Genomic DNA, 214,063 nt, shown 5'->3' with positions numbered 1-214,063 from the left:
AGATAAAATAAGAGACTTAAGACCCGATGCTGAAGGCCTAACTTGGGCAAAATGCCCACGAAGGTATCCTTATGCAGTAATCCAACCTTTGTGCAGCTCTGAAGCCAATGAGGGTTTTGTCTGAATTAAGAATGCAGGATCTTAGGCCTGGTCTACATACGCATTTTGTACCAGTATAACTATTTATTTTACTGGTATAGTTACACTGGTACAACCCCTAGTATGGATGCAGTTATCCAGGTGTAAAGTTGCCTTCTACCAATATAATTTATCCCCCTTTTCCTTCAGTAATAAGCTATACCTATATAAGCACTTTTATGCCATTATTACTGCATCCATGCTAGGGGAACTATATCAGTAGAGTTAAAGCAGTACAACTCTGTCCCATGGTGGAGATACTTAAAATAATGGGACTTTGTAGCATAGGAGCCTATATTTGTGTTCCTTCATCAAGCAAATTCACTGTCAGCAGGATTTTTGCTGGATTAAGAATGGTAGAATTCAGCATTAGATGTCTATTCTTTAGTTGAAGCTGGTATCAGGTCTTTTTAATGAGCAGTACGCAAGTGCAACAAGAGAAATATAGATGGTTTCATTCAGAAACCTTTATTTGTATCACAGTGATGGCACGCAAAAGTCCAGTTAAGCAATATACATAGAAATACTGCCAATCTCTTAATTACATGGACTGCACAACTCCCTTGGGCCTGATTCTGATCTCCTGTTTACTCTGGTGTAACTCCACTGCTCTCAGTAGAGTTACTCCTGGTTGACACCAGTGTTTCTTAGATTAGAGATGGGCCAAAATCAGAATCTCATTTCAGGAGGATGGGTCAGGTTAGAATCCCCCGATGAGAGTCTCTGAACCTGGGCTTTTGGCTGTGAGGTAGATCTGCTCTGTTTTCTAGTTTCAGTTCAGATGTGGCAAGAAGGTCTGGATGGTGGGTATCTCACAGAAAGAGATGGCCTCACATGAGATTTCCACCATTTTGGGGCCCAAATCTCATGAGATTAGCTCACAAGAGTTCTGACCTGGACCTTAGTCTCAACATAATCTCAGTAAGAGTTTGCTCAGATCATCTCTGCTTTAACTAGTCATGGAATACTAAAGTAGTCTAATGAAGATAGCTTGACTATAACATCTGAATTTTCCAAGCAAACTTTTAGATCAAAAAGGACTGCATATCTCCCCCCACCATACCCTCTTTCAAGGGAGGAACAGTCACTTCTGTCCATGTTTAACCCCAGAGGTGGAGTCTCTGCTCTGCTGAGCCTATTTGCCATGAATCATTCACGTGAATACTGTTGGGAGCACTGACTATCCTCTAATGCAGTGGTTCTCAACCTGTTTACTGCTGTGGGCTGCATATGTGGTCCACAATGTGTTATGTGGGCCACTTCCAATACTACCTATATGCCGTGAGGATGTCACACAGGCCGCAGCTCTGTGCTGACTGGGCTGCAGGTTGAGAGTCACTGCTTTAATGTGTCAGGGAAGAATTTAAAAGTGGCCACACTGCCACAGACTAGGGCAGGGGATCGGCAACCTTTCAGAAGTGCTGTGCCAAATCTCCATTTATTCACTCTAATTTAAGGTTTCGCATGCCAGTAATACATTTTAACATTTTTAGAAGGTCTCTTTCTATAAGTCTATAATATATAACTAAACTACTGTTGTATGTAAAGTAAACAAGGTTTTTAAAATGTTTAAGAAGCTTCATTTAAAATTAAATTAAAATGCAGAGCACCGCAAACTGGTGTCCAGGACCCGGGCAATGTGAGTGCCACTGAAAACCAGCTTGCGTGCCGCCTTCGGCACCCGTGCCATAGGTTGCCTACTCGTGGACTAGGGCCATAACTGTGCTACAAACTTTTGCCACCACAAGTTATGTCAGCATAAAGACGCCGCAGTTAGTACATTGCTTGTGCGCATGCGTGCATGGCTTCTTGCATCAGTGCTGCACGTACTCACCTGGAATGCTTGCATCAATGCACATTGCAGTGCACAATGGGTAGGTATCCCAGTATGCAGCCCACCACCCTCCAGTGCACTGTCTTTTGGGAAGATTTGGCAATGTGCGATGGGGCAGAAACAAGTTGCACAAGGGTGACTGGATCATAGTGAATAGTACAGGACATAGTGGCTGGATCTGCAGCAATGGGGGTCCCAAATTGGTGGAGCAATAGGTGGCACACTTATCCCTTTCTTGGCACCCTGCCAGAGAGTACCTCAACAGAAAGGCCTACTTTTCTATGGTTATGCAAACATTGGTGGATCCCTGGGGACAGTTCACTGACATCAGTGTTGGCTGGTCAGGGCAGATGACTGAAGGTTGCATCTTTAAGAACACAAGCCTGTTCAAAAAGCTACAAGCAGTGACTTCCGAAACAGGAGATTATAATTGGCATGTTGAAATGCCAGTCATGATCCTGGAGTCTGCAGCATCATTATTTGCTGCCAGAGAAGCCCCATTATGTCCTGGTGCCTCTTCCTGTCCTTTTTCCTGTGCCTTTCTTCTGTATGCTCTGTCCTTCTCCATAAAGTCTGCAGTATTCACCTTCCAAGCCCTCTGCTCATGTGCCAATGCAGCACTGGTTTGCATGATCTCACGCATGATCTCACTAAAATGTCATTCCAAGTCCTCTTCTTTCTCCACCTTATCTGACTCCTCCTGTTCCATGGGTGTAGAGGGAGAAACCCTGAAGGACACAACAGCAGCAGCTACAGATAAAACACCCACAGGTACCATTGTCGGTATCGTCACAACGGAAAGTAAAACTTAAGCTTCAGAACGCCCTTCCCTTGCTCCCCTAAAGTTTTATCAAACAAGACATGCTTGTTGATACTTCTGCTTTGGAGTGCTTGTGCATTGTGCCACTCACAACAGCAGCCATGATGAGTATGACCCACCAGGGTGAGGGCAATGAGAGAATTGCTTTGGTGCATGAAACAGTACCAGGTAAAGACACTGAATACTGGCACCTTTTTCCACAGGCAGTGGTGATTTTAGCTGATATCTCACTCCTGAGTGTGACAAAGGCACAGAGAGACCAGCTGCTGCTGGTGTCCTGAAGCTGCCCAGGACCATATGCTACCAGCCTGTTTACTGCGATGGTGCCTGCCAAAGTTATCACCAACTTGCATGGGAAAGGGTCCTGCCAGGAAGGAAGAAATAAGGCTGTAATTCCTAGAAACCTTCAGGAGAAGACTGCAGTATAGTTCCATGGAAGTTCCATCAAGATCTCACAGGAGGATTCAAGGGACATCCCTGTGCACATAAACAAACTGCTCCACATAGCTCACCCTGCTTAATGCTACAGGGGAATGAAAAGCAAATAGCAATTCTACCTCTTTGTTGTACCACTACCTCTTCTAGTACGAGTACATTAATGAAAAAATCAAATAGCTATGGCCTGTTAAGTTAGGATGCCATCCGTACTTCATAGTAATGTGAAATACATTTACACACTTACCAGAGAGATTCCTTCCTCTGTGTCGGGCTCATCCATGCTCAACTGCCAGGATTGACTGGAGTGTAGTGGAGTCTCAAACGGGTCCCGGCTCGTGGCATAGATGAAACCCTCAGACACGTGGCCCCCCTTTTCTTCGCCTCCTCATCCTCGCTGTTCATGCAAGGGCCTGTGACTCAGGCTTCTCAGAGGTATTCATGGTGGTGTGCAGGGTGGTGGTGGAGTCTGCCAAGTATGCCATGCAGCTAAGGTGACCAGATGTCCCGATTTTATAGGAACAGTCCCCATTTTGGGGTCTTTTTCTTATACAGGCTCCTATTACCCCTCACTCCATCCCAATTTTTTACATGTGCTGTCTGGTCACGCTACATGCAGCTCTTTGTAAAAGCAATTGGTCTGCAGCTTGATACCAGAGTGACTGTTGGCCTCCCTGGCCTTTTGGTATGCCTGCTGCAGTCCCTCACTTTCACGTGGTACTGCTGCTGTTCCCTGAAATATCCCCTGTCTACTCCAAGCTGGAGCATGTCTGAAGCATGCAGCCAGCCTTGTGAGCTGGTCAGTAGCACACAACAGTGGAGAGTTGCTAGGTGAGCTCACCAAGCTGAACAAGCAGGAACAGGCATTTCAAACATTTGCAGGGCTTTAAAGGTGTGGGGGGAGCGAGGGTGGTGCTTCTGGTTTATGTGAGCCGTGGGAAGTGGAGTTCACAACTGTGACCAGAGCAGTCGGCAGTGGGAATTGTGGAACAGCTGCTGGAGGACTGTTAGAGTCGACATAGGTAACATTGTACATTGATTATGGCTCAGCGCCACTCTATGTCAGATCTCCAAGTTGGTCAATGGGTGTGAGTGGTAGAGTAATGTAACTTTAACTGATTTACCACTCAGGGGCTAATTTGTACACTGGTGGTGGCAGATGGGGGCATAGTAGTCAAAAAGATAAACTAGGGGCATGAGCTTTACAAGTGAATTTGGTGGTGAACAACCCAAGGAACTAATAGACATGGCTTGACCCAGACATGGATTTACTATGCAAGTTTCTTGAGCGTAGCTCTACCAGTGTAACCCACACGTCACATCCAGTACTCTTATTTTTTCAGTCACATTTGAGGAAGATTCATAGTAGGTAAAGAGCTCTGCTGTGTCTGTGCAAGGAAGGAGAAACTTTGATCACATAAACCTTGTCTGAGGGAATGCGGGGTTTTATATGCCTCTTTCAGCAATAGGTTTGCTTCAGGTACTCTATTGTAAAGTACGACTGCACTCAAAAACTGAGGAAATTTCATCCTGAGCTTGTTGTATCCCTAAGAGCACTTCAGGGTTACAGATCAGATACTGTGTAGTATGTCTTCCTGCACTGATTTTTCTGACAGAAAAAAGACAGGATAGCCTCCATTCCACAGGACTGAATAATTCATGCAGGACTATGTGTTCTGTTAAAACTATTTTTGATTTGTAACACTTTAAGAGATTCCTTAAGGAAAGAAGAGGCAAACAAACTGTAATCTTATTATGCACCCCAGGCCTGCCTGCTCCTTCCCCTAGCCCAAACATCTAGGAATGCAGGGAGGCAGAATGTAATTACTCATTTGGTAGAGGAGTAGGGCTAACAACTCTACTCATACAAGAAATCCATAGATCTGTAATAACAACTAAGTCGGTCTCAGTTGCACATCTCTTCTGAAGGACAGTATGTGCCCAACACCATATTGGAACACTGGGGCAGTGTTGATTCAGTGTGAAGAGTGCCAGCTACTGAATCCTCAGTGCCACTTTCTGGCAAAGGTACAGACCAATCCTTTTTAGTTTGGAAAAGATGATGAGATCACAGCTTAAGTCAATATGGCAATGGTCCCATTTTGCTCTTAGAGTCCCTGGACACTGAGCAGAAACTGCCCCTAGCACTAAAAGAACAGCCTTGATTGTGATGTGAAATGAAGATGATTTGCTGATGAATGGCACAACAGGTATAAAATAACAGATATAAGTAACTTTTTCAATATAATGATCCTGAACAAATTGTACATGTTGATAGTCCATCCTACAGGGAGAACAAATCTGATCTGAAGTTTTATCTGTTGATCTGAACTCTTCCAGAAATCTTTGAGAAATATAAATGCATGCTTCATTCAGGTCCTTTATCACAGAAAGGTTAATAGTCCAGTCTGTCTCTGTATACTCCTTTGCCAGTTTGTTAAGCAGATCAGGGACCTGGTGAATTGCTTTTTATGACCGGTTAAAGGCTGCAGGCCTGATTCTCCTCTCTCACAGATATGGAGTAACCCCCCTGAAGTCAGTGTAAGTGAAAGAGGCATCATCACCTGGGATAAAGAATTCTAAAAAGCATTCAGGAATTAAACAGAGTGTATGAGACTGTTGTAGTTTTGAAAACAAATATAACACAATATACATGTGTTCGTCTTGGTTAATCCTTCTTTGTCAGAGGATGTTGAGAAGGCCAAGACTATAACAAGGTTAAAAAAAAAACTAGATAAATTAATGGAGGATAGATCCATCAATGGATATTAGTCAGAATGGGCAGAGATGGTATCCCTAGCCTCTGTTTGCCAGAAGCTGGGAATGGGCGATAGGGGGTGGATAACTTGAGGATTACCTGTACTGTTCATTCCCTCTGAAGCATCTGGTATTGGCCACAGTCAGAAGACAAGATACTGGGTTGATGGACCTTTGGTCTGACCCAGTATGGCCGTTCTTATGTTGTTCCTGAATATTTTCAGGCAGGTCAGGTATCTAGTTAGGCTGGCAAAAATCTCAGCAGCCCAGAGCAGGGTAATTTCCATCGGGGTGCTCCTCCTGAGGAAGAAAGAAGCCGGGAGGTAGGCCAGAGTGTAGGGCAAGGAGAAAGAGATCTATGTCAGTGGAGAGTCTGGGCATACTGGACATTGTGGGAGGTTGCTGAGCAAGGCTCCCAGGTCTGCAGGATAAAAAAAGCTGCACTGTCTTTTCTCAGCAAGCCCAAACCAAGCCAATCCCATCTCGGAGGCACCACCCACTGCCACCTCCCATAGCCCAATGCCCTGCCCCAGCCAGTGAAAGTGAGTGAGGGTGGGTGAGAGTGAGCCACGGAGGGAGGGGGAATATAGTCAGCAGGGACAAAGCCTCAGGGAAGGGGCAGGGCTAGCGTTTTTGGTTTTGTGTGATTAGAAAGTTGACAATGGTAACTCTAGGAGATGGCATATTTCAGGACATTAAAAGGAACTTAAGACTCTGTCAGGTGGACCATGCAATAGGAGAGCTCTGGCAGTTGCATTGTCAAAATGCCACTTAAATGAACTGACCAAATTAAATACTTAAATCATGGTGGATTACAATGTAGTGGTCTTGCTCCATGCAGACTTCTTTCCAGCCTCCCTTTCCCCCAGGCAGATTTTCCCTCCCACCCCATTGCCACTGATATGGAAGGAAGGAAAGAAAGAAAAATGAATAGTGCTTTTACATCAAACGTCTCCAGATCCTCCATGCACTAGTGGGGACACAGAGAACCCTCGGCAGACACCAACTCAAAGTACCAATCCCCACTATGCCCCTCTTTATCTTTCCCTGCGTTAGGGTCACATTGCTGTAATACTATGAACTTCGGTGAATTTACTGCTGTTTTACTGCGCAGCAGTGAGAAGAAAAATCACACTCTAAATGCCTAGAGGGTCAGCTTTTCAAATGAACCAGTCTTTGATTTTTTAGCAAGAGTTTGTCAGGAAAGAAAAAACACACCAAACTATTTTTTATTTGTATAGATTTAACATCCTGGGTAAGAGGGGCCTGCAATGTAGGCTTCTTCAGCCATATGGCAGTCCTTGTTTAGGGGGGGCAATGCACCCTCTTCACATTGTGATGTTGCAAAGGCTTAATGTTTGCATTGCAATGTTGCAAAACAGTGGGTTGGGGCTGCATTGTATCACTGTATTCCAAGTATCTGATATGTATTGTGACATCACATTGCAATGCTGTACTGGGATATTGTTCAGTGAAGGCTTGACACTGCATTGTGATGTTCTATTGCTTCAGCTTGGTGCCACATTGGAACCGTGGAATGTCCACATTATTAATGAGCTTTGGGACATCCCTCCAGAACTTCCATCTGCTTGAGGCTCTGGAATAATTGCTCTAATTAATGCCATGTAAATACAAAAATACTGATTAGCTATACTTAACGGTTAGTACCTATTGCTAATCCATATAATTTTTATTACCTTGGTCACCGCTTTGAGCTTAACCATGTATCTGAGTTGCAAACTAGCTTACCCTCTGAAAAAGACTCTTAAAAAAGGATTTTAAGGGAAGCAAGGGCTCAGCCCTTCATCCCTGTGTAAAAGACCTCTCCACACAGATATTTAAAAAAAAAAAAAAAAAAAAGATGTGAGATGAATAAAGTATACAAGCCTATTTTGTACATGAAGGTAGCGTGGCCGAGCGGTCTAAGGCGCTGGATTAAGGCTCCAGTCTCTTCGGGGGCGTGGGTTCGAATCCCACCGCTGCCACAAGGCTTTTGTGTCTCCCTGTTTTGCAGGGAATATAGGGATCGCACAGCGCCGCCTGGTGCTAAACTGAGAAGCTTATCCCCGCCTGGGAAGCATTGTGGGTAAGAGGAGGAACTAGTCTCCCCACGTGTCTGCTGCTGGAGTTACATCAACATGGCTGCTGCATGAGACGTCCCCGGGACCTGCACGTACATTGCAACGCGCTGAAGGGGGGGATCGGTGGCCTCATCTGCCCCTGGAGTCCGCGCCACGAGGTAGGGGGAGCATGTGTGGTCCATTGTCCCTGCCTTAGGGCTGCACAGGGCGTTACAGCTGCTGTGGGGCGCGTTCTTCCGCAAGGCCTGGGCTGGGGTGCGCTCTGCCTGCTGCAAATCCTGTGCATGAGCTAAAAACTCTCCGAGGAGTCTGAACTCATTGCACGTAAAAAGCACCTGGAGAGTGGGCTCTGGGAATAGCTGGTCGGGGTCAGGGGCTGGGTGTGTGTTGCGAAGCCCTCCCTTTCCCCCGCGGCAGGAGCTTGCCTGATTCAAGGGTGTTTGAACAAATTCACATTACTGTTCACTTATAATCTTCCTTTTTTCCCTGCTTCTCTTCTGTGTGTGGTTTGCAGTCTGCTCTCCCTGAGATTGCTGCAGGGTTACATCAGCCATCTCAGTCACAGCCTGACACCAAAGGCTAGTTATGTTTGAAGGCAAGGATTAAAAAAAGAATGCACCCTCTTTGCCCTCAAAGTATCCCAGAAATATGAGAGTCGGATTTAATGTGAGGTTTTGGTGGGTTTGGAATCTCCACTCCCTGAGGTTATGTGGTTACATCAGCCATCTCTTTGGGGAGGCTTATTCCCCCACCCCAACCCCAAAAAAGTAAGCAGAGTTTGATAATCTCCACTCCTTCCAACTACTCCCGGTAACCTGGTAGAGTGACTGGTAAATTGCACAAGTACACACATCTCTTTCAGGACATCTGTTTTGTGGCTTATTTAGGAAGAGCACTGCATCCTGTCTCATAACAGGTTTCAGAGGGGTAGCCGTGTTAGTCTGTATCAGCAAAAAGAACAAGGAGTGCTTGTGGCACCTTCGAGACTAACAAATTTATTTGGGCATAAGCTTTTGTGGGCTAAAACCCACGTTATCGGATGCATGCCCTGGAACCTATTTTTTTCATGTTCTCTGTGTGTGTGTGTGTGTGTGTATATGTATGTATATATATATATATATATATATATATATATATATATATATATATATATAATCTTCCTACTGTATTTTCCACTGCATGCATCCGATGAAGTGGGTTTTAGCCCATGAAAGCCTATGCCCAATAAATTTGTTGGTCTCATAACAAGTTACCAAGTCATTCTTGCTCAGAGCAGGATTTTTGCAATCAATAATCTGAACCTGTATTTTAAATCCTGGCTGAAGAATTTTAGCTTGCCTTTTCCTCCCCTGTTTACTGTTATCATTGTGCTGGGAAGAAGTCAGTTTACAAGTTGACAAAAGTAAGAATTAAAAAAAAAACAACCTCTGTGCCGGGAGAGAGTGGCGGTCTTTATGAGGGCCCAGCCTGGCTCAGCAGTTGCTGGGTACTGTGTGCCGGTGACATGAAGCTTTCACTGACTCATTGAGCAGGTGACCTATTCTATGTACTGAGTTTGTTTTAATCACTTATGCTGTTGTTAGAGGGAAGTTATTTGCTGATTGTGTTCATCCATCTAACCTGATGCTGAAAGAACAGGTTTAACACTTTGTACGCAAATGATATTTCTGGAAATGTTAAGGGTTTAAAAGGTGATGCATGCGTGATGTAAAGAGGCTTACAGTGCAGCCTCTTCAAATCCTGACTATTTAGCCTGCCTGGCTGTAGTACGCTAAGTGGAAATAGAAGCCTTGGAATATAGGAAGTCCCAATATTTTGGTTAATTAACAGAGTGTGGTTTTGCAGAACTGTTTATGGATGGGCAAAAGGAGAAAGAGGTGAAATAAAGAACCTTGTAAACATTCAGTTCAGTTGTCTTTCTGCAGTTTACAAACCGGCATAGACTCTGTGCTGAACATAAAGTAATCAGGGTCAGGGCCAGTGTTTGAATGAGAGACCTCTAAGAAAAACCTGGGTGCTACAGGACATGACATTGGTAATTCAGAAAATGTCACACTTCCCTCTTTATTGGTAATGAGCCAGAGCTTCAGTACATGATTAGGACAGTGGTTCTCATCCCTGTCCATACCATGACCCCATGATACACCAGAAAAATGTTTCAGGTCTCCCTGTCCCTCAATAATTCCAGGAACCCCTCCCATCTAACTGTAAAGAGAAGCAAGCTAGTTGTGAGCTGCTGGATCTGTTTGTGCACCCCAAGTTAAGAACCCCTGTATGAGGGGGCACTGTGAGAATGGAGATGCCATCTTTCAGATGAGACAAAACTGAGTCCACTTGTGGCCATTTAAGATCCCATGGCATTATTATAAGAATGAGAATAGATGTGTTACCCCAGTATCCTGGCTAAACTTGAACTTGGGGCAATGGAATGCTCTCATTAAATGCTACTTGCAGTTTAAATTGGATAGAATATTCTTCAGTTGTTCTAAATTGGGAGGCTGTTACCCAGCTGCTTCATTCCATCCCAGTTAACAGTATTTCACTGGTAGGCTAAGTTAGAGCTTTGTATGTATTACCTACAGGTGTTTAGGGTGAGTTGAAGCTTAATTAACCAATAACAATGAGCTCTTTAGATGGAAGTCTCTTTAGCAATTCAAAAGCTACCTAAAATTATATGAGCCATCTACTAAATTGTAAGTTGTATGCTTTTTCTCCCAGTGTTTATCTTAATTTAATTCCATTACTCTTTCCACTGTTCATGCACTCTTCTTCTGGTTGCTGTATTTCTCCTGAAAAGGTCTCTCTCAGACCTGTCTGTATGTCTTCCCGTACTAAATGCCTGAATCTGATTCCATTTAATTTCCTTCATTGTAGAAAGTTGTATGAATATTATAAGCTGTATCAGGTAACAATGCCTCCTGTTCATATGCTTGCCATTCTGATATTCTATTAAAAGCAACCCTCTGGACATCTTTTATCCTTAAAGGAATTGGAAAATTGATGTCTTCATTATCTGATGTTTACACTAGTAACTGAGTCACTCCATGAGCTGAGGTAAGCAGAAGGGAAATATTCATTTCTAATTCTGTAAAATGCGCACTCATGCTTACACTTTTGAAAAGAATTAGATTTCTGATAATCTGATCTAATAGTCACCATTTTAATCTTACATCACATAAACTCATAGACTTTAAGGTCAGAAGGGACCATTGTGATCATCTAGTCTGACCTCCTGCACAATGCAGGCCACAGAATCTCACCCATCCACTCCTGTAACAAACCCCTTACCTATGTCTGAGTTATTGCAGTCCTCAAATTGTGGTTTGAAGACCTCACCTGACAATAGAGTCATGACAATCAAGACACAGTGGTCTTCCACATGCTGACAGTTGTGCCAAGAAGACTCCAGTTAATTAAGAATACAGTAACTGAGAATGCAGAATGATCATGAACATTTTGTATTTCTGTAATATTTGAAAATATGCCAAATATTAAGTCGTTAAGTCTCAAGTAATATTGAGGCAAGTAAGAAATATAGTGGGCTCAAGTATCCTGTGACTGAAATGCAGCCACTTCTGGAGTAAAAAGTGGCAGCTGTTTAACATTGTAGAATTATACTACACTACACAGCAGTTTAGACATGAGGTGAAGAATATAGAATGCTGTATGCAATTGAAACTGCAGAGGCAATGTAAGTAAACAGAATGTAGTTACCTGAGTTGAATTTTTGCCAGGATGTTGGAGTTAATGCCCAAGCGCTATGGGATCTTTAGTGACCAAAAGTGATCAGGACTCTTGAAAGGTTAGGTAAATAACCACACTTATTAATGTGACCTTTTAGGATTATTAACTTCCAGGTAAATTGGAGTATATTTAGACCTGCCATTAAAATATATGAACGATGTGTGTCTACATGTAATTGATGAAAATGACTGCAGTCATGCACATTCTTAGTATCTTGCTTTTACCCATGGTATATTTGCACGATCAGCAATGTGATCCTGGACACAACCTCTTTCCAGAGGCACAGGGTACACAGCAAGTCCCATGACCTGGGGATTAGAGTGTTGCCATGAGTGGTAATTCCAATTTGGATAGGATTTTCTTTAAACTTTATTTGTTAATTTTTAAAACGTCTTCTATTGATTTGAGGCTACCATGCGCCCTACCAGACTGATAGAGACTGCCATGGGCTGCCATTTATTGATAACTATTGGATTAATTAAACATTGTCTGTTGCGATGTCATTTTAAATAATTTGTAAGCCTTGCTTTTTTTGTTTATGGTGTTGGAGAGAGAGAGTCATTGCTCCATCTGTGGGACCTGGGCCCTGATCTACAATGAGACTTAGGCATTTCAACGCACAGCATCGGAGTGGCTAGAAAATCACAGGAACAGGGCGATTCACAAAGCCTGAGTTAGGGCCAAGGAATGGGAAGAGATAAGGGCCTTAGAATGGGATCCACAAAAGCCAGCACGCTAGGGGGGGAGCTGCTTGAACTAGCCAGCGGGAGATGCTGATGATGGGTGGGCTAAGCCATGCCCCTCTCTGAGATAGGCGTCTATCTCTGCTTAGCAGTCCACAAACAGGAACCTGCCACCTGGCAGTTTAGATGCCTACAGGGTGTCTTCTGGGAATGAGTGAGATGTCTGCCTCACTCTGCACAAAACAGCTGGAGGAGGAGGTGATGCTGCCCCTCCAACGCTATAACTTCTATCCCAGTGGTTAGACCTCTTGTCTGGGATTTGGGGGCTTCAGGTTCAATCCTCACCCCCTCCTTGGCAGAAGGGAAGAAAGGATTGAAACTGGGAGCTCATACCTCTCAGGAGAGGGCTCTAACCACTGGGCTGTAGGATAGTTTGATTTTGGGCTTCCTCACTGTCCTGTCCAAGCTTCTCCACTGTGGATGAAGAATGAGTGATTGGAGCAGAGGGACTGGACTCTGGGTCTCTCACCTCCCAAGTGGGTGCCCAGAGCCCTGGACTACAGCGTCATAGTCTCTCTCTCTCTCTGGCTCAATGACTGATCCACTGCGGATAAATACTTACATAGTCCTTGGGCAAGAGAGTTCACTGTAGTCCAGTGGTTTGGGCATCTAAATCCTTTTGTGGATCTGGGCCCTGGCTCATTCCACAGCCCATTAACAGCCCTCCATGACTATACCAGCCTGGAGATCTCTACTGAGCTCCGGGTCTTAACTCTGATTCCCCTCAGGTGGCCACCCATAAATATTCATGTTCAGTAAGGGCCAGATGCTACCAGCTGCTGAAAACTTTTGGTAACTTAAACGGGAGCAGAGGGAGCTCAGTATCTTGGAGAATAGGAACTTGAATGACACCTTTGGAAGTGTCATTTTATTGTTGCCTCTTTTTTCGGGGGGAAGGTTGCCGAGAATGCTCATTTTCCATCCCTGGTCTTGCTTTGCTCCTTTTGACGCACACAATTTTCCTTGCACAATTGCATGGGGTACGTTTGGGTTGATAAGATCAGAGATGTGAGGTGATAAGACCTTAGACCTTGGGCTGCAGATATTTTCAAAAGCACAAAAGAGAGTCTGAGAAATGTGTGTCAGACTGAGAATTCTCATTCAAACATCTTAGTTTTTAATTTCCTACCATCTGAAGTGCAGTAAATACATAGTCACTGAACATTTATGCAGTGCACTGTCCATGTGCCAGTCAGTTACAATGCAGTCATAACCTAAAATTAGGCTTGGCAGGATTCGATATAAATCAATAGACGTCAGTAAATGTCGATTTCAGCTGACACCCTGAAATAGATGAAAAAAATATCAATCTGTAACGGTGGGAGGGTAACAGTCGTGGGAGTGCAGCCTCCCCCCTCCCCTACCCCTTGCCCCAGCAGGGATCAGGTGTCTCTTCTCCAGTGGCAGTGCAGGGCACCCTCTGCAGCTCTGCTGTCATGGCGTCAATCCCATGACAGTGGGGCTTCAGTGGGCTCCCTGCATGGTCACAGGGATGATGATACATGATCCTTGGAGGCATAAGTTATGGGGAACGCTGCAGTACTGGCCTGGTGAAGCAGAGACCATCCCAGGCCAGCACTGTGATGAGGAGGAGTTCGAGCCCTTGGCTGTTGGGGAAGCCGCCTTGCTGATGAATGGCTCTGTCCCCAGGCAGGAGCTGTTCCATAGCAGGGTATCCTCCTCTGCAGCCAGGACTAGCCCTCTTCCTCACAGCCGTGGCCACAGGGTCTCTGCTTTGACCCACCAAGACCGCAGCTTTTTCCATACCTTGCACCATCAGAGATCACCGGCCTTGTAGCCATTCTGGGAACCTGTGCAGCTCTGCTGTCCTGGCCCCATTCACTCACTCGCCAGCCAAGAGTTTAGGAGCTATCCCTGGACAGGAACTGTTCAGCAGCAACCCGAGGCCAGGGGACTGCAGCCTTCCCCTCACCTTGCACCCTGGTGTCTTGAGCCCCTTGGCCGTGCAGGGAGCCCCCTGCAGCCCCGCTGTCAGTGCTGCCCTAATCCTGGTCCTATCCCCCCTTCATTTCCTGCGGCTGTAAAATAAAAATAGTTTAAAAATAAAAAAAAAAATTAAATATTAATTGTCAACATTAAAAAAAAATCGAATTCTGCCAAGCCTGACTAAGATACATACTGTACAAAAGTGTCATAGCCAGTAAAAGAGGAGGAATGGAGAAATAAGACCACACAAATGTATTCCCCATAATCTGCTTTCCAAAAAATAAAATTCCCTTCAATTGGAAGGAACTCAAACAGTGTGAGCAAGGAAAGATCCTAGGCTGCACTTGGTACACAAGATGGAAATTATGAATGGGGGAACTATAGCTCTTACAAAACCATCCTTGATACAGTACTTTCCCTCTCTTTCAGATTGTGCAAAGGAAGGACCTGAAACATTGCTTTTCCCATTTTAGCATGGCAAATGAAGAAGATGACCCAATTATACAAGAGGTAAATTTACATTGGGTCATTAGTGAGTGTATGGTTTTCTTGAAATTCATTTTTCTTAGCCTTTTGCACTCTGAAAGAATGTTTCCCTGGATTTAACTGGTATCTGATGCTCAAAAACCTACAGTACCTGAAGGAAATAGGTGGTCTGAACCCAGGATCGAGTGTACAAGTGTCCTCATTGCCAAAACAAATTGGCACTCTTTTGGGCAGACTTGGCATGGAGAACTGTTCTAGCCTTTGATCCCTGAGGTTGTGTTCCAAGTCAGGGATGAGGAACATTGGTGGGTCAGCATTAAGAAGCTAGTATCACTGCTTTATCTATTCCATGTATAAATAGAGGATCAGTCTCTAGATTTATCATCTGGCATCTTTTATGTGGACTAAATTTCTCTTTGGAAAGTTAGACCAATTTTAAATAGAATTACTTTTCTGGATTAGAAGCTTATAAAAATGAAATTACTGGTAAATGTGTTCACTGCTCCTGCTAAAACAAACAGTTGAGATCTGGTTCTAGTCTGAAAGGAGTTTTGGACCATTCTGCTTTTAAAAGGATCATCATAGCGGCTGTAGTTTCCTATTGATTTTTTATGTGAATTCACACACAAGGGCCACTATGAAGGTGCCAGGAAAGGGAAGGTATTCGGGGAGGGGATGTGGCCAGCAGGAGTGGGAGCTGACAGGACCAGATAAGTATCCAAAATGGCTGCCATTCTGTGACAATGCCCACTTGTAATATTCATGTAACCTCCATGAATTCTAGTTGTTTGTGGCAAAGAGCTGGTAATGGGACAGATGTGGGGTTCTGAGCATGTTCATCCTATCTCTCATTTTTAATTTTGCCTTTATGAAGTATTAGTTAGATACTCACCTTATATTCACTATCACCAAAGAGACACATGAGTTTCTTCTAGAACAGTGTTTCCCAAGCTTGGGACGCCGCTTGTGTAGGGAAAGCCCCTGGCAGGCCGGCCAGGTTTGTTTACCTGCCACGTCCACAGCTCCGGCTGATCGCGGCTCCCACGGGCCGTGGTTTGTTGCTCCAGGCCAATGGGCGCTGCTGGAAGCAGCGCGGGCCGAGGGACTTACTGGCTGCCGCTTCCAGCAGCTCCCTTTGGCCTAGAGCAGCGAACCACGGCCAGTGGGAGCCGCGATCGGCCGGAGCTGTGGATGTGGCAGGTAAACAAACCTGGCCGGCCCTCTAGGGGCTTTCCCTACACAAGCGGCGTCCCAAGTTTGAGAAACACTGTTCTAGAGCTCTGAGATACTATGGTATTAGGTTCACAATGAGAGCCGTTTTCCCTTGTCATAGGAGAAGTGTGTTGGCCATGCCCTGAGTTTGCTTTGAGAGACCCCAACACTCAGCCAAAGCTACTGACCTCTGCCTTGTGTCATGGCAAAAATATACAACATTGCTGAGTTTCGTGTGGAAAATTAGCAGAGGTTGGGTTCGCCAAAAGATCCATGGTCCTGACTTAGGTTCAGCATTCATAGTGAAACCCCAAACTAGGCAAATTTCTCCAAGCTCTAGTAACTTGAGAACAGATGGCTGTATTTTCAGTAATGTCTGAGGGCATCAGCAATCATAGCTTTCAGTCTGGTTAAACTTGTTTCTTTTGCTTTGCTAGATTGATGTGTACCTGGCCAAAAGCCTGTCGGAGAAGCTGTATATGTTCCAGGTATTCCAGATGACTTCTTGAGTATAATTTTTAAAGAATAATTATTTCATAAAGCAGTAACTTCTCTTAATGTTGACATAGCTCCTAACAGTTCCTAGCATGCCCTAGTACAGAGGTGGGCGAACTATGTCCCATGGGCCGTCCTGCCTGGCCCCCAACCTCCTGGCCAGGGAGGCTCGCCCCTCCCCTGCTGTCCTCTCTCCCCCATAGCCTCAGGTCGTTCACTCTGCCGCTGGCGCAATGCTCTGGGCGGTGGGGCTGTGAGCTCCTGGGGCAGTGGAGCTGCAGAGCCCGGCCTGACTCGGTCTCTGTGCTGCGTGGTGGCAGCATTGTTGTGGCCCGACTCCAGCTCCACCAGCCACTGGTGCTCCAGGCAGCGTGGTATGGGGGCATGGATCAGGGGAGTTCGGGGTGATGGTCAAGGGCTGGGGTGTGAATAGGGGTCAGGGGGGATGGACAGGGGATTGAATGAGGGCAGGGGTCCCAGGGGGGCAGTCAGGAAGGATGGTGTGGCAGGGGGCAGTCAGGGGAAGAGGTTCCAGGGGCAGTCAGGGAACAGGGAGAATGGGTGGTTGGATGGAGCAGGGGTCCAGGGGGGCATCAGGAAGGAGAGGAGGGATTGGATGGGGTGGTGGGGGGCAGAGGATGGCCAGGGGACAGGGAGCGGGGTGTGTGGATGGGGTGGTGAGGGGCAGGGGGTGGTCAGGGGGCAGGGGGTGGGGTGTGTGGATGGGGCAGTGGTCCAAGAGGAGCTGTCAGGGACGGTGGCGGGGGGGGATTGGATGGGGCAGGAGTCCTGGAGGGGAGGCACATAGGAAGTAGGGGCTGGGCCATTATCCCCTCCCCTAACTGGCCCTCCATACAATTTATGAAACCCGATGCGGCCCTCAGGCCAAAAGGTTTGCTCGCCCCTGCCCTAGTACAACTTCTACTGGGTGATGCTGGGCAGTTTCACTTGTGCTGTTTCCTGTGTGTTAGCACGTATTGGCAGTGCAAGGATTTGTCACTAGCGTGGCAGCATTTAGTGGATTTCTCAATGCAGTTTCTTGCATGGGTCTGCAGACCTGTCTCCGCCTTGGATTTATGTGGGGATTGGGTTTAGGTGGGCCTGTTTAGGCCTTGGGCCATTCAAACACACAGTATAGTGCCAAAAGAAGGGATGGCTGGTGATAATACAGGGCAGAGAATGAGAAACAGCAGTGGGTAGTACAGAGAGTTGCTAACCTCCCTGTATTGAAAAGAATTTTGGCTTCTCTGCTTTTGAAATTATTAGTGTATACTTCTGTGAAGCAGTTTAACTCTGTATTGATGCTACTAAGATTTATGCTAATAATTCCAGTTAATGAGAGCACTCTTTTATCAAAAGAAGTTGGTTCAATAAAAGATATTACCTCACCCAGTTTGTCTCTCTAATATCCTGCGCCTGACTCAGCTACAATAACACTGCAAACATCTCCCATGTGTTATGGAGGAAGCAGTCACTTAGTGATTAGAGCTGGGAAATGGGAGTCGAGAGATCTGGGTTCTAATTCTTGACTCTTTTACTGAATTCCTAGAGGACCTTGGCCAAGTCACTTAATCTTTCAGTGCCTCATTTTTCCTTCTGTGAAATGGGGATATTAATACCCACCCACCTTTTTGTAAAGCACTTTGAGATTCTTGGATAAATAATTCCGTTTATAATGGTTCATTGCTATAGCCACTGCACAACACTCCCTACCAAAGGACTGGGAGTTTGGATTTCTGGGCCCTCTTCCCAGCTCTGCCAGTGATTCACCAGACTAGTCAAGTCATTCTTCTGTGCCTTGTAATCATCTGGGAAGTGGGTATACATAAGTGGGGTGGGGAAGGGAAGGGTCAGTTAGTTAGTTAAATTTTTTGTGAGGCATGTTGAGACTTTGCATGGAAGACACTCTGTAAAATGTTTTTGTTTTGTAGTATCCTATTCGTCCAGCTTCCATGACGTATGATGATGTGACGCATCTGTCGGCAAAGATAAAACCAAAGCAGCAAAAGGTGGGGCATCATGTAATGCTAATCATCATGTAACGGTAGTGCTTAAGAAATATGAATTGTGCTCTGCTGCTAGATGCTACCAATATACATATAATTATTAATAATCAGCTGTTCTGGTGATGCAGCCATTTGTAGTACTGCATCTCTTGGTTGGTTCTTTGAGTATTTGAGAAATTTTAAAGAGGGCTTTCTCCAGCATGGAGTTTGCTTTGTAGAGAAGTGGGTGAAGCAGTGATGCAGACAGGGCTTTGGAGCAGAGCCTGGAGAGGGAGAGCGGAGCAGCTCCAGAGCAGTGGAGTTGCAGGTTTTTGCCTGGAGCTGGAGCACAGTTCCAAAGCCCTGGATGCAGAGGATATTCCTTTAGTATAGAAATACTGAAATCCCACCCCTGAAAGCCATTGTAGCTGAGCATGTGATAATTCTAGTTCAGGTTGGGGATGCTTGTGCTAATACTCCATATTTTAAAGAGCATTTTTCGTATGTCTTTATTTCTAGAGCACATTTGGGTTCTGGTGACATGCTCTGTATTTTAGTATTAGTGGTAGGGCTTGGTACTGCTTTCACTTAGGCAAGTGTAAATCAGGAGGTTACAGATGTGTCACTAGCGTCAGGTCAGAATCAAGGCTGTAATGTTTAACCTTTCCCAAGGAGAATTCCCCTGTCTGTGTTTCGATGAAGGGCCCTTGTTGTGCAGCTCTCTCATTGAAATCTGCGGAAGATCCACATGCCTCTGGAAGCTTGCAAGGTCAGGTCTACGCTTTGCAAGGAGCCACGTGTAACCCGGATTCTCCTCTCACATAGTTGTAAATCAGGAGTAACTCCACTGAAGCCAATAGAATTACACTGACATAAAACCACTGTAAGATCAGAATGGGGCTCTTTGCCACTAGATGGAACAGAGTATGGTGTTTCATTGCCCAAGTCTTGCGGAAATGCTTTGGGCATCAGAATTTCTGAATAGACCTGGTGGCAGGAGAGAGGGAAGGGGGCCGTGGTATTCTTACACAAAGCTGTCTGACAATGTAGTAATAACACACACACACTTTTTTTTTCAAGACTACCTAAGGGCACTTAGGCTCTCCACTCCCATTAATTTGAATGGGAAATTGTTCCTCTAAATCCCATTTAAAATCTCAGCCATAATGCCCAGATTCTGCCCTCCAGTGGCTATGTACATTTCCATCGATGTCAGTGAGAATTATGAGCTGCTTTTGAGAGTCAGAGTTTGGACTTCAAACATCCATCTAAACTTGGGTATGAGGCACTGGAAAGAAGTGTGAGGTAAACACCTGAAAGGAAGTGCTTTGTAATAGATTTGATGACCTATGTTGAGAGTGGCAGGGCTTGGGCAGCTGTAACTCTGAGCGTGTTGTGTACGCTATTTTCAAGAAAAAAAAAAATTGGTGATGTAAAGGGAGAATCTTAAAATTTGGACCTCCATCTACAGTGTAAATGATACATCTTCAGAAGCCGTTCCTGAAGTACAGATCAAATATGGTAGCTTTCGTTGGGCATCTGCAAATGACACTGATATACAGCATGACAATGTATATCAGTCCTGCAGAGACTCAAGCACATGCTTGATTTTATGCAGGTGATTTGTCCCATTGACTTTAAGGGGGCTGCTTGTAGGCATGTTAAACATACATTAGTCTATGTGAGACTGGAACCTAAGTTTGGTTGAAGATGGATGAATGTTTGGTGATTACGCTATGCTAACTATTGGTGTTTTCTTAATTATTGGTGAGTAGGTTGAACTTGACATGGCCATTGATACTTTGAATCCCAACTACTGTCGCAGCAAAGGAGAACAGATCGCTCTCAATGTAGATGGCACCTGCACAGATGAGACTAGTACCTATTCCTCGTAGGTATCTTCTTTGCTTTGATGTTCTTTTCTAGTAAATGGTCAGATTTCCCACCAAGCTTTTAGGGAAGGGGCAAAGCAAGCAAGTATGCAATCTGAAGGCCTGTTGTAATGATTTCAAGGACCAAAAACGTTAGAGATGTTTATAAACTCCTTCTCTGTTCAGCATTAAAACAGTGACACTTAGGTTTTGGGTTTTCTCTACAGAGGCCTTCGCTTACTCAGTTTCTAGCAGGCACCCAGAACCATACTTCATTAAGTTGAAAGTTTATTGATCAAACACAAGGAAGAAGAAGAAATTAAAACAGACATTTATATTGAAACTGAAATTGAATGACACTGCAAAACAGACTTAAATAAAACGTATTAAAGTCTCTCTCCTTTTGCAGGCAAAATATCAGCCTTATTTTCATTATTAACCCTTCTTTGATCAAAAGGAATGTTTAATTTTACTGTCAGTCCTGATGTGCAAAGGATATTCACTTCTCCTGTGTTTAACAGACAAACAGACCCAAGGTGGAGAAGAGGCAGGATAGAAGAGGTGGGGGAAATACGGCTTTTGTTGGTTTTTTTGGAACACTGGCTGGCTGGTCAATCGTGAATGGATACTTTGGCTGGCAGGTGACCATGACACCTGGTGCCTGGATCCTGATTCACATTCAGGTCAGGGATGTCATCTGATTGGGTCATTTCTCCTTAGACAAGACAGGGCTATGGACATCTCGTCTCTGTTTTTGCTGTTGTAGTGCAGTTTAGGATTCAGTGGAAAACCGCAAGAGAGAGGAATTGCGGGGGCAGGCAGAAAGTAACACAAACAGAACAGAATCTTAGGTGCCTCTGTGGTGCTGGCAGTTGGGTATCCCCACTGATGGGCTGAGGACTGGATGTCATGATGATATAATGGCTTTCAGGACTCCCAGATGAAAAACAAAATTCCTTAAAGAGGAGTAAGGCCTGCTGGCCTTCCTCTCAGGAATAATGTCCTTTGGTCTGGTCTGCTTCTTCTGTCCTGAGTTTGGGGAAGATGAGGTGGGACGAGACTAGCAGAGCTGGGGGATGTTGAGCTGATATGCACTGGGGGAAGAGATTTTTTTTCCCCCAACATTTCTTTTTCAAGAACCCAAAGATGAGAAAAATGGGTGGAATAGTTCATCTCATTATTTTGTCCATCAATTAGGCTTTATATCCTTCACACCAATTTTGGCCCATTAATTCCTGGTCCCATATCTTATTTAAGTCCAACCTCAGTACAGTCCTTGAATCATGTCAGTAGATTTGTTTTTGTTTGTTTGGGCTAATTTAGTCTCTCTCTGGTTTCCTTGCATTTGTTCATATCATCATTATTGAAAATAATTTGACCTATTTTCAGTGGTAAATTCCCATGCAGACTAAAAAAAGTTATAGGTTATTCTGACATCTTATGAACTTTTACATCCTTTTTACATTGCAGCTTACAATTAGGGTTAACTTTCACAATAGGCCCTCTTACAAATATGAGAAATTTAGACATTTTAATACACGTTGCCAAGACTTTCAAAAGTAACTAGTGATTTGGGAGGGTGGGTATGTGTCAGTTTTTGGGTGCCCAACTTAAGACAGCTTTAAGGAGCTTGATTTTCAGGTAATTCTGAACACACACCCTTTAAAAAAATATAGCCACTGTATGGTGTCTAAGGTTGGGCACCCAGAAATCACTAGTCATTTTTGAAAATCTTGGTCTATACATTTTACATTTTAAGAGAGACTGTCAACTTGAAATTTTCAGTTACCAAAAAAAAAAAAAAGTTAAAAGTAGGTTCAGGTATCTCACCTGCCCCTGTGTCTTGCTACTGATTTTTGTGAATTTTTTTAACATTCCATTTTTCAGAATGTTTTTTGCTCCCCTGTTGCATCATGAAGGATGCACACAAACAGGGGAAATTGGCTGGCTGGCTATTCAGGGAACTGGTGAATGTGACTGTTCGCAAGCTGCTGCCGGATGTGGAAAAATTAGAGACACATTTTTTTTCTATCTAACCTACTTTAGTTGCATAGTCTAAGGGTAGCTTATAATGACATCAGGTAAAAATAAAACTCGGGCAGGTGTGCAATTAAACTTGATGGCATTTTCTGCCATTGTACGCCTGAGCCCCTTGGAAAAATGACAAAACAACATCTAAGCCAAATAAATGTGTCTCAGTGCTAATTCTAGCCATGAGCCATCAAAGCATGGGGGACATATGTAAGCCTTGAGCACACACTTAAACACGTTGCTGAATTATGGCCTCTCTGGGCCATTGGTAGCTGTTAATGTAACCCAGTAGCTCTCCCAGAGGAAGGCTCAAGGTAGCAAAGTAGCTGCTCCAGTGCCCCATGCTGTAGAGCGTCTTCTGCTGTGTAATTCCAGCAGGGCGTCTCTGGATAGCTGGGAAGCCACCACTCAGCACTTTCTAAAGGGCCCCTAATTGAATGAGCACATGGGACAGTTAACATTGTAACTTGTGCAGTACCCATAATAAATATTGCTGCAGAGTGGGAGATCAGCAAATATACATATAAATATGTATTTTTAAAAGACCAGCAAGTTTAATTACTTAATTTTAGAGAGCGACAACTCTTTGCTTCTGCCCTTTAACACTTGCATGTTTTGTGGTATCTGTGGACTATAGTCATAAAGGTTTAATTTATTTACAGGAAGCTGATGGACAGACAAACTTTCTGCTCTTCACAGGCTGCGAGTAACGTTTCCCGTTATGCTGCTGCTATCTATAGAAAAGGTTATTTTTTTTCTCCTCCCCCAACCTTGTGAAATAAATCAGTTTTTAAATATGCAGGGTGTTTGAAATGAGAAAACTGTGTTCTTTGTCTCTAGCAGCCTCTGTTCCTATTAGTGGCTGTCAGTTCATTATAAATAAGTTACCATGAGGGGGAACTTAACTTCTTGGTGTGTTCTAAAGTGCTTGAGATTCCATCAAGGAGTTCTAGTGACATTGTAAACAAGGTAACAGTTAGTAGGGCTTGTAGATGCCACCAGAACTCTACCACTGAATTATAGCCTCAAACCATGTACATTGAAGAGGATATTATTTAATATTATATATAAATTCACTTCCATCTCTCTATTGCTGTTCTCCCTTACTCCACACGTTCTGCTCCTTCATTTGTTCCCCAAACCCTCTCTTTCTTGATACTCTAAAAACCTCTGGGAATACTGATGTCCCAAGAATTTCCTAAAACTGGGTTTATATACATTTTTGATGTCACCTTATTCAGAGTTTGCTGTTGTCATAATGATGTAAATACTCATTATTGGTGTGGAAGGCCGGGGCTGCTGTAAACTTTGGATGCTGTGGAACTAGCACTGGGTATTGTTCTCCAGTTTGTGGCAGAAATACTTACTTAGAGAAGGGACAAAGAGACGTTACTGATTTCTAGGCTCAATTTAGGCTGTGAGTTTGGAGGTGGGCTTCAAGGCTGAATCACAGGTTGGGATTGGATTAGTACTGATCTTTCATGAGCTGTTCTGAGATTTTTTTTTGGCTATAAATGGCAGAAATCTTGTCAGATCATCTGACCTCGTGAAATGTGAGTTTGAGCCATATGTTATCCAGAAAATGGTCCTCTTCCAGGCTTGGATCCTACCAAAAAGCAAATTGTAAGGGGCAGGTTTGGACTAAGGGGTTGAAATCTGATGCCTCTTTGAAATACTAAGGACTGGATTAATCTTCCATTTAAGATTCTCATTTTACATTTAAATTTATTAAATCTGTGTCTTAAATGTAAACTGTGATGTTACAGAGGTGATAGGAAAATGAAAATTGCCAACTGTAGGCCTTGGAAAATAACTTGTAATTTTTCAGGTGAACTTCACCTAACTCCACTACATGGCATTCTACAACTGAGGCCAAGTTTCTCCTACTTGGACAAAGCTGATGCCAAACACCGTGAAAGAGAAGCTGCCAATGAAGGTGAACACATTACAAGCTGTGTTTTCTTTGTTACGGAACAATTTGGTTTCTCTTTAGATTTTGTTATACTGACTTTATGGAGTTATTGGAAAGAGCTATTAATATCTGAAGGAACACAGCATGTTTTAAAATATAATAATATATAATGATTGGCTCAGAGGAAATAATTGTTCCTTTTAACAGTCAGATTAATTAAAGATCTATAACATGAGACTGTGAACACCTGCACGGTAGAATATAATAGTAAAACTTTCAGTACTATTTTCATTTTGCTGCACAAATATTAGCTCATCCTCTCAAGATTCCTGTCAGTTAAGTGTTGTAACAAATCTGTAGCCACCTAGGTCTTCACAGTTATCACTGTGCTTCTCGTTCCATGAGCATTTGGAACATAACAACATCAACAGGAAATGAACTTGGATCTTCTTGTTCCAAAAGCACAGGCCCCTATCTTGAGAGCTAAAGGAGAGTCTCCGTTATGTATTAGCCCTGTAGAGCCTATGCCAGTGATGCATTTCTGATTGCATCCGGTAGAGGGCAGTGGAACATGTATGCAAACTAACCAGTAGATTACCATATTGATATCCCTATTTAATAAATGGGGAAACCAAGATACCTAGGTTAAATAACTAATCCAAAGACGTAGACTCAATGTCAGAGCAAGTTCAATTCCCAGTTCTGCCACAAACTTCCTGTTTGATGTTGGGTCAGCCCCTTCAGGTCTCTGTGCCTCAATTCCCCCTGGTGATGGTAATTTTTCCATACCTCACAGGAGTGTTTGTTTGTGAGGTGCTCGTATAGTGTGGTGGTGAGAGACACAGCTACCCAGGTATTTATGTAAATAGAGCTGAGGGGGCTGGCTCCTGGTCCTGTGCTTGGACTATGCCTCTCTCCTGGACTAAACCTCAGAACAGTCATAAACTCTCTTATGGCTGCTTCATCTTTGATGATATTTTTAATTTCATTTTCCTGGCTTGTTTTTTTGTCAGCTGGCGATTCGTCCCAGGATGAAGCTGAAGATGACATCAAGCAAATTACTGTATGTCTGAGATTCCTTATTACTGGTACTTCAAGAAACTGCACAGTCAGAGTATAATAATCCATACTGAGCTGACAGTTTAAACCGCAGTTGATGCTCAGCAATTAAACTTCCACTTGGGAATGGGAAAGTTGACTATTTAATCAAGTCAACAAGTGAAATAATAAGGGTGGGGCTGTTGCAAAAGAGCATTTCCAGTTCAGCTGGTTCCTAGCTGTCTATCCCTGGCTTTGCCATTTAATGTATTTTCTTTATATAGCACACGCATTTTTGCAGATAATTCCCTGTGCCGTTTTCATCTGTGTCATTTTGAGAGTTGGGGGCACTGTAGTTAATGATGATCAAATCTTGTAGGTAAGATTCTCCCGACCAGAGACAGAACAGGCCCGTCAGCGACGTGTTCAGTCCTATGAATTCCTGCAGAAGAGACAAGCTGAAGAGCATTGGGTCCATCTGCATTATTATGGTTTAAGGGTAGGTATGTTCTGGGTGCTCTGGAGGCCTCAATGCTCACATACTTCAGCAGGCTCTAGTGTCAGCAACATGTTGCGAGGGCTGAGTCTGAGGATCAAACTCAGGCCTTTGCTTGTGGGCTGGGCACCTTAAGGCATTAGATAAGGAGTTGCTCAGATGAACCAAATCAGTTTGATGCCAGGAGTGGTAATCAACTAACAAAAAGTGTAAATGTGTCAGTGTATTAAAATAATACAAACTCAAGCTTCCCCGTGTTGTATCCATGTCTATGCAGCTGTATGGAAGTAATGCATCAGTTACCAAGATGTGATGTTTACATAGTGCAATAGCTGCATGTTAGAACAATGACTATGGGATTTTAATAGCACTGGAGAGCCTGAGAATGAAGAATTAAACTGTTTGAGATTTGGCACATTTACTGTACATTGCAGTGAGTCTTGCTCTTCCTCCCCAACCTTTCTCAGGACAGCCGTTCCGAACATGAGCGCCAGTATTTACTCAGTCAGGGACATGGCATGGCAGAGAATACCGAATTAATTAAATCTCCCAGGTAAAAACTTTGGTCTAGTATCCTACATAACTTGCAGTAATCTTTGAATATTTGTCAGGTTGTCATATATATTCTTTAAAAGTCTGGCCTGTATTATTAACAACAGTAGGTTGTTACAACAGAAATAATTAAAAAAAAAAAAAAAGTGACACTCGCTCTCTCCCCGCCCCCCAAATTTGTGTGTGTGGAGGGGTGTTTGTTTTTGGGTTTTTTTGTATTCCACTCAGGCAAGAGAGTGAAACTAGTCATTACCACTCTCTTTTTTTTAATTCAGTTTAAGTCTAGTTCTTATGCGCTAACACAGTTCTATAATGCGAGGATTACAAACACGGCTGGGGAAGGTTTAAATCAAAGCCAGAAACTATTACATTTAAAAAAAAAAAGTTAAGAACTTTTATTAATAAATGAGTTTTACAAAATCTGTTTTATGATTTTTAATAGAGACTTAAAGTACTTGACAGTGACTGTTTTTCAGTTTCAGATTTGCTTTTTAGTAGCTGTATAGGGGGAAAAGTTTATATGGTGGTTACATGAATCTGTCCAGAATACAATAATTAATGTGGTTTTGCTATAATCTGGGGTAAGCAAGGCCCAGTAGTGGGAAAGCCACAGGACATAGTGTTTTGTACTTATGGTGCCGGTGGGTTATTTTTCAAATTTGGCATCTCGTTGAACTGTCCTGTCTATGAAAAATTCATAGGGCCAGATTCTGTCCTCAGTCACACTGAAGTAGATGAGTATTGCACAGGTGGAATAGAAGAGAGAATCTGGCCTGTTACTATATATTTAAGGTACTTACTGTAGTACCTGAGTGCCTCAGAGTTTTTAATGTACTACCCTTACAACACTGCGGTGAGGTAGGGAAGTGCTATTATCCCCTATTTTATAAATGGGGAGCTGAGACACAAAGGGCATGTCTACGTTACAATTATAAATCCACAGCTTGTCCATGCCAGCTGACTTGGGCTAAGGGGCTGTTTAATTCTGGTGTAGATACTAGGGCTTGGACAGCATCATGAGCTCTGGGACCCTTTCACCTTGCAAGGACCCAGAGACTGAGCTACACTGCAATTAAACAGCCCCTTAGCCTAAGACCTGCAAGTCTGAGTCAGCTGGCGCCGGCTAGTTGTGGGTGTCTAATTGCAGTGTAGACATGCTCCGAGAGACTGAGTGACTTGCCCAAGGTCAGTAAATGTGTGGCAGAGCAGGTAATGGAATCCTTTCTCCAGAGTCCCAGTCTAGTGCACCGATGACTGCAACATCCGTCCTCACCTTAACTAAATTTAAGGAGTGTGCTGTATAAATCTTTATCAGTGGTTACTGGTAACAGAATGAATTTAGTGATTTTGATTTCTTGCAAAACGCTAAAAATCATAGTAAACAGTTGGAAGCAAATGTTCTCAGTGTATGTAACTACGCTCTTCATACATTTCTCCAGCACTGAATTTCCTTGAAAAGGAAAAAAGACCTTGGAAGCTAATATTTACTTAAATAAGATTGCACTAAGCAGGAGATCATTGTACTTCAGCCTAGAAAATCCTAATACAAGTATTTTAAGGCTGATACATTTTCTTTTCCCTTAGTGAATACTTAATGATGCTGATGCCTCCGAATGTAGAAGAAGAGAAGTAAGTGTTTGCATGAAATGTCCTAACCTCACATTGGCAGGATGTTGTTTTTCATTGGCTACAGTTCTGCTTGTTTATTTCAGAGACAAACCTGTGGCTCCAAGCAATGTGCTTTCTATGGCACAGCTGAGAACTTTACCCCTTGCTGATCAGATTAAGATCCTGATGAAGAATGGTATGTGATATTTTTTAAACATTCCACTTCCTCACGTCCTTTCATGACTTCAAACTTACCCTCCTTTTCCTTAAATAGGTAGCCTTTCCTGGCAGTGTCTGTGTTGTCATCCTGCAGGGTTGAGAGTTATTTCTAGGGCTAAGTCTCAGGCTCTGAATAGTATTTCTTCCACTGCCGATCGAGTATGCCATTCCTCTAGAAGGGAAGAGACACATGACCGCTTGAAGAGCTGACACCTGCAATCTGAGCATGTGCAGCCAAAGGAGTACTCCTTGGAATAACTTCCACTCTAAGACCACTCCTGTTGCTTCCAGGACACACCTGTCTCTGTTGATCCACTGCTGGGTAGTGGAGACTATGCATGAATTTTAGCTCAGAGTTTAATGCAGCAACCTGCCACTTTGGCTTTGTCCTTTCCCTGGAAGGTTTTCAGTAATACGTGCCTCTTGCACGTAGCCTGAGACAACTTTAACCCATCTTTCTGGAACTGTAATGATTTGACAATAGCAAGTGCTAAAGTTTTTGTCTCTGAGTCTTACTGTTTTGTCAGAGGACTCTCTCGCTCTCAAAAAATAGAATGGTATAGATGGTTTCTTTTATCTGTGTATTAATTTGGGATCAGTTAAGCCAATTAACTTGCACACAACATTCTCTGACATGTTTTCAATGCATATGCAGACTGACTGAAATGGAGTGCTTTTTCTAAAGTGCTTTTATTTTTTGGGAGCTGTGAAATATTTTTGACTGCTGATTTCAGTGTAAACAGATGGGAGTCTTTTATATTAAAAAATAAAATCTGTGTATCCATATTTTTAAAAAACAGAAGTCTTTCTATGAATCTTTAAAGATGTTTTCAATGTTCTATTTAAACAACTGTGTTTCATCTTTTCCTTTAGTGAAGGTCATGCCTTTTGCAAACCTCATGAGTTTATTGGGTTCTGGGACCGATTCTACTGCAGTTTTACGCTGTATACAGCAGGTGGCGATGCTGGTCCAGGGAAACTGGGTGGTAAAAAGGTATGGTTTCTGTTCTTTGTTATCATCAAATGTTAACGTTCCTGTTAGAAGTGGATCAGAACAATGACTTAGAATCCTCACTAACATTTTGCTGCTGTAATGTAGCTGAAAGCACCAAAACCCAAGTTACTGAAATACTTTGATTAAATTCAATTCTTGTTGCAGTAGTCTGTTATGCAGAAGACAGGGCTGTTGTTAAATGATCACAGGGCAGAGGCTGAGCTATCTAAAATTCTATCGAACTGTGATAAGATCTGTTTTGTTTGTGTATTGAGCCACTTCAGTTCTTGGGAAGAAAAATCTTTATTCCATCAGCATAGGATTCATTACTGGTTTATTGCTGTTGTCACTAAGAGCTGGTCTCCGGAAGCATTTATCCATTTGATAAATCGAGAGTAGGTTGCTGGGTGCACCTCATGTTCATAAAATGGATTCTACTGTAGTCACCTTAATCTTTAATACAGTTGGGTATTCCAGCGAGACTGCAGGTCTCAAATGCCATATCCTTTTCATCCACATGGGATATTACGTGCTGGGAATTGCAGTCTCGTCTTTAGGCCACATCTCTGTAATAAAGATGAGGCTGAACGCTGGTCAAGTTCACATTCATTGGCAGCCATTAGCTTGTGGACCACGCTTTGGCCACCCACGACCTAGGGCTGCAGCTGCTGCATGAATAGCCTGTAGAGTGACACAGATGCACTCTACCTTAAATCGCTCCAGAAAGGAATGCTGTCAGCTGGCTAATGCTGTATACAAGCTCCCAGAATGATGGCACCAGGGTGTTTATGTTGTAGCAGTTGCTAGCACTGTTCTATGTGTGTCCGTGGTTGTTACAATACCTTCATCTTCCAAAAGAAAAAAGTGTTGGAAGTGTAAGATTAGCCTAATAGAATCTTTTATTGTGAGGATGAAAAACAGCTTTTGCCCTGATCAGCTGTGTGGCGTGAAACCCATGATCAGGAATGACCTTGGGGCTTTGGAGACAGCAAAGATGGAGACCACTTATGATGATGGATGTAATTTAATTAGTCTCGCAATCCAAATGGGATGGGGTGGTAAGTGCCCCAGCTGCTGGAATTTATAGCTTCTCTCACTTAAAATCCTTGAGTATTAAATTAAAATTAAAAATAAACTAAGTCTGGTAGATAAATGTTTCTGGCTCATGTTACCTTTGGGGATGTGTGGGGAAGCCATGTAGCCCAAAGCATTTGATGACACACTTTTGGACATGTGTGCATTAAGGAAATTCCCACTGGTGCAACTAAGCTGGGGCAGACCCCTAACGTAGATGTGCTGTACCGGCACACAGTTTACATCTGTGCAGTTTATTTCTGTTTGTTACCAGATTAAACTTCACTGTTCTAAGCCCCTCTTGGCACTAGTGTGAACTGCAATGATGTAGTCACTCTGGTGTGAATTCTCTTGATGCAGACAGGGCTTTAGCTTCATAGGAATTTGTGTAAATCCTTCAAACTTGGCAGGATAAAAGGTGTCTTTTGACCAATAAATGGGCACATATACTGTTGAAAATCCTCACTAATAATATTTAGTTGCAATGCATCATAATTAATCATTTCCTCCTTTAATTAACAGTGATGTCCTCTATCCAAAAGATACCTCTAGCCCACACAGTGGAGTTCCTGCAGAAGTGCTTTGCAGGGGGAGAGATTTTGTTGTAAGTATAGATATGCTCTGTTTGTTTTCCAGTGCCAAACCCAAATAAAATGAAGCTGGCATAACTGACCACATCATTGCTAACTGTACTGTTCTTCTGTAATCTAACATTTGTTCCAAAGAAATAATCTCTAAATTATTCCTGAAGATTTTGTTGAAAGAGTTAAGAGGATCAACATGAAAATATTGATATAGATTTCACTTGCTATTCATGTGATTGGATGACAGATGTCAATCAGATCTAGGTGTCCGATCATCTACCTAATAAAAACAGTTATTGCATTTAAAATATGACACAGAGACACCATCACACGACCCACTTAATGGCAGGCTCAGCAGAGAGGCTGATGGAAGTTGAACAGCCTATCACCCTCAGAGGTGGTCCCTCTAGGGCAGAATTGAAGGACCTTTGCAGGGCGATGCTAGGGACAAGCTGTACTTGTTATGTGTGCCCTGTTGTTCAGTAAAAGGGCTTCGCTCCCAGAGCTGCTGATCTAGCACTTTTCATGAACAATAAGTGCAAATGTAAATTACGAGTACAAGAGACACACACACACACACACACTCTCTCTAAGCCCCAGCAGGGAACAGACTTTTTTACCTAGAGACCGTGTTTGTCTTTACAAACAATCTAAGGAGAACTAATCCCTAAATAACTTCAACATTTGCCATGCTCTGTGGCTTCCATCCCTAATGGATGTGTGTGACCCTGTCATTTTCCTTTTAGAGCCGATCACCCCAATGTTTGCACTCTGCTTAGTTTCATTATTAACTCTCTTGGGCGGTCAGTTGCTGTTAGATTAGTCTCTGTGTGAGCCCAAACTGACGGTAATTAAAATTGACTTTCTGACACATCTTGAAAGCTGCTCAATGTACTGCCATATGGGAGACCCAGAATCAGGGGTAACTCTTATTCCCAGAGGCTTGGGAATTAGGCAGTGCCTGAGAGTATCACATTTGAAGTTTTGGGGATTCTGGGGACCAAAACCACTGCACTTAGCTGAGAAGTGGAGCAGCAGTGAAGCTAGACCCAGAGGAGGTGGCATGTTCAGCACTCTGGTTGAATAGAGAGTGCCCTGCAGGAAAGCTGGTAGTTTTGGACCTGTGAATACACCTCTACCCCGATATAACGTGACCCAATATAACACGGGTTCGCATACAATGCGGTAAAGCAGCGCTCCTACGGATCAGCGTGTCAGCTCCCAGCCACGGCACTCCACTTCCCACCAGTGAGTGTGGGGAGGTTGGGGAAAAGATGCCCCCGTACTCTCCTGCAGCAGGAAGCAGAGCGCCACGGCTGGGAGCTGGCAGAATGGAGTGGTCTGGGGCTGGGCTGCTTTGCTTCCACCACTGCCGGTGAGTGCGGGACCTTTCCCCAACAACACCCCCCATCCCCCCAGTGACATGGCTGGGGCAAGGAAAGGATGCCCCCCATACTCACCTGCAGCGGGAAGTGGAGCGTCGAGGCTTGGAGCTGACGGAATGGAGTGGTCTGGGGCTGGGCTGCTTCACTTCTGCCACTGCTGGTGAGTGCAAGATCTTTCTGCAGCATCCCCCCTTCCCCTCCTAGCGACATGGCTGGGGCTGGGGCAAGGAAAGGATGTCCCCCGTACTCACCTGCAATGGGAAGTGGAGCGTTGCGGCTGGGAGCTGGCGGAGTGGAGTGGGCTGGGGCCAGGCTGCTCCGCTTTCCGCTGCTGGCAGTGAGTGCCTGTTGGGGGCGGGTGTGTGTGTGTGGATAGGGGTCAGGGCAGTCGGGGGACAGGGAGCAGGGGGATTGGGTAGGGGACAGGGTCCTGGGGATGATTAGGGTTGGGGTGTCTCTGGAGGCGATGGTCAGGGGACAAGGAGAAGGGGGGGCCAAAGCAAGCTCGATATAACATGGTCTGACCTATAGTGTGGTAAGATTTTTTTGGCTTTGGAGGACCGCGTTATATCGGGGGATAGGTGTAGTTGCAAGACAGGTATGTTCACAATTGTCTCCTTTACTGGAGTCAGTGATAGCTTGTGGTTTTAAAGAAGTGTGTGCTTGTGCATTGGGGACAGCTGTGTCGATTAATATGTGGGGGAAGAGAAGCTGAATAAGGTGAAAGGACATACAGAACCAGCCCACTTGCTCATGAGTTTTTACACCCTAGGCTGTGACAGGGCAGAGAGCGGGGAGGGGAGGAATTGGTAGCAACGAGGCTTTAAATTCCTGTCCCCAACCCTCCAAAATGTATTAAAACCTCCATCAACTGAACTGGCGTAAGCATGTGTGTGTGTGTATGGGTGGAGGTGGAGTGGGGGCAGTGGGTAGGAATCTAAGTGATTGCAATGTACTGGTGCAGAGCATGCACACTGCCCTGCTTTCTACAGTGTTGGGTGTTGTAGAAAGGAGTAAGGGAGAGGATGGGAGTCTTGCAGTGGTTGGCTTATAAAAAGGATATAAACTTCACTATTAGTGGCAGCTCATGGAGATTTCCTCTGGGGCAAGTGGCAAAACACATGGTTTTGGAGCAGAACGTCCTGAGTTTTACCCCCGCATATGCCTGTAAAGACACAGAATGATAACAATGAGCCTCCTCAGTGTTTGTTAGATTTTTGTCAGGTTTGTTTGTTTTTTAAACCATGTTTAATTTAGATTTCAGAGGATCTAAGTGCAACTCCTGCCACAGCTTCACCAAGGCAAATCTTGGATTTCTCTAGGCCTTTTTTTGTGTGTCCTTTCTTATCATTAAAGGAAAATGTCTACAGGAATAGACCATGCCAGGTCTGTATTTGCCCCAGTTGACCCACTTGCCTGGCAGAGAATTGCCCGCCCCTGCATTCTTGAAAGGTTCCTGGTTATGTCGGCATCACAACAGCACGTCTGTTCTTTAGTAATGCAGCTTCCTAAAATATGTCGTTCTCCCCTTCTCCCCCCCCCCCTTTTTCTTCCCCCAGATGTGGAAGTTTACGCAGGATCGCTGGGTTGTGCGAAAGGAAGTGGCCACAGTCACAAAAGTGAGTGACAATTTTTTTCTAAACCAGAGGTGGATGATAAGCAGGGTATTGTCAATAGCTGCATTTGTGGCTAATTCACACTGCAGCTTCCCTTTCCTCCTAGCACCGCACACTGTGGTGACCCATTTTACTGCTGACTTTAGGACATTACCTGACACGTTTCACTGCTAATTTCCATTATTGCTAACCTAGGACAGTGTTGCTTCAGATCTGTATTGCATAGTGGAGACTGTGAATGAATGACAGAATCAAAGCATTCAGTGTCCTCAGGGGAGGGAGGCTCTTAATTTCTTAAGAGCAACTCAGGCACCTGATCGCTGAATCATCTGCACAAGCATGTTAGTATCTGTAAAGTAAATGGGATTAAAAGTGAAAAAGCTCTGTAAGGATTTTTTAAAAAATCACACAGAATAAAATGACAGAATGAGTAATTGTATGTAGGGACCTTCTGAAATTTTCTAGTGCACTTTGTCAGTGGTGGAGATGGATGTGTACAGAGAGGGTTGCTTCACCTTTTAGCTGAAATGCAGCCATCTTGGTTGCTGTTAAAAGCCCAGAGAAGTCTAAACTTCAGAGAACACTTAGATATGTGGAATATAATTATCCACAGTGCAGTTTGTTCAGGATATTGGGGATAACTCCCCTAGTTTTGCAAAAAGTGCCGTGGATTATTTAACTACTGCTTAGCTTTAGGTCCTTCCCGGTACTGACTCAGAGGGAAGACTGTCTCCTGTTGATTTGCCAGTATCTTTTCTTGGCAGTCTCCTACCCAAACCTTAATTCAGCCCAACTCTGCTTACTTGGTGAAATCACAGTTTTGTATGGCTGCAGATGTGGTTTCCCTGACCCATTACACTCTTTCTATCTGTCTGTCTGTCTTTTTCTTTCAGCTTTGCCCGGAAGATGTGAAGGACTTCTTAGAGCACATGTCTGTTGCGAGAATAAACAAAGGCTGGGAATTCCTGCTCCCTTATGATGAAGACTTTGTTAAAAAGCATCCAGATGTGGTTCAGAGGCAGAATATGCTGTGGATGGGCATTCAGGCCAAGTAAATGATTTGCTTTCTTCTGGGGAATAAATTAAAGATGTACATGTACCAGCTATACCATGACTATAGATTGTAGCATGGTAATATTTTGATCTGCATTTCCTCTACATAAAGTTGTCCCTTTTAAAGGGCAGTTGTATGATAAGACTGGTCCATGGTTCCCAATTTCACTAGACTGTTGACCATCTCCAAATGCTTTAGGTCAGGAGTCAGCAACCTTTCAGAAGTGGTGTGTCAAGTCTTCATTTATTCACTCTAATTTAAGGTTTTGCATGCCAGTAATACATTTAACGTTTTTAGAAGATCTTTCTGTAAGTCTATAATATATAACTAAACTAGTGTTGTATGTAAAGTAAATAAGGTTTTTAAAACGTTTAAGAAGCTTCATTTAAAATTAAAATGCAGAGTCCTGAGACCTGTGGCCAGGACCCAGACAGTGTGAGTGCTACTGAAAATCAGCTCGTGTGCTGCCTTTGGCACCCGTGCCATAGGTTGCCTATGCTTGCTTTAGGTCCTTTGCCATTTTTGAAAGGCTAAAGCTCAAATGTCTGCGTTTGGATGTGGGAATGCCAAACTAAAAAAAATACTCTTGTGTATTTTCTCTTTTTTTATTTGCAGATTAGAAAAAGTCTATAATCTATTAAAGGAACATTTGACACCAAAGAAACAAGATGGACAATCAGGTATATTAGTGGTTAAGATCATTATGAAATATACTCTGCCGTTTGTGTTTCTAGTGTAATTTCTGTGTCCCTGTTAGATTTTTTTTTCTTTTTTCTTTTTGCATGAGTCTGCAGTTTCCCTTTGATTGTTTGGGGCAGATTCTGGGCTACATTAAGGTGAGCTTAAACCACCAGGGTGAGATAAAGCAACCTTAAAACTGCCCTGTGGGGCAACTGAGGATTCCCCAGCACAGAAGAATCCATGGGTGTAATGTAAAGCTAGTAGAGCTGACTCTACAAATAAACTTCCTCATTAAGGGCAGTGCAGTCCTCAGAGTAGGAAATATTTTGGGGGAGGGGGCAGAGCCAGCACACACTGCACTCTGGTTAGTCTTACTGTTGTGATAGCCCCATAGTTTGTAAACCAGTGGAAGTTAGCAGTTCCCCATCTCTGTTCTGCTATGCCTGATGATTAAGCTATTAGTGAAGAATTAGTTTAACAGGGGCTCTAAGGAGGTACAAGGCCTTCTCTTTTCAAGGCGATTCTCCACAGTTGCTGCCAGTGAAAGTTTAAAGCAGCTGTTCTGTAATCATAAGAGGTTGTGAAAACTTGAGATTCCAGGGAGATTGAACTAAGTACTTGGCTAGTTACCAGACGTTGGAGTACTGGGATACTGCAAGCAGAACTGACAAATGGACACATGAATACATTTCAATACCCTCTATCTTATCTGGTGGGAACATTTCCAGACTGGGTAGTTATTTCAGAAAAGGGGTTCTCAATCTCTTTCATGCTATGAACCAAATCCTAATAGAGAAGTCTGCTGGATTCACAACCTACCCTCTGATTAGTGATCACTCAAATCATTTTCCCATCCATTCTCCCATTTGCAAGCATGCAACATCCTGTGTGGTAGCTATAGCAATTGCTCTAGCTGGTTTTCTCCTTGCAGCAGATTCTATCAGCATCCACCATCTCTTGAAAAATCTTCTCTTGCAAAGATGTCAGGAGTCTAGGGGTGCAGGCAGAAATGTGTGTGCAGTTACTGCAGTTGTATGTGCAATTCCTGATTCACACAGGGCTTTAGCACTCACACAAGCATGTTTTCCCATGGCCCTGGGCTTTAGACTTCTGAAAAGTCAAGCCCTAAGTATCTCGCTAGTAGTTATTAAAATGATTCTCTGCTTGTTCAATTATTTTAAAAACAAAATCTAGTCTGAAATCAGTTTGGGGTCTTGGATCTCTGGAATAAACTGTTCAGTGCCGTTAATTCACTAAGGTCTGTTTAATAAATACACTGCAGAATTAATGTCCAAGATTCTCTGTTAACAGTGTTGTACTCCTTGTATCTTTCTAGCTCACCCACTTCTGGTTTCTGGGGAACAAAGGGTCAATATGGCTAAAGCAAAAGTCAAACAAAACTATGGGCTGCTGGAGAAAGAGTTGCAAAAGCAAAAGGCAGAGAGCAAAGCAAATGACTCTCCATCCAAGATGGATATTTCCAATGTCCGCATTAAAGAGGAGCCTGTGAGCGATGAGGAGCCTATGGACACGTCTGCCTGTGAGAGTATGAACAATGGTATGGTCAATGGCATCCATTCGGAGGAGAGCTCCATGGACTCATTAAACGGTCACTTGCCAGGCGGATGCACGGATCGAGTTGCACAGGAACTGAAAGCGTTTGTGATGACGACGTTTAAGAAACAGTTTGTTCTCACTCTTAGTGAACTTAAACGGTTATTTAATCTTCACTTAGCCAGTCTGCCCCCAGGACACACGTTGTTTAGTGGCATTTCAGACAAAATGTTACAAGACATGGTATTGGACACTGGCTGCAAACAGATTTTGGTGCCTGTAAGTATCCTCCTTATATTGTACACGCGGGGAAGGGCACAAGTGCTGAGCCGTAAACATACACACTATGTGGTTGGGGCAAATATCCCTCTGAGCAGCTGCCGGTACCTCGGCCCATAGAAGCTGGGGCTTTGTCTGGCTGACTTCCTGCTTCCCACAATCTTTGCTTGAGTGCTGGCCCCCTGCAGTGCTCTCCTAGTCGGTATAAAGGAACTCAGAGGTACGGCTTCTTATGGACTGGACCCTAGTGCTTCACTACTTGTTATCCTCACGATTCCATGAAGCAGTCTGAAGTGATCCAAATCCCAGGTCCATTGCCTTAGCCAGGGCTGTACAAGCTCCTTGTTCTCAGGGCTGCCATGGAAGGAACAATGGTATCTGTTATCTCGGGCACAGGACACACCTGGCAATACAACAAGTGGCTGGGAAAAATATAGCGGGAGTCACATGCTGTGCCTGTGCCACATTCCTTTTGGTCACTAGCTGTTAAATTTCCTTTCCTTGTAGGTGTTTCTGTGGCTGCTGTAAAGACAGGGAAATGTTTGTATGTTTGAGAGCTAAGACTTCCTGCAGCACTGCATGAAGATAGCTCAGGTAGTGGAGAGAGGAGAGCTGCCATTGTAGTGAATGCAGAGAGAGCCTGAGGGCAAAACTAGTTTACAAGTCAGGTAGCAGTCCTGGTCAGTTTGCAGCTAGGAAGTCCACTGCCTTTAGGGGGAGAGAAAAAGAGAAGAGACAGCTGCTTGGAGGAGGAGGCAGGACAGAGTGCAGGAGGAGGACAGAGTGAGGGGAGCAGGAAATAATTCATAAGTAGGACTAAAGCAGGGGAATTAAGACTCAGCTAAGGAACGAGGCCTGTTGCAGGGAGGTAGGAATACTATAGTATGGTGGCCATGCATGGTAGATAGACAGTGTGGCAGCTGGGAGTTAAGTAATGGACTTGAAATGCTGCTAGAGAGAGTCCCCAATTAAATGATTTCTTCTCCTTTCTGCCCAGTGACTTCTAAATCCTGGCTGCAGCCATCCTGGCTGATTTTCCACCTGGAGCCACCTCCTGTGGCTGTTCCAGGGTCTCGCTTTCTTTCATGTGCCATGTGATGTGGCTGCACGGACTGCAAATGGTAATTAGCTGAGGGTCACTTCAGGTTGGGTTGGTTTTGAAACTTTGTAAATTACTTCATTATATTATTACTTAAACTTCATGGGGAAGGAAGGGAACATACTGTTTTTTAAAAAACAAACTCCTGAGGAAGCTGGACGAGTGAGAAGGAATTGCCTTTCTGCTGTGGAACATGTAACAGAAGAAGCTTTAAATATAGAACCTGATTCAAAGCCAGACATTCCCTACTGAAGGGACATGTGGAGGCTTTTAGGTCCATCCAGTCCAGCAGAGCACGGTGTCTGTTGTCTAATGTTGGCTGCAAGTGCATTGGTTGTTCCTAAAAGCACACGACTTATTGTGAGCCTTGTTGCAAATCCCACTGTTTAGATAAATAGTCGCTGCACTGCTGTAATCACCAGCTTAAATCCTTTCTACCAGGAGCCCCTTCCCCTACCTCTCACAGAGGGGGTTGAGATTAGTTGGGGCATGTTTTACACTCACCAAACACTCCGTGTGAACATAGAGCTTTCTTGGCCATGGGCTGCTTCCCTTGGTGGATCCTTTGGAACCTAAGACCTTCTAAGCAGTGCAAGGACCTTTCCTTTTATCACTTGATGCAATAATTACATGTTAATTTTCTGAAATGAACTTGCTCCAGTGATTAAAAACTAATGAAGTGAGGTAATGAAAACAAGTCCCTCCAGGAGGAGTGCAGTTGAGCTGCCACATCAGAGAAAATGCATTGCTAAAAACTTGGTTAAAGCCTTTACCTGTTCTCTCCCATAGAAATGAAGGATTGACTCTGACCTGATGCGCTTAGAGTTCAAGTTAGTCTAATGGTTGTTGTGTCTTTGTACTAGAACCCACTGAGACACCACTTGGCTGCAAACGAGGCCGTTAGGCACCTATTGTGGAGGTACATTGCTTGCACATGCTTGGTCGCATTGTAACATCTTCAAGCCAAAAGAAATGCTCAGTCGTTAGCACAGTGGTGGGATCCAGAGAGAGTCTCGGGTAGGCCTGCACTTGAATGCAATTGGCTATTGTTTCCTTTAGCCTAAGCTTCCAGGCAACCTGACAGTCCAGGACAGGCTAGGGCAAGAGAAAGGAAGCCTTGAATCAATACTTTTGCTTGGAGTGAGCCTCTGTTTGAAGTTCCACAGTCCCATGAGGAGGATGTTTGCACACAAGGAAAATCTATTAACCTCCTTGAGTAGTGGCACCCTTCCCACTCTTATGGTTGCTGCCTTCTGGGCTGTGGGGACATGGTGGCAGCCTTCCTTCACTGGGATCCTTTTCCTAGGTCTTTGAAGGGCACTGTAGGGCCACTCCATTCACCTTGTGTCTTGATGGGAGCATTCTAGGAAGGACTGCTGGCCTCTGCCCAAATCCTGAGGCGAGTCGATGTAGTGGGATTAGCAGGAGAGTGAGATGATCTTGGCAATAGTGTCTTGCAGACTCTTCACAAAGGGGGAAGATGAGAAGATTTTTTTATTTTTTTTTTAAACTCCCAGTCAGCTGTTTCCTTGGAGGCATTCTGGCCGCTGAGACTTGGTAAAACTTCGTTAGCTTAGAACCAGAGTTCCTGAATGGCCAAGATAAATGCAGGCATAGTAGTGTGATTTGGTCAGGGAAAGAGCAGCTTGCAGTACATGTCTGTTTCAGAGCTCTATCAGACAGAGAAGAGCAGGTGATATGTAACACAGTGTTGGAATAAACACTTCTTGCTCCACGCATTGTCCCTCTCGCAGGCCTTGACCATAACTCATTTTTCTGTGAGAATCTGATGCGCCTGCTTTTATCTGTGGGATATGCATACCATAGGAGGCCAGCCTTTATTAGCCAGCATTCCTTTGAGGAGAGAAATGTTTGAAGTGTCAAGCAATTGTAAAGTTTGTTAAAACTTACATGATGTGTCTCACGATATTGGAGCAATGCAGGGTTCTGAGCTGCTAATCTCACCAGGTAGCTCCTACCAAACACAATTTTCCTGTTTACGTAAGATTACAGATTAAGTGTGAATGTAACTACTAGGATTTCTGGCACAGTCATCTAGGGCTCTCATCTAAGCCTGTGAGGGGTGAGAGAAAAGGTATGTTTCGTACCAGCTAACAGTTAAGTGTGACAAGAAATGGAATGGAACAAATGATCATCCCTGTGCCATAGGCTTAGGGGATCTGAATGGGCTTGTTCGCCTCCGATGGTTGATTTTGAAAATTAGGTTGTTGACAAGGAATGAATTCTCAGTGACCTAAAGGAGGAAGCATGTCAAGAGTGAGAGTGTGCTCTGAGGGAAGATGTTGAGGCTAAAAGAGGGTTTTTTATTTTTCCATGTAAGCATTTGTATGGCATGAGAGTGGTAAGATGGGGGCTACTGCATCACTTGTGAGGTGGAGAGCGGCGCAAGGGCACGCCAGCTGAGAAGAACCAAAGGCTTGTTTCCCTGCATGGGTGCTTGAAATTAAAAGTGTTTCATTTTCTGAGTCTGCAATAAGCAAGTGCCTGGCTTCACGAGCAGTTTACTGCTCGCTCTTGTGGGATTGTGTATCCTGCCCGCAGGACAGTGATGAAGGGTGTTTCAGCAATGCCATGTTTTTCCCTCACCTTGTATTGGTTAAAGTTTTTCCATGCTTTTGAGTCTCCAGGAGTGACTTCTGAATACCTGTCTAATCTAATCTGTCTACTGTATCTATTTATTTAAAGATATGTATTATTGTAGCACCTAGGAGCCCTAAAAACTGCCATAGTCAATGTAAAAACTTCTAGAAAGAATGAAATCCAGCTTCATGCAATAGCAGGGAACAACTCGGAGCAACTTTTAGCATGGAAGCAAATGTGTCTGTCAGTTGCTGCTTATAGGAGAGAACTGAATGTTTTGTTGCCATGAAATATCCTTTAACATTCAAGCACTGGAATCACTTTCGGTGTTTAGCAGTTGCATCCAAAGGGTGAAGTCCCCCCGCTGCCCTGGCCTCAGTGCTAGGGAGCCTGCACAAACCCTGTGTGCCAGCTAATTCCCACTTACACGCTCAAAACAAAGTTTAAGCAGTTAATAGGATTGTGGGTGGATCCTTAGTGCATGAGTGAATTTCACTAATAGTGAATAAAGGTGCCGATCTAACATGACGTTGGCTTAATTGGGGCAATGTAAGACTGCTGAAATGTTCCTGTAGCTTCCAACATTCACTCATTCAAGATGATTTGTTTTAACAGCCTGTAACTAAAATTAAAGCAACCACCCTGATTGGTGCAAACTGTTCTTAGTTTCCCCCACAGATTCATGCTGTTTCCCCGGATGAACTAAAGGTTTATGCACTTTGGGAAGCTGGTGACATTTACGACCAGGTAAAGGCAAACGTGGCTGTTAATCTAACCAAGTCATTCCCAGATTGCTGGTTGCTGGGAGCTTGGTATTATTTGCATTCTTGCTTTTAAAAGTGATACAGCCCCTCCCCCATGCTCCCCCTTGGAGTCTGTGGTTTCCAGTGCCAAGCTACTTCAAGCTGGGAGGCAGTGCTCAGTCCACAGTAGTGATGATTGCTTCACTGAGGTATGGGGGAATGGACAGAAGCAATAACATACACTGCTCACTAATTAAACGTTAGTGTAAATAGCTTTATAGACATGAGTAGCACCAGTTCGCTGCTCCATTCAAACCAGGCCTTAGAGCATATTAAACTCTGGTCCTTGCTGTTTAAAAAGTCAGCATTATCCAGTAGTTACCCTGTGGCGATATCTGAGAGGTCAGAATTTCCTTATAGCTAGAAGGGGAAGTCACTGTGGCATTTGTGGGCATACACTGACTTTAATTGTTACCACTGTAAATTGAGTGTATTGGAACATACGGAAGCAGAAAGTCTGTGCTAACGGCATAAAACAGTTTTCACAGGGAAGACCCACAGCAGCATGCTCTAGATGTTCATTATAGTCAAGTGGAGTGAACAGAAGGCCAGGAACTCCTGAGTTCTAAACTTAGCTCAAATTCTAGCTCTATTAATTAAACTTTCCCTGCCTCAGTTTCTCTCTGTATGAGGGGGATAATACCTTCCTCACAAGGGTGTTGCAGGAATTAATTAGCTAACATTTGTACAGTGGTTCGAATACAGAAATACACTATACATGCTAAGTATCATTCTTATACTTGCTGTAGTTCTGGCATGCTGGTATGGGACTGTTTGGAGTGGGATTTCCTAAAGAAGATTCCTTTAGCGCAGTTCAGTGAACGTGTTGTGCCAAATGATGTACCTAAAAGCTTGTATGGAGCCGATGGTGGTTTTCTTGTTTCATGTTTAGAAATATAATGCAGATAATTTTTTTCTCGTGTGTTAAAATAAACTTTTGTTTTAAAGCATCGGCAGGTTTTGCTTAAAATCTTTACCAAAAATTATCGAGTGCGCAGGAATGTCATCCAGCATCAGTTGAGCCAAGAATGTGGAGAGGATCTGAATAAGCAGGATGTGGATAGAGTGATAAAGGTAATGCATCAGATTTAAAAATCACATACAAAGCTCTTGTTTAATGGTGGTTTTGATATAGTCAGTACCAGAGGTTTTTAATATATTGGCTTCACAGAAAGGATCAGATTCTACGTGGCTTTACATAAAATGATGGTGTTGCTAGCGTGGTTTCTGTTATCATGTGGATAGGGCCTTATTTTCAATCTGTTTGATGTAAAATATACTTTTTACATTCTCCATTTTTTGCCAAAGGGCACTGACTTTTGAACTCATCATCATATGGTGTTATCCCAACAAATCCTTTTCTGACATGGGCTAACAATGAATACAAAGTGTAATAAATGTACTTTCACAATTATTATTAAATGGTATTGCGTTAAACATTAAGGGGGAAATTTTCAACATGACCTGTTGTGAGCTTAGACATGGGATTCTCATTAATATTAACAAACGTTGGGAAGCATAGTCCCCACACACATCAAATTAATAATACATCCCCTTACTCTCAAGGGGAGCATACAGTTACATAGGCAAACAGCAGCAACAACAAAAAACCCCTTTATCAGTTAAAACATTTTATGAAAGAATGTTTACCAGTTTAACCCTTATGTATGCTCTGTCTTTGAAAGAGCCACCCATTATTTCTAAGGTGTTGCAAAGCATACAAGGAATGTCTGGAGGGCCATACAGGCATTGATTAACATATATTAAAGTAGTAGAAATCCACCAACTCATGTAACTTTTAAATAATTATTGCTAGGAATTGAGTCACTCTGGCCCTAATTTCAGTATATTACGTGTTTAAATGCTTTCCAGAATCCAGGCCTGTATTGTAGATTAATTGTGCATTGGAAAGATTAGGGGTTGCTTTGATAATATGCAGTCTGGCTTTATTCAGTGTCCCTGGTCTTGATTCTGGTCTTAATATTTAAGCTAAACCTAAAGCATGTTGAGCCTGTTCAATGTAACACACACTGCTGGTGTAGGCAGATTTTTAAGAAGATAGGTGTGTCTAAACATTGACTGTAACCAGGAGTGCTCAAACAACGTATGTGCACATTTCATGATGCAGCTATTTAACAAAGAGTGTATCTGCGTAGGAAGTAAATGCACTTTAAGCCACACAGCTTGGGCATCTGTATCACATGCCCAGCACTGGGTTGTGTGTATGTGTCAGTCTTCATTTTCCCCTGAATACAGGTGAGCAAAGCAGTGCATGAAAGAATCAGAAATAAGTCTTGAACGTATGATTAAAATCTTGCTCTTCGGATTGTCAACCCCTCTCAGCTTGCTAGTTTCCTTCCTTTAAGATTGAGTATTTGCAGTGTACTAGGCTTCTGTGGTCTGAAAGGTCTAGTAACTTACAACAAAACAAAAACTCCTTTCCCTTAAAGCTGTGCATTTTCACTCGTAAGGGGTAAGTCAGCTCTTGTTTAATTTACCTACTGTAGAGTGTGTGTAAAATGAAAATTCAACACAAATGCTCCTCACTAAAAACAAAACATTCAGTTCATGTAGGTGCCTCAGGTATCCTGAAAATATTTGCAGGTGTGTGGTTAATAGTAATTTGATCAAAATATAATCCAGTGGTTTAATAGTTTAGTCTAATAAATTGTTTACTCTGAAAGGATATTATTCTGCACTGTTGCCTTTAGTGATTGGCTGTTCCTTCCAATCCTCTCCCTCTCTGGCTTTTCACCTCAGCTTCACTCTTCAGCTGCCCCTCTGACCCCTTTCCCCTCTCTCCCTTCCATTTGGCTGACCCCCCACACATACAAAAATTGTGGAACTAACATGTTCCCATCATATTGTTCACTCTGCTTCTGTGGTTCTATCCCTTACCCCCACTCTGTGTGTTTAAGACCATACTGGGTCAGATCAAAGGTCCATCTAGCCCAGTATCCTGTCTTCCGACATTGGCCATTGCCAGGTGCCCCAGGGGGAATGAACAGAACAGGTAAACATCAAGTAATCCATCCCATTGCCCGTTCCCAGATTCTGGCAGAGGCTAGGGACACCATCTCTGTCCGTCCTGGCTAGTAGCCATTGGTGGACCTATCCTCCATGAACTTTAGTTCTTTTTTGAACCCTGTTTATAGTCTTGGCCTTCACAACATCCTCTGGCAAGGAGTTCCACTGGTTGATTGTGCGTTGTATGAAAAGTTCATGGAGGATAGGCTCATTAATGGCTATTAGCCAGGATGGTCAGGGATGCAACCCCATGCTCTGGATGTCCCTAAACCTCTGATTACCAGATCCTGGGATTGTATGGAAAGGGATGGATCCCTTGTTTATTCCCTCTGAAGTACCTGGCATTGGCCACTGTTGGAAGACAGAATAATGGGCTAGATGGACCTTTGATCTAATCCAGTATGGCCGTTTTTATGTAGGGACTGGCTGCTACTCTGTGTTTGTATCGCACCTAGTACAATGGGACTCTGTTCTTGGTTGGTCTTTAGGGACTATCTCAACAGTAAATTACAGCTTCAAAAGGCCCAGTTCAACAGATGGGCTGCAATCTTGCAACCCTTACTTGTGGAATTAATCCTATTGCTGGATCCCATTTCATGGTTTAACTAGTCTGCTCTGAACCATGTGAAAAGTTTGAATTGGTGTAGTACTCCTAGTACCATCATAGTTAAGGTAGGGTTGATGGGCCAAATTTTGCCCTGCTGTAAGTGGGTACAATACATGAGCCAATGTTGCCATTATACACTTTTGATATTTGCATTTTGTGTCTTGGAATCTATTGTGATTTGGGAGCTTTCTGCCTCTAAAGCTAATCACTCTAACACTAGACTTTTCAGCATTAGTAACTGCTTTTCCCATTCTCCCCAGGACTGCTGTGTAAGCCATGCTGGAATGTGGTACCTTAAAGGGACAGTACAGTCTTGACAACAGTGGTGTGCTTTTCATTCCATTATCTCCAGAACAGAGGAGGAATACTGCAGTGGGCATAAACAGAATAATGCCTTTGCTTCAGGGAGCAAGGGGCAGAATCTGACCTATTTGTGGCCACATGGGCACTGCAAAAAGACGGTTAGTGATGTCAGCATTCACGCACTCGTTTGCATGGCCGCCTAAACGCAAGGAGCATCGAGGAAGAAAATGTGGGACCTTATCTGCAATCTGATGAATTTGGAATTCCTAATGTATTTTGCTTCTCATTATTTCATTCTAATAAAATAAAAACACATACTGACACAGACATGATGGAAAATCATGGTCTAATATTTTATTTTGTAATTAATGCCAATAAATGGTAAGTCTTTTGTTTACAAACATCCAACTTTTATTATATGCCTAGGTCATGCTGTAGTCTGTGTGTTAAAGCACTCCCTCTTCCCACTTAAACAAACAGACCTATTAATGCTCATGAACGTTTTATATGCACCTGGGTTTGTGGAGAAAAATCCATCTGTCTTAAATGTACTAATTATACATAGCAAAAACAGTCTCATCAATTGTTTACATGAAACAAGTTGTTTTCAAAAGTAATTATATATAAAGCAGATGTAGTGTATTCTACTTTATTTTTTTTTTGCATAACTAGATGCAGGTAGAGCAAGGTAAGTAACCTTATGCACTCTCTGAAAGGTGTCCAACTGTAGTTATCACACTTGGTGATGTAAAAACCTATATTTTATGTAACTTTTTCAAATAAAATTGTATCTGGAAGATCGACTGTGGCATCAGCCTCTGACCCCCATGTGTTTGTCTGAACAGATAGAAGCAATGTAATCTTTTATGGACTAGGGAAAGTTAACAGAGAATGACTTAGCTTATCTCTACCCTCCTACCCCCCACTTCCTCAGCTAAGTACTACATATGGTTACAAATCACTTTATTCATTATGGTAGCATCTAGAGGCTTCCCTGAGTAGGAGATGGGGACTCTCTTGTACAAGGCACTGTTGAAAGTAAATAGTATTTTGCCACAAGGATTTTATTATCTAAGACTTAAGTTTAAGAGCAGGTGCAAGAATTGGAAAGGGGACATGGGAACTAACTCATCAATGAGTGGTGTATTTTTTACCATTTCTTGTTTACTCTTCACTTTGCTTGGGCTGAAGATAAGATTTGAGCATGTAGCTGTAGTTCTAGCTTTTCTGGTGAAAACAACTGATAATCATAAGTGAGGTTCTGAGGTAAAGTGGGTTGTTTGACTGAAATAAGTAAGTTTGTTCTAGCAATTAAACCAAATAGGATTAGTTTGGTTAGTTGGCTAAATAATTTACTGCATTTACATAGCATCTCTATCTTCCTATGGATAATATCCTACTGCCCTAATTTTTGAATAACAAACTCAACATAAACCTCATGTGAGTAAATTAGAAAGTATCTTTCATTAGCAGCACAGGAAGATGCTATTTTATGTCCAAAGAGCAAACTAGCTTCCAACTGATTATTGCCTCTGAAGTCACATGTATTTTTCTGAATGCTTAAGGTGATTGCTTGTTTGAGCACAATCAGTATAGCTACAATGACAATTCCTGTAACTGTATCCATAAAGTTTCTCAAATGTAGCAGCATTCATGAATAATTAGTATTTATATATGTTGCACCTTTTCCAACTATTCCCACTTCAGAATTAAGCTGTAACAAAATATTTTCAAGCATCAGTTACCCAAAAAACAGTCATTTTTGCCTTCCCACTCTGTTGTCTCAGCTTTGAATTTGATTCATGGTGAACTTGTCTTCACCTGTACTGTTAGCAGCCTGTATGTTTTATGGTGCTGTATAGAACAGGCAAGTATTTGAAAGTTAGATGCATACTTTTGAGGAACTGGGAGGTTGAGTGACTTCCCCTTTTAACCAAAAAAACAAACAAACAAAAAACCACTTCTCCAGTGACAGCAGATGCTTTGATGGTGCAATAGTTCTGTACCACTGATAATTTTGTTGTATATATGAAAGGTGGTTATAGCTATGTCTGATAACTGGCTTAGAAAAGGGAGGACTGCAGACAGCAAACACCTGGTGTATACCAAGCTCTTCATTAAACCCTGAGCCATTTGATTGCTCCTAGTAGTTGCCCAGCTATTGATTGACAGACATGATTGACAAATCAGATACTGAAGTTACTAAGCACGTACAGTACAAAATGAGGCTGAAGTGGCAGGAATGCTGGTCAGCCTTTTTCCTCCTTCCCAACCTGCCTAACACTGATTCAGTATTGAAATTTCTCTCATTCCTAGCTCAGCCTGTGCTTCCATCACCCAGTTGTTAAATTTTCAAACAAGCTCCTTTGTGCTTTTGCCAATGTTGCCCTTCAGTTGGGAGGAGCTTTCTTGTACATGTCTGCAAGACTGTTATCCTCTCAAAACCCTCCCTTCTGTGATGCCTATAGACCGCATAGTGGCTGGCTACTGATTCTACAACATATCATACTGACCACTAGTGCCCCATTGTTTCCTTATACTCTGTCTCAATCCAGTTGTCGTTGGTCTTAGGTTATGTCTACACTACAGCCAGGATCGATGCTCTGAAATAGCTCCACCAGAGGTTGATTTAGCAGGTCTAGTGAAGACCCACCGAATTGACAGCAGATCACTCTCCAGTCAACCCCTGTACTCTACCCAGACAAGAAGAGTAAGGTAAGGTGACACAGTAACTTGACCTAAGGTACATCGACACCAGCTATGTTATTCACATAGCTGGAGTTGTGTAGCATAGGTCGACTTACCACAGTAGTATAGACATAGCCTAGATTTTAGGCTATGAACTCTTTGGGCTAGGGCTTTTCTTTGTTCCATTTATATACACCTAGCCCAGTAGAGGCCTGATCTGAGTAGGGTTCCTATTCCCAGGCACTACAGTAACACAAATAAGTGGTGAACCACTTGTGGCAGCAGGTTCCATCTGCTTCTAGAGTCCTCCAGACTGAAAGTGGGGAACAAGGTGCCAACATTACTGCCTGCACTAGATACTCTTGCTACGTTATGAGCAGAGAAACAGACAACCATTCCTAAGGGTACAGGGAAGCCAAGCAACATACAAGTTATAAAGGGAGCTGGTGCCAGACGAACAGGTACAGGGAAGCAACTCTCTCACCTACAGGGGACTGGAACAGGGAAGAAGAAAAGGAGAGATTAGTCTGCCTCGTCCTCCCCACTTAAGTCTTTAATTTATTTCCCTAATTTAGTTTTTTCATCTAAGCAAGGGTGGTATAGGCCAGCAAGTCTGTGAAATGCCTGCTGGGAGTGGGAAGTGAATCTATATATAAATGAAGATGCCATCCACGCTTACTTTAAGAACTCCTCCTTTGCATTAGTGGTAGTTTCACACATTTGGACAAAATTAGTAGCACACACACCCAGTAACTTTAGCTGCAGGGATTTATTTGCCTTTCAGTGTTCATAATTTAGAATTTTGTTTAAATATTTATTTTAGTACACAATTGCTTACAGTGTAAGTGTCTAACCTGTACAACTGAATTCTGTCTTACTGAAGGACAAGTATAAAATAATTGGAGACTAACTTACATTGTACATGAGGCAGACAATTTATAATAGCAGCAGCAACTTAACTACAACTGTAAAGTTTCTTTTATCATCATGTGCCAACAGTTTGATTTATCTAGGCAACTCAAGTAGACAGATTATCCATAGCAAACATTGAACAATCAACACTTTAAAGAGTTAAGCTGCATAGCTACTCTTGTAAAGTTATCAGATCACCTTTTAGTGCTGGTTATCTGGCTTCCATTCCTTCTTGGGTTCTCAGCCTTTACCAGTCTCCTGCCTTTCTTCCTCCCATTTGGTGCAGTGGTCCTCTATATTCTGCATTTTCATTAGCTGAAGTTGGTCCTGCAATCTTTATTTTATTGGGAAGGAGGGATGGAAAGAGGAGGAAGGAGCAAAGAGGGTTTTAATTATATCTTGGTCCCATCTCCTACATGTTGTAATCTGGTTCTTAAAGAGGTGTTTTGGGGTGGGTTTTGTTTTGTTTTTACTGCTGATGCTAAATAGGTTTACACAAACTTGAACTCAGAGGGTGTAAAGTGATGTAAGTTTATCAGACGGTGGTGTTCTTGTCTGGTCTCCTTTAAAACACTTGGAGTAGGGGGCTTTATAGACTAAAGGAAGCCATTTCTCCATGGCAAAGCTACCACAAATTGTAATGTTCCATCTTATCACATGACAAAAATGCACTTTTAGGAGTACTACTAAGGAACAGTAGATCAATGACAATATACATAGTTCACAGTATCTTGCTTTAAAACAGAGTGCCCTAAACATTGAACTATCTCAAATATTCATACCTTTATATTAAAAATGGATTAGGTGTAAAGATGTTTATGCAAAGCGGAAAGAGTTTAGTGCATATGAAAACCTGGTGCTGGCTTAAATTAAGCCTAATACAGGCTGCTGTGCCAGTTTCCGCTCATCTTTGCCAGGGCCCATCCATTTAGACTGATTACTAATTTCAGTCTGAAGCAGAGGTTTCCCACAGGTGGATTTTAGTACACAAAAATAGACACAAGGCTAAGACTGAACAAAACCTTTTTGGTTTGTGAGTAAGGAAAAAAATTTACTCCAAATTTCCCACAGTGGAAAAAGTGTAATACAATCATTTCTCCTTAGGTCTACAGCTTCTGTAGCCCACTGGGCATAGTGAGCTAGATTGTCAATTGCTGCTGTGGAGAGGATAAACATAGTATGCAAAAATTAAGCCAAATTTTCTACTTTTAAGACTGCCAACAACTACCACTGAACAATAACTTTTACTGTGTGGTAGGAGTCATTGCGTGCACAGAGAATACAACTGACTAATGGGTTGATCATATCATACATATTTACAAGTAAAGTGAACATACATTCAAGTTGAAGGGAGTACACATGTGACAGCAAGATACGTACAAACACCAGAGGGACCCTTAATGTTTCCCTTCTGGACTAATACAGAACTTTTCAGTGGGAAAACTGGTCATCAGCATAGTTAATGCGAACCAGTGTTAGGGCTGAGAAGAGAAACGCTTATATTTTGTTCTATGTTCATCTATTTCTTGCTTTGTTTTTCTGATACAACTAAAAATTTCCTTAAAGAGAGCTTTATATTCAGGTATAGTATTTATGAGTGAGCCAGTTAGTTCAACATTTCCATACTCTTGTTCAGTAGCTGAACGGTCAGACTGGATGTTCCCCACACTAGAGTCTTTGGAATACTGTTTTGATGTTTGTACAGCCTTATGTTTCAAAGAATCTTCGTCCATGTGACACTTCTTCAGAAGTTCCTCATACTTAACCTTCAGAGCATTATACTGAGCGTCCACTTCATTAAGCAAGGAGATGCCTCGCTGCTTTACAGCTTCAGCTCTTCTAATACAGGTTTCTTCATGGCCCTTTAGAAGGTCTCCTCCTGCAGCACTGCTTAGGAAGGTCTCACTGCTACTTCTTTTTAGGGCCTTTTTATCAAGCTGGGGGACAGTCAAGGATGCATCCTCTGAAGGACTTTGACTAATTTCCCTTTCTAAAGACTCTTTAAATGAAATAAAAAATGATTCTGGAACTAGATTCTCCATGCTGTTGACAAATGTGTTTTCAGACTGAAACATCTGCCGCATTTCAGCAACTTCTAATTCAAGCTCTTCTGCCCGAGCCCTGTATAAGTCTTTATCAACCAGCCTCTGTTCAAGGTCACAGTTCTCCTTTACCATAAGTTGATATTCCTCTTCCATTGTCACTCTTTTCTCCTTTTCCAGGTTAAGTTGGGCTTGTAATACAGACAAAGCCTTTTTTAAGTTCTCGTTTTCTTCTTCTATGGGACTCAGCTGACTATCCATTGAAGTAATTTTTTCTGCAAAAATATGATCATAAACAAAATACCTGCAGAAACAAAAAAAGTGTCAACTTAGATTTCCTATGACTTTTAGGCTGCCTCTTCTGGATAATACAGAGATTGAATTTAAACTCGCTGTTGAAAAAAACTGGTTTCCAAACAGAACCAGGTTGGTCATTAAGGTGTTTATTTGTACAAAGTTACAATGCCTCAATCAAACGGAATGCTTTTCTACAGGCCTTTAGTAAATTCAGTACCCAGTGATACATGGTTCCCAGTTCAGGTGGTATGGCAGCTGCTGCTTAATTGCAATAACAAATTGTAGATATAAAATCTACTGTACATGCAGACCTCTAACCAGAATTCGAGATTTTCTAGAGTATTTCTTTGAGGCTACAAGATATAGTTTTTCTACAGGACATTCCTAGTGCTGGGAGAAGATAGACTGCATGATAATCCAATACATTTTCCCCATTTAACTTGTACAATTCTCATAATGAAATGGATCTGCAAACAAGATATCCATACCCTGCAGTTTAAAAGTCTCAGCATTTCCACTATAAAACCTTAATGAATGCCCAGAATGGTTATAAAATCCACTGTCAGAAATCTGACAAAGTTTCATACAAGCATGTTTTGTAATTCTAATTTTAAAAAATCACCTCGAGTACGCATTATAGAAGTGTCAATATTAAAGCTTAAATTTAAGTTTGGCATGCTTGTATCTTAAAAACATGCATTCAATTTATTGAACATAATGTAGATCATCATTTTTAAACAAATTAGGAATTTCAATATTTAACTCTGGATAGCAGATTTTATAAGTGCGTATAACTGAAAAGACAGTTTTACTGTGCACGATGGTACATACGGTATGGTTCTTTGTATCAGCTCTTGACTCATGTTGTTCTGTTCTTAAGTTATCCATATTAGTAGCCTAGGTAGCTCACTAGAGTATAGAAGTTAAGAGGCCAAGGCTAAATTTCAGTTTTTATCCCATACTATGACATACAATATATTGCAGTAACTAGGCCTACCAGATCAAGTTTTAAGATTCAATTGCGCCTCTTAATTCTGAGCTCTGACTTCTGCTGGTCTAAAATCAGCCCCTTCAAATGTTAATTTTCTGCGCAATGTTTGCTTTATCAATGTTGCATGATTATTTGTTCCAAATTAGTCTTATTCCATGTCTGTTGACAACTATTCTGCTTGGGGAATAAGGAAGAAAACAGAAGGAAATCCCAGAGGTAGTATTCTAGGGAGCTGTCAGAAAAAGTAGCAGAGAGAGAGTAGGGAAGGCTACAAAGTGTTTACACTAACATTCTCTGTATGATTACATGATGAGACAGTAGGCTTGTGAAGACTGCTTTGGTCTTAACTCATTTGTCTGGAGTGACACTGACCAATTTTCTAGAAATGCACATCTGATTTCTCTGCTCTGCTGCAAACAAATGGATGAAAGATTTAAAAAAAATCTGCTTGCACAATAAAATTACATAACTGAGTTAGTGTCTTACTTGCGAAGGTCATACAGCTCCTTCAAACATGAGAAGCTGTGCACTGATCGTGGCTGCTCAGATCTCTCATGGTTCATACGGCCTCGTCCAGTTTTCTTCAATTCCTCCACTTGTCTCTGAAGGTCATCTATATGGGTTTGCAGACTTTCAATAGTCTCTGTCAGGCTGAAGTTCATGAACATATAAAGCTGTTAAAGCCAGTCATGTTAAGTCAAGGGCATGACCAATAGCATGAGCTCAGTCATGATCCACTCATTTTGTGTTTCTTCCTCTGGAAACTGCTCCACAGTTACCAGTGACAGACAGACAACCACATACTCAATCCAAAAGCCCAGTGATTAGACAGCTGGATAACCAGCCACCCAAAAATGCATAAACTAATGCAGTCAGACTAGTATTCCATTCCAATTCCTTATAAAAAAAAAAAGTTGCTCCACAAAACTTTAGTTACCTTAATATCTTTTGTTGTGACACTCTACTATCGGCAACTAGTTTTTGATTAGCATCTTCCAGTTCTCTTGCTGTAACATCCAGCTGTTCATAAACCTTTGCATGCTGATCATTCATCTGACGTAAGAGCTCCACTTGCTTTGTAAGGTACTATAAGATAATTTGCAGTTATCATCTTTACACTGCTAAAAATGTTTAATCCTACTTAAAGGAAATTTTAACTTTAAATTCTTAAATCAGGATTTTCAGTTTGTTTCCCATAAATGTCAAGAATAATACAATGTACATTAGTTTTGATTGCAGAACTTTGGAAAGACATTGTACCCTTAAACAGCGATTGCAGAACTGTGGAAAGACTTTGTACCCTTAAATAGCTCTGGGAGTGTTTTCCACAAACTGGAGCCCACTAGCACTTTTAAATCTCAGAGTAAATAGCAAGACACCATGCCACATGCAGTTTCCTTAAATTAGAATAGGGATGATTTAAATTACAACTTCCAGTTTGTAATTATGCAACTTACCAGCTGCAACACTGGGGTTGTACTTTGCATGGGCAAACCCTATCAAATCAGAATAAAATTCTCAGTTTATGAAGCTGCCCTAAGTTTAAGGATTTTAGTTTAGTCTTAAAACTGTAAACTGATGATATTTGGGTTACTATTTATCAGGAAGTACAAATTAGAACAAATTTTAATTACCCACAACGGGCATTCTAGTTTATATAATCCCAGTCAAAGGTCTCCTGCATTTTTAATTCTGTATGAAATGTTCTCACTGTAATCCTCTTTATTCAAGAAACTTAGCAGGTTGTTTATTTTGTAGTGGTGAAACTGCTTTTAGAAAGCCTAGGATAAAGATTTCCTACGCAAGAGTAATAAACCATCTTTAAATCCCTTGGTATTAGAAAGACTTCAGGCTTTCCCACAGCTGAACATGTCTATATGGATTTTACTACACACAAATACTTCAAAGTTCCAGGTATCCTGCATACAAATATGCACTAAGTCATTCCTGGACCAGAAATACCACAGACTTGTAGGACTGGAAGGGACCTCAGGAGGTCATCTAGTTCAATCCCCTGCACTCACAGCAGGGCTAAGTATTATCTAGACCATCCCTGACAGGTGTTTGCCTAACCTGCTCTTAAAAATCTCCAGTGATGGAGATTCCACAACCTCCCTAAGCAATTTTTTCCAGCGCTTAACTACCCAACAGGAAGTTTTTCCTAATGTCCAATCTAAACGGCCCTTACATAAGAACGGCCCTACTGGGTCAGACCAAAGGCCCAGTATCCTGTCTTCTAACAGTGGCCAGTGCCAGGTGCCCCAGAGGGACTGACCAGAACAGGTAATCATCCAGTGATCCATCCCCTGTCGCTCATTCCCAGCTTCCTGCAAACAGAGGCTAGGGACACCATTCCTGCCCATCCTGGCTAATAGCCATTGATGGACCTATCCTCAATGAATTTATCTACTGGTAATTCTTTTTTTAACCCTGTTATGGTCTTGGACATCACAACATCCTCTGGCAAAGAAGAATTAACCAAGATGCACACACGTATATTGTGTTATACTTGTTTTCAAAACTGCAACAGTCTCATACACGCTCTTTAATTCCTGAATGCTCTTTAGAGTTCAACAGGTTGACTGTGCATTATGTGAAGAAATACTTCCTTTTGTTTTAAACCTGCTGCCTATTAATTTCATTTGGTGAACCCTAGTTATTGTGTTATGAGTGGTAGTAAACAACACTTTCTTATCTACTTTCTCTACACCAGTCATGATTTTATAGACCTCAATCATATCTCCCCTTAGCTGTCTCTTTTCCTTGCTGCAATTTAAGCCCATTGCTTCTTGTCCTATCCTCAGAGACTAAAAAAAATTTTTTTCTCCCTCCTTGTAACACCTTTTATGTACTTGAAAAGTGTTATATCCTGTCTCAGTCTTCTTCTCCAGACTAAACAAACCCAATTTTTCAATCTTCCCTCATAGGTCATGTTTTCTAGATCTTCAATCGTTTTTGTTGCTCTTTTCTGGACTTTCTCCAATTTGTCCACATCGTTCCTGAAATGTGGCACCCAGAACCGGACACAATACTCCAGTTAAGGCCTAATCAGCACAGAGCAGAGTGGAAGAATTACTTCTTCTGTCTTGCTTACATTACTCTGGCTAATACATGCCAGAATGATGTTTGCTTTTTTTGCTACACGGGCTCATTTAGCTTGTGATCCATTATGACCCCCACATCCCTTTCTGCAGTACTCCATCCTAGGCAGTCATTTCCCATTTTGTATACGTGCAACTGATTGTTCCTTCTTAAGTAGAGTACTTTGCATTTGTTCTTATTGAATTTCATCTTATTTACTTCAGACCATTTCTCCAGATCATTTTGAATTTTAATCCTGTCCTCTAAAGCACTTGCAACCTTTCCTGCTTGGTATCATCCACAAAGATTATAAGTGTACTCTCTATGCCATATTGAACAGAACCAGACTCAGAACTGATCCCTGTAAGACCACACTTGATAATCCCTTCCAGTTTGACTGTGAACCATTGATAACTACTCTCTGGACCAGTTTTCCAACCAGTGAGGTGCTCCCACCTTAAAGTAGCTCCATCTAGGTTGTATTTGCCTAATTTGTTTATGAGAAGATCATGCAGCACAGTATCAAAAGCCTTACTAAAGTCAAGATATACCCTATCTACCAGGCTTGTTACACTGTCAAAGAAAGTCATTAAGTTGGTTTGACATGATTTGTTCTTGCCAAATCCATGTTGAATGTTACTTATCACCTTATTTTCTAGGTGTTTGCAAATTGATTGCTTAGTTATTTGCTCAATGATCTTTAGAATAAGTTTAAAATCAAGTTCACATTATCATGAACTAGTTTGTCCTAAAGAAGTTGAACATAGAATATTTCTTGAAGTATTAGATTCTAAATTTAACTACATTTTACACAGTTGGATGCTAAATGTTCAAAATCATCCACATGAAGTTGTCTGAAAGATTTCTAGATTAGGAGCAATTACTCTTGTGAGTGACCTAATTATGTAATCAAAGCTTCTAATATTCTACTTAGCCTTTTACTGCATTAAAAGGTTGATGGTTTTACATTTTAGGTAATTTAAGAAGCGATTACAAGTTAATCTAGGCTATGCACTGCTACAAACAAACTACTAAAAGATTAATCGGATAGCTGTTGGTTAGATCTTTTTGCAACCCACGGGCACGTGACACAGGATTCACACAAGAATAGCATGTGGATTAACCAACAGAATCTCAGTGTGACCCATTTCAGATTAACTTTCCCTGTCTGCTAGTCTCAAATAAATTGGAAACATTCATGGTTTCTTCAACAGGGAAGGGTGACTGAGCATATAGATATAAAGATTAAAGTTCTGAATTTAGGTGCTTTAATGCGTAATGAAGAACCCACTGAACGGTAGCCTATGCCGACAGGCTATACTTTGTTCCTTTTGGAACAAAAGGAACATGGGGGAGAAAGAGTAGATTACTCCCTTTCTCAAGAAACTACACTTCATCTCACCTTGCATGCCTGATGTCAGCATAACTTGAAAATATCATGCAGGAGATGAGAGCAGAAACCCCAAATGCAAACAACAGAGTTTGTACTGGCTTTCCCGATCTTTCAGAAATTCACACTAGCATCTACATCAATTGCAAGGGAAACAGGAAAACTTAATATGTAGCTGTAAGTGATACACTGCCAAGCAGGCTTACACTCCACTGGATCATTATGAAAAAGAGAGCTGTAATGTCCCACATTTGGATTTACAAGAGATGCTAAGATTCATGAACAGTCTTAGTTAGTTTTTCTGGCATTGGTTTTAATCTGCTATTGCACCATTTATTACATCCATCATGATTAGTTACTAGCATACGTGTGAGTGCAAAGGTCAGATATAATTATCAGAGACTAAATACCTAATGAAGTCAAGTGTTTAAAACTTTAGTTTTAACCTTCAGAATAAGATTATGAAGAGTTCTACATGTTTCAATTCCCTTAGCCCTTCCTATGCAGCAAAGACAAGGAAGTTGTCTTTTGAAATGAAACCTACACAAGTTGTATTATGCACAATACTAACTGACTGTAATAAAGATCTGGTTAAATCAGTTTGTTTTTTTTTAAATAAGCTCTCAAGAAATATACACAAATAAACAGACGCAACAAGTCTGTTTAGATAGCTACTCTCAAGTAACTTGTGCAGGACAGATTCTTTCAGTTTATTTTTTTGGCAAGATTATAGCATTTCCTTGCCCTCTCTTCCTAAAATGAGTGCTTTACAAGGTGATGGACATAAGAATGGCCATATACTGGGTCAGACCAATGGTCCACCAGAATTGTCTCTGATGGTGGCCAGCGCCATATGCTTCAGAGGAAATGAACACAATTGGGCAATTTCAAGTGATCCATCCCCCAGCTTCTGGCAGCTGGAGGTTTAGGGACACCTGGAGCCTGAGATTGCATCCCTGAGCATCTTGGCTAGTAGCCTCTGACAGATAAATTCATGGAGGATAGGTCTAATTATTTTTTTAACCCAGTGATACTTATTGCCACAAGTTGATTGTGTGTTGATTGTGAAGAAGTACTCCTTTTGTTTGTTTTTAAACTTGCTGCCTATTAATTTAATTGGGTAATTCCTGCTAGTTCAGAGGTTCTCAAACTGGGAGGCACGGAATGTATTCAGGAGGGAGTTGAGAATCTTCTGGCAGGAAAAAAAAGAAAAACTTACTGCACGTTTTACCCACAGCAATGAGTAACTAGCAAAGCTGATTCCTCCAGACATATCAGATAGCACTGTGCATTTGACTCTAGATGGCACCGTGCATTTTGACAGATATGTTAAACTTGCTTAGCATTATACAAAGTCGTTGCCATCTGCATGTTAATCTGTTTGCTACGATGCAGCGTGCACATTTATTTATAAGCATGGACTACAATCAGTTTCGCTTTTGCTCTTATTACAATGGATCATTGGCTCATTCATGCAGCAGAAAAAAAAACTCGTGAAAAATAAAGCACCAAAAAATGATTCAAGTGAAGCACTGCTGCTGCATATATAGGTATATGTACTTGTGTGGCTGGGGACAGTGGGGGAGAAGAGGGCATAAACTACTACATACACGAAGAAGGGGGAGCGTGATCAAATAAGTTTGAGAACTACTGCGCTAGTCCTTGTGCTATGTGACGGGGTAAACACCATAAAACTCTCTTTCTCCATATCATTCATGATGGTATAGACCTCTATCATATCCCCCTTAGTCATCTCTTTTCTAAAATAAGGAGTTCCATTCTTCTTAATCTCTCCTCATATAGAAGCTGTTCCATACCTCCCCCCTGACCCCATTTTCATTGCCCTTCCTTGCATCTTAATGTACATCAGACTGGGAGACCTAATAGTTTGTGTAGTTACTCTAAGAGTTTACATACTTCAGACCTTAAGGATCAATCTTATTTCTGAGCCATTTAGACTCGGGACACATTTCAAGGGCTCTGCATAAATAAATGCAGATAGGTTGGGTTTGTTTGTGGTTGGTAGCTTTAACTCCAGCATTGTTTTGCTTTATTGATGTCCTCTATATTACAGAATGAGCTGGATATAGAGACTAGATCTACCACGATTTAATGAGAAAAAATGTCAAGTAAGCTGTGTGAGGTATGTCAAAAAATCAGCAATACAAAGGTATCCTTAGAAGAGGGCACTTTTTGTCTATACTGTGCACCTATTAGCTGTTTGTTTGTTTTTTTAAGAAAATTCATACAACGTGAGACACCTGCAAACATCCTAGAATTTAAAATGCCATGTTACCACCAACACACCATTATGTGCTTTTATATGCAACCTAATACAAATGTTGGATTAAAGCTGTAGTGATTGCCATTATTGTACTGAAATATCATTTCAACATTCTCTAAATCGTAGGCAGATATATACACTTTACTTTAAATTGATTACTGTTTTAATACTACTTGCATCATGTGGACTATTCAGTTATGTAAAGTCTTCTTAAGTACCAATCAGTTAATTTAACAGTTAATTTCATTAATTGAAAGTTTAAAATTAATATCAGTGGATGACTGAAATGCTGAAAACACTATAAATAGAATAGGTTCTTTGCAGTTGACTTTAATACTAAAAGATATAGCATGCAAAAATATCACTGCTCTCTATTGTGTAGCCTTTTGTGTACAGCATGATAACATTGTAAGTTTAACAAATGTTGTGTGTGTATGAAGGTATTTGTGGAAACAGCTAGTCATACTATTTCAAATAATGCAGGCTTTTCAAAAACCTACAGAGATTTCTTCTACATGTATTTTCTGGATTTGTTAAGTAAAGTAATCCACCTACATCATGTATTTATATAGAGAAACCCTTGTTTTAAACTATATAAACTAGCTGTTTCAGAAATTGATACTAACACAATGGGTACTTGTCATTATAGTTAAATTTAGTGAAGATACAAAGATTCTACTAAGGAGAGGAAACTGTGTGTCTATGCATGTTATCAAGCTCTAGAAATTTTAGAATCAGAATAAAATTAACTGCAAGAGGCATTCAGAGTGTTTTCTTGGAAGATGAAGTTTTGAAGGAGTCATAATACCACATCAAAATCAAGTTTCATGGTATCCAAATGATTTCAATGTCCACACTACAAGATTATCAAACTCTGCAATAGAACTCACCCATACGGCTTAAAATTTACCTCTATCTCTTGTAGTTGCTCTTGATTGGTTGCATACATGTGCTGCAAAGATTCTTCCAGTTCTGTGTTACGATCCAATAATGTCTTCCCAAGTTCAGCAGCAAGATGCAGGTCTAAATAAATAAATAATCTGCCTGTAAAATTTAAGACCCAGTTTGTGCAATCTGACCATTACTATATTATTTCAATTACATTCTCAGAGTTACGGTAGTTATAACTGTGTCCAAGTACAAGCTATTATGCTACAATACAACTTCTTTGGGATTGAGGCTAATTCTCCATTTCCCCCCCTCATTCACTCCATCCTTTTTAGTCTCCTCTCTACCACATTAATTTTACTTTCCTCACCTGATCAGTCTTTGCCTTCTGTCATTCCCCATCTACATCTGCCTAATCATGTTGTCCCCTATGCAGATAAGAATGAATGGGAATGATGCTCCTGACATGGTAGGCAGAGAGCAGAAACACACGAGTCCCAGTAGTGCACTGCAAAGTGGCTCTTAGCTAATTGAGGGATCTAGGGTAACCGCTAAACCCATTCTGAGAGGGCAGTAAAAAGCAAGAAAGCCTGTTAAGTACTGGTTAGGCCAGGCCTGGAATAATATTTGATATCCCCTTGCTCCTCCAACCACCTCCAAAAGGCAACCCAGCCCATGCAGCACCATTAGACAATCAGCTGAAGATTTTCAAACAAACACTTTTTCTGATGAAATAGGAAGTTAGATAATGTGCTCAGATATATATTGTGTGTCTCTCAACTTATAAACAGCACCAGACAATGGTTAGTTTCCTTTTCTCAAAGAGATTCTAAATGCTATTTGTTCTCTTAAAGATATTTGAAACTCAGCCTAATCCTCCTTAGCAACCTCCGGAGTTCCTATGAATATTGCAGTTTGTTTGTTTGTTTTGTTTTTAAAGAACATGGAATCTACATATACAGAGACTATATCTAAACTTGGATGCCCTCCTTTAACTATAGCCTGGATTAGTAAATTCCAAGTTTATGAAAGAATGATATGCAATAAGTAGCATGTTATTAGTCCTTATGTTGCATGCATCTCACACTGTGTGACAATGGAGATCAATAATCTAGGTTATTGCTAGAGTAGTAACCCTCCTAAACATGTCATTATATTTCATATAAAAGAGAAGTGCAGAATCCAATAGTTACATTGCAATTCCTTATACAAAGTTCGTAATTTTCCACCACTTTCACATCACTTGGACCATGACCAGATTGTTGAATACATGTAAGCTGGCAATACAATCTTGTTAGGTTTTAGATATATGGAACTATCATCATAAATGTCTAAGTGCCAGAATACAAGGAAGGACAAGCCAAGGAGAATTTAGAATTTATTCCACCAAGATTTAAAAGCATGTATAATATATGAATGGTACAAATAATAGGTTGGAATATGAACTCCCAATATTTCTTTAGGCTGGAAGTTCAAATGCCCTTGTTTTTATCTTGTTTAATTTTAGTTTGATAGCTTATCTCTATCCAGTTGCTGTAATAGAATAAAATTCTGTTAAAAATTGATTTAGGCAGCCTTCACTTAGACAGCGTATGCAAATTATCATTACATTATGATGCATAAGCCAAAGAACTTCCCAAAGAAATATCCACAGAAACTTGAGATCTTCCAACAGGGTGTTCGGAGAGATATTAAAGTGCTTTAGCAGATCAAATAATCCATGAATTATATATTCGTTATTTGTAACAAAGTTGTTCTCAAAGGTATTATTTCCTACTTTGAGGATAGCAAATAAAAAATATTCCTTGCAATCTGATTCTTAAAACAAAGGCCACTGATCAATGCTTTGAGGAGGAGGTTGGACTAGATGACTTCCTGAGGTCCTTTCCAACCCTGATAGTCTATGATTCTCTGAAAGAGTAGGGCAAGATCTGCACAAGTAAGTACATTTAAACACCACACCCAGTGACTACTAACAGCAGCAAGTCAGAGGCCATATCCACAGTAGGAGGGAAAAAATGTATTAAATACACACTAACATGCCCATGTTTAGAAGTTTAATGCATCCAAGCTAAACTTTTTTCCTACTGTATACAAGGGCCCAAGACTCCATCGTACTATAGTAGTGGTTAGTCCCATATCTTGCAAGTTAACGGCTAGTTGTAGAAAAGCAGTGCCAGAGAACATGGCATCCAAACATTGTACTGGGATTCTGATACTCCAGCAAGTTTATGTAAATTGTATACATCAAAATATACCATACAATTTAACTGAATAGTGAGGAAATAAACAAGGCATTAATTGATGTACATAAGAAAACAGAAATAAAGTTGTTCTCTGGTGTCAGTCAGAAATAGCCCCTTTTATTTTTCCACATTTCTCTCTTTGGCGTAACTGCTGCAGTCTAACTTCAGTGAGTCTATAATCCTCCATATAATGTTATACAAATATAATCCTATTTTACAAGTTCTAAACCAACACAACACACTAGCCTTGGGTAACCAGCAGCTATGTAATCATTAAAGCCATTCAACTATTTGTAGCAACTTTTTCCGTTACCTCAAATAATGCAGTGTTCCAACTTTTACTTTGTCATTACATAAGGTTCTATGCTTTAAATAAGGCACAGAATAAGATTCTGTTAAACAAAGAATGTGTATAACTCTTAGAATTACTCAGAACACCCAAAGTTAAACATTTTGTCCCAGATCCTCAAAGGTATTTAGCTCCTAACTTTCATTAATTTCAGTGGCAGTTAGGAGCCTAAATATCTTTGTGGATCTGGGCTTGTCTCCTGGATTTGTGTTATGGCTCTAAGCATACTTTACAAAAAGTGTATCTAGAAGTGCAGTTAGAAGAAATTAAACTATGCATATAAACATGAAGTTACATATGCATGAATGTCAGTACATATTGTTATTATTTACCCAGCACTTCAAACATATAAAGTGGTATGCAAGTATTCCTGTCTATATGGAGCACCTAAGTATATGCTGCAGATTTAAAGGTACTCTGTTAGTTTGACACAAGATGCACAGAAACATTGACATTTTCTTATAGGAAATATTCACCATTCATCACAGAGAATCTGTTGGCTTTCTCATGATAGGCAGGAAAACAGGTGGAAAAGCCCAAGAAAATCTGTGTAGAAAAACCCAAACAAACAAACCCCATTGTTTAAAAACAGGCAAAGAAGTGAGAGATTTTGGTCTGTACTAAAACTCCAGTGTATTCTTAAGCATTGCAGAAAGGATCTACTTTCTAATGAAACAATTTTCAGCAAGGTTGAGCACCCATAAACCCCAGTGAAATCAATGGGAGCTACTGGTGTATAACACCTTTTTGGGGAAAAATAATCAGTCCTATTAGCATACGTGTTAAAGAGTATTAGCTTTTTTAATTTACTCAACTGATCCTGCAGACTAAGTATGCTGATGTCCAGGGGAGTTTGGCCAGTGAAAGGACTACTCAGCCAAGTAAGTTCATTAAGTGTGTGCATAACCAAGAAAAATAAGTAATCAGCTATAGCAATTAGATGTCCAGATGAATAAGGAAACAAAGCACTGTGAATTCTGTCTTTAAAAGGTTCAGTACAATATAGTTGCTGTCCCTCTGCACTCAATTTCTTAACTGTGATCTCAGGTACTGTAAATTTATGCCAATGTGTTAATGAAATCCCAACAGATGTGTGGGGAAGGTCACTTTTCACTATGAGGCTAAAGTTATTGTGAGCCACGGTCATCTGTTCTTACTTAAATAATGCAAATTAAAGTCAGCCACTTTACGAGTTACTCCTCTAGGTAAAATAATGTGAATAAGATTTTAGTAGCTCTATCTCTGCCCCTCATCATGTTTAATTATGTCTGGAATTTCCACACTAAAGTGAGACTTAGAAGTTGTTCTTGCTATTGCATTAAATATTTCTCACTTTACACTTGAGTACAAACCATGCTGACACCATTACTATAATTGGGGGGAAGTCAAGATTCCTCTTCCCCCCTCTCCTCAATGTTTTAATAGTCTACATAAGAGGACTTTGTACAGCAAAATGATATTTTCAACAACAGAAGAGACTACTAAGCATTCCTAGTTCACCATCAGATCTTTGCTTTTAAGCAAGCTTTAGAATTGTCACTGTGGAATGTACATGGTCTCCTTCATTCCAGATTGTAATCTATTCAATCCTTTGCTAGTTTTTGAACAGCAGCATTATGATCACTTTCCTTATATGAGAGAAGCCTTTTCAGAAAGTCAATACACTGCAACAAAATACAGTCCTAGGAAAGCAGGGAATTGCTCCTCCCATTCTCGAATATTTCAAACATGAAAATTCACTTCAAGCAACATTATGCTTTAACAAGAAGTCTGACTGGATATTAAATTCTCAATTTTTAAAAAGGTGGAAGTTTCAGGAGTTTATTGATCATAATACAATAAAAGTTTTGGTCTGAAGTTTGACCTACTTTGAATTTGGGATTTTCAAATCCTTAAAGTTAAATTTTAACTACTCAACTGCTAGGGGAGTCAGGGTTTTTAGTTAATTTTAAGAGATCCTCAAAAACATCCCGATCTCTCTCAGCACAACAGCAGCATCCAATATTATTCCCAGAGCTGTGCTAATTTTCATTATGCTAATACACAGATCTCTTGACATAATGAGTGCTATAAAAATCATTTGCAGATAAAAATATCATTTAGCTTCAGTTCTACTCAATAGACAAAAAGTCAATATTTGCCAGATTTTAAAGTGATGGGAAATATTTTCAAACTTCCTAAGAGTATTGCAAACAATAGAGCATTTTTAAAAAGCAGTATGAGGAAAAAATCCTTTTACAGGAAGTTTGCCTCCTGCTTTGTGATTTTTTTACTATTATCTTTTTTTGGCAAGGCTAATAATCACTTACACTTAGGGCATTTTCTAATGAGAGAATCTGTATATAAGTCTATTCAATATATGAGAATTCCCTAACCATCACTGAAATGCACTAACTTGTGAGGTGGAACTTACAAGCACAACACAAAATAACAGTTTGATACAAGAAATAATAATAATAATAAAAAAGGTTAATCCACTTATTTTCCATTCAGATCAGACCAAAGGAACATCATTATAAGGCAGAAGTGAATCACAGTACACTTCATGAGGCAGCTTAGGGGATTCACACAGCTATGTTTGGCTTTGAATAGTGACAGCTTTACAGTGAATTGGAAAAAAAGGTCTAAATCATTAGATAATAATTTTAGCTCATTCACTAGTTTTTCTAGGCAACAGCAATCTATTTAAGGTTATGTGATCATGTTAAAGTTACAATCTAAGAAAACTATTGTTTTTGAGTGTGAAGCACTCAGAAATAGCTATTCAACAGTTAGTAAAGTCGGTCAAAACATACAAAATTCTGGACTTATTCTGACCTTAGAGAGATGGAATTTTTATTGTTAGCTGCTTGACGTTAGTATGAAAACAGTGTGTGTGTGGGGGGGGTTCTACTTTTATTCTTTATAGCATCTATCAGCCCCCGTCATGGATCAGGACCCCACTGTGCTTGGCACTGTGCCAACAGAACAAAAGGACTGCCCCTACTCCAAGGAGTTTATATGAGGAAGAGCATAGAGAAATAAAGTTGTAATTAAATCTAGTTTTGAGGAAGTCACTTCTCTCAATCTTCCAGTTCTGAGCTGGCCATTTAAGAATGTACATAGGATTTTAAAAATAAGTCTAAATACCAATTTTAAACATTGTTAAATCCAAAGAAAGTTATTCTACATTCATTCCAATTAATGCCTACAAGAAGTTAAGAAAACTGATAGTGTCATACATTCAGTCCACTACTGTGCCTCAGTGCCTATTTATCAGCTTTATAACATACTTAGCGAACTACTGATGAAAAAGCACTATAAGTACATACTTATTATTAAGATAAGCAAATTTATACTGGAATTATTCAATGAACAGTCACAGTAAATTGTAAACAGGACGTGTGTAAAGAGGAGCTGAGAGCAGTAACTGACCATCTATCCATAATAAAGATATTCCAGTATTTACAATGTGACAGGTTTCAGAGGTGTAGCCCTGATAGTCTGTATCAGCAAAAACAACAAGGAGTCCTCGTGGCACCTTAGAAACCAACAAATTTATTTGGGCATAAGCTTTTTGATGAAGTGGGTTATAGCCCAGGAAAGCTTATGCCCAAATAAAATTGTTAGTCTCTAAAGTGCCACAAGGACTCACCCTAGCATTTACAATGTAATCAATTGCAAGCCCTTTAATTATAGGTAGGCGGGAGGCGGTGACAGGGTGTGGAAACCCCTAAATATTATTTACAGCTACTCTGTTTTAAGCAAGCACTGCAGCTAAAGCAAAAGCTCTCTCTTTACCGAGTTGCTTTATGTAGGAGGTACAGCATTACACAGAGTGGCACAGTCGAACCCCTAAAAAGCGAACGAAGTTAAGGGAAGAACCAGTTCTTAAGCCAGGTACACAAGCCACTCTTTAAATGCAGCGGGTTTGTTTTGCAGAAGTCCGTATTCCTACCCAGTCACACACGGCCCAGAAGCCATGACTGCGAAGGTGTCACGATACCACCGCGCTTTACAGTACTTTGCTATTCCTGGTTAGCCTCCCGTTAAACCCCTGGTGCCCTAAGAAGCTGCACAACGGCAAACGCCCTGCAGCTTCAATTGTTAGAGAAGAGAGCCCTCTCCCTCCTCCTGTGCGCCCCCAGCCGTCTCCCATTTCCTCCCTCTCCAAGAGAGCCCCCTCCCCTAATACCCCCAGCCTCTCGGGGCCAACTGTTCCCTTCTGTCCCCCGCCGCCTCCCTCGTCCTTTTCCTCCCCTCCCGCCCTGTCCGCCCGGGCGCTCCCACCCCTCCTGGCCGCTTTTTGTTCCATCCCTCCCCAGGTCCACGTTTCCCTTTTGCCCTCCTCTCCCCCCCATTCTTCCCCCCTTCATAGAGACCCCCCCGCTCTCATAGCGAGCCCCCCTCGGGACTTACCTGCCCCCCTCGACGTACCTGTCCTTCCCCCGCCCCCCATCTCCATCCCCTGAAGGAGCCGCCGCCGGAGAAGGCTCCTTCAGCGCCTTGGTCAGCGGCAGCCAGTCCCCTGCGCCCGGAGGGGCGAGCCCCCATCAGACGGGCATCCTCCACGCGGAGCCCCGGCCCGGCTGCTCACCTTGCTGCAGGTCCTGCTGATCGTACCAGGGCTCATCATCGCGGATCTCGAACTCCTCCACCAGGCTGTCGGCCAACATCGCGGCCCCCGCCGCGGCTGCACCGACGGGCGGACTAGGCAGCGGCGCCGGCACCCGTAGGCTCCTCGCGCTCGCAGCCAACCGAACGGCGGCGTAGGGCGAGCCGGGGATCGCTCAGCTCCTTTAAAGCCGCGGCCGGACTTTGCCGAGCGCTTCCGGACTTTGCCGAGTCTCCCCCTCTCCCGGCGGGGCCCGACACCGCAGCCGGCAGCAACGTGGCATCTGCAACCGCCTTCTTACTACCAGGGGAACGATTATTCAAAACGGGCACTCTGACCCGTCCGGCGGATAACCAATCGCATGCCGTCACCCAGGGATCGACCGGAACACCGACCAATCACGCGCAGACAGCCTCCACTCAGCCAATGGAGTGGGGGAGAAGGTGGGTCTGGGAGATTAAGTTCCGCCCCCCGAGGGAGCTGCGCAGCCTCCGGCCGGAGGGCGGAGACAACGAGTCGGTTAGTGCTTGGTGTGGGTGGGCGCGGTGGATAAGGGTCGGACGGGTTAATTCCCTTGGACTAGGTTCTCTGGCTTCCCGGGGTGGATAAGGGGGAGCTGAGGAGAAGTGTGGGTTGGCGGACCCGTGGGGGTGATTGGATGGGGGAGCTGTCATAGGTGCTGGAGCTAGGGGCGCGGGGGGGGGGCTGTCGCACCCTCTGACTTGAAGTGGTTTCTGTTATATCCAGGGTTTACAGTTTGGTTCAGTGGCTCTCAGCACCCCCACTGTACAAATTGTTCTAGCACCCATGGGAGCTGTGCGGGGTGGGAATGGTGGTGAAGTACATAGGGATGGGGCACTATGGATGTGGGGTTGGATGGGGGAACTATGAGGGTGGGAATGGTGGTGAAGCACAGAGGGATAGGACTAGGTGAGTCTAGGGGCCTCATAGGTGCATGCTGTTAAGTGGTCCCTGAAGTGATCTCTGTGTGTATGTATGGTCCATAAAGCATCCTGGGGTACTTAAGGATGAGTACTTGGTTCTGTTCAAATGCTTTCAGACAGAATTGTATTGTGCAGCTCATAGATGCCAACCATGTCTTTTTATTGTAAACTTCCCATGGTGCTGTTGTTTGGTGAGGAATCTCTGGCCACGCTGAAGCATGGTAGCAGCTGCTACCATGTTTGAAAATAATTATCCATAATAATACCCAGAAATTATGTAGTACTTTTCACCCGTAGACCTTTAATATTTATAAAGAAGGGTGATCATAATCCCACTTTACAGAAGGGGAAGGGTGGGAGTGTTGGAGAAAGGAACATGACTTGCCCAACTCTACAGAGAACAAAGGTCTCCAAGTTTCTATTCCAGTGAACTGTCGGCTAGACCCTTCTGTCTTCTAGTTATCAAGTGCAGTTCTGTAGTGTTAAAAAGGAGCAATGGTTGGCGACTATTAGAATTTGGGTTCTCTGATTTTTTTATAAAAGTGGATCGTGTTTCATGTATTCACCTTCCCTCCTATTCAAAATCTTGCAGACCTCTTTCCCTTCCATTTGCAGTTATATCTCTGTCAGATACAGAAAGTGCTTACACTCAACATTAGAAAGTATAATGTATTTGTAGCTACATTTTAATGTGGTTTAAAAGATGTGACCAGCCAGTTCAGAGGATCGCTAACAGGTGCCCAATAGACTACAGTTTGGGAACCCCTGCAGTAGAGCATGGTATCTGTCAGCTAGCACAGTTTGGACAGCGCTTATTATTATAATTTGGAATCCATTTTCGTCTCTCTACCTGTGTGCTAGTTTTCTTTTACTCCTGGTCTTTGCTTCTTGGAGAGAAGCAAGTAATATGCAGTATGATTGCTCTGTCTAAATACATCAGAGGGATAAAAATTCCTCTCACACTCTGGTAATTCAAATTAAGTGTAAATGTGAACACAAGAACAAATGGCTATAAACTGGCCATCAGTAAGGTTAGCCTTGAAATTAGACAAAAAACCATCAGAGGAGTGAAGTTCTGGAACAGCCTTCCAAAGGGAGTAGTGGGGGTAAAAAACCTAACTGGTTTCAAGACTGAGCTTGATAAGTTTATGGAGGGGATGATATGATGGGACTGACTATAATGGCATGTGGCCCATCGGCAACTGTCAGTAGCAAAAATCTGCAACTGCTGGAGATGAGATAGTAGATGGGGAGGACTCTGAGTTGGTACAGAGAATTCTTTCCCAGGTATCTGTCTGGTGGGTCTTGCCCACATGCTCAGGGTCTAACTAATTGCCATATTTGGGATCAGAAAGGAATTTTTCCCCAGGTCAGATTGGCTGGGATTTTTTTGCCTTCCTTTGCAGCATGGGACATGGATCACTTGCAGGTTTAAATTAATGTAAATGGTGAATTCTCTGTAACTTGAAGTCTTTAAACCATGATTTGAGGACTTGAGTAGCTCAGCCAGAGATTAAGGGTCTATTTCAGGCAGAGATTTGGAGCAATCAGATTTTTGAATTGCTGCGCTCTGGCTCTGGGGAAAAACCTACTGGTGCATGCTCCAGCTCTGGGCTCTACTCCAAAGCCCTGATTTCAGGAGTTGGTGAGGTTCTGTGTCCTGCAATGTGCAGGAGAACACACTAGATGATCATGATGGTCCCTTCTGATCTTGAAATCTGTACGTGTATTTGAGTGGGAAGGTGGTCAGCTGAATCTGGTGGGACCCATCTGTTACCTGCTTAAATAACAGTCTGTTTTGCTCTGTGGCATCCTCTGGCTCACAAGTATCAGTAGATTAGTAGCCATTAGGAATTTGGAACTTAAATCTACCTGGTTCCCTCTTCCTGATTCTTACAAAGTCAAATCTCATGATTTAGTTTAGATATAGGCTGACCAGGGGAATAGGAGGTAGAAGGGAATCATCATACATATTTACAGCATTGCACAATTGGAGAGGTGCACTTCTTGCGAGAGGGAATATGGTTCCAACCTTGATATGGAGCACTAGATATATTGGCCAGTTTATTAGGCAATGCACTGGACTAAATTCAGCCAGTGGTTTGAATAGCTATTCCAGATTGACATTAGTTATGGCCCTAGAGTTGAGTTTTGTTTCTGCAGAAAGAATTTATGAGGGAAATAATAAGGTTCACAAACTTTCTGAAACTGAGGACCCCTTTGTCTAATTTTTTGGGGTAAGCAATTGCAGACCTTGTGTCAAATCTAATTGTATAGATTAATATAAAATGTACAGGTACATTTTTGGGGAAAACCAGAAAAAAATACTTTAAAAAGTCTGATTTACTAGGACTGTACCAGAGTATGGGTTTGCACTAGTGATTATAGTGCAAGACTGGGGTCTTGGTATAAAATTTTTGACAAATGACAAATGTATTCTTTGATACATATGTACCATATTTTAAGTACTCATACTAAATTAAGAAACGTCATTGAGCTCTTAATACTATAGCTTATTGACTCAATTTTATAGACATTTTGTTGTACATTTTAAAAGTTGGAAAGAGACTGAATGATAACGTTGACCAACATGTACTCTAGGGATCCATTCTTGCAGTCCTAACATAGGCAAATCTCCAATTGCTTTTCATTTTACGAAGTAGTAAAACTAAAATGTGGCACACTGTAACATGGAATTCAGTTGTCCTCTAATAGCAAGGATTATAAATATCAATTGTACTTAGTCAATCAATAAGTAATTATAAGTATTTTTCCTTTTTCATAATTAGAAGAAGAAGAGGCATTCACAATTTGGAAAATGAAGTTTGTTTTAGGAATTCATCCTAATGCCCTGGCATATTCCATGACCACACTGGGTGCTGGAATGATGAACAGTATCTTCAATTTCTACTATGTTAAGCTTTTCTTAAACCAATACAAGATTTCAGAAGTAGCATTTCATCAAGCACAGGTATAGTACATTGGAATGTGGTTTTTCATATTGTTGTCCATGGTGTTTGTATCATAACAATGAAATAATTCTGCTTCATTGATGAATCAGTTATTGACATACTGCAAATAGAATTAAATATTTGATCCTTAAATTATAGGTATATTCAAAGTTTGTTAATAGTTTTTAGGTTTTAAAAAAATTCCATTGTTGGAAGTATGTTTGTTACTCTAACAACCTTCAAAATAAAGTTTTTCTTTACCAATGTTATGTCCCTGTTCAGCAAAGGTTTATACATGTGTTAAACTGTAATAGCAGTCCAGGAATACTATTAGTGCTTAAAAGTTAAACATGGCCATGATCCTGAAAACCCTTACTTATGTGAGCAACCTTATGTATGTATGTATGTATTAGAAGGGTCTACTCATGTTCTCAAAGTTACTTATATGCACAAGTGTTTACAAGATGAAGGGTCATGTGTGTAAGTCTTTGCAGGACTGGGGCTTTAAGGCCAGACTTTTAAAGGTATATAGGCAGCGAACAATGCGGGTAGGCATTTAGTGGGATTTTCATATGCACCTAAGTGCCTAACATCCACTTTTGAAAATCCTCCTAGGTGCCAATCTGCATCTTAAAGCACCTAAGTACCTTTAAAAATCTGGCCTTAGTCCATTCCCATTTGACAAGCTTTCCTCTTTTGTTTTCCAAGTAGAATTGTACATTAAACAAATATGACATGGTGTACTTCATTGTTTGTGCATCAATATCCTCTGTTAGCAGAGATTTAGGAATAGTTTAATTTAGATGACTTTACATACACATATACATAATGTTCGTGTGAGAGTGTACAACATACAAAATATATTTAACCTTTCCATCATATAGGTCAGCACTTTTGGTATTCCAGATGTAATGTACGTATGTATGTATGTTATGTCTTGATGAATCCTAAAGAAAAATATCACTAATGAGAAATTTTGTATTTTTCTTCTCAGGTAGTTTTTATGATCTGGAATGCCATTAATGACCCTCTCTTTGGGTATATTCAAGACAACTCCAAAGTCCCATGCTGCTCAAGACGTCAATTTTCAATTTTATATGGAGCGCCATTGTATGGTTTAGCTTTTCTGCTTCCCTGGTTTCCTTGGAAACATTATGAGGAAGGTGACTGGCTTAATGGTCTTCACCTTATTGTTGCTTTATGTGCTTTTGATGGCTTGCTTACATTTGTGTTGCTAGCACAATGTGCGCTCTTTGCAGAGATTTCAACTAGACATGAAAATAGACTTCAGCTTATTAAATATAACCAAGTGGCAACATTAGTTGGATCAACCAGCATTCTTTTTTGTGGTCTAATATCAGATAATATGGAAAATTTTGCCTATTTTCAAATCTTTACTGTTTTGGTTGCAGCACTAGCTACTGCTTGTATGTGTTACACTGGCATATATAGCACAAGTCAGTATGAACACAGAGAAACTCCTGTGGAGAACACTAGTTTAGAAAATAATGATAAAGCTCTCTCCTGGTCCTCTGTAATTTCATTGACCAAACAGATAATGACGCAGAAAAACTTTATACTTTTTGTGACCATGAACTTCTTTCAAGTCTTCCATCTAGCCTTCTGCAACAATTTCATGATGATCTTTGCGGATAATCTCATCCCTAAGGATGTCCTTTCCTCTTTTATAAGAAGCATCATGTATGGGGCTGGCTTTATTTGTCCTCAGGTATGCAACAATGCTTTTAATCTTTTATTTATAAGGAAAATGCAGTTTACTTTTGTTCTAGTTCTCAGTACTTAAAGTATCTGTTTACACTGCTTGGAGAAAATGCTGTATCTGACAGAAGCCTTTTATGAATCTGAGGAACAAATCTTGTGCACCAACATTATAAAAAGAACTTTTAGTATTGTCTGTGTAGTCTAGCCAAACAGGCAGCATAGAATGGCAGAGAGAGGGAGGGTAGGCAGGTAAAAGAACAGTCAACAAGAATGGAAAATAAATGTTTTTGTGTTTCAGGGGCTTAACAGCTTAGAATAAGAGAAGGAAAATAAGCTCAGTGTCAGGAAAAAATATCTTAAAAGTGAAATGTATTGAAGAACTTGATGTTAATCTTTCTTATTTTAATGTGTCCGGATGGTGAGCAAATCCCCATTGCTTTCAGACATTGAAAACTAGATGGGACTGAACACTGGAAAATAAATGTTAGCTATAACCCCCCCATCCCCCTCACCCCCCACCCCAAATGAACACTGCATCGTCATGGGAATGGAAGGGGCTCTTTGACCTAACAAAGCAAGGTCTGTCAACTCACCTGCATTTGAGGGAGTAACACCTTCTAATTTATTTTTGTCATTCATTCATCATCTGCATCTGAGCAAGATCCCATCCCAAGAGAACCAAATGTGGTTTGCACTGGAAGGGAAAGAGGACCAAAAGGGTTAGATGTGAAGGGAAAGATTAGGACAGCAGTGGGAGAGGAGTGAGAGAAAAAATATGTAAAAAGATGCCCCACAGAGAAGACAAGTGTCCTTGTTTTTAGATAAATCAATAAAATCCTCCTACTCATGCCCCCCCTAAAAACTTGTATAAAGCTGATCTTCAAAAACTTTCCATTAGTTTACTTTAAATGTTTATGGTTTGATTTTTCTCAAATAGTGAGCATCTGCAGTAGATTATATATGGATGTTTTGGGTGCCTAGCACTTCTGAAAATCAGGCCATTCATTCTTAATGTGAACAACTTGTGTTCTTTTTAATAAATATATTAATAAAATATAAAAGGAGACATGGGGAAAGTACTAATTTAATCCTCAGCTAGGAATTTGTTATAGTTTAAGCTGTTGACATACAGCAATGAAATACAACTAATATATTTTCTTTGGTGCAGAACTTATAAATATCTACCATTAAAACTCCCTGACCCTGCCAGAGATTTTACAGGTCTCTTCTATAACTCAAGAAAATACCTAGGTAATAAACTTCTGTAGGAATATATCTGACAGAAATTAGGACAGCCTCAATAACTTTACTCTCAATATATACCAATCACGGCTGATAAAATCAACATGAGAGTCTGAAATGAACAATCTTTCAGAAAACACATTTATCCCTGCTTCCCAAAGATTCATTGTCTAGAAGGCCACTGAACTGTATAAAGTTTGCTGTGACCTTATTTTTCTTGGTTTTGTCCCTTCGAATTCAAGATATAACAAGAGAATTCTCCAACAGCAGTGTCCTGAAGTTCACTTACTGTAAAGCACCCAGCCTACATAAAAGAAAGCTGCTTTGTGGATTATGCTTGTCTGGCCTGTACAAAGCTAGATCACGGTTTCTATTAAGGGATGGCAGTTGGTGTGTAGGATAGGACGCATATCCTGAACATGCCATGGTGTTGCAATCAAAGGACTTAAAAATTGAAGCTTAAAGCATCAACTGAGTCAATATTTCTCTGGAAATTGAGAGCTTTATTGAAAGACTCCAATAAAGTTTACGAAACCCCAGGGCATGTTGATTTTTCTTAATTATAATGAAATGAGATCCAGTTGATTAAAATAGCACGCATTACACATCTGTTACTATTTCTAAATATGAATATATTTTCACAAACTGTCAGATAATAGATAATTTTTTTAACATCTAGTTCCAGTCAGATTTGCACTTCTTTGTATTACAGCCACTTGTGTCAATTCCCTTCTTAACCTGCTCATTACTCTGTATGGTTCTCTGTTTTTTAAGCAGAAAGCTTGAATTTCCTCATAATATTTGCCACAATCTTTAAAAAAAATTATCCTGTTCATGTGTGGAGCATTCAAAAATGTGTTTGCCTTTTGTTTCCTTCTTCAAACCATTCTGTAGCTAATAATGAGAATTGATGCTGTTTACAGTAATTAAACATGGGAAGAAAAGTGCATGGGGAGTTCCTTCCTTTTGTTAAATGCTTATTGAGTTTGAAATCATTAATCTTGGTGGCTAATTAATATTGAAGGAAAGAGAGCATTGTCCTCTTGTAACTCATGGAAGGAGCTCAAATCTGACAGTGATGCAAACCATATACCTGTGTATATATATAGTGTGTCATTATTTTAGAAAAATAAAAGGCACTATGAACATTCAAAATGCATCTCATTTGAAAATAGTAAGGGAGGGAAGAGAAAGGAAGAGTTTAATTTTTGTGCTTTAAAGCTTGTTTTCACTGCAACTTTTTAGTGCATTTCCGTATTAAATCTTAAAACACTGTATTGCTTTGATTATATGTTAGATCATAATAGAGATTATGAAATCATATTTTAAGACTGAACTTCTGATGGTGCCTCAATCTGTTGTTTTTATTTTCTAACTTCCTATTGTAACAAAAATATATGTAGTTTAAGATATTTAATTGAATTCTTTGTTTTGAGTGTTCAGAAAACAAACAATTATTTCTCAAAAGCAAGGAGGACAACATAAGCCAAATGTAATTTCACAGTAGACAATTGTGGGTGAAACAACATCTTAAATATTTTAACCAAAAATACGTTCAATAAAAAGTTTGTTACCATAAAGTGAGGATGATAATCCTGAGGAGTTCTGAATCAGGAAACATCATGGCGAAAAATTCAAGAAGAATCAAAGACTAGATCTTAAAAATTCTATATATACAAATTATGGAGTGTTTTAATCTCTGGTTTTATCCAAGACCATTCTTTTCGCTGTGGGCCTAACCCTAAAGTATCCTTTGTCATACCTTTTTTGCAAAAGCAGCATTCTCTGTTTTATTAAAATGCAATTACCATATCATCAGAGAAGTGACTCTGTAAAATGACATTGTGGAATTTTGTATTTATTCCCTCACAGTACAGAAGTGGGACTGAAAAATGTCCCATGTGTATCTAAGATAACTATGTACAATTACCTCAATATCTGCAAATACTGTGTTCTTCCACAGATTTACTATGGGGAATCTCTTGAATACTGATAATATTGAATTTAGCTATGTACAAATCTTTCTTAGTTATCTATGGCAATTGGCAAGTTTAAGTACCACCAATACAGCTTTATTCAGTTTGCAAATCTAACAATTATTTTTTCTATAAACTCAACCTGGTATTTGAAAGTTGAGCTATGTTCCTTCTACCTTTTATGTCACTAGTAATAAAGATTTTGTTTCTAGAATTTGGTTGACAGTTTTGCTAATATATGAAAGAATGGAATCCAGGTGTACTGGGTTTGCTTTTTAATAGTGATAGACTTTCCCTTTAAGATGGTATCTGTGCTTGATTTTCACCCCTGAGTTTCAGTTTCTTACCTCAGGACATAGGGAACTTCCCAAGCTTTTAAAGGGTTTTGGCATGTAGCAGTAGTGTCTTTCTTTGCTGGTACTATTCAGGTTACTTAGGGGCTCAACATCTAATGGTCAGTTTTGGTATAAATTGTTTCTGTGGGCTTCATGGTGAAACATTTTTCAGATGGTTTTTATTTTTAGTGTTTTAATTAATTCAGACTTTTGTGACATAATGCATGTGTGGATTTCTAGTGCCCTAATCTGAAAATATTAAAGTATAATTTTCAATGCTGAATTTATGGATTTGATTCTCTTCTTTAGATTCACATAGCCCTTTTGCGCAACATTTTCAAACTAAAACTTGCTTTAGATTTAAAAGTTAGCACAGTCTGTGACTAAAACATCAGTGTTCTGTAGAAAAAAGACCTTTTATTAAATTAGCTTTTCCAGGTTGTGAATTGGGTCTCTTAATTGTTTTCATTAGCGTATGCAGTCAAGAGTGAATTACTGGATGTGACATATCCAAAAAGCTGAAATTGTTGCTAGCACTTCGTATAGACTGTTGGATTTTGAAATCTGGAAACTTGAAATGGAACTATGAGTACTGTGCATTCAGCATCTACCTTTCCCAATACCTTTTTCTACAATAGAAGCATAACTGGTAATCTGTTACAATAGGATTTTAGTTAAACAGTTTTATCAACTACAAAAATGACACTGAGCAATAGTGGTAGTAGAAGTTTACCATATATGTCCATTGATATCAGAGCCATTATGATGTTAATGAAAAATTATAGCTTTAAAAGAAAACCGCCTAATTTGTTCACTATGAACACACTGCAAAATAAATTCCATAAGGGATATCGGACATTATGCTCTAGGGTATGAGCTGATTGCTGTCTGAAGTGGGAAGCAATATTTACCCCAATATAGAGTAGTGCACAGACTGATTCTGGATGAAGGGAGAGCGTTCTTCTCTGAAGCATCTGTTTTAAAACAGTCAGAGATAGGACCATCCCACTGGTCCTATCATCTGTTCTGTTTATGGAGTTCCTATGTTCTTAATTTGTGAGCGCATTTGAAAATGTTACTGATTCAGATTTCCCCTTTCAGAAAATATTCATGTGTGCTAATCAGTAGAAGTAGTGTAGGAGTAAAACATTTATAGCATCCAAAACTCTGTTTTCTTAAAAGAAGTGCTGAAGTACTGTATTAAGTATATACGTAATATGTATCTATTATCTTTTCAGTGCCTTGTGCTTCTCAGTCAGACTTTGCTGAAGAAGTTTGGTTATTACAGGATCATCTTGTTTTCCTTTTACTTAGAAGGAATAGCTGCAGCTGTCATGTTTGTTCTAGGACCAGAACACTACTACTTGCTGGCTATTTATCTCACAACAAACATGTACGTAAATATATACTTTCAAGGATCCTATTTAAAACCAAAAATTAACAGATTGCTACGCCTTGTGAAAGGAGTCTGTTAGGTCACTTTGTTTTTATACTTTTTGTCATGCCTTTTTAGTAGCTTGAAGAATTTCCTACTATAAGTTTTGCTCTTCTCCTTTTGTTTTGTTTCATGGGTCTGAAAAGGAGCTGCAGTTAAAATGGCAACTCTTGTTTAACAATGTTTCAGCTTTTAGTTACTGCTTTTATTTCTTTTAAAAATTAACAATCTAATAAATACAATAATTAGAGTTTGCAACGTTTGTCTCCAGCCACATCAGTTTTAACATTGTCAGTGGAATCTACATTTGACTACAGACTTTCCCGTTTACCCAGACAGCAGTTTCCCACCACTTCTTCAAGTAGTGTCCCTATCTGTGTTTTCACTGTAGGTGTATCTGAGTCCCTATGCCTCAGATCGGAGATTCTAAGCAGCAGTGTCCATTCGGCCCACACATGTGCTCTCCCTGTCTTGTGCCTTGCCTCGAGGCTATCTAGCACTGCGTGGACGAACTACCCTCAGTTCCTTCTCAACTGCCCTTGGCCTGGGACTGAGTACTAGCAGAGTGCAAGAGAAATTCAGTTCTAAACCTTATTTTGGTTTACACAGTAGCTAGTAGAGTTTTTGTTATTTAGATTCATACTCTTCCCTTTCCCTTCTATTTTAAATTGAAAAAATAAAAGATTTTAGATCCCTCCACCCCATGAAAATGCTGGCAATTCACGTGACTGTTGGCTAAACAACATTAAATTTGTTTTCTTTGGTACTGCTAGAGCATGAAACCTTGAGTTTATTTCACAGATCAGGTAGATCCGTGAGGTGTGGAAAATCCTCAAAAGGAAATGTTTCATTAAACATTTTTAAAAACAGCCTTCTCAATTAGAATAGTATGTTAGTAATTTCATGGTCTTCCCTTCCTACCTCGTCTGTCCTCTTCGCATATATTTTCTTTCTCTTTCTTCACCCCTTCCTCCCTCTCCCCAGATTTCAGTCATAGACTATTGTAACTAAGAACTATGTGACAACTGAGTTACATTATCTAGTGATATATTTTCCTCATTTCAAGTATTCGGGTTTCCTTAGAAAAAAATCTCTCAAGATATGTGAAGGTTATTTAAGTATTAGCTGCTAGCTCAAAAAGGACTTTTGTAATTTGAACCTAATTTTACCAAAATTTAGCAATACATGCAAATCTATCATCCTGTTTATCGTTTCATTTATTGGTCACGTGTTAAATGTATTTTTTTACCTTTATCATTCTAATTGTGTCACTTATTTTAAGTTTGTTTCCTATCTTTCCCTTCCAGTCCTCTGCATGTCCTTTTTCAGATTTCTAGAGGAGAACTTTAGTTCTTTCTTCTGCGATGTTCCTTTTCTCCATTCAAGTCAGTTTAAGTTGGTATTAATAACCGCAATAAGTGTCTGTCATCTTTCACTTCAGTGCCAAGCTACTATCTTGAAATTCCAGAAAGAGTTGAGAAAGTTTTAGGTTTGTGTACAGGTTTCTAATTCCTGACTAAAATAATAGCTCTAATATTTATTTAGAGAACTGATCTTTAAATAAACCTAACAGACATTTTTTAATTTGAAGTGAGAGTGTGTGTATGTGTGTGCGCACACGCGTGAGAGAGAGAGAGGGAGATACACACACAAACACTAAACCATCCATTACAGTTTTTTCTTATTGAGAAAAGTATGTTTAATATCTATCAACATTTTGAAATATTTTGTCTTTCTATAGGGTAATTGTTCAAGCGTCATTCAGTTTGTTTAATCTGCCCTTGGCAGATATTGTTGATGCAGACTTAATAAAACACAAACGGAGGTATGTTGATCTTACTGCTGCTCACAAAATGTACTGTAGCTAGTGTCGTCAAATTCTCTATATCAAAGTTAAATTTTCATACACTAAACACTCTGAACATATTAATCTAAAAGGATTCTTAATTCAGTAAAAAATTTTGTTTTATTTTAAATTACAACTATTTTTAAGAAGTTTCACTTTATATTTACTTTTAATATGAGAAGTGAATGGGAATTCATTATTACTGTACATTGCTTTAAATCTTTTGAAATGTTATCAGTTATTAACTTTTTCCTAGATTATGTCCAAATAATTGCAGAAAATATTGTGGCATTCTTTGGCTTCAATCCTGCAAACACTTAAATTAAGGGCTTAATTTACACACACAAGTAAAGGTAAGCACATGCATAAATGTCTGCAGGATTAGGATTGACACCATCAGCTCAGGATTAAACAAAGACTGTGAATGCCTTGCCAACTACAAAACCAGTTTCTCCTCTCTTGGTTTTCACACCTCAGCTGCTAGAAGAGGGCCTCATCCTCCCTGATTGAACTAACCTTGTTATCTCTAGACTGCTTCTTGCTTGCATATATATACCTGCCCCTGGAAATTTCCACTACATGCATCAGACGAAGTAGGTATTCACCCACGAAAGTTCATGCTCCAAAACATCTGTTAGTCTATAAGGTGGCACAGGACTCTTTGCTGCCTTTAACAAAGGAATGAATTTAAACAACACACCAGATCACTTCCATTGTGAACTCTATTATATTATAAGAGTCCAGTCCCACAAACGTTCACATGTTTAGTCCTATTGACTTCAGTAGAAATACTCCCATGCCCATTATTATTCAGAGGCTTAAGAGTTGGCAGGATAGGGCCTTTCTAATACAGAGAAAGTATTTGAAAGTTTGAACTATACCACTTAACAAGCAACATTCAAAGTCATCATAGCTGCCATTCAGTTTTTTAAATAAAACTTGCTGTGATATGCTCTACTGTGATTCATGTACCTTTTGGATTTATATCCACATGCAACTAACTTCCTGTTGCTCTTACAAATATACTGATTTTTATACCAGTGGGGTTTCTGGTTTCAGTGCTATTTGAGGGGGATAAAGGAAATCAGGCTCCCTCTAAGGCCACAATCCTGCAAAGACTAGAGCACATATATTACTTTATACCTGTGAATAGTTCCATTAGCTTCACTGGGACGATTCCAACACATAAAATTGAACCTGGGTATAAATCCTTGCAGGACTGGGGTCAGTGTCTATGTAGACCACATCTCACAAGTGTTACTAAAGAAAACTCAATGTACCTGGAAAGTGCAGTGGTGTAACTTAGAATTTAAAAATATTCTTGGTAGGACTGCCCAGTCCATATACAAGACTTGAAATTATTCTGAATAACAATCAGATTGCTTTGTTTGAAGAACACTTAATACAAGAAGAGCAATTGACTAAATAGTTTCTAGTACCAAATCATGTCTTTTACAAATGTAAGTTTATCCTATTTTTCTCTTGAGTCACCAGGCTATGGGCCTGATCCAAAGCCCATTGAAGTCAATGTGAATCTTTCAGTTAACTTCAGCGGGCTTTGGATTAGGCCCTGTGACACTGTTCTGTTAGATCCCTGCTTATTTTATTTATGGTCAAGTAAGGTAGTTGTGGGGACCTAAGATAGTATGAAAGGTATGTTTATAGATTTAAAAAAAAACAAAACTCTGCACTTATCTAACTGGAATGTAGTCATTTCAGTATGATATCTGAACCACTCACTGACTAGAATGTTGATGGTAAGTATGCAGTTTGTATCCTGACCATTAATATTTGAGTCTGAACAGGTCTTAAATAATGAACATAATAAGTGCTATAAGTGATGCATGTTTATATACTGTGTAATATGGATTAATATTTGTCTTGAATATTTCAGATCACCACTTTCCTCCATGGTTTTTGGTACCAATGCTTTATTTACTAAGCCTGCCCAGTCTTTGGCTCCTATGCTTGTGGTTACAATACTAAATCAATTTGGATATGAGAACCTGAATAATAAATTTTCTCAGCCTGATCCAAGGTGAGTTCAAAAGTGAAGTTTTAAGTCACAAGTGAAATAATGTTACACAGCTATTACAAATTATTATGCAGTTAGCTTGTATCAGATGTGTTGCAACTTGGTGTCAACAAATTTTCAGTAGGTCCTCATCTACATTGACATAAAAATGTTGTCCAAGTAGATATTTATTCTGAAAAAATGTACTTTTAAAAGACAGGACATGGGAAAACTTGCTGCATGGTAGGTGTGCATGCCTGCATGGGTATGTGAAAAACTCATTTCAGTGTATGGTTATTTTTGTCATTCTGTTGTGCAAAATTAAGAGAGTCAAACCTGTGATGTTCTAACTTTGACTATAACTGTTACCAAAACCACAAAAGTGTATTTATTTCATAAATATAGTTGCTATACATATTTAGTACAGTAGGACTGTGACTAATGTATTTTGTTTTTGAGAGAAACAATACAATTATAGGAGGAAGAGGGGTTTGGCTCAACTAGTTAAATCACTTTGGTTAGAGTACAGTTTTCCATTCTTATCTTAATGGCCTTATCTTAAGTTACTTTCTAAAATTTTACTTTACTTCAAGAAAACTCTTTAAAAAATACATAGAAGACAATCATTTATAAAACCTCCTTGGGCAAAGGTCTTTAAGGAAAAGAGAGTGGAGATGTGGCCAATGTGTCTGGAACCCTCTTTGTGACCCTAATGGACTATAGAAGAAAGGCATAGAGGTAGGTTTGGAAGGAGGACAAGCTGGGGACATTCAGAAAAGCAGCTTCAGCAAAGTGAAAAGTACATAGGGTACAGGTGAGCAAACTACGCCCACCAGCTGAATTAGTCCAGCCCTCAAGGTCCTGCTGGGGAGCAGGGTCTGGAGCTTGTCCTGCTCCCATGCTCCAGCCAGGGAGCAGGGTCAGGGACTGCTCCACATGCACACGCATGTGCCGTGGCTCCCAGAAGCAGCGGCATGTCCCCCCTCCGGTTCCTCCTACGTGGAGGGGCAGCCAGGGGGCTCAACATGCTGCTCCTGCCCCAAGTGCCACCCCTGCAGCTCCCATTGGCCGGGAACTGCAGCCAAAGGGAGCTGCAGGGGCAGTGCAGCGCACAGAGCCACCTGGCTGCGCCTCCACGTAGGAGCTGGAGAGGAGACATGCTGCTGTTTCCGGAAGCTGCTTGAGGTGAGTGCTGCCCGGAGCCTGCACCCCTGAGCCCCTTCCATGCCCCAGCCCTGATCCCTCCTCCCACCCTCTGAACCCCTCAATTCCAGCCCAGAGCACCCTCCTGCACCCAAGCCCCTCATCCCCAGCCCCACCCCAGAGCCTGCACACCCAACCACAGCCCTCCCCCCAGGTGCTCCAACCCCCTGCCCAGACCTGATTCCCCCTCCCACCCTCTGAACTCCTCGGTCCCAGTCTGGAGCACCCTCCTATACCCTAAACCCCTCATCCCCAGCCTCATCTCACAGCCAGCACCTCCAGCCGGAGCCCTGACCTCTCCCCGCACCTCAATCCCCTGCCCCAGCCCTGATCCCCTGCACGCCTTCCGAACCCCTTAATCCCAGCCTGGAGCACCCTCCTACACCCCAAATCCCTCATCCACCGGCCCCACTTGAGAGCCCGCACCCCCAGCCAGAGCCTGCACCCCAACCCCAATTTTGTGAGCATTCATGGCCCACCATACAATTGTCATACCCAGATGTGGCCCTCGGGCCAAAAAGTTTGCCCACCCCGACTTAGGGTTACAGGAACAAAAAGGATGTGTTGGGGAGGAGATTTGAAAAAAAAGTTGTAAGAACAGGAAGCTTAATTTTGATACAGTAGACCAATAGGGAGCCAGTGAAAGGATTTGAAGAGGGAATGCTGATAGCATCAAAAAAAGTGGATGATATTGGAGTGGAGGATTGGATAGGTTGCACTGCGCATTGTACGTACCAAAGAGGATGAATATATTCGTCATCTTGGTTCAAGGAAATTCATGTCTGAAGTACTATAGCAAGAAAACTGAATCATAATCTTTTCCAAACTCTTAGAAAAGTGAAAAGGGATGGAGTTCAAGTCATTGGAATAGTTCTAAGAATTTCATTTTCCAGAAACTTATAGGCCTTCTACATAAATGTCTTAAAATTTCTAACACTGTTTTTTTTTAAAAACCCATAAAAATATTTGCTGAAGTGCAAATTATTAGTTTAGAATAGAAAGCCAAACTATGCTAGTGAAATTTTGTTACTTAATGACAGTATAGAAGCATTAGTATGTTATCATTCTGACCAGTAGAACAGGAATGATTAACAGTTGCTTCTTAGACCTGGTCTACACTAGTGTGCGGGGGAGGGGAATTGATCTAAGTTACACAATTTTCAGCTATGTGAATAACGCAGCTGAAGTTGATGTACTTAGATCTACTCACCGCAGAGTCTTTACTGTGGTGAATTGACTGCTGCCGCTCCCCCATCGACTCCGCCTGCGCCTCTCGCGCCAGTGGAGTACAGGAGTCAACAGGAGAGCACTCGGGGGTCGATTTATTGCATCTAGACTAGATGCGATAAATCAACCCCCACTGGATCGATCACTGCCTGCCAATCTGGCGGGTAGTATAGACACACCCTTATATGTTGAAACTGCCTGATGTACTATTTTTCTTACAGTGGTTACTTTTGTTCCTATTTCAGATCAACAAAACCTTAACATTGACTTGTCTAACTTAGACCAATGGTTTTCAAAAATTTTAAATAGAGGTGTAGATCCCTTTGAACATAGTCTGTGGACCCAAGGTTGAAAACCACTGACTTAGACAATTCCGGTTTCTTTTTGATGTATGCTAAGGTGGCATGGAATGAATGAAGGAAGGAAATTATTAGCAAACCAACCCATTCTACTGTGTCTTTACCCTCTCTTGCTTTATGTTCCTCATTAAAACACACGTCTTCCTATAAATCCTAGCCCATCCCTCAGCGAACTAAACATCTCTGCTCATTCATGCTGATATTTCATGTGGCTTATTGTCACCTCATTTTCCTGTCCTTGTATTTGTATGTTGCCTACCCAGGCCCCAATCTTGTGCACACTTAAGTATTTGTGTAGTTTTACTTACGTGAGTTGTAGCATTGATTCTAGTGGTACTACTCACATCAGTAAAATTATGCCCATGCTTAAGTATACATAGGATAAGAGCCTTAGAATGTAAATTATTTTGGGTAGAGAGCATCTCTTCTTATGTGTCTGTAAAGCACTTAGTACGCTAGTGCTATAACATTAGTAGTACGTACACACACCAGCTACATTAAAAGAACACTATTAAGATTTCAGAGTCAAGTCATTCAGTAGTTTAGAAATGCCAGAATTAAGGTTTTCTGTGCCAAATATATATATATATTTTTTGACTCAGGCAGACCTCTGGCATGTACAATTTCAGCTTGAACAGTTAAAGTTTAGTAAAGTGATAAACAACCAAAAGTAATTGGAAGTTTCAAGCAATCTTAATAGTAGGCAGTGCTACCAGTCCAATCTCTAATAATAGAAATATCTCAATTTAACACTTGTTGTTCAGGGTTCAGAATCAGAATGTATACTATGTAGCAGAATAGGAACATTTTTTATCTGGGAATAAACGTAACTGATATCCTTATGTTTTTAAAACACTGATAGGCATACAATCAAGCTAAAACACTCACTACTTTCTGATATACACCTCTAACCTGATATAATGCGACCCGATATAACATGAATTCGGATATAATGCAGTAAAGCAGTGCTCCGGGGGGGCGGGGGGGAACGCTGCGCACTCCAGTGGACCAAAGCAAGTTCTATATAACACGATTTCACCTATAACACGGTAAGATTTTTTTTGTCTCCCGAGGACAGCGTTATATCGAGATAGAGGTGTATTTTACTTACTATTGTTACAAGTAACTAACATCTACAGTGACTATTACTAAAAGGTTAGCAAAAAATATTCTTGTTTGTTTGTTCCAGTTTGTTTACGCATTTGACAGCACTTGGAAAATAGTCACTTTCACTGTTTCCCCTGTACACATAGTCAAATTTGTTTGTGTAAATCTTTCAGACAGCAATAGGGGAAAGGAAAATTTTAAAAAGAAAACTTGAATTTAAAACCATAAGCCATTAGCAGGTGTAATACCTGAAACCACCTTTTACCTTTTTTCCCTAAATAACTCAATTTCAAATCACCTGTCCCTTTAAAGAAATAAAATATCCCATATGTAACTTTTGTGTTGCATAATTTATGCCTGAGGGCATAATCCTGTGAATTTTAACTTTTAAGACGAGTTTTAAAGTAAGATTTGCCATATTGTGATACAGTAAACATATTGACTTAGTGCTAAGGGAGGTTTCCATACAGGAAATCAGTACTAGGGTCTGATCTTTCAAACCATTATTCATACAAAGAATCATACTGAACCCACTGAATTCCATGTATGAACAAGGATTGCTCACGTCAGCAAGGATTTGTACAATTGGGCCCAAATTATTATTTATTGACTATTGTTAGAGCATACAGGAAAACACAGTCCCTGCCCCAAAGAGCTTCCAGTTGAATACACAGAGAGAACATTCCAAGCACACACTATACTTCAAGATCAGTGACTGTGAATATTCCTTTTTTTATGTGGATTCATACTGCTGACTACAGTATATTGTTCTCATTGACAGGCTTGGTGGATGTGTGTTTTAGGAAGAGATTTGAATTATAAGTGTAGTCATTTTGTACATGAGGATAAGAAGGGAGTTGCAAGGAGTGGCATGGAAGAGGCATAGCAATGGAAGGGAAGGTACATACAGGCTATTTAAGGTGGGTGGGTTGGGAGGAGCGTAGCAGTTGGAGAAAATGAAGGCTGAAATGTAGGCAGTGAAGGTGTTGTACAGAGTCTCGATAGTGCAAGGGAGAAATTTAAATTTTATGTAAAAGATGATGATGAGAAACCAGCACTGAGATTTAAGGAGGATAGCTATATGGTGACAAGAATGGGAGGGGAAGATGATTTTGGTAGTAACATTTTATCTGCCATCAAATGGTGTTTAGTGTTAATGTATCTAATTAAAATCAATTTAAGAGCTAGTCATTCAGGCACGAGACAAATGACTTTTACACATGGCACACTGGAGGAATTCTCTCCTGTTTAAGACTTTGTTACTAATGACAGTGAGGCTGGTAATTTACAGTATTGGAGGGTCACTTTTTGTTCCTTTTGGTTTATCCTGAACAGTTTTACCTATAACATTAGATCCCTTTTTCTGCTCTATAAGAAATATATAGTTTTGAACCTCCCTCTCCTGGAGATCTGCTGAAACTACAGTCCATCATACTGTGAAAACACACTGGCAGTAGTTTGTTGCCCTCTTGATTATTGTTATTTCCTTGTCTTTAGAAACAAATTATCAGCTTATAAAAAGATGCACAATATATAGATGGTGCACAATAAATAAGCTGTCAGTGCATCTGACAGTTGGAAACATCACATGGTCTAGTAGCAGGGTTAATAATAATCTGGTTATAGTAAGGAACTATATTTTAGCAAGAGCGTATCTTTGAATATATGCATCTTTGTATTGCATGCACAAAATAATAATTATGTAAATAAAGATTTTGAAGGCTTCTTCTCCACCATTGTGATGTAATTTGAGCATTGTTCTTGATTTATCCCAATGCTTCAATAGAATTATATTTAATATGTGTTCATTTTTCTGTATAATACAGCTATTTTACTTTTCATAATTCCTGTAATTATAGACTCATAGACTCTAGGACTGGAAGGGACCTCGAGAGGTCATCGAGTCCAGTCCCCTGCCCTCATGGCAGGACCAAATACTGTCTAGACCATCCCTAATAGACATTTATCTAACCTACTCTTAAATATCTCCAGAGATGGAGATTCCACAACTTCCCTAGGCAATCTATTCCAGTGTTTAACTACCCTGACAGTTAGGAACTTTTTCCTAATGTCCAACCTAAATCTCCCTTGCTGCAGTTTAAGCCTATTGCTTCTTGTTCTATCATTGGAGGCTAAGGTGAACAAGTTTCCTCCCTCCTCCTGATGACACCCTTTTAGATACCTGAAAACTGCTATCATGTCCTCTCTCAGTCTTCTCTTTTCCAAACTAAACAAACCCAATTGTGGAGTTTTAGAATAAAATATTAATCCATATATTTGTTAAATTAATGCAACTGTATTTAAACCAAACCAGGATTTCACCAGTATAAAGGCAAGGTAGGACTTGCCACAATCTTTTTCTTTTCTTTAGAAAAAGATAAAATGCTTGTTAAAGGTTGACGTTCTTAATACTGAAAATCGCAGTCCTCTGTTAATATACAGAGAGGTAACATGCAGGCAAAAGCAGTGTAGCTTCACTAGAGCACCTTGCCAAATTTGCCTCAGCCCCTTCCTGAAGGAACTTTATATAGGTAAATAGTTTACAAATTCAGTTCTTGGATTCCTTGCTGGAACTGCCAACAAGAAGACTAATGCCAAACATGGTGGTGTTTTTTGTGATGCATATACTTGCTTACTTGGAAATGGAAAGCACCATTAAACCCAGGCCAGTAAACAACTATCAGATGCTAACTTGTAGTAATTAAACAGTAAATACTGAATATGAACCACTGATCTACCTGTGAAAAGTCCCATCTCCCGTAACCAATTGCCTAAGCAGTTAAGTAATTCCCTTAGACCTATTTTAATTTTTAAGTATGTGTCTTTTCTTTCTCACTTGGTATTAACATGTGCACAATGTATTTAAAACAACTGTTTAACTTGGAATAAACGGTGATTGTATTGTGTTATACGTTTAGGACCAAATGGTTCCACTGAAGTCAACGAGACTTGGATTTGGCCTTTTTTGATTGACTCATAAGGTTTGATCCAAAGCTCAGTGAAGTCAATAGGAGTTTTTCCATTGACTTCAATCAGCTATGGATGAGGCCCATAGTACTCAGCTTTCACAACCATTCTGTTAGTCTCCCATCTCATCTCACAGTGCTAAGGAAAAAGAGAAAATAACATACTTATCTTCTTGGAGACTGAAGAATTTTTTCAGAGACTGTCTCACCTGAGTTCAGTTTCTTGATATTTCTTAATTAGAATCCAATAATTAACTGAATGCCAGTGGATAATTATCACAGGTGCTAGACAAATGCCTAGATGTGTTTCAAGCTGTCAGAAACCAGCCTGTTCATAAAGAGTTATTTTAATTGTATGTTATCATTTGTAATACATTTTTGTTGGTCTGCTTCTTTATGTATTATTCCTTAATGGAGATTTAGATTAGGAAATACCCTTATACATGCAAGGATAAGTCAGATAAGCCAGAATCTCAGTGTAACTTTAGCATGTAATATATGTATGGTTTAAGTCTTTATTTTTCCCTAAAAAATAATAAAACTGAATTAATCTTAATATTTGGTAAATGTATTGAGTTCCATGCATTAATCATGACCTGTTTGTAGCATTTACTAGCCATAAGTACATTATACATAATTAATGTCTCAGATTTTTAACTTTTAAAAATACCAATATGTCCATATTGTTGTATTTTCCACTTTCTCCCATTCTTTTATTCACTCCCTTTAAAAAATGTTTAATCATACAAAACTTAATAGGATTGCCTGCTTTATAAGGTGATATTGTTTTACACTAATTTTATATAACCTACCACAGCTGTGTAATAGACTACTTAACGGGTCTGTTAGCTTGTCTACAGCATATTAATATGCTCCCTATTTATCTTACTCAGCTCATTCTTAATAGCTTATTTTCTACAAACTACCTTGTTTTAGGGGAGCAGGGGGCATAAATAAGTTTGAGGGAATGATGGAGCAGTACATGGAATCTGAAAATATAGTTGAATGTATTTGGCAATGGCCTTTATGTTTCTGAATAGTGAGAAACCATACTCCCACTGTGATGCTGGGGATACAAAAACATTTGGTTATTTTCATCCACAGTCTGTATTTATATGCTACTTTTAATAAAGGTTGTTTAATCAGAATCAAACAAGCTGAATATCTATACATTGAACTTTTGGTAAATACAGGGGAAAAAACATGGGGATTTTTATTCCTTACTCACAAGAATCTATATGGTTTTTTTCCTCTAAAGTAAACCTACTATTTACTTCCTTTTAAAATTGACTGCTGAATAGTCAGAACTATTTTTTTAATCTATTAAGAATTGACTATAAGGGATGAAAACTGCATCTTGGGAAAACTGACATTTTTATCTTCTTTTCCAGTTTGTTTTTAGGTCTTCATGATGCTATGTTCTACTTGATCTGTCTGGTTCCACTTTGCATTGCAGTTATACAGATTCTGACATGGACTCTCTTCTCCATCCAGAACAGTCATATAACAGCCACACATTGAATCTTTTAATCTGTACAGGAAGGATCTAGATTTTGTGTTGAATTGTACATAGTAGAATTAATACATTTAAAATGTGAAAAAGCAGAATTGTACTTAATGGACTATTAGACCAAATGCAATCTGAGCCATTAAATTAAAGCAGTCATCTATGGTGGCTATAAAACATATCATAAAGCACTCCCAGCCTTAACACAAAGCCTATACATAACCTTTTCTAGTTCAGTTACCAAACATATGGCAATTGTAGGAATGCTGCCAATCTCCAGGGGACTCTACCGAGCATACTGAGGAAGTGTCTTTACTCACTCCTTTGCTAAAGACATAAAGGCATGTCTGTTGTGTACAGATATTACTGGATTTTGAGGGGAGTTAGCATTATGTAATGGATATGGCATCAGATGTGCTGTGTGACCTTGAAGGAAGTCACAGCAATGCTCTGTGCCTCTGTTTCCATTTTACAAGTGGAGAAACTGATACTTACCCATCTTTGTAAAGTAATTTGAGATCTACAGATGAAAAGCACAGTGTAAGAGCTAAATATTATTTAGTGAATGCATGTGTAGTTGAGGAATCTGAGGACTTAAGTTAAAATTCAAGAAATCAGAGAGATAATGAAGTCTTAAGTTATGGTTACATTTTTTGAGTCATGCCAGAGAAACAGTTCTATTTACTTGTATTGTACGTGCTACTATCAACATGTTTCCAATGTCTTCTATATTTATATATCAAAAGATTCCTAACAAAAATGTTAGTGGAATTTCATGGGCCTGGATTCTTAAATTGTCTTTTATAATACACCATTGTTTATATACTTGGATTTCTGTCTATTGATCATAGTCTGTTTTAAAAAAACAAATTGTATAACTTGCCTTCCAATTTAGAAGAATTAGGGTTCCTGCTGTTTTGTGGACATTTTGAGGAGAAAACCTGAAAAAATCTAAATGACTTTTAGCCTGTGATTCACTGTATACAACTAAGTTTTCTTCTTGGTTACTCCTTCCGATTTGGTAATAAAGAAGTTATATTACAAATATTCTTTCCTTATACTCTCTCTGGTAGTATTTTGTCTTTTTCTCATATATTTTCTTTTATTTTCTTTTTTCTTAAAGGAGATGCTCTTCCTTTCTGTTAGGGGACAATTCCCACTTCAGCTCCTAAATACCTACAATATGCCATAGATAATTAGCTTTCATTGGAGACAGAGTTTAGATAGGACTAGTTTAAACTTGCAGATTTAAACTAGTGTAAATGAATTCTCTGTAACTTGAAATCTTTAAACCATGATTTGAGGATTTCAGTAACTGAGCCAGAGGTTAGGGGATATTTCAGGAGTGGGTGAGCTTCTGTGGCCTGCAATGTGCAGGAGGTCAGACTAGATGATCATGGTGACCTTAAAGTCTATGATTCTATGAATTTATCCTTACATAATATAGAATTGTTAGAACACATTTAGACCATAGGGTTCAAGGGTGGTATGCCATGTGGTACAACAGAAAGGACATCAAGATGTTAAGACCTAAAAAGGGTAGCAAGAATTCATTTAAATGGGCAAAGACAGAGAGTCTTTTGTGGAAGGTGTCTGGCAAATATAGTATTTTACTATTTACTATTTATATATAAGGGGATATGACTAAAATCTTAGACTACTATAAGAATAGTAAAGCTAAACTTAAATAGCACCTTTTCACTGTTACAAATCCAGCATAAGGATAGACAGACCAAAAATGACAGTATACAAAAAAATTGTAAGCCAACCTTCATTCACATACAAGGGGATTAACAGTGTGAAATAATATAATACAGAAAGTATGTAGCCATAGCCTATAACAGTCATACTAAAGTACCAAATAAATATTTAACAGGAAAAGTTAAAAGGGTGGATAGGGCTCCATGTTTTCTTTTCAGTCATACTATTCTTCTCATCATAAAGACAGCAAAAGTATCTACTGCCATGTGGAATCAGAATAAAAGACCTTGAAAACTGATTACATTCTTGTGATGAGATTGCCACTTGAATTAGCGATGGAAGATTGACCACACTTACGATGGAAATGGGGAATAAAAATGTCACTGCCATGCACCCAACTTTATTATGCTGTGCCAAACTTACATGATTGCTTTGGTTAAGAACCAAGGAAGGGATGACCACATACAAAAGTTTTGTTTTCTTCAACAGCTGGTTGATCTGTTCTGACTCTGTTAGCTTGGCGGTGCCTGAGTCTGAAGGTCCCACTGCTGGAAAGAAATGCCACAGTTCAGTCTTAAATAAAATAGCCCAACCTGCATGCACACAAACACAGACAGACAGACATTATTTGGATGCATTACAACAATTTAACAAAATGACAAGCCTAAATTATTATTGCTCAACATTCATGACAGCCACATGTTCCTGATCTTGATATAAGTTCTTGCAATTCAACTTGTTAGAACAATAAACTAATTTTATTTATCTAAATCCAATAGACAAAAGCCCATGCTAGATTTAAATGGATGATTAAGTGTTAACATCTTTGCTCACCTAATCAGAGCAGTGGTGTACTATGATGTGGTTAATAGTATAGTCAAAATCAGACTGTTCAAATGGCAATAAAAATTATATTGAGATTTTCCTGGGACAAACTCAATTTAGGTATTTTATGGGGATGACAAGTCTGCTTCAGTTCTCTTATATGATGTAAGCTTCCCCAGGTGCCAGCTGTAATTTATGAATACTGTATGTTGAGCTGGTTAGTGGGGTGTTGTCTGAATATATTGATGTATTTTAATAGGGGACTGTTGGGAAAGACAAGCTGGAAGGAAAAGACTTGATGGTTGTAAAACTACATGTATCTAACCTGGAACAATTTATTTGGCAGTGTATACATTGCAAGCTGATGTCTGTTTCAAAAGAAGCAAAGTAAACTTTATTGTCACTTGGAGTTTTGATTGTGAAGCTGTTTTATTCCTTGAGGGAAGAATAGGCTGATATCTTTGTAAATAGCAAAGGGAGAAAAAAATTATCTGGTAAAAAAACAAACCAAAAAAAAAAACTGCCACTGGCAAATGTCTAAAACTCTAACATCAAAAACTTTCCTTAAAGAGGCTAAACATAAATGATAGTGAACTTAACAAAAAGATTGTTTAGCAATGCTTTTGTTGTTATGGTCTTGTTAGAATTTTGCAATGCTAAGCAGGGCTGGACTTGATTGGTACTTGGCTAGGAAACCCTCAGGAAGATCCTAGGATGCAGTGTGAAATGCTAGTGTTGATTTCAGTGAGTGTTATTCTTAACAATGAGTCAGGCTTGAACCCAAACATGGTGTTAGGGGGTGCTGGAGAGCTCTTAAAATGAGATCTAAAGTGAAGGTACAAACTACTGGGGTTATGGCACATTCTGCAAGATGAAAGGTGTTAGCCCTGGTGCCACAGTCAGATTCTAGTTTAAGCAATTAGGTGGGCTCTATCTAAATTCTCTTGCTGTTACAATTAGATAGCATATTCTTCACTTTTATTTCTAAAATGCTGTCCTCAGTAACATTGTATATAGCACTATATGATGGTACTAGGCATGTAAAACAGTCCCTGTCCCAAAGAGTTTATAGTCTAAGGCTCTGATCCTGCAGAGATTTATGCTCCTACATGTAAGCCATGAAGACTGTTGCCCCACCTCTCCACATGGAACCCCTTAAGGCCCCATTCCCACAATATTCCCCCACCATTACTTAGAGAGGCAATGATTGGAGCCTGGCCACCAATACATGAGGCATCTAGTTGGCTGGCTGGGGATCTGCTGCCACTTCTCTTTGGGTAGGTTGGGGCTTTCTCTATCATCAGACCACTATTCTCTGTCTTCAGGCAGGCTGGGACCCCTACCAGAAAAGGGAGGAATCAGCCTCCACCCTGTTAAGCAGAGGACTATGGGTGGGTGCCCTTGCCAACATCGCCCCAGAGAGTTATGAGGGGGTGGCAGCAGCAAGGTCCCATGCCACTGGGGTAATAACTTGCTGACCTTAGTAAGATGAAAGGGGCAGCGCTTGCCTTGTAGAGCTCTTATTTCAGGCTGTCTGCAAACCTAGTCATACATCACTGTATTGGTTAGGCACAGGTCACATTCCATAGGTTTTGTCACAGTTATGAAGGCTAGAAACTATTTTTGCATTAAATCTTAGACTCTGTCACCATATGACTCCAGGAGCCAGGGCCCCAGGTACATGTCTATAGTGCTTATGCCTTAATCCAGTCCCTGATCAGTATCATTAGCCCCATTTTGCAGATGAGGAAATAAGGAACAAGGGGGAAAGGACTTGCCCAAGGTGACACAGCAAGACAGAGTATAAGCTGGGAACAGAAACTAGGAATTCCAGCTCCTAGTCCTTGCTCTAACCTAATAGGGTCCCACTGTATTCCTAGATGCAGGAATAGAACCCAGGAATCCTGACTCCCAGATTCCTGTACTTTAACACACAAGACCCATCCCATACTTGCAAGTAGAACCCAAGAGTTCTCCCTCCACATCCTCCTCACTCTAATCACAAAATCATACTCCCATCCCAAGAGCCCTTATTAAAACAAAATCCTACAGAATTCCAAAGTAACAACCCACTATAAAGATATATTTTGAGCTGTTATCAAAGGGAGATGATGATGATGCAAATTTGAGGGCCTTAAGCCTGATCTCATATTTAGCAGAGGTGGAATCTTTAATCTGAAGGCCTGTCTTTGTAATGTGCAAGTGCCTTTTTTGAAGAGGACTGTGATGACCAATCCATTTTAAATATGCCTTTTTCATGGGAATATTCACTGCAACTGTTTACTTAATCGATTTCTGTATGCAGGAAGAACTTACATTCAGATAGGGAACGGAAGCAAAACATAACTCCAAATCGCCTCCAAAAATATAAAAAAGTACCACTTCCCACTTTAATTTTTAATCATTGCAACAGCAGCTAGGAATTGCTGCAGATGAGGATCAAGCCCCAAAATTCTGAACCTTAACCGGAGCCACAAGAGGCAGTAAGTACAAGGAGTCCCTCTGGATTGATGTTAATCTATTCTAATCCAGTGATTCACTGCATGGTCTGGGTAAGTCTTGAGTGACATCTCTGTGCCATAGTCAACACAGAGCAGATGACTCATCAAAAAGCAAACACAACATGTCAGTTGAGTTGCCCTGGGGGAACCAGTCAGAAGAACCTTGGTCACGGTTGCACAACTGAGGCTAAAATTCTCTGTTCCATAAGCAATTTGCCAAATCCTGAGAGGTCAGGACTCCTGGATGAGGTTCCTAGTGAATTAAAATATGTGAATGTGTTTTGTGGGTGGGGAAGGGAGCCTGGATGTTAGTGTAACCTCACCCAAATCACAGTGATTGTGTAACTAGTATGTATTTATATGTTCTTCCATGAGATGCCATGTACTTAAAGTAAAATGGAGCCCCAGTAGCTTCAACAGAAACTTAGCCAGTTGGCTTCCCTTGTACTAAACTGGTGGTGAGGCTGAAAGTGAAGCTGTTTAGTAGCTTCAGGCCTAGAAGCTGAGGTGGAACTCAGTGTATTTTGGTGTGGGTGAGCTGCAGTGGTGGATGGCTGTGATGAGGGCACGTTGGATATTAAATGGTAGGCTAAAGCACAGAGGAATTTATCCTCTTTTGGAAATTTTCCCTATGTTTCCACAAGCCATACACAGCTTGTTTTGTGCAGGACTGTCATCTTTTCAGGACACAGAGGCCTGGACTCCGTTACCCAAAACTCACAAGAGCCTCTGTGATAGGCCCTTGTGGACCCTATTGTGTGGAGTAACGAGAAAGGGATTTGCCCTGTCTGAGCCCCTCTGGGATGTGATTCACCCAGTGTAGGGGGGGGGAGATTTGTAGATGGGGAGATAAAGAAGCTGGGTGCATGGGCACCAGGTTTTATAATTTTTGGTGGTGCTCAGAATGCTGTCCATAGGATGGACTGGGGCAACTTCCCCTGGCCCCGCGCTTTGGGGGCCCCTGCGCTTCAGGGGGACTTGGGGTCCAGGCAGAGCCATCTCATCCATAGGATGGAGTGGGGTAACTGTCCCAGGCCCCACGCTCCAGGGAGACACGGGATCCAGGGCGACCTGGGGGATTAGCCGAGGACCTGGGGCTGGCAGCAGTGAGCGACCCAGCCCCAGTATGACCCTGCTTTGCCCTCTCCCTGCCCCCATTCCACCTCTTCCCCCACATGCCCGCCCCACCTTTTTCTGGCTTCCACCTCCTCCCCCGAGCGATGCCAGGAGCTGGTGGAGCGGGGCGGGCTGAGGCCTGATTGCTCACTGATGCTGGCTCCAGGCCACCCTGGACCCCGCATCCCCCTGAAGTGCAGGGCCCCCCAAAGCACAGTAAGCCCAAATATTGGTGGAGCCAGGCCCATGTTTCTAAGTATTGGTGGAGCACAGGCACCACAGGCCCATATAACTCACTGCCTATGGGTAGGGGTGCTAAAGTGAAATGATGGAAAGGGTTATTGGGGTGGGGTCTTCCTCAGAATCTGGGCTCAAACTATGTTAATCTTTGTGGTGCCCTAAATAACGTGGCTGCTTCTTTCCAAGGACACAATTTTCCTTGTTCAGCATTAGTCCTGTAGACTATATATTACTCAGGACACTTAAAAACCTTTTCTTATGCTCCTGGCTTTGTACTGGCCTAAATCAAAATATCTTCCAAATGTATAACCACCTCCTGCAATCCTTACATCTTTGCACTGGAAGATTTCAGAACTGTTAATGCTGAAAGATAAATGTTGGAAACAGTAGCAGCTAAATTAAATAATTAATATAGCAGACTAGATTCTGAATTTACGTACACAGGTTTTATATAAGTTTCACTACATTGATTTAAGTGGAATTACTCCAGATTTAAACTGGTGAAACTGAGAGCAAAGTCAAGTTCCATGAGTTTAGCACTATGTGGGTGCAGCAGGATCTGCCAAAAATCCACTTGCATACTTAAGCAGCGAGGAAAATATGTGCACATGTTAATTTGGCAATTATATCCCCTAGTGTGGGAAGAACATATCTTTTTCTTTTAGCTGATTAAAGACAAATCAAATCAACACATATTCTCAGACTCTGCTTTTTTTTTATGACAGGAACTGCAGATGTGCTCCATTCTCTAGGTTCTGTTATAGCTGCAATTATTTGCAGGTTTACCATTCTGCCTAGTTCCTCTTTCACTATCGGAAATAATGTGACTGGAATTCCGTGAGCTGTGTTAATGCTATAAGGTATTGCCCCTTCTTTCAGTTTTATCTGCACTGGCTCACACTTCAGAAGGCCCATGCCCCCACATCTAGATAAAATAAAGTCTAATTGTGTGATTGAAAGCTGTCAAATTACATTACTTATATACTGTCACTCTTGGTGTAATCCTGAGCTGTCCCCTGATGCTCTGATTGCCTGGGTAGAATATTGAAGCACAAGGTGGATGAAGTAATATCTTTTATTGGACAAACTTCTATGTAGAATACAAAAAAAGAATTATTTTCTAATAGCCTGAAGTAACATCCCAACAAATGATGGCCGTCTACCAAATCAGAAATGGTCAACTATGCAAGGCAGTGGTGAGCTGGAGCCGGTTCCCACCGGTTCGCGGAAACCGGTTGTTAAATGTAGAAGCCCTTTTAGAACCGGTTGTCCCGCAAGGGACAACCGGTTCGAAAAGGGCTTTTTAATTTAACAAAAGCTCCAGCAACTCCCTGCCCTTCCCCCGGGCCCCGCTCACCTCACTCTGCCTCTGCCTCTTCCCCCTCCCCAGCTTCCCGCGAATCAGCTATTCGTGCGGGAAGCCTGGGAGGGCTGAGAAGGAAGCAGCAGCTTCCTGCAGGTGAGCTGGGGCAGGAGTGTGGGGGCACGAGGAGGGCTCCAGGCGCCGCACAGCTCCTGCCTGGCCCCTAACCCCGGGCAGCATGGCTCCGTCCGGGGCCTGACCCCAGCCCTGGTCCCGGACAGCGCTTGTCTGGTCTGGTCCCGGCCCCGGCTCCGGCCCAGACCATGGCGAGCCAGATGGCGCGGCTCTGGCACAGCCCTGGCTGTGGCCCCGGCCCTGGCCGAACAGCTCCAGCCTGCAGCCCTGGCCCAGCCCCCACCTCCAGGCAGTGCAGTAAGGGGGCAGAGAGCAGGGACGGGGTGCTGGATAGAGGGCAGGGGAGTTGGGGGGGTGGATTAGTGTCGGGACGGTCAGAGGGCAAGGAACAGGGGGATTGAATGGGGGCAAGGTTCCCAGGGGGGAAGTCAGGAAGGAGCAGGGGTTGGATGGGGCGGTGGGGGGCAGTCAGGGGTAGGGATTCTAGGGGCAGTCAGGGGACAGAGAGAAGGGGTAGTTGGATGGGGCAGGGGTCCCGGGTGTCTATCAGGAATGAGAGGAGGGGTTGGATGGGGTGGCAGGGGGCAGTCAGGGGACAGGAAAGGGGGGTGGATGGGGCAGGGGTCCCGGAGGGGCTGTCAAGGAACATGGGGGGTTGGATGGGGCAGGGGTCCCGGGGGGTGGGGGGGCACAACCCCCTTGTGGGGTGAAGGGGAGGGAACCGGTTGTTAATATTTTGGCAGCTCATCACTGATGCAAGGTTGAATAAATAAGACCTCATCATTAATGCCTACTACAGGCCACCTTATCAGGTGGAAGAGGTGGATGAGGCTTTTTTCAAACAACTAACAAAATCATCCAAAGCCCAAGATTTGGTGGTGATGGGGGACTTCAACTATCCAGATATATGTTGGGAAAATAACACCGCAGGGCACAGACTATCCAATAAGTTCCTGGACTGCATTGCAGACAACTTTTTATTTCAGAAAGTTGAAAAAGCTACTAGAGGGGAAGCTATTCTAGACTTGATTTTAACAAATAGGGAGGAACTCGTTGAGAATTTGAAAGTAGAAGGAAGCTTGGGTGAAAGTGATCATGAAATCATAGAGTTTGCAATTCTAAGGAAGGGTAGAAAGGAATACAGCAAAATAGAGACAATGGATTTCAGGAAGGCGGATTTTGGTAAGCTCAGAGAGCTGACAGGTAAGGTCCCATGGGAATCAAGACTGAGGGGAAAAACAACTGAGGAAAGTTGGCAGTTTTTCAAAGGGACGCTATTAAGGGCCCAAAAGCAAGCTATTCCGATGGTTAGGAAAGATAGAAAATGTGGCAAAAGACCACCTTGGCTTAACCACGAGATCTTGTGTGACCTACAAAATAAAAAGGCGTCATATAAAAAATGGAAACTAGGTCAGATCACAAAGGACGAATATAGGCAAATAACACAGGAATGCAGAGGCAAGATTAGAAAGGCAAAGGCACAAAATGAGCTCAAACTAGCTATGGGAATAAACGGAAACAAGAAGACTTTTTATCAATACATTAGAAGCAAGAGGAAGACCAAGGACAGGGTAGGCCCACTGCTCAGTGAGGAGGGGGAAACAGTAACAGGAGACTTGGAAATGGCAGAGATGCTTAATGACTTTGTTTCGGTCTTCACTGAGAAGTCTGAAGGAATGTCCAATATATTGAATGCTTACGGGAAGAGGGTAGGTTTAGAAGATAAAATAAAAAAAGAGCAAGTAAAAAATCACTTAGAAAAGTTAGATGCCTGCAAGTCACCAGGGCCTGATGAAATGCATCCTAGAATACTCAAGGAGTTAATAGAGGAGGTATCTGAGCCTCTAGCTATTATCTTTGGGAAATCATGGGAGACGGGGGAGATTCCAGAAGACTGGAAGGGGGCAAATATAGTGCCCATCTATAAAAAGGGAAATAAAAACAACCCAGGAAACTACAGACCAGTTAGTTTAACTTCTGTGCCAGGGAAGATAATGGAGCAGGTAATTAAAGAAATCATCTGCAAATACTTGGAAGGTGGTAAGGTGATAGGGAATAGCCAGCATGGATTTGTAAAGAACAAATCATATCAAACTAATCTGATAGCATTCTTTGATAGGATAACGAGCCTTGTGGATAAGGGAGAAGCGGTGGATGTGATATACCTAGACTTTAGTAAGGCATTTGATACTGTCTCGCATGATATTCTTACAGATAAACTAGGAAAGTACAATTTTGATGGGGCTACTATAAGGTGGGTGCATAACTGGCTGGATAACCGTACTCAGAGAGTAGTTATTAATGGCTCCCAATCCTGCTGGAAAGGTATAACAAGTGGGGTTCCGCAGGGGTCTGTTTTGGGACTGGCTCTGTTCAATATCTTCATCAACGATTTAGATGTTGGCATAGAAAGTACGCTTATTAAGTTTGCGGACGATACCAAACTGGGAGGGATTGCAACTGCTTTGGAGGACAGGGTCAAAATTCAAAATGATCTGGACAAATTGGAGAAATGGTCTGAGGTAAACAGGATGAAGATCAATAAAGATAAATGCAAAGTGCTCCACTTAGGAAGGAACAATCAGTTTCACACATACAGAATGGGAAGAGACTGTCTAGGAAGGAGTATGGCAGAAAGAGATCTAGGGATCATAGTAGACCACAAGCTTAATATGAGTCAACAGTGTGATACTGTTGCAAAAAAAGCAAACGTGATTCTGGGATGTATTAACAGGTGTGTTGTAAACAAGACACGAGAAGTCATTCTTCCGCTTTACTCTGCGCTGGTTAGGCCTCAACTGGAGTATTGTGTCCAGTTCTGGGCACCGCATTTCAAGAAAGATGTGGAGAAATTGGAGAGGGTCCAGAGAAGAGCAACAAGAATGATTAAAGGTCTTGAGAACATGACCTATGAAGGAAGGCTGAAGGAATTGGGTTTGTTTAGTTTGGAAAAGAGAAGATTGAGAGGGGACATGATAGCAGTTTTCAGGTATCTAAAAGGGTGTCATCAGGAGGAGGGAGAAAACTTGTTCACCTTAGCCTCCAATGATAGAACAAGAAGCAATGGGCTTAAACTGCAGCAAGGGAGATTTAGGTTGGACATTAGGAAAAAGTTCCTAACTGTCAGGGTAGGAACACTGGAATAGATTGCCTAGGGAAGTTGTGGAATCTCCATCTCTGGAGATATTTAAGAGTAGGTTAGATAAATGTCTATTAGGGATGGTCTAGACAGTATTTGGTCCTGCCATGAGGGCAGGGGACTGGACTCGATGACCTCTCGAGGTCCCTTCCAGTCCTAGAGTCTATGAGTCTATGAATGTGAACCTCTTTGTAGACAGACACCGGTTGGCAACACTTGTATTGAGTACCTTGTCATGCCCATAAAGATACTGAAATTGTTATAATCTGAAGAACTTCCTGAGGAACCTACTATGACTTCATAATGGCCTTTCCATCCCCCACTAGATGGGTTTAATTTAAGAGAGGCATGGGGATGGGAACTGAACAAAGCGTTATTTTGGTGGGATGGGCCTGATGGTTGCAGGCTCTAGGTGGGGCGGGCACTGCTGTGTAAGGGTTCTGGCTGAGTTAAAATGTGTGGGTTTTAGCAATGTGGTCTGGTGGCATTCCCTTGAATACCCCTGAAACAATAGTGGTGTTAGCTGTGGGGTGGAGATTAAATAAACCCATGCTATCAAACAGAAGCAGGATATACTGAACAGTGGCCACAGCTATGACTAGAAAGAGCGAAGAAGGAACAAGCTAGGTTACAGGCCTGGGAGAAAGGAACAAAGGGGGCTTGAAGGGAGATAAAACTGGCAGAGATGGCATGGATAAATAGGAGAGGGGTGATGTGGAAGGGAATGCAGAGCCAGTGAAGGGAGCCATGAGAGCAGCATGGTTAGTGAGGAAAACGAGTTTGATAGCAAAAGTGGGATAGATTTGAGCAAGGTGGTGTCAAGAAAGCCAAAGACCAGTTGGTTACAACAGTCCCTTATCTGTTATGCAGCATTGCTGCATGCTCTTAAATATCTGCTGCATTCCACCCTAGTGGTCTTGATAGGTAAAATTATTCTCTGTGTGTAGTTCAGTTTATAAAGCTCTTTGGGATCCGGCAGTCAGACATTATATACAGGACAACTTTCTACCAAGTGTAGCACATTTCATATACACATTGTTCCAAAATTATTTTCAGAAATAAAAATACAGAGATTGTATATGTTAAACTATAGAAAAACTGTTGTAAAGATATGTGGTTAAATTATGGTGTTCAGTTACAAAACTAATAACTGAGAGAAATAAGAAGCATAGGCAAAATATTAAAGATATCTTCAGATCAGATTCTAAAATGGCTGATGAGGCAGAGCAGAACAGAAAGGCTGTCCTAGATGGTGGGAGATGCAGAGAAAGCACTGTCACCTACAGTGGACAAGTTAGGGAAACCAAGAGAGAGGTTGTACAGCTGTAAGTATATTTTGTTAAAAATCATTTTAGAACCATAAAGCTGGAAGGTCTAAGGATTAAGTCTTGAACTCACTGGCATCATAGGGTTCAAAAACTTGGCAGGGCTGACTTACAGTTTTGTCATTCTGAGATAAAGTTCAGTTCCATATGATCTGTCTTTTTGATGCTACTTTAAGAATTGAGAGTCTGTCTGCTCTGTGTAGGCATTAAAGATGTTGATGGCAAGAGGGATGTGTATGAAAAGATGGAAGGGGATGATGTCTTGGTTTCCTGCTCAAAGGAGGGGGCAGAGCCCTATCAGTGTATGTGGAAAGCTCTATACAAGGAATCTCCAACCTTAGACTTTTTTAAGGCACAGTTTGGCAAAGCCTTGGTTGCGATGATTTAGTTGGGGTTGGTCCAGCTTTGAGCAGGGGGCTGGACTGGATGACCTCCTGAGGTCCCTTCCAACTCTATTCTTCTATGATTCTCATCTCATTTCGGGAAGGGGGCAATGTGTTGCTTGGGCTGGGGAAGCACCCCTGTGCCTGTAGGATAGGGGAGATGGATGGGTCTCTGTGAAAGAAGTAGAGGGAGTGTACAAAAGCACATACACACTGCAGCTACCACCACACTCCATAACAAATGGTCACAGGGGATATGGCCCCAGCTGTCTGTGTGGGGGAGAGATGTCTCTTGCCTGGGGGTAGGGGAGGAGAAAGGAAGGGTAGTTGGTCTGTCTGAGCCTGTGGCTGAGTGACTCATGCCCTTTAGCAGTGGGTCTGCCTGTGTGTGAGTGGCACATGCTTCCACCTACTCAGGGGAGATGGCCTTTGAGTGGGGAAAAGGAGTGGACAGTGAGGCGGATCGGTCCGGGGGCGAGGGATCCACGCCCCCTTTCTGAGTGGGGTGGAGACCCAGGCCCTCTGTCTGCCTAGCGTGGCACATGCCCCGAGTAGGTAAGTGCCATGCGCCCTCTGGGGGAGGCGTGGGTCTCTGAAGCGAGAGCTCGCAGCCCTTCCCACCGGAAAGAAGAGGGGAGTCGCCGCCTCCTTGTGCTCCGCTCTGGTTTGAAAGCAGCGCCCCGCCGTGCGCCCACGCCGCGCTGTGATTGGTCCAGAGGCACGGGGGGGCCGGTTCGTGCCAGGCCCCGGCGTGTCCCGGCAATGTGGTCCGGCCGGTTCCGCTGCCCCCGCTTTCCGAGTTCCATTCTGTGTGTGTGCGGGCCCTGAAGGGGAGCTGGCTGAGCTGGGCGAGATCTGTGCTGCCGCCGCTGCCATGGAGAGAGGAGGCGGTGGCTGCGAGAGGGGGTGACTCCGCGCACCTTCCCCCGATGAGACTGTGCCTGGCCTGGCTGGGCTGCTACACCCTGTCCCTGTGGGTGCTGAGGAGGAGGATGTGGTCTGGCCCTGCCAGGTACCTGAGGAGCCCTTTATCCAGGTCCCTCTACATGAATATGATGGGCAGCCACAGCCAGCCAGCCCCGGGCACCAAGGAGAACCACCAGGTACAGCCCCAAGAGGCAGCCTCCTCCCCCCAGGGGCAGAGGTTCCCCGCCCCCATCCGACCTCCCCCAGGGGCAGGGGCTCCCCGCCCCCATCCGGCCCCCGAGAGGCAGCACCCCTCTCCCAAGGAACAGGGTGAGGGGGAACTGCTGAAAGCACCATGCACGGGGACTCCTTCCCCCATCCGGCTGCTCCCCCGCCCCCGGAACGGGAGTAGAAGGGTGTGAGAGCACTGGTGGGGGAGGGACAGGTGGGGCACACAGAGTATAACGGGGATGGGGGCACTGAGCACAGGGAAGTGCACGAGGGTAGGATCTGTGGGGCACAGAGTACAAGGAGTAAGACGCTTGTGGAGTGGAGTGAGAAGGACCCAGACCAGAGTCCAGGCATATGTCTGCTTGCCTGAAACAAAGGATAGCTGATTTTTATTGATTAGAAAGTTTGTGTTTGTCTCTCTGTAAAAGGTATTTAGGAAATTTTAGTACTGTACGTAAGTTGAGAGAAGCAGCATAAAGAGGAAAATTTTTAGTGCAATATATGTGGATTTTACGAAATTGTACAGTGCTCTTGAATACTGTTGTAAATGTTAATTAAAATGATCTAGGATAGCAACATAGGGATTGAAGATTAGCTCAAAGGCTGAAAATAAATAGTAACAATAAGTAAAGTCTCAAGTTGCAGAAAGGTGTCTCAAAAGAATTCCTGAGGTCCTACCTCCATGCTAGGCGCTGGACTTGATGACTTCTCGAGGTCCCTTCCAGTCCTGGTGTTCTGTGATTCATGTAAGGATCTCAACTATCAGAGGGGTAGCCGTGTTAGTCCGGATCTGTAAAAGCAGCAAAGAATCCTGTGGCACCTTATAGACTAACAAACGTTTTGGAGCATGAGCTTTCTTGGGTGAATAACCACTTCATCAGATGCATGTAGTGGAAATTTCCAGGGGCACGTATATATATGCAGGCAAGCTAGAGATAATGAGGTTAGTTCAATCAGGGAGGATGAGGCCCTGTTCTAGCAGTTGAGGTATGAAAACCAAGGGAGGAGAAACTGGTTTTGTATTTGGCAAGCCATTCACAGTCTTTGTTTAATCCTGAGCATCGAGGGTGCCAACTGTGCCCATGTATCTACACCAGCGACACTATCATAGCATCTAACCAGATCAGCCACACCATCACCGGTTCATTCACCTGCACTTCCATCAATGTGATATATGCCAGCAATGCCCCTCTGCTATGTACGTTGGCCAAACTGGACAGTCTCTACTGAAAAGGATAAATGGACACAAATCAGATATTAGGAACCTGTAGGAGAACACTTCAACCTCCCTGGCCACACTATAGCAGACCTTAAGGTGGCCATCCTGCAGCAAAAAAACTTCAGGACCAGACTTCAAAAAGAAACTGCTGAGCTTCAGTTCATCTGCAAATTTGACACCATCAGCTCAGGATTAAACAAAGACTGTGAATGGCTTGTATCAGAGGGGTAGCCGTGTTAGTTTGGATCTGTAAAAGCAGCAAAGAATCCTGTGGCACCTTATAGACTAACATGTTTTGGAGCATGAGCTTTCTTGGGTGAATACCCACTTCGTCAAATGCATGTAGTGGAAATTTCCAGGGGCACGTGTATATATGCAGGCAAGCTGGAAATAATGAGGTTAGTTCAATCAGGGAGGATAAGGCCCTGTTCTAGCAGTTGAGGTGTGAAAACCAAGGGAGGAGAAACTGGTTTTGTAGTTGGCAAGCCATTCACAGTCTTTGTTTAATCCTGAGCTGATGGTGTCAAATTTGCAGATGAACTGAAGCTCAGCAGTTTCTCTTTGAAGTCTGGTCCTGAAGTTTTTTTGCTGCAGGATGGCCACCTTAAGGTCTGCTATAGTGTGGCCAGGGAGGTTGAAGTGTTCTCCTACAGGCTTTTGTATATTGCCATTCCTAATATCTGATTTGTGTCCGTTTATCCTTTTCCATAGTGACTGTCCAGTTTGGCTTGCCAACTACAAAACCAGTTTCTCCTCCCTTGGTTTTCACACCTCAACTGCTAGAACAGGGCCTCATCCTCCCTGATTGAACTAACCTTGTTATCTCTAGCTTGCTTCTTGCTTGCATATATATACGTGCCCCTGGAAATTTCCACTACATGCATCTGACGAAGTGGGTATTCACCCACGAAAGCACATGCTCCAAAACGTCTGTTAGTCTATAAGATGCCACAGGATTCTTTGCTGCTTTTACATGTTAGGATCTTTATTTCACTTCTTGATGATCTAGATAAGGGAGTGAACAGAACCTTAATGACAGTTGCAGATGATTTTAAATTTGGTGGGTTTGTAAGCACAAAGACAGAGAAATGCCAGCTAATATAATGGAGAGAAAATAATCTGAAATATAGTGATAGTGAAAGTGAGAAACTGGGCAGCAACAAAGTTTAGAGAGATTTGGACTGATGATGGACAACAAGCTAGGTATGAATTTGCAATATGATATGACTACAATGAAAGCTTAATTCAATTTTTGGACTGCATATCCATATGTATTGGTCATTTCATGGAGGAAGAAGGGACTATGCCTTTTCAGTCCAGCTGTTCTGTGATATGACTGCACCTGGAATATGCTGAAAACCTGGAGGGAGTTCAAGAAAGAGAAATACAAATTATCATGATACTGAGGGAATTGACTTACTGAGGAAAAACTGAGTAAAACATACATATCTTGATTTATTGGGGGGAAATATAGTCTATTAAGTACTTGAAGGGTATAAACACAGAAGAGAGAGATTAATTACTTAGCATTGATCCTGCAAGTCCATTCCACTGAGGTGGACACAGAGGTTTTGCAGATTCAGGGTCTTTATGTGACACATGAGTGTATAACTAGTCTGAGTGATTGGATGAGACTGAGGGATAAAATATAGGCTAAGTATCAAAGGAAACTTCCTCACAGTGGAACAAAGGAGACTTTGAAAGCTCCGTAATTTGAGATGTTTAGAACTAATCTGGAAACAACAATAGATCAAGAACATGTATGATAGGGAACAATTTGTCATTTGCAGGTAGATGGACTGAATGAACTAATAGGTCTTTCCCATCTCTAATTTTCGGTCTGGGTTTTAGGATTTAGCATGGATTTATTGAGTGTTTAATGAACCTCCTAAAGAAATTATGATGAATAAAAGCTGACTAATTTGCATGAGGCTACTTGGATGAATAAGTATGATGGGGTCCTAAGTACAATGTAAGGCCATGTCTACACTTACAAGCTTACAGCTGTACCGATACAGCTGTGTTGCTGTGTTATGCTGACAGGACAGTATCTCCTGCCGACATAGCGCTGTGCGCATGAGTGCTTATGTTGACAAAACTTACGTTGCTTAGTGGTGTACCCTTGAACAACAAAAGTTTTGCCCACATAAGTGCTAATGTAGACATGGCCTTACTTTTAAATTATACTGTTTGGCTTTTCATTCTTATGTAAAGTAGTTAACTCACCAGTCAGGTGTGTTTTGGGGTTTTGTTTTTGTTTGTTGTTGAGAAGTTTTGGCAATAATAGTAGTAGAGAGTTTTGAAAGTTTCTTTTGGTAATTATAGTTACTGGTTTTATTATTGTTCTCTTACAAACCCTTATTTTTCAGTTGTTTACAAATCATTTGCAAAAACTTGTCCAGGCTGGAACTCAACTGACATTTCTGCTCATGTGCAAGCAGTTAAAAAAAGCAACTTTCAGTTGTTTTTTCAGAGCTTTGTTAGAAACTTGCATAATGATGTACAGTGTCTTCTACTGGTATTGAAATATCTTCTTAGTTGGACGGAGGAAGGAACTTGGACTTTTTTTTTTGTTTTCATACAAAATAGCCAAATTGTTGGTTTCTGATGCTTTATTGCTCCCCTACAGATCAAAGGTGATTTGAGCTGCAGTGATTCTGTATTATAGGTTGATTATATTAGGCTTTGGTCTTACCTCTGAATTTTTGGGTTCAGATGTTAGATAATTTTTCAAGGTAGCAGCTCTGCTAAGACCTTTACATTAATAGATATGAAAGTTTACTGTCAGCTGCATTCATATACTTTGAAGCTGTCCATGGTTGATCCCTTTAAGGAGCTGGTTGAAATGGAAAGTTATGGATTTTATTGCACCATACTTCACGTGGTCTTTTCTTCTACCCTTTTTCTTTAGAATAATGCTAGAAGGCTTAATGCTTACAGGAAGGACCTACTGTGATATATTCTATGACAGAGTCGGCAACCTTTGGCATACGGCTCGCCAGGGTAAGCACCATGGCAGGCCAGGCTGCTTTGTTTACCTGCCACGTCCACGGGTTCGGCCGATCACGACTCCCACTGGCCACGGTTTGCCACTCCAGGCCAACTGGGGCTGCAGGAAGTCGCGGCCAGCACATCCCTTGGCCCATGCCACTTCCCTCAGCTCCCATTGGCCTGTAGTGGCGAACCGCAGCCAGTGGGAGCCGCGATCGGCTGAACCTGCGGACGCGGAAGGTAAAGAAGCCGGCCTGGCCCACCAGGATGCTTACGCTGGCAAGCCGTGTGCCAAAGGTTGCCGATCCCTGTTCTATGGTGTGCAGTGATATGTCTGTTGTGATTATACTAGATATCTCTATCTCCTAACTTGATGACCCAAACTAACATTTCTATAGGCAGGAGAATGGCGAAAATAATACAAGCAGATAATTTTGCCAAAAAAATTGTAGAATGAGGCTTTCCTTCTTTACTGTTGGTTGCAATTTTCCATGTTGTTACCACCAAAGTGCCAGAGTAGATCAGCCAGTGATTGTTTTAACCCACTGTCCTCTAATTTGTTGTGGGCAAGTTTAAGGGGGATAGGAGTTAAAATGCTGTTGACGGCCAACAATTTGACTACAATAGAGCTCTCACTGTTTCTACCACTAGTGGAACTACGCTGGTGGTAGAAACAGTGTACTTTAAGAAAACTTTAAGAAAAAAAGCCTAGTGTAGATAAAAAGTGGAACTTCGAACCATGCTACCTGCAGACATATTTGAAAGAGTATTTGAAACATGATTTTACTAGAACTGTACCTAGCTTATGAACCATTCTGAAACTACTGTAGAGTTTGCTTCTGCATGGAAAGACCCTAAAATGCCTCTTTGCTCTGGGTCTTTGTTTTGACGGAGTCACTACTTCAGAAGCTGGACTATTTGCCTTGCTGCAGCTGTCTGCTCCCCTCTGCTTGCTGGCACTGTTATTGTGAGCCAGCAGGATATTGAAACCTAAATCCTGTATAATTATTTGTATTACACTAGTACCTAGAAGTCTTATTGTGTTAAACACTATGCAAATATACATTAAGAGACAGTTCCTCTCTCAGCAACTGAATGTAATGAACAAATGGAGAGGTGGGACAGGATGTGTATGTGTTTTTGCATGGCATTGCTACCTGCACAATGTTAGGTGTTAGGACAGTTGCTTTTTTTTTTTTAAATAAACGTATCAGTGTCCACTCTCCTTGCTGGCCACTTGCCTAATCCTCATCAGTTTGTGCTCCTATGTAGGTTTTTTTAAGACCCCATTTACAGTACCCATTTCAGCTTTTAAAAAAGAGCCTTGTAAGGCCCCATCTACACTATAAATAGAATCACATCATGGAATTATGTTGCAACGTGGTTGCCCTGACACAGTTCAGTTTCAGTTTGGACAATTCAAGGCTTTAGCAGACTTTGGGGCATGGTTTGTGAGATCTTTGTGGCAGGAACTGTCTTTTTTGTTCTATTTGTACAGCACCTGATACAGTGGGGTCCTGGTCCATGACTAGAGCTCTTAGGCACCACAATAACATGAATAATAAAGTCCCTTCTACACTGTAATTTGCAATCCGCCTTTAATTGTGTTGTTATATTTCCCAACATGGTTATATTTTTAGTGTAGACAGGGCCTGCATATCAGTATCCTATAATTTCACCACATCAGAGCTTGTAAGCAAAACATAAATATGTGCAGTGATATTACAGTGTGTTTTTGCTCATAAAAATGGTATCATGTTTGATTCTCAGTGGCTTCCATAACAGATTTGCTCAGTTTATAAATCAAAAGATGCTTTTTCTAATTGTGTTCCTGCAGATTCAGTCTGAACTCTGAAAGTCAACCTAGGTTCTTTCCTTCTGAAGCATTAGCAACAGTAGTAAAGATTCTGCATGCCAAATTACTTTTCTACACTACGCTGTCTTCAAATGAGGCCCTCAGTGACACCGGAGCAATGTCCTTTTTTTCAATGGGGCAGCACTGATGTAAATGAACTTAGTAAACAATCTTCTTGATAATGCACAAGATGGGAAACGTATCCTCAACTTTGATGATTAAATTAAATCAACAGAAATTATTCTGCATGCACACAAAATATCTGAGTCATTGTCGCTGTCCGTTTTGAAAGACATAGACTTGTACTTTGAATAAAAACTGGTAGGACTAATTACAGGCCATCTGCTGCTAGTAAGTTTGCCTTCATTTTACCTTCATGACCCAGGTTATTGTGAGATATCTCTGTCATGCCATATTTCCATCAATCTCCCCCACTAAGGAATTTAATAAAGAAGCCAACCAGCAATATAACATCAGAGCAATAACAGGGAATTCAATTGGTATAATTTACTCCCATGTCTCTTATGCTAACATAAACATTCTGGCTTTCTTGCTTAAGCCCCACTCCTGTAACCAGATCTGCACAGAGCCATGTTGACTTCTGCTGGGGACCACATTGGCACAAGTCTGCACTCGTGTCAGTTTTATTTCAGGATTGGGACCTTATGTTTGTGTCCCCTTACCATGGAACTTGCAGTCCCCTTTCACATTGCTTTTGGACTTGAGCAATTGAATCTAAAAGCTTATCTACATTGGGAGGTTTTCAAGATTTGCTATTCCTGATTATGTATTCCTGATTAATGAAATGTGTGGATTCTCTTATTCCAGAATTAGTGCCTTATTCCAAATTAGTTTAATCCACTTTGGAAGTGAGTTAAACTAATTTGGAAAAAAGACACTCTTACTCTGGTGTAAGAGCATTCACACATTTCGTTAATATGGAATGATTAATTCACTTATAATTCACACCCTCCCTTATTCCAGATTAATTTTCATGTATAAAAAGGCTGCAGCTTCCATGCTGAAAGGCCAGAAGAGAAGAGTGAAGTAAGAAAATCACTAGCAAGAGGGTGTGAATTACACTTTATTCCAGCTCCTCGGTTTGCAAATAGCATCAGTTTAGACGTGTTGGTAAATTGGTAGATGTAGGTGTAAGAAAGACTAGCATCATTCTCAAATTTAGCTCATAATGGATAAGAACAGCAGAACTAATTCTGGACATTCTCTGGGTTGTACTATGCTTTTTTTTTTTTTTTTGTCCCCTGCCCAAAGTAGAGTATTAAAACAGACCCTGACCATGAAAAGGCTGAACAATTAGTTTTGCTACCTTTGTGATGGAAACTCTCTGATATGTGCCTACAAATTCTGATTGGTTGGTGCCTCAGGAAGTTCTGAAAATTTCCCTCATCTCAGTTTGGTGTATCAGCAGTTCTGAGGATCTCAACAAAAAATTTCGTACTAGTAATTGGCTTTGCTGAGGGTTTGCAGTAATTTTTAGCGGGAAGATGGCTCTTTATCCCCAGAAGCTTGAACTTCTTTAAAAGGGAGACCAGAGCAAAATTCCATCTGAAAACTGCTTATTCTTGGATCTATTCATAGGCACTTCCCGAACGAAAAGTTTTTTACCTGAAGAGCGGTTTGTTCACAGGGAACAGTACTTTGCCCTGGTCTACACTGGTGGGGATTGATCTAAGTTACACAACTTCAGCTACATGAGTAGCTGAAGTCGACGTACTTAGATCTATTTAACTGCAGTGTCTTCACTACGGTGAGTTGACTGCTGCTGCTCCCCTGTCGACTCTGCCTCTCGCCGAGCTGGAGCACAGGAGTCGACAGGAGAGCGCTCAGGGATCAATGTATCGTGTCTAGACTAGATGCGATAAATTGATCCCCACTGGATCGATCGCTGCCCGCTGATCCAGCCGGTAGTGAAGACACACCCTTAGTCATTGATTCCACAGGTTGTAGAGTTCCTAGATGAAGGGCTATCACCAGGCCTTCCTGTTAATACAGTAGGGTGCTGGAAGGTAAAGGTGGTCACCCTGATCAAAGTAAACAAGACCAAAAAGGATCAATGTGTAGAGCAATGTGTCCTAGTGGCTATGTATTGTAAAGGTTCTGAGTTTGGCAAAATTGTTACAACATCCACATATTAAGAGGTGTGGAATTTAAGTGTGGTGCTGCAAGTTACAGAAGAGCAACCTCTTGAGCTTTTAGAATGCATCCTGATTGTTGTCACCTCAGGGACAAGAGTTTCAAGCTTGGGTCTGTATCCGTAGAAGAGTAGAGGTTTATGTTTGCCAGGGGAAAATGGATTTAGTGACTTCTGCTGTAGTTGCAGCAAATGTCCATTTTGTTTCTCATAAATTTCAGGATTTCTATATAACTCTCCCAATCTTGGGAAATTTTGGTTGTGGGGTTGAGTCTCTATATCTGGCCATTCCATTAGTAGATTGTTTGAACTGTACATGTGTGCCATCTTGTGCTCTCCCAGTGGTATAACTACCCTCCTAGCCCACTGAGTCCTCTTTCTTGTAGGATAGAGTTCTTCTGTGCAGTCAGGATTGAGCCATGAAATTGGGGCCCAAGAAAGAACTGGGACAAAGCTGTGCTTTTCAATCTCTTCTGCCCACCTCCTTTATTTAATCTCTCCCTGATGCTGCCCTCTGCCTCTGTCACTCTTATCTCCCCATTTTCCCTAGGCTTATGCAACTGGAATCATGATCAGGCTGAACTGTGCTCTCTTCAGACATAATGCTGATCCTAATTGGTTGGAAGGTGGTGGTGGTGATGATCAGTAACTGAGGTTCACCTTCACATCTGAGAGCACTGTCTTACAGCGCTGCCTGTACCTGCTGGCACAAGAAGTTGGACTTAGTTCAGCATTCAAACCCAGGGTTCCCTGGGTTTGGTGGTGCACTACCTGTCAACTGCTGTCTTGAGGTCTTTTATTAATGGTTCTACTGTGCTCATAGACTGTGCAACTGACCGGTTTAGCAGGCCTTTATTTTTTTGGCTACATTCATCTTAATAATTAAGAGGGAAGTATGAGAAATAAGGTTTAGGGCAAAGACAGCATTGGAGGACTCAAATAGGAATGGAGGACAAAAATAATAATACAAACAGTTAGCGATGAGCAGGGATGGAATTGCATGGTGACGTGTAAAGAGCCAGTGGATGTGTACGTGGTAAATATTTAATGGCATAGAAGAATAAGCAGAAGTAGTGGGGAAATAAATCAGTGAATGTTAATTTAATAGTGGAAGGCAAAAACTGAGAATACAGTCAGAGGTGCTATTGGAGCCTTCCTGAAACAGACAGAGAAGCAATGTCCTGGTTGCAAATAGAAATATCTTACGCAGTTTGTGTGGAAATGATTGTTATTAAATAGCAATGATGAAAGGAGCTCTCCTATCCAGATTTCATTTGTCCACAAGGCTGAAAGGATAGTGCTGCCATTTAGCTGATGCTAATGTTTGCTTTGCGTGGCAAAACTTACCTATCTATTTAGTGTTTTTAATGGTGATGTCAGAAAGAAGTTGTATAGCATAGCAATAGTTATTTAGCAAGATATGTGGACCAACTTGTTGGTACCAGAATAGCAGGAAATGTGGTCTGTCAGTTTTTCAAGGAGTGTTCAAAGATAATATACAGAGTCATGGAGAGAGGTAGGGTGTTGGCTTACAATATAGATTAGATACTTTATTTTCTTTCCAGGAAAGGTATTGCAGGTGTATTCCTGAATTCCGTTTCGTAAGAGGCCCCATGAAAAGTTGAGTGATTGAGTCAGAAAATGGAAGTTAACTAGTGGAGTCTAATCATTCAGCTGTTTTTATAGAAGATACGTTGTGAAACAACTGTCCATGGTATTATGTAAAATGCAGTTTTAAAGCATTATTTCTTAAAGATTAGTCTGCCTGCATTTGATTACAATCCAAACCTAAATTCATCTTGAATTTATTGATCTATAGAGTTCCTAAATTTGTTTGTAGAACAGCTTGATATTGGTCTTATATGATTTTCACTATTTTTTGAATTACTGTTTTTTATTGCTTAAGTTTTAAAATGTTGTTCCTTTCTTTCCCTGTAGTGGTACATGTGCAACACAGAGCAGTTGTGTGAATCCCTTCAGGCTATCTTTGTCCAGAGTTACCTTGACCAGGGAACACAGATCTTCTTAAACAACAGCATTGAGAAATCAGGCTGGCTCTTTATCCAGCTCTATCACTCTTTCGTGTCCTCAGTTTTTAGCCTGTTTATGTCTAGGACATCTATCAATGGGTAAGTGAAAAGGTGGTACTAGTTCAGTTTTTTGTAAACTGAGATAGGATAAGAAAACTCTGGATTTGGATTTCCAGGTGCTCCGTCCTGCCACTTGATGCCCCGCCATGCAGAGAGTAATCAGGTCTTTTCCAAGATACACTTAGCTTTGTTTTCTTCATTCTGTCAAATGCATCTAAAATACCTTTATGTAAATCATTTGTTCTATATATTCAGTGACATTTTTCCCAATTTCAGTTAAGCTGTAAGAAAAGAAAAATGTAAATATCTAGCAGGCCAGGAAAGCTCTGCTGTACCTTTTTAAATTCTAAAGAATTCTACCTCCTGTTAGAAAAAAAAATTGACAAAAGAAGATCTGGGACTCTAAATTAGAACATAAAGGCTACTTTTGCTCCTTGTTCCCTCCCAAATTTACCATGGAGTGGGGGTGCTCTCCTTGTACTTCAACAGTTATTCCCCTTCACTATTTTTTTCACCCTTTGATTTACTTGCCTTCCTATCTCTAGAGAGCACATTGGTGGTGACTGTCCTAATTTAGCTGAAGATGGTTGTATGAAACCATCTCTGCAGCACAGCCCATCAAGATAGCTCCTGTATTTATTGGAGGGATTTCTGCAGAGCATTTGAAAAGTCTTCTCCCACTTTCCTTTCAAGGCTGCGTGCATTGCCTCCCTAGTTCTACTAGGATGACCAGATGTCCCGATTTTATAGGGACAGTCCTAATTTTTGAGCCTTTCTCTTATATAGGCTCCTATTACCCCCCACCCCCCTGTCCCGATTTTTCACACTTGCTGTCTGGTCATCCTAAGTTCTACTGGGAATGGAGCAAGAGACAAGATACAGAAATCTAGCCTAGATTTCCTGCATAATACAGTGTGGAACAGTTACCACAGGGCTGTGGGTTTAGACTCAACCCCCACTCTGGAAATAGTCTTTTTGGGTGTCCATTAGGGCTCAGTGGGGAAAAAAAATTGTCCTGTGAGAATTTTTGAGATTTAAAATAATTTTCCTCTCCTGAATTGGGACAAAAGTCAAAATCTCAAACTTTTGTGAACTGGTAGTGTGAAAAAACAACACCCAAAAACCTTTAGATCTAGCCAATTGAAACATTTTGTTTAAATTAATTTTGATTTCCACTTTATTATTTAATATTTTTTATTAACTAACTTTATTATTGAACAAATTCAAACAGAAAAGGAGATGTTTTGATAATTTAATTTTATACATCACATAGGATGCTTGGAGGCTTAAAGCTATGTTAAAACTTTTGTGGTATGCTTAGGCTTGTAAAATTGGTCAGCACAATATTCAGTGCTGTCTTCTAACCCTTAAAACACTGGTATTCAAACTTTTGTACTGGTGACCCCTTTCACATAGGGAGCCTCAGAGTGTGACCCCCCCCTTTGTAAACTAAAAACACCTTTTTATATATTTAATACCGTTATACATTCTTTAGGCAAAGCAGGGTTTGGGGAAGAGTCTGGCAGCTCGCAACCCCTCATATAATAACCTCGCGACCCCCTCAGGGGTCCCAGCCCCCAGTTTGAGAACCTGCTTTAAAATATAAAATCTATTTTTGTATCATTTTGTTTCTGGGCAGTCAGGGAATCCATCCCAAACAAGATATCAAGCTTGACTGGTGGTATCTTGCCAGGCGGGTGGAGGTGGGAAAGAGTGAGTGAGGAGAAGCTTATTAAACAAGCAAACTTGGCCAATATTGTTCTGTTGATCTCTTCCTTGATTGGCTTCAGATGGGCATAAATTTACACAGTGAACCCAAATTCCAGATTCTGAAGGCTGTTCATTTGGCATCCTCATTTCTGCAGACCATGCAGAAAATCCCTTACTATTACAATCTCTACCCTTCCCGGCCCCACTCCATCATAATCAGGCATATGACCAACTTCACCTCAGGTCTGATGCTTTGTGGAGAATGCATTTTATTATAGCTACATGCTTGACTTTTTTTTTTTAACTTCCCTTGCATGGCTACACAGTATGATCTGAGAATAGTATCTGGCTACTATGGCTAGCAAAATTATCTTTCACAACCACATGTTATTTCACAACCAGATGTTCATGTGAGCTTTCCTGTGGAGTGCTTAGTTCCTTGTAGCTTTATATATAGGTCTTTTTGGTCTCCCCTTTTTCCTTCCTCTCCCATCTTTCTTTTTCTCAAATGCTTTCTAATGCTTTGACTGACACCTCACAGTGCCTTTAGGAACAATAGCCATGAGCCAATTATACAGTGTAGATTGATATAAATGTACTGCAAGGGGGCTCTGCTTAAATGGTCTGTACTCTATATTTAAAATCCCCCCTTAACCTCTGTGCTAGAAGTTTAACTGATGGTTTCTTCTGTATCACTTAATTCAGTGTGTATCCATTACTAATAAATTCTACCTTTCCTGGGTGACTTCTTTCTCACCCCTCATCCTGTTTCATCATTATTCTCTTCAGTTTCCCTGTCTTTGCTCTTGATCATAAATCTCTTTGCTGCTATGGCCTATTTGTACTAGTCATTGTCTTTCCTAAGTTTGACTTCATACCTCAGAGTAGAATGAAATAATATTCTTTATTCCCCTTGCATCTATTACTGACCAATTCTTTCTTCCCCTACCTGCTGTCCTTACTCTTTCATCCTCCGAACTTCTGTCACAACAGCTGTAATCTTACAATATATACTCTTTAAACAATCACAGATGGAGATGTCATTGACATGATCTGTAGAGAATCCAGTTGTCGCCTGTAGCCAGTTCCTTAATGAATTGCTCATTTTCTGTTCCACAGCCTTTTCTGTCACATACAGGAGCTTCATATAGCAGTCACGACCACTGAAGTTGAGTCATACACCATACAGTTAAAAAAAAAATCCTTTTTCTCTCCCACCATTCCAAACATGTTACCCTACCTGCTCTTCACATTTTTTCGCTGGCTTCCTTTCCATTCCACATCAAATTCCTATGCTTTGTGCCTACTTACATCTCTGTTTTCACCTCCTATTTCCTCTTACCTGGTCCGTTAGGGCCAAATCTCACTTTCAGTGCTCACATGAGGTCAGTTGCCTTTTGAAGCCAGAGAGTCATCTCATGCAAGTACAAAGAGCAGGATTTGGGTTTTGTCTCTTCTTCCCACTCTTGGCTTTGTCTCTTTGTTTGAATGAGCCCTTTCTCTCAGACCTGCATCCCTCTTTCCAGGAACCAAATGACTTCCCTCCGCCCATCAGATTTCTTTGGGAAGCCCACACCAATGCTATCTGCATGCATTTGTTATTTGATCTTTCAACCTGAGTATTGCATTTGTCTAAATTTAAATTGTAAATCCCTCTGAGCAGGGACCTTATCTGTTACTTGTTTGAAATAATTTACAGAGTGCAATAAGAGCATTTAAAGTCTTCCCTGTTTAAGTTTGCACAAAATCAGACACTGCCATCTTTACATTTCAGGTTGCTGGGAAGAGGCTCAATGTTTGTATTTTCATCAGAACAATTTCAGAGACTACTCAAAATAAACCCAGAGTGGAAATCCCACAGACTTCTTGATTTAGGGGCTGGAGATGGAGAGGTCACTAAAGTCATGAGTCCTCACTTTGAAGAAATCTATGCCACTGAGTTGTCTGAAACTATGATATGGCAGCTTCAGAAAAAGAAATACAGGTATTGTACTACATAGGTTGACTTGCTATAATACTTGATGTGAAGGATGTAGCAACTGCCTGTAATATTTTATGAATATTATGTGTTCCATTTATTTTATTATTATGTTGCTTGGTATATGATTTCAGGGGATGATAGTTGAGGCATGAGCTGACCTGCACATAGACAGGAAGGGAGACAAACACCATTTATCAATACAGTGCAGAGAAAAACGGCTTTGAAGTCTATCCTGCCCCCCATGATGAGGTGCATAAGAGTTACAGGGTGACAAAAAGAAACAGGTTCAGGAGAGAGAGACTGACAAAGAGCTTTGGAACTGATAAATGGACAGCTCTGAGACATGAGAGAGACAGGGATTTAAGGGAAACAGACTGAACCCCAATTCTGAGAAGTGGAAGTGTCTGGATAAGCGAGGCCTATCTACGCTTTAGGTGAGATAGTTATGCATGTAGACTTTTTGTTGTTTTTTAAAGACTGTTGTGCTGTGTTTGCTTTTGTTGTTGTGCTTTGTTTGAGTGTTGAGATTAAACACTATTTTGTTTTGAAGATATTGGTTTGTGGCATTGTATTCAAACACACTGACCACAGCTCTTGAAAGGAAGTCTTGCAGGTATCTGAATCCAGTGAGGCCTACTGAGTAATCAGTTAGTGCACAAGGGACTGTATGCCAGGACCCCGTCTAAAAAATGGGGGAAATGAGAGGTTCCACTCCAGAACAGGTGAATGCAAGAGGCCTAATGCCTGAGGGGTTGCACTCTCAGAGACTGAGAGGAGTCAAAGATGTAGATAGTCTTGAACTGTGACACTTGAGCTTTGCTATTTCTCCAAATTGTATCAAATTTCATACTAGGATATCACATTTCTGTAAATATTTTTATGTAGTAATTCCAAAGAAGGTCCAAACTCAGATGTTTCTGTGGTGGGGTATATAAAGCTGTCCAGTGGTTGGCTGGGAGAATGTTAACTCTGTCTTGCCTAGAGGAGTGGAAAAGCAATTTCTATAGGCATGTCTACACTTGGGTTTTAGTTTGTACTAATTAAAGTTAGTATGGATTGAAAGAGCTTGCATACACGTGATGCAAATGATTAAAATGCACTAACTCCCTATGTGGTGTGAATCCTGCAGTCCTCTTTCAAAGTGTACGAAGTTTGTTGCAAATTGAGTTAATGTGGACTGTTTGTGTGGATGCCATGCTGCTGAGGACTACTTTGGCAGTCCTCCAACTGCTATCCCACCGCTTTGTGGGCATCTGTGACCAGCCTGCCTGTTTACCTGTGTACCCTTCACTGTTCTGAGGTCAAATTGACCAGGTGTCCCTTCCCCTGTTTAAAAAACTTTCTCAGGGCCAGAATTTGCTCATTTGCTGCTGGATTCAAATATATCAGTATTAATGTGATATTACCCAGAAGCTATACAACATTCCTCAAGCAGCTGCATGTAGCCATGGTGTAGTCCGTGATCTCCTCGCCATTTGAGGAGAATCAACAGTGCAAGTAGCTCTTGTGACAAGCCACAGCAATAAGAAACTCTTCAAGGAGGTCTCCAAACAGATGGCCAAAAAGGGTCACAGCTGGAACGCCTTTCAGTGCCATATAAAAACCAAACAGCTAAAGGAAATGCTACAAAGCCAGAACAGACAATCCAGTGCTGTCTTGTCAATCTGCCTATTTTTTGAGGAACAGGACAAGATTTTTAGTTGTCAAGCCACTACAAAGCCCAGTGCCTGCCCCCAGTATAGCAGCCTCTAAGTGACCACAGTGCTCTGTCAGCCTCTGGCAGACCTGCAAGTGGTGCAGGAAAGACTTCTACCTAGAGGAGTACTAAATCTCCTAAAACAAAAACAAAAAAAAAACAAAACACAGCTCTAAGAGATCTTCTGTACTGGAGATCCCAAGCCAAGAGTACTACATTGAAGTCCCCAAGCTCATCTAAATCACCAGGTACCCATTGATCAGTACCAAAGAAGCTTGACCGAGGTCCTGTGGGCGCTGCACCAAAGAAGTCAGTACTGCCTACAGCATCTTTAATACCTCGACTGACAGACGAGCAAATGTCAGCACCATATGTGCTGCCCTCGATGCTGCAGGACTCTGCATTCACAGTTCATCAGGTTCTTTTGCAACCTCACCTGATGCTGCAGGAGTTCAGATTTTCCAGGGATTTGTTAATCTCCAGTGAATCTGAATGTCCTTTTATTGAACTCAGTTAGGCAAGGTACCAAAGATAGCAGAATTCTATCACCAGTGCCGCCTAATACCCTTTTACCCATGCGTACGGAGAGACAAACCATCACTCCTCCTTCATCTGCTCCTCCATTAGACTTTGTAGATGAGAGCTCTTCAGACTCTCAAATATCTGTTCGGGGCTCTTATGATGATCTGCCTAGACTAGACTCTCCTGATCTTGCTCCATCAAGGGATACTTCAAGGCTCACGAGGCCCCAGCTTCCTCAGCATCTTCCTTGGTATGATGAATCCTGGATGCCTTCCCTGTTCCCATATTGCCTCTCAAATGAGCACATTGGGCTCCTGGGGCTGCATACTATAATAAAGAACAAAGTTGTCAGACACATAGATGAACATAATTTGTTGGGAAGGAGTCAACATGTGCAGCATTTAGGGCTCTGGGGCAAAAATCTCTCTGGGGATTGGCCCTGCTTTGAGCAGGGGATTGGACTAGATGACCTCCTGAGGTCTGTTCCAACCCTGATATTCTATTAACATGGTTTTTGTAAAGGTTTTTGTAAAATGCTTCATCAATTTACTAGATTTATTTGAGGGGGTCAACAGGCATGTGGACAAGAGAGATATAGTGTACTTAGATTTTCAGAGAGTCTTTGACAAGATCGCTCACCAAAGGTTCTTAAGCAAAGTAGGCTGCCACGGGATAAGAGGGAAGGTGCTCTCATGGATTGGTAACTGGTTAAAAGATAGTAAACCAAGGGTAGGAGTAAATGGTCAGTTTTCAGAATGGTGAGAGGTAAATAGTGGTGTCCCTCAGGGGTCTGTACTGGGACCAGTTCTATTCAGCATATTCATAAATGATCTGGAAAAAGGGGATAAACAGTGCTGAGTAGTTTTATATCATCTGAAAATTTTTCCACAAGATAGTTAAGTCCCAAGCAGACTGTGAAGAGCTACAAAAGGATCTCATAAATTTGAGTGACTGGGCAACAAAATGGCAGATGAAATTCAATGTTGATAAATGCTAAGTAATGCACATTGGAAGACATGATCCCAATTATACCTATAAAGCAATAGGGTCTAAATTAGCTGTTATCACTCAAGAAAGAGATCTTGGAGTCATTGTGGATAGTTCTCTGAAAACATCCACTCAATGTGCAGCAGCAGTCGAAAAAGCAAACGGAATGTTGGGAATCATTAAGAAAGGGATAGATAGTAAGACAGGAAAATATCATATTGCCTCCATATAAATCCATTGTACATACACATCTTGAATACTGAGTGCAGATGTGGTTACCCCATTTGAAAAAAGATGATATATTGGAATTGAAAAAGGTTCAGAAAAGGGCAGCAAAAATGATTAGGGGTATGGAATGACTTCTGTATGGGGAGTGATTAATAAGACTCACTTCAGCTTGGAAAAGAGATGACTAAGGGGGATAGGCTAGAGGTCTATAAAATCATGACTGGTATGTGGAGAAAGTAGCAAGGAAGTGTTGTTTACTCCTTTTCATAACACAAGAAAACATTCTACAATACATTAGAAGCAAGAGGAAGACCAAGGGCAGGATAGGCTCATTACTCAATGCGTGGAGGCGGGGGAAACAATAACAGAAAATGTGGAAATGGCAGAGGTACATAATGACTTCTTTGTTTCGGTTTTCACCAAGAAGGTTGGTGGTGATTGGACGTTTAACATAGTGAATGCCAGTGAAAATGAGGTAGGAGTAGAGGCTAAAATAGGGAAAGAACAAGTTAAAAATGACTTGACAAGTTAGATGTTTTCCAGTCACCAGGGCCTGATGAAATGCATCCTAGGCTACTCAAAGAACTGGCTAAGGAGATATCTGAGCCATTAGCAATTATCTTTGAAAAGTCATGGAAGGTGGGAGAGATTCCAGAAGACTGGAAGAGGGCAAATATAGTGCAATCTATAAAAAGGGAAATAAGGACAACCTGGGGAATTACAGACCAGTCAGCTTAATTTCTGTACCTGTAAGGATAGTGAAGCAAATAATTAAGCAATCAGTTTGCAAACATCTAGAAGATAAGGTGATAAATAACAGTCAGCATGAATTTGTCAAGAACAAATCATGTCAAACAATCCTGATAGCTTTCTTTGACAGGATAACAAGCCTTGTGGATGTGGGGCAAGCAGTAGAAATGGTATATCTAGACTTCGGTAAAGTTTTGATATTGTCTCACATAAACAGACTAGGGAAATGCAACCTAGATGAAGCTACTATAAGATGGGTGCATAACTGGTTGGAAAACCATTCTCAGAGAGTAGTTATCAGTGGTTCACAGTCATGCTGGAAGGGTATAATGAGTCAGATGCATGTACAGAAGTGGTTATTCACCCATGAAAGCTCATGCTCCAAAACGTCTGTTAAGTCTATAAGGTGCCACAGGATTCTTAGCTGCTTTTACAGATCCAGACTAACACAGCTACCCCTCTGATACTAGATCATAAGAGCTATTCCTCTGTTGTCCTGCAGTGCAGAATTGGTAATTATCAGGTGATCTTGGAAAAATACAACTATCTTAATTATATGAAATTTATTTCTTTTATTGAACACCTTTCACAAGAGCAATTTCAGGCCATTATTGTGGAATGACAGCTTCTAGCCAGAACAGCTTTATGGGTCTCTGTCAACACTGACACTGCTGCACCTCCATTATTATGCGTTGAGTCTCATGACTGCAGTCATCAGAATTTCTACGTGAAGTCCAAAACTCTGTAGAGGATCTCCCTTTTGATGGTCTTCAATTATTTAATGAATCCACAGGTGAGTCTGTGCGTTCTCTGAAGGATTCCAGGGTGACCTTTCATTCACTGGTCATATTACATCCTGCAAACAAGAGGAGATTTTTTCTGACAGTTGAGATCCCACCCAGCTCAGTTTTCCGTAAGGCCTAGGAGGCAGAGGGGAAAATTGTCAACAGCTGAACTTGAATCGATGCAACTGCCATCATCTACATAGTGCTTGTTTTGATGTCTCAGTCAAGGGCCTCAAACACCTCCGTGATCTGGATTTGATGCTGAACTATCTTGCTCTTTCCTGCCTTCACCCTTTTGGGGATTACCGCTCTCTTTTTCACACCTCATGGGAGCAGGTTACCTCCAACAGATGAGTTTTTTGGAGGTTATAACATCGGGCTACTCCATCCACTTCTACGCCATACCCCCTTGAACCCTTCTTGTCCATCCCTTTTTCAGGGACCCATCCCACGAATCACTCCTGAGACAAGAGATTCTCTCCCTTCTGCAAGGGGCCATGGAACCAGCTCCCACTCAGTACAGAGGAAGGGGATTCTATTCAAAGTACTTTCTGATTCCCAAAAAGAAGGGAGGGCATTTCTAGATCTCACAATACCAAATACCTTTGTCAAGATACAGAGATTAAAGATGGTAACACTCGCAGATATCACTCCGTCATCATTATCATCATCATCTTTCTCCACCTGCTTGTGCTACTGCAGATGCCACTGTTGGCTTCCAAATCTGAAGCCACTTGGCTCTGAGAGTTTAGATGGAGTCTCTGTGTATTTGCAAATTACAGCTACTAGCATAGCAATTTACAGCATTCTTGCGTCCATGCTGGCTGACAGCGATTCAAAAATGGTGCTAGCCCAGCCAGAAAGAGGGGGAAGTATGGAACGGAAGAAGCAAAAGCTTTGGAGCTTGACCCCCAAGTCCCAGAATTCCCCTGGCTTCTGCTATACATCTCACAATGCTCAGCAAGAAAAATCCCAGAATGCACACAACTCAGCATCGAAGCAAAGGATTTTGGGATACCCACCCAGAATACTGCATGCTTAGTGCACATCCAGTTCCTGCTATGTACACACGATGCAAATTAAAAGAGGGCACAGCAACCCCATCTGCATGCCCTTAGTATGGCTTATGTATTGCACACCAATCAATGTGTATTCCCTCAGTGCGAACTAAGTCCCCTGTGTAGACAAGCCTTATGTGCTCTCAGTATAAAGGGAGTGTCTGATAAAGGAAAGATCAGCCTCAGCTGCAGGGAATTATCTCCTTCTCCTAATTACTCTAGGCAGGCTGTGTACTGAGAACTCTGAATTCATCCTGCAGTTGTTTAACTGTAACACTTTCCATCTTTCTCTCTCTCTCTCTCTCTCTCTCTCTCTCTTTTTAGAGTGCTCGGTATAAATGAGTGGCAGAACACAGGATTCCAGTATGATGTTATCAGCTGCTTGAATTTGCTTGATCGCTGTGATCAGCCATTGACTGTATTAAAAGATATTAGAAGTGTACTGGAGCCAACTAGAGGCAGAGTTATTCTTGCACTAGTTTTGCCCTTTCATCCATATGTGGAAAATGGTAAGTAGACACAGATTAAAAGATACCTGGGGAGGTAGGGAAAAGGTGTTTTAGGTTACAGTGTTGGGATTCATAATGTCCAATATAATTGTATATTTATCAGACTTTTAAAATGTGCTGAACAATATCTCTTTAGAAAAAAAATTAAAATGTAATTTTTTTTATTTTGGGTAGAGAAGCAACCTTTTTGTTTTTTTGTTTTTAATTTATTTTATTTTTTTAATGAACCTATACAATGTTTCAAACATATCTGGATACAATTTCTTATTCTCTTTAATATGGAAAAGATTTTCTTCCTGTCCTAAATGTTCTATAAGATTCCAGGTAATCATAAAATACAGTCTGTATAACAGTGTCTTTATATTCTACACAGAAACAATGTAAGCAAAGTCTGCGATATACAGTGATTGTATATTGTTTCTTGTATACCTTCTAATTATATGTTTAAATTCAATTTCTCTGTTTTGCAATCACTGATCCATCCAGGACCTGCTTTCCTGCCTTTTCCTCTCTGAGTCCTGCATCATGTTTGGGTAACAATGGCCTGGTCTACACTACGCATTTAAACCGATTTTAGCAGCATTAAACCGATTTAATGCCGCACCCGTCCACACTACGAGGCCCTTTATATTGATATAAAGGGCTCTTTAAATAGGTTTCTGTACTCCTCCCCAACGAGAGGAGTAGCACTAAAATCAATATTACCATATCGGATTAGGGTTAGTGTGGCCGCAAATCGACGGTATTGGCCTCCGGGCGGTATCCCACAGTGCACCACTGTGACCGCTCTGGACAGCAATCTGAACTCGGATGCAGTGGCCAGGTAGACAGGCAAAGCCCCGCAAACTTTTGAATTACATTTCCTGTTTGCCCAGTGTGGAGCTCTGATCAGCACTGGGGGCGATGCAGTCCCAAATCCAAAAAAAGCTCCAGCATGGACCGTATGGGAGATACTGGATATGATCGCTGTATGGGGAGACAAATCTGTTCTATCACAGCTCCGTTACAGAAGACGAAATGCTAAAGTGTTTGAAAAAAATCTCCAGGCTACACAGTGCTGCGTGACAAGCGTAACGGAAAGCCAAAGAATCAAATGGACACTCATGGAGAGAGGGAGGGGGTACTGAGGACTCCAGCTATCCCACAGTCCACAGCAGTCTCCGAAAACTATTTGCATTCTTGGCTGAGCTCCCAGTGCCTGTAGGTTCAAACATATTGTCCAGCATGGTTCAGGGTATAGCTTGTCAATTTACTCCCTCCCCCCAACACGTGAAAGAAGAGGGAAAGAAATCGTTTCTTGACTTTTTTCAATGTCACCCTATGTCTACTGAATGCTAGTGGTAGACGCGATGCTGCAGCAGTGAAGAGCAGTATCCGCTCCTCTCCCCTCCCCGGTGGCAGACGATACAATATGACTGCTATCCGTCGTCACCATCAGCCCATGAGTGCTCCTGGCTAGCCTCAGGTGAGGCTGACCAGGGGCGCCTGGGTAAAAATAGGAATGATTCCTGGTCATTCCCAGTAGATGGGCCAGAACGGCTGGTAACCATCCTCATCATAGCAACTGGGGGCTGAGCTCCATCAGCCCCCTCCCTTTCCTGTGTAAAGAAAAGATTCTGTACTGCCTGGACTATCACAGTAGCGGGATGCTGGGCTCCTCTCCTCTGCACCGCTTAATGTCCTGCCTGGACTGTCATAGCAGCGGGAGGCTGCCTCCCCCTCATTTTATCTCACTAACAAGTCACTGTTTCTTATTCCTGCATTCTTTATAACTTCATGACACAAATGGGGGGGACACTGCCACGGTAGCCCAGGAAGGTTGGGGGAGGAGGGAAGCAACGGGTAGGATTGTTGCAGGGGCACCCCCCGTGAATGGCATGTAGCTCATCATTTCTGCGGGATCTGACACGGAGCAGCTGTGCTCTCTGAGACACTGGTTCTCTAGTACACTTGCCCCATATTCTAGGTAGGACTGACTCTATTTTTAGAAACCATAAAGGAGGGATTGACTCAGGGAGTCATTCCCAGTTTTGCCTTTGCGCCCCCGGCCGACCTCAGCCAAGGGCACCCATGATAGCAGCAGACAGTACAGAACGACAGATAACCGTCATCTTACTGCCAATTTACAATGACGGCAGACGGTACAGAACGACTGATAACCGTCTCTGCTATCATGCAAAAGCAAACGAATGCTGCTGTGTAGCACTGCAGTAACGCCTCTGTTAGCGGCATCCAGTACACATACGGTGACAGTAAAAAAAAAAAAAAAAAAAAAAAAAAAAGGCTGAACGGGCTCCATGGTTGCCGTGCAATGGTGTCTGCCAGGGCAATCCAGGGAAAAGGGGTGCGAAATGATTGTCTGCCATTGTTTTCCCAGAGGAAGGAATGAGTGACGACATTTACCCAGAACCACCCGCGACAATGATTTTTGCCCCATCAGGCACTGGGCTCTCAACCCAGAATTCCAAGGGGTGAGGGAGACTGCGGGAACTATGGGATAGCTACAGAATAGCTACCCACAGTGCAACGCTCCGGAAATCGACACTAGCCTCGGACCATGGACGCACACCGCCGAATTAATGTGCTTAGTGTGGCCGCGTGCACTCGACTTTATACAATCTGTTTTACAAAACCGGTTTATGTAAAAGCGGAATAATCCTGTAGTGTAGACATACCCAATATGACACAAAATTAATGCAACTTCCTAGCATAGCAGATGGTGGAGGAACTGAGAGAGAGAGAGAAATCTGAGGAATCCACTTTTACTTTCTCATGGTTCAATCCTTTAGTATCTAGAGGAAGGAGAATTGGCTATCGGACTAATAAGCCACTAGCACTTGAAAACATGTTCTCTGCATATGGAACTTCAAGACATTTTCTTGTTGGGGTAGGAATCTTCTGTATGGCACCTTGTAAACCAGAAAGAAGCTTTCCTTGTGCTGGTGACCTGTGGCAAACCAGACATTTTGTTTCAGACCGCTTTGTTGTTGCTTCTTTTCTCTAACCTCAGATCAGATCACAGTGCTTTCCCTGATGATCTTGTGTGGCCTGCAGGGTGGTGTGTCATGATACCTTTGGTAAGCCCTTATCAGTGAAGTCTGCTCCAGTTATGCAGTGTCTATCTCAGGAATTCCCAAACTTGGTTCGCTGCTTGTTCAGGGTAAGCCCCTAGTGGGCTGTGAGATGCTTAGTTTACCTGAGGGTCCACAGGTACGGCCGCTCGCAGCTCCCAGTGGCTGCGCGGTTTGCTGTTCCTGGCCAGTGGGAGCTGCAGCCCACCACTTCCCGCAGCTCCCACTGGCCAGGAACGGCGAACTGCGCAGCCACTGGGAGCTGCGAGTGGCTGTACCTGCGGACGCTCAGGTAAACAAAGCCTCTCATGGCCCACCAAGGGCTTACCCTGAACAAGCCGTGATCCGAGTTTGGGAACCCTGGTCTATCTTGAAACAGATCCAGCATGTTTGTTTATCCACTGCTATAAACTGGCTATCAGCAGCACTTTTATAATTCAGTTTTGTCTATCTGAAAGTGGATATCTCCATTGGTGTATATGTACATCTGGATATTTTTAAAAAAGTAATTATCTGTCTCTGAAGTTTTGAGCATACCTGGTTCTCAGTGTATTTTAACTTATTAAAAGCAATTTTTGATGAGACATTGACCAACAGCAAATAAGTAAAGAGCACTCTTTTTGCTTGGGGGAATGGAGATGCTAATAGTGAAGCAGCCATTGCATTTGGTTAATTTTGACCTTTTATGTTCTAAAAGTTGAATTTGGTACCTTCAAATTATGCAAACTGCTGGGACAAAACCTGTTCCAAGTTGTTACAAACTTCTAACAAGAAATGCCTTCTGTCTTTTCAGCAATTAAATAACCACAAACCTCTTACTAAATCCAGATGAAAGAAGAACCTCTTATATATGTGGTTTCAGATAATCAAGTCAGGCAAGCACCAAGCAGGACCACTAGATTTTTAGGGCTTTTGCAGAGTAGACAAAGAACAATGGCTTTAATGTAAAGCTGATCTTTAAAATAGAATTGGGACTTAAATTTCAATTTAACTGTCTATTTTAAGAGGCAAATTGACCATAAACTATATAATCACTTAAATGTCAACCCAATCCCCTGTCCCATCCTGGCCAGGTCAATATTTTGAATCATGTCATTGTAGATATTTTGTTGAGTTAAAATGTCGAACACAGAATAAGAATCTGACTTCCTTAATTGATCTGATTAACTTCATTTGAAATAACATTATTGTACCATTTGATTCACTCAGATGTCTTATGGTTCTGTTTAAAGAGATATGCCATTATGACAGTCTGGGGTCACCACTATATGTAGCAGTGGTTTCCCTCATTCCATTTTGTAAATCTGGCTGTCCAGAACTCTGGACCTGTACACAACTTTTTATAGAAAAAATTAAATCAATATCAACAGAAGATACTCCACTAAAACTCTCCCCGTTGAACCTTCTAACCTACTCTCCAGGGGAAACTGACATTGTATCCCATGCAAAAAGCTCTGTGTCAGACCAAGTAGTGTTCTAAATTTTGTAGTTAAAAGATATCAAAGCTTTTTATTATTTTACAAGATATGTAAAAAGAAGCAAAGAATGAATTCACTATATGTACATTGTAAACAAGAACAAATACTTGGAACATGTGGAAGATCCTAGAAAGCATGTATTTCAATTACTGTACTAAAGAGTTTTAAACCTCCTTTACAAAAGTCGTTTATTATTTTACAGATATGAGCTCTGATTCAGAGGGACAATGTGTAAGCACAGGGATCAGCCTGTCTGTGGATCCAATTGCAGGATTAGAGCCTGAAAATAGAACAATTTTAACTATACTGTTAATGATAATTATACTCTGCTGTGCTTGACACTGCTTCTGTTTCCTTGTTCTTAATTTCTTTAAATGACTGATACAAATGTTCTCGTAAAACTTTGAACAAAAGAAATGTTACTTTACTCTTTCAACTGTTTCTGGAATTACAATGACATCTAGAGTCCGAAGTAGCTTATTCACAAGTTATTACCAAAGAGTTTGAGAGAAATACACCTTTTTGTTTTTATTTTCCAATGTACAGTAAAACTTCATTAATTCACCCTAACACAATGTTATTGTGGAGTTTCAAATTTTATGAATTGGCAAGCAGAAATCTTACTAATAATTTAACCATACTGCATTACAAAACATACTCTGTCCATTTGTACTTTATATTTATACTGCACTAGTAAGTATTCTGTAATGAGTGTTTAATATAAAGAAAGCAGCAAAGAGTCCTGTGGCACCTTATAGACTAACAGACGTATTGGAGCATGAGCTTTTGTGGGCTCATGCTCCAATATGTCTGTTAGTCTATAACGTGCCACGGGACTCTGCTGCGTTTGCAGATCCAGACTAACACGGCTACCCTTCTGATATGATATAAAGAAATGCTTTATAATCTAATTAATCTGTGAAACTTACTGCTGTGTGATATCATTGAGGCAAAAAGCTTAGGGTTTAAAAAAGGATTTGATATTTATACAAATAAGAATAACTGTAGGTACTAGAATAAAAATGTATAAGATACCATGTTTGAAGAGAGAAGCAGCTAGCCATTAATTGCTTGGGATTAGGAAGGAAGTTTATTAGACATGTTGTTCTATATTTGTCCATTGTGTAATGTGGATTTTTGTGCAATTTTCTTCTGAAATATTTAGTACTTGACTATGTAGGCAACACTGGACTAGATAGATCTCTGCTTTGCTCCAGTCTGGTAGTTCCAGTGTTCTTAAGTTGCAAAATGGTAGATGATGCCTCACTGCTGGACACAACTCTTTGCTGAGAGGATGGGTGAGACCAACAGGTATCTTGTAAGACTCGTGAGGTGCGCAGATTAACTAAGTGAGAACTGGTGAAGTTTGACTGTAGTCCAGCAGGCTCAGTTGTGCCCAGCTCTGTGCAGATGCACAAAGGGAAGGAGGAGAGGATTTATGGAACCCCCTCCTTGCCCGTGTAGAGACTGGGTGTCATTCTAATGGGGAATGAGGAACTGCTTCTGGCTAGCACTTGGGGATATTGTCTGCATAACACAGATAAATATAAACATTGAAAAAGAGCAGTCCTTGGATTGACATGTAGACTAAGCTACCTTCCTAACCCATGATATGGTCCCTCTGGATCAGCTTTGACACTGCATTAGTGTGTATGCTTTTATATTGCCTATTTTTTGTACCTGTTCTATGTACAGCCAGCCAGATTCTGCTCTTACTCTGGTGTAAATCCTGAGTTACTATTGACATCAGTGGTAGTTATAGCTGATTTACACCAATGTAAGTAACTGAGAATAGAATTTGACTTCAAGGCTTCATTTTCTTTATCTGCCTATCACAAAGCTTTCAGAGGCATTAAATTCACAAAAGAAATTAAAAAAAAATACTGTATATGTAGAACTAACCCTAAATATGAAAATTTCCATGAAGTATTAGTAGCGCTTCAATGGAAAATAAAGTCCTTTTCCAATATTTTTATTTTTCAGAGGGAGAGAGTTTGGTAATGTTAATATTCACACTTTAGCTGGAATACTGTCATTTGTGTTTGATAATCTATATGCAAAACACTTTAAAAAAAGCACTGCTCAATGAGGATTCATCGTGTTTACCAAGATAAGACTCTTTCAGAAAATTAATTTTTGAAGTCTCAGACATGTTCAGTTGTATTTCACATAAAGGATCTTGAGTATGTGGTATACTTCGAATTTTATCATCTGTTTTGATAGATGGTGTCATCTGGTTCCAAACACTCCTGCAAAAAAAACCCCAAGACCAAAATTGTAAAAGGCTACAATAGTGTGTAATAGTTTGCTTTGTAAAAAGATTTCCTCAGTGGGGCAAACTTCCTTTCCTTTGCTACTGCTGAAGAATACTTCCGCCTTCCTTCTCTCTGTTATCCAGCTGCCTTCATAGCTGTGGCATCTGCAGGATTCTTAACCTTTTTCATTCACTGTTGACTACGCTGAATAGGGGAGCACAGAGAGCCAGCAGGACAGTCATGTTTACATTATGTCTATATCCACATCTGCCACGTCCTGGATTACATCAGTAGGGTTTGATGGCTTTATGGAGGGCAGTTATAGAGGAAAACTGTCAGGGGTATGAACATTAAAATACAGGTTTTATGGGAGGGCAAATGTTTGACCTGTCAGTGCTGAATGTCTATTTCATTTTTGTATTTCATCTGGGAAGTATATGTTCTGCTCTCTGATTAGAAGAAGAAAGGAGCTGTATTGCTTGTGTAGTGTGGATTCAAGAATAGTTTTCTTAACTTAAAAGTGTGTGTGTGTTTCTACAATAGTTCTCCTGTAACTTACTTGGCATATGCAAAATACACTATGGTTTGGTTAAAAATAATTGTTATAAGTTTGGGAGGATGAAATAACTTTCATTTTTTTATACTGTACCATGAAGTATTCTGTATACACTGCGTATTTTACAATAATTGTTTTAGGAATGTTTAAGTTTTTTAAAAACTTTATTAGAACTATTTTTGTAACTCTCTCCACTTGTAAAGCCATGTGCCTTCATTACCATGGGTCCAACTATCCACTGTTCAGAGGGGAAAGAAATTAAAATGAATGATATGCCTCCAAAAGTGAACTGCAGTGCTTTTCTATACCTAAAATATGTCATGGCTTTAAAGCAGAGGTGGGCAAACTACGGCCTGTGGGCCACATCCGGCCCACGGGACCGTCCTGCCCGGCCCCCGAGCTCATGGCCCAGGAGGCTCGCCCTCGGCCCCTCCCCTGCTGTTCCTCCTCCCTCGCAGCCTCAGCTCGGTCGCTCCGCTGCCAGCACAATGCTCTGGGTGGTGGGGCTGTGAGCTCCTGGGGCAGCGCAGCTGCAGAGCCCGCCTTGACCCAGTCTCTGTGCTGTGTGGTGGCGGTGGTGGTGTGGCCTGGCTCCAGCCAGGTCCGCGGCTGTAGTGCCGCCAGCTACCAGTGCTCCAGGCAGTGCGGTAAGGGGCCAGGGGAATTCGGGTTGGTGGTTGGGCGGGGGTGTGGATAGGGGTCAGGGCAGTTGTAGTGGGGAACAGCCGGTTGAATGGGGGCAGGGGTCTTGGGGGGCAGTCAGGAAGGAGGGGGGTAGGATGAGGCGGCAGGGGTTCCGGGGGCAGTCAGGAATGAGAGGAGGGGTTGGATGGGGTGGAAAGGGTCTGGGAGTGGTTAGGGGACAGGGAGCGGGAGGGTGTGGATGGGGGGCCATCAGGGAATGGGGGGGTTGGATGGGGTGGGAGTCCTGAGGACAGATGGCAGTGGGGGCCGGGCCATGACCCCCTCCCTTAACTGTCCATCCATACAATTTACAAAACCCGATGGGGCCCTCAGCCCAAAAAGTTTGCCTGCCCCTGTTTTAAAGTCTGGCATCTCAGGCCTTCTCAGACATAAAATTAGTTCAAAATCCCTTTGAAAAGAGGGGTATCTCCACTCCCCAACAGTATGTAGACCCCAGTTTAAGCCTGCTGGGATGCACAGTATTGGACTTCGGAAATTTTTGGCATTGTAAGAATAGAAAAACTATTGCTGGTTCAGGACTGAATCTTGCCAGTCCTGGCGCTCAGACAGTGAAGAAGTCCAGTTCTGTAGAAAATGTAATACAGTTTTGAAATTTGCTTCTCCCTTTTTCCACATCCAATGAACTACAATAAACAGCCACAAGATTTTGGAAACCCTCTTTTCATGTTACTTGTTACTCACAGGCTGATGATGGTCTTGAGCATATCTCTTCTTGTACAGTTCTTGTACAATTGCTCGACAAACTGTTTGCCCACTCATGTTTTTCTGCAGATTAAAATGTGGTTAACAATTTTATATTAGAGACAGATTTGGAAAATGCATTTGCCTCTATATTATATCTTTGCTGATTTTTTTTTTAACTTTTTAAAATTTAATAAAGATGTCACCACAACTTCAAGACAGTTTTTTCAAGAGGGTGTTGCAGTTCTAAACAGGATATAAGTATGGTGGAACCCATCTAAAGCCAGAGCCACCATCCAAGGGACCAGGAAAAATCAGTTGCATGATAGAGGTTGGCTTTTTAACTATAGTTCGAACATGGTTTACTTGTAATCTCGGTGTTACTGAAAAGCCATCACTTAAGACAGGAAGTTGCCTGTTGGAGGTGGCCTTTAGCATAGCTCTTACTGTCCAATTAGCCAAAAAAGACTGCTGAACAGAAACTGTAAAGCTTGGGGCACAGGTCACTTGCTAGATCATCTGGGCATATCTCACTTAATCAATTCCCTGCCATTACAGGGGGCTTGGGCATTGGTGCACCTTGGTCTCTCCTGTTTTCTGTGTGTGGCACACAACAGTCTAGTCACCTGAAGTATGTAATATTTTGATATAATTCTAGTTGTTGGGGTTGATGTGGGAGTGGCTAGGTGGTGTTGGTGGCCTGTGATGTATCCTTTCTCATCTTTAAACTCTGACTGTAAATTCAGCAAATAGTTTTCTATAAATCTTCAGTGCTGGAGCCCTTAGTCACTTACATCTACAGTTTGAACTCTGTATACTTCCAGCCCCTGTAACCCTTTGTTTGAGAGAATTTAATGTCCCCAGATGTGTTCAAGGGTATATTTTAAAAAACAAAAAAAAATCTATGAATCAGACACCCAAGACAAGTTAAGTGAATATTAACATACATGATTCTCTCCTTTTTCGTCTCCTTTCCTGGTTTTCTTTACCAGTTTGGATTTTGACTGCAAAACAAAAGTCAACTTTATATACATAGCTCTCCATGCCAAATAATAACTGAAGAAGTGCTGTAGCAAAATGTATTGCCTGCTCATAACATTTAGGGATATCTCATTATTTCTCGAGTTCATTTAAGGGTTCCAAATATTGATGATTATTCTAAAAACAAAAACACACAAACCACCACCACACTTACTTAATAAAGACCAATGTTAGTGTCTTCAGTAACTGGGTGCATTTTAAACATGCACACCTGCTCTCTCTGGTTCTGGGGGAGCTTTTCCAAGTTTAAGGTGCCCTGTAACCCTCCTCCAACTCCCTTTTCCATGCATCCTACAATATTTTGAATAGGACTTCACTATGTAAGTAAGAGTATTGCTTGAAATAATTTCATTGCACTTGCATTTAGTGTTATATACATTTCATTATTCGTTTACCAATGAAATTAATCCATGGAGCTTGCAACCTGTGTATTTGGTATTAATGCTCTTTATTTGATAACTATTTTTCTTTGAAAATATGTTAATCTTATACTTTTTTGTATTTTTGATAGTCTCAGTCTCGTTTACAAAGTGACTTCTGGCAATATATACCAAAGTTGCTATAAATTGTTCCAAGGATAGTTTTGTTTCTGCTGCTTTTCCTTTGAAACTCTCTTTATTAAAAATAAAAAATAAAAAGTCAGTAAGTGATGTGTGTGAGATGTAATCAGTATCTAATCTGAATCTGTGTGAGAGTTTGCAGATGCATATGAGATGTAATCATCAACCACACCTCTGTAAAACTCGTTTGCCATCTGTGATGCAAAAGTAATTAAAATCCATGATGACCCTTGGATCCTGATGAAAACATTAAAGCTATTGAGACATCAGGATGAAAACTACCAGATAAGAAAAGTCAAAATTAAACCCACCTTGTAGAATATAAAGATTGCAAATATGGTAGTGCTGTAGAGAAACAGCAAAGATGAGAGGATTATCATGGGGATGTATTCTTCGGTGCTGTACTTCTCAGACCCTTTATCATAATAAAAAATGTTAGAATAATGGGAACCTCTTCTATTTGGATCATATTCTTAGTAAGAATAATATTTGTATTATAACCACTCTCATCTGAGGAACTCAGAGCTGCACAGGCACACATTCATTTATTAGTCATTCCTGGTGTTAATTTCCATCTTGGTTCTTGACTGTAGGAGACCTCTTTTCTTCCCGCGAGCTGGGACACTTGATAAGGGTCACTAGATTCAAACAGCGAGGCACTGGAGAGCCCTTGATTTTGAATTTTGTTTTCGTCCCACCATAGCCCTCTGCTGGTCTAAAATCTAACTTTTAAGGAACAAGTCTGAAGAAGGCTCATGTGTTTATTCAGACTTTAGCAGGGTGAGTGTTGGGATGAATGTAGGGAGAATATGGAACTCGCTTGGGGGAGAAGAGAGTCCATTAGTTAGGAGTTTTTTTTTTTTTTTTATACTTTTGTACATATGTCTAGAGCTTGTTATTGAAGCACATATAACCAAAACTTTAGTTAATTAAGCCTCCTCATCCCTGTGAATATCTTAATCCCTGTTACATAGGTGGAAATACTAAGACACCAAAGTGAAATGATTTTCCCAAGTTCACACAATGAATCAGTGGCAGAGAATCAGCCCTGAGTCCCAGGATCCTGCTCTGTCTGCTAGACACAGTCCCTCCTGACTATGGCAGTTTCTCAACGGAAGCCATTTTACTTGTTTTACTCCATGAAGCTTGACATGGAGTATTTGTATGTTCAGTTTTGACAGTTAACAAAAAGGAAAATACAGCATCCAATCTCCTGGATTACTGTAGAACATCTCTGAAGGGTCACTTACATCATATGTACAGCATCTGGTTAGTAAACCGTACAAAGATGCTGATTTTTAGCTTTGTTAACAGAGTATCTCCCTAGTTGATCTTCATTCTGCATCTGGAACTCCTGTTGATGTCAGTTTGGATATGTGTGTGGAATTCAGAGTATGACATGGATCTTATTTGCTGTTCAAATTGATACTAAATCAACAAGGTTTCAAGTAAACTCTTAACATACCATATTTTGCAAGTGTAAATAATTAGAGATATTTAGAAAAGAATATAATGTATTTTTTGATTGTTCATAGGAAGCAGTGACTGACCTCTTTTTACCAATATTGTTCCTCCCCCGGTTTGCTTAGATGTGTGTGAATTTGAATTTGAAAATGCTATTCCACAGATATAAATGGCACTGTCGTTTACGGTCAGTTTGTTAATTTGAAGTAAAGCACTGTTATCAGACAGTGATCCAATCACTTTGAACTTCTCTACGCATTCAGGTGTACACAAAGCCTCATGTGTAAAATCACGATAGCGAAACCATAGCATTTGAGGAGAGCCTTTACATCCGGAAACAGAGAAACTGCATGTTATGTTCACAGTGTTGACACTGTGGTCTACTTCCTTAAATGGGTGTTGGCTTATGGTAACTTTGCAGGTGTCTACAGCATGACCTGTTGAGAAAAAACACATACTTGAATGAGAGAGGACTTGAGAGCAAGGGATGTTGCAAATTAGATATGTTGCCTTGAATTTACAAAGTGGGGGAGCAGTGATATTTCAACCATGGGACCTGTTTTGGTTGTTTTCATTACGTTTCTTCTTAGATGGTCCCAAGATTGCCTCATGGTCCAAATACCATTTTGTACTTTATTTAATATTTTTCATATACATAGGAAAATATGAATGTGATTGAATAATGATCATGGGTTTCACAGGTCAGCAGTGCCACTTGCTGGTACTGACATTTTAAAAATTAAGCAATATACAGAAAAAGGAAGGTTAACCAGGAAAGAGAACTTCAATTAAGGAACTGAATCACCAGCAACTCACAAGCTTTGTTTACTATAACTGTTATGACAAATGCATTTTTTTTACCAGGACCTTACAGAAACAAATAACTTTAATAAACTTAAATATGCCAAAATAATTATCAAAATAATGGTTAAATACCTAAAATTTAGATAATTGGAATGGAGACTCTAGAAATGAAAGAGATTGCTAAACCAACTTTTTTTTTAACTTTCTAGAAAGTATTTAGCAAATTATTTTAAAAAAAAAGTGGACTCCTATCTCTTTGATTAAATCTGGAATTATTACAAATTACTGCATTGATTACAAAAATACATAAAAATGTAAAATTAGAATAGCACAGAATATTACTACTTAAGATTGTCTGAATTAGGGTGACCAGATGTCCTGATTTTGTAGAGACAGTCCCGCTATTTGGGGCTTTTTCTTATATAGGCTCCTATTACCCCCAACCCTCTGTCCCAATATTTCACACTTGCTATCTGGTCACCTTAGTCTGGATACTTATGTGACTCTTCATCTTTGTACTGTCTGAGCTCCTGGTGGACCAAATGCAAGCAGATTGAGTGCATGGGGTGCCACAGGAACAGAGAGAAGGCATTCTCTTCTTTCTGTGCCACAAAGCAGCTGCAGAGCCATCCCGTGGTCACTACTGCTTCCTTGAGGCTGCAGTAGCCCTAGCAGCTGCTGCACTCCCACTCTGTGAAAGGTATTCATTAGCCACTTTGTGGATGTACTGTACCAGCCAATCTCTCTGTCTCTGCCCTGAGCGCACTGTTCAGTTGGTTGGAGGGTGACCCTCTGGAGTAGAACTCTGACATGCAGTTCATGCAGACACCATGCGCTGGATTCCCAAAAACCTCCTCCTACCAACCCCGTAGAGCAGAACTGCAGCCATTTTGCTGCATCTGGGGTCTGCTATGCAAGAGGGAGAGGATTTGGTCTGATGGTCATAGGTTATGAGGACATTTTGTATAATCCTTTGGAAGAACAATCTTTCATTAATATTCATTTGATTAGGAAACTTTATGAAGACAGCAGAAATTAGCTAACTCCAAAGCAGAATTTTTTCCTTCCCTTCTTATCATTTTACAGACTTGTTCCAAATGAGAGCACTGCATTTTCAATCTTATTTGCAAGAAATACATATGAATCTTTTAAAGTAGGTTAAGAAGACAGTAAGTTGGAAAAATAAGTCTTACCAACACAGTATAGAATCCAGTTGAATTCCAACACTAGCACGACCTTGCATTTATTGAAAGGTGCCATTTCTTTGTGTGTTTGTCCAAGAAACGTTTCTGCTCAAAAAAAGAGGAAGTTAATTAGGAAACTTTAGGAGTTACACAATGTCCTAAACTTCGTGCTCAGACCCTTCCTACTTGCATATATTTACAGGAATTAAACATTGTGTTCAGTAAATTTCTTAAAGATACAATATGTATTTAAAATATAATCAATTACGTTTTTCAGTTCGGATTGGTGAAAATCTCTTCTTTTGATAGCGAATGGTTTGTTTTTTTCATTTTAAAAGTACTACTTTGCTCAAATGCTTCTGTTGATTTCATTGGCTGTAACAAATGACAACATATTTTCCATTATATAAAGTTATACAGAACTCCATTTCCTTTTTGGGAGGACCCTAAACAAATAATCCTTCTGTTAATTCAAGGGCCATTTTGGTAAGTGAGAAGAGAAGTTCTGTAAATGCTGTTCCACAGGACCCACTTAAGATTTCTTTCCTAGTTTGGTGTGGAGTCTCTTGAGGTGGATTTTTTTGGGGAGGGGCTAGAGGATTGATTTTGGTTTTTAGCTAGTAGTATGACCATAGTATTCCTGAAGAATTCATAACAAATTATGGTTGTTAGCATCTGTCTTTATTTATTATAACTAATTGAAGCCAGTTCCAGCAAGGAAGTATGACAGAAAAGTATGAGAAGGCATTTTAATGTTGGCCAAGATTTTAGTTTCTCAAGCTACATCTGCCAAATCTTAGTTTCACTAAATGATCTTACTGTTCTGAGTCAAATAGTTATTTGTCCAAGTGGGCCTGCATGTAGAACTATTAGTAGAGGATTTGCCAGAATCTGAACTTTGGAGGGGGAAACCCCCTCTGTATTCAAACAAGACCCCTGAACATTGTGGTCTTCAGATAGAGCTGTACAAATGCTTTACCCACCATGTGTGTTGGTGTGGATCATAAACTCTGGAATGGAATGTAAGCAGCATAGCATGCTTTCTTTAAGAGACTGTCATACATTGAAAAGGGTCCTTTTAAAATTTAAATACAATTGTTTTGTTTTCTCAGTAGGTGGCAAGTGGGAAAAACCCTCAGAAGTTTTGGAAATCAAGGGGCAGACTTGGGAAGAACAGGTGAATAGCCTGCCAGAAGTTTTCAGAAAAGCTGGTTTTGCCATAGAGGCTTTCACCAGACTGCCATACCTATGTGAAGGTGATATGTATAATGACTACTATGTATTAGATGATGCTGTCTTTGTCCTCAAGCCGGTGTAAGCATATACGAAGTAGAAGTCTCCAGAGTCAAACCCAAGAAGCAGCCTCTGATGGAGGTGTCTGATTTATGATTACTTAATGGGAGGGAATTTGGGGATTGCCATTCTAAATAAATATCATGTAAGATTTTAAAGGCCAAAATACTAATGTATTTCTTTGTAGTATCTTTAAAAAGGACAGTTTTTTTAAAACAGACTCTTCAGTTGAAAATTTTTACCAACTCTTAGCCCAACAACGCAGTCTGCATTCCAACATTAATGGAAGATATTTTTTATACTTAACTGCAGTAGAGATCATAACCAGACAAAAAAAATAGTTATGATGATACATGAACCGATACACAATATGGATTGTTCTTTAAGAAATCAAGTGAAAACTGGCAATAAAGCTTGCCATTCAGTTCAAAACATTGTTGAATATAAAGAGTTGGAATGGATATTCTTCCATGTTAAGAAGTTATTTTATCTCTGACTGTCATTCTTCAGCACATCTTTTTAATCATGCTAATAAACTTTTTTGAGATGACCTTTGCATTAATTTTTGTGTTAATTTATGTTAACATAGCATGCTTCTCTGCACAAACTGTTACGTATATAGATAAAAGAATCTTGTAGCAGAACAACTGACTTCATTTAACAGGATTTAACTATTGTGTAGAAGATTAATGTAATCAAATTTTTAAAAATCATTTTTGGAGGGGTTCTTCCATGTTCCTCTCAATCTCATAAATTCTCCTTGCTTTTGCACACATCAATTCCCAACTAAGGAGGGTTACTCAGGATTTATGGAAGCTGTTCCTTAAACTGATGGATAGGGTCAAGTTGATACATGACAGACTTCCACAGGTTGAGCAAATTTTCTCCAGAGGATTCCAACACAAGAACTAGGGTGGGAATTTTCTCTTGAGATCCTCCATCACCACTGCCATACACACACACTTGTGCTAGGATAATTACCTTCTCTGCAACATTGTTATGGTGTCTGTTTGGAGTCTTCCAAGTGCCTGATCAAACCATTTAGTTTAAGTTAAACAATTTAATCTTCCCCTTCCAGGGAGTTTCACTGAAGTTTTAATTTAATCTGCCCAAGAAAGGCTCAGCTCCAGTTATTGTTTGTTTTGTTTTTGTTTTTGTTTTAAATAGGTCTTCCCAGTAGCTTTGACATGCTGGCTGCATACATTGGAAGAGTCTCTGAATTGGATTGTGGCATGTAGACATAGCTTCTTAATGAGGGAGGCGCAGATATCCAGCCACTCTGGCAAGAGCTCTGGAAAGCACTGTACCTGCAGTAGCCACAATGCTTCCCTGAGTTTAAGGAGCACTGGAGGGGCATGGCTACTGTGGCACCCCAGATGAAGGTGTAGTACCCACTGTCCCTGGCTGCCTCTGCTGACCAGTATGGGACCATGGCTCTTCACCCTATCCCCAATGGAGAAGATAGTGACACCAGCCCTATAAAGTCTTTACACTTCAAAGCTGAGATGATCAACACTACCTAGGGATTTTCATTAATAGAAATTGGGTGTCTAAATTTTCCAAGTAGCTCACAAAATCTCAGTGTAAGGATGCAAGGACTAACACTGACCCCGTCACCGACACTGCAGACACTAGAGGTGTCTCCTTGCAGCCAGACAGGGTCTGGATACAGTCTTGTCCTGTGTCACTACTGGATCCAATGCAGGCCACAGTTTGAAGATGCTATTCTGCCAGCTTCATCTTTGCTCTCAAGCATTGTGTATTTTGTATTTCTACAGTTCAGGTTGATTTTACATTAACTCTTTATTTATAAATAAGTTTAATTACTTTAGCAGTAAAAAGATTTCAAAGTTCCAAGCCATTAGAACTCACTCACTGAACATCTGCCATCTCAGGTTTCACACCCTGCCTGGGGAAAGCTGAAATAAAAACAAAGCTGTTTTAATTGATTTAGGACCAATTTTTTAAAGGAAGTTAGGTGCCTGAAGTTGCAGAATTTTGTCACATAACTCCCACAGGTTCCATCTGCATCTGTAGGTGCCTAAACACCTTTTAAAATCTGGACCTAGAGACTGGTTCCTGATGGCCACAGTTCATCTTAACTGCACAAGGCAACATCTCACCTACAGTAGAACCTCTTTTATCCAAACCTCTGATTTGAAAGCTCCCATTTGCTGAAACTGGGTTATGTTGCCCTGATATCATTTGTGGGAAAGAATAATTTTGATAATGGACTATACAGATTGTACTTGTTCATTAATATTCCTAATCATCTGGAATCTGAGTGACATATAGGAAGATTATATATTGAGTTGTGTGCCTGTGTAACATTAGCTAAATGCTAATTTTAATAAACCTGATACAATACCCCTAAAATGTGTAATTGTATCAGAAGGAAACTTCTGTTTCTAAGGTACATGGGACTTCTGGCTCTGACTGGTAGCTGCACTGGAATATAGTAATCTAGATCTCTGTTTTTCAGAGCCATGTTTTCATTGCTCGTAGAGACCAGAACTGCCATATCAGAATGCCTCAGAGGAGGATTATCTGAGCTTTGTTTTAAATGCTATTTGTTGAGTAGAGTTTTTTTTTTCAAATTTATAAACATTTCAGTTTAAAGTATATTGTGTGCTATGAAAAGAGCTAGTGGAGGATTATATAGTTCAGAGGCTTGATAATGAGGCAGCAGCCTTTCACCTCCTACATCACTGATTTAATTGTTATAGAACTATGGTGATCTTAATTCTTGAATATCTGATTTTGAGAGCAGCATTGGTGAAAAATATGACCTCTCAAATAAGGCAATTAAACATCCTGTCTCACTAACTTAGCACCATTCTAAACTATAATAAAAGGTGAATAAAAAGGCTAGCCACCTACTAAGCCAAGTACAGGCATTTAGGATTTTGTATTTCATTGATTAGCAGCTTCCCCAACACCAAATACAGAGACAGCAGCTGCATGTCTTCTGCCTGCAAATGGTGTATCTAAGTCTTGTGAGAGAACACAATGCTCAAAACTCAGGTATTAGTAAGTAAGTAAAAGAACTGGTAGAACCTCAGAGTTATGAACACCTGGCGAATGGAGGTTGTTCCTAACTCTGAATGAAACCTTATGGTTGTTCTTTCAAAAGTTTACAAATGAACCTTGACTTAATACAGCTCTGGAACTTTATTATGCAAAAGAAAAATGCTGCCGTTAACCATCTTAATTTAAATGAAACAAGCACAGAAGTAGTTTCCTTACCTTGTCAAATCTTTTTTTAAACTTGCCCTTTTTTAGTCGTTTACCTTAATACAGTACCATGCTGTATTTGCTCCCCCCTCCTTTTCTTTTGTTCTTTTCTCTGCTGCTGTCTGATTTGTACTTCCATTCCAAATGAGATGGGTGGTTAACAGATCTGTTCCTAACTCTGGTGCTCCTTACACTGAGGTTCTCCTGACTTATCTAATGTTTTTTGTTGTTGTTTTGAAGTCTAAACAAACTCAATTAGCGATTGGGAATCTTAAGCAGTTCCTGGACATTTCAGCCAACCTTTGTAATCTGTATGTAATTGTTCATTGCTTTCAATTTTCTACCTTCTGCCTTGGAAAGGTTTCATTATACAACCTTAATGGCTATGATTTTTTTTTCCCCCATGGAATAGCAAATGGTTTGTATCAGTAATGAAGCCTTTTACAAGGTTATGTCTACACCACACAGCTTTTACCAAAGCAGCTGCTGTTTAAATTTGGGCAAAAAAGTAGTCAGACCAGCTTTGGGGGAGTAAAGTGGGTTGTGTACATTTTGGGGTGCAAATATTAGTAAAATTAAAACTAGCAAGCTTCTTTTATGTGTATTAATGTTGTGAACATGTAGCCCTTAATGTGTAATAAACAGGTATGTTCTCTGCTTCTAAACTGCCTTGGGATCCTTTGAGACAAAAGGCACCGTATAATAGATTATCATTCTCTCTACCTCTTTAGCGTGGGTTCGTGTTCAAAGAAGGATTTTTACTGAATGGTTTTGAGAACAAATGAAACCGTGTCAGGACAAGAAAAAGCTGTGACTGGGAAGACTTTGTGACGCGCTCAGGGGCTAAGTTCTCGCGCAAGTCTCTGCACTTGGGCCCCAACCCTGCTAAGCTTGAGACTGGACTTTACCCACGGTCTCCCCCGCCAGCGACGATGCTCCAGCCCCGCTTTGTATCGCAGGAACTGGCGCTGCTGCTGGTACAAGGCAGCCCAGCCGCCGGTGCGGAGCCCGAGGTCCCCCGCTCCAGCGGACCCGGTGAGCCGGCGGGCAGGGCTCAGCCCGCAGCAGCTGCCCTGCGAGAGACCCGGCGCCAGAGCGCCCTGACTCCCTCCAGCTCCGGCAGGCCGCCTCCTCCCGGCCCTCCCCGGGGGAGCCGCCCTGACGAGGCGCGAAGGGAAAGAGCCGCCCGCGGCACAAGCAGGCTGCACGGGGATCCGCAGCGAGAGACCCAGCAGCGCCAACCCCCCTCTCCTCGCCCCTCCTCCGCCGTCCCGCCCTCTCCCCACGCTCCTTGCCTAGGCGCCCCCCGCCAGAGGAGCCGGGGCTGGCACAGGAGGGAAGCCAGGACGTCGGACGTTCCTGGACGAGCCTGACACCGCAAGCGGTTGTTCCTCGGCTGGCGAAGGCTGCCCGGTGCTGCTGGGGGAGGTGGGGAAAGTTCGGAGCGCCGGGGTGGGGGGGAGTCTTCATATGGCAGCATGCCCAGATTTGGGGCACCTGTCTCCGGGCTGGTTGTGTTCTGGTTGGGTACCTGTATTCTGCCCTCCTTCATCATAATTAATAATCCTCCCCTGCCAGATAAGCACGGTGTTTCTTCAATTTCATCCTTAGCCTGCCGGGTGCGGCTGCCATGCACTGTTTAAATCATGCCACCCTGTTCCCGGCTGGTCCTGTGCTGATCCCTCTATATGGTAGCTGCCGCTGGTAATAGTTTGCAAAGCTTGTTGAACCGTTTGGATCGGTGATTCTCAATTAGGGGTAGGGGTCTCATTGGGGCTTTGCAGAGGTCTCCGGGGGGTACATCAGCACATCTAGTTATTTGCCTAGTTTTACAACAAGCTACCTAAAAAGCACTAGCAAAGTCAGTACAAACTGAGATTTCATACAGACAATGACATGTTTATACTGCTCTATATATGCTATCCACTGAAATGTAAGTGCAATATGTATATTCCAGTTGATTTATTTTATAATTTATATGGTAAAAATGGGAAAGTAAGCAATTTTTCAGTAATAGTGTGCTGTGACACTTCAGTGTTTTTATGTTTGATTATGTAAGCAAGTGGTTTTTAAGTGAGGTGAAACTTTGGGATAAGCAAGACAAATCAGGCTCCTTAAAGGACTAGTCTGGAAAGGTTGCGAGCCACTGGTTTGGATTATTTGGATGAAAGATGTTATCGTTGTGATTCTGTATCAGTAATCGTGCCTGTGGCTATTGAGAACAGCTATTTGAGATAATACTGACCTACTACAAACCAAGCAGGCTTCAATTAGGACACTGCTTTGAGTCAAACAATACAGTGATAAAAAGGAATTTCTAAATGCTGCCGTTTGAAATAAAAAAGGCAAATAAAGACTATGGCAGGTCCCTTTAACAAAATCATATAAAGGAAACATTCTAGATCTAAAGACAAAACACATTCTGCAGTGTTCTCTGCATGTCATCTCTTGGAAGGGGGGACTGGCATAGCCATAAAATAAAAAAAAAAACCCGCTTACAATTAAGGTGAACTATTTTTGCCTGATTTTTGTTTGATAGTTTCAGTGTTTAGCAGAACACTACAAACTGCCATTAAATAAGGCCATTTAATGGAGTGTTTTCTCATGCACTGTTAAGTTGTCCAGTTCAGTTCAGCCTGCTAAACACTTCATCACCTTATAGGTTTATTGAACATGCTTTAATTAAAATAAAATCATACACACATCAGCTCAGGTTACTTTGAATGACTAAATCAGAATTGAGAATGGTGGTGGAACGATTTGTTAAACTGTGCAGTGTAATTCTAAACCTTCCTGCAAAATTAATAGGGCAAATGCTGAAACTAACACAAGAAAGTTCATTGTCTGGGTAACTGGATATGTTTGAATGAGACAGATGTCCTGTAGAACTGGGAATGGAATAGCAGAAAGGGAAGTGCACAGAGCTTTTTAGTCTGTGCAAATGAACAGGACTAAGACGACTGGCTTCTCAAAATCAAATGCTTAAGATCTTTCATCATCCAAAAGTTTGGTTCATTGTTAATTTTATAATCAGTGTTACAGAGTTAATAAATGGAGGCATTTGTAGAAGGCAATTGGAAACTTGTTATGGTAAACTGAATAATTTAAATCTTTGCACATATACACTATGTAAATAAATGAAAATGTAGAAGAATTCAATTTAGTAAAGAGATAAATATCCAATTTCAGAATCAGAATACCATTTGCAACAGTGAATTTAACACAGATGAAAAAACAATGCATCCAAATTCTGTTGTTATAAGAATGGACAGGGTGATTGAACATGCATGCAGCTAAAATGCCACCCCATAGCACTACCCAGAAACAAGGCAGGCAAACCCACACAATGATTTCTCTCAAAGTTAGGTGCCAGATGGTCCAATGTGCATGGTCATCTGTAGTATTGCTTTTAAAATAATAAATGGATCTTTATTTTAAGATTCAATATATACGAGAGGGCACCATTTAACATCTCAAACAGACTTACGTTTTGCATTAATTCTTTTATTTTAGCTGTTGGGAAGGTCAAGTTAGTTCTTGGGCTAGGTTGAGAGTCCTGAGAAGAAAATCCTCTGATTCTCCAGAGAACAGGTACGACATGGGCTATGGCAGTGAAGGCTTCCCCACATTGCTCAATGAATATGTTCCTACCTTGATCTGGAGGTACTATCTGTGTAGGCGAGAGGCTAGTTCACTCACTGTTCCCTTTCAGCCCTTGGTCTTGGTGTTGAGATTGCTGATGAGGGTACTAATTGTTGTGATGTGGATACATGTCCGTTGGGAACTGGACTAAGATCAGCAAACCAGTTTCACGTAGGATGATTTGTCGGTTACTATCAGTCTTGGCTGCATTTGGAACCAGTGCTATAGCAGGGAAAGACTATTTTCCATTACCTGTCTCCTGAATCATTTGGTCTTTCAATAATCTTTGTGGCATGGAGCCCCGTGCATGAGGAATAGTGTAAGCGTAGCAAAGTATGTATATTCTACTCAGTGTACCCCAACTGATGGTGAATAAGGGTTCCCACCCTTCTCCCCAAGGGATCCTGGTCCGTACTTAGGGCTGCACAAATCATCATCATTATCCAGAGACTCAGAATCAGTTTGTGACAGTGAAGTTGCATGTTTCCATTTGCATGGACACCATTTTCAGAAGCTTGTTACCTAACTTACCTATCAAGCAGAGCCCTGTGGTAGCTAAAATGTCCATCTAGTTATGATGCAAGGGTTACCTTCCTGCTAGGAGACGGAGGGCATCAGAGGTCTGAGGAAAGAGAAGCACCTGCCTCCTCATACTTGCAGCAATGGTCTCCCTCTGATCCGTGCGCCATGCCCTGCCCTGCCCTGCCCTGCCCTGCCTGGAGCATCTCTCACTGGAATGGGATCAGCAAGTGCTGTGAAGGGCTTCCATACTGGGGGATTGTGTGAATGCCGAAGATCCTGTAGGGATATTGGAGTAACCATTGGGACAGTCCAACTTTCTAATGCTAGCAACAGGCTTAGGCTCTTTTTACACATTTTTATTGCTTATATTGTGCTAGGGAAGTGTTAGAGGACTGATATATTCTCATTTTTATTTGGGAGCCTAATTACATCAATATGCCTCTCTTTACTTTGACATAGTTTTAAAAAGAATAAATAAAAATATTACATAATTTCAAAGAAAGATTCATATTTCCTTTTTACTAAATTGCATTCATCCTTTAGCTGGAATATTGTTTAGAAGGTATACCACAGAGAGCAAAATTAAAAGAACTGCCTAATACAAGGGAATTAAGACTGACTGTGCACATATCAAGTTTGGGGGCTATTATTGTATATTTTTTATTTTATTTATTATACTGTAGAGAAGTCTAAACTAAAATCCTTGGTCCAAACACTCCTGAATCTCAGAGAAGTGATGATTTCAATCTGAACTTTGCATCTCAGATCCATCTTTAATTTATAGCTGAAACTTTAGGATAAATATTGTCTTTTGACATTGTCTTCTATTTTCTTTTGCAATCCAAATATCTTCTGACTCTAATAAACAGTAGAAGAAATGCCCCAAAATCTGAAGATGTGTTTTTTATTGATATTAATGAATCATGCAGGGACTGCAAGTGGTCAGAAGTCTGATAAAGGTAAGATCAGAAATCTTATGTAGGGGAAAGAATGTTTTGTTTATTGAAAATGCTATATGTAGTAAAATAGATTCAATACAACTGAGAAATACGGGATCCGTTTCTCTGCTGGCATAACTATGAGTTATGCCAGCAGAGAATTTGGTTAACATTGTAAATAAAGTTTTGTTTAAAAGCAGTGACCTTTCATTAAGCAATTTTTATTAGCACTATACATCTGCTGCAAGTGCATTTGATTAAAGGTACTTTTTTTTAAATTAGCTTACTTATGATGCGTTTATTTTATGTTTAGACTTTTTTTTATTTTAAAAGTTGTTGAATCTAATTTTAGTAATAGGATAATCTCTCTTACAGATTTGCCTCCATTATTACAAAAAGCTGTGGTTAGTATTTTTATTTTATCTATCTTCCAAAATTCTGTAATATAATCTAAAAATGTTTGTGTTATTACACAATATTTGTTGTTTATACCCTTTAGGAGGAAGTAATAGCTGGAAAATATCTGAATGGTAATATATAAAACTGTCCCTACCTATGTGTTGAAAACATTTTCAAATATCATGCAACATATTAATTCTTTTTGTTTTATTTTCTTGTTTAGCTTTCCTTGATATACTCCATTTTCAGGGGTAATGTATGACATCCTGTAATGTAGATAGTATATGTGTATGCACTAGAATAGAACATTATGGATAAAACGTGTAATGAAAGGATATCTATTTAGTGTTCACTAATATTAACCTATTATGTGTAGTGTATATATACACTATTAGCTCTATGACCTGCATTATCACAGGCTCTGCATATAGAATTCTAAACCACCAAATAATTGTATAGTGGATTGGTGCATCTAGTTGTTATGATTCAGAACTACAATGAAAATTAACAAGTATAAAACCATTTCTCATGCCAAAACAGAAATATACATGGAATGAGGCTGGGAATAAATACATGCTACATTATTTCAAAAACTTTTTTATAGTTAACTTTGTTTATTTTTTTCCACTGGTAATCATGGGTTTAAGTGTAAATCTGTTTTGGCAAAAAGATTTACTAAATCCTTGCATCACTTATTAGTAATAGTGTGTGTTTGTCGTATTTATTTTCTCTTGTAAGCAAAAGTAGTTTATTTTTTTACCTATATTTTTTTTTTTTCTGCTGTAGCACTAATGTATGGACAACAGATATGCCTAAAAAAATCATGGCATATTTCCATGCTCAGAATGTTATGTTTACTATTAGCAGCCTACAGGTTAGTACCCTTTTAAGAGACAAAACTTTCTTACTAAAGAGAGAGGGAGAAAATATTCAGAAAATTGGTGTCCGTTGTCTAAGTTGTAGAGTTAAATTACAGAGTTGACCTGTAAGTCTGTATAATACTGCAGGTCAGTATTAAATTGAGGGTAGAGTACTTTGCTTTATGGCCTTCAGAAGTTTGCAAAGGACTAAGACACAAATAATAAAGAAAAGGGCCCTTTTGCTCCTCTTTTGGAGGCAAGGCAGGGCCTGAATGTTTGCACTGTAGGCTTGCATGTGCTGTTTGGTATGGTAACCACATACCACGTAGCCACACCATGTTTATCCTAACCCATGCTTCAGGTCTAGCTGAGCTTTGCATTACTTCTAAGGAATGTGAGATACTAGATTTCCTATAAATCTCTCTCTCCTTTGAAGACTTCACTGAACTCTGTTTTGTTAAAAAACAAACCAAAAAACCCCCTTTTCGTGGCAGCATAAGTAGTGCAGGAAGCACATGCCATTCGTTATCCACAGTCATTACAAATGATGGTGGCCAAGTTCAGACTTGGAGCAATGTCATCAGTGGAGCTGCACCCTTTACACCAGATCTGAATTTGGTCCCCTAAATAATCTAATGTCCAATTTGCATTCTTAACTGTCTCAAAAAGCCCATGAATCAGTGTCCCATGACTCTATTTCATCATCAGCTCTTCCAAAACTATATGGATCCACATTAAGGTTTTGTTTTTAATTTTAGTTTTTGACGCTTTCATGGAGAGCTATGATATAAGTTTAAAGTAGCCTTAGATGACTGTGAATAGTCACAGGCATAAGGGTTATTGATTTTTAAGTAGAAATAAAAGGATATGAATTAAAGTAGAAATAAAAGTTACAAGAAGGATTTAATGCATAAGGTAATCGTCAGTGTAGGGAGCATTTAGAGATCCTGAGCTGATGTCAATAGAGCTATGTAGATTTACACCAGATGAAGTTCTGGGTAAAGTTGTACCTGTAATTAGGCCTTCTGCTGATTTATACTGGTATTTAATATTTAGGAATCTATTCTAGGAATTATTAGCTAACTAGGAATTAATTGGCTAACTGTAAAGCAGTTTGTACATACTGAGTATGAAGGATACAGTGTTTTAAGGATTTATATTGCACACAGAGCCAGTTGTATTCCAATAACAGGTACAGGAGCAGTGGCTTAAGTAATATTCAGTCAGAACATATCATTAGCAACTGAAAAGATTGTGCAATTTAAAAGATAACCATGTCACTCATATTGCTCTGTTTATAAGGAAGTCTTCTCCCATCTGTTTCTAACGAATTTAAAATCCACTTATGTTGATTAACTTCATTAGCACTTCTAAACAGAGTAGTCTTAGACTTCCTGGAACAGAAGGTATTTGCAATCTCTGTCATGGTAAAATGTGTTTTGTTTGCAATGCGGATTCTTTTGCACCCTAAGCAAAGAGAACAACAAAAATTACAACTTCAAACTAGTTTTGAAATAGTCTTATTGGAATTCAGTGTAGTATTAATTTTTAATCCAGTCCAGGGAAGGGTAAAGGTGAGATGCCAGTGCTAATCACACTTATAATGACAGGTTTCAGAGTGGTAGCCATGTTAGCCTTTATCAGCAAAAAGAACGAGGAGTGCTTGTGCCACCTTAGAGACTAACAGATTTATTTGGGCATAAGCTTTCGTGGGCTAAAACCCACTTCATTGGATGCATGCAGTGGAAAATACAGTAGGAAGATACATATGTACACAGAGAACATGAAAAAATTGCATTGCCACACTAACTATAAGAAGGGTAATTAATTAATGTGGGCTATTGTCAGCAGGAAAAAAAAAGTTTGTAGTGATAAATTCCATCATGTGCCAGCAATGCCCCTCTGCCATGTACATTAGTCAAACCGGACAGTCTCTACACAAAAGAATAAATAGACACAAATCAGACGTCAAGAATTATAATAGTCAGAAACCAGTCGGAGAACACTTCAACCTCCTTGGTCACTCAATTACAGACCTCAAAGTTGCAATACTCCAACAAAAAGACTTCAAAACCAGACTCCAAAGAGAAACTGCAAAATTGGAATTAATTTGCAAATTGGACACCATTAAATTAGGCTTGAATAAAAACTAGGAGTGGATGGGTCATTACACAAAGTAAAAACTATTTCCCCATGTTTACTTCCCCCCCCACCCACTGTTACTCACACATTCTTGTCAGCTATTGGAAATGGGCCATCCTGGTTACTACTACAAAAGTTCTTTTTCTTCTGCTGATAATAGCCCACCTTCATTGATTACTCTCGTATAGTTGGTATGGCAACACCCATTTTTTAATGTTCTCTGTGTATATATATCTTCTTACTGTATTGTCCACTGCATGCATCCAATGAAGTGGGCTGTAGCCCATGAAAGCTTATGCTCAAATAAATTTGTTAGTCTCTAAGGTGCCACTCCAGGCTGCGTTGAAACAGAGAGTTTCCGAGAGTAAAAGATTAAGAGTGTGTGTGTGTGTGTGTGTGTGTATATATATATTTATACATTTTATTATTCCCCTCCTGTCTGCAGATGTCTATAAAAAACTACCTGGAGAACCTTTTATACCAGCCCAAACAGCTGCTGTCAGATTTTCAACAGATTAATCATCAGCAGTTTCAAACTGCCGTGAAATATCTCTTCAGAAGCAAAAAGAACCGTTTTGTAAGTCACTTTGCACTCATTGTATGAAAAGTAAGAGCTGCCTTTTGATGTTTAAATAGAAAGAAGGCCAGACTGTCGATTTTTCTGTGAATGTTTCACACTGTAACCCAGCAGACATGAATTAGAGTCCCAGGTTTGGTGTTTTACATCCTTTGTTGTTTGGGTGTGGGAATATGAGAACAGTGCACTAAGCAATGATGTGGGGGACAGAGCACTCTCGTCTACCGATATAGGACCTGATACTGTAATTTGATCTGTGTGTCGGACCCTTACGCTCACATAGTCTTGTTGAAATCAGTGGGGTTTCACATGGGCGTTAAGGGTCCACCCACATGTATCATTTTTCAGGACTGGGGCCATCACATGGTGTTTCTGAATAGGGAAGAGAGGGTCTTCTGTGATGGGAGGAAAGGCATGCAACATAGGTGTCCTGGACACGGGGGAGAGCAAACCAAGAGAAATGGAGGATGCTCCTCTGGAGACATGTGATGAGTGCCCAATAATACAAGATTTTAATGTATTGTAGAGTCTGTTTTACTCAGACAGTTGCGATTCAGATCGCATTGTCAGAGAACACAGGTAAGTTCCTAGAACACTTTGGGAGCTATGTAAATAATACTGATCAGAGCTGCAAATGGCATTTTCTCACATGGTATTCATAGGTACCTCCAGGACTGATTGTGATCCCTGGAACTAGCACTGAAACATCAGCCCTGAAAGTACTGTCTTTGAACCACAGACATTTAAGTTGGGAAATGACCTATTAGTTTTAGTCCATTTCTCTATCAGGGCAAGAGTGTTCTTACAGTGTGTTTTTAGTGTTTGTCCAGTCTTCTGAAGGATGTATGTTTGGGTAGGCATTGCAAGAAATACGGCATGTGGAAAAGGTCCATTCTGGGGCGGGGTGGTAAGGTGATCATCTATCTACATACATACATAGTTTATGCACAGGTTGCCACAAATCTTCACATTTTCGCATGTATCCAGGTGAATACTCCGTCATCTCCAGCCTTTAGTAGCCTTTTTCTGCTTTTCACTTTGCTTGAGAGATTCAAGCTGATTTTTGGCCAACAAGAGAAAAGAATAATCCCCAGTATGCAATCAGCCACAGTCTTTTATTGCTGCTCTATTTTGAAATAGTGGAATATTGTGTCAACACTGCTTCTTATCAGGCCTCAAATTAAATATATATGAAATTAATGATGAAAGTAAATATATTCTCTTAACTCTTGGATACCTGCAGGAATTGGGAAATATTGTTCTCGATCTGGACAGGATTAGGGAGAGAATTTTCCAAAGCCCAGGAGGAAACAGGACCTTGTTCCTTGTTACATTGGAGAAATGCTTTCCAGCTTTGAGCTCTATGGAATGTGTGGCTATACTAAGCCAAGTTCTGCGGGTGTCATCAGTGAGCTATCTCCAACCTGATGTCATTAGAAGCCTCCCTAAAGATCTTCCGCAAGACACTTTCAGAAACTTGTAAGTCATTTATTTCCCAATGAAAACAATAATTTCTGTTGTCTTCTGATTAAATATACTTTTTTTAAAAAGGAGTTTGATATAGCAGCTCTGTATCTGGCATCAAGATACAAGTTTCTTTTCAGTTTTCATTCATTCTGATGCTATAAAAGCATGTTTGCTAATCTGTACCATTAAAAGAAATTCCACTTATCAATTAATTTGCATGTGCCATTTTATCATTTAGATCAGCCGTATTCAGGGACCTCTACGACAAGACAACGGCAAATGCGCAAAGAACTCTGTATGACTGGATGAAGCAGATTCTACAAAAATCCTATATCACCAATGGTATGCTGAATAGTAAAAGGCAGGCTTGCTTATCTAGCTTGAAACATGGCCAGGAAAGGATTAATCTTTCCTAGTGAACTTTTCGCTCATTATGAATAGTGCTGTGTTAAGGGCAGCCCTCTTAAATACTGTACATATGTCCAGCATACAGTAAACATATGTCCTTTGCTAGAGTTGCACTGCAGATACAATTATAAAATATGCTTATTCTTAAAGGTGAACGCCACCCTTGTACAGAGGACCATACACAAGGACTATGTGCCCCTTTGGTCCTGTTTCTAAGGCTTATAGGGGATTTAAGTAGTGTATTATCCTAGTGCAGGCTCTCTGCTCAGAGGTGAAGTTCACTGTGGTACCCTGTTTAGACTAGGAAAATAGGTGATCTTTGAAAATGTTAGCTACCATGTTTTTAAACACAACAGGAGGCTATGAGGGTTCTACCACTGGGGCACTGGCTCATTCAGAGAAATGACAAGATTAAAAGCAAAGTAAAATAAATGTAAAAAGACCAGGAGTACTTGTGGCACCTTAGAGACTAACAAATTTATTTCAGCATGAGTTTTCGTGAGCTACAGCCCACTTCAGCTCAGCTGTAGCTCACGAAAGCTCATGCTGAAATAAATTTGTTAGTCTCTAAGGTGCCACAAGTACTCCTGGTCTTTTTGCGGATACAGACTAACACAATTGCTACTCTGAAACCTAAAATAAATGTACCTCCTTCCCAATAATACCCTCCTCGTGCCTTTCACAGCTGTTTATCTCCCATGGCTGAGGTGCTTATTCCAAGGCCCGACAGTACAGCAAACATTCCACTAGGGGGCACCAAAGCAACAGAAACAAGACATCAGGGAAGGTCATTAGCCACTTTAGCAGCCCTTTAGTAGTAATAGCAATTTGTGCTTCCAGGGTTTGATCCTCTTCCCATTGAAATCAATGGCAAAATGCCCAATGACTTCAATGGAGCAGGATCAAGCCCCTGTGCAATCTTCCATCTAAAGATATCAGCGTAATCTGTAAACACTGATCATGAATGAGCCTCAGACACCACTGAGAGGTAGGTAGGTGTTAACACCAGGGGTGAAAGAAGCTTAAAGAACTTACCAGGGCGGCTGGGCTCCTGGGAAAGGTGTTGGGGGTGGGATGGCTCTGAGCCCCTGGAAGGGGCAGGGCCTTGGGCAGAAGGAGTGGGGCTGAGGCCAGACTCCCCCAGCCAGCCCTTCAGCGCTGCCCAACCTACACCACTTGGGGCTCTGGCCACTGCCGTGGTAGTGGCAGTGGTGGCTGGGAGCCCTGGGGCTCCGGTACCGGCTTACTTTCACCTCTGATTAGCACCATTTTACAGATTGAGAAACAGAGGTATATTACTTGCCCACAGCAAGTCTGAGCCAGAGTTGTAAAGAGTCTAGATTTTCTGCCTTCCAGATTTGTTCGTTAAGTACAAACACATCCTCCTTTAATTAACAAGTGAATATACAGCCAAGAAGTAACTGAGAGTTACAGTGCCCCACCTAAGAGTTCCAGCACTGGCAAATGGTCTTGGTTGTCATGGTCTCTTGCTTGCTTCTGTGACCATTATGGATTAGGAACAGTATGAAGACAACATGAAGCATGGAGCTCTCACACCCCTCTGCAGGAACCCCTCCTTCCGCTGCAGCTCAGCAATGCAAGAATCTTGAAACATACCACATATGTGTTATGTAGTTGGCTGCTTTCGCAACATTTTTCTAGTTTTTGTTACAGCTATTTCCTCATTTTTATATTTGTATATTCCTGTGAAATGGCAGAGAGCTGTTTCATAGCCGCATGTCTTCCTGTCCAGTTGTGCCAAGGTCTTAGGATCAGCGTGAGATGACATGTTGTTTTAATGTCTCAAAAACATCTCTCTAGAGATTTGTGTCTAAGTAACTCAGCTAATTCTCATTTATTTCCTATTAAAAATACCAACCTCTCCAATGATGAAGAACTCTGGTGGCTTTTGCAAAAACGGGTGCTGATGTGTTTTATGTTTTCTGCCTGATTTTTAAAGAACAAAAAAAGGCTCCAGGGACCCTAGTCTCCAGTGTTGCCAAAAGCACGTTTCCTCTTCTCCTTCCACCAGCTCTTTCCTTTATTCTCTCCCTTCCTGTCTCTTAATGTGCTTGGTGGTGGGAGTTAGTATGATCTAATGATGAAAGCAAGGGACTGGATGCAAGGACTTTTGGAGTCTATTCTGAACTCTGTTTCACCATATCAACCATTATAAGGCAGTCACTTAAGATCTGTGTTTTCAAAAATGCCCACTAATTTTGGATGCATCAGTCTGAGAAACTTGTGGCCTGATTTTTTCAGAGATGTTGAAAACTCCCTGACGTATATGCATGACTATTAATAGAAATCAGCTAGAGTTGTGGGTGATCAGTATCTCTGCAGATCAGGTTGCAGGGATGTCAAGCTGAGCACCCAAACATTGAGACACCCAAAATTCATAGCCACTTGTAGAAAATTTAAGCCTTAGCTGCTCTGTCTGTTTTTCCAGTTGTTAAATGGGGATAATTATTTCTCAGGGCTGTTGTGATTGTTTATTTGTAAAACATTTTGAGGTCCTTGGATTGTGCTATATAAATGCAAATGATTGTTCTTATAAGGTATTATATTTCTTCAGTTTTTATCCTAATTTATGGCTGTACTAAATATTTTTTACTTTCTCTGAGGTTAATATCAGTTCAGTTAACAATGAGAGTGTTCTGTATAGTCATAGCATATAATCAGTCGTTTAAAGGGACCCTGTCGGGTTAATAATACACAAATATAAAGTGCTTTACCTATGTTACCAAATAACACATCTGATTATGAAAACTGCTATTTCATACTGCTTTTTACTTTTGCATATTGTATAGTTTAGGCAGTACAGACAGACTAGTCATTTTCACTTTCTGATTCTCATTATTAGCATGGAGCTGCAATAGATGGATGCACAAACCTCAGCGGAAAGTTTTAAAAGCAAACAAAGCTGATTTATTGACATTTAAAATATTAATGAATACACTTCTGTTATTAATGTTTGGAAAATGTTGGTTATAACTCATCTCCACACCATTTATGGATTTAAACTATCTGACATTGTCCATTTTTATGAGCAGGACCTAGTAGTGTTCTGATTTTAGAGATCCTTTGATTATCCAGCAATGAAGATGTACAGAGTATAATGTTTATTTGTAATCACAATGACATTTTTTACATTTGAATGAGTATTTTTGTACAAAACAGAGTTAAATGATTCAACCTCTTGGGTCAGTGCAGAAAATCTATGGATTTTGGGAAGATATATGGTCCATCTTCCATTAGAAGAAATTATGAAAATTAGTCTCAATGAAGTAAGTAGAAAAATGTGTTTGGATGTATCAGTTATCCAGTGATGTGATAGAATGATCACAAGCACAAATTTAAAAATGAAAGGTTGTGTATGTTTAAAATGATTTAGTTGCAAACTAAATCCAAATGTTCAGTTGATCATTTATTAATGAACCACTCCACTGCCTCTTTTTTAAAACTGAAAAATGTACAACATCCATAAGTACTTAATTAGATATGTATGCTTGTCATTGTCTCTTTCCCACAATCTATCTCCATCAAAACTTCCATGGGCCACACTGAGAGCTCTTCAGATGAGGCAGGATCATGCCCCATATTAGATTGCAAATTATTTAGGTATGATACAGAACTACTGGTCTTTGCCTTTTTAAACTTTGTATTATCCAGATTGCTCTTTGTGCCATCTGTGTAATCTGAAAGGAGGCAGATGATAGTTTATAGTATCAAACATGTATTAATGTCTTTAGTTTGTATAGATTCCTGATGATAATACGCTTTTGCTTGTACTAATTAGATGAGACTATTCATAAGCTATGACAATGCAACAAAGCAGCTGGATACGGTGTATGATATCACACCAGAACTCGCGCAAGCTTTTCTAGAAAGAATAAACTCATCAGGATTTGATCTGAGAAACACTTCAACTATCTACAGGCAAGCAAGACTTATTTTCATTTTTAGCTGTCTTTGAAAATGCTTTTCTGGAGCGAAGTGGAGGGAAGGAAAGGGAGAGACTGGATGCTGCATGAGATTGTTAGAATATCATGGTCTTTTACTTTAAACTGCTGACTGAAAATTGCCACTGCTTAGTAATAACCAAGAGTTGTTGCCATCTGATGAATTTTTGGAAGTGCTTCTAAAATAACCTGATGGTCTCACACCAGCTTCTTTGTGGACAGGTGTCCATGTTATTTGTAGCGCCCAAGAATCAGGGTTCCATTGTAGTAGGCATCATATAGACAAATAAAATAAGATATTCCCTGCCTGAGCAAGCTTGCAACTTATATGTCAGGCATAATTTCACGGGTGGATGAAACACTCAGAAAAAGTGTGTGTGTGTGGGGGGGTAGTTTAGGAGGATGAAGTTACAATAAAACAAATTCATTTTTAGCAGAAAAGAAGACTCAGCTTAACCATTGCACGATGGTATTGATATGTAAGCATTATGGCAGAACAGACTTTGAGGAGGGAATCACTCATGCACTAGCCACCACCACCACAAGTGTCATTAATTGATACCCACATTACCAGTTGTAGCAGAGAGGCCAAGGAGGAGATAGGTAAAAAGAATGATCTAGCCTCCCCATTTTAGTGGGCTCTCAGAGGCATAGGCGCCAGCTCTGTGGGTGCGCCAGAAAAATAGTGGGTGCTCAGCAGCCCCGTGGATCAGCTCCTCCCCCTCTCTCCCAGCACCTTCTGCCTGCCTCAGATCAGCTGTTTAGCAGCATGCAGGAGGCACTGGGGTGGGAGCTTGGGGGAAGGCATGGAATGGGGGGGGGGTTGAGCACCTCCCAGCAACTCATAAAGACGATGTCAATGCCCTCAGTATTGCACTGAGTTACATTTGCATGCATTGCTGACCTTCTTGTGACTGTTCTGTGGGTAAACAGAGGATCTCCAACTTCAGGGCTGTCAAACCAGCACTAAACTCATTTTAACAATAATAGCAATAAGAATGAAAATGAACCTTTCTCGTGAATACTCAGTGTGAACCCCCTGCAAGAAGACCATTTTGTTCATTTACATTTATATTACATTTTGTCATATAAATGATCCTATTTAGCCCCGAGACACCACTCTCTGGAGTTGTTTGCAGTCCCCTGAGGCAATTCCTTGGACTTTTCAAATGTATAAAGAATAGGCTTTATGACTCCAATTCTTTTCTCATTACACCAGTGGAACTTCATTAATTTCAGTGGAGTTATTCCTGAATTACACTGGTGGTAAGTGAGAGGAGAATCAGGCCAACCATGTATATTTCTGTGTCAAGAATGAGGGGGGCGGAAAATCTCACAAATGGTTTTACTACCCACGCAAGGTGCCAACTTCTTACAAACTGAAGGAATGTCATGCTCCAAAGTCCTTAATGTAGTCCTTATTTTATTTTACACATTTTAACCCTGTTAATGCTCTTTTAAGAAGTAATATTATTTATTGCTGCTAATCCCAAGGGAGATTAGGAGCCTTTGATGGCAATGCAGTAATGTATCAGATGGTAACTATTTGTTATAGAAGTGCAGTTATAGATACTTTGTTGATTTGCCTGTTAGTCTGATGATGATGATGTACCATGACTTCTATTGGGCCACTAAAACAGTGGGTTGTTCCATTGCTAAGCGATTTGCTGTTGAGGGACTAGAGGAAGTAAAAACTGTCTGAACCCATCTACAGTACAGAATTTACCAAGTTTGTGACTAGGCTGCAGCATAGCTAGCAGCTGGTTCAGTTCATGTCCATAAACCACATAGTTTAGACACCAGTCCTGGTGGGCCCATGTTCTGCATATTGATCCTGTCTGTGAGCAGGGCTGTAGCATGAACATCAAGCTATAGCTACACTCTCCTGTTGTTCCAGCCTTATGTAAATGGGATTACTAACCAGCTGGACAATTAAATATAGGGGCACGGCCAATACTGTAGCCTTTTTTGCTCATTTGATGACTAATCATTGACTGTAAGTGCAGTAGAAGTAGAAAATGCTCATCAGAGAGCGCTGATATTTTACCATGACTATGATATGACCATCAGGTGAAATGTGTCCATGTGGCTGATGCACAAAGGTCCTGTCAATCTGACAGCTGAAATCATGCATTCAGCAAATAAATGCCTCTGGAAATGGCTGTTCACAGCGTGTTTTTCCTAACCAGTGTGGACAGATTTTTTTCTTTCTATGTTATGAAACTCTGCTATATACTTAACCAGGAGGGTGCTGAGTGAAACAGTGTGTAGCGAAGCTTTGTAGAACACTTAAGCTTTACAAGCTTGCAGTAACTGTTTGAACTTTATTGTGTTCTTAATATAGTTTTAGTTACTGGTTCGACTCAGCCAGAAGCGTATTAGGCATGTAATCCTCAGCCGTACACACAGTTGTATGCCCTGCCCATGCTAGGAAACAAAAGCATGTTTCATAGAATATCATAGAATATCAGGGTTGGAAGGGACCTCAGGAGGTCATCTAGTCCAGTGGTCCCCAACTTTAACAGGTTGTGAACCCCTTTCACTAGCACGTCAAGTCTTGCGAACCCTCTCTTAAAAATGAATTTTTCCAGGGATTTTCTCCTGTATCTGAGTATAAATTATAAAAGCAGTGATCTTGGAAATATAAAATTTGTTTTTATGACATGCTTATTCCACACTATTTATTATTAATTATTTATCATTACAGTATTTTTATTACATTATGAAAACGGCAACATTCTTCCAAGATCTCACTTTTCCAAGATCTCACTCAAAAGAGTTCCTCCTACACAAGCATTCAGGTCTTGAGCAGTCCCGGTAAACACCACACGTTACAAAAAAGCTTAAACTTGTTCTTCATAATAATTTAAAAAGCAATACTAGTTGCCTATTTAATTTTAAAAACAGCAAAAAATATTCACCTCCCTTTCCGTTTCTTATAAGGAGTCTTGATGTTTAAATCTCAGTGTTATAGATATGATTGCTTTGGTCTGCTTAGCTCTTGGAAGTCTAGGGGCTCTGGGCTGCTGGCCCCATGATGCCTGGAATCCCTAGGGACAGCTCTGTCCACTATTAGGGAATTTTTTCCTGAAAACCCCCTGTAACGTTTCATGAACCCCACTTTGGGAATCACTTATCTAGTCCACCTCCTTGCTCAAAGCAGGACCAATCCCCAACTAAATCATCCCAGCCAGGGCTTTGTCAAGCCTGACCTTAAAAACCTCTAAGGAAGGAGATTCCACCACATCCCTAGGTAACCCATTCCAGTGCTTCACCATCCTCGTAGTGAAAAAGTTTTTCCTAATATCCAACTTAAACCTCCCCCACTGCAACTTGAGACCATTACTCCTTGTTCTGTCATCTGGTACCACTGAGAACAGTCTAGATCCATCCTCTTTGGAACCCCCTTTCAGATAGTTGAAAGCAGCCATCAAATGCCCCCTCATTCTTCTCTTCTGCAGACTAAACAATCCCAGTTCCCACAGTCTCTCCTCATAAGTCATGTGCTCCAGCCCCCTAATCAAACATCACCTCTGCCTCCCCCTGCCTCCGAAAATGGTTGTCTTGTGAGGGTAAATAGTACAACAGAGCATTGCAAATGGCTACAGTCATTCTGTTGGGTGTCAATTGGATTTTCTTACAACTGCTGTTGAACAAATCTACGTCCAGCGGGGCAGCCACATAACTCTGCCTGTGTGGTGGGTAGGGAGCTATGCTAGATGTGAAACACGGTAGATTCTTATTCATTTAGGTTTAAAATGATAAAATAAAACCTATCCAAGACTCTAGATGCCCAGCACATACATTAATTATACAATACAGTGAAATCCCAGCAGTATTAAAATAATAATTCTAATCGGAACTCAGCCTGTCAGACACCTAGAGAGCATCCTGTCCACCCCTTCAACCTTTCTAAAGTGGGGATTGTACCCAAAATCCTTCCAAAGGGAGCAAGTTCCAAAAGTGGGCTCCTTCAACTGAGAGAATCCTGCCACAACATATTGAATCATGAACCTAAGTTCTGAGAGCAAGTGCTTCCCAACTGATTTTAACAGAATACAAGAGAGTGTAGGTCTCGGACCATTCAGGGCTATAAAGATTGTAATTCAAGGTGTTGGTGACAGCAAGAAGTGATCAGAAAGCTAGTTAAAGACTATGAGCACAGGAGCTGCATTCATGTATCTGCAATTAGCTAACTCATTTCTGGTCTCATACAGGTTAGGCTTGTTGGTTTGTTTTTATGATAATATGGAACAAATGGATGCCATTGTGGCACGGGTTTTACTTCATCAAATGATGAAATGCAATCAACTGAGAGGCTTCCAGGCTGATGTTTATAAGGTGTGTATTTGTTCACTCTTGTGTGAAGTATCCTAGCTAATCTGTTTCTCATCCTCCCCTTTCTAGGATAAATTTCTTCTTTAGAATCCAACAAGAAAGGAGTGACAAATCACTGACCTGCAAGAGATACATAAAAAAGTACTCAAATAAGTAATGCAAAAGATAAAAGCCCATTGACGCTTTTAACAGCATTTAGTCCTCTCAGCCTGTTTCCTCACTCTTCATATCTATTTGCCATCAGTGGGTCTACTTCAGGATCTCTGTGAAGTAGGTTCATAGAATATCAGGGTTGGAAGGGACCTCAGGAGGTCATTTAGTCAAACCCTCTGCTCAAAGCAGGATCAATCCCCAGATTTTTGCCCCAGAGCCCTAAATGGCCCCCTCAAGGATTGAACTCACAACCCTGGTTTTTAGCAGGCCAGTGCTGGTTCTTGCTAAATGCTTGCTTCTGCTGCTGATGGTTAGTCAGAAAACCCCTGATAATGTTTGGGTAACAATGGAAATTACATGTTGGCAAACCTCCCTGCTCTTAAATACAATTTCATGCTCTGCATCTGCCTTTTCTTGATGTAGCTCAAAGCTCAACTCCTAGACATTGCAATGCAAAACCAGACCTTGAATGATACCCTTGGGTCTCTGTCAGATGCAGTGGTTGGATTGACTTCAAGTCAGCTGGACTCTTTGTCACCTGAAGCCGTGCATAATGCAATTTCAACATTAAACCAAGTCTCTGGATGGGCAAAAAGCCAAATTATGGTTTTATCCAGCAAATACCTCACTTACGAAAAGGTACATTTGGGATTTTTCTGATATAATTTTATCACATTTAATAAAAACAAAGTGCAGGAACCTTATTTTTCAACTGCAACTGTTGATTTTGAAAAGTTTGGAATCCAGAGTTACTCTATAATGTATTCTCAGTACAAGATTTCTGTTATGCTGTCATTGACAGAGCTGGTCAGAAAATTCTGTTTAAACAGTGTTTTAACACAAAATAGGAAAATATAGTGCCTAAGATGTAACTTGACATAGGAAGAATGTGATTTTTAGTACACTACTTTACTTTCAGTTTTGAGTTGCTGCCACAACTAGCTCAACTTTAAAAAATGTTAAAACTATTACTGGAGGTTCTACATTCCAAAGGTGAATTTTAGACAAGAAACATATTGCACATCTAGTATTAATGGTTCTGAAGTTTTACTTTAAAGATTTCTGCTAAACGTGGATTTGAAAACTTCCCCTTTTGTTTCCTCTGATCTCTGTACAGGTTTTATCATTTTATAACATTAGTCAAATGGGTGCTTTGGTGACTGGAATTAGTACTCAATCATTCTACAACATGAACCCAAAGGAGCTCTCTCAAGTTATTAGAGGCACCTTATCCCAGTATGCCTCTGATTTATCACCTGCACAACAGCAAGGTATCCTCACTAAGGTAATAGTAAATTCTTAATCCCCCTCTCCATCTGCACCAAAGCACAATGACCTTATATGCAGAACATGATTTTTTGAAAACACGGTTTGAAATTACATGTGGATTTTGGCTGAATTGTTCACCGAAATAATTACTTCCTATTTGTATTCTGTTTTCCTCTCAAATGCCAAATGCACTTAAAAAGTTATGTACTTTACCCTCTGTCATTCAGTAACATGTTAATTCTGAGTAATGAAGCAACTCTTTACCTGGAGTCTCTTAAGGAATATTACATTGAATTGAAAGAATTTAGTCAAATCCTATGAATCTGGAAATAAACTCTAAGTCCCATGTACTGTCTTTTTTCGTCTTTATTAGATGCTTGCATCTAGAGATCTTTCCTCAGCAGTTACAGATATACAAGGAGCTTTTTTTAAAGAAGTATGTCTTTCTGATTTATGGAAGGAAACTGGTTTTAACTCTTCAATAGTAAAAGAAAAAGAATTACGAAAGAGCCAGGTAATGAGTAATTATAGTATTTCCATTTCCACTGTGACTGATGCCGTTATAAATACAAAAATTAGATTTCCTCTGAAATACGGAAAAACACTTCAAGACAATTTTTTTAATTTTTAAAGGGGTTCTCTCTTGATTAGGATCTGAGGCCACATTTCTCCAATAGAAAAAAACGTCGTATCTACTATTGTTTTCCTTTCCAACTCCATTTTCAGAGGTGTGTTCTGTTGCTTACTGGGCAATGGGAAGAGTAGAGATAGAGACGCATAAATTCAGAATGAGACTGGAGAATATAGGTAGAAGGAAGGAATCAATCCAAATATGCTTTGATGACACCCAAATCAAAGGTCTCACTGACCTGGTCAGCATTATAAGGAATTTTATATAAGAATAAACTGTTCTTTAATATACTAGGCACAAAGCTTGTCAAGATTCTGCCACATATTTCTTCTTCCTGCATTTTGTGTAATTGCCACTTGCATTTGAAACCAATCCTGTAGTCTGTATATAGAGATATCATGATCATCACAATCATGTTTAATGCTTTTAAAATTCATACGAAAGATACTACAGTATTTTCTTGAGCTATCATACAAATTACAAATTATCATGTATTTTTAATTTCAGGCCTTGTTTCTCTATGAATTATTGTCTAAGAAAACAACAGCTCCCGCTGACCTCTTAAGGTATGGATACTAGTCTCACTGTTTCACACCCAGGTGAAATGCGTTGGAAGCCTCATTTTGTTATCAGAGTGGCAATGAAACAAACAGTCTTCTATAACTCTCAAAATATTTTACATTTATATAGCACCTTTCTTCTTATGGGACCCCAAGCCCATTCATCTTTCTCATAAAGAGGAGCCCTTAAGTTCAAAAGATATATGAAAAGACCCCCAAAGATCTTGATCAACATTTTTCAGTTTAGGCTCAGCTCTGCTTTCTGATTACTTTAATGATTCATTATCAGAGAAGGCCACGAAGAGGCAGGGGGCGGGGAGTGGAAGTGAAATGAAGAGGAAGGCACAAGGGTGGGGAGGAATGAAGAGGAGTCCAGAAGGGTTTCGTTCTTGGGATTTGGTCTGTAGAATGAAAGAGATGACGATCCTCTGCCCTGGATCATGCTAACAAATTCATGAAATCATGTGTTGTTCTCTCTATCAGTATAGGGCAGTTGGTGAAAGGAGTAACATGCCAGCAGATTGAGCGTATGAGCACCAACTCTTTTCTAAATAATTTCAGATTCTTTGAAAAGAATCTCCAATTGCTTTCTCCATATCAGGTAAAATTGGAATCATAATAGTGTGTGTATATTTGTCTAGATATGTAATCTAATACACAAACTGTAGGTGGATTAGAGCAGGGTGAATTCATAATTTTTTTTTCAGTGAATGTCAGATCTTCTGTGTGAACTGTCCATTAACAGATTCAATTTTCACTATTTCATTTGTAGTTCAAGAATTAATTGCAGAATAATTCCTGCAGTTCATTCTTGATTTGGAGCTAATTCATGAATAATCTATTTAAAACTCTTACAAACCCTTATGTGCTCCCAAACATGGCACTCATCTCTGGCACGCAGGAAGAGGAAGCTACAAACAACTTTGTAGAAATTGCATGCATGAAAAACCTCTCTGAAGATAAGCATAATTCTACATATGCTAATTTTTAAAATGTAATAAACATCATATCTGCATTCTTCCTCAGAATTCATAAGTCTTAAGATTCTAAATATTTTGTTTTCAGGTTAACTGTTTGGCCTGGAAATTTTGGAAAGCCTCCAACACATCTATCCCTCCCTTTCTCTTATCAGTGCTTCCGTAAGTTCTTCCTGTAGTATGCATGGCAATATGTTCCATTTAAACCTCAACAGCTTTTTTTACTTAACCATTTTAGTGCCAGAGAAGTGGATGACTCAAGCAAATGATAGTTTTATATGTAAGTCACTGATTCCAGCCAAATCAGTATCAACCAAAAGTTGTTACCATTTGATGTGTGTTCAGTGATTTGTGTGAAGCATGTCAGTTTTAATCCCTGGTTCCAGTCACTTCATGAGAACCATCACACTTGGAATTTATTGATGCATGTAGAACTGTTATAAAGAGTGAATTGCCTTCTTGCCCTTTTGAAGTGGTCTCTCTCCAGGCAGGATTGAGGCACATTGACATGGTATTGTGTGGAAAGCTTACACTATACCTGCTCTATGAATGAACAGATGACTTAATTCTCTGGGCCTTTCTATTGATCACCTTTCATAATTGCTAAATTCACTTACATTTGTTTGTTTATTTTTTGTTTAACAATACAGACATTTTGTGATGTCTGCCTTACAAAGTAGAGCTGTTGGGGGTGGGAGAGTTTAGTATGCCTCACGGAAAAATTTGAAAAATGAATTTTTTAAATTTCATTTGAAATTTTCAGTGAAATGGGGTTTTGTAACAAATTTAAAAAAAATATTTTTTAATTTTTCAAAACATTTCTGTTTTATTCTGCTGGGAACATTCTCTCTCTCTTTGGAGGATGGGCGGGGAAGAGCAGGGTGAAAAAGTCAGTGGTTCATTTCTCCATTCCTTCCTCCCGCTCATGAAATTTGTAATGAACAACTAAAATTTCTGACTTAAATGTAAATAATTCCTTTTGGTTGGCGAGGGTTTTCTATCAGGGAAAAAAACTTTTCTTGGAAATATTTGGATAAACTCTGGTACCAGGCATGTCTGACAGAGACCCCCTTATGTTGCGTCATCTTCTCTATTCCATCAGAAACAGCTGGTATACTCTGATACTCTTGACTTCACAGGACTGCTTATTGAAAGCACAGAAACATTTGGAGAGCCTGGCTGGCATAGCTTTGGGATTTGATTCAATTCTAAAAGGCTGTCTGCCACTCAGATGGAAAACCATATAACTTTGGTTTCATTTGGCAGCCCTTCTTAGAGTGACATGTTCCAGATATTCTTATCAGTAATCCACCCACTGCATCTTGACTCATTAGAGAGATGAGAAATGCTCGCCTCCATTGTAGGTTTTTGCAGCTATATTTACTTTAGAGTCCTCTAAAAGGTGCCAACTGGAGGATTTATTGTTTTTGTGTTAACTGTTTACAAGAGTGCTTTTTCCCCTATAAAATATTCTGTTCAACTTAGCTGTGTTGGCCATGCCTGCACTGGTAGTGCTGTCAAGCTCTGCTACATACTTGCATTTGATTTTATAAAATAAATTAAAAACTACCTTTGAGGAGTTCACTTGCAAAGGGTGACTTTGGAATGTATTCTGACTTTATCACAGTGGTCATTATGTAGTAAAGCTTCTTAGTCAGTCCAGTTGTCTAGAGATAACACAGCACATTGCCATATGGGAACTCAAAACTGGATGTTGTTTGGTCCTTTGCTCCAGCATAGGAAGACACTGGGAGCACTCCAGACTAGTGGTTCTCAAACATCTTTCTGTGGCCTGTCAGTAGTCAGCAATTTGAGTCTCTAAAGATGTCACACACTGCTTCTGACAGGGTGATAGTGGTCAGTGGCAGCTCCATGCACCAGTGCTCCGGTCCCTGCAAGGGCGGCAGTCAGGCAGCTTTCGGCGGCTTGCCTGTGGGAGGTCTGCCGGTCCCGCGGATTCGGCAGCAATTCGGTGGCAGGTACACTGAAGCCCTGGACTGGCGGACCTCCCGCAGGCAAGCTGCTGAAGGCTGCCTGACTGCCGTGCTTGGGGCGGCAAAAAAGCTAGAGCCGCCCCTGACAGTGGTAGGCTTGCATTGCTCTCTAGCAATCCCTCTGGCCAACTCAGGAGTCTTTTCAGAACCTGCACCCATTCTTTTATACTATATAATGAATAACCAATAAAGAGAGCTGCCAGTGTAGAAACTTTCTATAAGCTTTATGTTCATGCATTTGTCTTATCTATTTCCAAATAAAATAAAAATGGGTAGACAAGTCCTGTGACTACAGCAGCTCTCACTCCCCTTAGGATACAGGATGTCTACACTACAAGACGTGCAGCTGGCTCATGACAACTCACTCAGACTTGCAGGGCTCTGGGCTTGAAGCAGTTTCATTGCAGTGTAAAGGTTCCAGGGCTCAGGTTGCAACCTGAGTTCTAGGACTCTCCCACCTCGCAGGGTTCTAAAGCCTGCGCTCCAACCTAAGCCCGCACATCTACACCAGGGTTACGTATGGATGCTTTGGCTGGCAAGTCAACCACACCTGGAGCTTGGATCCTGGCTCACACTCCAGTCAGAGATGTCATCTGGTTGGGCCTTTTCTCCTTAGACAGGGCAGGGTTGTGGTAATTTCATCTCACTGTGCCGATCCAATGCAGTTGATTTCAGGAGCTAATGAAAAGCCAAGAGAGTGAGAGATATAATCGGAGAAAATAAGGGTGCAGAAAATAACACAAAGGGAAGGGAAATGGAACAGGATATTTTATGCACCACTGCAGTGCAGGTAATTCGGTAACCCCACTGATGGGCTGAGGACTGGGTTCAGGAATCTCAGATGAAAAACAAAGTTCCTAAAACATGAACAAGGCCTGCTGGCCTTCCTTTCATTAAAAAAGTAATGAGATGGGTAGAGATGAGAGTGTGGGGAATGTGTTTGGGAGAGATGAGTTGGGAGTTGAGTTGTTTTTTTCCAAAAATCTCTTTTTATTAACCCCCCCAAAGGAAAAAGTCTCCTCATTATTTTGCCCACAAGTTAGATCTAATATCTACCGTACCAATTTTGTTCATTCATTTCCGGCACCACATATCTTACTAAGCATGATTTCAATAGTCCTTGAACCATATCAATAAGCCCTGTTCGTTTGGCCTATTCCAGTTTCTCTGTCTGGGTTTCTTGTTCTTAACATTCACTATTGAAAACAATTTGACCTATTTTCCACGGTTATTTTCCAAGCAGGCAAAAAGTTGTAGGCTATTGTGACATCTTATGAACTCCCACCTACTTTTTCCATTTGCACTTACAATTGAGATACATTTTTAGATCCAATAATACCATCAGAACATATCTATTCTAAATGAAGCCCAATGAAAATCTGTATGAAATATTCTAATATCACTTGCTATTTTTGGCACCTCAGAGAACCAGCAGAGACATAGTCCCTCTCCCAGAAAGCATACAATCTAGATTTGACGTGACAACTAGGGAGAGTCAAGGAGACCCAATAAAAAGAGAGGGAGAGAGGAGGACATGGGTGACTAGGAAAAGCTCACATGGTGATATTGATGTGCACTTTGAGTGTTCCTTTGAAAGTTAACAGTATATTATTCCCCTGCCCCCTCCCCCTTCATTTCTTGTAGGTAAGAAGGCAGATTTTAGTTCTGGGGAGGGATTTTTGTTAAAGAAAGTTAATTTCACAGCCAGTAACTGCTTTGAGGAGAGGCTTCCAAAATACCTACAGGGATTAATTTACCATTATGAAATAATGACCTGCGAAAGTTCAGCTCAGGATAAGATACTGGCATATAGGAACATGCACACACTTATTCTTCGGTTGTGATCTTCCCTGTGTTACTGATGTAACCCCTCAACTGTAAGTGTTATAATGAGAGAGTGGTCCAAGCTATAGTGTTCAAATTGGGTTCCAGATTTCCCCACAGTTCAAAGGTGCTCAAATCCAGTAGTTTGGTTTGACCCATTCTAGAGAACTGAACCAACCACCAAGTACAGATGAGGTCTGAACTTCCCCAATATTCTGGAGAGCTTCTATCCAGGGTTCTACTTCAAACTCCTCTCTAGGTATAATGAAAATAGCTCAAAGAACCTACAACACCACTTCATAGAACCTTACAGAGAAGGACATGAACAGTGATGCTTGAATGAGGTAATAAATTTATAATTGTGGGCCAAATTCAGAAGCTACATGTAAGTTAGATTAGTGCTCGGGGACCCCTGGGCAAGCATGTTTTAGGGGGTCCGCAAAGCAGGGCCGGCATTAGACTTGCTGGTGCCCAGGGCTGAAAGCCAAAGCCCCGCCATGCAGGGCTGAAGCCCAGCCAGCTGGGGCTGAAGCTGAAGCCTGAGCAACTTAGCTTAACGGGGCCCCCTATGGCTTGAGGTCCCAGACAAACTGCCCTGCTTGCTACCCTCTAACACAAGTCCTAGCTTTTATATGCAGAAAAACAGTTGTGGCACAGTGGCACATAGAGTTTTTATACCATGTTGTGGGGGTGCCTCAGGAAAAAAAAGGGTTGGGAACCCCTGAGTTAGACTCCCTTAAGCTGAGACTGCCTTAGAGCTGCTTACGCCCACTCTGGCGTTGTCTAAGGGCAGGTCCAGACTAGAGCTTTAAATCGATTTTAAGAGCTCTAAATCGATTTAAAGCTGTAACCGTCCACACTACAGAGTGCATAAAATCGATTTTAAGGGTCCCTAAAATCGATTTTGGAACTCCATCTAAACGAGAGGAGTAACCCCAAAATCGATTTCTTAAAATCGATTTTATGATAGTGTGGACGGACATCGAAGTTAATGGCCTCCGGGACGTATCCCACAGTGCTCTAGTGGCCGCTCTACACAGGTAAAGGTACTCTTCTGCTGGCCAGGTAAACAGGAAAAGCCCCGGGAACTTTGAAATTCCATTTCCTGCTTGCACAGCGTGGTTTGCTCTCGCATTCCCCGGACCACCCAGCAAACCGCAGGGAAGGAGACCTGCTTGTTCGGGGAACGCAGAGCAAACCGGGGAAGGAGACCAGCTTCGCCGCGGTTTGCTCTCGCGTTCCCCGAACCACCCAGCAAACCGCAGGGAAGGAGACCTGCTTGTTCGGGGAACGCAGAGCAAACCGGGGAAGGAGACCAGCTTTGCCGCGGTTTGCTCTCGCGTTCCCCGGACCCCCCTGCAAACAGCAGGGAAAGAGACCTGCTTGCTTGGGGTTCGGGAAACGCGAGAGCAAACCGGGGAAGGAGACCATCTTCGCCGCGGTTTGCTCTCGCGTTCCCCGAACCACCCTGCAAACCGCAGGGAAGGAGACCTGCTTGTTCGGGGAACGCAGAGCAAACCGGGGAAGGAGACCAGCTTCGCCGCGGTTTGCTCTCGCGTTCCCCGGACCCCCCTGCAAACAGCAGGGAAAGAGACCTGCTTGCTCGGGGTTCGGGGAACGCAAGAGCAAACCGGGGAAGGAGACCAGCTTCGCCGCGGTTTGCTCTCGCGTTCCCCGGACCACCCAGCAAACCGCAGGGAAGGAGACCTGCTTGTTCGGGGAACGTGAGAGCAAACCGGGAAAGGAGACCAGCTTCGCCGCGGTTTGCTCTCGCGTTCCCTGAACCACCCAGCGCGAACTGACTGTGTGCCGTTTACGGGGGGGCGGGGTGAAGCTGTACCCAGAACCACCCAGGACGGGGACTTTGATCCCATCACGCACTGGGCTAGTAACCCATAATTCCAAAGGGCAGGGACCCGTGCAGGAACTGTGGGATAGGTACCCAGAGTGCAACGCTCAAGCAAAAGATGGACGCCAGGGAAAATGGACGCTCAACGTCGATGTAAGTACCTCTAGTGTGGATGCACAAAATCGATTTTATAAAACCTGCTTTATAAAATCGATTTTAAGCACATCGATTTTAGGCTGTAGTCTGGACGTGGGCTAAGGGAAGATAAGTTGATGTACATGCTGAAGAGCTGGAAGAAGGTATAAACGTAGGTACTGGAACTAGGGGAGCTGGGGTTGCTGCTGCACCCTCTGGCTTGAAGTGGTTTCCATTATATACAGGGTTTACACTTTGGTTCAATGGCTCTGAGCACCCCTACTATAAAAATTGTTCCAGCACCCCTGTGTGTAAGTGGAGACTACTTTAACTTACACCTTTTCCTAGCTCCTCAGTATGTAAGTTATGCCAACTTACCCATCTCTGAATGTGGCCCTGTCACTGTGGTCTTCACATGCAGTACTAGGTATAGCTGAAGTTCAGCTTTACAAACTAAGAAGTGGTTGTTGTTTTTTTAACTCCTTCTCCAGTGCTCAGTATCTGGAATCCATTTCAGGCACTTCGTGTGTCCCTTTCCTGATAAGTCTGGGGAAGACTGAACTGGATCTTATGATTGTAAACTCGCACAAAAAGAATATGGTCCTACAGAAGGTACAGGAGTGTCTGGTAAGCATGATACTTTTCTTTTGGGTGGGGAAAAAGAGTGCAACAAAACAAAAGCCATTTTTGCAATTACCCTCAATTGGGATGGTTTCTGCCTCACAAGGGAAAATAAGTGCTACTTTAACATTGCGTGGGAAGTTCTGCATTGTGGCTTTGTCAGATTTGTGTTTTCACTTTAACACAGTACTTGCAATTTCATATTGTGCTTGACCTTATAATCCGTGGACAGGATATATGTTACAACAATGCTAGGCCCCAACTGTTCCCTAACCACGTTTACACATGCTTAGCTTTGTAGTGTAGTTGGGATCTTTCTGACTCACACATGAGTAAGGACTGCAGAATTGGGTCCATGTCTACACGTGCTGAAAAAAAGAGGCATTTATATTTAAGGAGTAAGCGAAATTGCCTTGTAGAAATTCCAGTGGAGCCAAGCATTAGTCCACTCTAGTCTTAGGACCAAGCTAGTGCAAAATATGTGTGATGTTCTGGACCATGCAAGCCCCATAGCAGATTGTAGATACTGGCTTAGCAGCCTGCCTGTTTGTTCAAAACAAAGGTCAGATGGCTGCGAAGGGCCAAAAATTCATGCAACTCCCTGGTTTTGCAGAGTTGTTTTTGGTGCAGCTCAGGGGGATTATTGCTAATGCTTCTTTATGGGCTAAAGCTGTTTAGCTCAACAAATAAAATTCCTTCACTCTGATTTAAAGCAAAAGAGAGCCTATATTTCCTGCTTGTTCCTCTCTGTTTTAGCTAGTACTATATTTCTTATAAGCATATCAGTATCTATCCAGCTGCGTTCTCTTCTAAACTGTACAAATATTTATGTTCTCTTCTTCCCAATGATTTTTATTGTTCTCCGTCCAAGACGTAAACATTTCTTAAAAGCTATATTCTATCCCTTTGTGTGGTCAAAGTATTCGCATGAGAAGCCATTGCTGCATGGATTGAGTTGGTGAGGACAGCACAAACTTGGAAAGTTTTTACACTATGAAACATATCCTGTTTCTCCAGCCTTTGCTGATCTTGAGCAGCTGTACCAGGCACAGGGTATTCCCCAGGAGAGGGAAATGGATGGCCTTTTCTCCCAGGCTGCAAAATTGCATCAGCACTGGTCTGTGACTGCTGCTGTAAACCTTGAGGCTATAACAGTCTTCCTGCTATTGCAGCCTTGCTGTATGAGGGGAAATCAGCTGGTTGATCCACGTAGCAGCAGATGCTTATCCCGTCACACACATCCCATGCTCTGCGCAATAATCCTCAATGCAATGGCATGCAGGGAGAGACCCTGCAGAGGAAGGCTCTGTGGCACTCAGGGTTTGTGCCCACCCATTCCAACACAGACTCCAGGAAACCTTAATCCCTGGTCTCCACATGGCAGAGCTGCACCAGTTTTGTTGCATCATGGTTGTTCAGTGGATATGGAGGAGGGGGCAGAATTTTGCTCTAATTGAGATCTATACTTGTTGTTTTGCTTGGTTCAGTATTTACTGGACAGAGATTGCACCCCATACCCCTTCCTGCACCCTAACTCACAGCCCCAGGCTCAGCCCGGAGCCCCCTCCCACACTCCGAACCCCTCGGCCCCAGCCTCAAACCCTCACCCCAGCCTGGTGAAAGTGAGTGAGGGTGGGGGAGAGCAAGCAACAGGGACAGAGGGGATGGAGTTGGTAGGGCAGGGCTTTGGGGAAGGGGCGGGGTAGATCCTGGGTTGCACTTAAATTCAAAAAGTGATCTTGTGTGTTAAAAGGTTGTAGACCACTGATCTAGATATTTGCCTGCTTTTACAACAAGCTACATAAAAAGCACTAGCAAAGTCAGTACAAATTAAAATTTCATACAGACAATGACTTTTTATACTGCTCTATATACTATACACTGAAATGTAAGTATAATATTTATATTCCAGTTGATTTATTTTATAATTATATCATAAAAATGAGAGAGTAAGCAAATTTTCAGGAATAGTGTGCTGTGACACTTCTGTGTTTTTATGTTGGATTTTGTAAGCAAGTATTTTTTAAGTGAGGTGAAACCTGGGGGTATGCAAGACAAATCAGACTCCTGAAAGGCATACAGTAGTCTGGAAAGGTTGAGAGTCACTGGATTAACCCACCTGCGCATCTTACATTGTTTTGTGAGCAAACAGGTACTGAAACTCCCAGGCTGCACAGTACGATACCTGGTATTAACTCTACCAGTGAGGTAAACACATCAACTTTGGCCTCTTTGTTTCAGAACGGTTCCATCAGTGATGAATATGACATGGACATACTTGGAAATCTAATCTGCCATTTACCTCCAGCAGCTATACGCGATGGAATATCCCTGCGGGCCATGGCAATAGCCCTTCACCAATTCAGATTCTGCCGACAGCTCAGCCATGAACAGAAGACTGAAATTAAATACAGACTTACTGAGTTATATGGGTAAGATATTAGACATGCAGTTTTGCTTTTGCTGGGGTTAATCCATATAAAAACTCACCATTTGCTTTGTCCAAAACAATCTGCATTTAAAAAATCCTAACCCTATGTACCTGTCTGAATTTGCAAGGCCCTGCACTCAACTGATGGCACTTCTGTGTTTGCCTGTAACATGATAACTTTTGAATGATGCATCAGTTCCAACATTTCAGAGAATGTTCTAGGAACCGATAGGCAGAACCTTACTGATTTTTGGGGGAAGTGGAAAATTGGAAGGGGGAAAATGGAAGGGGCAGAGAGGCCCTACCCTCTGTTCATCAGAGCCCCAGCTTCAAGCACCTCTGGAATTGTAAAGATCAAAATTGGTTGATAGCACCAGTTAATGTCTTCTAGCATAACAATATCCCTGCTCATCTGTGCTTATCCTCCCAATAGAGTTGAACACGATGACGATGAATTACTTACCTCCTGGACATAAGAGAAATAAGAAGAGTGGAAAAGGAGGGGGCACACAGAGCCCAAGGAATGGCAGAGGAGCACAGAGCTCCTGGCATGGGTGGAATGGGGTGTCACACAGAGCCCCTGACATGGGGCGGGAGCATGGAGAGTGGGGGACAGACAGATTCCCTGGCGGGGGGAGAATGGAAGACCCTAGTATGGGAGGAAGGAAGGAATGGGGGTGCATAGAGTCAGCCTCTGGCACTGGGGGAGAAGGGGAAACCTTGGAATAGGGGGAGGAGAGAATAGGGGGTGGGGCATGCAGAGTTCCTGGTATGAGAGAGGTGTGGGGAGGCTGCAGCAAGTCCCTTATGCCAAATAGAAGGAAACAGAGAGGACCGGGATGGTAGCACACAGGAAGCTTGCGGGGCGTGAGGGGAGAAGTGAGATGCAAGGGGAGCCCCAAGTGTGTGCAATTAGTGCAGTTTAAAGAAGCAACAAAGTGTGAGCCCCACTAATGTTAATTCATAGCTGTCATACTAGGAGACTAATTTGAACCTAACTCATATATCAGTTATCCAGAGAAAACTATCCCAAATCCCCACATTATAGGAATACACAATTTTTCTCTTGTGGTCTCTTGTTCCCTTTGGAAGAATCTCATGTTTGAAGGCAAGGCCTGAACACAAAGTCACACAGCTCCTTAGTCATCACTTAGCTAAGCTGTGCTTGCAATCTTTCCCCCTTATATTGAGTCACTTGAGTCTGCTTATGATTTTTTGTTGCTCTTATTTGAATTTCCACCAAAATGTCAGTATTTTTCTGGTAATGAAGTGCTTGGAACTGAATATATTAAAGTATTAAAAATGACTTTATTTTTCAAATGTAAGTTGAATGTCAGTTTTACTGAACACTGTTTTTTTTTCAGCTTTTAAAATATAATGCCTATGCACTTTTCAATCTTGGCACACATTCAGGCTAATGTACCATGCCTCATTGCATTAACATGTCTTGGTATATTTCATTGAGTAACATTCTTATATAGACAAGCATCTTGATAACAGGTCAAATCCTAGACTCCCAAATAAAATGTCTTCTATGAGTGTCCAAAATATTTGTAATGGATCTGTTAATCAAACTGCTGTCGTCTATGAAAAATTTTAGGCTGAACATTAGCAGTGCAGCTATTTTCCTTGCGTACTATCTGGTTGTGAGAATTAACATCAGTCAGTTTAGTGTCTAAGGACACAATCATGAAAGGTATTGAGCACTGCTGTAGTGAGTTGAGGGTACTTAGCGTCTTGCAGAATTGAACCTTAACTGCATAAAGTACCAACATTCCAATGAATAGTTCAGAACATCATTTCTAGAGATGCAGGATGTACATATTCCTAGAATTCATTTCTAGAATTATAAAAACAACATAGGCTTTCATTGGGCGAGACTTGTCCAAGGCCCATAGGTCCTAGTGCACACTTCCGTGCACTGTTAGTACAACAGAGGAGAGAGAAATAGAACAACAGAAAAATATGAAGCTAAAATTATGCATAGCTAACTCTACCGCTATTGCCCGCTTTTGTCGCTTTCCTTTCCTCTTTTATAAAGACAGCATTATCAGAAAGAGATTGCCACAATCTCTGGTTAGTTTCCAGGGCCTGTGTATTAATAAGTTTTATCTTTCCAGAGTAAGCAACACACTGCTGTTTGTAACGTATATAGGCCTGATGTTCAGAGGAGCTGAGCACCCACAACTCTCATGGAAGTCAAAGGAAGTGGCAGGTGCTCATCACCTCTTAAAATCAGGCCTGTGTACTTTTAGGGGTCAATCCTGCAAATATTTAAGCATGTGAGTAAAGTTACTCCGGTAGTTAGCTGTTTGGAGGATTGAGTACTTAGTATAAGCTCTGTGGGACAGGGACTGCATCTATTTTTGTTTATGAAGTTTCTAACTCACTTTTGGTGCTGTGTAATATGATAGACTGTTATAATTAAAAAGAACAGAGGTTTTAAAAGGAGGGAGGCACATCCTTCGTCAGATATTATGGTAATAGGCACGCAATAAATACTGAGAGAGATGTATGAAGAGGGTGGAAAGCACTCTCTAACTAAGGAGGGAGAGACAGCTTTGTAGATTCACCATAAACCAGGGAAATGTGATCTGATGTTAAAACCCAGAATGTCACTTTGGTAAAGAGGCATCTATCTTTGCGACTGTATACAGTATAAGACACACATGCAGATTTAGTACTGTTATGAGTCAGGGTGGTATTGCAGGCATTTGGTATTTTGTGTATAATTTTCCAAAAAAATTTCTCAGCATACCAAAGAACTGGACGGCTCAAACAACACAGGATATTGGACCATTCGTATCTCTTTTGTCAAAAGATGAATTAACAGTCCTTGCTGAAAAGGTATCTTTTCATCTTAATTTTTAAGATTCTAGAAGATTATTTTAAAGCTTTACTATAGTAAATGTTGTAATTCAATTTAAAATACAGGCATTCCAGTACTTAGTGAGTGTTTAATTCTACTTGCAAGGAACCTTGTAAATATTTTTGCCCAGTCCTGCATTCCTTACTCAGTCAAAACTCCTGGGATTTAGCCCATAATCTAAAGAGTTATCTGTACTTGTACATAGGTAAGTGCACATTGTTATATGTGAAGAGATTATATGTTTATGGATCTGTACACAGCCTGTCATGCTTTCAAAGCTTCATACAGTGCAGTGTTCCCTGCTCCCCCATTATGCTATCCAAATGTGAAGAGTTACCTTACTTGGATTTAAACTCTTTCTAACCCATTATTAACAGTGGGAGCATACTATGAACTATATATGTAGTATAGGTGTAGCCTTGTCAGTCCCAGGATAGAAGAGAGACACAGTGGGTGAGGTAATATCTTTTATTGGACCAACTTCAGTTGGTGAGAGAAATTTTTCTTATAAAAGATATTACCTCACCCACCGTGTGAGTTATATAGGCAGATGACGATTTATACCTTTTGGGCCTTCAGCTAAGAGCTAATGTAGTATCAGTAATATCTGATGTGGGACTATATCCTGCTCTCACAGGTGGTGGACTAAGTGGTTACTTTTCCATCCCTCATTTTTATAATCTTGTGATCTTTTATATATCTGTGTAATCTGATGAATTTATTCTGGAGAAGCCAGACAAGGGTGCAGTCGGGAAGGTGATTTTCTCAAGGGATAAAGTTTGAAATCAGCAAGAAGTGTTATTGAAAACTCCCTCCAGCATGTGGTTCATGCCAGTCATGGGCTCATGTAACAGGAGCCTCCCCCAAATCATGGTCCCTCTAGCTGCAAGGAGCCAATTTACAGTCCTATCCCCTGAACACCTGTAACAAAGGGGTGGTGGTGGTGGTGCTGAGTTGTGGTTAACGTTTGTTCACTGGAGCCTAGGCAGTGCTCTCGCCCCTTGTCACATCCTGACTGCTTTGTTTCAAATGGGAGGGAGTTCTGAAAATGTCTTATTGCTTTTATCTCCCATCTTTAAGTTCCCAAATACAATTTTACAAATAGCAAAGATGGCTCGGCCAGCGTCTCCACCTGAAGAGTTTCTATCCGTTATATTTGAATCTATTCGCAACTCCAGTACTAGCATTAGAGCATCTGATCCCACAACTGGTGAGTATTTCACTGGTACCTGTCCAGCGTCAATGTGTTGGATTGACAATGGTGACATTTTTGACTATGCTGCTGCAAACTGAATGGTATCTTTGTTGTCAAATGCATTTTGAGAAGCAGTAGGACAAAAAGCAAAATGCCAAGTATTTTAAAGAGGTTCAGTCTTTTAGAAACATTAGAGCAAAGACTTTCACCATTAACATGCTTATCTTTTTAATGATCAGCTAATGAAATGCTTTACTCCATTAAAAATACACTGCTAAACAAGTGTTGAAACGTGTCTGGTTGCATACAGATTTTGCATCTTAGAATTATTTTGCTTCGCATTTAGTATAAGTGAAAGTTTCATGAATAGAAAGACAGCAGAGAGCCAAAATGTTGAGCCAAAAGATGCTGCCCAGTTAATCCTTTATCAGACATCAGTATATGTTGACTCAGCTGTTCTGAATGTGACATCAGTGTACTGTGGTCTGTCTAAACTGACCATATTCGTTGCTACAGATTAAAATAAATTTTAGGAAAAACACAATTGTTTGCTTATCAGAAACTCTTGTGCCAAATGAAGTCTGTCCTATGTATTTATTACACATACTTTTGTTATATGTGAGTATACAACTTCATTGTAGCCTCTGATAATTTAAAAGATTACCCTTGCAATGAGCCAGGGAGAATATTTAAATTATGTAGTCTAATGAACTGCAAGACATACCTGCTCCTGCTATTGGGTAGATTTTCAAAGGCATGAATGTGGATTAGGCACACAACGTTTGCATTGTGAGTTGGGTGTCTACCTGCTTTTTGCATCTTTGAAAGCTTCATCCTGTGTTCTTTGTTTAATATAGTATAGGCCTCAATCTTTCATGGAGCTCTGTGCTGGGAGACCTTTTAGATCTGTGTGAACCCCCACTCATATCCAGTGGAATGATTCCAGATTTATGATGGTGTATCTGAGAACAGAATTTGCCCCTTATAATACTGTATTTACATACAAAGGTGGAACAATAAATGTAGTTTTGGAACAATGTATTCTTGCCTCAATTCAGCAAAACATTAATAATACTTAGCTCTTATTTAGCACTTTTCATCAGTGGAGCTCATAAAAATTTACAAGAGGTCAGTATCATTATCTCCATTTTACAGGTGGAGAAACTGAGGCACAAAGTGGTTGAGTGGCTTGCCTGAAGTTACCCAGAAGGCCAGTAGCAGAATCAGAAACAGAACTCAGTGCAGAACTGTGTCTGAGTCCAGTGCTCTAGTCTACGGTACACTGCCTCCCCCCATTCCACTCCACTGATTAGATGATCATGATGGTCCCTTCTGACCTTAAAGTCTGTGAGTAACATGGATCCAGAAGCCACTCTGGCTCACCTCACTGGCCCCCTCTACATTCATGGGCAACGAGCAGCCAATGCAGAGCTCCCCGGTGCTGCCACGCTCCCCACCAAAGGCTATCATGGTGCTCCAGTGCTGCAGAGGCCTTTCATTCTTCAACAAGTATGAATAATTTGGCTGGAGGGAGGCTTGAAGTGGACAGTTTGTGCTGTCCTCAGACACACACAAGAAAGAGAGCCTGAATTAATTTTAATGAAGTTCTGCAACATAATCACACACAGTTTATAGAGAGCTCATATAGCAAGTTTCAGCCAGAAGTGAAGTTTTATGACTGTCACCAGGTCATCTGCCTCATTAGTGTTCCCTTGTGGTCTGAAGTTGTTCTGCAGGCACCTTGCCTCATTTTCCCCCTACAAGAGGATTCTTAAACACACACAAACTCCTGTTAAATTCAGCTCACTCCTTCCTGTGGCTGGATTTATTAACATAACATTTCAAAATAAAAGTTCTCAAATCCCCATAAAGCTTCTGCTCCAGTCTCCTGCTGGGTACCTTGCAAGCCTTCCCTACCTAGAGCCCGTTTCCTAAAAACTCAGGGTTCCCTGTTGGAGCCTTCTTGCTCCCAGCAACAACTGACTCTGCTTGTTTCTCCCTCAGCATCCCTCCTCTTGCAGATTCCTACTGCTCTTTAGAGGGCTCAGGTGTGTCCACTTTGTAACTAGGGTTGGTTGGCCCCAGGCCTCTAGCCATTAAAGGGGGAAGCCACCCTGTTACAGTGACAGACTTCTAAATCCCTGAAAAACAGGATTATTATGGAAACACCTTCAGGATTTCACTGATCTAACGTTGCTCTTCAAACTTCATACTAATGGGCCCGGTGTTTGCCTTTCAGAATATCCAGTTGTGGGTTTGTCGTAACAACAGTAATGCTTAGCACTGTCATTTTTTAAAATCTGTATTTCTCAGTAATGTTATTTAAAATAAAAGTGAGGGTCCTATGACCACTTTTTACAGAGGGGAGATCCGAGGCAAAAAGATTAAGTGATTTACCCCAGGTGTCTCAGTGAAGCAGTGGCAGTGCTGGGAATAACACCTAGGTCTCCTGGCTCAGCGTCATGAAATGCTATTGTGTTTATGGTCAGATCTAAGCATTTTCACATATCTGCCCCATTCATGCTTGATCAGTGTGAAATCTGATTATAGCAACAAGAAAAATGAAGCAGCATCAGACACAGGAAATGCTGCCAGGATTGTAATGAATACTCCTATCTGCAAACTTGCCAGCGGAGCTGGTGTGTTACAAGAAATTAACTCCTTAAGGTTTTTTTCCAGGGGCCAAAAACATTAGGTTTTCATGAAAAGGGCATGGAACTGTATTGTCTCTGCATGGGCAACATTTACATAAGAAAAGCTGACCTTTTGCAGTGGAGGAGAGTGAAACAATCTAGCTTTACAAGAGGCCAGTTTCTACTATGGACAAAGGCAAAGCAGTGATGTCTCCTGGTACAGCAGAAGCCAAACAGCTTTTCCGTTTGCCCACAGATTCATCCTTCTCAGGGTTCTACCCGCTGCTGTAGTTTTATTTGATTCAAATAAATCTTTCCTCTGCTTCCTTTCGAAGTACAAAGCTATTTTGTACATCCTTGCTTTAATTTGTTTAGCTCAGGAAGCTCAGCTCAGAGGCAGCATCTGTGGAGTTCTGCTTTTTACTGGGGATGGACAAATTTGAAGATATTCAGAGATTGTTTGGTTTGGTAATGATTGTACAATCATTTCCTAGATTAGGGACAGGAGAGTGGCTAATAAGAGACCATGTTAGGATGCTAGAATCTCCCTTGCATCAGTATCAGGGATATTAAGCCTATAGAGTTTGTCAATATGCACAGTAAAAAGAAGAACAGGAGTACTTGTGGCACCTTAGAGACTAACCTATTTATTTGAGCATAAGCTTTCGTGGGCTACAGCTCACTTCATCGGATGCATAGAATGGAACATATAAGAAGTGTTTTCTTATTGGTTTTTGAGTGTTATGATTCCTGATGTCAGATTTGTGTCCGTTTATTCTTTTGCGTAAAGACTGTCCGGTTTGGCCAATGAACACTTCAGCCTCTCTGGCCACTCAGTAACAGACCTGAAGGTGGCAATTTTGCAACAGAAAGACTTAAAAAACAGACTCCAACAAGAAACTGCTGAGCTTGAATTGATTTGCAAATTAGATACCATTAACTCTGGCTTGAATAGAGACTGGGAATGGCTGAGTTATTACACTACTTGAATATATTTCCTTATGATAACTATCCTTACACCTCTTGTCAACTGTCTGTAATTGACCATCTTGATTATCACTACAAAAGTGTTTTTTTTCCTGCTGATAACAGGTCATCTTAATTAATTAGCCTCTTAGAGATGGCATGGCATCTTCTCTGTATGTGTATATATATACTCTTCTTATATGTTCCATTCTGTGCATCCGATGAAGTGAGCTGTAGCCCACGAAAGCTTATGCTCAAATAAAGCTGTTCATCTCTAAAGTGCCACAAGTACTCCTGTTCTTTTTACGGATACAGACTAACATGTCTGCTACTCTGAAACCTGTCAACAAAAAAGAAGCAGACTCTGCCCTTGTATCAGATATTTGACCAATACAATTTGGCAGACCAAACATTTCTATTGTAAATAAGCATCCCTTTCAGTGTTTTCCTAATTCTTGGCACTTTAACAGCATGCTTGACATGAGTATTGCATTTCTCTCACATTTAAGTTCTGGAAACCAATCTACTTGCCTTGTTTAAATGTCAGGCAAGGCTTACAGTCATACATCTCTGACAGTGCCTTTCAAACTGAAGACCCATTCAGACCTGCTACTGAATGTAATAGCTAATGAGCTGGACTTCACCAAGTCTTGTTTGAACAAAGATAGGCAGGTTTATTCAGTTGCAATTTGTGTGTGAACAAAAATACAATACAGTGGTGGAAACTTACACTGAGGCCAAACTAAGGAACTTAATTGAGTTCTGATTCAAGCAAGACTCCTGCTGAAATGAATGGAAGACTTTATCTCAGGATTTGATTCTTAATAATGTAGGGTGCATTTTTTTGAGTCTGCTTAGAACAGTTGATGCTCTTTCTAGCTACTGCATGCAAATTCCATTTGATTAAGATACCTTTATATGGTAATTGTTTTAAAAAGTGTGTTTGCTCCTCCTTTCCTTTCCAGCATGTGCTGCTTTCCAGGGTAGGAGCAAATGTTTACCTAAACTTAGGTGAACACTAGTTTTGTAACAAGCACATTAATTGCACTTGTACTTTTTTTAAATGCATTTTTATTTCATTACAAAAATATTTTATGCTTAAGTTAATGTCAAGATTGTCCTGGCTTCAGTTAATACATATTACATCAACATCATAACAAGAGAGCACAAGTCTTTGTTGCTTTGCATTTTTGTTAGTTTTCTTCAAGGAGATTACAGGAGAAGTCATCTCTTCAGTCTGTGTTTTGATTTCTTCCCAGACTGCACAGGAATCACAGCTCCTTCTTCAGATGAGATTATTAAATTAGCAGAAGCAAATGCCTTTTGGACAGTTCAGGAACTGCAGTGCCTGGATACAGATACTTTTACCAAAAACATGGAATTCCTTGGGACTGTGATGAGTTTCAACAGATCCCAGCTTATTGTCTTGAAGGAGAAAGCTAAGCAGGTAGCTATTATGTCTGCAAAAGAAACATACATACATAATTTAATTTACTGTTATTGAAATATGCATTTCTAAAGCCACCATTGCTGTAATAATCACTACTGCTGCAATAATATCCATTGCTTATTGGGGAAGTAATCTAAGATTAGTCATAAAATAATATCCTCCATTATTTTAGATTCAACTGGCTAAATACCTCCGAGCTATTGGCTGCTGTGCAGGTTGTGTTTTCACTTTTTAAATGCTTATTTTATTTATTTATTACTAGCTTTTCACTGTTGCTTAAAAAAATAAAAATCACAAAGCAGGACCCAAGAATATAACTCAGCCTTCTAAGAATCAGGCTCAGAGTGCTAAATTGTTTAGGAACAGTTAAATCATACAAAAACTATGTGTAGACAAACCCTAAGTCAGGAGTTGGTCCTTTTGTCTTGATTAATTAGCTGGTCATAGTGGAGATCTGTAGTCAGGAAAGAAGTGGCCACTACTGGAAGGTTAAATTAGAGACCCACAACTTGAAGAAGGCTTGCTTGTTATGATACCAGGCAAGCTACTAGCCTTTCCCCTACCTTGATGCTCTTCTTTCCTAGTTAATAAATAAGGCTCTTCATTTCCAGTTGTAATTTTGTTTAAAATTTATCAGGAATTTATCTGTGTTTATTATAAAAGTATAAAAATGGGTGGAAAGTCAGTGCAAAAATTAACTTCAGTTTTCCAAATAATTATTGGTATTAATATTGAGGGATGGGAAGACAGGGGAAAAAAAGCAACAAAGAGAGATGAAAGAGTTTACAAAGCTATTATTATCTCTAATCCATTGCAGAAAGAAAACTTTTCTTTTTAGTTTACTGTTGGTGACTTATGCTTGATATTAGGGACTTCATTGTAAAATCCCAAACCCTGGGTAGCATAGGGGGATGGGGATGCCTGGTACTCATGGGGGGCAGTGAGTGGGCAGGTGGTGCAGGGTGCTCTGTGTAGGAGAGAGTGCCCAGTATCTGTGGTGGGGGCGGTGGGTTTAGGGGTACCTGCTACTCACCACAATGTAGCAATGACAAAGGCTTCCCTCCTTGCAAGCCTGTTGCTGCAGCAGTCAGGCAGTCTCAGCTGCCAGGACCTAGCTCCTTGTCCCTCTCACTCCCCACTGTGAAGCAGCAGCGACTAACTGTCCTCAAGCAAGTCAGAAGACTCTGTGAGAGGGAGACCAGGTCACCATCTTTCCTTCTCGAGCAGGGAGCCACATCTGGAGAGTTCCAGAACTTCCAAACTTCGGATGAAAATCAGTAAAATCTGAATAATGGCTTTTTTAAAATCCAGAAATTTGAGAGAAAAAAGGTAAAAAAAAAAACAAACAGGGCCAATCATACTCGCTCATTCCACCAACTTATATTCACTAACCAGAAGTCATCTTGTGTGACAGTGTAAGTATTTTTAGATAAACTGAGTATCACCACCCTAGAAATATGAAAGGCTCAGTTCTCTGCAGTGTCCAACCTCTGTTTATACAGTGAAGAATGGGATTAGCAGACCACACAATCCAGCCTGTAGCATTTTATCTTTGTTAATTACTACTTTAAAATCGGAAGTAGAGACAATGGAGCATGTAAGCCAGTGTTATGAACTAATATGTGCTGTATGTTAATTTATTTGAAAGGTTTGGGGTGCATTGCCAGGCTGGAAGAGTTACCATATCGTTTCCCTTGGACGCATTGCTCTAGCTCTCAATGAGAGTGAAATAGAAGCACTAGATTTAAGTTCTATTGACACTGTTGCTGCACTTAGTCAACAAACAGAATGGACTCTTGTCCAGGTAAATATTTTATTAAATTTACTTCTGGTGAAAAGGATGGGATGAATGACCCTCCAAGACCTGAAATCACCTACAAAACGAATACAGCTCCCCATGCTGCACTTCCAGTTTTTCTCAGCCAGGATCTCCAGTGCCACCTCTAAGGGTGAGAAGGTAGTTAAAGGTTCATGCCTACTTGGTTCTATGCCTCTCTGGTGAGAGAACCAAGGAGGGTGAAAATACATATCAATTGTGATAATGTTCACTGTGCTCTGACCACTTGCCCATTACGAATTAGAATGAGACCATCAACTCATTCCTTCCAGGTCTCTAAACAGACACAAGTTGGTAAAAACAATTAGGCCTTATTGACCAAGGCTGGATTGAATAGTACTACTTCCATCACCCTAAATTATTCTTGGGGTAATTCTGTGCCAATATGCAATGCAGAATTTGCAGAAATTAATGTTGTGCCTGCAGAATTTCCTCCCCCCTTGCAAAAAGGGCCTGCAGTGCTGCTAAGCACCATTAGGGACTGATGGACCCGACAGAACACTGAAGATGCTGCTGGTGGGAGGGGGAGAGAGCTAGAGGGTTCATGGCAGCTGCAGTTCCCAGCATGGCCTGCCCCTGAGGGAAAGAGAGGGCAGCGCAAAGGAAACTCCATGCCAGCGTGGGACCAAGCATCAGGCTGTTTTCCTCTCTGGATCCCTGGGCTTGAGGGAGGGGATAGGGATGGGGATGTCTGCGCTGGAAGAGTCCATGGCTGGGCTCGGGGCGGGTAGGGAGTTTGGGTATCTGGGCAAGGAGGGGCCCTGCAGCTGGGCTTGGGGGGCGGGGAGCAAGGTGAAGGGGGCAGAGAAACAGGAACCAGGTTGTCACAGGGGTTTCTTTAACACTTTTTACTCCTGGGGGAATTTGTGTATCTGTATTGTTAAAGACATACTTGCTGACAGGTATTTTGAAATAAATTACCAGAATTATTGCAACTGGTGTGATTATGTAGTGTTATTTTAACAAATAAAATTTGCATCATTTTAAAATATTATGCACAGAATTATTAATTTTTTGGCACAGAATGTCCCCAGGAGTACTAAATGCATCCAGACACTTGTACAGGTGATCTGTTATTTACAATTATTCCATTCAGATGCTCGAGTACTCACTCTGTTCTCTCAATATGCCTGAATAACTCCCGTTAATGCCAGTAGGATTTACACAGTGAATAGAAGAAGATTAAAATCCTTTATTTGCATGTGCAACTAGCAGCAAATTTCTGTCCATGTGGTCTTACCATCACATCTCTTCAGCGTATGACATTAAGTTGATGGTAGCTAGCATTGGCAGAATGTCAGGAATCTATGTAACAGATGTTTATGCTGAAGAGGCGCTATAAGGAAACAGAAGGAACTGGAGCGTTTTAACACAGTACTTCACTTTTGATATTTCCTGTTGTATTTTAATAAGTGATACTGATTAATCATTAAGCATAGCTTAGCATCTACATAAAACACTTAGCACAGTACAGGAAAGCTCTAATTTTCCAATGCTTCGTGCTGGCCATTTATGGGAGAGAAAACATTACCTATAATTTAACTCTTTTCAGTTAAATTGAAATTGGGAAGTTTTGTTAGATGCTTCAATAGCTGGTTATTCTGGTAAAGTGTTCATTTATGGCCCAGTCCTGGGAGGTACCAAGTCTTTCGTAAGAGGTGCTAAATGCCTTCAAGTCACATTGATTGTACTGGTAGGCAATGGCATTCAGCACTGCTCAGGAGGCCCGGTGCCCATAAGTGGCACTAATATTGCTCCCACTGAAGACAATAGCAAAATTCCCATTGAGTAAAATTACAGATCAGTTCATAATAGCTGATATCAATAGCAGCTTCCAGTTGTAGAACCCTATATTACATTTATAACCGGTCTTGAACTCATTGCCTCTGCAGGCTAAATCTATTTTACAAGGGTTTCTTGAAGACTCTGGTCAGACAGTCCATGGACTGAAAAGCTTTGATATAGCAGGATTAGGAGCTAATCTGTGTGCTCTGAACACCACAGACATCAAGACCATAAAGACTACAGAATTCAGGTAGAAATACTTTATTATCAAAATTAAATAGTTTTATTTTTAAATCTCTGTTAATGGTATTAGTGGTGAAATTTGTCTCCCTTCAAGGATTTCCAGAAGCACTATGTCTAAAGAGCTCTTTTCCAACACTTTAAAAGCTTTTGGGCATGTCATAATCTTTGGGAAGATGTCTAACCAGAGCCACTGAACTGTGCTCTGTTAACATTTTCTCTGATGCCACCTCTATTAATGAAAGCCATGTATCCAGCAAAATCTGCTTGAAGGGCCACTTGAAATAGGCAACTTTGCCATCTTCAATGACCCTTTAAAATATTCCCAGATTTTTACATATAAATTTGTTCAGCCCTTAGTTTAGAAAACACCTGGATCAAGCAACTGATTTTCAGTGGAGCCTTGAGTGGCTGTTTAAGACAGATTCCAATGTGATCCACTATAGCTATTGAAGTGAGAAACTCAAATTTGTTGCTTAAAGCATTTTAGATTTTTTTTTAAAAGGTTGACAGTTCTAATTCTTTGCAATACCTGTATGTTCATCTATATTTGGGCCTGAAACTGTGTTTACAACTCTGTTAGCATAGATTAAGCATATTTTAGACATTTTAAACACTGGATATAATTACAGTATGTCATCCTAACCCCATTGCCCTTTTGCAGTGCTGTGATTGCAAGAGTTGGCTTGTTGCCATGTAGCACTCCTGTTCTGGAAGAGTTTAAGAAGATGGCAGAATCTGTATTTGGAATTGCTGCAGAGTGGAACAGCTCTATTATACATGAGATTGGTATCATAGCAGGTAACAAGACCGACCTCTATCAGTGGCATTTCTGAAACACCATCTTTAAAAGCATTACAGGATAGGTTCACCCCATATTGTGCTTCTCTGCACCGTCAAGGGACAGGCGTCACCCGTCCAAGGAAGCACAGGCAGCCTTTCCGTTAACATCCTTCCCCACCAAAGAAAAATACTGTTCGTCTCCACAGGGTATTCTGACTTCCCATTAATGGGGGACTTCTGTCAGAGTCTGCACCAGCTTCTGCTGGAACTGACTAGAGTGAATTTGGCCCTGTACATACTTCACAGAGTTAACGTGGCTAAGCAGGGCTAAGTCAAACTGAAATTTCAGACCCACCCCTCTGGAGGGACTGTTCTTCCTTTCACCCTTAAGTCGTTGCTCTTACTTCAAAGTGAGGTGCCTACCAGCTTTCCAGCATACAGTTATCCAGCTGAGCATTGCACTGCCCACAGCTGCTGTCTCTCCATTTACAGGGTCCCAGAATCCTACCTTAAGGTTCAGTCCTGCAAGGGACTGAATGTCTCATCTGAAGTCAGCAGGAATTGAGGGTGGTTAGCTTGTTGGAGAACAGGGCCTTTATCTGCTCCCTGCATGTTCATGGAACCCATTTATAGAGAGCAGGCATGCCGAGTCGGTATTGAAGTTCTTCTCCTTACTCCAAGAATGTGGTCAGTTTAAGAGTGACATGTTGTATGTCACTAACAAAATGTACGTGTGTTTCAGGGATAGCCTTCTGCAAAAGCAGAAGTTTCCCTTGGTGAACAGAGTCCGCATAGTGATTTGTACCGTGACTCCTCACTTAGTCATCCCGGTTAATGTTGTTACGTTGCTGATCAATTAGACAACATGCTCGTTTAAAGTTGTGCAATGCTCCCTTATAATGTTTTTTGGCAGCTGCCTGCTTTGTCTACCGCTTGCAGAAAGAGCAACCCGTTGCAGCTGACTGGTGCGGGCTTGGAACCAGTAGGCTATTAATTGCTGGCAGTTCAGCTGTCCCTCCCCCCACTGCCATGTGCTGCTCCTGCCCTCTGCCTTGGAGCTGCTCCCTGAGACTCCTGCTTGCTGTGCAGGGGGTGGAGTGAGGGGAAGCAGGGGGCTAATGTCAGGGTGTCCCCCTCCCCCCTGCTCCTGTTTCCCACTTACCCATCTCCATAGAGCAGTGGGGGAAATGACAGGGCTCGGAATGGAGGGAACTTGCTAGCAGCAGCTGCTGTCTCAACTTACTGATCTATGTAAAAAGGCAATGTACTTAGGGTGGGGTCAGCATACTTAAAGGGGCAATGCGCCCAGGGCCGGCCTTAGGATTTATGGTGCCCTAGGCGAGATTATTAAACTTATGCCCCTGTGCCTGATCTGCTCTTAGCAACACAAACATAAGCTTACAGTACTGGAAAACTTGCCACATTCACGTTATTAAAACCAGTTTAACTTAATTAAGCACACTGTAATGCTGATGGACTAGCACTAAAGAAGCAGCACTATAGAAAAAATTCTGATATGACAGAATGATGCAAATAATATATTTTTTTAATTTATCAAAAATTTATTGGAAATTTATATGAAGAGGTATTGAAACAAAGATTTGTTTTTAATTAAAAGCAATCTTTCTGGCTTTTTTGGCTGCAAAATCAGTAATAATGTCATCGTATGACAAAGACAAAGTCGTGTCTTGTTCGATTGCAAGAATAGCAAGACCTGTTAAGCGTTCCTGACTCATGGTAGAGCGGAGATAGTTTTTAATGAGCTTTAGTTTTGAGAAACTCCATTCTCCTGATGCTACTGTTACAGGAATTGTCAGTAGAATACGAGTGGCAACGTACACATTAGGATATATGTCAACAAGTTTGCGGGTATGAATAAACTGTACAATGTCCATCACCGATTTTGCATGTGGCAACATTGATGACAGTGTACTCAATTCTTCGTACAGTTCAAGTCCATTTAAATCAAAACTATCACCGTGCTTCAGGAGGCTCTCTAGGTTCTTGCACTTTGTCATTAGTTGCTCTTGTTTTCCTATTTCGTTGAATTTAGTTATGTCATACAAAAATCCAAACTGTTCATGGTGTACTTGCAAGGTATTAAACCTTTCATCAACAGCAGATATTGCTTTATCCATCAAAACATTAAAAAATTCAACCTCAGATTTCTTTTCTGGATCGTCTATGGGCTCATCTGCTCCTTCATATCCCATTTGTCGTTTTTTCCTTGAAACTCGTGTCACATTTGCACATGGAAATTTTGATTCTACACTGAGTGCCTGTGCAAGCTCTCTTGCTGTAACCTGTGCTTCTTTGAATCCATGTTCTCTGTATTTCACTAAAAAGTCTTGTGTGTTGTTTAGTAAGGTAAGTGTTGAATCAAGCTGCATCATTGGACTCTGCATTATTTTGCTTACACTTGAGATTTTAACAAGAATGTTATACCAGATGACGACAGATGTTAGAAACTTGAAGCTGGATATTTCAGAGGCCAATGACTGTGCTTCACTTTTAGCTTTTGGATCTCTGGCTTCTTCCGAAATAGCAACCAATGCTTCATAAACTTCCTCAGATTGATATCTCAACGTTTTTACACTTTCTACTCTGCTTTCCCAGCGTGTCTCAGATAGAGGCTTAACGGTAATACCATTGACATGTGCTTTGAATATTTGCCATCGTTGAGTGGAAGCTGAAAAGAGCACGTAAATGCGTTGCAGCAAACCAAAAAAAGATATAGCTTCTACAGAAAACTTGGCCATATCATACAATATCAAATTAAGGCTGTGGCATGCACATGGAACAAAAAAGGCTCGTGGATTTTCTCTCAGCAATCTAGCTTGCACGCCAAAAAAAGCATCCTTTCATATTGGCGCCATTATCATAGCCTTGTCCTCGAATGTTCATTATGGACAATCCCATTTGTTTTAGTTCATCAAGGAGAGTTTGAAGAAGTCCAAAACCTGTAGTGTCTTGTACTTCTAAAAATGTGATAAACAATTCCTTAACTGTAATCTGTGCTGAATCACTAATGTCGACAAATCTCACTATTAATGACATCTGTTCTTGATGACTTATGTCCGGAGTGCAATCTAGAATTACGGCAAAATATTTTGCCAAAGTAACCAACGAAACAATTTTGTCTCTCACTTTATTACTAATTAGCATGATCAGTTCATTTTGAATTCTTGGTCCCAAATAGTGGTCATGTATTTCATTTTCAGTTACTCTTCGGAGATGTTCACTCATCACTGTGTCAAATTTTCCCAGCAGTTGTACAAGGCCCAGAAAATTTCCATTTTGGGGCTGGAATAATTTCTCAACGCTTCCTCTAAAAGCAAGATTGTTTGCTGATAGATATTCAACAATAGATAATAGACGTTCAAGAACACGACGCCAATGCTGCTTTTCTGACTCCAGCAATCTTTGATTTTGGGCATCAAGAGTTGTCTGATTTTTTAACTTTACACTCAGCTCACACCATTTGTGCATACTTTCAATTTGGTATTGTGCCTTTTCATGTTGTGGTAATATGTGACTAAGATTTTTCCAATCATTAATACCCATGGTTGCTATCTTAAAATTGCAACTATTGAAAATCTTGCATGGGAAACAAAATACAGCATCCTTGCATTTAGAGTACACAAGCCACCGTCTGTTGACAATTTCACCATTAGAAAGTCTTTTGTAGTAATTGTTTTTTGTGAATTTCCTACCTCTAATGTCTTTAGGATATTCAAGACCTTTTATTCTCACAGGGCCTTTCTCAAGTATAATGGCACGGTATTCGTTGTTTAAAGATTGCGGCCATGTGCCAATGTCATCTATATCCCATGCTAGTACAGTTTCAACTATTTTAATTTCTTGTTTTGTGTCTGCATCTGTTTCAAATGATTGTTCTGCATAAAAATTTTCTTGGGAAGTTACATGATGATCTTGATCAACTTCGTTGTTGTTTTCATGATGTACAAACTTAAGTATAGAACCCTTCTGTGCTCCTACAGCTAATCCTATTTCATTTTTCCGTTTTCTTTTTTGTGACCCAGAAGGTTGTTTTCAACAAGACATAACTTATAAGGGTGTTTTTTAAAGAAATAACTGTTTAAATTATTGTTATTATCAGAAATATTATTTAAAATAGCTAATATAGGATAGCCGTGAGCCTGTGAACTTGAGCTAGTGCTAAGACTGAGACACAGTAGAGTTGGAAACCCATGTCATTTTTACAAAGCCACTTTTTAGTTTTAAATGTATAGTGGGCATCAATCTTAATGTTAGTTACAACTCTATATCAACTTTATACTGTAAATAGATCAATGGCATTATCCAGTTTAATAAGCTGGGTTTCCAAACAGTGGGAAAATATAACCCTAGTTTTACTCCTAGGTAAAGCACAAAGTGACCAAAATGAAGTCAGCACAGAATCATCTCATCTAGATTAAGGTAGCACAGAAATGTTACAGAAGTCCTGTTGTGCCTTATTTTTGTTTGGAAAGACATTAGCAATAGCAGCACATTCACATGATAAAATACATGATAAATAACTGCCTCTAAAGTTCCATCAAAAACTGACATTTTCACAGCTCTAGCATGATCTGCTGTACAGATTCTTCACAAAGAAGTGTCCCTGGCCTTTTTAACTCATATTAACTATGTATTTACTTTATGAAAATTGGAGAAAAGATTGTGAAAATGTAAAACATTGGCTGCCCAACTTCTGGGCTGGCAAAAGTTATACTGACTCACAGGTGGGGAAAAAAAGGCAGGAGAATCTTAGTACAACATATGGTCACTCTATACCAGGGGTCGGCAACCTTTCAGAAGTGGTGTGCCAAGTTCACTGTAATTTAAGGTTTTTCGTGCCAGTAATACATTTTAACGTTTGTAGAAGGTTTCTCTCTATCTCTACATTATATAAATAAACTATTGTTGTTTTCTGAGGTCTTGGCCACCGGTCCTGCTCAGGCCACTGCCAGCTGAGTAAATGAAACCCCAAATCGGCAGCGGGCTAAGCGGGGCTGGTGGCTGGAACCCTAGACAAGGATCCCAAGCCCTGCTCAGCCCGCTGCTGGTCTGGGGTTCTGACCACCAACTCCTGCCAGCCAGGATCCCGGCCGCCAACCCCCCCTCAGCCCGCACCAGCCTGGGATTCTGCTCACCCAGGCTGGCAGGAGGCAGAGTGGGGCTGGCGGCTGAGCTCCTGACTGGCAAGGGGCCGGCAGCCGGAACCCCGGAGTAGCAGTAGGCTGAGTGCTGCTGGCACCCCAGACTGGCAGCAGACTGAGCCACTCAACCCCCCACCGGCCCTGCTCAGCCCGCCACCAGCCCGCTCAGCCCGCCACCAGCCCACTCAGCCCGCTGCCGGCTGAGTGAATGGAACCCCAGGCTGACAGCAGGTTGAGTGGTTCAGCTGGCCTGCTCAGCCCACTGCCAGCCTGGGATTCCTTGGGGGTCCCCAGGCCAGCAGCAGATGCTGAGTGGGGCCAATGGCTGGTATCCCAGCTGGCAATAGGGCAGCAGCCAGAATCCCAGAGCAGTGATGGGCTGAGCCGCTCAGCCTGCTGCTGCATACCATCAAAAATCAGCTCACCTGCCACCTTTGACACGCGTGCCGTAGGTTGCCGACCCCTGCTTTATACACTAGTAAGGAGATGAGCATATTACAGTTGTTGGAGGGCTCTTATCAGGAGTAACAGGCTATAGGAAAGTCAGTCAACATTTTTTGTTTCTCTGATGAAAACTGGCCCACTCCCTGCCTCAAACCAAACCTGTCACTAATAATTGTCAACAACTTAATTTTCTGTTTTTGGTTAAGATATTGATTTTTTAAAAAAAAATATTGAAATTGGATTCAGGATTGTTAGCAAGAATTTTTGGCAAACAAAGTTGTTAAGTGACAATCTAAATGGCAACACAGTACTGCTTTCATGCTTGGCTCACCCCCCAGCCTGCTGGTCCAACAGCTGCAGTAGAGGAGGAGATAGGTGGAAAACTGCAGGACCCCAAAATCCACCTCTTGGGGTGCAGAGTGGCAAGAGCAGCAGCAAACCCTCAGGTCCAATCACACGCCAATGGGCACCACCACCAGCCTTATGGACCATGATGAAGTTAGCACAGCATCTGATCTCAGGGACTGGGCACCCATGGAGCCACAGCAGCTCATCCTGCCCTGTGCAGCTCCCCCCGGATGAGATGGATCGCTGGCAGCTGCCAGACCGGGGGAGAGGCGCTCCCCAGCTAGGGTGGCCAGATCCAGATGTCCTGATTTTATAGGGCCAGTCCCGACATTTGGGGCTTTGTCTTATATAGGCACCAATTACCCCCACCTAGAATGACCAGACAGAAAGTGTGAAAAATCAGGACAGGGATGGGGGGGAGATAAAAGGAGCCTATATAAGAAAAAGACCCCAAAATTGGGACTGTCCCTATAAAATAGGGATATCTGATCACTGTACCCCAATCCCCTATCCTGATTTTTCACACCTCTGGCTAACCCCCGCCAAGCTCTGTGTGACATTCCAATCCTGGCTGCCTGCCGAGGAAGTGAGTTACTTTCACTTTCATTCCTCAGCAGGCAGCCAGCCAGCCCTCCCCCCACCTATCCCCCAGCACCTCACCCAACCCAGCCCTGACGGAGGGGAGTGAGGAGAGAGAGAGGGGTGCTCCTGGGGAGGAGGGAGAAAGGAGGGGGTGCTCCATGGGGCGGGGGGGAGAAGAATGGATGTTATGGGGGACAACAAAGGATACTGGTTCCAGAGCCACAGAGCCTGCCTCACCTCACCTCAGCCGGGGGGAAAGAGTCACACTCACAGGTGAGCTCCTTCCCCAACCCCTACTCCCCCCCTTCCCAGAGACCCCAGCAGCCAATCCCATTCCTCAGACTGTGCTGCATTCGGCTCTCTCTAGGACCCAGCAGCCCTGCTTCTACACTGTCTGGGCTGCCTGCAGAGTGGTGCCCCCAGGCAGAGTGAGGCCCTACGCGGCTGCCTATTCTGCCTATGCCTAAGGACGGCCCTGAATGCGCCTCTCTCTCTCTCTCTCTCTCTCTCTCTCTCTCAGGGTGTGTGTCTCTGTCTGCCATGCTGTCTCCCCTCCCTCCATTTGTGCTGCCTTGTAGAGTGTGAGGCTACATTAACAACACTCTTGAGGGCTCAGCCGAGTGCTAGTTCATCATTCAGCACTAAGGCATTCCCTGGGAAATATTCCACCCTCTGACCTCACCACCTCAACCAAGATTCACAGTCATCATTGCTGTGTACAGTATTAAATTGTTTGTTTAAAACGTATACTCTGTGTATGTATGTGTATATATATATATTTTTTCACCAGACAAAAGTGTGTGTGTGTGTGTGTGTGTGTAATATATATCTCGCACACACACACACTTTTGTCTGATGAAAAAATATTCTCTGGAACCTAACTCCACCTGATTTACATTAATTCTTATGGGGAAATTGGATTCGCTTAACATCATTTTGCTTAAAGTCTCATTTTTCAGGACATAACTACAACGTTAAGCAAGGAGTTACTGTATTTAGGATTTCAGGGGGATGGGGGTTACCATCTAATTTTGTATTGCAAATAACACTATTAATTAACTTCAATCATGGTATATTTGTTTTACTGAAAATGTGATACGTGTTTCTTATGTGCTACAGTTGTCTGTAAGCTGGTGGTTGGTGATGGTTACAGTGAAAGAAAGAAGGAAAAGGAATTGTGTATTTGTCTTTAGATATAACTTAATTACCTCTTATATCCATTAAACTTGAGCATTCATTCAAGTGCACAAAAGGGTCTCTTTTTCTGTTTAATATAGGAGTTTTATTGGAACATAGTTGAGAGACAAATATTGGCCAGATAATGTATTAATGTAAATTAGTCAAAACTTAACATAATGAAAAGAATGTGTGAACTAAGCTCTATTCCTATTTTGTCTTAATAGCTGGTTTAAATGAGAAAGAGTTTAAAGCTCTTGACAAAGATGTGATGCCATATTTCCAGCCAGCAGCCATAAGACACATACCTGATGAAGTCTTCAAAGTAAGTGCTCAGTTACTGAACAAGTGTGATATTCCATCACTTTTACTGTATTATAAACAAACTACAATACTAATTTATGCTTCAGTTTGGGGTTCTGCAGGACCCTTTCTGGCTTGATTATTAAGTGAGAAGCAGTTAAGTGTATGAAGCATTAACTCGCAGCTATCTCATCTCTATTTGTGATGCACATAAAATGTCAAACTGTTAATTTTATTTATGCTTAGTGCAAAATGTTTTTCAAGGGAAAAAGCAATAAGAAAGTGTTTTAAAATTGCAGCCTGAGTACATAGGGGCAGATGGCTTAGAGCAAAGTCTGTGTCTCTACTGCTATTCTGTTGAGGTCTTCCTTTTCTTCTCTTTTATTAAGGACAGTGAATGCGTTCATCCATACTATCACAGCTACAGACAGGCCCCTTGGTCATATCTGGGCTTTTTTGTTAATCCTAAAATCTGATAACATTCTCCTATGCAGCATTTCTGAACGAAAGAAGGGGCAGGGGAAAGGCTGAATTCAGAATTGGCACAAGCAGATGCAACTCTGACTTCATTGGAATTCATCCTGTTTATGTCAGCTCTCAATATGGCCCAGAGACTAGCACATGGATTTTGAAGTCTCTGACATTGTTTGACGTGGAGGGAAGATTAAAATTCTGCCCACCACCTCTGGCTCAGACACTCAGAGGTCAGTCACTCAGTGTAGTGATGGATAGGTGAGCCAGACAGCTTAACGGTCAGCCTCCATAAAAGGAGAAACTCCTTAACCACAAGCTGCAAAAAAGTGGTCTATACTTGCACCTTTGACAACTCCAGTAAGTCTGCAACCTAACCGTGTCACACTTTTCAGTGCTGGGGATAATTCACAGAACAGAGTGTTGAAAGTATCCTTTAGAGAAGAGGTTCTCAAACTCTAGTCTGTGGCCCACCAGTAGTCCGCAAGCTTCATTCAGGTTGTCTGCGGATAGTTCCCTCTAAGGTGCGTGCCTAGGCGGCCTCACATGAAAGAATAAAAGGCCATCCACCTAATTCATGGAGCCGCTCAGGGGTGGCTCCATGAATTAGGTGCCTGGACCCTGGAGAAGATTCACATGTAAGGTGAGATGTGGCCTTGGTGGGAATAGGGGGTAGGTGGGAAGGGGCAATGGAGTGAGAAGAGGGGGTGGGGGGAATTTAGGATGTGCAGGGCTGTGGCGGCCAGAGAAAGAGGCGACCTTCTCCAGCTCCAGGGCTGCGACTGCCGGGAAGAGATGGTCTTCCTTCCCAGCCCCAGCTCTGTGGCAGGGGAGAGACCCCCCTTTTTCCCAACCCCAGATCAAGGGCTGCTGCAGCAGGTGAGAGAGGGCATATCCATCGCATTAGAAAGATAAGACTACTGATATTAAAATATGAGTTGTGTGCTTTTATTTGTAGAATAAAAAACTGTTAATTTTTAGTTATTTTTGTATAGCACTTTTATCCAAAATGCTTTACAATAGTTAGCTAAGGGTATAAACAACGTTTGGAAGATCATTAAGTGGTCCACTGAGACCCTTAGCAATTTTCAAGTGGTCCACGGGAAAAAAAATTTGAGAACTACTCCTTTAGAGATTCTCAGCAGAAATTCAGCAGATGTACACAAGAGAGAGAGATGGCCATATGATGAAATTTCTAGATAGAAATGGTTCTTTAAAAAAAAAATACAGAATCCTTACTGCTCTTCTTTAGGAATTCAAAGTGACATTTATTTTTACTGTGGCTTTGTGTAGCTACAGCTTTATCTTAAGGCTTTCTACATGAAAAAGTAATACCAGTTTAACTAAAGGTATTGATTATAAGCAGATTTATCACTTTGTGGAAACTTAGTTCAGTTTAAGGGGTTTATTTTAAAAATTTACTGGAGCTTCTGTGCAGAGATTTGCAGCAATTTAATTAAATAGGTTCAAACCTACTTACCCTTTATTTAAACTAAAGCAACTGGCTTATGTAGACAAGGTCTTGGACAGACGGACAATTATAATTGATATGGAATGAAATTCTGATCTGTCATCTGGCCTACTTTTAAACTAGAATGTGACCCTTTATTAAAATAAAACTTGGATGCATAGCTGCAGCAGCAAAAAGAGCTTGCTCCATGGTGGAGTTAAACATTGAATGTTACTATAATTAAGGTAATACAGCACATACTGTAGATGCCTGTTTTACAAATTGGTTTAATCACCATGTACTGAAAGATAATTACTGTATGGTTATGATTATCTTGTTCCATTTTTAAAACAAGACAATGTGACCACATTTGGAAGATTTTCAATCTAGAAGGGAAGATCCAGGAGTGGAGCAACATCTTTTCATCTTGCTACTGTATAGATAGCAGAATCCTGTGTCTAAATCACATGTAGGCAAGAATGGAGCAGGTTTAAATAGTTTGGCAGTCACAGAGAGTAAACTCCCCTCTTCCCCCAGAGCAACTAAAACTGAGACTCCAATATCAGAGAGTTGACAAATACACTGGTAGCACAGAAAGTGTCTCCAGAACTTATGTACTATCACAACCAAAGGAGAAGGCTGAAAGCTAGATGAGTGGCCAGTCAGGTAAACAGATATACAAATATTTAAAAAAACAAACCAAAAAAACCAATACTGAGCACTTTTACAGCAATACAGAGTGTGACTGTTTTCCTCCCTCTAAGTACAAGGCAGTCTGGACCTCTGATTCACCTGTGTGATGATGTGGACATCTTAAAGCAGTTTTTTTTTTAAACCTATTCCTCAAGGAGCTGTCTCCAGAACACATAGCAAACCTTGGCCTTGAAAATGCAGCCATGGTTACTGAATCACAGAGAAACCATCTGAATGCATTACAGCTGCAGAGTCTTCAGCTGGCACTAGATGGCGCCAGGACAAGTGTCCAAGATACACAAACTAATGCAAGCGTCGTTCAGTCAACACATACTCCAGCCTCAAATTGTGAGTAGAATGTTTTGGAGCTGATCCTGAGAGATAATGAGCATCAACATATCCCACTGAGGTCAGTAGGGATTGCAGAGGCTCAAAACCCATCAGGCACAGGCCCTTGTTTTGGAGTTGTACCATAATGAAATTTCTGGGTAACATCCAGGGTATGAGCTTCAGTGTCTGGATTATTAGTCCTCAGTATTGAAAGATAATTGATAAAGTTTTAACAACGCTCACAAAATCTTTTAGTTAGTCATAGGTTGCATTTACCCAAGGTGGTGCAACTGGGTATAGGTTACATCTCCAGTCCAGATCTCTGCACTCCTGACGGAAGTCACCCCAAGAAAAGGCAGGTACTGCTCTTACTGCCACTGCCTATGCTCCCAGGGGCTTTACAGTGAGGAACAGTAGCTGTTATCAGGGCATGGGGTTCACCGAGCGCTGCAGGGGGGCTAAGAGCTGCTAGGTTGCTTTTGTTGTCATAGGAATTGAACTTTCTAGACCCAATAAAATTATTCTCAGCACCACTGCCTTCCCTGTACAATCTGCTCCCTCTGTGGTTCTACCAGAGGCAGGACTCAGTTTCCTAATCGTCCCAACGTGGCATAACGCTTACCTGCTTACTCAGCTTTTCATTCATTTATTGCTATAGCAGCAATGTAATAGGAGCTACCCATTTGAGGCTCTTCTCTGTTGGATGTGTGGATGTGAAATTGAATCTTCCAGCTGTCCTAGCAAGGGGAGAATTTTGAGCAACTGAATATTCAGATTCTTCCAGTTTGCTTCAGTGTGAGTGTGGTTGGGGGTTTTCTGCTTGTTTAAGTGGGTGAAATTGGGAAAGACAAGACAGCACTGTACACATTCCAGATGACACTAAGACATAATGCTTTGTACTTTTCAGGTGCTCACTTTTCCAGTGGCTTCAGCATTTGGTTGTGTGCTCTGTATATCCTTTGTCCCACTTACTGTAAGCATGACCTTTTTACTTAAACGTTCTTGGGTAGCACATTTGTGATTTGGTATTAAATTAGGATTGATATAATAGGCATCACAGAAACTTGGTGGAATGATCATAATCAATGGGACACCGTAATACAGGATAGAACATATAAAGGAGTGACAGAGTAGGTCATGCTGGTGGGGGAGCGGCATTACATGTGAAAGAAAGCAGAGTGTCAAAAGTAGTGAACATCTTAAATGAATCAAACTGTACCATAGAATCTCTATGGAGAGAAACTACGTGTTTGAATAATCAAAGTATAGCAGTGGATATATATTGCCAACCACCTGACTAGGGTGGCGATGGTGACTGTGAAATGGTCAGGGAGATTAGAGAACTTACAAAACCAGAAAACTCAATAATAAATGGGAGATTTCAACTTTTCCCATATTTACTGGGTATGTCCCCTCAAGACGTGATGCAGAAATAAAATTTCTAGATACCCTTGAGGACTGTTTTTTGGAGCAGCTAATTCTGGAACAAAAGGAGAGAGACAATTCTTGATTTAGTCTTAAGTAGCGCATAATATCTGGTCCAAGAGATGAATATAGCTGAAGTGCACAGTAAGAGCGACCGTAATGTAATTAACTGTAACATCCTGGTAGGAGGGAAATAGCAAAGAAATCCACCACAGTTGCATTTAACTTGAAAAACAGAAACTACACAAAAATGAGGAAGCTAATTAAATGGAAATTAAAAGGAACAGTCACAAAAGTGAAATACCTGCAGACTGCATGGAAACTTTTTAAAAACACCATAAGAGAGGCTCAGACTAAATGTATTACCACCACCCCCCCCAAAGAAAAAAAACAACACAGAGGATCAAAAAAAAGCCACCATGGTTAAACGAGTAAAAGAGGCAGTTGGAGACAAAAAGGCATCCTTAAAAATTGGGAGTCAAATCCTATTGAGGAATTTAGAAAGGAGCATAATCTCTGGCAAGTCAAGTGTAAAAGTATAATTAGGCAGGCCAAAAAAAGAATTTGAAGAGCAACCCGCAAAAGACACAAAAACTAACAGCAGAAAAAAAAAACAAAAAAAAACACCACCACGCAGGAAGCCTGCCAACAGCTTCTGATCAGTGGGTCAGCTGGACGATAGAGGTGCTAAAAGATCATTCAAGGAAGACAAGGGCTGTTGCAGAGAAGCTAAATTAATTATTTGCATTGATCTTCACTGCAGAGGATGTGAGGGAAATTCCCACTCCTGAGCCATTCTTTTTAAGTGACAACTCTGAATAACTATCACAGATTGAGGTGTCAGTAGGAGGCGGCTTTGGAACAAATTGATAAATTAAACCGTTATAAGTCACCAGGACCAGATGGTATTCACTCAAGAGTTCTGAAGGAACTCAAATATGAAATTGCATAAGTACTAACTGTGGTATGTAAGCTATCATTTAAATCAGCCTCTGTACCAGACGACTGGAGGATAGCTAATGTGATGCTGATTTTTTAAAAAGGCTCCATAGGTGATCTTGGCAGCTGCAGGCCAGTAAGCCTGACTTCAGTATCAGGCAAACTGGTTGAAACTATAGCAAAGAATAAAATTATCAGACACAGATAAACACAATATGTTGGGAAAGAGTCAACATGGCTTTTGTAAAAGGAAATCATGCCTCACTAATATATTAGAATACTTTGAGAGTGTCCACAAATGTGGACAAGGTTGATCCAGTGGATATAGTGTACTTGGACTTTCAGAAAGCCTTTGACAAGGTCCCTCACCAAAGGCTCTGAAGCAAAGTAAGCAGTGATGGGATGGGGGAAGGGTCCTCTCATGGATCAGTAACCAGCGGCACCAACTTTCTCTGGCACTGGTGGGCCACCCCACCCCGCGTCCACCCTCGCCCCGCCCACATTCCATCCCCATCCCCAAAGTCCCTGCCGTAACTCCGCCCCCTCCCTGCCCCTATTGAATCCCTTCCCCAAATTCCTGCTCCAGCCCTGCCTCTTCCCACAGCACACAGCGTTCCTCCTCCTCCCCCCTCTCTCTCTGCCCTGCAAATCCGCTGTGTCGCAGCACAAGGGCTGGGAGGCAGGAGAAGCGGGATGTGGCGGCGCACTAGTGTTGGAGGTGAGTTGGAGCAAGGGGGCAGAGTGGGGCCACGGGGAGATGCAATTTTTTTCCATGGGTGCTCCGGCCCCGGAGCTCCCACAGAGTCGTCGCCTGTGTCAGTAACTGGTGAAAAAATAGGAAACAAAGGGTAGGAATAAATGGTCAGTTTTCACAGTGGAGAAACGTAAATAACAGAGTCCCCCAAGGATCTGTATTGGGACCAGTGCTGTTCAACATATTCATACAGGATTTGGAAAAAGGGGTAAACAAGGAGGTAGCAAACTTCGCAGACAATACAAAATTACTCAAGATAGTTAAGTCTAAAGATGACTGCAAAGAGTTACAAAGGGATGTCACAAAACTAGGTCACTGGGCAACAAAATAGCTAAAGAAATTCAGTGTTGATAAATGCAAAGTAATGCACATTGGAAAACATAATCCCAACTATGCATACAAAATGATGGGGTCTAAATTAGCTGTCACCACTCAAGAAAGATCTTGGAGTTACTGTGGATAGCTCTCTAAAAATATCCACTCACTGTGCAGTGGCAGTCAAACAAGCTAGTAGAATGTTAGAAACCATTAGGAAGGGCATCAATAAGAAGACAGAAAATATAATGCCACCATATAAATCCATGGAACACCTACGCCTTGAACAAATGTGCATGGTTTCGGTTACCCCATCTCAAAAAAGATATCTTAGAATTGGAAGAAGTACAGAAAAGGGCAACAAAAATTATTAGGTTTTGGAATGGCTTCCATATGAAGAGAGATTGAAAAGACTGGGACTGTTCAGCTAGGAAAGAGACAAATGAGGGGGATATGATAGAGGTTCTATAAAATCATGAATGGTGTGGAGAAAGTGAATAAGGAAGTGTTATTTACTCCACATAAGAACCAGGAATCACCCCATTAACTTAATAAGCAGCAAGTTTAAAACAAACATAAGGAAGTACTTCTTTACACAGTCACATATTAAACTCATTCCCAGGGGATGTTGTAAAGGCCAAAAGTATAACTGGGCTCAAAAAAAGAATTAGACAAGTTCATGGAAAATAGTCATTGAGGGACCTATTAGCCAAAATAATCAGGAATGCAACCCCAGGCTCTGACTGCCAGAAGCTGGAACTGGACAACAAGATGGATCACTCAATAATTGCCCTGTTCTGAAGCCTCTGAAGCATCTGGCACAAACCATTGTTGGAAGAGAGGATATTGGGCTAAGTGGGCCATTGTTCTGAGCCAATAGGGCCATTCTGATATTCTTAACTGAGTCACTTAAAGAGTGGGAGAATGACAAAAAATTCTTTGTAGAAGGCTGAGCATATCACTAGTTTTTTTTTTGGGAAGGGGGCAGTTGTTTTTTTGACACTGCACCAGGGCTTTGGAGCTGTGCTCTGGCTCCGCTCCAGCTCCAGGCAAAAACCTGCGGCTCTACTGCTCCGGAGCTGCTCCGCGCTCCAGCTCTGGGCTCTGCTCCAAAGCCCTGCACTGCACAGCCCTGTGCATTCAATATATGGCTCTTTGAAGCAGAAATCAATCATGACAGTAATGGTTTATCCGAAGAGTGGGAGGGGGACGACGGGTAAAGAACTCCTCTAGTGGATAGCAGTTCCTGAGTACTATTACTAATTATCATGATTACTTGTGTCTGTTAGAGGTAGATTAGCTTAGTATCTAAAAGGGGAAAATATTTTCTTACTCCTGTTACTGTAAATATGACCTTTAATAGGATAAATACTTAAGATTTCTCTCTCTCGCTCTTTCTCTCTCTCTCTCTCTCACACACACACACACACACACACACACACACACACACACACACACACTCAATTAATTTGTAAGTTAGCAGCAGGCACTATTATCCTGAAGTTAATTTGCTTATATTATACATATATAATTTGATTTCCACTGCTACTTTCATATCCTGCCACAGAAACTCCTGTTTTAAGTGTTAGTGGTAACATTCATTGGTTTTTCCGTATTATTATTGAACGGGAACATTGAGAGACTAAAATTCAGAGTTGTAGTTTAGCAAAATACCTGCCCTAGTGTCCCATTGTTTAAAAATGCTAACATTCTGTAGCACTAATTTGCTTTTCTGTTTGTTTTCCAGAAGCCTAGAACTCACATGGGAGTTGATAGAACAGATCATTTAGAAAGCCAGTCAAGCTACCAAAATTCAGTGGATAAAGAGCTGCATCTTATCAAGAATTATGGAGGCTGAGTCTCTCTGGGATGCTTAAGCATAATAGTGGTTAGTGTCTTAAAAGGCAACAAACTGATCCAGCACACAATTTCATGATACAAGTATAGAAAGCAGGTGCTATTTTGCTGCCATAGATTAAAGAGTTTTTAGGACTCCTCCAACCCTTTCATGACAAGTTGGTGTCTCATGAAAACCAGTGAAGTCTTCAGAGTTATACACGTTACAGAGAAGCCTCAATGACTCAGGAGACTGATACAGCGATATAGATTGTTAGGTAGCCGGTGTGCTGTGGCCATGGCTTTACTTATTGACCAGTTCAGTCTCATTGCTTCCTTGTACTTCCCTGTCTGTCTTAGCCATTTATTGTTTCGTCTGATATTTTGATTGTAAGCTCTTCAGGGTAGGGACTGTCCTTGTACAGTGCCATGGGACCCTCATTGTTGCCACAATATAGAGCCTTTCATCTTTAGGCTGCTGTGTGAATGCTGCCCACATAAGTAGTGACAGGCTGTTACCATTCAGTGGCTGAGAATTGAATGGGCCATGGAGACTCAGCTATCCTCATCCCTAGAAGTGCCACTCCTGACTAGGGTTGAAGCGTATGGCTGGGGCAGCATAGGGTAAACTTGCTCTGCTGCTTCTCATGCTGTAGTTCTTGTGGGAATAAAGGACTTCAGCTCTCAGAAGAGGCACTCTAGCACTTCCCAGTACACTAAGTTCACACTTCTTAAACTAAATGAATCCAGAAAATATTGTTTTATCAACATATAGATTGTGTCCAGTATTTAAAATGGGAAGATTTTCATGGCAAGTCCCAATGTTTTAAACAGTGACAGATACCTAACAATTCTTTACCTCTTCCTTTGCATAATTGCCATGGATTCTTGGCAGCAACACCAGCAAAAGACAAACATTCATTTTGCAATTGCAAAAGTATGTGGAATAAGAAGACAGTGTGCTGTTAAGTACATTTAAATAGAGGTAGGACAATACATCATCTAGAAAATACTGTTATTCCTGTTAGGTTATACTATAATAAATCATATTTCAAATCTTGGTTCATGTCTTTGTATTTTTTCAAATGTGACAGTGTTATGGGCAATCTTATGTCCTTTGGTATTGCTTTATGAACATATCTACCATTGCCAAAGGTTATCTCACACCTATTTCTCTGCTAAACTAGTTATCAGTTATCCCATTGCATTCATTTTCTGTATGAAAAAAGATTGTTGCATTTATTTAAATATAAAGGATCTTGTTTTTTAATCAGCCCCAGAAAATGCACTTAAATTGTGTCAGTGGATCAACTACTATATTTAAAGATTCAGCTGTTTAGTCTTATTAAAAATTCCTGTCTCAATTAGATGTGAAAGCAGTAAAAGTTTGTTTGAGCTCCACAGTTTACCCAAGTGAAATTCCACTTGTGTGTCAATTAAAATGCAGAAGAAAATGTATTTATATTCAAGATGACAGTCAGCACTTCCATTTCGAGGTATTAAGTCACAGAAAGAATAGCTGCACTACGAACCTCAAATACCTGTAGCACTAGCGAGGGACACTGTTCCTCTGCCCAGGTGCCTGGGCTTGATTCTGCTTCCAGTTACATCAGTAGTTGTTCAGCCTTTAACTTTAATCAGAGTGGAACTGAGCACTTTGTTTTGTACAGTCTGTGGAGTAGACTTTTAAATGCAAATGGTTTTAAAACCTGAAGATCCTTGATTTATTTTTGTGAAGTTAGTCCATAGTCAATACCTTCGGTATTACAGTAAACACTTAGGCATATACATTTTAATAGTAACAAAATTAGGTAGAGTAGTAGTATCAACTACCAGTATGTAGGTACAGTGATATATATCTCAAGGGAAGGTCATGAGGCATAATTTTTGTTTGTAAAGTAATATGAACACTTTAGATGAAAGGCTCTGGAGAAATGCACGTTTTTATTCCCCAGTGTACCCCTTTTAGAGAACACTAATGTAGAGCAATTCTCCAACAATGGAATTCATAAGATTTCCATTCAACACTCTAGTAACTTAATCACTGAGTGTAGTGTCCTTTTGGAATGAGACTAAAGCATGATGATTCCAAAGGTGCTTGTTGACTTGGTATCTGAAAATATCGCTGTGAGCATCAAAGGAAGTGTGACCATCACACTTGCATATGTACAGCCAATCTACCACACACTAGCAGCTACACTAAAAAGCAGTGAGTGCGAGTGAGGTTTTAAGTATTAAGCTGAGAAGGAAGGATTTTTTTTGTATTCAAATCCCTTCCTTTAAGTTGTCACTGTCATTTACACAGCACCCAATACACTTTTGAAGTTATAAAGAAAGACATAAAAAACAAGAAACATAAGAACAGCCATACTGGGTCAGACCAAAGGTCCATCTAGCCCAGTATCCTGTCTTCTGACAGTGGCCAATGCCAGGTGCCCCAGAGAGAATGAACAGAACAGGTAATCATCAAGTGCTCCATCCCCTGTTGCCCATTCCCAGCTTCTGGCAAACAGAGGCTAGGGACACCATCCCTGCCTATCGTGACTAAAGGCTCAAACTACATAGCTCACAAAGTCATTATACAATAATACATACTTTGAGGAAGCAAACATTTTGAGGACTGCATTGTCAAGATAGGTGCTTCTCCCTTCTCATTACTATACCTAAAAGGTGAGCAATCAACCAGTGCTCAGATAAATTCTGATGAGAATAATGTATTTCACACAGCTAGTGTAGTCATGCTTCTAGGCAGTGCTTAAGCTTTACAATTCATTTTGTAAGATAAAAATGGCCAGTGGCAACAAAAACATGGGACAGCTTCTGATGTGTTGTACTGATGTAAATTCAGAGTAATTCCAGTCATCAGATCAGCATTTGACGCTGAATGCTGCTGCTTCTTTGAGTAGTGTCCCTGTGGGTGCTCCACTTCGGTGTCTGTGGGTCCTTGTACCAGAGATCTGAGATTTTAGGTCACAGTGCTCAGTCGGGGCATGCATACGCAGCAGCTGTCTCGCAGTGTCATTGGTGCCTCTTGTAGTGCACGCATGACCCGACCCCCTCAGTCCCTTCTTTACTGTCCTCAGCTGCAGAAGGAGCTCAGTGGCAGTGCTGCCTCTTTGAAAATCTCTAGAAAAGAAAATAGTTTAAGCTTATTAGCTCTTAGATAGTTTAATTAGACTATACTTAGGCAGTTATTTAAAAAAAAAGTTTTTTGTTTCTTTCCCTTCAGGCTTAGTTTTCTTAGATTAGGAAGTACAGTTTTAACCAATTTCTACATTTTTCTTCGCACTTCCCTTCCCAGTTGCGGGAAAAATCCTCAAACACAATGCCGGGCTCACCCGATTTTAAGAGATGCTATGGCCGTTGTTCGTACGGCTGCATCTGCCACATTGACTGAGGCCTGTAGAGCTGTGCGGGCGATTATTTGTCCCCCAGTCATGATGGCCTTAAGCTGGGGATGTTTGTCTTCAGGAAGCTCCTCTAAGAGTTCCTGTGGTTTGCCATAATTGGAGAAGTCATAATTTGTCTGCAGCCAAGGACAATAGAGAAGGAACTGAGGAGATCGGGTCATACATGCATTACAAGAGGCACCAATGACACCGTGAGACAGCTGCTGCGCATGCATGCCCCGACTGAGCACTGCTACCTAAAATCTCCAATCTCTGGTGCAGGGATGCACCGACACCAAAAGTGGAGCACCCACAGGGGTACACATCTCAAAGAACCATCGTTACTGCACAAGGGGAGTCGCTTCTTCTTTCCACTGTTGCGTATTCTTGTAAAAGAGGACTCGCCCATTTAAGTAAAATAGTTAAATCCAGGATGTTAACAGTTAGTCCCTTTTCAGCTTAACCACCATTTTAATATTTTGCATGAAAGAAGTTAAACCCATTGCTGATTGAGAGGTGTATGATTTATTAAAACAGGCTTAATGTCAAGGCTTCTTAAACTCTGGTTTCATGGTAAATACAGTTTGAAGGGTGGAGAGAGGAGGAGTGGTCAAGTGGTTGAGATGCTAGCCTGGAACATGAGACCCAATTTCAATTTCCTTGCTCCATTATAGGGTCTTACCAAATTCACGGCCATGAAAAACATGTCACAGACAGTGAAATCTGGTCTCCCCACATTAAATCTGGTCTTTTGTGGGCTTTTACCCTATACTATACAGGTTTCATGGGGGAGACCAGAGTTCTCTCTAAATGGGGGGCCTGACTCAAAAGGGAGTTGCAGGGGGATCACAAGGTTATTTTAGGGGGGTCACGGTATTGCCACCTTCACTTCTGCAGTGACTTCAGAGCTGGGCGGCCAGAGAGCGCTGGCTGTTGGCTGAACATCCAGCTCTAAAGGCAGTGCCCCACCAGTAGCAGTGCAGAAATGCCATACCATGCCACCCTTGCTTCTAAATACCATACCATGCTACCCTTACTTCTAAATATCCTGAATCCAAATCCAAGTTAAGGCCTCAATGTGGCATTAATGCTGGACACAAAAAGAAAAAAAAAGTAGCGAGCAATGGAGCCCAGAAGGAGAAATTTTGATGGAAATGAGTGGGATCACTCCAAGGGAGCGAGGGCTACAAGAGACTGAAAGGTATGTTGATTTTAGTAAATGTGAAAAAAATCAAATTCCAATATGAATGTTTCATCAGGTATAACAGGTACATGCACTGGGACACTTGTCAGTGAGCAGTTCCTGGACTACTCCAGTCATCATGCTAGCAAGCTGGGCACTGTTACAAGTAGTAATTAGCCCAGCACCAATACTGCAGAATGCTCTTAAAATATCAATGAAGGCATTTTAAAACTTAAGAAGTCATCCATCCAGATAGGTATTTATTTAGAGTCTGCAGTTAACATCATAAGAAATGTCTCCTTTGTCAGTTATGAAATGTTGTGGGGATAAAGGATTTGTTTGGCTATGAATGATGTTAGCCTACTAAAATGTAAGGATTGTTCCCAGACAGGTCATTTCATTTTATTCAAATTAATTTTAAGTTTCACTTTATATTAATCATACTTTTAACAAGTCTGAAATCCTGACATTTGTTCCTCCCTTAAATGAACCAGTACCCGTGGGCTACAAATTCACAAGGAGTGTAAGGATGGGAAAATACTACTTTGGTTTACTGAAAGCCTGAAGTTTAGTTGCTGTTTCTCCACTTTGTGAGTTAAGTCTTCTACAAGCATGGGAGAGCTTTGTGTTACTGACAACTCTTCCCTTAATCTACGTCTGGAGACAATGGCTCTAAAAAGCCCATTTGATGAGCTGTGCCCCCTACATTAAGGAACACTGTCAAATTAGTACAGGTTAATATAAGTTAGAACCTGTACAAGTTAGGAAAATTCTCTAAGTGATTGCCAAAATAGGAAACTCCCAACACACGTTGAGCTTCTAACCAAACCCACTCAGGTCCAAGAACGTCTTTAAGCTTTCTTCAGAAAAAGAGGCTCTCTTGTGGATCAGTATATACAGCCTCCACTGAAATACAGTATAGAGATAGCCAGCAAACTTTCCCAAGAACAAGGTAAGCAAGAACTTGGACCCTCCAAGTGCTCATAGCTCTATTTTATTATGCCAAGTGTGCTGTCTGTCTTGAATGACTTTAGTATCTCTACTCAGCCCCTACATAGTTAAATCAAGGGTCTTATCTCAAGTACCTCACTTGACCCCAACTGCCTTACTGGAAATCAGGGACAACAGCTGGCTTGCACCATTATAAGACTTTATCAAAGTTAACACCTGGTCCTTTAATTGTACCAGGAAGCAGATAAATCATTGCAGTTGTCAGAACAAAACTGTTTCCTTACTTTAGCAAACAGGCAATATACATCTGTCTGTGTGCTTGACCCCCTTTTTTTTTTACCATCAGCTGTACTTCAGCTTCAGTCTGCTTTTGTAATCCCGGTTAATGAGGATTTTCTTCTTCTCGTGATTCAGTCCTGTTGTGTAGGGCTTACAATCAAAATGATTGTGCAGTAATGTACTAAATGTAGAAGCTGTGATTGTCAGATTTCTTAGTTGGCTATCAATGGTGGCGTGCCACATTTACCTTCAAGATTTTAGTGGGTATTAATTAACCTTAAGACCCTTAACAGTGTCTCACTTATATTCTGAAGTCTCTTTGGAGTTTTTAATTTTTATTTTTTTATTGCCAGAGGAGAAGGTGTAGAACAAAAGAACTAAATAGAGCTTCTCATTTTAGGTTTTACCTGATAAAACCTAATACCCCTGAAACAAAATAAACAAACAAAAACCCAGAAAAACTCTCCTGTAAAAACAATGAGGAGTCCGGTGGCACTTTAAAGACTAACAGATTTATTTGGGCTTTCGTGGGTAAAAAATGCACTTTTTCAGATGCTAAAAGAAAGTGGGTTAGAAACAAGCTCTCCATACTATTGCATGAACTGAGAATATTTGACAGTTAGAGGAAGGATGTCAGTTCTGTGCCCTTGATACATTTATTATCATTTCCAGTTGTTTATTTAAGTACTTTTATTTTAGTCATAGCTTTAGAAGCATTTGAACAGATAATTATCCATGCCTAGAATGCCAGGTACCATACAGTTAATCCTGGATCAAGCATCTTCTCCAGGGATCAACAAAATCTGGTTGCTTAACTAAGTATTCTTCTAAGAAAGAAAGAAAATTGTACTTACTGGACCTGACTCTCTTACATCAGTGTAAAACAGGTGTATGGTGCCACTACAGACACCAATGGTCTAACTTACATTGTTTTTCTGTGGAATGGTTGCTATCACTTAGCATGATTGATGTAGTTTCATTTTCATTCGAATTTCAATATAGTTCTTGAAATATTAAATTTGAGTAACCAACACCTGACTTGTGCCCTCAAATGTGGTCCTACTTGCTGCCATCTATACAAATATATTTGATGGTGCCTAAAACATATTTGACCATCTATTTAAGATGGTTGGTTCATCAGAGCCCATATCCAATAGCTTTCCAAACACTACTAAGCCTGTCTTTCCTGAGGCACTTTACAGGAAGAGAGGGGCTAAGGATATCAAGGAATTTGTCAAGGGCTGTAATGCTGGACTTATGAGTTTGGTATTTAGAGCATGATGGCAGTCTTATTTGTCTTTATAATGCATCATTGAAAATATGTAAAAATCCACAGCGTGGGTGCTTCTTTTAATAAGCAATAATAAACTGAATTATAATTTGACATGAAATCATAATTCTGCTTACACTCAGGTGCTAAGTAAACCCTTTAAAGAGGATAAACATTGAAAAGGAAAAAAAGTTGCAGTTAGAATCATTTCACTATTTTTCAAGTGACAAAATAAAAATATTTTGCTTGGGAAGAATTTTCTGACTTTTCTCAAGCATGGCAACCCTTTTGTAACAGACACCAGCTTTCAACAATAATAAAGCAGTTATATTATTTTCTCAAAGTGGGTGTATCGGAGTGCAAAATATGTTTATTGGAAAGCTTCCTTGAGTTTAAGACTTTAAAAAAAAATAGTTGGGAGAACCTACTTCCTATTTCTCGGTAGTCTTTAGATGACTTAGTCATATGAAAGTGCCCCTGGATTACTTTGCCTGAAGGAACAGTTGTCCTCTGCCTGACTGCCTTTTCGCAGCAAGAGCTGGAAAGAGTGAAAGTACTCCTTTGGAGTAGATATATCTTTGATCTGGATACTGGGCACGTACCATGGTGATGAATGTCATAAGAGCCTAGGCAGGACCTTTCTTCAGGTTTAGGATTTCATTTCTTCAAAAACACTGGGTGAAAGTTTGCAACATGAAATGATGCAGGTGACAATATCACTGGTCTATTTGAAAGGCATATATAAGGTTTCTCAGTTTTCTCTTCCTTGCCCCATTAAAATAGAATCAAACTCCAACTTTATCTTCAAGAAGAAAACAAAAGTCACTATGTAAATACCTATCAAGTACACCATACATCCAGGGGTGAGCTGGAGCCAGTTTGCACTGGTTCACAAGAACCAGTTGTTAAATTTAGAAGCCGGTGTAGAACCAGTTGTTAAAAAGGCCAGCGGGTGGGCAAACTCCAGTCTGCGGGCCACATCTGGCCCACAGGACCATCCTGTCCAGCCCGCCTGAGCTCCCAGCTGGGAGGCTCCCCCGGCCCCTCCCCCGCTTCCCCCTCTCACAGAGCCCCAGCGTGCGTTGCCGCTGGTGCCAGCGCTCTGGCCAGTTCTGCAGCTCCCGCTGCTTTGAGCGGCATGGTAAGGAGGTGGGACTGCGAGCTCCAGCGGGCCGTGAGGCATCCATACACACTGCCCTGAGCAGCATGGTAAGGGGGCTGGGCCAGGGCTGGGAGGAAGGGTTGGATAAGGGGGTGGAGGTTCTGGGGGGGGCAGTCAGGGGATGGGGAACATGCGGTTGGGTAGGCGTGGGAGTTCAGTGGGTCTGTCAGGGTGTTGGTGGATGGGGTCGGGGCAGTCAGGGAAAGGGAGCGGGGTGAGTTGGGTAGGGGGTGGGGTCCTGGGGGCAGTTAGGGTGGGGGAGTCTCGGGACGGGGTGGTCAGGGGACAAGGAGCGGGGGGCTTTGATGGTTTGCGGGTTCTGAGCGGGGCAGGATGTTAGTTGGGGCCGGATGGGGAGGGGGGAGACAGGCACATGGGGCTTGTACTCACCGTGTGGTTCCCTACAGGATCTTTGGTGGCACTTTGGCAGTGGGTCCTTCACTTGATCCGGGTGAAGGACCCACCACCGAAAATCCGCCAAAAGCCCGGAGCGAATGAAGATACCCCCCCGCTGCCGAAGTAGAGAACCAGTTATTAGGATTTTGGGAGCTCATCACTGCATCAGAAGTCAGAATATGGACATCTGAACAGGCTTCCTAGAAAGTGAGGAAAGCTGCCCTCATCCCATTTGTCCAAATAGAGCTTTTTTAAAAAGAGATTCCTACCTACAGATGTTGTCCAAGTGTCTGGTAATTACATCACCCAGCATGACTGGCTTGGTCTTTGCCAAAAATTTGAGAGACTAGACACAATAAGGACAAAGCACTAGGAAGCCTACTTCAATCTAAGCATATTTATAAAGCACTCATGACTGTGGTA

At 41.2% G+C, this 214,063-nt stretch overlaps 6 protein-coding genes and 1 non-coding gene across 12 annotated transcripts; 5 read left to right on the top strand and 2 right to left on the bottom strand.

The window, feature by feature from the left end:
- The first annotated feature begins 7,887 nt into the window (after window positions 1–7,887).
- TRNAL-AAG (transfer RNA leucine (anticodon AAG)) lies at window positions 7,888–7,969 on the top strand. Its single transcript has one exon. It is a non-coding gene; the product is annotated as a tRNA-Leu (tRNA).
- Window positions 7,970–8,111: 142 nt separating this feature from the next.
- On the top strand, window positions 8,112–46,868 carry POLR3E (RNA polymerase III subunit E). Of its 4 annotated transcripts, XM_050966722.1 has the most exons (22): window positions 8,127–8,223; window positions 11,052–11,119; window positions 14,929–15,009; window positions 16,635–16,685; window positions 18,624–18,701; window positions 20,453–20,568; window positions 23,242–23,324; window positions 24,408–24,515; window positions 25,505–25,554; window positions 25,909–26,028; window positions 26,493–26,578; window positions 28,162–28,206; window positions 28,290–28,381; window positions 29,278–29,398; window positions 30,995–31,076; window positions 34,001–34,060; window positions 34,951–35,108; window positions 35,727–35,791; window positions 37,129–37,625; window positions 41,992–42,072; window positions 43,077–43,202; window positions 46,023–46,868. In XM_050966722.1, exons 3-22 carry the CDS (start codon window positions 14,974–14,976, stop codon window positions 46,077–46,079), a joined length of 2,112 nt encoding a protein of 703 aa, XP_050822679.1. In that variant the 5' UTR covers window positions 8,127–8,223; window positions 11,052–11,119; window positions 14,929–14,973; the 3' UTR covers window positions 46,080–46,868. The 4 variants fall into 4 exon arrangements, 2 of the variants coding, with proteins under 2 accessions (XP_050822678.1, XP_050822679.1); XR_007776162.1 differs by lacking the exons at window positions 11,052–11,119; window positions 43,077–43,202; window positions 46,023–46,868 and adding exons at window positions 38,623–38,746; window positions 39,588–39,643 and having other exon boundaries at window positions 8,112–8,223; XM_050966721.1 differs by lacking the exon at window positions 11,052–11,119 and having other exon boundaries at window positions 8,112–8,223.
- Window positions 46,869–46,889: 21 nt separating this feature from the next.
- CDR2 (cerebellar degeneration related protein 2) lies at window positions 46,890–68,082 on the bottom strand. The gene is made up of 5 exons (XM_050966747.1): window positions 67,810–68,082; window positions 60,661–60,773; window positions 53,933–54,081; window positions 53,482–53,646; window positions 46,890–52,011 (listed from the first exon to the last, which is right to left on the bottom strand). The coding sequence occupies exons 1-5, from the start codon at window positions 67,886–67,888 to the stop codon at window positions 51,141–51,143; spliced, it is 1,377 nt and encodes a 458-aa protein (XP_050822704.1). The 5' UTR covers window positions 67,889–68,082; the 3' UTR covers window positions 46,890–51,140.
- A 245-nt stretch (window positions 68,083–68,327) lies between these two features.
- LOC127057725 (transmembrane protein 180-like) lies at window positions 68,328–91,068 on the top strand. 2 transcript variants are annotated; one of them, XM_050966746.1, is made up of 7 exons: window positions 68,328–68,346; window positions 71,561–71,742; window positions 72,717–73,451; window positions 78,236–78,390; window positions 80,174–80,257; window positions 82,173–82,316; window positions 90,546–91,068. In XM_050966746.1, exons 2-7 carry the CDS (start codon window positions 71,590–71,592, stop codon window positions 90,673–90,675), a joined length of 1,401 nt encoding a protein of 466 aa, XP_050822703.1. In that variant the 5' UTR covers window positions 68,328–68,346; window positions 71,561–71,589; the 3' UTR covers window positions 90,676–91,068. The 2 variants fall into 2 exon arrangements, with proteins under 2 accessions (XP_050822703.1, XP_050822702.1); XM_050966745.1 differs by lacking the exon at window positions 68,328–68,346 and adding an exon at window positions 68,373–71,008.
- Window positions 91,069–104,113: 13,045 nt separating this feature from the next.
- On the top strand, window positions 104,114–140,641 carry METTL9 (methyltransferase like 9). 2 transcript variants are annotated; one of them, XM_050966757.1, is made up of 5 exons: window positions 104,114–104,432; window positions 114,622–114,812; window positions 118,258–118,467; window positions 124,815–124,999; window positions 139,914–140,641. In XM_050966757.1, exons 1-5 carry the CDS (start codon window positions 104,259–104,261, stop codon window positions 140,114–140,116), a joined length of 963 nt encoding a protein of 320 aa, XP_050822714.1. In that variant the 5' UTR covers window positions 104,114–104,258; the 3' UTR covers window positions 140,117–140,641. The 2 variants fall into 2 exon arrangements, with proteins under 2 accessions (XP_050822714.1, XP_050822713.1); XM_050966756.1 differs by having other exon boundaries at window positions 104,115–104,432; window positions 139,911–140,641.
- IGSF6 (immunoglobulin superfamily member 6) lies at window positions 129,807–139,531 on the bottom strand. The gene is made up of 6 exons (XM_050966763.1): window positions 138,808–139,531; window positions 136,897–137,247; window positions 135,658–135,761; window positions 134,693–134,749; window positions 133,746–133,829; window positions 129,807–131,797 (listed from the first exon to the last, which is right to left on the bottom strand). Exons 1-6 carry the CDS (start codon window positions 138,872–138,874, stop codon window positions 131,756–131,758), a joined length of 705 nt encoding a protein of 234 aa, XP_050822720.1. The 5' UTR covers window positions 138,875–139,531; the 3' UTR covers window positions 129,807–131,755.
- A 4,032-nt stretch (window positions 140,642–144,673) lies between the features above and the next one.
- OTOA (otoancorin) lies at window positions 144,674–206,008 on the top strand. Its single transcript, XM_050966780.1, has 30 exons — window positions 144,674–144,753; window positions 148,362–148,448; window positions 148,803–148,831; window positions 148,927–148,957; window positions 149,050–149,077; window positions 149,613–149,700; window positions 152,274–152,405; window positions 153,649–153,884; window positions 154,111–154,214; window positions 157,461–157,567; window positions 158,080–158,219; window positions 162,460–162,583; window positions 163,157–163,372; window positions 163,851–164,018; window positions 164,376–164,516; window positions 165,141–165,199; window positions 165,677–165,794; window positions 166,259–166,332; window positions 172,464–172,599; window positions 174,835–175,025; window positions 177,778–177,871; window positions 178,974–179,103; window positions 183,947–184,134; window positions 185,786–185,941; window positions 187,867–188,009; window positions 188,664–188,800; window positions 196,722–196,819; window positions 199,567–199,759; window positions 200,649–200,714; window positions 204,922–206,008. Coding segments are annotated over exons 2-30 (3,411 nt in total). The 5' UTR covers window positions 144,674–144,753; window positions 148,362–148,366; the 3' UTR covers window positions 204,924–206,008.
- The last annotated feature ends 8,055 nt before the right edge of the window (window positions 206,009–214,063 follow it).

The sequence above is a fragment of the Gopherus flavomarginatus genome, chromosome 9 (genome assembly GCF_025201925.1).
Source record: "Gopherus flavomarginatus isolate rGopFla2 chromosome 9, rGopFla2.mat.asm, whole genome shotgun sequence".
Taxonomy (NCBI): domain Eukaryota; kingdom Metazoa; phylum Chordata; order Testudines; family Testudinidae; genus Gopherus; species Gopherus flavomarginatus.
This window is presented reverse-complemented; position numbering and strand designations above follow the sequence as displayed.

What these genes read in the sequence shown, in the direction of transcription:
- LOC127057725 (XM_050966746.1), top strand. Translation starts at nt 71,590, where the DNA reads ATGAAGTTTGTTTTAGGAATTCATCCTAATGCCCTGGCATATTCCATG. An exon ending in TTAATAAAACACAAACGGAG is followed by an intron (nt 80,258 to 82,172) that starts GTATGTTGATCT and finishes TGAATATTTCAG; the next exon opens with ATCACCACTTTCCTCCATGG. An exon ending in TTTTCTCAGCCTGATCCAAG is followed by an intron (nt 82,317 to 90,545) that starts GTGAGTTCAAAA and finishes CTTCTTTTCCAG; the next exon opens with TTTGTTTTTAGGTCTTCATG.
- METTL9 (XM_050966756.1), top strand. Translation starts at nt 104,259, where the DNA reads ATGAGACTGTGCCTGGCCTGGCTGGGCTGCTACACCCTGTCCCTGTGG. An exon ending in CTTCAGAAAAAGAAATACAG is followed by an intron (nt 118,468 to 124,814) that starts GTATTGTACTAC and finishes CTCTCTTTTTAG; the next exon opens with AGTGCTCGGTATAAATGAGT. An exon ending in TCATCCATATGTGGAAAATG is followed by an intron (nt 125,000 to 139,910) that starts GTAAGTAGACAC and finishes TTGTTTTCTCAG; the next exon opens with TAGGTGGCAAGTGGGAAAAA.
- IGSF6 (XM_050966763.1), bottom strand. Translation starts at nt 138,874, where the DNA reads ATGGCACCTTTCAATAAATGCAAGGTCGTGCTAGTGTTGGAATTCAAC. An exon ending in CTGGATTCTATACTGTGTTG is followed by an intron (nt 137,248 to 138,807) that starts GTAAGACTTATT and finishes TTTTCTCAACAG; the next exon opens with GTCATGCTGTAGACACCTGC. An exon ending in ACGAAAAAGGAGAGAATCAT is followed by an intron (nt 133,830 to 134,692) that starts GTATGTTAATAT and finishes TTTAATCTGCAG; the next exon opens with AAAAACATGAGTGGGCAAAC.
- POLR3E (XM_050966721.1), top strand. Translation starts at nt 8,134, where the DNA reads ATGAGACGTCCCCGGGACCTGCACGTACATTGCAACGCGCTGAAGGGG. An exon ending in TAAAACCAAAGCAGCAAAAG is followed by an intron (nt 18,702 to 20,452) that starts GTGGGGCATCAT and finishes ATTGGTGAGTAG; the next exon opens with GTTGAACTTGACATGGCCAT. An exon ending in GGAAACTGGGTGGTAAAAAG is followed by an intron (nt 29,399 to 30,994) that starts GTATGGTTTCTG and finishes TTTAATTAACAG; the next exon opens with TGATGTCCTCTATCCAAAAG.
- OTOA (XM_050966780.1), top strand. Translation starts at nt 148,367, where the DNA reads ATGCCCCAAAATCTGAAGATGTGTTTTTTATTGATATTAATGAATCAT. An exon ending in AGCTGGAAAATATCTGAATG is followed by an intron (nt 148,958 to 149,049) that starts GTAATATATAAA and finishes TTTCTTGTTTAG; the next exon opens with CTTTCCTTGATATACTCCAT. An exon ending in TGAAGGAGAAAGCTAAGCAG is followed by an intron (nt 184,135 to 185,785) that starts GTAGCTATTATG and finishes TTTATTTGAAAG; the next exon opens with GTTTGGGGTGCATTGCCAGG.
- CDR2 (XM_050966747.1), bottom strand. Translation starts at nt 67,888, where the DNA reads ATGTTGGCCGACAGCCTGGTGGAGGAGTTCGAGATCCGCGATGATGAG. An exon ending in TCAGCAGGACCTGCAGCAAG is followed by an intron (nt 60,774 to 67,809) that starts GTGAGCAGCCGG and finishes TTATTTATTTAG; the next exon opens with ACCTGCATCTTGCTGCTGAA. An exon ending in AGCAACTACAAGAGATAGAG is followed by an intron (nt 54,082 to 60,660) that starts GTAAATTTTAAG and finishes ATTATCTTATAG; the next exon opens with TACCTTACAAAGCAAGTGGA.